Source organism: Cajanus cajan, chromosome 2 (genome assembly GCF_000230855.2).
Source record: "Cajanus cajan strain Asha chromosome 2, NIPB_CcT2T_4, whole genome shotgun sequence".
Taxonomy (NCBI): domain Eukaryota; kingdom Viridiplantae; phylum Streptophyta; class Magnoliopsida; order Fabales; family Fabaceae; genus Cajanus; species Cajanus cajan.
The window spans coordinates 72,662,851-72,948,291 of NC_138518.1; the positions used below are offsets into that span (position 1 = coordinate 72,662,851).

Genomic DNA, 285,441 nt, shown 5'->3' on the forward strand with positions numbered 1-285,441 from the left:
AATATACTAAAATATGAACACTTTGATTACCTTCAAGTTGTTGTTCAATTTTAACAAAATTTGACATATATGATCTAAGAGATATGAACTTTCCATCTAACGGTTGGATTTACAAAATTCACATTTAATATAAAGTTATTGAACGGTGTAACACTTAGTATAAAAGTTACACCGGTGTCATTTGAACCCACCTATATATATATATATATATATATATATGTATATATGAGTATTTATAGATATATGTGAATATTTGTTAAAATGTAAATTTTTAAATAAAAAAATTAAGAAATAAAATAAAATAAATCATTTAAAAACATATGCTTATATTAAAAAAAATTTGTAACATATATTTGTACTAAAAATAAATAATTGTAACACACATTTATTATTGTGAAAATAAATTAAACCAAATTACTGCATATATAATTAAAAGTATTTTTAATATTTTTAACGTGCAGATATCAATAATTATTATATTTTACTATCTGTCTTTCCTCCATTATTAATCAAATACTTATTTAATTATTCATTTAAAATTCATAGAAAGTTTAATCTACATGTACAATTTTTTTTTGTCATCTCTACTTAAAACTTGTTACATTAAACTCACTTATATAAAATTTATTGAATGCAATTAAAATTCAAGGCAAATATGTCATATACACATTAAAAATAAATTTTTTTAAAAAATTTAATTTCATATTATTTTTTAGTTTATGAAATATATTTTTAATACAATTTTTACTATATCTATAAAATTTTTATTTAGATTTCAACATTAATCACATTTTATAATTTTTTTATATGGATGAATTAATTGTTATAAATTTCACATCCTTAATGAGTAAATTTTTTAGTTTAAAATTATGTTGCAAAATTCAAAATAATCATTAAAGTTTATCTAAATATAAAAAACTAACATTTGAACAAATAAAAAATAATATTATATATATATTAATCATAATATTGATACGAAATATTTACTATCAAATAATAATTATAAATACATACAAAATAAATATTCATCTCATAATATAATCTATTATATATCTAATATTAAAATTCAAATATAGTAAAACTTGATCTTAATAATTAATATAATTTAACCTTAATTTTACAAAACTTATTAAAATATTTTAAAAAATAAGTGAAATTAAAGTAAAAAAGAATATTGAGTTGTTATAATTATTAACATAAGCTAGTGTGGTGGTTTGTCTGAGTTGTGTAGTTGAATAGGTGGGTTCCGGCATCGTGCTCTGCACTTAGAGTCACACTTCACATTTCACACTTCACACTTCACACGCCTCTCTCTGTCTCGGTGCACATCACAAATTCCTCCGAGGAAGAAGAATCAGCGAGATGAGTCAGGAGCTGTTAGAAACGTACGCCTGCATGCCCTCGACGGAGCGCGGCCGCGGGATTCTGATCTCCGGCGACGCCAAGTCCAACTCCATCGTCTACACCAACGGCAGATCCGTCGTCCTCATGAGCCTCCAGAACCCCCTCCAAGTCTCCGTCTACGGCGACCACGCCTACCCCGCCACCGTGGCCCGCTTCTCCCCCAACGGCGAGTGGGTGGCCTCCGCGGACGCCTCCGGCACCGTCAGGATCTGGGGCACGCGCAACGACTTCGTTTTGAAGAAGGAGTTCCGAGTCCTCTCCGGCCGCATCGACGACCTCCAGTGGTCCCCCGACGGCCTCCGAATGGTTGCCTGCGGCGAAGGCAAAGGGAAGTCCTTCGTCCGCGCTTTCATGTCAGTTCTCCTTACTCCTATCTGCGATCTATTTCTCTTTGACTTCGTTTGACTTTACGATCTCTTTCTAAACGTGAAGGTGGGATTCCGGGACTAATGTTGGTGAATTCGATGGCCACTCGAGGCGGGTTTTGAGTTGCGCCTATAAACCCACCAGGCCCTTTCGCGTTGTCACTTGTGGAGAGGATTTTCTTGTCAACTTTTACGAGGGACCTCCCTTCAGATTTAAGCTATCTCATAGGTATGTATGTATTCTTATATTATGTTTTATGCTTTGTAAGGAACATATGTGATGAGAGAATAAACTTTACATATCAGAGCCACAAAGAAAATGATCTTTTCATACACCTCTGACTCTCAAAGTAACCTAGCCTCTGTGCTATTCCTTCTTTTTTCCAAAATGATGAAAACATGTAGGATGTACGCTTAGGTGGTATCCAAACTGTTGTGTTTTATCTTTGCCTCTTTCTGCCTGTTAAACTAGTCTTGACTCTTGATGAATAACTGCTGAAAGCTCGATCATTTATTTGGATATGTACAGGGATCATTCAAATTTTGTCAATTGTGTGAGATATTCTCCAGATGGCAGTAAATTTATAAGTGTAAGTTCTGACAAGAAGGGTATCATATTCGATGGAAAGACAGCAGAAAAGATTGGTGAGTTGTCTTCTGAAGGTGGGCATACTGGTAGTATTTATGCTGTTAGCTGGAGTCCCGATGGAAAGCAGGTGAGCTAACTTCTGAGTATTTTTTTATTATTTACAGCAAAGACCCTCATCCCCTGATGTACTGTGATGCAAACCTGGTATCTTATTCAGAAGGAATAGGGATAAACCCCGATTACAAACATAGAAGGCTGCAGTTCCCCAAATTCTCCAACAAATAACTAGATTACTTCCTCTTAACCACCCCTTTTATTTATAGGCAGCATGCCTTATTTCTTTAACCAACAATCTTTTAACTAAGAGATATCTATAATACTGACCCATTTTCCCGTCTCTGTTTCCTTTTCTCTTCTCTCTAATTCTTAATGAAATTCAATATATATATACTTAAATCCATTTTTGGTTTCTATGATTTTGCAAATGTGTAATTTTGGCCCCTCATAAAATTTTATTGCAGATTTGGTCCACTTAGTTTCAAATTCAGCAATGACATGTTATCCAGAATTAAACAAAAAATGGTAACATATTTGTGGGTGACACTTAGTCATGTTGACTTCTGTTTTTACTACAAATATGTTATGTTTCTTTTTGACTTCAACTAAAATTTATAATCTATTAAAACAATTTTATTTTTATTTTTTAATACTACTATTTTCCTACATGCCTAACTAACTACAAGTAGTATCACTCAAAGAGACTCATCAACATTTTTTGCTTAATTTTGAATGACATGTTAACGGCAGACCCATATTGCTTAATTTTAAAAACTAGGGAGACCAAATTTGTTATAAAAGAATTTTTAGAGACCAAAATTGCACATTCATGAAACTATGAGGACTAAAAGTGAATTTAAGCCTTTTTTAAGTCAACATATTGCAAGCATTCAAACTTGTTTCTTTGTATCATTGTATAACATTTTGTAATAGTTGCCGACTTGCCTCTCTCTTTTTAATATTATCAATAAGCTAATAAACATGCGGTAAAGTAAAAGACATGAAGTGATGAATGGAGAGTTATTTTTCTTTTACTTTTGGTAGCCAGACATACGTTTTACTTTTCCCTGATGTTACTCTGGAAGTGATGCCTTTCATGCATGTGTTTTATCTTTTTGTTATAGTTTATTTTGTTATCTCATCTTTTGGGAACTTTTTCTATCTTGTTTAGAAGGATTATATATATACACACACACACATCAAATTTTTTACCCATATTTGAATTTATAAAAGCAATAGATGTTTTTAATATTACTTCTTGATGTTCTCATACTATTAATTGCTTGTTAATACTTGCTAGATATGTTAGGCATGTTATATATATAGTTTGCATAATCTTGCGCTAGTTAACTTTTTGAGTTTGCAGTTAACCAAACTGCTGACTTTGCAGAATTGTTAGTTTTTTTTCAATTGCTTTTTTTGCTTGTACCTTTTGTGCAAGTATTTTTTCTCCTTTTTACTGTAAGACTGACGCAAATTTTGAGTGATAACAATCTGATCTACAGTTGTGATGGTGTCTGCAGGTGCTCACTGTATCTGCTGACAAATCTGCAAAAGTATGGGACATATCTGATGACAGTAACGGAAAGGTGAAGAAAACATTGACTTGTCCTGGCTCTGGTGGAGTTGAAGACATGCTAGTGGGGTGCCTATGGTTGAATGATTATCTTGTGACTGTTTCTCTTGGTGGGACAATATCTATATTTTTAGCAAGTGATCTTGATAAAGCCCCGACAGCATTTTCTGGACATATGAAAAATGTTTCCTCCTTAACTATTCTTAGAAGTAACCCTAGAGTGCTCTTGTCTAGCAGTTATGATGGCTTAATAGTTAAGTGGATTCAAGGGATTGGATATAATGGGAAACTACAAAGGAAGGAAAGTTCTCAAATCAAATGCTTAGCAGCGGTAGAAGAAGAGATTGTCACAACTGGATTCGATAATAAGGTGAATGTTTTGCTTAATTCTTTGGGTAATATGAGAATAATACTCGTTACACTATGTTGTACTCAATTTCCATCTCTTCCATTGGATAAAAAAATCAGGGATGCTTGTTAGCATTTAATAAATTTTTAATGCATTAAATAAATAACTTATTATTTATATGGCATTATCCATATGAATTATATTGCTAGTAAAGTTTTCTGACCGGGTACTTTGGTATGAGGCTGGATTAGGAGCAGGACTTGGACATTTTGTTGGATTTGGGCCCAAAATCTGGAAAGTTTACTCCAGAAGGCAATAAAAGGGAATTGGGAGGAGGATTAGTTATGTTGACTTAGCAAATTTGTTAGGGCCAAGTAGCTGAAATATAGGGAGGAAGAGGTGTGAGAGGCATGCTTGGATAATCATGGAGAATAGCTTTCTCTGATGAGCCTGAGGCTCTGTTTTAGTTCCTTTGTAAGAGTCTTGGCCCAGCTGCTCTTGAATGAACAATACTTTTACATCAGTTCTTGTTCCTTGTGTTCTATCAGTTTCATAGAAATCTCCACAATGCACTTAGCTAAATCTTTTGATTTAGTTTTTAATATGTAATATTTACGATTATACATTACTTTATCAGTACAGTATTTACTATTTAAGTCTTACATCTAATGCTGTTGCGACTTCACTTTTTTCTACTCAGTATATTTGTTTCTTATGAACCAATGATGATATAAGGACCATATTTCTCCCTAAGTGCACGGTGGTCAAACTCTTGAGTTAACTCTTAGATTATTACGATATTATGAGTTGAATCTATGGAAGCTCCACGAATTTATATTATAGACTCTCAAGTTTGACAACTTTACTTATGTGTTCAATTGAACTCACTAAATGGCAACATTAACAATTGCTTTACTAATTGGGAGATCTGTAGTTTGCCAATTAATGTTCTTGTAATCTTATTTTATTTATGTGTTGCTATTAATAGGAAAGATTGATTTTGCATACTGATCAGTATCCTTTTTTTTTTTTATGTTAAGGATATTTAGGAAGTCATTGTTTATGCTTTATATTTCTCATACCTGTTGTTTGAAAGCCGTACGCTAATTTTGACATAGATCTTCAGTGATGTTTTTATGCTAAGATATGGGCAAATGGTGTGTGTGTTTGGGGGGGGGGGGGGGGGGGGGAAGATTTCAAGGCATCTGCAATATATGAATATCATGGAGACGTATTGGTTTCTTACTCTGATACCTCCACTTCCTTTCTCTCTGTGCAACCAGATATGGCGAGTTTCTTTGCATGGGGATCAGTGTGGAGATGCTGAAGCCATTGATATAGGAAGTCAACCAAAGGACTTAAGTGTTGCACTTCTTTCTCCTGAACTTGCTCTAGTTTCAATTGATTCAGGAATTGTCATGCTGCGTGGTACCAAAATTGTGTCAACCATTAATCTTGGGTTTATTGTGTCCGCATCTGCTGTCTCACCTGATGGAAGTGAAGCCATTATCGGTGGACAGGATGGTAAATTGCACATATATTCTATTTCTGGTGATACTCTTGTAGAAGAGGCAGTCCTTGAGAAACATAGGGGTGCTATTAGTGTCATACGGTATTCTCCAGATGTTTCAATGTTTGCATCAGGGGATGTCAATAGAGAAGCTGTAGTGTGGGACCATGCCTCCCGAGAGGTAAGTACAACTATGAGCTCAAAGTATTATGTTTAATGATTTCTCTCTAATGTGCTTTTGGATGTGTGTATGTGATTGAAATTAAAAAAATAGTGATGGCTTGTGTGACAATTTTGACCCAGTTTTCTTTTTTTTTTGCAGGTGAAGCTTAAGAACATGTTGTATCATACTGCTAGGATAAACTGCCTTGCGTGGTCCCCTGATAGCCGTAGGATTGCTACAGGATCACTTGACATGTGTGTCATCATATATGAAATTGATCAGCCTGCATCTAGTAGAGTTACCATAAAGGGTGCTCATTTAGGCGGGGTTTATGGATTAGCATTCACTGATGAGTATAGTTTGGTTAGCTCAGGCGAGGATGCTTTTATCCGTGTTTGGAGGATAACCCCTGCTTGATCTATCAAGGTCAATTTGGAAGAAAAGTGAATGTGGGAAATATTTGTTGGATTTCAAATTTAATCCTTTAGAAGTCTTCTAAAAATCAAGACTGACGAGGACGTGCTTATCACCATAAATTGGTCATATCAAAATCTTACGAATTTCAAGCATTGGTTTGGCGGTCACTCTTGACATTGGCAGTATAAAGTTGGGGCCATTTTTGTGTTGCCTTTTATAAGTAGCTGCTTTTTGTGAGTTTCGATGTCTAGACTATGATGGTACCAGTGTACCAATTTATGATACCAGAGAATTTTAATGGTTGTGCCAATTGTCAAAAGGATCTTGTTGTGTACATTACAGGGGATCAATTTGGATAGTGTGAGTTTTTGTGTTAAAAGTGTTGATAGATTAGAGAACAAAGACAACCATTTTTCCCCACCCACAACTCACCTCTTTAGAGGATATACTCAATCGGCTACCCCTGTTCGAGGCCAGATTGATTCTAATGTTTGTTTGTGGTTGGAATGCAGTTGTGCATGTTTGTTGTTTGTTAACTTATTCAATGTGATTAAAAAAAAAAAAGCAGCTGCAAAATCTCTGTTTTTTGGATCTACATACGTTTCAGAATTAAATTATTTATATAGGAAAGGTAGGTGCCTTGAAAATTTTCAAGAAAAAAAGTAGATGGTTAAAAATATTTAAAAAATAGGATGAATACATGGGAATATTATTCCTTCATTTGGAATTTATGATATATTTGAATTGGCGATGTTAATTGGATTGTTAGTCTAGTTAATAGTTAGGGTTTGATTTGGGATTATTTTGAAGTTTATCTCGAGATTTTCTTTAGCTTTGGGATTTAGTATTATGGCTAAAGTACCATTTGAATCTTTCTATTTTTATTTATTTATAATTTTGATTCTCTTATTTTAAAACAGAGATATTTAGTCTTTATATTTTTAAAAATATAAAAATTTGATTTTATGATGAATTTTGATATTTACAATTCGTTAAATTTTGATATTATTTGATAATCTACCACAACTTATGTAACATGATATATAGATAAAAATTAAAAAATAACATATAAAAAATCTTTGTTTGTATTTATTTTTATGGGTTATTGATGTTTATTTTATTAATAAATATTTTATTTACATAATTTTATAATTTTGTTTATATTTTTAAATATCATGTTATTAAATGTCTCATTACTTAAATATGATTAAACATTAAAACTTAACAATTAGTAGGTATTAGTTTGAAAATAGGATCAAAATTTTATTTTTAAAAATATAGAGGTTAAATGTTTCTATTTTAAAATAAAGAATTAAAATTACGAATTGATGAAAATAAAAGTACCAAAAATGTAATTTAATCAGTATTATTAGATTGAGTTTCATCGTATTTAGAATTTGTTGACTCGTATATTGAATAATTTTGATTTATACCTATATTTTTGTTTAGAAAAATAAAATAAAAGATTATGGTAAGGCATGATTCTATATAAGGGTAGAGTTAATTATTAATTTCTCTAAATATTTTTAGTGAAATTATGGATGATCTACCTTATCATCCGTGTAAATTTGCATAGAAATATATAAAATACAAGAAAAGTCAAATTTGATTTCAAATTTTAACTAGAAAGAATAAATGGATTTAATTAGTTATATCACCTTCGTTAGACAATTTATACTTATAAATCTTTAGTCAAACGTGTCTTAGTTATAAAAATCCTAAAGTGATACATTAAAAGAAAAAAACTAAATTAGTTTTTTCTCTCTCTATATATATATTGTTATGGATACTGTCATGGTTATAACATGTTTTCTCTTTATTTTTTACCGCAAACAATTAAAAAATGTAGAGTACAGAGTAAATACAATTATAAAAAATTGTAACACACTATTGAATTGTTACTTGAACAATGAAGGCCTTAACCAAACAAATTGTTAATGAGGCAAGAATCATGCAAACTAAATTCCTTATATGACGCTTCGATAGTCTGCATTTGAGTATTTCATATTTAACATATTTTACAAGATATTACTGATAAATTTCACCCATTAGTAAAATCTACATAGTATGAGATCCAAATATATAATTATAGTTTTCAGTTAACAGCGAATGGGGCTGATTGTAACAAAGTTTACATAGTATAGATAGTGAAAAGGGGGAAGTAGTACATTAATTATACATGTATTGACAATAGGATCGGAATAGACAAATAGTTGAATAAACCATTCTTGAATGGCTAGAATATGAGGGAAAAGTTGAGATTTGGTTGCACAAGGGCACATCATTATTATGGGGCTAGTCTCAAATATAGAGGTATGTAGTTTGTGGGATCTGGCATTGAATCCCAAACACTGAATGCACTTGAGCACCTCATCCAATTTTTAGTCATTTCAGGAAAGTGTCTGTCTATCACATCCTTCAAACTCTCTGTTCTGTTTACCCATTCTAGCCCTTTGTCTGTGTATGTTTTAGAGTTGAAATTCGTTGTGAAGAAACGATCAGCTTCTAGCCTCCTAAACATTAGATACCAAATAAATAGACTTGAAGTCAATGATCAATTTTCGTTATGTTTTGTGATTGGAAAATATTTGTTGCATACGATATAGTGCTTCGCAGGACTTACCTTGAAGCCATCATTAGGAAAATAAAGAAAGCAGTCTCACTGATAGCAAACCCTCTTATCTTCTTCTCTGCATGGAGACCCACTATCAAGTCTAGCTTCTCAACATCATCTTCATATACCTCTTTAAGAGCTTCAATCACCTCTTCATCATCTGTTAAATCCTCCCACTTGCTAATAGGGATCATCAACAAGTTTCTTCTGAATTCATTATACCTCGCAACACCCCTTTCTCTATCTCTATAAACTGACAGAAGATTCATCATATTTTAGATCAAATTGGTTATAAGATTTCATATGAATGCTTGGAAAGGATACTATATTAAAAGAAGTTTTCCCACTACAATCCTACTCGACTCCAAAAGTATTGATTCCGGTGGAGGATGCCTGTAGTGTAAACCAAAATAATATTAAAACAAGTGTGAAGGAGACTACCTTCCATGGTAGCCATATCAACCGGATCAGGTCTGTCCTCTCCATCAACATTATGGGCAATGAGGTTCCTTAAGCATGTTGGATAGTTCCATAAAGCAATTGCACCACATGATTGATGACCCATGGATACTAGCATTTGCTCCATTCCTATGTTTGATAGCCTTCTTTCCCCTTCTTTTCCCAACATTTCCCTCATAGGCACCCTGAAATGTATTTTGGCAATTAAACTTGAATGCCCTTTTCATCACAAAACTAAACACTGAAAAAGGTTTTCATGTTTACTAATACACAAAGCAGGAAACTAATAAGTGAAAATGTAGGAAGAGATTACAGGTAAAAGGAAGTAACTCCCGCCATGCAAATTGGTTGTAGTGGGGGTTTCGAAGACTTCATTTGAGCATACGAAAGACACTTATAACTTTTTCATAAGCTCCTTTTAGTTTTTTTAAATAAGTTTCATGGAAAAGCTTAATAAAATAAGTTCTTTTTAATCTATGTAAGCTCTTTTTAACTTGTTTAGGCAAGCTCATGAATAAGTTCTTATTTGATAAGAGTTTATTGAATAAGTGCTTATTTTAATTGTTTATCTAAATGTACCCAATAAAGTCTGAAATCTGAGCTTTAAAACTAGAATCAGTGAGAGGCATAACGATATACGTTTCAAGCATTGGAGGACATTTATATTCTCCTGTTGAAGGCTTGATATCTCGAAGGACAATTTCATCAGGTAGCAGAGAATGCATTCTGTAAACACTGACAAACTCTTCAGTAAGTGTGTAGGGAACTCCATGATCTCTTGGCTCCCTGAGACCAACTAATCCACTAAGTACGGGCCCACAAATATTTCCAAATAAATCTTTAAATTTCTTCCCCAAAAATCCGTACCTGTTAAAAAAACAAAAAACGAAAGAGTTTCACCTACAGTTGCATAGATAACTGCTATTGTATCGAAGTAGCTTGTCTCCTTCAAAATTGCATCTATTTAGACTTACCAATTGATCCTCATCCCTGCCAGTAGAGTATCAGTCTTTAGGAGTTCTACAGTCCAATCAATTGTGTGAATTTTTGCAGTGACTGCTGAAGTCACCAATTTTGCATATCTATATAGCTGCTCATCATCAAAATCAGTATAGTGCGCCTACAAGCAAAGAACAATTCATGCATTATCCTTGGAGGCAAAGTTCATGCGAGCCAGTAAAGGGAGACAAGATATGCAAGAAATGGGAGGAAGTTGTCTTACTTTTAGCATATCACATACAGCATTGTGCTCCTTAACAAACAAGGCCTGCATAAGGGAAAAGCCAGCCCAGCAATTTCTAACATCACCTGAGATAGGAATACCATTTTCATCATGCTCAAGAAGCCCATCTTCTGAGATTTTCAGCTTTCCATCTTTGAATGTCCTCACTCTTCTCATGCCCTTCTCATTATTCCCATATATGACGCTTCCATCCCTAGTCCACTCCCCAAAAAGAACAAAAAAAATCCAGCTCAAAAAAATTCTGAATAACTTCTACCATCAGTTACTTTGTGATGTGTGTTTAAAACTTGGAGGAATCAAGAGCAAAAGTAAGTATATAACGAAAAAAACGTCGATGAGTGAAATTGTACACCATAGCAATACGTTAAACTGAGGATGTTCTGTTGTATAATTTCTTCTATCAACAGAAAGTCCTTCCTTCCCCTCTGTTGGATCATCTAGAGGGTGTTTGTGTTCCAAAGTTTAATGAATTTATGCTTCATCAGTAATGAAGATATAAGTGCCAAGGTCCTACTTACCACCAAGGAGTCCTAATGTTTAGGAAGCCAAACTTCATACATGAAGAACCTGTTTTGAACTTCTTAGTCTTGAAAAACTTGAAAGACTGTAAAGGACATCCACTTGAATAACCATCAGGAGCTCTAATTTCCACCTGTTCCAAGAATTGTGTAAGAAATAAGCTTTATGAACTTTGCTAAGATCCAAAGTACAAAAAACAACCAAGGTTAAATTTCTTTTTGGACACCCTTCAATAAACAAAGTAGATTAAATACCTGTTCTGTGTCCTCTAAATGGTCAATCCAGTCATGAATCATGAACTGTAACCATGAGCAAGCTATCATGTTGAATTGCTTCCCTGTGTCTTTGAAATTCTTTCTTGCTAGGAGCTTTGAGGCTACCACAGTAGGGTGAGGGTCCAGTAACTGCAGACAACAACATAAATTCAAGTCAAATTATCTTTATTAACATGAGAAAAAAACTGGTGAATGTAAGGAAGGACTAATAAGAACAAGAACATGAACAAATCATAAATATCCTCAAGTCCAACAATCCATGGTTACCCCATAATCTAAGGTCGCCGGCTGCATGTTCCGGCCAAAGGAAGTCCCCTGGCTGCCGATCAAATGGTCGGTGGGGTGGTTGCACATACCATCCGGTGTCCTATATGCATAATCTTGTGTGTCATACTTGTGGCCATTGACTCCTTCAACATGCAACAGATTGTAACGGTAATGCAAGTGCCTCCTAATTCCCAAGTATGCTAATCCCAACAACACAGGAAGCCTATGCCACAACCCAAGCTTGTCCACAAAATGTATCACCTAAACAATCAAATTATGTCACATAAACATCATTAACATGCATATACTTATGCTTAAATTTGAAGCACACAAAGAGCTACTATAGACTGGGGTGCTAGTGCTACTAACATAGAAGAGTATGGTGTCAAAAAGGGTCATTTTGGCCACAATAGGGTGGAGATGAGGATGAATGAAGGGTTCAGAGAAAAGAGAAAATTCCATGACTTGTTTGGGGAGCTTAGTTAATATTTGTCTGAACTTCATAAAGAGCACTTTTAAGTGCCTTAATTGTAACTGTTTTTTTTTTTCATTTTTCATTCACCGAAAAGAATTAGTGCAAGAGGTGTGAACTCAGCTGGCGATATAAAAGGAATGTAAAAATGTGATGCTGTTAACGTAAACCTGCCTCAATTTCAGTTCATTCAATGCTTCAATAGTATCCCTTGCGTCTATGGCACTTGGTACTTGGTAGAAGTTGTTTTACGTTTTTTTTTCGTGAGAAATCGTCATCCAGAGTTTGTAGTTTATGGAGAACTTGTATATTTTACACTTATGTCTCTAAATTAGTAGTACACTCAGCGTTTTACTTTCACAAAGCATCGCTCGAGAGAGTGAGGGACCCAATACTGGTGTCTCTTTCTCTTTACACTCTCAAAAGAAGAAAACAATATACCATAATATCTGCTAGTTAGTGGTTTTCATTCAATGCCGATAAACACAAATAAAATATTAATAGTTTAATTATATTTTTGCAGCTCATATTTCATGATTTTGTTAAATACGAGCTTCGATTTTCTTTTAAGAAAATCCCATATTCAAATTTTGTTAATGAACAACATAAATGACATGAATAGTTTATTCCCTAACTGAATGAACTAAATACCCATCCTACTCGAGACATGAAATAAATTTAGGAAATTCTCAAAAATATTTTTAAAATTTTGAAGTGCAACATGTATCTAATCGAAATGCCTTTTTCTTTTACCAATGAGAGAGGGTGCTTTTGATAAATTTGAAAGGCCAAATTACCATTATTTTTTATATTTCTTTTTTATTAAAAATTTATATTTAAATATGATTTTAGTTTCTGTAAAGTTAATGAATTTTGATTTTAATTCATGCAAAAAATATTATTTTTCATCCTTTTAAAATTTATAAATATTTTTTTTTTCAAATGAATAAATTTTTATTTTAATTCATGTAAAATATTTTTACATCATTTTAAAATTATAATATACTATCTCAATATCGACCATAAGTAAATAAATTATAAAAAAAACATGCATCTTAATCTCAAATATAAATAAAATTCAACTAATTTTACTCATATCCAAAATGTTCATCATTTAATTAAGATTTTAATTTCAAAGATTTTTTATTTGGGAAGCTTGTTTGGGGGCTACTTGTTGGTAAACCTTCTCTTTGGCGGGAAATATTGGAGCACAAGTATCTAAGGGGGAGATGTATTTTGTCTTTAACCAGCACGGGCTCTATGTCTAATATTATGAGAGGGATTGTTCGGGCTACACATGAAATTAGGGATGGGTTTAAGATTCGGTTTGGAGATGGTAACTCGTCCTTTTGGTTTGACTCATGGTCCGCTATGGATCGTCTTTGTAACCATGTGCCTTATGTGCATATTTCTGATACTGAAAGGAAGATCAATGACGTGTGGAAAGATGGGTCGTGGGATTGGAATAGCCTGTACACCTTGGTACCAGATAACATCAAGGACATGCTAAACCAGGTTGATATAATGGGCTTTGGCAATGTTCCAGATGTTTGGAGTTGGACAGCTAGAACGGATGGGGAATACTCCGCAGCGAGTGGTTATAAGTGGTTGTGTAACAAAAACCGTCCTTTGCCTGCTGAAGGTGAGTGGCTGTGGATTTGGAAGATTAAGTGCCCTGAGAAGGTGAAAGTCATAATTTGGTTGATGCTTCATGTGGCAGTGCCTACTAATTTGTTCAGGTTCAACCGTGGCTTGGCTCTATCCCCCCTTTGTGTTAGATGTGGCGAGGATACTGAATCGGTTTTACATTGCATGCGGGACTGCAAGTACAGTAAAGCGCTTTGGCTACAGTTTGGCTTCTCAAATATAAACTTCTTCAATCATGAAGTGAGAACTTGGATTCAAAGGGGGGTGAATAGCGCTCAATGTAGCAAGTTCTTGGCTGTTATGTGGTGGACATGGCGGTGGCGTAATATGGACGTGTTAGGAGGAGAAGAGTGGAATATGGAGCAGGTCCGTTATAAGATTAACTCCACACTGTGTGATTGGAACAATGCTTTCGCAGGCGAGCAAGTGCATTCTCATGAGGTGCAGGAAGTCACATGGTGTAAGCCAACTCCCCCAATGGTGAAAGTCAACGTAGATGGTAGTTATAAGAGTGGGGATCTCTGCGTGGGCTTTGGAGGAGTTATTCGGGACCACGAAGGGACTTGGAAGACGGGGTTTTCTGGGCGGCATCAAACCACATCAGTGCTGCTGGCCGAGTTATTGGGATTGAAACATGGATTGTTGCTTGCGTGGGATGCTGGTTTTAGAGAGGTGCAATGTGAAACAGATTCTTTGGAAGCCTTTAGGCTGGTGTCTATGGCACATGTTCCCAAATTTCACAACTTTGGGGTGGTTATTCAGCAGATACGTGAATTGCTAAGGCGTGATTGGAGGGTAGCACTTTCTCATATTCTGCGTCAGGGGAATGCTTGTGCAAATATCTTGGCAAAGATGGGGGGGTCTCTTGATAGGCCTTTTGTTGTCTTTGGCTCTCCTCCTCATTCGTTATGTGAAGCTCTACGTGATGATGCTAGAGGACGTTCCTTCCTTCGTTTGTAGTTTCTTTTAATTTTCCAGTGCACCAAAAAAAAATTTCAATAAAAGTTAGTTTAGAAAAAAGAAATATTTGTTTAAATAAAATCGGTTCAATTAAATAATGTAAAATAATTTTTATAATCACGGTGACTTTTTTTTTTTATATATTCAACACCGGAAGGAGTACAGGTGTAATTATTGGAGATTATTAGATTATTGCAAGAGATATTAAGACACTCAAGTTGAATAAATAATCATGTCTTAAAAAAACATGGGTAAAGTCACTTTTGTGACAAAAGTCAAAAATTGAAACACAAGTTTGTGTTATATAGGTGGACTATGCAGTGACGCTGGAGAGCAAATGTCTTCAACAACATTTTGGAGAAATAAATGATGAACCATGACATTTGCCTCTAAATAAAAAACTTGTTTGTTAGTAAACATGTTATAGGATAAGATCTTACCTTAAAAGAGGAATTTGGGTAAAACTCTAAAAAGGAAATGAAAACGAATATTTATTAATTAGAATAAAGTATATGACTTAATTGTAAAATATTGAAAGATAGTATAACTTCTAACTATAAAACTCTGAAAACATAATTATTTAACATCACTAAAAAACATTTTAGAGAAGAACGTGAATAAGGTTAGGTGTTGCAATACCTACAAATTTATTTTTGAATAATTATCCTATATAAAGTCAAACTCATTAATGGATAAATATCATAATTATTAAGCGTAATTTTTATATACAATCATTGAATGTAGTCTAATTAAGAGGAGAAAAACGGAAAGTGCCCACAGAAAGTTTTCCACATTTCTTTTCTTAGTATTCAGAAAAATAATTGGGTCCATTGTGGCCCAAAAAATTGATAGGTCCATCAGTTAGCAAGTTTTTTTTTCACATCCCAAAATATTGGATTATCAATACAAGAGTACTAAAGAGTCCAACTTGTACTAACCACTCAAATCTGCTGTATTATAACCAAAAGTTGTTGGAAATTCGATACTTGTGCTTCTTAAGATCTAACACAATTTATTTAATATTTTATTTAATAAATTTTATGTAGTAAGAATTTATATCGTAAGTGCTTAAAATTCAACCACATATTACATTTGCATATATATATATATATATATATATATGAGGAGGGTTCAAACGACACCGGTGTAACTTTTACTAAGTGTTACACCGCTCAATAACTTTATATTAAATGTGAATTTTGTAAATCCAACCGTTAGATTGAAAGTTCATATATCTTAGATCATATATGTCAAATTTTGTTAAAATTGAACAACAACTTGAAGGTAATCAAAGTGTTCATATTTTAGTATATTTTAAAATGTATATATTACGTCAATTTTGTTTTACGAGAATGAAGTATCAAATCATCTTAGATTAATATAAAATTTGATATATATGATCTAAGAGATATGAACTTTCAATCTAACGGTTGAATTTACAAACTTCACATTTAATATAAAGTTATTGAGCGGTGTAACACTTAGTTAAAGTTACACCGGTGTCGTTTGAACCCTCTTCTATATATATATATATATATTAACAAATACTTGTACAATTTTAAAATATTCAGAAGTATCATTATTTAAGCATTTATAAGATATGATTTTATTTTAAAAAAATATAAATTATAAATTAAATTGACTGAAAATAAAGTAAAATATAAAAAGTAATTAAATAATTTTTTAAAATGTCATTATACATCACAATAATATTAATAAAAAAATACTAATCAACATTCACCTAATTTTAATTTATAATAAAATGTCAAAGGTCAATTCCATATATAACCACCATTAAAAATTAAGAAACATAAATCTTAAAAAGTAAAACCAATTATACATATTTTATAAAATCTAATTAAAAATTATCTTATAAATATCAACAGCAAAACTATTTCAGATGTGTTATTTTAGAGAAAAATAAAAAAATTACAAAAAAAACTTTTTTAATAGAAAAGTGTAGGTTTTAAGGAAAAGACAGAAAATAAGCTTAGAGGAAAAGAGATAAAAATAAATAAATAAATAAATAAATAAAACACACACACACTTTGGAGTGTTAATATAGAATTGGTTTTTAGTAAAAGAAAGAAAAATAAAATTAAAAAAAATATTTATGTCAGTAATATGATTCAAACTTGAATATTTTTCATAAATTTATACATAAGTTAATTAATAAGTTATACTTTATCAATAGACGGGAAAGGTTTTACGGTACAATTTGTTTGCTGCGTGGAGAGTATTTAGGTCTTGGATAACACTAAACACACATGATAAATATAATCAATATATTTCAATTGTGCAAATTTAACAACTGAAATAAAATCGCATATTTTTCAAAACTAAAAGACAATAAGTATGGATAACAAGTGTTGATCAGTGTTTTAATCAATCAAATTTCTTATTAACAGTATTTTCAAGTAACAAACTTCACATTTTAGGCCATATATTTAGAGTTCAAACAAAACCCTATCCTTATTTACATATAAACCCAAGGAAGGAGGGAAGAGGATGCAAGAAAAGGAAATGGTAGTTGGGAGAAGGCAGGCAGCAAAGGAAGGGAAGAGGAGGCAAGATGAAGAGGCACCAAGTGATATAGTTCTTGCATATAGAGGAAATAAGGTGATATAGCGTTTTGTTTCATGAAATTATCCACATGATTATGACATTTTTATATCTATTATTTATTAGACTTCATAATTTTCATGATAATTTCTACAATAAAATAAAACACATAATCATAATAAAATTTAGTCCTTTTACTAGAATTTGTAATCAAGATAAAAAGAAAATTAAAAAAAAAATACTAAAAATAAATGAATATTTATAAACCCATATTCCGACCTATAGCCTTAATCCTTTAATTAAAGGTAATCCTAAGAGAAACTGATATTTGCATCGACATTGACGAGGTTTAAACTTGGAAGACAGACGGCAAGAGACAGCCCAATCTTGCAACAAAACTTCACGGTGTTGCTATTATAATCAATCGTTTAAATTAATTAACACAACCAAGCTATAAAATTACATCAAGCACATGCTACAAAAAAAGCAAAAACAGCAATAAAACACACAACATATACTTCACAAGCAATATAAATGAACTTTGATCATTTTAATAATGTTATCATCTGCTACATCAACAACTTTATCTGCAGCTAGAGCTTGACCAAGTAGATTAATCATAGACTGATCTTGAACTTAATTTAATTTAAAACATATTTACATATAAAAATAAATTTCATATTTAATGAAAAAAAAATTGCTTTTTGAGACTTAAATTTAGGGGTAAAAAGTGATGTGTCATTCATTAGACAAATAAATTAAACAACGGAAGCACTCTTTCAATTGTGATTCATTGCCTCCAACATATACCAAATAAAGATGATACTGGTAACCGAGGAACCAAGAAGTTGAAAAATCCATATAACAAGTAATAACCAAAACGAAAGTTTTAAAAATAAATAACAGGCCTCAAAGCCACCATGGTCTTAAACAAGATAATCAATTCTACAGTAAAACAGTAACTAACTTTGTCCCAAAACTCAAAAACTCAAAAGATTCGCATCTGAAAGCACTAAAAAGCTTAACCTAATAACGCCCAATCGCCCAAACTCTAACAACACCATCGGTATAGCCACTAAACAAGGTGCTTCCATCGGCACTCCAGTTCAAACTTGTGCAGTAAATGACCTGCAAAGTAGTGGCAAGGAAACATATCAAAAAGTCAATTAGTACAATCACTTTTTGCCACACAATCCTATAAATCATCACCAACATATTCATATTCAACCCCATGATAAACTTATATTATTTTACAAAACTAAAACATATGTAAAACACACTTCCATAAACAAGAATTCCCCTACAAAACATAATAGAAACATCCTACAAAAACAACAAAAATTATCCAATTAACATAACCAAATCAAAAAAATATGAACTCAGACAATAATAAAACAATAAGAGTCCTAGATCAATATATCTGATCAAACCCAATGGAAAAACAACAAATCAAAACAGCAAATAAACACCATAACAACTAAAAGCCCAAAAGACAACAAATAAACTCTATCCCAAGGAACCAACAATACAAAATAAACATTATAATCAATAATGTCAAACAATAATTCATAAATAAAAATCATTTAAACAGAATAAATCATATAAGCAAATAAGAATTCTAAACAGAATTAATCATATAATCAAATAAGAATTAAGAAAAGCATAAATTATACCTTCTTTTTGTTGGTGTTTCCACCGGTGGTGGCATCAGCCTCGGTCTTAAGATCAACCTTCAAATCCTCAACAATGCTCTTGCTCTCCAAATCCCAGATCTTGATGCTCTGTTCAGTAGCAGCACAGAGCCAGTACCTGTTGGGGCTGAAGCAAAGAGCGTGAATGATAGAGCCAGCATCGAGCGAGTAGAGGCGCTTCCCCTCAGCCAAATCCCACAGAAGAATAACACCATCTTTGCCACCACTGGCACAGAGAGACCCATCAGGGGAAACAGCAACGGTATTCACATAACCATTGTGTCCAGCAAGAGTATTCCTCAGCTTGCAGTTAGTAAGGTTCCAAACCTTAACAGTCTTGTCCCAAGAGGCCGAAACAATAGTGGGCTGAAGAGTACTTGGGCTGAAACGCACGCAACTGACCCAATCGGAGTGGGCGTCGCTGTCTTGGATCGTGTACTTGCACTCACCCAGGGTGTTCCACAGCTTAATCGTGCGGTCGCGGGAGGCTGACACGATCTGACGGTTGTCGATGGAGAACGCCACGGAGAGCACGTCCTTGGTGTGGCCGACGAAGCGGCGGGCGGAGGTGCCGGCGGCGAGGTCCCATAGGCGGAGCTCGCCGTCCCAGGAGCCGGAGAGCGCGAACTGGCCGTCGGAGGATAGGACAACATCCTGGACGAAGTGGGAGTGGCCGGTGAGGCGACGGCGGGGAACACCGTAGGTCTTGTCCTCCTTTGTGAGGTGCCAGAGGATGATGGATTTGTCGCGCGACGCAGTCACGATCATGTCAGAGTTGTCAATTGGGGTGGCAATTGCCGTGACGACGTCGGTGTGGGCGCGCATGGTGCCGCGGAGAACGAGACCTTCTGCCATGTTTTGTCTCTCACACACACACAGTGGAGCTGCTAGGGTTTGGTTTCCGACTGTGAGAGGCTTTCTGTGTTTCTAAGCGATGCCTCGCCTCTCGCGAAGCAATATATAGTGAGGAGAGAAACCTGATTAGGGTTTTGGGATGGGTGGATAGCAACTAGTCTGTACGTTTTCCTCTTTTTTTTTTTTAATAAAATTGTACCGTTTTAGGTTTTTAGAAGCCCATCTTTATGATCAATATACCTCTTCCAACGGCCCAATAGTGAAAATAAATAAATCAAACAATTAAAATTATCCAAAAATAATCACTATTTTCAAATACTGAGAACAAGAATAATCTTTTGATATATCAAAATAAGTCTTTCAATCCAGACTACAGGACAAAAGTAGTATGAGGTTCTCTCTTGTAGTTTTAATGTTCTGATCTCAAATTCATTATATGATATGTTGTCCGTTCTAACAGATTAAATTGTCACGATTTTGTCCTTAAAAATGTCTTAAGTTGGTTAAGAATAAAAAATTTATTTATAAACGGTTATTTAACTCGATTCTTAAACAATGTGTGATTTTTTAGAAATATCAAAACAAAAACATATATGAACTTTTTTTTTTATTTTGAATTTGTAACTTGAACTTATCTATAGCTATTGAGATTATTTTTTGTTTCATATTTATTGATTAAAAAAGAAATTGCTTATCTTACTAATGTATTTAAGATAAATTTGGTTCATGACTAGGGTTAAAAATGAGTTAAGCTAAGTCGAGTTCAATTCATTAATATTTGCCTCGACTTGATTTTGACATAAATCATTTTTTTTAGCTTGATTTCGTTTAAGTTCGATTCAGTTAGTTAATTCAAATCATATAAATTAATAGTTAAATTTTTTTAATCTTGTATATTTCAAATTTTCAGTTTAATAATAGATTTTTGATAAAATAATTATTTAATTTAAAAAAAGACATAAACATGACTTATTATATTAGTTTTGTAAAGTTACAAGATATGACTCTTATAAAAAAATATAATTACAACCAAATTTTGTATTAATAAAAACCATTCACCTTTATAAAAAAAATAATAGAAAACTTAATCTATAACCATAAAATTTTAAAGTGTTAACTTATAATTAATTTTTCAAAAAGTATTTTTAATTTTAATAAATTAAAATTATATATAAATTTAATTATATAAATTGTATATTTATATATCGAACTAATTCACAAACCTAATAAACCAAATTATTATAACTTAAATTTAACTCATTTATTTATTAAAAATTTTGATTATATAAAATAAAATTTTATTTTGTGTATTATACAAGCTTATAAACTAATAAGTAAATATCCTTGAATATACATAATTTCAACCATAATATCAGGTTAATTTTTAACTATTTTTAATAATTTTAAATTAAGGACACATATAAAAGATAATAAATTAAAATAAATATACGGTTAAAAACCCAATATATAAATAAGAATTAAAATAAGAGAAAATAAAATACATATTATTTTGTGTTGTTTGTTCGGAGAGAAAATAAGAGAAGAAGAAAAATATAAAGGACAAGTCCCAAATAAAAAAAAATATAAAAAAACATTTTGTTAAATGAGAAAAAATAAGAATTAAATGATAAAAATGCGAGATCTACTTTAAATTACAATTTAACCCTTTTTTTATCTATTTTCATAAAATATACTATATATATTTAATGGTAAAATAGGAAAACTCAACTTTTTTTTCTTCTTCTTTCTAACTTATTTATATCTAAACATCATTAAAAAATATACTCATCTTTTTTTACTTAGTTTCTCTCCTTTCCTACCTTTTTTTTATATTTTGTATTTTATTTATCCAAACAAAACATTAAAGTAAATAAAATATCAAAAATAATTAATTAAGATAACCTACAAAATAGGGATCTCATTTTTCTATCTCTAAGTTTTATAGTTTAGCTAATATTTTAACTAGTATTCTGTAAAACATAAATGTTTAATTTTATATAATAAATAAATATATAAATTATATTTTAAATTAATAATTTAAATTATAATATAAAATTATTTTTAAGTATTAATAATTCATTTAAGAGAAAACAAATTATACATTGACAAGTAACAACGTAAAATAGTTTTATATTACTATTTAATCATAAATTACTAAATATGGTAATTTTATTGACCTTTTATAGTAAAATAATATAAAATTCATATCAATGTTAATCTGTGACTGGTTGACCATGTCATTAAATTATTTTTTTAATATTAAAATTTAATTTTAAATATCAAAAGATATAGACAATTAAAATAATAAGTGTATAAATAAAGATGAAAGAATAACTAGTGAAATATGTTTAGAAAATAAATCCTTTATCTAATTATAATATCAGTGTGAAAAATATATATTAAAAAATATTAAAAATCTTTACAACAATATATGAAAATAGTAAATAATATTTCGCGTATTCTATTTCTAATTTATTAGAAAAAATATTTAGCCATTTAAATTCATTAAATATATATAAAGTGAAATAATTTTTTATAACATAAATTAAAATAGTTATTCATTTTGTGAATATTTTATTTTTCTTCACTCTATCTCACAAACGAGTTTCATTTTCATAAATTTCACATTTTTAACATGTATTACGGTCTATTATCTAACAAGGAATTGAATATAAAAAATAAATATATTATTTATCTTCAAAAATTCAAATAGTATTCCTTCTATATTGTATTTACTTTATTTTTTTAGCCTCTTGTATTTTTTAATACAATGTTTTATATTTATTTTAATATATATTTTAAATATTATCAATAATTAATAATAATTTTTCATTCGCAATATAATAATAATATATCTTTTAACATATTTTTGTATAAAAAATCTCAAATTACACATAATAAAATAAATCAAATCCACAACATATTTACTGCACACAAAAAATACAAATTACTGACATAATAAATCTCACGTAACTTATTTAAATTTAACATTAAAAATATAATAGTAATATTAATGAATTGATGAATTAACCTGCCTTAACATGTCATTTGGTCCGTTTGGTTAAACAAGTTGAAATATTTAATTCGACCCATTTTGTAATCCATACTTCTTAAGATACATTTACTCTTTAATTACTTTTTTTTAATATTTGTTTCAGATATTTTTTAATCTTTACCTTTATTTATCATTTGCATACTTTTATTTTATTTTATAATAATTATAACTTTCTTTTAAATAAATAATTATTGATGTGTATTAAAATTAAGCTTCCTCGCTTTCGCTGTATTAATTAAAAGTAACAATATTATATCTCTTCAAAATCATGCTTTAAATATATAATTATTTGTTAGCGAGGCTAATAATGCGACCATCACAATTATAGACTGATAGTAAAAATACATTAATGGAATATGTAATTGTTCCTCGAAGCACTCTTACATGTGAATGAAAGCTAATAATAAATAAAAATGCATCAATAGATTCATATTGTTTTTTTTTTTCACCTTTTAAAATTTTCACTGATAATAATATTTACTCTCACCTACTATCATTAATTACCTCTCTTATCTTAATTTCTTATCTCCTTTTTTTTATATGTTTTATATTTTATTTAAATAAAATACACAAAAATACATAATCTCATTGATATATTATAAATGAGACTTAAATATGATATAATATCTTAAATTTAAAATAAGTTTCTTTTGGTCTCTTAGAACCACAATAAAATAACACTCAAAAGAACAAATTAAATCAAATTGAATTTAATATATAATGCTTTTACATGCAATGCACTCGAAGGTGATAGGATTAAAAAAAAAAAACTGACAACATTTTAGTACAGTGACACAAACAAACCTTTTGAAATTACATCACCAACAAAATCGATTTTAAATTTAAGATATAAAAAATAAATTTATCTTATATTTAATAGATAAAAACACATTTAAACATATAAATAATTAATATTTATAACATTTTATAGTTGTCAAATTATTATTATTCATTAAATTTATTTTCATGCATTTTTTATCATGTGTACACTTGTTTGTTTGTGTCAACATCTTTTGAATTTAATAACTTTTTTTTTATAAGGGGGAATCTAATTATACAAATACACATATTGAACCAATTATAAATTATTTAAAGTTTGTGTTTCAAAATGAAAAATGATATTATTTAAAAAATTATTTTTATTCAAATTTAAAAGATAAAAATCAAAACAATCTTAAACACAAAGATAAATGACAAAAATATAATTTAATGATACTTAAAAAAAAAAAAGTTAAAATTCATAATAATGAATCATGTTTAATCTATATTCATTAAATTAAGAGACATAAATCGCTAATTTATATAACTTTTTAATATGATTGAGTCTGATTTGGTGATGTCATAATTTCTTAAATCCCTAGAACTTAAACTTTTGAAACCCTATATCTTAAATAATAAATATATATTAAAATGATAGTGAGATTTGATGTACAAATTTTTTAAAATAATTTTGATATTAAATTTTTAAACAATAAAAATAATATTAAAAATTAATTATTCTTATAAACATAAAATTTAAAAATTTAAAAAAGTATAGACAATACTAATTAATATAATAAATATTAATAATTTTTAAATATTTGTATTAAATAAAATATTAACAGATTGAATCCATGATCCATCAGTGGATAATAATGTAACATGATATCAAGAAAAGACTCTGCTGCTGCCGCGCATTCTTGTTTTTTGTTATGATTTTTTTAATATATATTTTTTTACATTTTCCGTTTTGATATGCATACCAAGGCATTTGATATTTATTTATTTTGATTGTTTGGAGCACTAAATAGGAGACGCACACCCATTCCCCTGATTCGTTTCTGAGAGCTCGAGGCTGAGTTAGCTACCTAGTACTAGTAGCCGCTACCTAGTACCCTCGCCCAAGTTACTTCCTCCTATTTTTCTTTCTCTCTCTGCGCCCCTAACACCACCCACTTCCTTTTCTGCATTTTTATCCTTCATTCGCCTCTCTATTCTATTCCCATGCTTCTTCCTTCTTAATCACTCTGATTTCCATTGCACCCTCTCCACCCTCGGTTTTCGGCCAACCCATAGATTCTCGCAAAATTTCCCTCTTCCAACTATCATCAAAATGCTTTCCGTTAGGTAAAGTTTCCAACTTTGGTGACATCCTTTATCTGGGTCTGTCTCTTTAATTCCTTTCTCTCAACAACATTCCTCGCTCGTTGCTTAATGTCTGACGCGTTATTTGATTATTTCCACTGAAATTCTAAACTTGGGTCTATTTTGTGACATGGGTTTTTTTTGTTATTCATTTTTGAATTTTGATCAAAATGGTGAGGGTGTCTTTAATTGCCTGAATCTCCGCTGTTGTTCTCTATGCGTTCCTACATTATTTTGGGGCTTCTTTGTTAACTTTGTTGATTACTGTGTGTTAGGAATTTGTGGAGGCGGCATAGGAGGAAGATTTTCGTCACTGTTGGTGTTTTAGGAAGTGGGTATCTTTTGTATAAGCTCTATGGGGCTCACAGGCATGGGGTTCAGGAACTTGAAAGAGAACTCGCAGTGCAGAGGGAGTCTGAGGAGCTTATGAAGGCTCAGTTGAGTGAAATATCCACCTTCAACGTTTCGTGTTATTAATTTAATGATTTATAATTTATAATTTATTATATATATTAGATAGATATGTTTTATGTGATCATAAATTTCCAGCCTACTGTCTATAAAGAAGGAATGCTGATGGCATGCCCTCTTGTTTTTTAATTGTCAATGATATAGGATGCAAGCTCACTTTGAGAATATTCAGAGGATATCTGATGTAACATTGCCTCTTGCTATGCACGACTTAAGCTGTCGGATCACAGAAGAGTTGGATCTTTCTCACCTTCTTGAAAGGCTAATACAAGGAAAGGGTCAACCAAACGCCTTAACACAATCAGAGAAACTAGATTTATGGAGTAGACTCAAAATTCTAAGTATGGATCTGATCTTGGATTCCAATTTATTATGCCTATAGCTTTGTGGTTTAAATTCACCTGGTTGCAATAATCAATAAGTTAAAAAATAAACATCTTTGCAATTTCTTTTTCCCCAGGTTTTACAAGAATGACATTGTCGGTATGGACTACAACAATGCTTAACTTATACACAAAAGTTCAAGTCAATATACTAGGAAGGCATCTATACATCGATACAGCACGAAGCCTCGGAATCTCTGATTCAGTGGTAACAACAACTGTCTTTCTTCTTTATACGTTATTAGTTTTTCATGTCTCTTACCAAAGATTGTTGTTGAGTTTTATTTGGATGCCTTGGGTATATAAGTAGTATGAAGGAACCCATGTCATTATCTGTTAAAGGGATCCGTGGCATCACTTATAATATCCAGATGCCATTCAACAGAAGGCCTGACCTTAGGGCATTTGGATTTCCAAAGGGGTTTGTCACAATGAAATTGATTTCTGTCTGTCTGCTGATAGAATGAGTGTCAAGTGAAAAGAATTTATGACAGAACACCTTATTACCAGGTTCTCTTACCCAAAACATCGAGTTAACAAACATAATGACACTTTTGTGAGTATCAGGTAGTATGTTACTTCTGTTTATTATGTGTGAAACTTCTAGCTTGGATAATTGATCATAGTTTAGTGAATGATAAAAAAAATGTTAAGGCAGCAGATCTATAGAAACCAATTATTAATATTGAAAGGTTTATGAAGCATAGACACTTCTATTACTCGAGAAGTCCACTTAAAAAAATATTTTATATTGGTTCGAACACTTGAGCTTGGATACTTGAGCCAACACCTTGATATGGATGGATACTTCTAGGACACTAGTACTATAAAAAAATAGTTATATCTTTTTAACATTTAGAAAGTCAGTTTAAAATGTAATATAAAATATTAAAAATAATGTCTCTTCAGATGTTTTTGTGAGACTCATTATCATATTCATAGGAATGCACATATAGAATATACAATTCTTAATTATTATTTTACACCCTTTGTTACGTTGCTTATATTTAATCTCATTTGATATAAATATATATTGTCCTATATTTTCTGGACAAACTGTGTCAAAGTGTCCATGTTAATGTCAAATCCAGTATCCATGTTGAGGTCCATGCTTCATTGGGTATTTTCTATTGTTTATTTTTTGTCCTGTGGGTTTTCTTTTGTGATCTTAAAATTGTATTTGAACAAATGAACTTAATTCTGGGACAAAGGGGGAAGGGAGGGATTTGGAACTAGGTACCGATGTTAAACTTGGGGCTTTTGCTCTATTGATTGAAACAATACATGGGTCAAATCTCAGGGTAAATCAGAATTTCAAAGCTTTCCAGTAAATATCTTTTGGGGAGTGTCTTTATGATTAAATTTTTCTCACAGCATAAGAGTCATATTTCTACTTCTATTTGAATATACTTTTCACCAAAATAACACATTACATGCCTCGTTGAACATGAAATAGATAATTCTTTTTTCTCTCTGTTACTCTATATGCAGGAAAGTGGAGATGTGGTTGGTAAGGAAGACCAGAAGAAATTTTTAGATAGTGTTGATTTTCTCTCTCAGCATGGCATGCCTGCCTTGATTACTGATATGGAGGCAGCAACAAATGAGGTTCTCAAAGGGTGATGTTTCTTTCATTAATTTGAAAGCTCTACAATTTGTGAATTGAATATATCAATCATTAAAATATTGTCTCAGATATATAAACATTAATTTTTTAACTTTTTCTATAAGATATAGAGCAAGCTTTCTTGTGATTATAGGGATTTGTTTTTGTATCAACGGGCATAGGAATTGTCAGTAACCAAGTCTCTGTTTAAAACTTCCCAAGCTTTCAACCTTTTCTTGATTAAGTTTCTGAATTGAGACCCAGAGTTTCCATTTGTTTTCAGTTTAACAATCTATGTTTTTATTAAATACCTGCCTGAGTAGTAAACAAACTTGGTGAAAATGAAAGTTTAGCAACGCTAACACATTAATGCAGCCCTTTGGCAGCCTCCTGTAGAAGTTAGCAGTGAATATATAATCAAATAGTTCACCGAAAATTGTGTCTCATTGAGTCGAAAGTTGGATGTGTTTACAATATTTATAGAATCTAGAGATACATTATAGATTAATGATCAAGACTTGTTTTAAATTGGTTATAGATATTTTCAATGTGCAGAAAGCAGTTGAGTACTTCCTTCAACAGCACAACACTTCATGAAACTATCATGCGGATACTCAATACCTTCATGAGCAAGGGGACTCCAAATTCTTGGATAAAGTATATGATTCCTGAAGATGTTAAATCATTTTCCACATCCTCTGGCAGTGATGACCAAGTGCCATCTGATGTGACTGAATTTGAACAACTTATGATGGAAGCACAGGCAGTATTATCAAGGTAAATGTTTTTGTTTCCCATGCAATGGTTAAGTACAATTGCCTGGAAACTCAATTGATGTATAACAACCTTGTCCATGACAACTTCTTGCTTGTAATTTGACAGATAACTAATGCGCTCTGAGGAACTATTTGAGTAGGAACTAGGAAATCACGTGTCTATAAAGTTTTACAGAAATTTATATAAAAATATTCATCATGCAGGACCTACATTACAATATTACATTAATCAATCACATTCGAGTTTTTTTTAAACGGTTAGGATCCCCATTTGATGTTATGTTATGACTGGTCTCGTTCCACTTAGGCACATTTTTCTGTGAAGTAATTTTGTATGAATTTTCTTTATTTGAGATTAAACTCAATATTGTCCGAGGATGACTGATACTATTTCATTATTGAAATAGTATTTCTCTACATTTGCAGTATAAATATCTCAAACAAGTATTTCTCTACATTTGCAGTGCTGAATTTGGAAGCATTGTAGAGATGTCTCTGAAAGCAGTGGTGGATACACTGGTGGAGCTCATGGGGGCTAAATTTAGTGGGGGAAGTGTAACAGCGGGTGTGCCGCTGGCCAGAGTGTTGCCGCAAGTTGCACAGATGTGTCCTTTGCTCCTTGAAGAACCCAGCAAAAATCAGTTCATCCAAATCATTAAAAATATACAGGAGGTTGAACTTTTTTTCACTCTCCTCTATGCAAATATGCCACATGCGTAGTGATTAATATTTATGCTTCAAATGAAAGAAACCAAAAGAGATTTAATTTATTGCATGAAAGGCACCGGGCAATGTACAAAAAATTAGACGAGGTTCAAAAGAGATATAGGAGCGAAATTGTTAGCTTTCATCTTTTCAATGTGACATTTCCCATTTGTTGTAATTAGTGATGCATAATGCTCCTCCTTTGGCTCTAACGTGGCGTTTGGAGGAACCAGGTTTTTTTTAGTGCTATAGCTTGCTTTATGATCAGTGCTGTACACAAGGGAAATGACTTTATCGTCTCATTTATTTACTTTGTTCATGCAGTGCTTGTCAGATTTGCCTTTCAAATGTTCTAACAATGCTAGTGTTCGTTCTTGTAGCTTCTACATCAGGATGAGATATGCAAGAGTTGTTCAATGATGTCCAATTATTTTGCAATACGCTTTTATTTGGGAACATATGATAACATTAGGGAAAATAAGGTTGAGCAATATAGGAATAACTGGTTTAATGCCATGATCACGAGAAGAATTAAAATGCGTAAACTATATATGTTCCCTTAAATTTTCCATTTTCCATTTTCCCTTTTTTTTAAGAGTCCAATTATGGTATATTTAGGCCAAGTAATCTCGTATTTGTCTCAAATATATTTTATATATAATAAAAACAACATCCTTGTTAAACGGCATTGCAACAATGGCTAAACAACTAGCATATGTGAACGACATACCGGTGACTTAATTGAGTTAACTACTTTCATTAGTTTAGTTTACTTTTAACACCTAAAGAGTAACAAATATAAATATTTTAGTACTTGATGCATATGACACTTATACGATGCATACGGATACGATTCTAATAATCGTTAGATAATTATTTTGGGATTGAAAGTGAACGAATTAATGAAGAAAAAAGAAAAAAAAAATTAAGTGGGGTGAGTAGCACAATCGTAATATTTGATGAAAAATTTTAAGGAGAAAAAGCAAAATTGTGATATATTGTTATTATTGTAAAATTGATCGACTTTTTAACAATAACTTTTTGTCCAATTGGGCTGATAAAAAGCTGGACTTGAATCACTTGTAGCCACCTTCTATCCAGCTCCTCTACAACTTTTCTATTTCTTTGCAACTTTTCTTCATTTCTCTACTATCTTGCTTCCTTTTTTCATTCTCTCTATATCTTTCCTATTGTTTTTGTTTCTGTTTTCTGCTCAGGGAGAGGATCTAATTTGCATAGAAGTTGGTATTATCGAAAAATCATATTGGCCACGGGATGAATCAATAAAAATGATTATGGATTTTTTTTAACGGATATACTTTTGTGGTAGATTTTAAGTATTTTAAAACAATAAATTTTCATTACAAATAAAAATAATTATATGTTAAAATAGAAAAATAGCACATAGGATCGCGTCCCCAACTTTTATGTATATATTTTAATATAATATTGTGAAACACATATCAAACACGGTTCTATGGTGTAGTGGTTAGCACTCTGGACTTTGAATCCAGCGACCTGGGTTCGACTCCCGGTAGGACCTAATTTTTTCTACTATTTTATTTGAATTTAAAGTTACCGGAATATTGCTCCTTTTCCTACATAAGTGTTTTAATAGTTTAAGTTATATGCCAAAAAAAAAAAATGAATTTTTTATTTACTGAAAATGAAAAAAATATGGACAGACAAATAGCAAAGAACCCATCTTTTGAGTGGTAATTATTTGATTTTTGGGTTTGGGCTTGAAAGACACGGTCCATAAAAGAGCCCATGACATGAATAGTGAGTGCATTTGCAGAGCGCGCAGAAAGGCTTGTCTCTGGAGGCTGTGGTAGCAGCAAGCAACCATGGCGGATCGAAGCAACGGGGAAGTTCTAATGCTGGAAGCTCCACCGTCTTACGGTAAGCCAGCCAGTTCGGACGCCGAAATCATCGATGCACTGCCCTACATTGATGACGACTACGCAGACCCCAGAGTCAAACTCGAAGTTGACCGTCTCGTCGAGGAAGAGATGCGCCGCAGCTCTAAGAAGCCCACCGATTTCCTCAAAGACTTCCCTCCTCTTCCCAACTCCAGTTTCCAGGTTGTTCCTTCTTCTTCTTCTTCTAGAAAGCTTGCATAGCTACAGCATCTTGTTTTGTTAATTAGGTTACATAAAATCTTAATTGCAATTTCGTTTTATCATCTAATTGTTGTTTAATTTTTAGTGTTTATTGCACAATTGAACACTATTGTTCGCTTGAGATACCTAAATCATGGTTGAAAGGCACGTGCTGAAGTTGGTATTGGTGAAAAATTTCTTGCCCTAGTTCGTTTGGATTTGATTGTGCTATTTGAATTGCAGAACTACCCAATGATTGCCAGAGAATACGAACGTGTAAGAGCCGGGAGGCCTCCCGTTGCTCTTGACAGGTCGCGCTACGAATTGGAAATGCCGCCGGCGAATAAAAGGAACGATGAAACTGCTTGGAAGCAAGCCCTGAATAGAGCTCAACGCCTACTGCAATATCAGATGATGAGGTATGTTGTAATTCATTGTTGAATAGCCTACGTGCTGTTATACTCCAGCCTTTAGTGTTTTTACACTGAACATTTTAATTACTAATGATTAGTGGGTTCTAGCACTTTGTAATGGGTGGTCTATGTTATCTCTGTACAAGAGTAAATGATTAGAGATAGCTATCTGTTATGGCACTTAGTGTTCTGTGCTATCTATTGGGACAATAGATAGTTCTCAAGCTAGTATGATCTAATAGTTTCAATTACATAAAGTATACAAAGTGGTTCTGCCGCCTCAAGTATCTCAGTTTTAGTCTCTTTCCCATGGGAAGCTTAATGGACTTTATCACTCAGATTTACAAGCAAAACTCATTCACGCACGCCTTACAGACAACACAATAAATTATCCTATGCTTTATTATAGCAATCTTTTGTCAGTGAAATTCCAAAAGATTTAGACAGTCCAATAGCTTCATAAATACACTGATATTAGGAGGTGTGGTAGCATCCAGGAAATTTTCAAATATTATGGCTATTCTTTGAACATCTAGATTGGTTTCAAAAGGGAACTTTTCCATAATTTTTCTAGGAGAAAAAGTTATTATCTTGCAGCTTGAAGTATTTTTTTAAAACTTATTGTTAGGCAGTTGTTTGTAATTGTTTAACTGGTTATTATGCAGAATGGAAAATTTGGATTTGATGCTAAAATATGGTCCTGATACGTGGAAACTACACAACCAACGATTGGAAGTATACTTATCAAGGTTTGTTGATCGAATAAATGTGGGTCATTTAGATTTTGTTTGGAATTCTACACTTGCTACCTCCGTGGCATCAATCTAATTTATTGACTACTGGCTTGTAATACCAGTGTCTGTACATATTTTGTTCACTTCATGTTAGCAAATGTTGGTGCTGTCATCAAGACAGCCCTGCCTTCGCTTATATGATTGGCACTTTAAATTTCATTTTTAAATTTAATTTCTTGCCTCCAGCAAACACCCTAAGTATTTGTATAACTTGATCTGCAAGAGTCATCATAATCTTCGATCATCAACTGTAGTTTGGACTGGTGAGTTCTTTAGATGGGTACTGGTCAAATTGTACAGACACGTGCACACACATATGAGCACACACAAAAGAGTTGGGGAGCTAATCTGGACTAATCAATATCAAATAGATGATCAATGTTAAATTCAAGTAAAAAAAAAAATCAATCTTAAACCATTCGTGTAAAATTGAATGGTCTTAGACTCTACAGTTGTTTCTGCCATCTCACGTGAAACACTCCTTCAACACTCACACAAGTTGTTTGCCTGAGCAGCTGAGCTTAATAGTACCTGTTGTCTGCCTGCATAGTCAGTTGAGCACTGGTTATAGTTGTGTTATTTATTTTTAGAATGCAGAAATTAGCTCAGGAACAAAATGAGAAGATTGAAAAAGTAAATCGCGAAAGGAAATATCATCAGGTGATTATGACTTGCTACTCTTCTCTCCCTTTGATTTTGTTAAATTAGTTTCTGCTAACCTTTTACCCTTTTATTCTCAACTATTGTCAGCAAAACACTGCCTATGAGCTTAATGCGTTGTCTATGCAATGGAAGGAGCTCTGTCAGAAGAATATAGACATCAGTGCTGCCTGTGCTTCAGTTGAAAATCGCATAAATGAACTGAAAAGAGAAGCAGCAGAGAGGTGACTTAGTGAATTTTGGTTTTCTCGGTTGATATCCTAAAGTTTTGGTGTTAATTAGTTTTTTTTTTTTTTCAGAGGCTGGAACTTGGAATCTGTAACAGAAAATGGCCAATTGCTGAATTCCGAATTATGAGATTCGTATGCCCTCATCTAGTTTTGTATCCGTAGTGAATTTTGTTCAGCTCAAAACTTGACTTTAATTGCTATTGTGCTTGTCAATGTTTAGCTCAATATCATGAAAATGTTACACATCTGAAAGCCTGTTATTTGGTTTGCCCTAAGAATCCACTTTTACACATTGTTGTAGATGATTCTCGAAAGCGATATTGTTTTTTTCACATGATTTTTGAAAAAGGTGAGAAAGAAGTGGGCTCAGGCTAGGGTGAACCATGCATTAAGGAAGTAGTGCATGGTGAATCACCTGTTGTAGTAGGTCAAGTAGTAGGTCATTTTATCATGTTAAACGTACTTCACATATTTGTTATTTGGTCTCTGGTTGTTAAAATTTTCAAATGAATATTATTATGACTGCTCTCTACGAGAATCGATTCTCAAGAAAAGAGCTTGGAAATGTATTATTCGAAATCAAAAGTCAAAGTTTGCATATGAATATCAATTAAAGTGGCTAATTAGTGAGGATGGTCCTCAAGACAACACTTTCCTCATGAAAAAGCAGGTTTTCCTAATCTATCTGCCACTTCATGGCTCACTCAGTTCACTAGCAATCAAAATTGACTTAAACAATTTGGAATCCTCATTCAAAACCTGAAAATAATCCTCGATCAAATCACACGTACCTGGAAGTAATTAGTTCCAAAAATAGCTTGTGAAACACATTTGCAGCTACTACCTATATAGCCCAGTGGAAACAAATTGCCTTTGCAATGTTTAGTTGAAATTTTTGTACAAGTTTTATAGTTGCAATAGCCAGCACTGCGAAAATCCAGAACGAGGGTTTTGGTGAGATCAATCAACCCACAAAAAATCCCACGGGGGGCGGCAACACTCGGTACTCTGTAGCAACATCTTATAATAACAATATACAGTGCTCTTCTTGGAACAGAGCTACAAGTTCTCTCAATAAACCAAAGCATTCAGCTTAGCACGTATATGTACTAGGTTCCCATTAAAGAGAAAAAATCTTTCATTAACCATATAACTTGGAAGAAAGTCTTACACCGTGACTGGTAACCGTGTCATTGTCTTGAATAGTTTGAATAAGCCATACTTGCATCAACGACCAAATAAATCCCAATTATATACCATGAAATTATTCTCTAAGTCCAGCCTACTAAAGATAGAGGAATAACTAGATCCTTGGAGAAATAGGAACCTTGAGTGCATTTTTCATGAACTTCACCGTGGCACCACGTCCTCAGTAAACCGCATGCGGCAACATGGTGGGGGTTCCAAAACCACCCCTTTCAGATAAGCCAGTTTCTGCAACATGTGTTGAATCTCCTCCACCACCCTCTCTTGGTCTGTCATCTCTTGATGTGATGATTGGGATGTGGTGGGGACCGGGAGGGTTTCTGTTGTTGGGGAGGGAGAAGATGGCTCTAACTAGGATGATGAACCACCCTTCCACCAAACTCTGATTCAGCTTCAGAGTTGCTTCTAGATAAGTACCACAATAACAATCTGACAAGAGGTAATGAAGCTCCCAAAATATGCATGCCACAAAAGATAGCTCAGCAGCTCAATCAACCTAGCAAGAACCTCATTTGTTCGTCAAGGAGCTTCACTCCATAACCCTTCTTCATCCATATCGCCCCCCAAAATGCAATCAGTTAATCACTTGAATCAACTAGCAAAGAAAAACACCAAAATGAATGTCGTCAAAAATGTTACGTATGTGCATTAATGAGAAACCAAACACGAATTGAGTCCTATTATACTCTCCACACTCCGAAATTAACATTATCAATATTAATTTGTAACATGAGCGGGTTTTAATTTTATATATATTATGAACTCTAGCCAAGTGTTTAGAAGATAAGAGAAGGATTTTGTTCTCGCCCTTATTCTATTATTAATTAATAAATATGTTCAAAAATTGAGAATAATATTCCTCCCTCTGGATTTATATATAAACAAAAAAAAAATTAAACTGAAATATAAACAATTTTTAATTACATCAACTTTATTTAACATTGTTAATTCTTAATTAAAAAATACTTATCTGATAATAAATGAGAACACTATTTATTATGGATATCTATTATGAATATGATTAAAAATATTTTAGAAAATAAAATATATATTTTATGTAAAATTGTAAAATTTGAATGTACTTAATAAGTTTTTTGATCCGTGTAAAATTAGTATATATGAGTTCAGAGAAAGTATATTTTTTCTTAAATTTTGTCCATATTACCACCCAAACTTCTTGACATAACATACACATTATTTGTGGATAGTCTACAGATGTTAACACCTCTGTCATTGATTGGAGCAAAGAAAAAGATACGCAATATTGGAAGCATGCCGATCGTTAAATTTTCATTTTTTCATACATATCGATAGTAACAGGAAGGTCATATACCATCACGCCTGTTTAAGAAATCCAAAACAACTATAACAGGATCTAAAGGACGTAGGCAGTGCAGAATACTCGAAAGAATTAAGAGCATGTTAGATTTCATGTTAAAACCACCTAAAATCCCATTTGCTTTAAAAAAAAATGACCTCACAGGTGATGCAATTATGTTTGGCACACTTCCGGACAAAATTTAGTCTCACTTGATCAACTCCATCACAGAAGCAACATTTTATTACTTATGTATCGAAAGGAAAAAACACTTGTGTTTAAAAAAAAAACCCTATTAATTAATATTTTGTTATAAAACCAATACCATTTTTAGTTAATACATTTAAAAATGATTTTTATTTATATCATCCAAACATTTTGTCAAAATCACAGTTGAGATAAAAGTATCCAAACATAAATCATATTACTTCAAACTCAAATCTAACCGAAATCAAGATTGTAAAATCAAATTGGTTCGAACTCGAGTTTGTATACTCTAAACACTTAGTAAGGCATACAGGAATATGTCAAGCTTCAACTCATAAAGATTATGGAATCGGTTGTTTAAATAAAAATAAAAGTTATTCATTACAGCTCAATTTGTTATAATTCAACTAAACAATATAGATGCCTCAAAAATTGTCCTAGCTGTTCTGTAATTCTCTTCCTAACCAAATCTAAGTCCTTTAAAAGTCTCAAAAAAAGAAAGAAAAGAATGAGAAAGATTAAATAGATTTCCTTGATTTTCCACCACACCAGTGAGTAGAAGCTTCATTTCCATTTTGTCTAGTTAATGACATATTTTGGAATAAACAAACAGGCACTTTTGCAAATCAGGGGGTTGGATGCTTCCCGACAGCACAAGCTGAACTCAAAGAACCTCAGTACGGTTTAATCTATTGGCACAGTGCACAGAGACCCATGTCCTGGACTATGCTCTAGAGGATACATGGTTGTTCTCTTCACATACCTTAAATGATCAATTGCCGCCTTTCTGAGCTTTGAAACTGCCTTTAGATTTCTTTTTATTTGCTTCTTAATTATGGAACATGAAGCCAGTGGATCTTCAGATCCTGCTCCAACTCTCCTGTAAAAATCATAAATTTGAGAAAGTCTCAGATGCAATCCATCTGTACTCACATTAAGCTCAATTAGTATTAAACGATTTATAACATGCCATGTTCATTGTGCAGAAAGACAATGGCAGGATAGCATCAAGTGTTGGTGATCCATATTATATAGCCATTGAATAGTAAATTATTTGATATCTCTGACTCTTACAATTGGACAGATAATTTGAAGGTTCATAGAATACGAATTAATAGGGCACTCAGTATATATTGGAAAATTAGTATGTGAAGTTTAAAAATTGGTAAGCATTCTAGTCAAGTTTCCAAATCAATCAATTAGTAGGGCACTCGGAATATAGAGAACTAGCAGGGCCGAATGACTGATGTCAAATGAAGTTATACAAAAGGGTCACCTTTCAGTATTTTCCAGTCTTCCGATAGAACAGGTCACAGGCCAATTATACTTCTCTGGCCCTCTGCTTATGAACATTGAACTACTAAATATTTTATTTATCACAACTTTAGATGTCTTAATAGACTTCCAACTATAATCAACTCCTATATATTAAACTTGAACAACTATCTTATGGAAGAGTGTTTTTAGGGTCTATACTTCGACAGAAACATTTTTAGGAATTTTTATAACTTCTTATTTAATTCAGTTTTTTTATTTATGAATTAAATTTTAATAATTTAATATAAATTATCAATAATTAAAAATAATTTTATGTCACAATATAAATTATTTATCTTAAGGTTATCAAAAATATTATTTATCTTAAACCTAAAATATAATTTATATCTTTAAAAATTTTATTCATACAAATTTTAAATATAATTTATATATTCAAATATAATATTTATTTATATATATATAATTTATAATAAATTTAGTTATATAATAAACATTTAAACCGTGAAATGCACATGCTAATTATACAAAAAGGTAAAATGCATGCAATATTGTTTCAGGATTAAAAAAAGTAAAGACGGGGGAGGGGAGGGGGTTGAAAAAATAAATCATTTACCTCAGTAATTTCTCTGATGCAATTCTAGCAGCTCGTATCATATGGGGGCTCGGAACCCATTTCACAACACGATTTGGATCAGCTCGCATGGGAGAATGAATTTTGATAAGCTTGACAATGGGAGCAGATAAACAAAATCAATGACTTGGAAAACAAGAAGCATGAATATACTTGTAATATTCAGTACAAAGTCAACAAAGAATATACATTCTAATTATTTATACAGTCCAAGTATGAAACTTCAACTATTAACATAATTCTCAACCAATAATGAGGAAAACCTATTTACTTTTGGTTCCAAAGGAGAGTTATTAGTATGACTTGAACCTATGACCTCCACAACTATTGTTTACTTACCCCCAAGCATTCCATCATCTGGTAATAAGCTCTACCATGCAATGGGGTATGGCCTTGACGGGATTCAGAAAAATACCTTGTCCTAAATGAAATAAGGATTATTGATCAGGTAATCATATTCCAAAGAAAAGTATCTAAGCAGAGATACTAATTGCTTAAAGAAAATATAATACCATTCTTTATAACCAGGATCTACTGTGAAACCATACATATCCACTGAATCACACATAGAGAGAGCAAATTCAAGAGCCTTAAGTCCAGTTCCTTTTGCTGCTGAGCCAAAGGATGCACCTAACATGAGGTACACAGGATTTTTTATAGGAACCTCCTGCAGAAGACAAAATCCAATTGTTTTGCAAGTGGCGCATAGAAATATAAAGTACGGGTTTTAGAAGGTGGCTTCTATTGACAAGGAAAATATACCCGAATCATTTGGTTCATGATGTCATGAATTGTCGTTTTTATTATCAAGACTTCTTTTCTTTGTTCTGCAGAAACAGCATTTACAGTAAGGTTGTAGTAATTCATAATTGCATTATAGCAGGTGGAATTCATGATAACAAGTGGCAATACCGTCTAACTCTACAACTTTATCCAGTGCTTTGGCAGATCCTCGATTTAGAAGTCGAAATGTGCTTTTCCTACCCACGTAATCAGTGTAGTTCTGCAGTCATAAATAATATTAAGTGGATGAGGTCTTAATTTTAGGACAAAATAAATAGAACATCAGAAACACCTAGCAGAGCAACAAACCTGTGTTGGGGCACCATTTTCTCTGAGGACAACATCATAACCATCTATCTCCTTCCCAAATTTTGTTTTCAAGAGATCTCCCGAGTTACCAATAACAGCACAGCGCCCAAACTGTCTTGGGAAGTATGGTGGTGTTTCAGGGAGAACTAGTGAAAGTTTCTCCATGCACAAGGTCCTGTTCTCACAGTGGTTGCTGCAAACAGAAAGATCCTGTTCTATGAGGCTTTACGCTAAACAAGAACCCCAGAATTTACTATTATAAGTAATTATAATTTATAAATACATTAAACATGGAACATGAAATCTATGTTTTATATTGAGAAGCTTATGTTGTATTTAGCAATTAGAGTAAAGTGAAATACACAGCTCAAGAAAGGGTTTTTTCTCCTCTACAAGAGCATGAAGTTTGCTTCATGACAGCCAGTTAAAATGTCTTAGGACTGAGAAATTGACAGTGTATCCTAACTCAAGTAACATATCATATGCCTTATTTTTGGATATGGAAATCACTGTTGCATTTTTGGATAAAGAAGAGCTTCAGACCATTCGAGGTTTTGAAATTAGCATAATCTTTCTGGATGTTTATAATCAGCTATGTAAGGCATACCACTAATATTCTTTTCTAATAAATGAATTAAAATGCTAGTTTGACTGTCATTCTTATAGGATACTATTATTGCACAATTACTTAACTGTTAAATAAAATTGAGTTCCACATTTACTTACAGTTGTATTCCTTTATTGATCCTACGCCATGCATATTCCTCCCATCCGTTTGGTAAAGAATCAATGAACTCCTTGGTAAGTATAGTGGTACTGTTCCGCACCTGAAAAATCATTTTAAGACACAACAATAAAATGTAAAGCATAGATCATAATTTCCTTTTACAATTAAAAAAAAAAAATTAAAGGAAGTTCACATTAATGTCTAGAGGATGGCAAGGGTATTTAAACTGCCTTACGGTAGACCAAAAATATATGAATTTAGTAATTTACAGTGTGTCTATAGAAATAAATCAATTAGGAAATCAAAAGCATTTGAATGTCTATAACACGAAAGAAATGATAGATTTCTGACTAATCACAAAGACAAACCAAATTGCTTACCTGTTCCCACGTTGACACAGCTTCGCATAGATTAAAATCAAAAGACAGAGCTTCAAGTTCACCGGTTTTGGGATCTTTCTGTTAATACAGAAAAATCCACAGGTTAAAAATATAGGTTAATTGTTTAACTGCTTTTAAACCATGTGTTAAGTATTTAATTACCCATACTTCTAAGTAGGAGGAAGTCGTTTTCCCAGATCAATTATCATAATTAACATATTTTATAGAACCATACATGCAACATACTTTTTTTCCTTCATGAACAACAGTCAGGTCAGTGAATGAACAGGAATGCTTACCCATTTGGGGATGGTGTCACTCGGGAAATTTATTGTGGTTTGGCAATAATCTGTGCCCTTAGTTGCTTTTAGGCCAAGTCCATTTGCACTCTGCATAAAACACAAAATTAGCAACTCAGTTGAATCATCCAAAGAACCCATATTGTGAATACAAGATCTAAACGATGTATAAAGTGTTGAAACCTAAGAAAACACATTTAAACCAAAGAACTACAATTTACTCTAAAATAAATACCACTCAAGGGGCAATCAAAATTAATAAATCATAATCGTTTCAAAGAAAATACAATAGTTTTCAACACTGAAAAACAGTCCTTTGAAATTTAGTAGAAGAGTTTGCATACAACTACCAAAGGTCCAATACTGAATATCAGTGTATTTAGTATTTAACTATTCCTCAATTTGCAGAGATCTTTATGTTGTTGGCATCAATTGGAACCAAACTAAGATTCAGGTCTACAATCCCTACCTAATTCACAACTTAAAACATTCACAAATAACGCAACAACTTTGTGTGTTACACACGAAAACTAAACATGGCAGTCAGTGTAAAATAATAGAAGCAGAGGGAACCTCACCACACACTTCTGGAAAGAGTTGTGAAGAGAAAGCAATGCTTCGGTGTCTTCATCTGTGAGGTGATGATTGGGATCTACAAGGGGTTACATTATTAGATTTAAGGCAGATGAACTAAAAGTTTCGCAATTTGAATGAGAGATAGGTAAATACATACATACATACAAAAGAATCAGAGAGGCCGGTGATGTAGATGGAAATGGCTGCAAATCCAGATGCCAAAGCAAGAAACAAACCAAGTCGCAGAACCCTCATCGAATTATTCAGTTGCCGACAAAGGGAATTGGGGTTTATCAACTTCTGCAGATTGATTCACAACCACCATACACTCCAATTCAGACTACAAATCTTTGAATATCAGCGTCAGATCTTTACGTACGTGAAACTAATTTGAGTGTCCAATTGGTTTTCTTGGGTTACTTATGGAAAAATATATAACTTTTGGGGCTTTTAGGAATAATCAAATTATTTTATAATCAAATTCACTTATTCAGACTTGGAACTTAGAAGTTTAAATTATTAATAAATCATGGGTAATATATATGACTAAAAATTATAATAAATTATATATACAATAAATATTATATTTAAATATATAAATTATATTTAATATATATAAATTAGTACTTTTAAATATAAAATAAATATTATATTCAAATATATAAATTATTTATTGATGATTTATTATTAAAATATTAAAATTTAATTTATAAATAATTATAGTAAATAAAAATTATATTAGTTTAAAAATTTTAAAAATTAAAAAAAATTCCATTGAAAAAACACTACTCAAAAAATTAAAAATATATATATCAAAAATACTCTCACACAAAATATAAATTTATATTTAATATATTAGAGTTGAAATATGAAAAATCTTCGTGTTGTTGTTCAAACATTACCAAATGTCAATAATATTAACTAGTAATTTATTTAATCTATATCATTAAAAAGATAATATATATATATATATATATATATATATAGCGAGATTGGGTTTTTAGTAATTGAAATTAATATTGCTTTTAACTTATTATTTTTTTCACGTTATAACCAATAGTATTTACTAATTTACTTTTCTCTTCACATTTCCATTGTCTATTTAATAAACAAATATTATTATTATTATTTTTTTTTTCATCAAAATTAAAATAACAATTGTAACATAATTAGTAGACTGGAACGGGACATTCTCAAATTGGAACAGGCAGTTTCAAACTACTAAAACAATGGTGATTTAGTAACCCAAAACGGACCGTTCCCAAACTGGAACGGGACGTTCCAAACTACTAAATAGGCCTATGAATCTTGGACTAGAACGGGCTGTTCCAAAATGATCATTGTGAGTTAAATTCAACTCCAGAATGGGATGTTCCAGATTTAGAACGGGTCGTTCTAGACATGCCAGAACGGGCCGTTCTGGTTTCAAAACAGACCGTTCTGCATGTGAATTTTACACGTGATGAAGGAACCCAGAACGGGCCGTTCCGGATTTGAAACGGGCCGTTCTGGCCACTTCAGACTTTTATAAATAGAGGTTGTGCAATTGAGGAGACGGAAAGGTTTTTAGAAAGAAGCTCTGGACTAAGAAGCTTGCTTTGGGTGGATTGAAGTCCTGGGTTGAGCTTCAGATAGGACATTCCACTTCTTCTCAGTTCTTGGCTATTCTGAGCCAATCTTCAGGTAAGGGAAACTAGATTGTATGTTGTTTGGTTGTATGTGAGCTTAGGAACTCATATGGAGTTGTATAATTACATTGAGATGTATGATGAGTAGAAAGTGAAATGAAGAGATGCATGTTGAGTATAGTGTTGTAAACTAAATGAGTAGTGTCAAATAGAAAATGTGTTGAATACATGGTATGTTGCTAAAGTTGTTATATTTATGTGTGGATTATTTATATGTTGTAAAATATAATGTTGATGAGTTGTTGTGTTGATATACTATATTGTTTAAGCTGTTAATGCTGTTAAGCTGAGCTGTGTTGTATGTTATTTAAGCTGTTAATGCTGTTCAGCTAAGCTGTGCTATATGTTGTTTAAGTTGTTAATGTTGTTAAGCTGAGTTGTGTTGTATGTTGTTTAAGCTGTTAATGTTGTAAAGCTGAGTTGTGCTGTATGTTGTTTAAGTTGTTAATGCTGTTAAGCTGAGTTGTGTTGTATGTTGTTTAAGTTGTTAATGCTGTTAAGCTGAGCTGTGCTGTATGTTGTTTAAGTTGTTAATGCTGTTAACCTGAGATGTGTTGTATGTTGTTTAAGCTGTTAATGTTGTTAAGTTGAGCTGTGTTGTATGTAGTTTAAGCTGTTAATGCTGTTAAGCTGAGTTGTGTTGTATGTTCTTTAAGCTGTTAATGTTGTTAAGTTGAGCTGTGTTGTATGTTGTTTAAGCTGTTAATGCTGTTAAGCTGAGCTGTGTTGTATGTTGGTTTAGTTGATGATGCTGTTAAGCTGAGCTGTGTTGTATGTTGTTTAAGCTGTTAATGCTGTTAAGCTAAGCTGTGCTGTATGTTGTTTAAGCTGTAACGATGAGTTGTTGATCACTAAGACTATAGGAGATGTTTTTTGAAGTTGCTCATCCCATTGTGTGGATTGAGGAAGCTGTGGTGCTCTTAGAGCCCAATTTGTTAAAAACCCTCATTGGGAAGTTGCACTTGGAGTGGTCATTGTGTTATTCTCCTCTAGTACTTAGTTGGTCCCGTGTGTGGGTAAGGTCGAGGCACACGTGTACAAAGCGACCACGGTATAGGGGTCAAGTCGAGCTATACCGATTACAAGCGGCCAATCGAGTAAAGTACGAAGTCGAGAACTTAGTTCCTAACTAAGTATCGGAAGGTTGTGGTATTTGGAGGATAATCGGTAGGCTAATTCCATAGGTGGTTTAGTTAAGCTAGCTAATGTCGTGGTAGACCTAAAACTCAGCTGTTATATCCTGACATAGTACTATACTTATTTGTTTAAGTGACAAAGTCTGAGAAATCGTGAAGTTGTGGATTGATATCCAAATTATTGTTTACCTAACAAATCCAAAAAGGTTTTTTGTTGTCGGTTCGGTAGGACCTAGCCACTTAAACTGCTCACTCATGTTGTAGGAGATCTCTGAGTTGAAATGCGTGACGACGCATAAGCTATTGTGTTGCTAATTTGCTGATTCACATGAGCTGTATGTGTGCAGTGTGTTGTGTAGCTGTGATGTAACTGTATGTTGTCCTGTGTTGTATGTTAAATCTGTTGAGACTAATGATGTGTTATTAAGTTGAAAGTTGTTTATAATTTAATTATATGTTGATTCTTTTTACTAGTTTACCCTTGTCTGTTTCTATGTGGGTTGGACTACAATGATCATTCTGTGTATGAGAGTAGAATATGGATAGGCTGGAGTGTAGTAGCAAGGCTAAAATTGGTAGCAGGAGCTGATTTTTGTTGTTTATGGGCTACTTGGTGTAGCTATTTTTGTAGTATTGTATACTGACTTATTATTGAGTCTCAGGCTAGACTTATGTATATATAATTACTATTTATATGCATATTCTTTTCTGTGTGATGTTTTGTTGTGAGACGATTAGGTAGGTCGTTACAACAATGAAATTCAAATCTAAAAATATGTGCATTCTATTCTAATCCTTCATCATTATTTAATTTATTGAATTAGTAATCTTTTTGTACAATAATAATAATAATATGTGTTTTTTTATTAAACATTTATTAAGTAGTTTGTTTTGGATAACACTCGATTTGGTATTATTAAAAAAGTTTTTATTTGAATATTTTGTGAAAAAATATAATTGAAAAGATCCCATTAAAAGTAGTTAATCAAATTTATTTTAAAAAAATAGTTATTGACAAAATCAATGTAATTTTACTAAAATTTGAAATATGTTAAATAAAATATGGTTAATTTTTTTTTACTATAATTTGTCCCCTTGTATATTAAGTATAGATAGTTATATTATACAATAACATTTTTAGAGACTTGTATGATAATTTTTTAAGACACTTATCTTCGTTGAAAGGATTTATATGATTTTTTTTCCTACTACAATTTGTATTTATCATATATTTTTAAATTAAATATAATAAATTAAAAACAAAATATCAATAATTAAGATAATTTGTACTATAGTATAATTTTCTTCAACATATAAATATAATTTATATATTTAAAAATAATTATTATATAAATTTTAGATTAATATGATTTATTTTTTAAAATATTATATTTATTTATACATAATTTATTTTCTTTACATAATAACATTTAGTTTGTGCAATGTACATATTAAAACAATAATATTAATTTAATTGGTGTTGTGATTGATTCTCAAATCTCTGAATTTTAAAATTTTAAAATTTGATAAAAAAAAAACTATCTTATGAGATAACTTTAATACAGTTAAAATTTTGAGGGAAACTAATTTTTAATAAATCTGATAGATATTTTCACGAATATCATAATACTAAAAAAGAATTACACTGCTAAAAACACTAGTATACTAATATTCATATTATGGCTAGTTAAATATTAAAATAATAAATGATAAGTGATCTAAGTAGTGATGAACTCAATCATTTAAGCAAATGAAGTAATATTGATTTTAGATGTTAAGGATGTGTTTGATAAAGAGAAAATAAAAGAAGAAAGAGAAGAGAAAACAAGTGAAATAAAAAAGGAAAAAAATATCAAAATAAAATAAGAAAAGTTATTTGATTGAAAGAAAATAAAAGAAAAATAGTATAAAAGTTAATCTTTTATCATACAACAATAATAATAATCTAAACCTATATAAAAAAAGAAGTTTCTTGTTTTCCTATGTATAATTTTTGAACTATTTTAACAAATTTGAAACTTTAAGATTTAAAAATTTAATTTAAAATTGATTGGTTTAACAAATATTAGTTTTTTTAAAATAATTACATGGACACAGCACCAATATTAATAAACAAATAAAAAAGTTAAGACAGCACATAAGGATCTTTCGCGCACTTCTACTCACTTCCAGACAACTTCCACTTTATCATAAACCTATAAAATAACAATAAGCTTTTCTTCACTCTCATTTTTTTTTTCTCCTCCTCCATCAATCTTTCACTTTACCAAACATAGTGTAGAAAAAATATTGGTTAGAAGGATACAACCAACCTGCAGTGTCTTCAGAATTTTCAAAAGAGATAAGCCCTAAATGACTCAAGAATATTTATTGCAACCATTAATTCAATTAAAGTATATTTTAAGATATAATTTAAAATAAATAATATCATTATAAATATAATATTATGTTATATAAAATAGTATTTATTAAATAAAAAATATTATTAAAATAATTATATTTTTAAAGAAAAACATGACACTAAATCAAATTAAAATCCATTTTAGAAATCCACAAATAAAATTTTAAATTTAAACTGGGAAAATAAACTTTAGACTTGTTTAAAATAAAATTTTAAATTTAAATAGTGGAAACTTTAGACTTGTTAGATTAGTTAGGGTTGTAAGAGAAAAAAAAAATAGTTAGGGTTGAGTGCCCCTACCAAAAAAATCTAGAATATTAAGAAATAAGAAAAAACAAGTGAAAATAAATAGAAAAAAAAAAGAGGAATAAATTGGACGAAGTTAAGTGAAAAACAGAATGAAAGTAGAATTTATTATGCTGGAACCAGTGCCTTAATAAAACTCATTCCTTATGAATTTGATGACAATAAACAACGTTAAAGTTTTAAGCTATAATTGACCATTTATTGAAAAAGAAAATATAATAATGATGTTTTGTAATAAAAATATAATATAAGTCTTATATTATTCATAAAAAAATATAATATAAGTCTTATCTTATTCATAAAAAATATAAAGTATCTAATAAATACATTTTTACAAAGACAGTTCAATATTTATTTTGACTTAAAACTTTAATTAACTAAATGTCCTGCTTCTAAACTAATCTGCTTCATCCATATCAAAAACAAAACGTACATTATAATATTAGTTTAAAATAATGAATGGCACATGATATTCCTCATTTCTTTTTAATATTGTGCTATAGTGAACATTAGTTTTTTTCTGAAAAATCGTTTGCTCTATAGTTTGTCTTTTTAAATTTGAATATTCTTTGTTAATCAATATGGAATGGAAGCCAAAAAAAAGTTTCTGACTATTTAACCAATTGTGAAAAATGTTTTTTTTTTTAAGGTGACAAAAGTTACTCCTTGTGATGGTTGTGCATGTAATGGTTATTTATTTATTTATTTATTTCTCTCAACAACATTATAAGACAAAGTTTGTCTACTCCTACATGATTGCCCAAAAATGTGCCATGATTTAAAACATATTGTTTCCAAAGCCTGTATATAGAGAATTTTGTCATGGAGAAAACTAATGAAATTAGATTAAATCACAAGAGAAAACCCGACCTTATCAAAAAGTTATTTTATAAGATGATCTCTCAAACATTTTTGTAATTTAGTTTTTCTAGTGAAACTAAATTATGTTGTGATGTCCTTATATTGTGACTTGTGAGTGGTAAAAATATTATGTTGTGATGTCCTTATATTGTGAGTGGTAAAAATCCTTATATTGTGAGTGGTAAAAATCTTCCCCGTTGCAAAAATTGGATATAATTTAAAGTGATAAAGCAACAAAAATAATGTGTTGTGTATTATCTCTTTATTTATCCTCTATTTTTACATTGGATGATCTTAAATTTGTTTTCAATTTTTTTTAATGTTTTCTAAGTTTTAAACACATGATTTACCTTTTCGTGTTTTTTTTTTTCATTATTCAATGTACATGTTAACAATTGGTTGTCAACAATAATAAATGAATATTATTTTAGTGAATTTTGTCGATATTATTAAATTTTATGAATACATAAAAAGTGTGAGGCTCGTGTTTTTTATTTTCCTCATTTCTTATTTTTGGATAATTCAACAATCCTTTTTTTTATCCATTTTTCTCTCACCATTTTTACTATACATACACTGTGTACTTTTTTTTTTTTAATGTGAAATAAGAATATCTCAATTGATATTGAGAGATAAATTTATTTTAAGGATCAAGATTACCAATAAATTTTTTCCAACAAAGTATTATCCATATACAGTTGAAAAATCGAATCCCTAATAATATATTTAAAGAATTCAATTACCGTATCAATCATATTAAACCTTAATAAAGTTTACGAAAATTATGTATTGGAAAATTAATCTTTGTTTATTGATTATATTACAAACTTCAATTCCTATTTTCTTAATTAACTGATTTCTATCTAAGTGTGTTTATATTTATTTTTATCTATCAAAATCAAATTTAATAACAAGAGATTTACAATAAGTCTTACGTTTTACTCAATCAATTCCACTAAATCCCATTAGTTAGGTATTCATATTTTAATGAATAATCATTTTCTCCTATATATAATATACATATTTTAATTTTATTATTCATTTATGTGATGAATATGATATTCATTTTTTTTAGAATCACCGGGTTCATTCTAGTAATAGCACCAATGACATAGTAATAGAATCAAAGTAATATTCAACAAATTCTAGGTTCTAATATTGTAAAATAAAAATTGATACTCACTTTTAATTTAATTTAATTTTTCTTTTCGATCACTCTTTTCATTTAATTAGGCATGTCTCTTTATGTTTTAGAAGAGATACAAGTACAAGAATAAAAACATGCCAATAAATTGGTCATTTTCCTATTACTTTTAACCACAAAATATGAAAATATGATTGTTTATTCGTTTAGAGCTTCAATTTTGCAAAACCACAAAATATGAAAATATGATTGCTCATTCTATATTTCTTTTAAAGAATTTGGTCTTGACTTGTACTCCCTCTTCTCATGCTTTATATAAATAAAAACAGTTAAAATATCTAATTTTTATTTATAATGTCATAAAATTAAATTTTAATTTAAAAACACTACTTAAATAGTAATTACAATAAATAATACTACACCTATTTTTTTTTTCACAAATTAATATAATTTATATTATTAATAGATAATATATATATATATATATTGGCATAAGGGTATAATAATAAATATAATTAAATATTTATCCATTTTATTATGAAAACGATAATCTATATTATATATTATGTACATGATTATTTATTTATTTATAAGAAAAATACTAAATAAAATTATAAATAAAATTATAAATAAAATAGTAAACAAAATAATAAATAAAATAATAAGATATAATAAATAAAAGAATGAATAAAATAATAAATAAAAGAGAAGAAATTCAGAATCCCCAAATCTTTTCAAATGTGTACGTGGACACGTTTGACAACCTTTCATTCTATAAAAGCCTCACTCTCACTCAGAAATTTACATAGAAAGGGAGGAAGCTATGCAGCTTGAGCCGTGTCTATTCCCTTGGCTGAGAGGTTCCTTATATAGTCATCTCGGAGGTAAAATCATAAAATAATTGTTCGATGTGGGATTTAATCTTTTGGTTTTCTTAAAAGTGGGACTAAATCTACAAAAAAAAATATTTCTTAAGGTGCTATGCGAGACCTCTAGAAAATTTGTTAATTGTTGGATCGTGTTGGTTTCTTGACAGTATCTTCTCAATATGTTGATCTTTAATTTTAACGGTCGGATTGTTGAAATTAGTTTTGTAGTGAGAGATACTGTAAAAAAAAATGTTGTTCGATATAAGACTCCTTTTTTTTTAACTGTTGTAGGGGCTTCTAGAGAATTTGTTAATTGTTGGATCATGCTGAATTTTATAAGACATCTTTTTAATACATTGGTATTTAACTTTAACAGTCGGATCACTGAAATTAAGTTTGTAGGGGAGAAATACATTTAGAACAAAAATGTTGTCCAACGTGAAGCTCTTTTTTTTCTTTCGAAAAGGGGAATGACCGTTCCAAGGTTGGGAACAACCATTCCGCACTCCAAATTAGTGTTTTGAGTCTTCTAGTCTCTTAGTGTTGTCTTGATTCATTTTAGTACTTTATCGAGTCCTCAAAGGCTACTCTTCTCATCTTAGTAACCTTTAGTCCTTAATGGAGGTAATCCAAATGAATTATGGTGTCTACATTAATGATTAATTTTTTTTTTATATGAACAATTTTTATAAATAGTTTCACACTTTAATTTATGATTTATGAATATCATACAGTATTTCAAAGTTGATAATCAAGTAATTGGCATAACATATTTATTATTGGTTAAATATTATTTTAACACAAATAAAAATTAAAATTATGAACTAAGTCCACTCATTTATATAATTTTTAATAAATTTTAATAAAGTGTTTGTTGTTACTTAGCAGCACCCCTCTTGATAAAAAAAAATCAGATTGGGAAGATGATGATCTAAAATGTAAATGTGAGTTATTACTTACTAAGTCAAGTTTTTTTTTTTTTTTGATGAATACTAAGTCAAGTTATGATGGAATATAAATAAGATTTGCAGATCTTGTAAAATATAAGGTGCAGCCTACAGAGAGCTACAGAGTCGAACCCAACCCAAGCCAAGTAGGGTAATACTAATAATAGGAATTGGAAAAGGGAAATAGAAATAAAAGAGAAGAGAAGACAGAGAGAGATAAAAGTGGGTGGCTAACTAGCACAAAACCTCACACCCCTCGTTTGTCTTTTCCTTTATTGCTCTTCTCGTGTTCGCTCTCTCTCACTTGCGTTTCGCCGAAACCCTTCCAACTTCTACAGAATCCCTTTCGCCATGGGTACATCCTCTTCTTCTCACGTCCAATTCCAATTCCCTTTCCCCTTTATTTCTTCAATCCCTCCTTTGCTTCCTTTAGATCTGCATGTTCTCACTTTACGATAGATCTGTGCCGCGTTATTGCTAACCCTACCGATCGACGCGATTTTCTTTTGCTCTTCTGCTCAAGCTCAATTGATTCACTTCGGGCTTCGTTGTTCTATTTTACACTTTGTTATTCTGCTTACAAACTTATTCTTACCAATTTATTATGTAGTGTGTGACTGTGTGTTGCGTGTTACTCTACTTTCTTCGTGTTTCAATTTTATTAGCCTCTCTTGCCCGTAAGTGAATTTCAGTGGCATTAAGCTGAGTTGCATGCTACAGGAGTGTTGCTTGATTTATAATTCTTTTGAATTTCATTCATACTGATGAAAAATTTAAAGAAACAAATGAAAATTCTTGCTTTTCTTAAATCAAGTAATATCGTTCTACTTTGAGGTTATAAGGAGTTGGGGGAGTTGGAGTAAGTATTTATGTCTGTTTTGTTTGAAATGGTAGATATTGAGGAGGACATCCGTTCTTTGCAGCTCGACTCAGCAGGTAATCCATAGGCCTTTTGACTTTTGCGTATTTGTTCTTTTCACTGTGTACCTACGGTTCTTGTGCCATTTTCTTAATCTTTCTGTCCAATGTTGGGTTTGATTTTTTGATATAGCAGAAGACAATAATGGGGTGGTAAATCCAGAGGATGGAAAGCCAGAAGAAGTTGAGAAATCTGATAAGATGGATGAAGGTTGGTTGTAAGGAAGTGGTTGGTTCTATGTTTATATTTTCTGGGAAAATAAATCTCATCAATGTTAAAAGGGTTACAAAATTATACTTGATTCTTTGTTTTTCTTTGTCGTCTTTCTTTTTATTCTTTTGGCTCTCATTTGCAAAGTTCATTTTAAGCTAAAATATTATTACTGTTACTCTTTATTTTGACATCAACCTGTTTCTACTTCATACATGAGTAAATGTTCTGCACTGTAGCACCTTCCGTTCCCCCTTGATACAATCATTTATGAACTCTCACTTGTTTGGAAAGATTGTTTTGATGTAGAAAGTTCTTATAATGATGAGGCTCTTAAATATTTTAAAAGTTGGAAAATATATTTGTGTTTCTCTTTTCCTTCCCTTTTCTTTGGGTCCCTTGTTAGACTCCCATCCTTATGGTGAGTATTAGTATTTTAGTTGTATCAGCTGATTTGTTTTGAACGAGTGATGAATGATGAATTGCTTTACTACACATAATGTCACAACTTTAAGTTTACCATCAGCTGTATCTTGTCCTGCCAGTGATTGATATAGTTGTGAAGTACATGCATGTGACTACTTGTTCGGATCTAAGTTGGCACCCAATGCAACCCCCCCACAAAACACACACACCCCAAAACAAACACACAAAAAAAAGTCATCTGCTTGTATCCTCATCATTCGAAAACAGTGGTGAAGTAATTTTTTTATCTTTTAACAATGAAGTATTGCTAGCTTCCAATTTCCTTGAACATGGATAAATATATGATGCATTGGGTCTTGTGTTTTGCTGATTCCTTCACTTGCTTCCTGCCTATATATTAGTATGTTATTACTGAACTTCTGTAACAGTATAAATTAATGATTGAGATTGGAAGGCATCATAATTTTCCCTTTGTTATTTCAGATCCAAAACAGGAGGTTCAGGCACAGGTTGTTGAGGCTGAGCCAAAAGGTACTGGGAAATGTATTTAGTTTTCAAGTATGTGTTTATATACATATTTTGCCTTCATATTAATTTTTTGAATTAGACAACTGACAGCTCATTGCATATAGTTACAAACATACATTTTCATGTGCTCACTCCATGACTTTGATTTGCAGTGAAAGATAAGGAAATTTCTTCTGTTCAAGAGGAAGATGATGAACTGGAGACAAGGAAAAGACACTTGAATGTTGTGTTTATTGGCCATGTTGGTAAGTTGAATTCCACATGGTTTTTCAGTATATGGGTTAACAGGGTTTCTTTTGGTGTTTTGTTCAACTTTGAGCCTTTGACAACCACTCACTTGGTTAAGATTGTGCTTCATGTCTACCTTATGCATTATAGAATTATATGGGCATTGATTCAATCATTCAACTTCCTTATATCAAATGAATATTAGATATTGTGACCCTGGAGTACTGGAGGAGTTACACTTGTTGCCTGTTTTCTGGTTGCCAACTTCTAACAATTTTTGCTTTTCAAGACAGAAAGAGAATAAAAGAATGTTCTCTGAACTTGGATGGCATGTATTTGCTCCTACTTATGTTAATGGCTAGTAACCTGTGCAGAATCGGTTTAAATTTGGGGGAATAATAATTTTTTTCAATGCTTTCTTGGTAAGCTTTTGATTGTAAGCTGGTTTGAACACAAAAGAAGCTAATCCAAACACATACTAGATTTATGATAAATACAGAGAGCAGTCATATTACCATAATTTACATGAGGAACTATGTATTGCAAATTACTTGTAAATGCCTAAATATGTGGCAGCAGGGAAGAAAGAGAAGGGAGGAGGGTGTGGATTCAGTTAGAGATGTTCGTTCTGTATAAACTTGTTCTAGAAGTAATTTATTCTTGTGTTTTTTGTTCTAGATGCTGGTAAGTCTACAACTGGAGGTCAGATACTTTTCCTCAGTGGTCAAGTTGATGAACGGACTATCCAAAAATACGAGAAAGAGGCTAAGGACAAAAGTCGAGAGAGCTGGTTAGCTCATTTACTTTATTGATTGGAAGTGTTGTACATGTTCTGATGCTGCTTTGCTGCCTTATCATCTGTTTACTGCAACATGGGGTCTTAACATATGGTTTTCATGCTAATTCACTAAGACACTAACACATTAGCTTGGCTAAAAAAGGCATAGAGATTTTGTTGGTAATTGATGAATTTGCAAATATAGTCTAACTCACTCAATGAGATTACTTTCTCCATTTAGTGTTATGGGTTTTTAAGTTTGGCTCACCTTCATTCTATATTAAATGAGATAGTATTTGTTGATAAGCATTCAGCATGTCCAACAAGTTTCAGCTCTTTGGTACTTGGGTGTTGTGCAATCACAGGATAGTAACATAAAACTATGGATGAAATTTCTCAGTGCTGCATACTGTCATGTATTCATGTAGCTCAAGGAATATCTGTTGATCAGGACAATCTACTTTATCAAGTAATATTATTATTATTTATTACTATAGTGAATGGACTGGACTATTACATGTTATTAGATCAAATCAAATAAAACAGGGAAATAACTAACTATTAAATAGTAATTAAAGGTAGTTTGTCTTGCAGTTTGCTTTGGTAAGAACAAATTGTATGACAGAGAAAGTAATATGATCAGAAATTTAATTAGAACTTGTATGGATTTTCAAATATATTTTTCTTTTGTATTTGACTCTTCTGATTATGTTGAGACTGCTTTTCTTGTGGCTGTCTCAAGCTGTTGCATGTATCCGTGGTTTATAATGTGCATCATGTCTTACCTTTGGGAGATTTTATTTTCTTACAACTACATAACTAGAAATTTTTGTGTGAAATCTGTGTGTGTGTGTCCTGATGAAAGCTGTGGCATTCTAATTTATTTATCTTCTGGAGCCTGTTGTTTGCTTTTACACTTGTCCATCACTTAATAATGTAGACAAACAGTACTAGTAGTTCAAGTTTGGTATGTTATTCTGTGTTTTTAGCTATTGCTCTCTTAATTGAAGCACGGATGTTCTCTAGGTTCTATGTTTTGTAGTGTTTTTTTCATGTCACTTTGATTGTATAGGGTTGAGACGTTCAAGCTGTAAAAATGTGGGATGTGGCAATTGGGTCTTCAAGTTGTTATATTATATGCTTAGAGGAGTTTTGTTTTGGAGAGGAGGGGGGATCTTCTAGCTCATTGAATATACTTGATACTAATTTGTGATTTGAAATGGATATGCTAGGTATATGGCTTATATAATGGACACAAATGAGGAAGAGAGGGTAAAGGTATGAATAGATTCGCTGATATGATTTAACTTGTTTATCCCATTTGATGTAACTTCTGTTTTTTTAATTCTTAATTGTATGGATTTGATTAGAATTCATAATTAGGGTAAAGTTGTGGAATTGTAGGGAAAGACAGTTGAAGTTGGAAGAGCACATTTTGAGACAGAGACAACAAGATTTACTATTTTGGATGCACCTGTGAGTATTTGCATTACATGGTTATCCTCAGATCCGTTTTATGTATTGTGGACATGCATATTCTCTTGAGCAATGATCTTCTGTTTTGAACTACTTAGAGGACTTTCTGAATGATATTCCTCCCTTGATTCAATTGTTTTCTTATTCTGTATTCTGTATTTTAAAACAATTCAACCATTTTATGCTTCCACGAAGAAACAATCAATATTGAATTACAATGCTTACGCAGGGTCACAAAAGCTATGTTCCTAACATGATTAGTGGTGCATCTCAAGCTGATATTGGAGTGTTGGTTAGTCTATGACGTGAATCTGTTTCTTAAACAAAAGTATGTGCTTCTTCACAAGTATTTGATGTTATACCTGTCTCTGTCTGTCTGTTTTATGCCCCATCAATCAGGTTATTTCTGCTCGGAAGGGAGAGTTTGAAACTGGATACGAGAGAGGTGGACAAACTCGTGAACATGTCCAGCTTGCTAAAACACTGGGTGTGGCTAAGCTGATTGTTGTTGTCAATAAAATGGATGAGCCTACCGTGCAGTGGTCAAAAGAAAGGTTCTCTTGCTCTCATTTGCTGCCCACACTGTGTGTGCTTGCTTATATGCAATTTTAATAAGATTTCCTTGCTTTTGGTGTGCCATTAGGTATGATGAAATTGAGTCAAAGATGGTTCCATTTCTAAAGCAATCTGGTTACAATGTGAAGAAAGGTATCCACCTTTTATTTGTTTGAGAGTGTTGGAATTTTAAATTTCCTGTCCTTTTAATTCTTTTGTTTTTTAATTGTGGGATGCTGGTGCAGTGAGTTATCTAGCTTTTATAGGGAGAGCATGCTTTATTTAATAAAAAATATGATGGGTTGAAGGACTGTGTTATATTTTCTCTTAAGCTTGTTCTCGTCTAGAGTTGGGAGGCTGTGCAATGGTTATTCTTTTTCTGTTCCACAAGTTATCTGTATGGTGTGGGAAAAAGTCTACCTTGTTTCTGGAAAAATTTCTCAGCAACGATCTAATATTTTATGCATAGATCTCAACCAGTTTAATGTATTGTGGAAGTGATGTTATTTTACTAATTATTTATTTAACAGATGTCTTGTTTTTACCAATATCTGGTCTAATGGGTATAAACATGAAAACTAGAATGGATAAAAGCATTTGTCCATGGTGGAATGGGCCTTGCTTATTTGAGGCTCTTGATTCTATTGAAGTTCCCTTGCGAGATCCCAAAGGTCCTTTCAGGTATTGCACTTTGGAGTTCGGACCATCTTGCTACCCCCCCACTTTTGTTCATTGTTTTTGAAGTTCAATATTTTTGCTAAGATTGAGCTTTTGACTTCTGCAGGATGCCAATTCTTGACAAATTCAAAGACATGGGAACTGTTGTTATGGGCAAAGTTGAATCTGGTTCTGTTCGTGAGGGAGATTCCATGTTGGTCATGCCAAATAAGGTAGTTTATTTATTTAAATTTTGGGTTGTTGTGAGCTTATTCTTTTCTTTCTTTCACTATCCGCTTGAAAATGAAATGGGTGACAAGTGCTCATGAACATGCAGGATCACGTAAAAGTTGTTGCCATATTCATTGATGAAGAACGCGTTAAACATGTTGGACCTGGTGAAAATTTACGGATTAGATTATCTGGTGTTGAAGAAGAAGACATATTATCTGGGTTTGTCCTGTCTAGTGTTGGTAGGTTTTTTGTTCCATCCATTTATTTAAAATTTATCTGGACATTAAAGATGTGTTGTGGTAATATATTTTGGAAGATGTTTTTTTAATTATTTATTTTTATAAAGAGAAATTCTGTTAGAAAGGGCTAGAAAACATAATTACCCAAACAATTCAGGTGCAATGTGTAAAAGCTGGTTATAATCTTATTTGTGATTCTGATATGATAAGTTTAGCCTTATAGTATGCCATGAGATGTTGCATACCAATGCACTATTTACCTTGTGGCTTTAATTCCAAGGCAAATAAACTAATTGTGTTGTTTTTAGTTGGATACCTATGCATCAATTATGGCAAGTATTCAAAATTGGTTGATTAATAGTCAATTAAAAATAATTGTATTGATTCAAGAATGGTGTCAGACAGGACCTTGTCCTACAACAAATGTGCTTTTTCGAATAAATTAAATTTAGATCCTTTACATTTATATTGTGTGGTTTACTCGTGGTTACAAATTTGCTGTTTGGTTTTTTTTTATGTGGTCAGTTGGTTTTCCCTTTTGCAGCTAATCCAGTACCAGCAGTTACTGAGTTTGTTGCTCAGTTGGCGATCCTTGAATTGCTAGACAATGTATGCATTCTTTTCTTATCATTCTTGGCATTAGGGTGTTAGGTGTAGTTTCTATATATTAATATATTAATTAATGACATTAACATCTGTATATAAAACGTGTAGGCTATTTTTACTGCTGGCTACAAGGCTGTTCTGCACATCCACTCTGTTGTTGAGGAATGTGAGATTGTTGAACTCCTACAGCAAATGGATCCAAAGACAAAGAAGCCTATGAAAAAGAAAATTCTCTTTGTGAAGAATGGTGCTGTTGTAGTGTGCCGTGTTCAGGTGCATTTATTTTTGCATTGTGAATCTAGAAGCTTTTTTATTTTTTTATTTTTAACTTTTATATCTTTTATATTGTACTGCTGTGCATTATTAATAAAAACGCATTGGTTGGAGATGTCATCATGTGACCTGGAAATGTACTTGCAGGTTCAAAACTCTATTTGCATTGAGAAGTTTTCTGATTTTCCACAACTTGGGCGGTTCACTCTTCGCACTGAAGGTAATAGTTAGAAAAAAAATCTGTATCGTGAATGTGTTCCTGATATATGTTTAAGCTGTGTATGATTTACTCTATCTTACAGGAAAAACTGTTGCCGTGGGAAAAGTCACTGGTCTGTGAGTTTGTAACAATTTTGACTTGAGGTAAAGAGAATTTCATATGCACTGTTGCTTCTTGTTAAGCTGCTCTTGCTTTTCATAGCCACCTTTGTAATACTTTTAAGCTTTTCATTCTTGCTGTCTCTCAGCATATATGACTTGATTATCCTGATATTCCCATTCATTTTCTTAACTTGGTAGTTATCTAGAGGACCTTCTCTAGTATTTTCTTGTATCTAAATAAAATTGAAGTGGAATTTGATTTGGAAACTGATTTACAAAGGGTTGAAGTTGAACCGAAAATATCAAATATCTGGCGTTATGTTTCAATCATTATGCCTATCGTTTTTCTGCGGTACTGTATTTATTGGAAAATCAATTGTTTTTTTAGAGAATATAACAAATCAACTTGGTGGCCACTGGGTCACTTGGGTGCTAAAAGTCACTTTAGTTTAGGTTCTAGCCCTTGTTTGAAGTTAACGGCGATATTTGTATTCTAACTGTTCTTTTTGTGAACAGGACGGGAATACCTGCATAAATTGATGGAGTGGCAGCTGAGGCTTAATTGATAGCATCAAAGTTTACCATATATTCATTTCGGTATTTGTTTTGCTTTTACTTGGGGTAGTATTCAGTGAGGAGTTATTTGTTGCCGCTGGTGCCCATGTACTTGTATACGGCCTTACAAGGCCAGTGTTTTGCGGTTGGCTGCTTCCAACCGTGCTACTCTAGAGATATAATTTGGAATGGATGGTTTTAAATCAATCTGCCATATTAGCTTTGGAATCTGATGATTATTTTAGCCCACCAGCAGTTAAACAAATTTCCTAGTCGCAGTTAGCATATTTCATCTGATAGTGATATATGCTTTTTTTTAACGAGTCATGTTGCTTAGTAAACGTGATGGAATTTTGTGGATCTGGAAATTTGCCCGTTGGGTTCACCGTCCTATGACTATATATCGATTTATTTGTCAAGAAATACAACTTAATGCGTTGATGTTGAGGATGTACTTTTGTTCTGTAAATCGAGTCTTGTAGGATGGAGCTGCTTCACCTGAAATACATATGTTATCGGATCTTTTGATAAATTTACAGACACCAGCCATGGTAGTCGCCACGAACTTAAATTGGATTGAGCTATGGTGTGAAAAATGTATTGGACAAATTTCATGTTTAAAATAAATGGAAAATAGAATTACATTGGTTTTTTTATACATTTTTTTTTTAAATTATAACAATTACGTTTTACGTTGCATGAAATATAATTGTTTTCAATATTCTGGTACTCTATTTTTTTTGTCCTTTTCAGAATGAGAGTCAAAAGGATAAGCGGTATTTTTATTTACACGTGAAAAATATAGGGAATTAAGTATTCGGGTTCGAGTGGTATTAGAAGTTCGAGTAGCCATGATAAAAACTAATTTAGTTTAGGCGTAAAAGTTCAATGTCAGTTCTATTTTTGTTCAGTGTTTGGTGGAATATGGAGACGATATCCTTGATTGATGTGATGATACTATTTGTGATTCATATCTTTTAATTGCTGAATAGCTCTTCTCACTTCCCATTGGACTTTCTGTCACTCGAGTGTAAAACATATAATAAGTATTTAACATATTTAAAGAAAAGTGAGATTAAGAAAAATCAAGATAATAATAACTGGGAGCCAAAAAAAATTGTAGTCAAGAGAAACATTAAATTGTACATTCGTACAATATTGTCATTATATTCACCAGAAAGAAACCAAAATCAAGATGCCAAGTAATGTTCATGTCAAGTGCATGTGTTATGCATATGCAAAAAACCTACTACTCCATGGAGCATTTTAATTCAATGGAGGAACGAACGTGAGTACAAATTCCGTTAAAAGATGGTTAGAACAATTTGGTAAATTAACGTTTTGTCCCCCTATTTTTTAAATATTTAATTTTAAAAAATTCAATTTTTTCTCTTCAATTTCATCAATCTTATTAATGTTTTTGGTAGAAGTCGATCTTATTAATGTTAATTTAAATAGAAAGAGAATATTAATTATTTTTTAAAAATTAGAAAATTAAATTGAACATTTTAAAATTAGGGATCAAATTAAACATTTTAAAAATAGAGATCAAATTGAATAATAATTTATTTAATAAATTTATTGTTTTCATTTATTTAGATAAATTTAATTTTTTATTTAATATTTTTGTTATTAGATAAATTTTTTATGTATTTTTTTTAAGTACTTAATTTGTTATCTGTCATAATTTTGTTAATACTGTTAAGTTTATTTTTATGAATTCTTTTCAATTTGAATAATTGTTTTGAAAATCAAATTAAACCATTTAGCTTAATTAGTTTGATCGAGAACAAATATAACAATTGGTCAATTAATTTTGAAAAACTTAGCTCATATTTAAGCTAGTGAGAATTGATCAAATCAATTCAAATCTGAAAAAAAAAATTGCAAATTTGTCAAAGAATTCATTTTTTATTTTATTAAAAATAATCTAAGATAAATAAAAACACTTAAGTGTTATACATTATTATTCAATTTGACCTTTTCATATTTAAAATATTTAATTTGATTCTTTAATTTTAATAAAAAATTTAATATTATTATTATTATTTTTAGTTCGATTTCATCAAAATTGCTTGTATTAGTTTGGATGTAAAGATAACAATTGATTTTTCTTTAAAGAAAAATTAAAGTACAAAATTAATTATTTAAGATACAGAAAAACTAAGTTGAATAATGTGAATAAAAAAGATGGATTTTTTGGAACCGAACATTTTAATAGTTTTAGAGGATCAAATAAAGTATTCCAACTTGAACAGGGCAAAGATTGAAATACACACCGCAATCTTGTTCAATAATCATGATGGATGTGAACAAAGTTGAGACAATACAATTATATCCCTCTTCACCGTATGAGGATTGAGGACCCAACCTTACCCATTCTGATATTAGTAAATCTTATTTTTCATATATTATGCTTGTTAGAAAAAAAAAGGGTGTTGTAGGTAAAGTGAAGTGACTTGATCTAATCAGCGTGGTTGGTAGGATTAATTATTTAATTACAAGGAAAATAGAAATTTCAGGATCACATACATAAAGAAAAGAACACGAGAATGAAATACATATGGCCACGAAAATATGCTCCGAAGTTATATAAAAAAAAATAAAAATGGGACAGAAGTGTAAGATATTATTATAGCTTCATTTGCAAATGGCAATGAGCTCAATTCATATGTTGCACGTTTCTTCCTTCCATTTGTGTTTCCCAAATTCATCAAACTTTGAAGTATCGAAGTTCTCACCACAATTTAAGCCTCTGAATGCCATTCCTCTCAGAGGAGCAAAACACTGCATTGTTAAATTTCCTAGAGAAAGAACGAGAACCAGAGCAACCCTTGATGATGTTGAAACAGACCAACTTTCCTCAACCCCACTTGTTGAGAACGAGAAACCCGATAAGGTATGCTTGTCCTTTGTGGGGTTCCAATGTTTCAAGCTTTGTTTGTTTGGTTTCCTAGATGATGTTGAACAGATTTTGATGCTAAATTGTGAATCTTTAGAGCATCCTTTCTAGTTTTATGTTTTGTACCTGAGAATGAAAACACCTTTCAGTCTTTCTTTTTCATTTTGAAAACTTTGTTCTTTTTGCATGGGGGGTTTGATTTTTTTTTTTTTTTTGTTAAGGTGAAGCTATTCATTTAGTTACTATAGTTGTTTTAATTTTAAATTTTAATCTCTATACTAAAAAAAGTGAAAATTCTAGTCTCTATACAGGTTTTTGTGGTGGTTTATCACTGTTAGGAAGTTTCTGACTTTTGTAGCGGTTTTATACTCCCACGAGGGGGACCAAATTTTTTATGCATGTTTAGGGACTAAAGCTCAGTTTTTTGAGTAATCACCAAAGTTGGTCCCTGAAAGATGGTAGAGTAGAGGTGGCCGATAGGTTTTGAAAGATTTTTTTTGGCATCTAAGTTTATAAATTTTATTGGTTATGGAAGTTAGTCATTCCGTTATACTTAATTATTATTAGTTTCTTGATTAGTTAGCAGCTAACTATTCTCTGTCTCCTAATCATCTAATATGACCATAATGCAAGATTTTTGATACTTTCTAGTTAACAATAAACACTTTATCATGTTTAAATATTCTAGTCATGGATGCTCTAGTTAAAATGAAAGGTTATTATTGGATTTTATAGGTTTTTTATAGTTGGATTTTTCTATCTCAATCATCCTTAATTTATTTGTTTGTTCTAGCTACAAGTTTAGGGTTGTAAACCCTAAATTCAATAATTTAGGGTTTAGTAAAACGAGTGGTCATTTGGAAAGATATCAAGCAAGGATACATCATTTGAATATGGTTGTTTCTGCTATGCGTAATGAATCGCAAAACTCTTTTGGTAGAAGCGGGGAAGAGCTTGGTGGTAATGGTCTTCTCTGTTAATTAAGAGAGAGAATACGTGCCAACGTGATAATTAACTGTTAAATGCTCATGAGACTAACATAGTTAGTAACTGAGTATAACGGATAAACTAACTTACATAACGGAGTTAAACTTTAGGTACCTAAATGCCACAAAAACTCTTTCAGTACCAATCGATCACTTCTAGCATTTTTCAGGAGTCAAATTGGGTGTTTACTCTCAGTTTTTTCCTATAAAGACCTAGGACTTGTTTGGATAAACTTAACCACTTATAGGAGAAAAAATTAAGAAGGAAAAAGAAAATTAACTTTTTCATAAGCAAAAATTTGCTTATGCATAAGTTAAAGAAAATGTTTTTGAAAAAGTTAATATGAGACAACTTCTATGAAATGAAAAAGCTAATTTCATTTTTCCTTATAATTTTTTTCTCTTACTAGTGTTTCTGAAAAATTTTTATCCTAACAAACCTTAATAATTATAGTGAGGACAACAATAGGACCAAATGAATAGTTTTATTTTTTTCAAATTATTATTTGGGTTCTATCTTGGTTTTAATTTAATTTCAATATTTGCTTAGGAAGTAGAGGAAAGTGTGAAAGTGTTAAAAAATGCAGCTAAGACAAGGAAGGTAGCAGCAGAGGAGGTTCTTTCTGCACTGTCTATCATTGAGAAGGCAAAACTAGATCCTTCTGGCTTTCTTGAAACCCTTGGGGGAAAGGAATCCCCTGGGAGGACCTGGATGCTAATTTTTACTGCCGAGGTGAACATCTTTTTTGGTAGCTCTTCTTTTGGCTACAATTCTGTTTCTTGTTTTGGATGTTTATGGTTGTTGGTTACCTTCACTTATCAATTTCTGCTTTTGGGCTGAATTTCAGAAACAATTGAAAGGTGGTCGATATTTTCCTCTCACAGCTATTCAGAGGTTTGATGCTGCTGTAAGTCTCCTTCCCATGATCCTATCTATATTTTGTTCTTATTGCATATTTGTCCAGTGTTTGTAGTTAGAATATTAAGTTATCTACTTGTGTTACAAGGAATGCTAACAACACACTTTAATACACATTCTCTATTATTAGTTAAAACTTATTAAAAACCACAAAATCATAAGGGAGGTTAAATTAAATAAGTTGTGAGATCCACATAAATTTGTTATTTCTAATAATTTTCTGCTACTAGTAAAGAGTGCATTGTTAACATTTCTCGTGTGTTATTCAGTTTTGAATTGAAGTTGTTTCTAGCTAGAAAAGCAATGGAGATCATGGCACAAGAAACATTTGACGGGTGTTAAGAAAATGTGCTAAAGAATCAATGTTTTTTTATGGTCTTGTTCCCATTTCCCAACACTTTCTATAACTTAATCCTAAGTCAAGTGATTTGGCTTTTCTTATGCAGTTGGTGGACAAGCAGCTTCTTTAGCCATGATTTTATTGTTCTTTCGTACATTAACTTATTCCCTGACCAACATTCAGTGTTCATTGCTGATTATTTAAATTTTATTGTTGATTATTTAAATAATTAGTTTGTATCTGATGTCAAGTATGTTTCTATTTTCTTTCTCCGTTTTTAACTGCATACATGATGTCAATCACTGTGCCATTTGCTTTCCTAGCTCTTAAAACTCACAAAACGAGTCACCTGGGGTAAAGACATTGACATTCCTCTAATTGCATTATTTGTAGAGGAACCAAATCCCATTCTCTATTCAGTTTTGGATTTAATTCAGTTTTTTTTTCCTTAAATCCTAATTTATTAAGGAGAAGAGAGAGAAATGTAAATTTGCATTGCACTAGTTAAAATACTAGTTATACTTGTAAAAGAAAAAAATAGGGTGTTATGAGCAATTTTAGGTTATTTCAACTTAATAGCTAATAACATTGTATGCATTACTTTTATCATCTTAATCTATAGCAAAAAATAGTTTCTAAATTAGTTGAAAGTTGAAAAGCTAATTTTTAGTAAAAAGCTATTAGCTAAAAGTTGAAAGTCGTTAAACTAGCTTATTGAATTAAAAGTGTTTGGTAAAATCAACTATTGAACTAGCTCATAAATATAAAATGAATTAAAAGTACATGCTTATATATATATATATTTTGTACACAAAAATATAATTTTAATTTTTGAACTCTTATTATTATTTGTTTAAGGATCAAATATTTAATTTTAAACAAATAGTGTAAAGATAATTAATTTAATATTAAATAAAAAATATTACAATAAGTAATTCAATATTAAGCAATAAAATTATATGCTCAATCTACTTCAAGTACTGTCTGAAAAAAATGCTAGAAAATAGTGAGATGAGCTTGGTTATCAAACATCTTTGTTTTGGTGAAACAAATTTATAAGTTAGTCACAAACAGTCTTAGGTAAAAAACTGAAGATCAATTGTTGCTATTTTCTTCTTGAAAAATTATAAGCATCTACCCCCTTTTGGGGTGAAAAATGAAAGAGATAGACAAAAGAAAGATAAGATAGAGAGAAACGTAATAGATGTGAATCATGTGATATATGATATGCTAAGAATTATAGAGAGATATAGGAAGAAATATGGGATGGAAGTGAGTGAGATGTTTGTTAACGAGGACTCTTTTTTTCTTAGCAACTTAAATGAAGTCAGGGAAATCAGACCTCAGCAAATCAATATCTTTTTTTTCTTATCTATGAGGATCCTTTGCTTTTCCACTTCATTCAGGAAAGACTATTGTGCATGTAAGAGTTGATAAGGCCTCTCTAATTTCTTTTTTTGATTACCTGCTTACCTCTTATGCAGGCTAAGTTATATTCCTGTTTCTTGTTTCATTATTTTGTTAAATGTTCCATATACCAAATCAATATCTTTTAAAGAAAACCTTGTTGCTTCTGTCTAAGTTGGAATATTAAGTGATGCTGATGAATTATTAGGCAAAGAGGATCGAAAATGGAGTATATCTTGGACCCATTGGACAGTTAACATTTGAAGGCAGACTTTCATGGAAAAAGAGAATACTGGCTTTTGTTTTTGAGAACCTTCGAATAAAAGTTGGACCTTTGAATCCTCTACAAATCAGTCTAGGAAAAAAGGAAGACAAGGAACCGAGTACCAAGGATCCATTTTTCATCTGGTTTTATGTTGATGAGGAAATAGCTGTTGCTCGAGGACGGAGTGGAGGAACTGCATTTTGGTGTCGATGTCGTCGTGTCAGTAACTGATTCTTTCTAACTTTCTTCCGTTTCTACTTCTAACTTTGAATGGAAAGAGTCATGTATATATGTAAGCACTGAAGTTTAGTTGGACGTAAACATGTTTGTACTTGTATTCTGTATAGTTATTTGCATAAATTCCAGGAAACTAAAATATAATTCGGATCGAAGTTTGTGATGTGTTTCACGATATTACTACTGTTTGGTCATTTGTTAGGAGATAATTATTCAACAACTAAGGAAAGAAAATAAAGTTTGAGAAGTAAGGAGAATAGGAGGAAAAGAAAGTTTCAGCACCAGGTCTGGTTACATAGTTTACTCAATTTGTTATGCTTCAGAATGTGTTTCATTCAAAGAAATTTTACGCAATTTCTGTTGAAAATTATATTTACTAGTTACTACCTATTCTCCTGTGATGATGTTAATTTGGTAGTTAATGGTATTCTCTTAGGCTTAGAAATCACGTGTTAATTAATCGGCTTTAGACAGATTTTCCATCTTCGTAAATGACTCTGTAGATTGCTAAAACTCTGTTGTTATTATTATTTGCAACTTCCCTTATTCCTAAAATAATTGAAGATATTCTTTCTGATGCATAGAATCTTCATGTACATTCAATCAAGTGCAGAGCATACTTGTATTTCTGTAATATTTTTCATCAAATACATCTAAACTAATAATAACATGTATGACAAAGTTTAATTTCGGCGAACTAATAGCTAAATTTTGAAACCTTTCTCATTAAGTCAAGGAAAAAGTAATTATCTTTTTAAAATAAACACGCATTGAGGCTTTTGGAAAGAGAGGAGGTTTAAAAGGAATGGAGGTATTAAGTGAAGTTGCCCAAGCTCCACCCAAAGAATGAGGCAAATCACGTGGTAAGAGATAATTGGTTCATAAGTCTCCCTTATAGGGGATGAAAGGATGAGTTTCTTTTTCATGAAAGAATGCAATTATTCGCGAGGAAGTAAATATTACTGTCCATTGTTCAAACAGTTTTTTTAATGGGAGCAGTGGTCTTTAAAAATTACACTTCATTATATACAAAAATAAAATAAATTACTATACACATGCTTACGGTGCTTCGTCAAACAGAGAGAAATTCCAACAAATATCCATTATTGAATAAATTTTATGTGAGCCCTATTAATTAATAATGTGACGAAAAGTTAAATTCATACAATAATTTTTTTTCTTATTAAGAAAATGTATTAAAATAAAACAATGTATTGATAACATTTCTCATCAAGCCAAATCAACAAATATGCACAGTCAAGCCGGAAAGAAAAACAAAAAACAAAATGAAAATGGGGTTAATGGGACCTTGTAGAGCTAAGTTACCCCTTTAACCCTTTATCTTCAAATACCATATATGACTGAGAAATTTTATTGGCTTTTACAAAAACAACTAATCACGACACGACATTTACACAGTTCATGTTTGGGTAGCTTCAGTGGCTTAGTTGGGTAGACAAGAACCTTTCACTTGTACATGCATTTGAATTTTTTATGAGACATGAATGGAGGAGTGTGCTAATTACTTTACAAGATTAATATTTGGATTTCTCATGGTTTTGAGCCACATGTCAGCAACTATTCGTGAGGAAATGCTCCACAACAAGTCTTGTCCCTTTGCCAATGCTTGCTTCCCTTTCTTCCCTGCCTTTCCCAACCCATATGCCACCAACCATTGCATTGCAGTGAGTCTCTGCTTCTCACTGTCCCATGCACTCTTCTTTGTTCCACTTCTCACCTTGAAACCCCCCACATGCATGCTTGCCACCTTGAACCTTTTCTCCCTCTCATTCCCCTTTGTGTCACCACTTGTTGCATGAATCAGCACCATCACAGGGCCTCCAACTGCTTCATATCGTCTCATTGGATCCCTCAATTGGACAACCAATATGAGTGTCACTTTTTCTTGTTCACTTTTGTTGTAGCTTTGGTCTCCGATGATCCATTCCTCAAGTGGAATAGCTGAAGCCAAAAGATCCTTCCCTCCCTCCCCTTTCTTTGAGCTGAGTGAAGAAACATCAAATGGAGCCTCTTCCTCAGCCATGTCAGCTTGAATTTTCAATCCTTCAACTGTCATGGACTCAACCTTCTGCATGGCAAATGCCAGAAGCTTCTCTGCAGTGAGTGGCTCCTCGTCCACGTTCCAAAGTCCTGTTGTTATTCTCTCTCTTCTTCCTGAACTCATGGCACTTCCCATGCTTTTCAAGGAAGAAACTATTCTAGCAGCACTGGAACTGGCTCCTTCCTTGTTCCTACCTTGTATGATGGCAGAAGCAATGCCTTCAAAAGCAACCTGTTCTGCAGTTTTGCCTATCATTTCATCTATGGGCATTAAGGCCAAAACCTTTGAGCTGAGTTCATCAAAACCAATGCCAGCCAATTTCTGAAACAACTCAAAACCTGTTACGGATTCATGTGATGCCAACACAAAAGGCCTTGACATCTGCATAGCTAGCTTTGGAGAGTCTTTTCTGGACACAGCAATGTCCAAAGGGTTCATGGAAGCCAAGTATCCTCCATCTCTTGTTTGAACCACACATCCCAACCCCTTTCCAAGATCAGGAAGATACACTTTGGATTCTCCATCCTCAGCAGAAGCTTCATCGTGTCCTTCAAGTTGTAAAGGTGGAATTTCAGGTTGATTGAAGAAGTAGTCGCTGTTTTCTTGATCCTCAAGCATCTGAAGAAACTCCCTAGTCACAGTTTCTTCATCTGCATCTAGCCTCTGTTGTTCTGTCTCTTCCTCAATCTTCATAAACTTGTCATCTTCTCCCATCATAGACTCCAGTGCTATTATCTGCTGTGCAATTGAATCAAGCTCAGACAATCTAGTAAGGTGCACATGATCAAGCACTACTTCCTTGACAACCTCACTTGAGGCTGATTCCTCTTGTGCAGGTTCCTCAGCTTCAACTCCTCCATCTTTTTCCTTCTCTTGAACCTCAACCCCTTTATCCACAACCTCGAAATCCGGCATATCAAAATCCTCCACCTGTTCCTTACTACGTTCATCAACTTTCTGCGTGGAGGAAGAGGAATCCTGAACCGGGTTTGGATCATCAAGGTTTAAATCATCCATTCCTTGAATATCCTCTTCTATTCCTGACTGCGAAGGAGTCCATGCATCGTTTCTACTTGTCATTCTAGGACTAGACATGCTGAATGACGTCTTGGATTGTTTACGAGCAAAAGAAGAGAAAGCACCAAGCTTGCCAGAGCTGGATTTTGAATTCTTCACTTGATTGTTATATATGTCAACTCCTCCATCTCTCTCCATGATCTGGAAGCCCAGTTTGAGAACAAGTTCTCCTCCTTTGGCCTTCCCAGATAGGTCAAAGCTTGTGTCCCATTGCTTCACCCTCGTGCCTTGTTGATTTTTATCAATGGATTCTTTTATCAACTCAGTCAAGTCCACAGAGATTCTTCCAAAATCAAGTTCCTTGGCATCAACAGCAAAAAGGTATATCCAAAAGGGGCGTGGCTCAAACTTGATCTGCTTTGTAATGCCCTGGTGTTGAAATACAAACAAAATCTCATATTGTTATAACAAGATGATGAACATGAGTATTTAAGCACACACACAATCTCTATTGGTATGAGGCCTTTAGGTAATCTGAGAGTTTAAACTCAGTGGACAACATAGTACCGATGCAGAGATGTGTGTGAATACCCGATAGACAATATGCTCTTCTTAAAAAAATATATCTCCTCAAAACAAATACAAAACAACCCATCACCTGATTGGTGGTGTGATAAACATGGCACCTGATGAAAAGGGTCTCTTCAAAATCTGCTGCTCCTTGTGCAACCCTTGATGGCATTGTCTTAACAGCACCATCCTTTGTTTCCTTCTTTCTAACACAAACGGATAGCCTAAGTCCATTCATGGAAGAAGGAAGGCCTTGAGCTGTGACCACTTCAACAGAAAACAAACAGCTTAGCTTCTGCATTCCAATGTGAGACAAAGCCCTGATAGGCTTCCACTTCCAAATCCCTTTCTTGTCACTGCCACCTGAAGCTGTTGAAGTGTCATCAAGCTTTTTTGTTTCAGCCTTGGCAGTGGCATCATCAGGTTTTGGCCTTGATCTCCATGGGGACATGGACATGCGGCGCCGAAGTTTGTTGCTGCTGCTTCCATCACTGTCTTTGGCATCTTCAACTGATGGGGCTGAAGTTCGTGGCAACACAAGGGAAGCTGTTCTTCTGGCTGTGGTGGAGGTGTGTGCTTTGTAAAGGGATTCACTCAAAGCCTCTAGTTCTTCAAGGAGTTGTGCATTGGGGTTGCCCTTGGTAGCTGCCATTACTAGTGAGTGAGAGAAGGTGTTGCTGCTGCAACGAATGATGATGTTTAAGATGATAAGATGCCTACATGGTTGAAAGTTGGAAGGACCATGCAGGATGATGATGATGGCTAGTTCTTTCTAAACCAAGGAAATAGGATTGATTGGTTTTGTGGAAGATAGAGGATGAACGGTGGCGTTGCATTGTGGCTTCGTGAGTGAGACAATTTTGAAAATGGATATCTAATAGACAAAATGGTCCCAACGAATTTAATGTTGCTTTGTCCTCATTGTTTGCAAGTGGTTAGTGTTAGGCTTGGTGTGGTGAGAAAGTGAAACTTTCCCACCCTCAATTTCTTTCGTAAGGAAGAAGAAAAAGCCTTATCAATTAAACAAAAAAATTGTTGCATGCAGTTAAGTAACATGGCAGCAGAAAACGTTCTTTTAGTTTCAGCTGTGTGGAAAAAAACAGTATTTGTTATTTCTGAGATTGGCATTTTATTTTTGTTTTTGACCATGGTTCTTTTCTTATGCTTGATTGCTTATTGTACTTTAGTGCTGAATCCTATAACCAATTAAAATGTTGGATTCTCTTGTCTCTTTCCGCTGTCGAAGAGTGCTTCCTAACTGTATTTCATTCCCTATTCACAAAATCTTTAATTCAATGAAAAAAGATTAAGAAATCCCTTCATATGCTTGGAGAAACTCTATAAATTATCTACTTTATTTTTGAACGAAAGGTTGCTAAAAACAAAATGATGATTGTAAAGAAAAAGTGGAATAGATAACTATTTACTTTATTATACTAGATTTAATACGTAAACCCCTAAACCTAGAATCGTAAACTTTGCATTGGATCTTATGATGAAGCGAAACTGCAACAGTTTAGGGTCAAGATCATGCATTTACTCTTGCTTTCTAGGTACTTCAATTTAATGATTCATTTGCCATAATGTTGTGAGGAAATAATCACTAGCTCCAGAGCTTCTCTTTGAAATAGATTAATCAGAAAAAGAAAAAAAAAAAAAAGCATTGTGAATTTGATACTACATCACCAAGCTCTCTCAAAAACTACTCGTAGCTTAGAGATTTGTTAACAGAAACAAAAGAGCTTAAAGAGATGGATGATAGATATATATATATATATATATTTTTTTTTATTTCCAAATTAATAAATCATTATTTTAATGTCAAGTAATTTACACTATATACTTTTCCTTTAATCATTTTCATATACATATTTCTTTTCCATTTTCATATACGAATATTCTTATTTCTTAGACGCAAAAAGAAATATATTACAATAATATTGTCAAATTTTAGAAAACAACAAAAAAATCCCACTTTAAGGGTAATTTTTCTGTTTATTTTAATTATTAACTTTAACACGTTAATAAAAGTTATTAAAAATAAAAATACTTATTAAAAGATATTAATTTCCTAAATAGATTTCGGTGTGTAAGTCCTTAGTTTTCTGTTAAAGGAATCTAATTTTAATTTTTTATTTATTAAAATTTTCGTTTGTATTTATAAAATTTCTCTTAAGTCTATATATAGACATGGACCACACTTGTCTCCAGAGTTTTCACAATCATGGGTAAGCAACAAAACAATATAATTAGCTCAAATTAATTAAACAACATAATCATGATTTAATAATACTAAAGTTCATTCTATATTTTAACCTTTATTTATTTATTATGACGCTCTCACGCTCCCTTATTCGCTTTTACTTTCAGGTTTGAGCCACAGCTGCTACTTTCACTTCTTCTTCAACCTTCATGTTTCAACAACGCCTTTATAGTTAAATCTACATTTTACCCATTTTCTGATAAAACCCTAATTTGATCCAAATGACCCACTTGTAAATTTTCAATTTTTTTTTCAACTGTAATCACTTCAACCCCCTATATCTGGAACAAAAATGGCAGACACGGATCCGTCCAAAAAAGTGGCCGATAGATATCTGAAGCGTGAAGTCCTTGGTGAAGGTACCTATGGAGTTGTGTACAAAGCCATTGATACCCACGTAATCTCCCGAATTTTTCTTTTTCTGTTCTCTTATTTCACCCTTTGTCTGTGAATAAAATTATGCGAATTCGTGACTGTAAAAACGGTTTGTCCATCTTCTCTTTCATGGGTTGTGAGAATTGGGTCTTTAATTCCAGTTGGTGCTAATAAAACGCTGAATCAGAGTAAAATGCATATTCGTGTATGTTTTTAAAGTAATGTAGAAAGGGAAGACGCATTTATTTGCTTTGGGTTTCTGAATTTGATTCAGGGGTTTTGTTTCAACAATTTGCTTTGGGGGTATATTACTTTATCGTGATTGCTTCAATCAATTATTTAGGAACAGTCATATACTGTGTCATTGGGTATGAGGAAGTGGTACTTCTTACCTTTTATTTAGTGTAAGAATGTAAGGGGAGGAAAGCTTGAAGCTGCTTAATTAGTTTGAGTATAGATATGCTTACTTACGTGTCTTGATGAACTAGCCTTTTGTTTGATAATGAAGATGACAGCACTACTATAATGTTTTATTCTTATAAAGATGAGTTCATTGCATTGACAGACAGGACAGACAGTTGCAATTAAGAAAATTCGGCTTGGCAAGCAAAAAGAAGGGGTAAATTTTACGGCCCTCAGAGAAATTAAGCTTCTTAAGGAACTCAAAGATCCAAATGTTATTGAATTGATTGATGCATTCCCACATAAAGGGAATTTGCATCTGGTGTTTCCATTCATGGAGACGGATCTTGAAGCAGTCATACGAGATCGAAATATTTTTCTTTCACCAGCTGATACGAAATCCTACCTTCAAATGACACTAAAAGGTCTTGCTTTTTGCCACAAGAAATGGGTTTTGCATAGGTAGGGTATGGTGCAGATTTGATTGATACAAAATGGATACTTGATTCAAGTGCTTAGCTCAAAAGTCTGCTTTCATATTTTCAGGGATATGAAGCCAAATAATTTATTGATAGGATCTAATGGACAGCTGAAACTTGCAGATTTTGGTTTAGCACGGATGTTTGGAAGTCCAGATAGAAGGTTCACTCATCAGGTTTACTTCTTTATGTATAATGGCCAAGTGGATTCCAGATACAAACTTGTTTCTTTTGAACCTCAGATTTTCAAATAAACTGTTGATAATCCTACTTTGCACAAATCCTTTTGCATTAAGAAGCGAAATTTCCTAAAACAAGGATATTAGAGTTTGCAAAGTTGAAAAGGAATATGCCTTATAGTCAGGCATGAATTATATCATGATTTAATTTGAATTTGTATGAAATCCTAGGACCTTAATTCAACAGATTTTTCCTTAAATCTTTATTATTATTTCCTACTATGTATTGCCTGCAAAAAAGGCCGAGCCTTGACAAAATGGTAAGGTTCTTGCCTTGTGATTTGGTAGTCCCTGGTTCTAGTCATGGAGACAGCCTCTTTGCTCATAGGAGTAAGGTTTCATACATATATATAATCTAACCGTCTCCACATCCAATAGTAGGAACTAGGAACTCATACATTAGGATACCCTTTCTTATATTGCTTTCAAATTTAGGAACCAGAGGAAGATAACTGGAGACCCAAACACTGGAGCATTTAAGTCAAAGTATAATAAATTCTGGTGAACATTTTCTAGGATTGTAGTTCTCTATGGTAACTGAATATGTGGCGACATTAATGGCATACATCGTTTGGTGCCCTCTTCCTTTCTTCCTAGAAGAGCTACCCACGTGTTATTAAACATGTTTCATCTTATGTTATTATTGTATATTTTGCACTTTCTATTGGTGGATTGAGTTTGTAGTTTCTACACAGATAACACTTGAGCTGATTATACATGAATAGGTTTTTGCTCGGTGGTATAGAGCTCCTGAGCTATTATTTGGTGCCAAGCAATATGGTTCTGGGGTTGATGTTTGGGCTGCAGCATGTATATTTGCTGAACTTCTTCTTCGTCGACCTTTTTTGCAGGTAAAAAGGATTTACATGATTGATGTTCTGAAGTAGATGGGTTTCGAAATAAAATTTGGTCCACTTATTGGGACATGTTATCCATTTAACATTATCAACTAGTTCAAATTAAATTTTTGCAGTCTGAAAATCCTAAACCATTCAAAGCTGTTTTAACTGAGGTTGAATTAGGTCTGAAGCTTTAGGCATATAGGCTACGGTATTTGTATGCATTTTCGACTATTAATTGGGCTTCCATTTATTTCTGCACTATATTTTGTGACTAGCTTGTTTAATACAATTTTGAACATTTAAATGTAATTAGTCACATTGACTGTCAAAAAATAAAATGAAATTCATCACATTGGTTGATTTTCTTCATTTTTATTTTATATTTAAATAATTAAGCATGTTTCTTATTTTTTTCATCAGTTTGTTATTATCACATGGTAGGGTACAAGTGACATTGATCAATTAGGAAAGATTTTTTCTGCATTTGGCACTCCAACAGCTTCTCAGTGGCCTGATATGGTATACCTGCCTGATTATGTCGAATACCAATATGTTCCTGCCCCCCCTCTGCGATCTTTATTTCCGATGGCAAGTGATGATGCTTTAGATCTGTTGTCAAAGATGTTTACATATGATCCAAAGGCTAGAATTTCAGTGCAGCAGGCACTAGAGCATAGGTAGCTGCACTCAGCATCCCATTAAGACATCAATAAATTTCTTTTCTCCATAATTAATCTCTCCTCTTCCACTTTAGGTACTTTTCTTCTGCTCCTCTACCTTCGGATCCGGAGAAGCTCCCCAGACCTGCTCCTAAGAGGGAGTCTAAGGCTTCTGATTTCAATTTACAGGAGGGTCCTACTGTATTATCACCTCCAAGGAAGTCTAGGAGAGTAATGCCAGGACGTGATGGGTTTGAAGGAAATTCTCTGCAAGCAGATAAGGTTGATGACAGTTTTGGTGATTTCAGACAGACAACGGATGATAATACAGGCAAGAATGAATCAGCTCCAATGTCTGTAGATTTTTCTATCTTTGGATTAAAACCTCCAAATAGACCTACAATTAACAGGTACAATAATATTGATTGTCAAATCAATTCAAAGTGGCCCATAATAGTTTGTAATTTTAACCGAGTTGAGCATAAAATTATCCAGCTATGTTCATCGGTATTGGAAGAAAAATAAGTTGCATTATATAGGACCATATTAAACATATCTTGTTAGGGTATTATTCTAGTGAAGTTACTGATTAACAATGATAAAATTGTAATATGCTATAACTATAACACGATATGTTGTAATGTGCCAACACAATATGTTGTAATTCCCAATTATTGGAAGACTCTGCTAGATTTGTTATCTTTTAGTTTCTACATGTAAATGATGTTATTTAACTTTAGTTCCTTCTTTTTGTTCTGCAGTGCTGACAGATCATATTTAAAAAGAAAATTAGATCTAGAATTTCAACACCCAGAATGAATATTCTGTGGCGGATGCATTCACACAAGCTTATGGAGGGTAAAATACATTTGAAGAAAAGTGGTGAATCCTTGAAGGCTTGTTAGTATGTCATTCTTTATCTCTGTTTCTATGTGTGAAGCTACAACAAATATGTAACTGAAGAAGTCACTGAAGATTAGTTGTAGTTCAGATGCCTAAAAGTCTGCTATAGAGAAAAGAAAAGAAAAGAAAAAGGAAAAATTATAATTACCACACACTCACACTGGTACCCCTTGTACATTTTTTGTTCTATACATTTTCAGAAAACTAGTATACTTGAGTTAATGGAAGATATTCAGTATGATGGCATTTTCACGAGAGTGGCTGTGTGTGGCACTTGAAAAAAAATAAATTTTGGGGGAACTTGATTTGAACACAAATTTGTTATTTAACATAAGATTTTTTCATATGCACGTGGAGCGTGTATTATATGTGCTTTATTGGGTGCTTCAGACAGGTGAATTCCAATTTTAATTGATTGAATGATTTTTTGTTTTGTTTTGGTTTGGTTTTTATATTTATTATAGCTGTCAATGGTGACACCTATAATATTTCTGATTCTTCTGCTTGGGTTTTAAATTTAGCTGAGGTTTTTAATGTCGAGCATGAAAGAAATTGGGTGAATCTTATGCAGGAGACTATTTCGCAGCAACACAACTCAATAGCACACACTTTCAAATAACATAATTATTAGTTGAAAGTTATTGAAAATCATGTGAGACTCATTCTTTATTTCATTAGTCACTTTTATGATTTTGTTATTTTAAGAAAAAAAAATCAATGATAGTGTGTAAAAAATATATTGTTAAGAATTCTCTTTGTTGAAATGTCGAAAAGTAACAACTGTGTAAAGTAACACTAGCACTATCAATGCAGAAATGATTCCCAGCCAAAGTGCCTGTATGATGTACGACAACTGGTAACATAATTGAGGGAAACAAAAAAGAAAAAAAACAAGGAAAAAAAAGTCAGATTCGGCAATAGTCATGAAGGAAGAAGGATAGATAGCAAAGTTTTTAACCTTGGCTTTCATGTGTACAAGAAATGCTAATACTGCAGCACAAGGAACACCCACAAGATAAAAGGAGCCAAGATTGACAAGGGCACCAATCTTCTGCCACCCACATCCTTCAATAATTCCTCATTGTTGTGGATACATAAATTGAAATCGTCAATAATTGTAAGGAACATAAAATGGAAGGGGTTGCCTCGTAGTGGCCATATTTTAAACAATAGATAGAGAGATGATAACAATACACTTTCTAATTTACTTTTTTCATCATTTTTTAAAGACTGGTTAAATTTTTTCAGCATCAATTTAATTACAAAATTAGGTTATGTAATAAATATATTACCTTCTCTATCTCATAATTAGTGTCATTTTAGATTTTTTTTAAAATAAACTAATACAAAATATTAGACAAAAATTAATATAAATTTAAAAAAATTAATTTTATTATTATTTCTTTTTGCTAAAAATAATGTAATACAATAGCTTGCTTAGAAATAATATTAAGGGTGTAAATGGAAGAAAAATATTAATATTATATTATAAAACTAAAATAATAATTATTTTGTGACTTGTTTTTTCTTTTAATACGATACTTATTATAAATAGAAAGAGTATACTTTTCTTCCCTCCCCTTCATTATTTAAAAAAGTGGAAGGAAAGAGTAGAAAATACATGACACAACAAAATCCATATTCCTCTTAAAATGAGAAGAAAAAAAAAAAATTCTCTTAGTAATTGAATGACTAAAATAATTTTGATTGTGTATTTTTTTTTTGTTTGACATGGATGATTTTATCCTTTTATATAAATATTTAACTTTCTTTCCGGTTTTATTCATACCAAACATGAAACAACTTATAAAATTGTTTTACTTTTCTTTTCTTTTTCTTTCTTTTCTTTCTCTTAAACCAAATATATCTTAAATGAGGGGTAATTTAGAAATTTCAATTTATTTTTAAAAAAGGAGAACTTAAATAGGAAAACTTTGTCTTTCATTTCTTTTGAAAGTAGGTGTTTATACTTTGTCTTTAATTAGATAAAATTGAATAAAAAAAATACACTATTTTAAAAAAACCAATATTCCAATATGTTATTCCCTTTATTGTGACAAATATATTCTTTCGTTAAAGAATATTGAACACATACTTCATAGATGACATTCTCACTTCATTTTATCAAAGAATATTCCAACGTAAAACCCATTATGGATGTCCAAAACATAATTTTTGGACTGTAGCAAAACTCTAAATGTAAAGAATATGCGCCTTAACATTTCAAAACTCAAAACATTACAATTATCTCTTTATGATTATTTGTTCACCCATCCTACGTAGTTATCAAAACCTCAATCTTGAATTCCACGTAATAATCAAAATCAGTCTAGAAACATAAATAATTAATACTTTGCTTCTCCCATAAACTTATTAGTATAAAAATTCCACAACGAAAGTTACGAACTCACAATACGGATACCCTTAAAAAACTGGAGAAGTATCTCCTGTGAATCTTATGACCAACAATAAGCGGGCACAAGAGAATTTCCCAGTTTTAAGGAAAAAGTAAAGGAAAGTTAATTAAGCGGTTAGTGTTATTCTTCCATAAATTTTACCTTGACAGTATGCTTAAAATGTATATTAATGACATCCGTGTTATATGTAAGTGTTTATTATTAGACACTCTAATTCTGATAAGTGAACAGTATTAATAGGACTTAAGGAATTATAACTAAGTTTTGTCAAAAATAAATATCTAAAAGCGTGACAACAAGACGAAAGTTTATCATTCCTATGTCATTTTCTTATAAATATCTCTTTTTGCACTATGTCCAATGTTTCTGGTTTCTTTGCCTCGTGTCTGTGTCTTTCAACCTAAACAATGGATAGAGAAGATCAGAAGGCGTCTCTACTGTCTCCATTGGTACATATCACAGTGGAAGATAGACTCAAAGTTGATAATAATATAGAGCGAAACAAGGATAAGGCAATAGAGAGAGCTGAAGTGTATGAAGAAGTGAGGAAGCAGTTATGGCTAGCAGGGCCTTTAATATCTGTTTCTATATTAAATTATTCCCTACAAATTATATCTGTGATGTTTGTGGGGCATCTCGGCGAATTGCCCCTCTCTGGTGCTTCAATGGCTACTTCTTTTGCTTCTGTCACTGGTTTTAGCTTATTGGTTAGTTGTGCCTTCCTTGGCTTTGTGTGTATATTGGTTACAGCATGTGTAGCTGAACATCATTTATTTACTTCTGTAAACATGAGTTCCTTGTGTTAAAAGTCTAATTGAGATGTTAATATGCTAGTGAGGTTAAACGAACCTTGTATAGCTATATTTTCCATGATGTAATATAAATATAGAGGCTCAATATAACTGTTTAAAGTTAAATTTGTTCATCATTACCAATTATTCTTTTCTTTAGTTGTTGGGAGTGAAAGCAAACAGTGTTATGATAAATATTAGTAACATGTTTTCCGACACATTTTATTATTGACTAAAATCACGAGTTTTGTAGATTTCATACCTTATTTAATGAATCTCACTTATGATTTTGTACTTATCTATAAAATTTAAGCAATGAGAGAGATTTGTGTTGAAAATAGTATATTAAAGAGTGTTTTACTAACTTCTCTTGAAGTGTCACTGGTTTACTTTACATTCAGAACCTAGTTAATAAGCAAACAAGTTGTGTTATAATCTAGGAATCAACAAAAATGAAAAGAAAAGAAAGAATACAAGTGATTTTGATTCCAAGCAATAAGCAGGTTTGTATGTAACCAACCAATATAGAATTGTACAGACTCCTAAAATTATTATTTATTAGCATTATGCCATTATGGCAAACAACTTCCAAATACTAACGAGGCAATATTTGTTTCTCTGATATATTGTTGTTTTTTTATTTTTTTATTTTGTTCATATAGGTGGGAATGGCTAGTGCTTTGGATACCTTGTGTGGACAATCATATGGAGCAAAGCAGCACCATATGTTAGGCATACACATGCAGAGGGCCATGCTTGTTCTTATGATTGTTAGCATACACCTTGCATTTATATGGGCAAACACAAGATCCATTCTAATTGCCCTCGGCCTAGATCCTGAAATATCTGAAGCAGCTGGACAATATGCTCAGCTAATGATTCCAAGTCTTTTTGCCTATGGAATTCTTCAGTGCCTCAACAGATTTTTGCAAACCCAAAATATTGTATTTCCAATGGTGTTCAGCTCTGGAGTCACTACTTTACTGCATATTCTTATATGTTGGACTATGGTATTCAAATCTGGACTTGGGAACAGAGGAGCTGCCATTGCAAATGCTATATCTTACTGGATAAATGTCTTGATCCTAACACTCTATGTCAAGTTTTCTCCCTCATGTTCAAAAACTTGGACTGGATTTTCAAAAGAGGCTTTGCATGGCATCCCTTCTTTTCTTAGAATTGCAATTCCTTCTGCTGTTATGGTTTGGTATATTCTCTTCATACATTTTTACCAGCAATTCTTACATGCCAAAGTTACATTTTATTTCTTTTCCCAATCCTATAAGTTTTATTTATATTACCCCTAACAGCTTGGAAATGTGGTCATTTGAAATGATGGTTCTCCTCTCTGGCCGTCTTCCAAATCCAAAATTGGAAACATCAGTTCTTTCTATCTGGTTAGTTAATTAGTATCACTGTGTCATATTGAACACTTATTTCAAATCTTCACAATATTTTTATATTATATGTTTTGAGCTGCTACACATGCTTGACAATTGATATTATTGTTGGCTTTTAACGATCCAACTTCTGATGATTCAGTCTGAATACTTCAACAACTGTTTGGATGATCCCCTTTGGACTCAGTGGAGCTGTAAGGTGAGTAGCTCTTGCAATTTTTCAAATACATGATCAATTTTCAACTAAAGTATATCAAAGTTGTCAATGTGTCCTGTATAGATGTAGTTGTTGTAGTAATTCATTGCATGATTCTTTGCAGCACTCGTGTATCAAATGAACTAGGAGCTGGTCATCCACAAGCTGCACGTTTAGCTGTGTATTTTGTCTTTATAATGGCCATTATTGAGGGAACTTTTATTGGAGCAGTGATAATACTAGTACGCAATATTTGGGGCTATGCATATAGTAATGAAGTAGAAGTTGTCCACTATGTAGCTATCATGTTGCCAATTCTTGCGACATCCATTTTCCTGGATGGACTCCAGTGTGTTCTTTCAGGTTTTTCTTGTTTATATTTCTTTTATTCATTGTCCTAATAGAGATAGGTCTGAATAGGGAATCTTCCAATACAAAATGGTACATATCAGCCTGAGGGAAAAGGTTAAGGTAGGACTGTATGAGCAATGGAAGAGGACATAGGAAGTGAAAAATACTGATTGAAATGAAAGGAACCTGCAGGCATTCTATGATAACAGTATTAATCAATAACAAAAATATCTATCCATAAGTTGTATAGTTGTTGATATCATTCAAATAATTGATACAATTAAGTGTTTCTTGTAGCCATTTTTTATTTGATACTGACATTGCCTAATTGCATATTACTATTACAATATTGTATGTAGCTAATCATGTTTTAATAATCTTTGTATTGACTCTTCATGAAGGCACAGCTAGAGGATGTGGTTGGCAAAAAATAGGTGCTTTCATTAATCTAGGATCATACTATTTAGTTGGGATTCCATCAGCTATCTTATTTGCTTTTGTCATGCACCTTGGTGGGAAGGTAAAAACAATTCCATTTTTCTGAATCATTCTGACTTCTGTCAATTTCATTAAAAAAATGTCATTCTACTTTGTATAGGGGCTTTGGCTAGGGATCATATGTGCACTAGTTGTTCAAGTGTCATGTCTTCTAATCATTACTATACGTACTGATTGGGAACAAGAGGTTAGTTAACTATTGCCTTTTTGCTATATCTTCTGCATTTTTTAAATTTTTATTTGAAGAGCCCTGAAGTGATATATGATTGTATTTTTACGAAATTTCATTTCATTTTCAGGCAAAGAAGGCTAAAGAAAGGGTGTATCATTCAATGAGAGCTGAGATCATAGTCTCATAAGTATAAATGATCTTTTCACCTACTATATTTTAACTACTTGTGGCAAGAGAATCTAACCTTGCATTCAATCAAAGCCAAGTCTCTCAAATGAGCACATTTATCTATCAAGAAGTTACAGGATCAAATATTGCACCTGTAGTACGTTGTACTTCATAACTTCATGTAAGAAGTTAAAATAATAAGATTTAGCATACGGTAGAATATCAACAAGTGAATTAGGTGTTAATCTTAATAGGAAATTTGGGCTAAATTATACTTTTGTCTCTTATAATCTTCACTCATAATTTTGGTCTTTCAATTTTTAAAATTAGTATTAATGTTGATATGAATCGAAAACATATCACTTAGATAATAATTTGACAACTTATATAGATTTATGATGTGAATGATACAAATCAACGATTTTGCACTAATTTAACAAATAAATATAAGATTTATTTTAAAAAACACGATAAAAAGTAACCTTATAAAAACTAAATCATGACCTTCAATATAAAAGTCGATATTTAAACTAACAACTTTTTTAGTTTTAACTTCAACAATATATTATATATTACATTATTTTTTATTTTTAAATTTTTTATCTCATGTTAATATAGTATAAAATAATAAATAATAAATTTATTTAATAAAATGATATTTGTAGTAAATCAAATGCATAATTTATTATTTAATATATTATTTATACAATAAATATCATCATACAATATAAAATAAATCGTAAGAAAAAATAATGTAACTTAATATATCTATTATTTAAATATATTAATTTATTTTATATTGTATATTTATATTTATTGGATAAAAAACATATTAAATAAAAAAAACTTATATTTATGAGATGAAAAGTATAGTAAAAACATAAAATAATATAATATAATATTGATATATATATATATATATATTATTTAATTTACTTTACTTTACGTACAATAAATAATATAAATATTATAATATTTTGAAAATAGTTAATATAACATTATTGAAGTATTAAAAAAAGGGGAAAACATAATTAAAAAATATTTTTATAACATAATTAAGATGAAGTAAGGAGTTAAAAAAAAACAGTTAACTCGAGTAATAATATTACGTATAATATACTTTTCAAATTATAACTAAACAAATAGATAAGTGATTTGATTGGTGTTATGAGAAAAATAAATTCACATAACTATAAATATTGAGAGACTAAAATTGTGAATTAAAGATTATAAGAACTAAATTAAATATTAATATACCGTTAAATTTTTTTAATCATTCAAAGTAGAATCAACATTGGTTAACATAAATAATAGTGACTTATATTTTTTTCAATAAAATTGTCCAAAATCTAAATCTTGACTTTAAGTATGAAATAAGTTATAATAAAAAAATAATATTTATTTTACACACTCACAGTCGATAAATATTTTGCATAAATATCATGTATTAAAAAAAAAATTCAGAGTGGAAGTAAGCTGCTGCATGTTCCACCATCTTAATGCCCCCACTTAGTAAAATTTAATCTAAAGTGGAGTGATAGAAAAGTCTCTTCAATCTTTAAGATCTTTAACCACAAAAATATAAAAACCCTGTCGCATCTTTGTCTCCTCGACAAAATTACCAACTTCTTGTTCATACATTGAATCTTGTCTGGTCGACTCTCTAGTTCATTCTCAAAATTGTCACATTGATAATAATCCACAATGAGATCGAGTTTTTGAAATTAGATTCAACTTCTTTGAAAACTCATGTGATGGACCACTTAAAATTAAAACCATGGTAAAACTAATCGTCAGGTCATTCATTAGACTGCCAAAGAAAAAAAAATTATTTTATTCTACAATACAGCAAAAGTAATGTTTCAATTTAATTATACAGTTATGAAAAAGAAGTTTAAGAACAGAAGGCTATAATCTAAATTCTATAGAATGAATATAGGAAAACAGAAAAGAGAGACGACGGTGACGGTCGAGACTGCCACAACTTGTTTCTTTCATTCTTGACATGCATCGTCTTTCTTTTCATCCTTCAACTTAGTGTTTAATTTTAATTTGTTTTGTCAACTTGATCAAAGTATTTTCTTATTAAGACATAGAGACACTTTAATAATAACTTGGAAGTTGTTCACTATTGATGGTTTTCCCAAGGACACAAGGAATGAGACAGCATATATTAGACGATGAACACCGAATTGGACCATAACTTCCCCAATTATACAACATGCATTCATGGACCATAAACAATTGCACTTGTACAACATTATTTTTCTCAACTCATTTTAACCCATTTATACTATACTCTTTTTTCAACTTTTTTTATTATTATTTATAATACTCAAATTAAAATTATTATATTCTTTTCATAAGAGCCAATCTAAGAATAAATAACAAAAATAAAGAATAAATAACACAATTAGAGGATTTTTAATAAACTTAAAAATTAAAGTGATTAGATCTTAGAATTTCCATGATTTTTCCCAAGGTAATTTTTAATCTCTTAGGTGGAAAAAATTAGTTACAAACATTAAGCATAAGAAATTCACAAAGATGCATATAATTTACAATTATTAAATTGCATCGATCTAAACTCCAACTACAAAATTTAGATTACATATCAATTTCTTAATGTTAAAGCCTAAAGTTGAATTATGCTAAAGTTGGTATGAAAATGGAAATGGTAACAATTATCTTTTCACAGAATCACGTTAAACAAAGTATAATTCATACGTTAAAAACTATATGCAATCACTTAATTTGGGCGTGACTTTGAGACGCTAAAATAATCAACGGTTACGCTATTAAAGTTAGTCTACTAAACAACAAAATCTAAACGGTGAATAACAAAATGTTTACGACTCTCTCACATACTATGCCATATAATGCCCCTATTCAAAACACTAAAGACTAAAGGGGTCCAATAGCAAGCATAACAAAATTTATGCCTTCTTTACATAATAAGTTTATTACATATTCTCATGAATATAATTTATAGTAAATAAAGTTGGACAATAATAGACTTGTTACTACATTAATTAATTAAATTATTATTTTTAGATAAACATGTTATTGTACCGATTTTATTGATAATTAATTTCTATCAAGAAATTTAATTTTTTTTAAAAATTTGAAATTAAAATTTTACTTGAAGTAATTAAATTCAGTACCACTAATACCAATAACTTGTTGGTTTTAATTAAATTATATTGAATACAGATAATAAATTAAAAGCCTTGAAGAAAATTATTTATTTATAAAAAATGATTTAAATATAAATATAAAGCTAATTCTTGGAAATGTCCTGTTCACGTAAGATACATGAAACTGAAACATGGCAGAGTAAACATCTGAATTATGAATTATATATAAGTATATCATGTTAATACTAATTTAAAACAATATGAGTCTTATCTTTAAAATCTGTTTTCTATATATTCACCTTACAATTATAGAAGCAGTAAGCCATTCAAATTACTACAAAATAGAAAGAAGAAAATATGGGAATTGGGAACCAGGAAGTGATGAAAGAAGTGAAGAGGCAGCTGTGGTTAGCAGTGCCTCTCTTCTCAGTTGGAATTCTGCAATTCATTCTTCAAACCATCTCTTTGATGTTTGTTGGCCACCTTGGTACCCTTCCTCTCTCTGGTGCTTCCATGGCCACTTCCTTTGCATCGGTCACTGGCTTCAACTTATTGGTATATATCAATATACTTCTTTTCCATTTTTTATTTGTATCAATCAATGTTCATTAATTATCATTCATGGTAACTACATTAATGAATTTATAATAATGTGTATAGCTTGAGTTGAATTGTTTTGAAAGTTATTTTCATTGTTAATTTTTTTAATAATTATATGCCTCATGTCAATGTTTTGATCAGTTGGGGTTAGCTACTGCACTGGACACATTTTGTGGTCAATCAAATGGGGCAGGACAGTACCATATGCTTGGAATACACATGCAAAGATCCATGGTTGTTGTTTTAACGATGAGTGTGTTCCTTGCCATCATTTGGGCCAACACAGAACCAATTCTGAATGCTATGCACCAAGACAAAGCCATATCCAAGGAAGCTGGCTCCTATGCGCGTTACATGATCCCGAGTTTATTTGCATATGGTCTTCTTCAGTGCATTCTCAAGTTCTTGCAAACCCAAAACGTTGTGTTCCCAATGGTGCTAACTTCTGGAATTGCAGCTATGTTTCATGTCCTTTTGTGTTGGCTTTTGGTTTTCAAGTCAAGGCTTGGAAGCAGAGGAGCAGCTTTGGCCAATTCCATATCTTACTGGCTTAACGCAATCTTCATTTCTCTCTATGTGAGGTTCTCTTCTTCATGCAAACAATCTTGGACAGGCTTTTCAAACATGGCCCTGCACAACCTACTTGAATTCCTTAAACTCGCTGTTCCTTCAGCTCTTATGCTATGGTAAACAAATTCAACTTTTTGCAATGGTGTGCAGATCTTAATTACATTTTGTGGAGTTCTGATGAAACATAATTTTTTTTGTCATCAACATTCAACAGCTTAAAAGTCTGGACATTTGAATTGATGCTCCTCGTGGCTGGACTTCTTCCTAACCCAGCAATAGAAACTTCAGTGCTTTCAATATGGTTAGTGTGTTAAAATATACATAAACACACAAAGTAAGAACATTTTTGACTTTTATCATATATTATATCTGTCACCTATATTCTGTAAATGACTAATGGAGTGCTTAAAAAGTCAATTTCGTATTTTTCCAGCCTTAATACATTTGGTTTAGCTTGGATGATCCCTTTTGGATTCAGTGCTGCTGTAAGGTATTATTTTATGTGGAAGAGGTCACATATTGAAATAGTATATTTTATTATGCAAGTGAGGTTATGATAGTTAGAGAAATTGATATTGGAATTGAAAATTGACAGTGTAAGGGTGTCCAATGAATTGGGGGGTGGAAATGCAGAAGCAGCGAGTGTAGCAGTAGCGGTGGTGTTAGTGATGGTGTTGATTGAAGGGGTGATATTAGTTTCAGCGATGATTCTACTTCGGAATGCGTGGGGACATGTTTATAGTAATGACAAAGATGTAATCAGATACGTCTCAGTCATGATGCCAATTTTGGCCGTTTCAAGCTTCCTAGATGGCTTCCAAAGTGCACTTTCAGGTATTCCTCCAAATTTCTTTTGCTTTTCTTTTTCTTAATAACCATGTTTGTTTGTTGGCCCAACAAGCCCAAATATATTTTTTCGGCCTAATCAGGCGACGAAAAAGACGAATCAATAAGCCTGTGCACCATATATTTTTAGTTCTTTAAATTTAAAATAAATTATATATAAAATGACAAATTAAAATAATTATACAATAAATTTAATAAATTTTTTAATAAAATTTGAGTATAAAAATTAAAATAATTTTTTTTTAAAATTATAGAAAATAAAAAAATTAATTTTAAAATTAATTTTTCTCTATCTAATATTGGGATATGGTATCTAAATGAAGCAACTTGTTTAATGCTATGTCCTTCCCCAAAAATGGTTCAGCCCCCACTGATGGTTTCAAGTTATGTGTCCACAACAATCAGGCATTCTTGCAGGATGTGGGTGGCAGAAGATTGGTGCCTGTGTCAATCTTGGATCATTTTATCTTATAGGGGTTCCTTGTGCTATAGTACTAGCATTTCCACTACACATGAAAGCCAAGGTTAAAGCTCTATTATCTATTCTTTACGAATGTTGCCAAATCTGCCTTTTTTTTTAGCCTTGTAGATGTTAACAGTTTTCTTTTGTCACACAGGGGCTCTGGTTAGGGATCATTTCTGCATTTATTGTGCAAGTGTTGTTTTACATACTCATTACTTTTCGAACTAATTGGGAGGAACAAGTAAGCAATTTCAAAATCCTCCACGTTTGTGAGCTGATTTTTTTTTTCTTCTCTATTAATAATTACTTTGTCCTGTTATTGCATTTACACAAATCATGTTCTTTATTAGGCACAGAAAGCTCAAAGAAGAGTTGAGCGCTCAACCATCTCGCCAACTACTCAGGACAACGAATTACCACGGCAAAAGTTGGAACTAGTTCCCTAATTAAATTATGGTTATTGGTTTTATTATTCTGATCGCAGAAACTGCCACCAACTGATAGTAATTATTAAGTAACTCGTTAATTATTCATTAGCATTGACGAATCTTCCATTTACACTACGCAGTCTTTCATCATAAATCGCATGTTTATGTTAGAGATAGAAAAAAAATAAAATCAAAGAGCATGTAAAGGAAAGATTATAAAGATGGTCGCAACGAAAATTAAATCTAGATTTTCATGTTTCTAATTACTCTAATCTTTCTCTACCCAACCACTAAACGCTAACCCCTATACTTTAATATCCAAATACATCAGCCTCTGAATAGTATAAGTAACTTAAATGCATATATCATTGAATTCTTTGGTGACTTTTCCTGAAGGGCATGAGTCGTTAATTCTATTTTCTAACACTATAAGTTTTTAAATTAATTAAGTATGTTACAATTAAGCACTTTATGCCACATGAAACCTAAGGGATGAGCATCAACCGGGCACTCGATTCAAAATTGAAAGAAAAAAATTATAATATTTAAATTATTTAATACTTGAATAATTTTATTTATTCTGAATCTAAACAAGTTAAATATATTTGAATGATTGAATATATAAAAAATGAATATAAGAAGTGAAAAGAAATAAATCATAAATTAGATAAAATTTTTATTTAGATTAATTTAATAGTTTAAAATCTAATACATTTTTACTCATATAAAATTGTCCGATAAAATTAAGATTTATTCAAACCAAAACTCACATAAACCAACAAGTCATTTGATTGAGCCCCATGAATTATAGTTTTTATTTATTTTTCAATTTTTTGTAATTTTTTTTTCATATATCTCATACACTTTAAATAACCATTCAAAATTATTTACACATTCTAATTATAACTACTCATACATATTTAGTATCAATTATTTTTATTTTACATAAAATCCACGAAAACACAAAGTATTTTTTTTAGCTCATATAATATAATATTTATGTTATAACTTAAACAAAGTAAATGGCATGGTGGTTTAAGTGACGAAACAAAAGGTAAAACTTATGAATATTGAGTTATAATCGTCTTTTTTAACCATTTTTTTTTTATCAATTTTGACATCATGGCTGATCAAACAATTTAACATTCAATTACCAAAACAAGCAATTTAACATTTTATATATTATTGATATAATCTTTTATATGGTATCTAATAGAAATATAATTTTTAAAATAATTATTATAAAATTTAGTGAACGTACTATGTTTAACAATTTGTAGTTGAATAATAGTGTATATTATGAATTTATATTTTAATTAAATTATTAAAATTATCTTTATTCAACAGTGCTTCTGCCTGTTTAAACTTTTCAAGAGTTTTCATACGTGATCGGGAATTATAAAAAATCCTCTATTTTTAGAGGTACTTCTTATCCCTTAATTTAAATATTATCATAACCTCTCCTCAGGTAAACTAAATATTACACTGACTAATAATTATTACGATTTTAGAATAATATACATTGGAATTCTATTGTGAATTCTGTTCTTACTGATAGCATATACGTTCTTGTTTTTCTTCTCTTAAACCAAACTTAACAAGAAAAATTCTTCCTTCTTTTTCTTAAAACAAAGTTTAATTTATTATATTGGACGGTTATACTTTCATAGACACTTAATTCAACATTTTTGTATAGCCATCACACAAAAATATACTACAAATATTTGACTTCAAAATTAATGAACAACAATCGACCAAAGTTTTGGTCTCGATTTCTGACTATGCAAAAGAATACAGAAACTATGTCCAATCGCTCACAGTACCTTTGATATTTCTTAGTCAAGTGGCTCCTATTTAATAAAGTGGTTAAAGAAAAACAAAACAAAACATAATATTAGTTTTCTAAGGAAGATAAAGACGTTTTAACAGTTAATATATTTTTAAAAGTTATTAAAATTATAATTTATTATATATTAATGTATGAATTTAGTTCACTTTTGGCTATCAAAAAAGAAAATTAAGTTTTAGTTCACTATAATAAATTACATTATCCATAGATTAGAATTTATTCTACATGAGTTTTGAATAGTTATTATCAAAGATTATGATCTTATTATAAATAAAAATTGAATAATAGTATTTAAATTAAATTCTCTATAATATTCAATTTAACTATTTTCCCATCAATAATAAATTTCTTTTATTTTTTTTTCTATTTTTTAATCAATGATAATCAAACTTGATATTAAAGACATGCATCTTATTTAATCAAGCTGAGCTAGACTCTTTTGATCTTTTCTTCTTTTTCATCTAGAGTTAATTTTTCTTTCTTGTGGAAAACTAAAATTTCTTTTTAAGAAGTCACATTTATATGTTGAATGACATTTCTACTTGAGTTTAATTTGTATACGCTGTCAGCGTCAACATATAAAGATTTTTATATCAACAACTGATTAGAAATTATCTTAAATATAATTTTTAAAATAACTACTATAAGAATTTAATGAGTATATATTGTAAAAATTTTACATAATTAATTAATTAAAAATTATTTTTGATATTATTTATAAGGTAGTTATCTTGTATTAAGGTTAACAAATTTATCCTATTTTCTTTTATTATAAAGCTCAACAAAGTTGCTGTATATGGAAATATATAATTTATAGTTTTTTTTTTGGTAAGGTATAAATTTATAGTTTTAATACAATCAATACATTCTAAATATTTTTATTATTATTTGTTTAGTTTGGTGGATTTAGATTCCCTTATAGTGTGTTTGGATGAGGAATTTTACAAATTTAAGGAATCTTAAATTCTTGGTATTTGAATTACTTTGATTTCAATTTCTATCATTCTTAAAATATTTTGTTTGGATGAGTCAATTCAAATTTCTTAAATTTTAAATTGTTAGGTTGAATATGATAATTTGATTCTATCATAATAAAATTGATTTTAAAAATATATATATATGTTGAGATTTTTAAATTAAATTTTATAAAAATAAATATTAATCCATTTTTAAATATTTAAAAATTTTAAAAATTAATATTAGATAATATTTTATAATTTTAAAAATTAATATAAGATAATATTTAATAATTTTAAAAATATTTTTAAATATCAAATAATCAAAAGAATGAAGAGATAAGATAAAATATATAGGTGAAATAAGAAAAATAAATATGAGGAATTTCAAATTCTCCCATTTTTGGGAGAATTTGAAATTATACTATTTTAAGGAATTTTACAAATACTTGGATTTCAAATTCTTTGTAAATTCCTCATCCAAACAAAGCATTTCACCTCAAAGAATTTGAAATTCTTCAAATAAATGAATTACCCTATATAAATTCCTCATCTAAACACACCATTAAGTTATTTTGTTATAATTATGCGTATGTAATAAATTTATTTAAAATTAATTATAATAAAGTTGTGTAAGATTCAACTCGTGATATAATCTAAATAAACCAGTGTTTTAGTCTTTGAAAATAATATTATTGTTATATTAGTTTTTAAAATTAAAAAATTCAAATAAGTACATGGGAATACAATCCGTAAACTATATTGATCTAAAAAGAAATAGTAACTTTAAGTAATAATATTAACATATGTTTAAAAGCTAAAATAATAATAAATAACTAAGTTTAGAAACATAGATAAAGCAACTAAAAATCTCATAAATTTATTTAAAAAATGTTAATTTCAACATACTTTCAAAAACCAAAATGATGATTTACTCTAAAATAGTAAAATCCAGATTCAGCGTTTTTGGCTGACTGAGTCTAAGTTATTTCTTTTTTGACATTTGTGATAATCGGCTTATTAAATACAGTTCTATCAATGATTATTCTTAAGAAAATAATTCGTCAATCGATAATTTTCAATTAAAGGCGTGCGATTACCAAAACTAAAACAGTTTGAACACGATATCAATTTTCACGTTTTTCACGTATGATAATATGAACAATACCATACTATTTAAACTCATAAAAAATTTTAGGTTAAGAGATAACGTTTTGTATAGATATTTAATAAATATATTTTTTTCATTATCAAGGATGCAGAACAACAATTAAAGAGTCTAACAAATATTAAATAATAGATATCTCTTCCTAATTATTTAAATTTTCTGTATTTTCAAGAATCAAGATTCAAAATTCAACTACTTATACAACTCCAAACCGTTTGAAGTTGATTAAAAAAAGAGATACGTAAATTCATGTCATAATAGCAGTCATCTTTAAGCTTCAGAAGTGCATAGGCTAATTTAGCTTGCTTGTGCCACCTTCTGAGAAATAACTAGCATAACTCCAACAAAGAATTTATTTATGGGAAAATGCTCGGAAAGTTTGTTAGCCACCACATGAGTCCAACAGATACCAAAGTTGACAATTCAACGATGTAAAGTTGTAAACTGATTTTGGCACCAGAATGATTACTAACTACTAGCATGCATCTCATGATTCATGAGCCACACAGGAAACTTTACTTGTCCTAGTCTCACTGTGCACTTTGCATTCCACTATAAATAGCACACATCTACTTCCCAACATGCATCAACACACACATTAAAACACTCAAGAGGTTCAAGATTAAGAAAAAGTGAGAGAGATGGAGAACTTCCCAGTGATCAACTTGGAGAATCTCAATGGTGAGGAGAGAAAAGCTATCCTAGAGAAAATTGAAGATGCTTGTCAGAACTGGGGATTTTTTGAGGTACCCCACAAAATATATCTGTATATTTGCAACCTAAAATTTTCTTCATGTTCGTTTTAACTATATTAATGATGTTGATTTCCAAATTGCAGTTGGTAAATCATGGAATACCCCATGAACTTTTGGATACTGTGGAAAGGTTAACAAAAGAGCATTATAGGAAATGCATGGAGCAGAGGTTCAAGGAGGCAGTGGCAAGCAAAGGGTTAGAGGGTATCCAAGCTGAAGTAAAGGACTTGGACTGGGAGAGTACCTTCTTCTTGCGCCATCTCCCAGATTCCAACATTTCTGAAATCCCTGATCTCAGCCAAGAGTACAGGTTAGACAAATTGAAAACTAAGAGATGCATGCATGACATGTTATATTTTTACCAAAAATAACAAATTCATCAGCAAACCACACATTTAAACTTGACAAACATCACATCAAACATCATATCTTAACTCAAAACCTTAACGTATAAGGTTTATGAGTCTTTCTCATGTATATGTTACTCAACTTGTCAATCTCTATCCAATGTCAAACACTCGGACTTCATTCACACTTAAACATGTGATTTGGTTGACAAAATTGATAATGTGATATATTATATTGTCTACATATACATAAAAACACATAATCTGAACTAGACGAGATATGGATGCAGGAAGGCGATGAAGGAATTTGCAGAGAAATTAGAGAAGCTTGCAGAGGAGTTACTAGACCTTTTATGTGAAAATCTTAGATTAGAGAAGGGGTACCTGAAGAAGGCCTTCTACGGATCAAAAGGTCCAAATTTTGGCACAAAGGTTGCAAACTACCCTCCATGTCCGAAGCCAGAGCTGGTGAAGGGTCTTCGTGCACATACCGATGCTGGTGGGATTATCCTTCTCTTGCAAGATGACAAGGTCAGTGGCCTGCAGCTTCTCAAAGATGGCCACTGGGTGGATGTGCCTCCAATGCGCCACTCCATAGTTGTTAACCTTGGTGATCAGCTTGAGGTACATTCTTTTAGTAAGAGTCTGTTTAGATACAAACTATAAACATTTTCTTGAATATCTCTATTGAAAATAAGATTTTTTTCCGATAAAAAAATCCTCAAAAATACTCAAGTCAATATCCCAACACGTTGTAATATCACTCTCTAATAGTCTAATGCAATACTTTTCTGTTGTGGGTATAATTCTCATCCAAGTTTTTTGGTGAAACAGGTTATCACCAATGGGAAATACAAGAGTGTGGAGCACCGCGTGATTTCTCGAACTGATGGGACCAGAATGTCCGTAGCCTCATTCTACAACCCTGCCAGTGATGCTGTTATCTACCCCGCACCAGCATTGTTGGAGAGAGATGCAGAGGAGATCGACAAAGTATACCCAAAATTTGTGTTTGAGGACTACATGAGGCTCTATGCTACACTTAAGTTCCAGCCAAAGGAGCCAAGATTTCAAGCTATGAAAGGAGTGGATTCATTTTAGTTTCGTCCCAACTTGAACAGCTTAATTGGATCATTGTTATACTACACTGCTGGAAGAAATTTTATTGATTAGAAAAGAGTGAGAAAATAATTATTGGTTGTTTAATTTTCCAAAGTCTTGTTACAGTGGTGGATTGATTATTTGTACTCCAGAAAATAAAGAAGTGTTCTAATGATATTCAACATTACTTGTTCTTGCTGAATCTACTTTACTAAATTTGTCAATCTTGATTGTGAAATTAGCATTCAAGAAAATCCTTAATAACTCATTCCGAGTATATAATATTATCAATCCACATTCCTTTATAATTTCAAGATAAGTACAGTACACATCAATTCAATATAAGATAATACACCAAACACCAACGCACCAAAAACAAAAATGGTAACTACAAGAATAGACAAGCCAACTGCCTTGTCTATGTTGGTCCACTAACTTGATCAAGATTAGATTAAAACAGTACTTGGACTTTTATGGCATATGTTTCAACCAAAAGAATGAGAGGTAACAAAACTTGAAGTCTTTTATCTAAATATTTGTTCTGAACGTGTAGCAGTAGCGGTTACAGCTTAATAGACTATGTTCTCTGGTGTCATTGACTCATAGACTCTATCTGTAGCCTTCTTTGCCTGAATAAGAAGCAATTTCAGAAAAATATATGGACACAAACCAGTCTCACAAATATGAAAGGACAATGAAAAGGTAAAAGTGCACCTCTTCCTCCCAATCAGTACGTAAGGTGATGATTAACAGAGACAATACTTGAACAAGAAGTTCAAATATGATCCCCAGCCACAGCCCCTACACAAGTATTTTAATAGGTAAAACAAAAATCAAATGATTTTATTTTTATGAAAATGACAAGAGGACAAAGCTGCCATGCCACAAAGGATAGACTTCTTTTACCTTCCCTCCAATATGCAATACAAAAGAAAAAACGATGGCTGATGGAATCCCAACTAGATAAAAAGAACCTAGATTGATAAAGGCACAAATTTTCTGCCAGCCACATCCTCTAGCTGTGCCTGCATTGAGTTAACTAATTGAGATGATATACAGCATTGTACTAGCAAATTTAGTTGAACGCTAGCTGCAAGTTTTCTACTTCGAGTTTTTTATTTTTCATCCACAAATTAAGTTAAAATAATTTAGATCATGCTTTCATGTGATGTGTAGAAAAAAAATGCGAGTCCCATGGAAAAATGGCTACAACACAAATTTGGCTTTTTAAAGTTTAAATCGAAAGTATTTCATCTGCATATTTTATGCACTATTTTTTTTTTCACAATGATGGTAATAAAGTTCGAACTTAGGATTTTGTGTATATTACTTAATTTTCCACTACTAAACTGACTTTAACGATTCATATTTTATGCACTATGAATCTAAAGAAGATTTTCTTCTATCATTTTAACAAAAAAATGAAAATGATTGTGAAAATATTTTTGATTGAATTTTATAAAACATTTTCAAAAGTCAGCCCAAAATCCACACAATAAACAAACGGGAAAGAAGAAAAACCTGAAAGCACACACTGGATTCCATCCAGGAAGTTGGATGCAGCAAGCAATGGCAACATTATTGCTACATATTCTACAACTTCTACTTCCTTACTATATGCATAACCCCAAACATTGCGCATTAGCATCATTACTGCTCCAACTAAGGTTCCCTCAACAAGGGCCATTGCCAAGACAACGTAAACAGCTAAACGTGCAACCCAAGGATGACCAGCTCCGAGTTCATTTGACACACGAATGCTGTAAATAATCCAGCAAGCATTATGGAACCTATATTCTAATATCTATAATTAATCAAGGGAAAGATATTGAAAGCCAAATTGAAAAGAAAACAGAACATTTGATAGATATGTACTTAAAAGTTAAATGCCTAGGTTGCTATAGAACTATAAAACTAGATAAGTACTACTTACCTTACAGCTTCACTGAAACCAGAAGGGATCATCCAAACAGTTGAAGCTGTATTCAAGCTGAGAAGAACAACTTTAGGATGATGAAAATAATGTAAAAAAAATGTCATAGTGCATGTAGGACTCACCTCCTAGCTAATATAAGACTTTCATAAGTATCTCAAATAGGAAACTAACCAGATAGAAAGCACTGATGTTTCCAACTTCGGATTTGGTAGAAGACCGGATAGGAGAACCATCATTTCAAATGACCACATTTCCAAGCTGTCAACATTAGGATGCCGAACTTAATTCAAAGTGAAATGTTGAGAAAATCAACAGAAGTGTAAAGCTTGACCAATTATGATAGTAGAGAATGGAATTACCAAACCATAACAGCCGAAGGAATGGCAAGCCTTAGAAAAGAGGGAATGTTATGCAGTGCCTCTTTTGAAAAGCCTGTCCAAGATTTTGCACACTCAGGAGAAAAGTTGACATAGAGTGCCAGCATCAAAGCATTCACACAATAAGATATAGAGTTTGCTATAGCAGCTCCTCTACTTCCTAGTCCAAATTTGAATACCATAATCCAACAAACAAAAAGATGGAGTAATGTAGTAGCTCCAGAGCAGAATACCATTGGAAATACAATATTTTGGGTTTGTAAGAATCTGTTTAGGCACTGAATAAGACCATAGGCAAAAAGGCTCGGAATCAATAACTGAGCATATTTTCCAGCTTCTGCAGAGATTTCAGGATCTTGGCCAAGGAAAATTAGAATGGATCTTGTATTTGCCCAAATGACTGCTAGGGGTATGCTGACAATCATTAGAACGAGCATGGCCCTCTGCGTGTGTATGCCTAACATGCGGTACTGTTTTGCTCCATATGACTGGCCACACAAGGTGTCCAAGGCACATGCCATTCCCAGCTATCCTAATCAAAAACCAACAATAGCTTAGAGCACATTGCACTAAACTATCCATTGCTTGCTCAATGCATCCAAATCAACTAGAAAAGGTTCTTAATCTAATCAAAAGAACCTTTGTATACATTCCGATGCTTAAAAGAGCCAATGCTAAAAAAAGTACAGTGTATGCTTTCCAGCTTCCATAACCATCAACATGAGACCAAAAATCCATTTTGTTAAAGAGTATTTCAAGATATTAAGATAAAAAATAAAAAAATAAAAAAGTAAAACACAACTTACCAATAAGCAAATACCAGTGACAGAAGCAAATGAAGTAGCCATTGAAGCACCAGAGAGAGGCAACTCACCGAGGTGGCCCACAAACATTATAGATATAATCTGAATGCAAAAGTTTAGCAGACCCACAAATACCAAGGGCCCTGCAAGACATAACTGCTTCTTGACTTCTTCAAAAATTTCTCTTTTTTCTCTTACCCTTCTCTTGTTTTGCTGTGTTTCATTATTATCAACTATGGTTCCATCTTGCTCCGAGATTTGAATCAAGGGAGATCGTAGAGATGCATTTCGACCGTCTCCGTCCATGTTTAGTTGTTTTTACACCTTTTGGTCACACACACTGGTGGGTTTTATTGGCTTATGCCATATACAATAATTTACACCTTTTGGTCACAGAGGTAGTATTATACAATTCTGAAACTTGGAAGTTCGTGCCGTGATCATCATCGATAACTCATGTCATTTTTATTTTTTTTTAACTCATCTCTTTTCTAGTTCTCTTTCACTTTCCTCCAAAAGTTTCTTTCCCTAGATATTGTATGATTAAGATTTAAGAGTATACATTTCAATTAAAATTGAACCCAGGACTCAGGAGTATCTATATTAGTCTGATATGATTTTTACTGAGAAATTTTGCTTTGATTGGGATCGCAGTGAGATTAGCCCAACTTAGAAAAGTGGGGTCGAATTGGGTGGCAGTAACACAGCCTAACGAGTGATAGCTGTGGAGTAGTGACAGTGAACATCTCAAAAAAATAAATTAAAAATTAACTATAATTAAATATTAATCTCAGATGAAATATATTTTTAATTAATTATAATATGACTATCATTGAAAAATCATATTCTTTTATTTAAAATGCTTATAGATATGAAAGAGATTATTAAGTTATGTAAATATAAAAACAGTAGGAATTTTAATTAGTTGATAATAATATGAATTTTATTTTAAGAAATTCAATAATTTAATGTGAATGTAAAATACCAACTTTGGTGCAATGTATACAATTATTTATTAAATAATTTATTTTCGATATTTTTTCATTTATTTCTCTTTAGTTTGTGCCGCATCAAAAGTTGTTTCTCTAAAAGTTTATAAATGAGAAAATTGATCTTAATTAGTTGTAACATTAATTGTTACTAAAATTTCCACTTAGAAAAGGCTTCGGGTTTCTTGTATCTTGACATAGAAAATTGAGCCGTTGAAATTAGGAATGGTAACGGAGTGGATCGAACATGAGTTTCATGATATTCGTTTCCGTCCTCGTGAATCAAACCTATCCTCGTACCCGTTCTTATATTATAATTATAATTAGGTTGCTTCTCTATCTCATATTTTAATTAAGGGTTTTTTTAATAATTAAACAACTATAAATATTTCACATTATAATAAATAATTACACATAATAAAACATTAAGATTCTTTAACACAATTAAATTGGGAGTGAATATTAAACCAGAGATGGGGACGGAGGTTGATATTAAACTAGGGATAGGGATAGGGGTGAGTATTAAACCAGGGATAGGGACAGGGATGAGACAAGTACGAGGCACAAGTATATACTTGTACTTATACTTGTATTTGATTTAATATATCAGATTTTACCCGTATCCGTACCTGATCAAACTGGATATTCTTCGTTAAAGTCAAGGCGAGTTCGTGTATTACTTACGAGTATGAGTTTATTTGTCATCCCTAGTTAAAATGTCAACATATCTATAAAAGAATATAAAATAAAAAAAAAGCATATATGATGAACCTTTGAAATTCAAATTAGGGTTCCACATTAACTAAGACAAGGAGGGGATTGCACATATCTACCAAAGGAATGAATGGCAACAAACATGATGTTTTTCATCCAAATATTTATTTGGTAAAGAACTCCATCTTTATGAAACTCTATCCTCTGGTATTATTGAATCGTAGACTCTTTCTCTAGCCTTGTTTGCCTGAATTAGAAATAAAATCTTTAGAAAAAGACATATGAGAAAATGAAAGGAAGAAAGAAAGGAGAAAAAGGAAAAAAGTGGACCTCTTCAGCCCAATCAGTACGTAAGGTAATGATAAGTAGACATAATACTTGAGCAACAAGTCCACATATAATCCCCATCCAAAGCCCCTACATAAGTAATAATATTATAGCATCTTAATCTTATTATGAAAATGACAATAGGACAATGTTGCAATTCCACAAAGGATAAACTTCTAAGTTCTCTTACCTTCCCTCCAATAGACAATACAAAAGCAAATATAACAGCTGATGGAATCCCAACTAGATAATAAGAGCCCAAATTGATAAATGCACCTATTTTCTGCCACCCACACCCTCTGCAAGTGCCTGCATTCAATTATTAATTTAACCAATCAATTATCTATCATCTATTAATAATATTTAAATCTCATAAGCCACCTAAGTTTTAAAGCTCAAATATTCCATTAATAAATAAGCTCCTCTACTTTTCTCTTTAGTTGCCACATGTACGTTTTGCCTAACATGTCACCTCCTCCTTTCAATTTCTTATTGTTCTCCTTCCAAGTTTATCAGAAAATAATTAATTCAATTATTATTAAATAAAAATTTTAAAAGATAAATATGATCCAATACAAAATGATTAACATAAATTGGGTTGATTGGAATCGGATTGTAAAAAAAAAAAATTGATTCAATATAAATTGATTAACATTGATCGATTTAAATTTAAATATTCTCTCAAATATATTTTTAATTTTGTAAAATCAACGAGTTTTGGTTTTATTATCATAAAAAAATTATATTTTTCAACCTTCTAAAATTTGGAATTACTATTTCTGGTCTTCGAAAATGAATAAATTTTAATTTTAATTTTCACTTATTTAATTTCATACATCTAAAATTTAAAGTTGTTGTTTATTGTCTTTATTGTTCATTTTAAGATAAATAAATAATATTTATTTTAAATATTTATAACTTTTTAGAAGTATCACTTACTATGATATCATAAACAATTGTAGTTGTCACATGTATAATTATTTGACATTATGATAAACATAGAAATAGTTAACAAAAGTTATATATAATAGTAGAAAGTAATACAGTAATTCCAAATTATAAAGGAATACAAAATAAATAATTTCTTTTATAAAGACAAAAATCAAAACAAACTTATTTTGTAGGGACTCAATATATTTAATATTTGTTATTATTACATCAATCATGTAATTTATTATAAATATTTCACTAACATAATTTTTTCAAGATTAATTTGAAGTAAATTTAAATTAACTCTAAATACAGAAATTTTTTTATTAATTTATAAATACCTACAAAATCTAACTAGTTTCTTTGAGGTCTTCAGCAACATAAATGTAAATTGTTGTTTTAGGATGATTTTGAAGATTTAAGATGGGGCAAAAAATTATTCTAATTGAAATTAAATTAAAAGACTAATATTTATATATATAAAAAAAATTAATCGTCAAATTATAGTTATTATCATCGTCGTTAATGTTGTTTGTTACTTTTGTCAGCTCTCATCACTACCATAATTACATATATTATAATTAAATGTTAATATTAATAATGTATTATTTTTTATCTTAATATAAAAAGTTATTACTGTTGTTTTTATTATAATTTTTTCTCATTTAATTTGAACGCCACCTGTTATGTGAGAGTTAACTTTTTGCATAAAGCACATCAATATCTCAATTATATATATTCTTTTATGATAAATTTTCAGTAAATTAATATTTAATTATTTTTTAAGAAGATCAATTTTCCACCTAGTTTATTTTTATTTAATTATATAACATAAAAAAATAAGGCTTACAATTATGTATATATCTAAAATATATAAATGCAAATATATTTATAAAAATAATATTTTTAAATCACATGTTTATATAAAGTAAAATGATATAATATATGTGTGGATATAAAATTGTTTAAATACATATTATATCTTTTTAAATATATACTAACATAATACATAAAATTAAAAAAAAAATTAAAGATCGGAAACTTATATCTAATCTTAGAGCAAATATGCATGAAAGTTGGAGTTCGACATGAAGAAAATACTATATAAGTGGATGTGGTTGAAATATATTTGTTATTTAATTTTTTAATAAATAAATAAATTTTTTATTGGGTTTAATGAATTAAATACGAAAGCATTGTCATCTTTATGAAATATGTGTTGATTACTTAATTATGAATAACTGAATGAATAGTGATACTACTAAGTATGAAACGAAATAGATAGAGAAAATGGATGCTTGTGATATTTAGAGAAAGAAATAAAAGAAAAACCTGAGAGTACACCCTGGAGTGAATCCACGAAGCTGGACACTGCAAGAATTGGCATCATGATTGATACATATTTAACCACTTTTTCTTCATTACTATACGCGTGGCCCCAAACATTGCGTATTAGTATCATCATAATTCCAATTAATGTCCCCTCAAAAATGGCCATTACTGATACTACACACACTGCTAAACGTGCAATCCAAGGACGACCAGCTCCAAGTTCATTTGATACTCGAGTGCTGCATAAAATTAATCACACAATAATTTATTGAAGTGGAACCAAGGGTTGTATTGGAACAAGTGTGTTGCTACTTGCTACCACTTTACCTCACAGCTGCACCTAAACCATAAGGGAACATCCAAGCAGCTGATCCTGTATTCAAGCTGAGAACATCACATTAAATTAGTGAAATTAATAGAGAAGATCAAAAGAACGGTGAAAAGTATCTTAAATATGAAACTAACCAGATAGATAGCACTGATGTTTCCAACTTTGGATTTGGTAGAAGCCCAGATAGGAGAACCATCATTTCAAATGACCAATTTTCCAAGCTGTAAACACATTAGGATGTAAAACTGAATTGAAGTTGAACACAGCAACAGAAAAAAGCTGAAGGAATTACCAAACCATAATGGCTGAAGGAATGGCAAGCCTCACAAAAGAGGGGATGTTGTGCAATGCTGCTTTTGAAAAGCCTGTCCATGTTTTTGCACACTTGGGAGAAAACTTGACATAGAGTGACAGTATGAAAACATTTATCCAATAAGATATAGAATTTGCTATGGCTGCTCCTCTGCTTCCTAGTCCAGACTTGTATACCATGATCCAACATACAGGAAGATGTAGTACGGTAGTCACTCCAGAGATGAACATCATGGGAAATACAATATTTTGTGTTTGTAAGAATCTGTTTAGGCACATAAGAAGACCATAGGCAAAAAGGCTTGGAACCAATAACTCAGAATATTTTCCAGCTTCTGCAGAGATTTCAGGATCTTGGCCGAGGAAAACCAGAATGGATCTTGTGTTTGCCCAAATAATTGCTAAGGGTATGCTGACAATCATAAGAACAATCATGGCTCTCTGTGCATGTATGCCTAACATGTGGTGCTGCTGTGCTCCATATGATTGACCACACAAAGTATCCAAGGCACTTGCCATTCCAATCTGTCCTAATACAAAACCAAGAATAGCTTAGACTTTGAACACACAACACTAGACTATTCTTTGCTTGCTTAGTGTATCATTATTAACTAATGCCCGTCAAAACAAGTTTGTAACCAAAACCATTTACTTTACGATTAAAAACGAACAACAAACTTGTTTTCAACTAGTTAGTGAACTTTTCTTAATGAACATAGTCTACGCATTATTTTTTTTTTTGTAGAATCGATCTTAAGAGCACGATTCAACTAGATGTATTGACTTCCTACAACATATTATGGCTGAAAATTGAAAACTAGAATAGACCCGTGACATATTTAAATTAAACTAAACCAAAAGTAAGCTGACAATAATCATATATTATTATAAGTGAGATTAGTCTTTTAATATCGTGGGTTGAAAATACCCTGGTATTAATATAATTTTCAATTTTCATAACCAACGACACAGAACCAAGAATGATTTTTTTTTTTAAAAAGGAAGATAAGGAAAACACAACTCACCAATAGGCTAAAGCCAGTGACAGAAGAAAAAGAAGTAGCCATTGAAGCCCCAGAGAGAGCCAACTCTCCAAGGTGGCCAACAAACATAACAGATATAAGCTGAATGCAAAAGTTGAGGAGACCCACAGATATCAAAGGCCCTGCCAGCCATAACTGCAGCTTGATTTCTTCAAAAATTTCTCCTCTTTCTAATACCCTTTTATTGTTTTGCTCTGTATCATTATCAAGCATGGCTCCATCTTGCACCGAGACTTGAATCAAGGGAGATCTTAGAGGTGCACTCTGACTTCCTCTCTCCATGTTTACACTTTCAGAGTCACAAGGGGTTTTCTCACTTTAAACAATAATAATGCAGTGTGCTTAAGAAACATGGAAGCTAATTTAGACCATTAACAAGAGACGTCATGGCTTTTTCTCTAGATGAGTTAAGAAAAAATCTTGGTAAATAACTCACCTCATATTGAGTGAATTTCTTTAAGACTTGGTTCATGCATTGCGCCACCGTAAGAGCCTACTCACCCTCACCAAATCTAGCTAAAAATTATGTACAATTATTGATGGTACGATTCCTGACTTTCGTGAACTAGTTTGTTTTCTCCTTTCTTATACATGCTGTGTTAGTAATTCTATTAATTACTTTAAATTTCTTAGTAAATCAGGTTGTTGCCAATTTATTGAAAATCACACGGTGAATCGTTAAACAAGGTCAGGAATTAATGTTTGTTATGTTAGAAAAATATGATGCAGCTGATATAAGAATTTATGCTTAATTTAGTTAGTTATTATTGTAATTAATTTCTTTATAAGAATGAGCTATCGTAGAATAATAATTAAATACTATTAGAAGTCATAATAAACTGATTTATTTGTTATTAATAGATGAACTAATAGATGGCAGATATAATATTTAGAGTGAGTCCCTAATTTTGTCTTTAAAAGTTATGCTATGTTTCATTTTCATATGGATTTAAAGAGTGACTAAAGCTAAAAGATAAAAATAAAAAATTCTATATATCTTTTACTAAATATTAGTTTTTTTGTTATTTAATTTGCTTATGAGAGACTATTGAAATACCGGTTAGTAATAATGGCTATAGGAACGTGTTTCTGAAATTCATTTTGTTTTGCTTCCCCTATTTGATTTAGGTTGTTAAGAACTTAAGATATTTTATTCATTATATAAATTTCTTACCTTTGGAAGGCTTCTCTATATTCATCATGTTTTAATAGTAATTGTGAAATTTTATGATTCTCTATATTTTTTTTCTTCTGCTACTTATCGAACGAGAGTATTTGGATGATGTGTAATCAAGTTATACTTCTGCAATGTAAAGGCTTCGTGTTGTTTTATCCGATATATCACGTTTTCTTAGAATTGAATTGCTTAACAAAATAATGTTCCTATGGAACAATTATGTTCGTGTCTTTATTCAAATATGTGAACGACAATAAAAGGAAAGTATGATCGATAATTAATTGATATATTAATTGAATGGATGAATCGGGGTGCACCGATTTATTGTAACATTTGCGGGAATTACAATTATAACACATTTATGGATTATCTAAAAGCAATAGATAATTTCAGTTGGTACAAGTTTTGTTGTTAATGTATGTCTCATATATTGATTATTGTCACAATCATAAAGTTTTTAAGATTCTATTGGTTTTATGTTATTTATTTATTTATTGACAGGAATGATTTTATGTTATTAAGATCTTAAAAAAATAATTTTATTGTCTAACGATTTTATGTTTTTTTTATTAAGATTTAAATATATTTTAAATTTATATAAATATGAATATGTCTTTGTTTTAATCGTTTGAAAAAAATTGTCATTTCTATATTCTTTTTTAAAATATATGAATATGTTTTCACTTTTAACCACTTTTTATTTATTTTTCTTATATGACTTGCTTTAAATTCAATTCTATTTGAATAAAAAGATATATTAGTATTAAATATTAACAAGACCTTTGCATTAAATTTTCAGTACATCTATAACATTACAATGGCCGTGTTCACTTTTTCTTTACCCATTCACTAACTTTATAAACTACATCATTATTATGTTTTAAATGCCAATAAAAATATTAATAATTAATTAATTATGATGAATATGACGTTTAAGATAATTATTATAAAATTAATAAATTTATTTTACATAAACATTTTATGACTAAAAGACACTTTTACACTTTTAATACATAGATTATTTTTTTCTATATAAAAAACTCTATTAACTATAAATATAAATTTCAATTTCAAAATAGATATATTTTCTCAATTCTTATTTAACTTCCATTATTTTATATTTTTAAAATAAAAATAATTATACATACCATTAATGGATATAGTATGTGTCTTTTCTTTTAGTATATAAATAATAGTAATAAGAATTTAATCATCATATATTATCTTATATTTTTTATACAATCAATTAATTAAAAATCATTATTTATATAATTTTGAAGATAATTATTATAAATTTTAAGTTAATATTGATGATAGATTGTGATTGAATGATAATATAAAATTGGATTACATGAGTATCATGGTTAGATCCTAGTAATAATAACTGAACAAGGTTTTATCAATCAAATAACGTTATAATATTGTTTTTGTTGCAATTATGTATGTAAATAAGCTATAATAACACATTCGGAAGCAACAACAATGGCTAGTTAAAAAGGGAAAAAAATATATCCCGATGCTTCTAGTTTGTAATTTCTATCTGTAGACTTTAGAAGGTTTTCCCACCAGGTATATGCGTCTTTATTACGGATCAATTTGAAAATGATCTTGGTCAACATTGTATCAGGCATAACAAATATAGAATATAACTAAATAAGGATATGATGCGTCCTCTTTAATCATAAATTTAAAGAGTTTGTACCAAATAAATAAAGTACAAATTTTAAGTCTTGCACTAAATGAACTCATTAATCTAATCGATCCAAAAGTTTATAATATTTCAACCAAAAAATTAAAAGTGTCAAAAATGTTATCACGTGATCATGTTTCCACACTTTTCTCTATTTTAATTTAGTCTTCCTTTCTCAATACACAAATTATGAATATCTTACTAATTCAAACAAGTGTCTTGTCTTAATTTCATATATTGAATTTTTTTTTTATTCATTTTAATTATTATTTTTATTTTGAAATTTAATTTGATTTAATAGCTATCTCAAAATTTTATTTTTCAATTATTTCAAACCATTCTCCTTTTTAAGGATGTTTAGGTGATTTCATGAAACTTTTTTCTCTTAATCAAATAAAATAATTTTCACTTTTCTTTTCATCTGTTTTCTATTATAACAAACAGGTGAAAAATCTATTTATTTTCCTTTTATTTCATTGTCTTCCTTTTTATTTTCTTAAGTTTTGCGTTAAAATAATTCTTTTTGCAGAAACGATTTCATTGGGCTTTTTTATGGGCTGGGCCTCCCAAAACCATCGTGATAAGACTTTGGCTGATGATATATACACCTCCATTTTTTTATACATACACCCCCTTTTTAAAAAAAATATATTAAATTCCTAAATTATTCTTAATATTATTTAAAATAAAAAAATTATCCTGGAAAATTTTTTTCGGAGGTGTATTTGTACATAATTATGGAAAGTTCTTTCCGGAATACTAAAATTACTATTCCGGAAATAACTTTCCGTCAGAATAATTCTGGAAAGTATTTTTCGTAACATTAAAATTACTATTGCGTAAAGCTCTTTCCGGAATTATGGTAACAAATACACACACTATTAATATTCCGGAAAGAATTTTTCGCAATAGTAATTCTAGTGTTACGGAAAGTATTTTTCATAATTATTTTGACGAAAAATTATTTTTGGAATAATAATTTTAGTATTCTGGAAAGTACTTTCCGTAATTATTCTGGCGGAAAGTTCTTTTCGGAAGGTTCATGATATATACACCTCCTGTTTTTTTTATAAGTACACCTTCTTTATTTTTTTTAAAAAATTATAAAATATTATATATATATTTTTTAATTTTATACCTTTAACTTTCAATTTTCTACTTTTTTCTTTTTTCACACTTTTTTTTTCTCTTTCAATTTTTATATGCTACCAAAATAGGTGGAGTGAAGGAAAGATAACGGGGTGCATGTAAAAATTGAAAAAGGAAAAAAAGAAGAAAAAAGAAAGATCTGTAAAAAAATTACTAAATTAAATATTGTGAATGTAAAATAAAGAAAAAAAGTAAAAAATTAAGAATATTTTAAAATTTTAATTATTTTTTTGAAAAGGAGGTGTACTTATAGGAAAAAGGAGGTGTATATATCATCAACCTAAGACTTTTAGCGTGTATTTAGATTCTCATCCACAAACTTCAATCGTGGATTAGAGAGTAATTATTTATTATTTTTTATGTATTTTAAGGTGAAAACTTGTTAAAACGTGGATTACCGACGAGAATTTAAACATACACTTAATGCTTATTTATTGTTAAAAAATAATCCGAAGGGAAGAGAATTATTTGGAAAAGAGTGGTATGAACTACCCCGAAGGCAGGCTAAACGACCATTGTGGTGCAGTTTTACAAACAATATACCAAAATGGGATTGTTTTGAAACATATTATACCTTTGGGGCTATTTTATTAGGTGTCGCTATGGCCCATAGCGACTCCCATGACACGTGGCTTTTTTGTTTTTTTTTTTGGCTTGGTTGGGCTGGACCAGTGTCGCTATCAGCTGGCCCACCACAGCTGATGGGCTTAAAAAAATTATGTAGCCCATAGCGACACTGGGTAAAGAAAAAAATAAAAAAGGAAAATAATAATAATGTAAAATAAATATAATAAAGTGAACTATTTATTATATAATTATAAAAAGAAAATTAAGTTTTAAAAAAACGTAATTTTAAAATAAATAAAATGTATTTTTTTAACACAGTCGTTGTGGCCCATAACGCCTGAGTGGAGCTATGGGCCATAGCGCCCCAATTTAAAAATTTTTTTTTCGTTTTTAAATTATTTTTTACATTTTATTACTTATTTTTTAAAATTAACATTTTTTTTCTTATTTCAATCTTTTTTTCCCTTTTACCCGTTATTTTTTTATAAATTTGTAAAAAAATTTATATTTTAAAAATATTAGATATATTTTTATAACTGGCGCTATGGACCATAGCGCTCCAATTATTAAAAATAATTGGCGTTAATTCATTTATCAGTTTTTATATTTAAAAATTATTAAAAATAATTTACGATAGGCGCTGTCTGTCATAGTGCCCGGTATGCGCTAGCAGCCACAACGCTCCAATTTTTACATTTTTTAAATATTATAATTACAAAATTTTGTTTATCAACTCCAATATTTAATACTGTTAATTGATTGTTGCCGTAATTTTTAATAAAAAATTTAGAATAAATTATACATGGAATATACATATATATACACCAGTTAAAAACTTTAAAGTTACAAGACGTGTAAAAGGTATAAAAAAAAATGGTATCAGAATTGACGAAGAGTAAAATATGATTTTTAATGTTCTCTATTACAATTTTCATAAAATTATAAATATATCTCAACAAATTATGAGCATCCAACTGTCCCACTACTTTTGTTCAACACTTCAAATCATTATTAATGTCCAATTAGAAGCGCTACATGCGCTATGGGCCATGGCGCCTAACAGGCGCTCTGGGCCATAGCGCCCCACTTTTTTTATTTTTTTTTTCGTTTTTAATTTTTTATTGCATTATATTATATATTTTTTAAATTTATATTTTTATAAATTATAGTTCTATTTTTCCCTTTTACCAACTAATTTTTTTATAATTTTTTAATCATATTTAATATTTAAAAACAAATTTTAAAATAATTTATTACGGGCGCTATGGACCATGGCGCCTAACAGGCGCTCTGGGCCATAGCGCCCCACCTTTTTTATTTTTTATTTTTCGTTTTTAATTTTTTATTGCATTATATTATTTCTTTTTTTAAATTTATATTTTTTATAATTTTTTAATCACGTTTAATTATTACTTTTAATTTTATTTATTATTACTTTAATTACTATTTGTTATCAAAATTTATTTTTTATTTTTCTTACATTACCGTTATATTTATTCGTTTTTTCTTCACATTTTTTTAATATTTTTAAATTTATAATAATATATATATTTTTTATTTATATCAATGTTCTGTTTTAGGCTATAGCGACTTCATTTTTAGTCCAATGGAGGCGCTATAGTCTATAGCGACTTGTTCAAGTTCTCCACCAGCTACAGCGACACTTCTGATATGACTTTCATGGCTTATCTTCAGGCCCAGGATTGTCACGTGTCATGTGTGTCGCTATGGCCCATAGCGACACACATGAATATAGCCCCAAAGGCGTAAAATATTTCAAAACTACCCCCAATTTCGTATATAGTTTCCAAAAGTACCTTACAATGGTCGTTTAGCCCCGAAGGCATAATGTCAAGTTTGGACCTTGCTTATTGAAACATATGACATATCCATATATAAATTAAGGAGAGAGATAAGATTTTGATTATGCAGTAGAATTAGTTATGTAGGTTCTTCATCTTCTCCATTCCAAAAGTTCAACATCTATGTAAATGCGATTTAAAAGAATCCACATATTTATGCCAACATATTACTGAATTTTTTTGACGAGGTAAACTCGTGTTTGGAAATAAACATTGCGAATAACGTATTAGTACGTTTGTTAATTAGCATCACAAAATAATCATTATTGCATTTATATTATTATTTTAAAAATTAGTATGTTGAAGATAAATTTAATTACTTCCAATTTGACTTTAATTTAATCAAATTTGAACCAATAAGTTGTGAATAAATGTTTTCAGTTTCACTGGTTTAAATATGGGCTTTTAAAACATTGGTTATTTAGATACTAACCGTAGTTCATTAAATATTGCAAATTCATTGTATGAAACAAGAGTGTCTGTCTCCTGTTTACCAGCTTGCCGGAAGCAATAAAGCAATATACGTAGCCACGTGGGATTTAACAATTAATTAATTAAATCATTTAATTTATTGATTGTTTGATTAATTACTTTTTGCAATAATTATTTCATATTATTATTTATTTATTTTTACAAAACTTGTCAATGATAAAAGGTAAATATAACGATTTAATACATCACTACACATAATATAGTTCAATAACAACGTAAAAAAACAAATTAATTAATAATAATAGTAATTGTAGTGATAATCATGCACCAATAATCCAATCCATTACATATGTCCAAGAAGCATACTAAAATAGACACCATATACAAATATAATTCGTAGACCGTCAATCAAGGATCTACAAAGTAAAACTATTGTCCTACTGTAATGATGATCTCCAAAAAGAGTGTCTCTAACATGACTCACCACCAATCAACTCAGGTATCTAATTAATCTTGACCTATTCTCATACCAAGTATGATCATAACAGTTCCAATCATGAGAAAAATAATAGAAGGGTAAGTTTATGAAATAAAATAAACATGATGCAATAATATTAGACAATGATTAAATCAATTAAGGAATAATCATTTATTTCAACATACAACTTCTACATACACAGCTCAACAAATTTAACTTAGTAATAGAAGCATCATGCAATGTCATACAACAAACCAACCTTAGTAAAAAAATTATCATACAATAGATATAACATATGTGCTGTCACGCTTAACAACTAAAAGGATCTCTCTTACAACAAAGTGACTAATTTAAGTGGCTAAATCCTACTGAACCACAATGTTAAATCCATCTTAATCAAGTTAAATATAGTACAACATTAGGTTTCAAGGAGAGTCAAGTATAAATAACTTATTTGTATCATTGTCAAAGTAGAACAGTTTAAGTCTAAAAATATTCTATTAATATTTTTATACATAATTAAAGTGGAAATTTAAATTAGTTAAATCAAATAAATAATTTAATTGATTGATTAAAATTAACTGGTTCATTATTTCAAAATATGATAAAGTTATTATGTATATTAAATATTATGAGCTACTAGAAGGGCAAAAACCAACTTATCTAAATTTTTTATCAATAAAAAAATTGTTATAAATTGTAGAATGAAATATGTTACTACATATGGTATTTAACGGATCGTATATTTCTTCCTCTCTTTGTATATAATGATATTTTATTACCTATAGTTTAAAAAAAAAAAAAAACTAGTGGACTTGCTAGTAGGTTAAGGAGAGTATCTTTGAAGCTTAGAATATATACATGTTTTCGTTACGAATTATTAGAATATATATTTATTTATCATAATTCTAGTATTCATTGAAAGATCTAGAAATTTTAGATAGTGGGGGCAATACTTATTTATATATTTATAATATTAAAAATTTTATATATATAATTTTTAAAAATATAAATATATTATCATAATTATTTTTTACAATTTATTATATTTACGAATGAAAATAAATTAGGTTAGACTAAATTTTATTATAATTTAATAGGTTTGAACCTAACTTTTTAAAAAAATATATATTCTAAGTATGACTTATATATCTATCATAGACATTTTTAAAATTTTTTGTTAGAACTACAACCCTAAAGACCTACTTTATAATAATTCAACACTATTAAAAATATAAAATAAATATGTTAAATTTTATAAAAATCAAGTTTAATTTATTTATGATATAAACATGTTTTTAATATCTAATACGTATTTTTAGATGATAATTTATTTTATATTTTATAATAACAATTTTAAATGGAACATAAATCTTTCGATTTTTTTATTTTGATTTTTTTAATCAATATATACAATAAATAGAAAGCACAAAAGGTAAACATGCATACTGCAAATTTTATTTTATTAAAAATTTATTTTTTTAATATATTACATTATATATGTGAGTATTAATATATATATATATATATTATAATTAAATTTTTTAAGAAAATTGATTCGTTATTAAGAAGTATTTTTTTTATCACATAAGAGAATTAATTTCCTTCAAAAATTTGACAGACATCAAATAAATAAATCTCTTCTACAAATCTATATTTTATTCATATAATAATTTAAATATATATTTATTTTATTAAAATATTATTTTATTTTTTAAAATAAAAAATATGTATGTGTGAAATAGTAGTGGGGGCAAGTGCCCCCACTACTCTCAACCTGGATCCGTCCTAGCTAGTATTTGACTGCATGTACAAGTTATATATTTATTATATATAATTAAAATTTATGATACATTATGTGAAAAAATCATGTTTGAATATATAAAATATATGAGGAAGGATTTACTTACTCTAAAAGTAAGTATACATAGACTTATTTTACTTAATAATTCATATTATACATCAAATTTTAATAATTTAATTGTTGAATTAAAAGTTCTTAATTTGTAATTTTTTTAAAAAAAATTAAAATTATTTAATACTCCGTTTCATTAATTCAAATTGATAGATAATCATAAAAGTATTTAAAATATTAAATCATAAATCATATTTAAAATTTGTGTGAATAAATACTTTTAAATATATAAATCATATTTTTTGACAGCAACATGTAAATTATATATTAGATTTACAATAAATAATTTAAATTATAGCATAATATTATTTTGATTTATTAATAATTTAACTAAAAATATTAAAATTTAATTTATAAATAATTATAATTAATAAAAACTAAATTAGATAAAAAATTCTAAAAATTCACTCGTCAAAGAAAAAATTTCTATAAATATTTTTATGTATGTGTTTAATAATATATAGAGGCTGATATCCAATATTTTTTATTTACTAAATAAGTATTACGCTATGAATGATAACTCAAGAGTCATAACTTCGTGTGTAGCATACGTGAATATCATAGAAAGAAACGCATGCCAGGAGCATCCCTGTCTCTGTATCCTCATTTTGTTATTGTAAAAACTAAATATTTTAAGTTAACTAATGTATGCAATATGTAATTAAGATAAACTTTCATTTAACTTATATATATATATATATATATTTTGGTGATAAATCAGAATTAGGAAAGAGGAACAGAAAATATTAATACTACTCCATAGTTAGTTAATGAATGTAGAGAAAATCGAAAATGCATCGCACGCACCACGCACGGTACATTTTAATCAGTTACAGATTTTATCCTCACAATTTGCTACCTAACGTTGACTTTTAAGCATCAACATTGGCCTGCACAAAATTTTAAGGTCAAGGATTTGTTGATTGTTGAGATTATTGTTATACAAAGTTAATACTAAATATTTTGAATTAGTATGTGCATGGATGTGTGTGATGAGAGAGAGAAACAAGATATGAGTTATATATGATTATCACCAACAAGTATCAAAAATGTCTCAACCTGCTAGGTAATGGGGGCCGGGGCCGGGGCCTAGGGGGTGGTTGCCTTTTTGACGTCATTAAATCCATTAATAATTCATACTTTTAGAGCTACCTACGTCTATAATCAAATATTTAATCATATTAATATACACACGTATTCCTCAACAAGCCATCAAACATATAATATTACTCTAGCCTCATCATGCAAACAACCAACAACTAGAGAGAAAAAAAAAAAATACTCATCGTTAAAATGTCTTACTCCCTGCTACCAAACGACTTGTTCAGTTGTTTGAATATGACTTTCTTACTAGAATTGGATTACTTAAATTCAGCTTCCTGCCGACAATTCCATTCCTCTTTCAGGTTAATTTCTTGTTTTCGATTTTATTTTTGTTACATTGAAGAAGAATGTGCGACATAATCAAGTTGATACCATGCAATTGTTATTGTAATATTGTCACTTGACAATTGTCATATAAGATGTTAAACACCTTTTTACATCTCCATATTATAACCTAATAAAGTAAAAAGTGAAATCCAACCATCAACCTCTAAGATAAGAACTTGGCCCATTTTACACTTTAATGCAATGACTTTGTTTGGATATCAATCATATTATAGTTCAAACCGAATGTTAATTTGTCCTTGGTTTTTTGTTCATCAAGTTAACTAAGCTACTATTTTCATGCATGGATGCTGCAAGTAAGATTTTCACTAGGGCTACATGTGTGTCACCAAGTAAGGTAATAAACTAATAATATAGTTAGTGGTGCTATGTAACTAAGGGTGATCCGAGAACTGCAATAATTGATATCATTATATCAACATTTTAAGCAAGCTTTAGTTGGTTAATACTTTTCAATGCTGGGTTCCACGGTTGGCAGTTCATGTTTCATATGTGAAAAATATATAACCTAACACAAATACCAATCATTAAAAAGGTTTCTTCGTCGTAACAGTCAACCAGAGTCATTTTCCTTCGCTATTAAATATTAGTTTTGGAGAATCCTCTTGATTCAAGATATAACAACTACGTGGGGGGAACATTGAATATAAAATGCACCTCAACCTTCCTCCATTTGTCATGTAGAAGTGTCTCAAATCTTGCTTAGCCTACTACTCAAACTATAGAGGACTTGTAGAAATTTTTTTATGGTCATCCACTAATGAGGTGTTGATCAAAATGGCTTCTATCTGTGAGATCATGGCACTGTAGAACTGAGAGAAAGAAGGGTTGTTGAGTGATAAGAAAAAGAAAATGTACGACAGAATACTGGCCAAAAGCTTTAGTCGTTATGAGCAGAAAAGGTTTGGATACGGAGCATTTGTGAGCTGCTTGCTCATAGTTTTCAGTCTTTGCACTCTGTTTAAACCTTACTTGGGTCCGGTGAATGTTTGTGAGTGCTTAATTTATTGCTCTTTACCAACTTGCATTAGTCACCTATTTCCATAATCCAATACCAAGTACAAGCATCGAGTGTACTTTGGCATTAAATGCATATGTATTCCATCATTTCATATGGTAGCTATTGAGTATGACTTTAACTTCATTTTTTTCCTATACAGTGAGCCTGAAGCTCTCCATTGGTGCTGACACCAAAATGCTGATGTTCAATGACACCAGCAGGTCTTCACAATTAGCCAAAGGTAAGATATTCTCAATCTCAACAAGGTTGACACAAGTACAGTTTGCTCAAATCAGCTTTATTGAGACACTGTCCCTAGAAATTTAGATAAATAAACCAATCTTAAATGCTGATCACTCAGTATGTTGAGGCGAATGATTCTATATTTCTGACAACTTGTGATGATGTGATGATTCTTGGGTCTACAGTGAAAGACATTGTAGGTGAAATTCTAGTTGAAGGCACTGGCAGTTCTCCACCAAGGGATAAAGGTAAAATTTGTCAAATCTCTATAAAGATAGAATGATTTGAGCTAGACCTTTGAGACTATATGAGAGAGAACTTCTACAAATTAGCTTTAGTTAATTTTAACTTATGAAAGGATTTATTTTATCTTTTTCTTCTTATTTTTACCTCCTAAAAGTGTTTCTGAAAAAGTTTATCCAAACTGGTCTTAATGATTGTCAAAAGGCCTTTATAATGTAAGGTATCATTCTTAATCTCGCAGTTGAAGGAAAAGAGGAGATATCAGAGGAGCTACTATACAATTCAGAAGAAAGAACAGAATTTTGCCAAGCAAGGGGAGATATCAGAGTCCATGGAAAATCCTCAACTGTTTACGTTGTTTCATCAAACACAACCATGAAGGGAAAAAACATGTCAAGAACTATAAAGCCTTATGCGCGAAAGGACGATGTAGATGCAATGATTCGTGTAAGAGAATGGTCAGTGAAGGCAGTAAATGCTAGTCAGAAAGTCCCCCAATGCACCAAAAATCACAGCATTCCAGGGTTATTATTTTCTACTGGAGGGTATGTTGGTAACCACTTCCATGAATTCACCGACATTGTTATTCCACTGTTTTTGACTTCTAGACAATTCAATGGAGAAGTACAATTTATCATAACTGAGAAGCGTCCTTGGTGGATTTCAAAGTACAAACCACTTCTTAAGAGGCTGTCCAACTATGAGATTGTGGACATCGATGGAGATGATGAACTTCATTGCTTCCATAGGGTGATTGTGGGTCTTAAACGGCATCATGAAGAGCTAAGTATTGACCCTCAAAAGTACTCGTATTCTATGAAAGACTTCAGGGATCTTTTGAGAAGTTCCTATGCATTGAAGAGAGTTGAAGCAGTCAAAATCAGAGATGGTCAACTTGGGAAGCCAAGGCTCATGATTCTTTCAAGAAAAAGAACAAGATCCTTCACTAACACAGATGAAATAGCAAAAATGGCTGAGAGTTTGGGCTTTGATGTCATTGTTAAGGAAGCAGGGGGGAGCATGTGGGGGTTTGCCGATGTTGTGAATTCTTGTGATGTGTTATTGGGAGTTCATGGTGCTGGTCTCACTAACATACTTTTCCTTCCAGAAAATGCAGTTTTCATCCAAGTTGTGCCTTTAGGTGGGTTTGCATTGGACTGGCTTGCCACAAATGACTTTGGAAAGCCCTCAAAGGATATGAACATAAAGTACTTGGAATACAAAATAAGCTTGGAAGAAAGCACTCTGATACAACAATACTCACTAGATCACATGTTTATAAAGGATCCCCCATTGATTGGGAAGATAGGATGGGAAGAATTTAAGTCAGTGTATTTGGACAAACAAAATGTAAAGCTTGATGTTGATAGGTTTAGGCCTACATTGCAGAAAGCCATTGAGCTATTGCATCAATAAGTACGGTTTGTCTTTTTGATCAAATAAGCTGGAATGGGAGCTGAGTGTAGACGTAGTATTGTCACGGTTAGGATCAGATCACACTTTTGATTGCAGTATTTTTTCTCTTGTACTGGTATTTATATCTATTGTTTTTCAACCAGTTGCTTGCAGAATGAAGGACAAGGAGGCCATCATCTGCAACGAAATTTCTGTATGGAAAGGGCAATGATGTTCAATGGACCCAAATCATTAGGACATCTTGCAATAACAAACATTTTAGTCTATGCTTTGTGTTGGTCTAAAGATTAAGTTTAGGAAATAATGGGTTTTCTTTTCCAAAAGTTCTCTTGGCAAAATAATAATGATAATATTAGAAAAGTTGTTTGCTGCTGGCATTTTTTACTCTTTGTGTGCTCTTTCAATGGCAAACGACGATTAGTTTATTTTACGTAGCAAGTGAAAAGTGTAAAACTAAAAAACTGTTGCTTGTACTGAAGTGACTAACATGAACTCAAATTCAAACTTACTATGGGACAGTATGCGCCCGCTACTTCAAAAAGTGGAGTTGGTGAGATAGATTGATGAATTGAAATGAATTTAAGGTTTAGTTCTTTTTCTGAGTTTTACCCGTGACAATTTATGTGGAGTGGTTTTGAAAAATAAAAATTCAAAACCTACTCTTCCGGTTACCACGAGAGCTTCCAATTTACTATTTCTATACTCACTAGTCAATAGTTTTGCAAAGCCACTCGAGTTATATTATCATCATTGCCAATACACTTGATTTATCTCTAAAAAATTCACATTTGTAGGAGCACCCAGCAAGAAAAATAAATAAATGCACAAAATCATCAATTAGGGTGTTTTCCTTGGAAGGCGCCTTTTTTACATCTGCTAACCGCGTAACCCTTTATTTTCCGGTAACAGACGAGAAATCTAAGAAAATGAAATCAAAATCATGGAAATATTATAATAATAAAAGAATGACTCATGAAGAATAAAAAAATTAATGGATGTTTCCAACTATTTTGTAGTGAAATGTGGACGAAATGGCGTATACTAAGTTAGCGTTTGAACCTTGTGCTAGGATTACATAAGAAATAATCCATTCAACGTCCATAGAAATTTAATGTGCGAGACGATGAATCTGAGGCACTGTCATACATACTATATTTTGCTTTAAGCGGGCCCCATTGTTGTAGTTGTCTTACCGTAGTACACGATTGTAGGCACCAAAAATTATACAATTTAAATCAATTCTATGGATTTTCTAATCAAAGACCGAAATTTGGAAAATCAAAATTGATCCCACATTCATTGGATTAAATTACCTCCCACAGTTTACAATACCAGTACACAAAAGATCCATCTCAGGTATAACAAACCTCATAAAAAAGACTTGGGGCTACATTCATATTAAATACATATTCTATATCAGCAGGCTTGATTAACTTGACATGTTGCAACTGCCACATTTGACGATGAATTTAAAAGTACACAGATATCTCTTCTATAAAATGTGGAAAATGTGTAGATCCCCAATGAATTGTGGCAAGTGAATCCTCCTGAAAAGTATAACTACGGCAAGAGCAGTGCAAAAAGAATGCAACATCAGCATATGTATACAAATTTTAGCTGCTTACACCTCTATCATAAGAATTCATTTTCAAGTACTGAAGCTGCTCAGCCAGTCAATCTCTGCTCTGGGCCAAATTAGCCAAAAGCAATTGTGGAAAATGCTCGTATTGAATTGTGCCCCAAATCTAGACGACCGGATGCAATCACCCTTTACAAAAACACGGGCTCTGATCTGTACCTGTCATTCAAGTTCTCTCGAAAGCTTTGTACAGTTGCTGTTGAAATTATGACCGGAAATATCCTTGAATTAATTGCCCCAAAGCCTTCAACTGGACAAGTTCTTCCTCAATATATAACCCTATGACAAATATATCCAAGGTGGGCTTTTAAGGGCAGATCAACTCCATTTAGCACCACTAAACGATTTTTTCCTACTTTTGTTGCTCTTTTTCAAAAGCACTGATGCATGGTCAAAATCATTAGATGAATGACTATCCCCTTTTAACCATAGAAGAGCCTCAGCAGCAGCAGATTTTTCGGCTAATTTTTTGCTGCTGCATGGCTGACCAACAAAATTCAACCCATTGAATATGACAGTAGAACGGAATTGGTTGTTTTTCAGCTGCCTTGTTTTGTAAGTTGGTGATTCGTGTCCAGCCCTGTTAAGGAATGTTTGAAGCTGATTTTTAGAATTATCACCCCCAACTCCACCACTTTTGGAGTTTGTTTCCTTCTTCAATTGTTGTAGGATCTGGCGACCAAACACAAATCTACCATCACAATGGTCCTCTGATACCAACAATCTAACAGCTGAAAGTAGCTCAGTATGCGATTGTGTTTCCAATGTGGGATCCAGAAGCTGTGGCAAAACATGCAGAACATAAAGTAAATATGCAAGGACTGTAGAGAGACTGAAAATTGATGGAAAAATAGTGACTACGCAAATAAATAATACCCAGAAGGAATGGATAAATATGTATTGAACTTACTTTTCTCTGTATCAATTCTTCCAGTTCCATCTTTAAGCTTAAGTAAGTCTTGGCTAATTCTGGTTTCATGAAAAACTCCAAATACCCTCCCAACATTTTCAGGTGACCATCCTGTCAAAAGAATCACATGCCAAAACACAATAAGTAGTCAAAAGGAAGCGCCTGGTGCATACAATCAAGAACAGATCCAGGGGGGAAAGTGAAGAGGAAATATGGTAGGAACTTACTAGTCCACCTCTGGATACATTCCCACCAAATAAGAGAAGCACCGAATCAGATATACCAGTTGAATCCCTAAGGAATACTGAATTCACTTTCACCTTTTCATTAAACACTAACCATGGGTATGGAATTCGGGGTACAGCACCATTTACAGAGCTCTACACAATGCAGCACCAAAATTTTAAAAATTCGATGGATTATATATTCCCCAAATTAAAACTGGGCCATAAGAATACAAGGATTGACAAAAACATCTAATATTTGAAGAGAAACTTACAGAATACAGAAGAACCTGACCATCCTCCATTGTTTTCAGTGCTATCGACTTATCTTTGTTCTGCAAAACAAAATTTGTACAACCTCACATTAAAAAAATTACACAGTAAAACTGCAACATATTTATAAATAAAACATGACAATATTTCTCCATATTTGATGAGAATAATATTTGCATACTGAAATACACTCTTGAATATAAAATAATATGCATATATTACTGAATATTAATAGAACAGAATTCCCCACAGATGCATGGGGGCTAAAATAATATCAAGTTATTGCCAGCATTTTTACGGAAAAGTAACAAAATAAAAAACAATTTTGACAGGAATAGAGCATCAAGAAGGTGACATGCAGCTGTAGTGTGGAAAAGATCCATTTGGGATTTTGGAATTGGAAATCCTTATCCTGTTGTTGATATGGAATTACTCTTTCATTTTTGTTAATGCAATATTAGATTTGATGAAATGACATTTTTTTGTTGTTTGTTGATGAGGATTAAAGGATATGATGTGGTGTTATTAGAAAAGTTTCAAATAATCAACAAACCATTAAGGGAAGTTAATTGCATCACTTTGAAAAAGGAGAGCATGGTTGCAAATGATGAGAAACAAAATTGAACTTCAACAAAGACATCGCAATAGATATAGGGGCACACACCGCACGCGTAGGCAAAAGGTAAATAAATAAATAAAAGTGAAACCTAAACATTGAAGTAGCAAACAATTTGAAAGTAATGATAGAGTGGATTACCACAACAGAGGATATTCCTGGAAACAAACCGGCACAGATGACTGCTCGGAGTAGATGCTTTTCATGACTCCATGTATTGTAGGTTTCAGAATTGTTATTAACCAGACCAATATCTTTGAGCAAGTAAAAGAATTGCTTTCGAAGAGAGTCAATGGCCCTAAGTGTTTGCGAAGAAAGAAAATTTCGCCAACAGTACTCGTAACCTGCTTGCTGTGTTTCAGCATCTCTCCAACCCTCATAAGCCCGGATAAGTGCAAGATGATCACTGTAGTCACGAGCAGCAAATTGAGCTTTGGCAGATTCTGCAAGCTGCATAAACATACACAGTAAACAATTAAATTCAAAGATCCTCTCTACTTAACAGACTTTTAACATACTGATTAGATATAATTGATCCAGGTTAATATTGAAGGCACTGACATTTTCAATATGAAAAACAAACCATTATAAGCACCCCAAAAAGATCAATATGAAGCCATCTTCACTCAATGGTATCAATCCAATCAACCAACACAGTGCATGCTAGATAGGTTCATGAATGTGGTATAGTTTCCTACCAGGGATATATTGAAAACTGGTCTCACTTACTATCAAAACTAATAAAATTCACCACCATTTTTAAAAAGAGGAACATCCAAGTTCAACAGACAGAAAAGTCAGGGAGGAGGAAATATCAACAGTAATCATAACAAAAACTTACATCCTTCTTGTCAGATGGCATTACAAATGGATCTCTTACACTAAGACCAGCAACAACGGTCATTATAGGATCCAAACACTTGAAGATAGTTCCCAAAATGAGCATCTTGCCAAGTTTGGGTTCTACAGGAAGCATTGCCAATTTGTGCCCTGAAAATTAACAATTCAATATCAGCAGTAATTCTGAAATAAATCAAAATAATACATTATCAAGGCTTGGGAAAACCAATGACAGGAGAAAATTCTTTTCATAAAAAAATGGCAGGAGAAATAAAGACCATGATGCGATAGTTCTTTTACCTAAAACTGTTAAATTTTCATTCTCGTCTAAGGCCCCAATGATCTTCAAATAATCAATAGCATTTTGAACCTGCATAATGAAATTAATTCTACATAATAAATTCAATAAAACAACACTGATGCAGAATATCATAAGTTCAACACATACATTTCATGGGAAATATATTCAAATAACAACCATCATTATTTGAAAGCAAGTTCCAGAAATGTGCAATGAATTTTACCGATAGAGGCTCTGGTGGCTGTAGAGCTCTAGATAAAAACTCAGAGATGCTTCCAAGTTGTAGAGTTTTGATTTGCAGACATAAGGACTGCAAAGGTGTTCTTAAAAGCTCTGGCAATTGATAATCAGCAAAAGCATCATAGACACATCGGGGATAAAGATGGTAGCATTCACCAGGCTGAACACGTCCAGCCCTTCCTCTTCTCTGAGAAAAGAAATGCAAACTTTCTAAGCAACCAGACAATCTAAATGTTTAGTAGAAAAGGAAAATTTAGGAAAGAAAACATTATGGAGCTGCACAGACAAGGGAGTCATATATTGTAGTTTAACTACTTAAAAAAAGAGTAGGTCAACTTGATAGCAATAACAATTACATGTTGTTGGAGATCTCACATTGACAATAAAATAAGGCCAAAATAGTGTATACAAATGGGGACAATCCTCAATTTACAAGTTGATCTTGTAAGGTTGAGTTAGATCCAAACTCATATTCTAATATAGTATTAGATCCTATCATAGTGATTATTGTTGAGCATATTGTGTCACCCACTATTGGGCTGCTAGTAGACCACCAGCAAATGTCCAATCCTACAAACTTCACGCTCAAGAATGTTTGTTCTTTGGCATAAGGGGGGTATTGAAAATCCTCACATCAATTAGAGATAAGGTCAAAATAATGTATATAAGTAAAGAGAAACTCTCATCTTATAAATCAATTTTGTAAAGTTGAGTTAGAACCCACATTCCAATACATGTGAACAACCATTCATAGTCCAACTTCACAAACCCACATTATAAGCCAATTTCAATTGACACATGATATCAACATAAAATTATTAAAGAAAATATCTAAACAAGACTGGATAGATTGCATATATAGTCAATATTCTGATATTTGCGGCATACACAATAAAGAAAACAATATATCAAGTGGTGTATCACACAAGACAGCCCATAATTTAAACCTTTGCGTTTGTTATTAACCTAATAACAAGCACAGGTTCTATATATGGTAAAAACTTCACCCTTAATAATATAAACAAATACACACACACACTATGAAACAACAGCCGAGCCTAATCTGATTTGGCTATATCAAAAACTGAATTTCCAGTAAAATTATTTGGAGCAAGGTCTTTTCTAATGGGTCCAAAAGTTTTCTTAGGTATTCCTCTAACCCCTCTAGTTGGACACTTGGACTATCTTCAATTTGAAAGGAAATAGAAAGATTAATTCTCAAACAATCCAAATCCACAAAACTAAGTTGAACAATCACAAATACCTGCCGAGCAGAAGCTTTTGAGATCCAAGATGGAAGCAAACAAGGAGTGTTATTTAATGCGTCATATGATGTTTCTTTTGCTTTTCCAGAGTCAACCACAAAGACAACATCATTGATGGTGATACTAGTCTCAGCCATGTTAGTTGCCAGAACAATTTTCCTCACCCCTCCTTCAGGATTTTCAAATATCAACCTCTGCAGAAGAGAAGGCAAAATGGGAACAAAACAAAATTTATTATAAAAATTGCTGGAATGCAAATATATGTATAGAAATATATGGTGAAATAGAGATGTGATTTATTCGGTTAGAGCACAGAATTTTAATTGCTTCAAAATGAGAAAATCCCACCCCCCCCCCCCCCAAAAAAAAAACAATTGCTTTAGCTCCTTCAATGATCAACTTTGATATTAGAATGTCTTTCATTTTCCCAAACAAATTTCAGTCACTTCAGAACTATTATTTCCAACATTTGAAGACATATTAGCTATTAGATATCTTGAATTAAATTATAAAGTAGAAAACGACAAGCACTACCTAATATCTATCGTGGTTACTAAGCTCATCAATCTATTGCTAGCAAGGTTACCTGCTCAGAGCTGGCCATGGAGCCGTGGCATGCAAGAAGCAATACTCGGCTCTGATCACCCAACAAAGGATGAGCTTGGAGTTGATCCTTCAACGAGTTTATATCATCCCAACCGGTCATAAAAACCAAAATGGCACCCGGTCTTTCATTCTTAACAATATGGCAAAGCACATGTTCAATAAGGTTAAAACCAATTGAGTCAGGGTACCAGCAGGACAACGAATCTTGAGTGCGTAGGCTATAGCCCTTAAAGTCAGCAACTTCTAAAGCATCCTAATCATAGAGAAGCAAGCAGAATTAGTTAAAATTTTGGACCTAAAAAGAAAAGGGAAAGCCTTCCTGCTCAACTTGTGTACCTCAACAGCAGAAGCAATCTGGCTCTTTCTTTTTCTGAACGCTTGAGCTTGTTTCTGCATTTTCCATGTCTTTTCTTGACCATAATCATCAATTTGATTATAAGGTGTCAACCGATATCCAGTCCTTTCCAGTATATTCTCAAGAAAATGTGCTCGAACCGGAAATGTAAAACCCTACAAAGTGTACAGGTCCCCAAAAAACCAAAAAGGAAATAAGCTTATCATAACTTAAATGTAAATCAATTTGCCAAAGCAGCAGAATGTGAAATTGCTCATAAAAATAACTATAAGCTGTCTATTAGTATCTTGCACAAAAAGGTTAATATGCCAAAGAATGTCAACAAGGGGTTTTTTGCCAATAGCTAAGTGGTTGAACTCCTAACGTATGCCGTTTTTCTTATTAAAAGCATGTACAATCGTTTATCACAAGATACAATCACTGTCAAACATGAAAATGGCATATCATTGGCAATTAACAAGTTCATAAAATCACATCAGACAAATATTACATTTGCTGAAATATGATGGTATGATAAGACATATTAGGGAGACATTAATTGGAACTTTAACACGGCTTACAGAGATTAGTGTCCTGAACTTACAGGAATATGCATAGTTGGAGCACCATTAAAGTATGAAGAAAAAAGCTCAGCATTTAACGTTGCACTCATCAAAATCAACTTCAAATCAGGACGACGAGGGAGAAGTTCCTTCAGGACAATTAGAAGAAAATCTGAAGATGTAAAAACCAGTGGTAAGTATCATATTAAATAGAATGAAGCATTGGAATAAAACAATTATGTAGCTACCTTCATTCATTCCACGTTCGTGAATTTCATCAACAATAACATGAGTTACACCTTTTAAACTCCTATCCAAGAGAAGTCTCCGCAATAAAACACCTGTGGTACAAAAAAGAAGCCGAGTATCCCTCCCTTTCAATCCCTCCAAACGGACTTTGTATCCAACCTTTCAGAAGATAAAACAGGCAGAAAATTTAAGTTAATTAGTTATGCATATAAGCTTAAGTACTTCAAGCATCAGCAAGCTGAAAAGGTCTACAAACTGACAGATTCTCCCAATTTCTCTCCACGTTCTGCTGCAACTCTTTCAGAAACAGACATAGCTGATATTCTTCTAGGTTGAGTACATATTATGTTACATACAGCTCCACTTACAGCTTCAATCTCAGATTCTAATATGTATTGAGGAAGTTGTGTGGTCTTACCACAACCAGTTTCACCTGAGACAACAACGACCTGCAAATTTTCATTTATCATACCACTTAATATAAATTATCATTCAGCACACAAACATATTGGGACAGAGTCTCAACAAGAAATAAATCTGCAAAAGAAACTATTAATATTTATTTACCCTTTATAAATCATTATTTTCTTTAGGAAGTATAAGTAGTACCAATTTGATTTGTTAGCTTTTGAATGCTCCAAATATCCAAATCCTGTGTAGTCCATAGGATTCTATTCTTGTAAATTTTGCAAATGCATAAGTATAATGTACAAGGTTTTTAATTCATAAGCTGTGGCAAAATTTCTTATATCTGTTTGATAGTTGTCCAAAAATATGTATTCCAAAATTTCTCACTCCATGTGTGTCCTTTAATTAGTCCTTCACCTTAATCTTTCACATGCCCACTTGATTCCATATGTAATCTAGTTCATATCCGTCCAAAAGCTTCACATATTTCAACAAGTAATATCATACAACACAACAGTGATATGCTGTGCATTGAAAATACAAGGTTGATTCAGTCCATGAGGCTCCCACCAAGTGGGGTATGGTAGTTAAAAATCTGAACTGAACTGACCAAACTGAAAGGTTCAACCAGGAACAGGTCCACTGACCAGTTTGATCCACCCCCTTTAGCCGGGTGATTTAGAAACAGTTGAACTGGATGTCATACCTCATGAACCAACATGAGGTACATAACAAATGTTGGTCAACCATATAAAACATTGTTTAAGAAGATAATATTGTAATTTACCTACAATTAACAGCATCTTTCAAGAGTAAGATTTGACTCTATTCACAAGAAATTATAAATTATAAAGTAGTGTCTTATATAAAGGATCATACATGAGCATCATATCCAAAGCCTTTTTTTTTCTTTTGTAGAAGTAAAAACAAATCACTGAAGGAAACTAATAATAAATTAGAAATCACAGAAGCCACCATTTTTCCTTTTTTCACCTGATTCTCTGACATAACTCTCAAAAATGCATCCTTCTCTTTGAATGCAGGGAGACTTCTACGAAATTCAAGCATCTTTTGCCCTTCAGGAGACTCCTATAGATAAACCAGCATCTGTTACAACATTTTTAAAGGATAAAATAATGACAAGTGACATCTAGGTAAGTACAGAAAAATTTCTTTGATAGAAAATATCAATAAACAGCTTCCATCATGATGTATCAAGGTCAGAAACCAGATAGCATTTAAATACAACTATCAAAATCTAGGATATTCAGTCATTCCACATTAATCAGCAAGTTGGAATAACTGCAATCAAATAACAATATTACCATAATTGATTTAATTTTTCAATAGCTATGTTATTCATTAAAAATTAAAAATGTACTATCAAATTAAAATATACAAGTGTTGTGATAAAGATCAAGATTGAGCCCTACATTCATTTTAAAAAAATTAAAAATGCTATATATATGCACTAGAAACATGGCTACACTATATTTTTTACAATTAATAGCTTTCATAAATCTACACCCGCACCAACACTATGAATGAGACTAAAGTCAAAAACAAAATACTGAAATACAAAAATTACTGAAATTCCAGCTGAGAATATAACGGAAAATGAAATGCACTTAAAACTAGGAAGGCAAATAAACCTGCCAATCATGTTGCTGATGACGCATTTGCAAACTTCTTCGTTGAAGGATTTTCTCCTTGACAATACTATTATGGGTCATGGGCTCTGGCTTTTCATACATTCCTTCATTGGCTGGAATGCTTTTAGCATCACTGGATCTATGCAAGGAATCATTCAAAGAACCCAACCTGTTTGTAGCCTTTTGTGAAAGATGGGCAAGGAGATGAGAGTCTACTTCTTTATGAATACCAAATGGTAAGACTACCTGCAAGAGGGCAGGAAAAACAGTCAGTCGGGATACATGTTATAGTGGATAGAGAATATATCACAAATCACAATTTTATAGTATTAAAACTGTAAAGAAAGCTGTTATCTGTTGACAACTACTGGCACTGTTTGGTGCTTGGTATTGTACTCAATTTAACAAGGGGAATGGAAGTGAAATTGGGAACTTAGGAACCGTATGATTTGAGAAGATGTTCTCTGTTTTAACATTTAATTACAAAAATGTTATCTTGTTTTCTAGTGTTTGTAAAGAAAACAGTGAAAAAACTTTTTTTCGTTTCCTGTTTTAACTATTTCCTAATTCCTATACAAACTTCTAAAAACAAGAAACAAAGTATAAAGTAAAAAAATGTGACATTTTTGTAATAAAAAATGAAAGCAAAAAACATTTTTTCAAACATAACAGCCCCTAAATTCTTAATTTCCCGTGGTTGAACTACTAAAGTATAGTCTTACCGACTCCCTAGTTCTAACTCACTAAATATTTCAATTCCAAGGAAGTAAAAAATATTCATTTTGCATCCTAAATTTTATAATTATCACCTGCATTAAAAAAAACAGACACAGCCATATAAGCTCAATAACTTGAACACCAAGTTAGCAACCAACCTCTCTACTACCATTTGCATCACTGGCATTATTTCCACCACCACAAACCCCAATTCCCACTATCTCCAACAACAACTACAATACAGTCTCCATCACCAGCATCACTGATAAAGTATAGCGTCTATGACTAATTCTAAAACTTAACTCCACTTACTTTGTTGGGATAAGCACCACTACCATAGTATTTGGTTGGAGGGGAATGAAGGGGAGGGCGGGAATTTTAAAAACTTTTTTCGTTTGGTTAAATTTTTAAGGATGGGAGGGGAGCAAAACCCTCCTCATCTAATTTTATCTCCATCCAATATTGGGGGATTTTGTGAGGAGGGAGGGATTTTAAAACATTTTTATAATGTCCAAAATATCCTTACTTATGTTATTAAATTTAATGTTAAAATACTTTTTTAATCCATATATTTCACTTACTTTACTTTTTAATCCTATAATTTAAAATAGACATTTTTAATCCTTATACTTATATTTTTCAATCCTTTTTAGTCTCTATAGTTTAAGATAGATCTTTTTAGTCCCTATACTTGTAGTTTTTTAATCTTTTTAGTCCCTATCGTTAATTTATTTAATTGTATTGTCTGTTTTGTGTTGACCTATAGAGGTCTTCATTTTGTGAGAGTAAAAAATGGTATTGCAACAATTAGTGTCACAGATGAGGGTAAAAAAAAGACATGAAGTGTCGAAAAATCTAATTTAGAGTAACTTCACCTAAATAAATTTGACATTGACATACAAAGTTGAATTAATACATCTGTCATGCATCAATACAAAAGAGAAAACATTACATAAAAAAATTAACCTATCTTAAATACAAATACAAGTATAGGAACTAAAAAGATCTATCTTAAATGACTAAAAATGATTGAAAAAGATAAGTATAGGGACTAAAAAATTCATTTTAAACTATAGGGATGAAAAGATAAAGTAAGTAAATATTAAAAAAGTATTTTAACCTAAATTTAAAATTATAATTGGTTTTAAAATTCCTCCTTTCTCTTCATAAATCAAAGAAGAAAAGAGTTACTTCCCCTCCTTTCAACCAAACAAAATTTCTAACTCCTCTCCTCCCTTTCCCTTCTCTCGCTTCCATTAAAATCCCTCCCCCCTTTGAAACAAATGGGCCCTAAAAGTGGTGTTCTTCACCCAATATTGCCAGCCCGCCAGATTGATTTACTTAAACCAGGTTATGCATAAAAATTTGAGGTCGAGGAGCAGGCTCCTGTTTCCTTTACACCATAAGCCAACTAACAGAATTGCAAAGTAATAAATTAAATACCTCTCTTTGTGGACGCTTATCATCTAGATCAGGGCGGTAATTAGGCAAAGGCGCCTTGCTAAACACAACAACTCTAGCATATTGCCGGCTGCCAAAGTAAAATCATTCAGAAATGTAATAAATAAATAAACAAAATTCATGTTAAAGCGAAAATAGGTATCTACCTATACAAACCCATCCTGGTAGCTATAGTCGAAAGTTGCTCGAAATCACGACGGTCCTTCTTCTCTCTTGACACCACTTCTTGTTCCTCGTTGTTGCGCAGAAGCATGGTCAGCTTCCATCTCCATTCGTCAATGTTCTCGAGCGTCGAATCAACCTAACAATAACCAACACGTTAAAAACGAATGAACGGAAGCAAGTTTGCGTGTGTGTAGTAGGGCAGAGGTTAGGGAAATAGAAATAAACGAACGCACCACTTGTTGGTTGTGAGAAGGCGCGAGTTCGACGTCGGAATCGTCACTGGACACATCCTGGTAGGCAAAACGACCGTAGCCGGAGCTGCGCTGGTGCCAAAACGGCAACGTGACGGTCCGGTGGCGCGTGTCGTTGATGACGTGAAGCGCGGCGGAGCAGGAGCGGAGGCGAATGGCAGTGCGGTGAAAGGGAGTGGCGGAAATGGAGGGAAGAGAAGGTCTGAGAGGAGTGCAGCGAAGGCGAGACATGGCTTTGAATCTGACGAAGCCCTGAAATATGCCCGAATATGCCATAGGCATGGTGGTTGTGTGACTGCTGAGAGAGGGGTTTAGTTGAAACGAAGATGAATGCACTGCGCAGACACACGCTTCTGCATCCCTAACCCCACGCAATTTATATCTTATATTTTTTTTTTGGTCCTGGAGTATCCACCGCCGACACCAGATATCTTTCTTATCTTTGGTTACATAAAATTACGTTACCAATTATATTTTTCGTTTTTCTTCTTCATAAATAAATTTTTTTTTTTTCCTCTCAATTTTAAGATCATATTTTTAGTTATGTAATTCAAGAAAAATATTTTTCCACTCTCACAACAGATTGAGTGCAGTAAGATGAATCTGAGCTTTGTCGTGTAACATATTTAGTGAAAAGTAAATTTTGTTTTGTTTTTCCTTTAAATCATGGAGACTAAAAAATTAATTCAAATTTATGAAATTAAAAGTAATTTTGTCTCATGTTTAAAAACTAACAATATATTTAAATTAATTATTTTAACTGTAAAATAAAAAGTGTAATACTTTTTTTACAGTAAAAAAATTTAATACTTTTATTAGTTTATACTTTGTACTAGGATAAAACTATACATAGTCTCTGTAAATAAGTCAATTTGAAAAAAATAAAAACAACAACTTCATGTTGCTTCATAACTATGATCAACTTATAGTGTGAGAAGAAAAAAAAAACTCTTCAAGTTATTAAATCGTGTGTAATTTTATAAAATCTACCTGACATTGGCATAGAAGTAGTGTGTGTTTATGGTAATTTTTTCATTTATCAATATGTGTTTTTATGTTTATTTATTTTGGGTGGAATTAACTTCTTTTGCCATCTACAGCACCAAAAAAAAAAAACTTCTTTTGCCATCTTGATAATTGAGTTATCATCCAAACGTTTTTCTTTTAACAAATATGCACTAAAGGCATATGGTAAATTAAAAAAAAAAAATCAAGTCGATGATTTTTTTTAATAATCAATAAAAAAGAGTTGTTTGTAATTTTACATTATTATTTTCTTATGAATATCTATATTTATATATAAAGAAGATACGAGACTATAATCACTTTTTCATATTTTTTAAGTGATTTTATTTTTAAATTTTTAAATAAAAATAATATTAAAAATTAATTATTTTTATCAAACTATTTTAATCTCACTAATATTTATAATTATGATGTAGCAGTCAATTTTAGATAATATACATAAATTTTTTTTGTTTTTATTAAAAAAAATAACATGATCAGATGATTTTTATATATTTAATTTTAAATTATAAAAATTTGAACAAAAATAGTAAAAAAAAAGTTATTTATGTTATTTAAAATACACTAAAGTAATAAAAAGTTCCTGAACTTAAATTTCTTCTTATTTAATTTCATTTACACATTTTTTTATTTTATTTTAGTTTATAATAAACATACCATTAATAATTTAAAAAACTTCTTTATCCTTAAAATACTCATTTAAAATTTAAAATACATCATATTATACACAAAACCCCTAGACTTAGCTAGAAAAAGCAAAACGCAAAACCCCACTCTATCAAGTAAGTTACTCTGAACGAATCACTCTCTCTCTTTGTTTCTTCCTCTTCCGCTCGCACTCTCGTATTTCAAATCTAGGGTTTCCACTGCGTCTAGGGTTCTCTCGCTCCGCAACCACCAATGGCGGCAATCGCGGCTCCCCAGCACCGATCCTCGAAGACGGAGTCCTACGTGGACAACAAGCGCAAGGAGGACATCCGCCACGCAAACATCGTGGCCGCGCGCTCCGTCGCCAACGCCGTGCGCACCAGCCTTGGCCCCAAGGGCATGGACAAGATGATCTCCACCTCCTCCGACGAGGTCATCATCACCAACGACGGCGCCACCATCCTCAACAAGATGCAGGTCCTCCAGCCCGCCGCCAAGATGCTCGTCGAGCTCTCCAAGTCGCAGGACTCCGCCGCCGGCGACGGCACCACTACCGTCGTCGTCATCGCCGGCGCGCTGCTCGAGCAGTGCCTCCTCCTCCTCTCCCACGGCATCCACCCCACCGTCGTCTCCGATTCCCTCCACAAGGCCGCCGTCAAGGCTGTGGACGTCCTCACCGCCATGGCCGTCCCGGTGGAGCTCTCCGACCGCGAATCCCTCGTCAAGTCCGCCTCCACCTCCCTCAACAGCAAGGTCGTCAGCCAATACTCCACGCTTCTCGCGCCTCTCGCCGTCGACGCCGTGCTCTCCGTCGTTGACGCCGCCAAGCCGGACATGGTCGACCTCCGCGACGTCAAGATCGTTAAGAAGCTCGGCGGCACCGTCGACGACACCGAGCTCGTCAAGGGCCTCGTCTTCGACAAGAAGGTCAGCCATGCCGCCGGCGGCCCCACCCGCATGGAGAACGCCAAGATCGCCGTCATCCAGTTCCAGATTTCTCCGCCCAAAACCGACATTGAACAAAGCATTGTGGTGAGTGATTACTCTCAGATGGATAGGATTCTCAAAGAAGAGCGTAGTTATATTCTCAGCATGATTAAGAAGATCAAGGCCACTGGTTGCAATGTGTTGTTGATTCAAAAGAGCATTCTTAGGGATGCTGTCACTGATTTGTCCCTGCATTACCTTGCAAAAGCTAAGATTTTAGTGATTAAGGATGTGGAGAGGGATGAGATTGAGTTCATTACCAAGACCCTGAATTGTTTGCCCATTGCCAACATTGAGCATTTTCGTGCTGAGAAGTTGGGTTATGCTGATCTTGTGGAAGAGCTTTCGCTTGGGGATGGTAAGGTTGTGAAGATTACTGGGATCAAGGACATGGGGAAGACCACAACTGTGCTTGTTCGTGGCTCGAATCAGCTTGTGCTCGATGAGGCGGAGCGGAGTCTGCATGATGCTTTGTGTGTTGTTAGGTGTTTGGTTGCCAAGAGGTTTCTCATTGCCGGTGGTGGGGCCCCGGAGATTGAGCTTTCCAGGCAGCTGGGTGCCTGGGCTAAGGTGTTGCATGGGATGGAGGGTTACTGTGTGAGGGCATTTGCTGAGGCACTTGAAGTTATTCCTTATACTTTGGCGGAGAATGCTGGTTTGAACCCCATTGCCATTGTTACTGAGCTGAGGAATCGTCATGCGCAGGGTGAGATAAATGCTGGAATCAATGTGAGGAAGGGTCAGATTACGAACATCTTGGAGGAGAATGTGGTGCAGCCACTGCTGGTGAGCACGAGTGCGATCACCTTGGCAACTGAGTGTGTGCGGATGATTTTGAAGATTGATGATATTGTAACTGTGAGGTAGAGTTGATTGAACAGTAGTGAGACATTTGGAGAGATACAATCATCTATTATCTTTTTTCTTTCGTGCTTTTGTTTTACGTTGGTAGTTTATGTTCATTCTGGCGACATTGGTTATAAGTTATTTTGACTTGGCTGCTACTGTTGTTTACAATTTTGAATGTCCTTGTGGATTGTGATGCTTGCTCAAATCATCAGAAGGCTTCTTTATGTGTGTTGGGAGTTTATCAATAGTGGATAATTTTTCTGAGCACCACTGCTAATCATTGTTCTTGCATTTTCCTTACCTTAGCCATACTTGTGTTGTGTCTCTCTGTATGTGACTTAGAGTGGAAAGCGTGCTTATTAAAATACATAATTTTAAAATCTTGTAATTGTGTGGATTAAGTATACTCTTAAGGCTGTTATAGGAAGCGACGAATAACTAGTCATTGTTCGCGGAATGGCGCAATGTCATTAAGTTCAATAGTTACATTTAAACTTCTAATTCTCTTATGATGTGAATGTGATGGAATCTGGACGTGTTTGCTTTGGAATGGAATAGTACAAATCTATTTAGAGCTTACTATTAAAAAAATGATTATTTTCTCTCTAGTGGCTTCCAATATTCGTAAACTTTACATTTGCGGTTGATCTTGCAGCAAATATTTTATTTAATATATAAATCTAAATTTAGGTATGCATGTCAGTGTATAATGTAAAGCATATGGCCGATTGGTACCAAGTACCGCCTACCGAAGTTGGTCTTGTAAGTTGTAACTACTGAAAATTGGCTTCTCTTCTCGTGAATGCACAAGACCTCAAACTTGAAAGTCTTCGGCCAGCTTTGCCTCTAACGACGATGTTTAGATAGAATGATAGGGAAATCACCTGACTTTACACGAAATGCAGTTAATAACTATTATATATCAGTGGTTGTGCTGATACTTCTTACTGGAACGTTACGTTATAGGACGGTGTCTACGGTGAACCATTTATGTATGTAATCCAACCGTTAGATCTATCTAGTATTTAGATAACAACATACACCACTTGTATTAGATTTTTTCCCTCCCTCTCCCTCTATGACTCCTCCCCTCATCGCGTCCTTCATCCTCCTCTTTGTGAAATTAGTAGCTGTTTAGAAAAATAGATAAATGGATAAAGTGTTTGTTGTCTTTCAAACAGTATTTCACCTACAAAGAAATAAAACGAAGCTCGAATATTTAACATTTACATTTTAATATGAAGAGAATCAGGGAATAAGAGATTGCACGGGGTTGGGTCAATGAAATTACAGTGTATTGTAATCTACCATAGTGAGATGATAAACTAAATAATATATATATATATATATATATATATATATATAGAGAGAGAGAGAGAGAGAGAGAGAGAAGCCTGTGATGTATAGAAGAAGTGGGTGATGGTGGCAACGAGGCTGGGGAGGCCCGTGGCGGCAACGGTAAGGGAAGGGATATTGCTGTAAATACAAAATAGATCTAATGGTTTAAATAATGGAGCACGTTAGAACATCGTCACATTATTATAGTTGTATCTGTTACTGTTAGCTGATGGATATGCCTCTGTTTATTTAGGATTACTGTCTCTAGAATTCTACATCCAGCGTTTATCCACCACATGATTAACCATGCGTGAAAATATAACTTTCATTTTCTACATTCGATGTCTATCCACCAGATATGATTAACTATGCATGGTAGTATAATCACGGTATGTGTAATTTCTGTAATAATCAATAAACTTATTATGTGGAAAATTTTGATAGATAGGATGATAGGGTAAAAAAAAGTACAATATAAGTGCATAGACTATTTTTTCTTATAAAGTTAATTCTTAACTACTACCAAGATAAAATTAACAATATTCACATATACGATTAATGACATTTTCAGTGTACACTAGGTGTAGAATTATTAGAAGTGCGTTGCTCTTTAACTAGGTGTAGAAATATTTTATGTACGTTGCCCTTTTTGCATTTAGGAACTCCATCAACTTTATTCTCTTCCTCAGCGTTGAGCAAGGCCTTATCAATGATGCCTTCCACGTGTTAGTAAACTTTTGTTTCCCCTTTGGTCTTGCCCCATGGGACTAAGCATGAGATCAGAGCAAAATGAGAATCGCATCAATAACATGTGATAAATTTTGAAATATTAGATAAGACAATGAATTGGTAAAAGCATGGTTTACAACTTTTGATCGGATGTGGATTACTTGTATTTGAAGAGAGACAATTTTAATCTCTACCCTTAATTTTCTGTTTCAAACCTTACAGAATTAATAAAAAGAAGAAAAATAAATTGCAGCCTTAGGATCCATGACTGCAGAGCCACCCTTTTGAATACACCATATTTGGATAGATATGCAATGCAGGATGCTCCAACTTCCTGGAATGGTCATAGAAAAATGAATGAATGAATTGAATTGACTTTATAATTTCATGCTGTAGGGACTAGACGCGTAGTATAAATCATACTGTGCGTATAGGCAGATAACTTAATCTTACAGCTACTTTTCAAAATTCAAGATTGGAGGAGAATGTTTTCCAATGAAAGTTGATGCCTTGATGGTGGATAGTGTGATAAACATCCTTTGACCTCAGCCTGATGAGTGTGCGTGTGTGTATACACGCACCCAAGGTCATCTTCCATACAAAAACCCTCATATCTTTAATAAGTCGATGAATTAAATTACTAGTGTCAAGTCAAAGGTTCAAAACTTGGGAACAAATTTAAGCTTGGCATGAAACCTATCAGCCACGTCGTTTTTTATAAATGATTTCAAAGGGAATATCATACTGTAGAGCTTTAACAGATAAAACCCTTGCATTGCTCAAGCACATTATAAACAAATTGAAGTTTGAGATGATGCTGGATGAGAGACCGGATACCCTTGAACAAAACATCTCAGTTTTTCTATTTCACCAACCGTAGTAAGCCATTCAGTAAGAATCTCCATGGTTATATAATCAGGATGGCATGCGTCTTCAATCATTCTGTCCATAAGTTCAAATGCTTGTTGCAACATTTTCTTATCCCAAACTCCTTTAAGAATAGCATTATACGTGGTTGTATTAGGAGGAACCCCCTTTATTTTCATGTCATTCATCAAAGAAACAGCCCTTTCTACATCGTTATTCTTGCAAAGAGCATCTATTAAGATGTTGTAAATCACAGTGTTGGGAGGAACCTTAGATCTAGAACACATTTCCTCAAAAATCTCCATGGCCTCATCAACATTCTCCTTTAAACAATATGCATGTACAATTGCTCCATATGTGACAACAGAGGGCTCATGACCCTCTTTAATCATCCTTTTCATCACCTTGCTGGCAGTTGCAAAATCTCCAATTTTACCAAGGTAGGAAACCAAAGTGTTATAGGTGACAATATCAAGCTTAACCCCAATTTCTTCCATTTCTTTAAGAATTTCATAAATTCTTTCCGGCTTATTCTTCTTACAGAATCCACTGATAAGGACATTATAGCAGTTTATATCAAGACCAAACCCAGCCTGTTTCAACTTAGACACAACAGCACTGGCATCATCCATCCTTCCAGCTATGCTTAAACCAGATATCAAACTATAGTAAACTACCGCATTTGGAGTGCATCCAGAACTCAACATCTCGTCAAAGTATTGCATGGCTTTATCAATATTGTTGACACCACAGAAGGCAGATATCAGCGCAGTATAAGTAACAGCATTTCCCTTCAACCCCTTCCCTTTCATCTCATTGAAAAACTCAACTGCACTGTGGACCTTCCCATGTTTGCACAAACCTTCAACCAATATATTGAGGGTGACCACACTTGGATGCACTTCTTCCTCGATCATCTGATTAAACAGCTCACGAGCCTTACCAATGTTACCAGCTTTGCAGAACCCATCAATCAAGCAATTATATGTAACAAAATTTGGCCTACATTTACTCTTTGTTTTCATCTCTTCTAAGAAACTCAAACCATGCTCCTCCCTCCCAACTTTACATAGCCCATCAATCAAAGAATTAAACAAGATCACATCAGGCTCAACACCAACCCGATTACCTTCTCCTTTGCCTCTCAACCTCTCAAACACCTCCAATGCCTCATCAATCCTCCTAGCCTTGCACAAATGATTAACAAGAATCCCAAATGTCACAGCATTGGGCTTTATCCTCATCTCTTCCATCTCCGCCATCAGTTTATTCATCCTCTGAATGTCCCTCTCCCTTCCCAACCCAGCTAAAAGAGCATTGCAAGACACAGCTTCAACCGCAACTGCACCACCCAATCTCATCACACCATGCAAAAGCTCCCACGCGACATCATTCTTCCGGTTCCCACATAGCCTGGTTATTATTTGGGTAAGCTTAAATGCATCAGGGAAAACTCCATGCTCACACAGCTTGGTAACCAACCCCAAAATTTCCTGATCCGCAAAGCTTCTTCCGCGTCCCACACGCTTCGCCAACTCCTCGAAAACAACTTCACCCGTGAAACCATCAGGAGGAAAACCAGAACACCTTTCTAGCATTTCGTCGAGCACGTAGAGCGCATCATCAGTGCGACCCAATTTGAACAACCCCCTCAGCAACCCGTTGCAAAATCGAAAACTTTTGGAAGAAGGGTCGAGCTCCTTGAACAGAAGAAGCGCGTCGTCCAGCCTTTGGGCCCTCTCTAAGCACTGCAAAAGAAGGTAAGCGGAATTGGCAGTGAGAGAGATGGCACAAGCGTTGGACTTTAGGTAACTGTGAAGCATGAGAAGCTCGTTCTGCGAATTGGGGTGTCGAGAAGCGAGTTCAAGAGCGCCCTCGAATGCGTAAGAGAGGGCTTGGGGGTGGTGGATCTCTGTTTTGTCTCTGAGGAAATTGAGAAAATCGAGGGCTTTGGGAATGGAGTTTAAGCGGAGAGTGATTTGGAGGAGATGGTGTGAGGCGTCGACGAGAAAGGGACGAAGCTGATCGTAGTCCCACCGAGGCGTTGGCTGTTGGAGAAGTTCCACGACGTGGGTCACCGTCGATTCGGCGTCGTTTTGTGAAGAAGAAGAAGAAGAAGAAGAAGAAGGTGAGGCTGAATCGCTGTGGCAGCGCCGCAGAGAGGAAATCGTGGATGGTAGCAGCCGGTGGTGGCGGCGGAGCCGGAGGAATTTTGATTGCCACAACATTGTTTAGAGATACCGGCGCCGGCGGATTAAAACGATATTTTCAAAATATTTGTTCAAAGTCAATCATACATCTGTTATTGATTCATTCATTCTATAATTGATTAAAACAAAAAGTTATTTTATTTTCACAAATAAAAAAAGTCTTGCTTGAATGGATTAATTCCATGTTTAATCAAATGAAAAAAAAATCGACTTTAACACTAGTGTGTCTTCGTGTAATCAATTTGTTAATTATGTAATAACAGTATCAATGTTATTATAACCATGATTAATTTAGTTAAGGTATTAGGTTTGTAAATCATTGATTATTTTTAATTTTCGATTGGAATAATAGATATGAGTCGAGTTTGATAATGTTAGACTTTTTTTTTTGTCTAAAAAAATGTTTTTTTTAATCTTCTAAGTGATTTTTTTTGTCTTTTAAAACTTGAATTTAATTAATCTCCTTTTTATTATGAGTTTGATGAATTTTAGATTTATAAAACATATTTCTGTTTATAAGTCTTTTAAATTATTTTGATCAAGTTTATAAGAACCTCACAAATATTAAGGCTGTGTTCTAAACACACAAAAAAATTAAATATCTCATAAAAACAAAACATATTTTTCAAAAATTTATTGGTCAATTATTTTTTAATGTAAAATCTTTTTGCAACTCATTCTTAATATATTTAGGTTAGATTGACTTAACTAACTCATTTTGTCACCTATGATTTGTGTATATACATATATTTAAATAAACAAAATAAGTTTTATATCAAATAAATATAATTTTATAGTTAGGTACTACTAAGACGAATAATTTATGAAGAATATGAGCAACGCCTATCAATATATGTATGTAGTAAAAGTTAATGTTATATTACTTAAAGAAATATACATTATACACTATATAATAAGAACAGTGGGAACCACATCAAATTAAGAAAAATATTTACATTCTCTGTGTATTTGCATAATACATTTAATTTTTACAAAAGACATAAATTTTATAACAAATAAACACAGTTTGTGAAACAAACCTAACTTAAGAAAAATCTTCATTTTCATATCTTTTAAATAGGTTATATAACTTATAATTAAAGTGAAATTTTAAAGAAGGGTAATTTAAATAGTGTAGAGTAATTAATTACTTCACTTGTAACAACAAATATAAGGTTGAATAACTCAAATTTTGTAATATTTCTTAATAGAAGAAACTAATATATGAAGATAATTCACCCCGTTAAATCAAATCACGTTTTAAGATATCTACAAAACTATTATTTACATATTCACATATTTTTTAATTGTTTAATTTATATTTGAATTTTTCTATCTATAACAAAATCAATTGAACAATACTTCCTTGAATTTAAAATTGAAATCCAAATTCCCTTTCAAACTTCATGTCTATGTATCTACATAATACTATTAAATTTTACAAAAAAAAATATAAAATTTATTCCAAATAAACTTAATTTGCAAAGCGGGTCGAGTTAAGAAGAATCTCTGTAGAATCTTCGCTACATCAACATATTTAGTCAAACTAGGGTTATATAAATTGAACTTTTAAGTGAGACACAAAGAAGACCGGCCGAACGGTCGAATGTATCAACTCTCTGGAGAAGGAAAAAACATATGAAAATAACTCGATTCGGTGCTATGCGACTAAGATCTTCACAAAGGTAATACCTATATCTTCGCATCTATTTTATTATTAGTATTAGTATTATTAAGCTTATGTTTTGAATTTTTTTAGCTATAACAAAATCATTAAGCATCAACCTTTTAAAATAAAATTGAAAACCCTAATTTTACCCTCAAATTTTGAATTTTCCAAATGGAACCTTCACAAAAGTAATACCTATATCTTTGCATCAATTTTATTATTAGTATTAGTATTATTAAGTTTATATTTTAAATTTTTTTCATCTATATCAAAATCATTAAGCATCAACCCTTTTGAAATGAAATTGAAAACCCTAATTTTACCCTCAAACATTGAATTTTTCAATTGGAAACTTCATGTTATAAAGAAAATGGTAACTTTTCTAGATACATGGCTCAAGACAAGTCAATTCACGATGGCTCCAGTGATCGAGGGAAGGCAGTGCTGCCAATGATCAAGAGCATCAATCCCGATAATAGTAATGTCACCACAACAAAAGTCCCAAATGCTCACAAATCGAAAGGAAGGCTAATGCAAAATTCACACAAGAATCACAAGTCAGAAACATATGATGACTTGAAATCAGATTTCTCTCGTGAAATTTTCAGTTCCTTGGAAAGTTATCTCCCAACTGACATGCTCACCATCTCTCGTGCTGAAAAGGTTAAGTACATGAGCAACATTTTGCTCGATTATTTGCCACCAGGAATGCGAAATAGAGTATGTTTTTTATTACATTTTTTTTAATTTTGAACTTTGTTGTGCAAGTGCTTGCTTTCTTTGATTGAAAAATGGAACGGAATGATATAAAATTTTCTATGTTTATATTTTATTAGTCCTCAACCTTTCTTATCTTGTGTTTCAAGCCACATTGATCACATTGTGAAGTGACAAGAATATTTTGTTTCATTAACAGAACTCAAAAATTATATTTATGAAGTGCATATTAATTTTGAGTGTTAACAATCAAAATGATCTATAACAAAATATTTGAGTTTTTGTTCATTAAGATGGACATAAGTTTTTATCTTGAGGTGTATATATCTTGAATTTTTATCACCTTCAAACATTAACATTAATTTCTATGCTGTTTGAATTGATTGTAGTTGGTATGATTAATTAGTTTAAATTTTGATACTGTTAAATTTCTAATGTATAGTTTAGATATTTTTGGATGGTGTAAAACAAATTATAAAAATTGGTAAGGGAAAAACAAACACATTAAGAATGAAAAGTTTTATTGATATTGTTATTACATTTAATTTATTGGAAATTTTGGTTCATTGTTATGAAATGAAAAAATTTCTTCACAAAAAATTTTATTTGTGTCAAATATATTGTAAAATAATAAAACTCACTTCATCATCATTTTATTTTTATTTTAAGTTACTATTCATTTCCTTTTTTATCATTCTTTTTATTGTTTTAGTACATAATTTTATGATGGTTTAAATGTTATTCTGAAAGGATCAAAAGCAAAGAGAATACAGACGCATGATACTTTCAAATTATAAGGTATGCAATCTCCAAATGTTAATTAATGATATGATTTTATTAGATTGAAATTATATATATATATATATATATATATATATATATATATATATATATATATATATAAAAGTTTGGGTATAGGACAAGATAAGTACTAAATTATTTGTACATTAGTTGTTGGTCTATTTTTTTTTTTGTCTAATTTTGTTGATATGAAATTATTGTAAAACTTTAAAACTTTAAGGAAATAATGTCACATTATTAAATTATCAATAAAATAAATTTTAATGAATTGGGCTAATAATTAATAATGAGTCATACTTCGAAATTTATACAAACCTTATTTCGATCAAATTCTAAATACATATTAAATATATTATAAATTGAAATATGTTTTGGTGCTTGCATAATTTTTTTAATTTTAAATCACATTTTTTGTGTTGTAAAATAAGTAATTTTAAATTTTAAATTTTATAAAATATTTTCTTTGATTTTTATTTTCCTAAGCTTTCATTTTAAGTATGTAGAATTTTCTTTTAGAGTTTGTCACATGTTATTAACATGTGATATTACAAACATTAAAGAATGTCAATTGAGATTACCATGTAATTTTTAATTAAAAATAAATATTTAATCTATATCATATTATAATATGAACTAAAAATAATAAGGACTAAAATAAAACTTACTCATTTTATAATGATAAAAACTTATTTAAGCTCATAATATATAAAATTCTAAACCAAATTAAAACCGTCTCAATTATTAATTTTCACTTGTTGTGATATGGTGTTATGTTTTGTTACCTCACTCACATTTGCCTTGTTAAGTAGGTGAGAGGGAGAAGACAAAAAAAATTAAAATACAAAAAATAAAATTTTATTTTTGACCTTCTTTCCGATTTTTTATATTAAACAAATACATTTTCTTATTTTTTATTATTATTATCATGTAATAGGGTTTACCTCCATTTTTAAAAGTAATTTTTTATAAGAAGTAAAAAAAAATGAAATTGGTGAATTAAAATATTATCTCTTTCATAATTGTATGGGTTAGTATCCATCACCTTCTTATTTAAAGTCAAACTAAAATAACATAGTAAGAACCTTTTGTTTGATAATAATAGTGTTATTATTTATAAAAAAAAATTCAAATTTGAAATATAAAATAATAATTTGGAAAAATTATTTCTCTACAATTTTTTTTTTCATATCTTGCTAAATATTAATGTGAATTTAGATTGTGCAATTTTCATGTGCACTTAGTTCCTATTCAAATTTTTTTTTGACATTTCAATATCTACAAGTTTGTTTTTAAACAAATGAATATTTCATTAAAAATAATAATTACATAAAACATAACTTCTATTTTGGGACAATCTTTGTCACATCTCCTTCTTCTTCACATTCTTTTTAGTTAGACTAACATGAAATCTCACAATTTTGCAGCCTCGACATCAAGAGATATATGTTGTTGATCCTACAACTTTCTTTGTCCCAACATTTCTTAAAGCAATTTATGATAATACAGAAGAAAGCATTAGAAGTATAGTGTCTGAGCCTGCTCCAGGCATTTTTACATTTGAGATGTTTCAACCACACTTTTGTGAGTTATTGATATCTGAGGTATTTTATCATTTAAATTATCGGAGAATAAGCAACATGAATAAATAACTTTTTCTTAAGTTAAATTTTGCAGGAGGATGTTTATACATATATTTTGTCTGTGTTGATTTTTTTGGTTTCTCTAGGTTGAAAATTTTGAGAAATGGGTTAATCAAACAAATTTTCAAGTTATTCGTCCCAATACAATGAATAAGTATGGTGCTGTACTCGATGACTTTGGCCTTCAAACCATGCTTAACAAGCTTATGGAAAGTTTTATTTGTCCTTTGTCTAAAGGTGAATGATGTGAACACTATTACTTTATCTAATGGTGATTTGTCCAATTATTACGTTTATGTATTTATTAACAAAAAAGATTAGTCAGTAGTGATCTTCTTCTAAAATTTTCATTTCTAAAGTGTATTTCAGTCAACTAATTATTTGTTATACAGTTTTCTATTCAGAAATTGGTGGATCAACTCTGGATTCTCATCATGGGTTTGTTGTTGAATATGGTAAAAATAAAGACACTGACTTAGGTAAAAGTTATACTTATCCCACGTTTTCTTATGATAGTTTCCAACATTCTCGTTAGATCATCAATATGTTTATCATATATGAGAAGGCTAATTATCTTTAGGGAAAATGAGATTTTGTTATAGGCTATGTGTATATTATTGGACATTCATATACTATAAAAAAAAATTAGTATCTTTATATGTGAATATTGCAATGCCTATATAATTACTGCTAAACAGTTTTTTGGTTGCTAATACTCTTGACATCTTTTTTATATGTGTTGTAATTTGAATCCATAATTTAGTAAAAGCCATAAAATCTTTTTTGGAATTTAAATGCTTCGGTGATACAATATTCCTAAACCATTTTACATACTTCCCTTTATTTGTAGGTTTCCATGTTGATGACTCAGAGGTAACCTTGAATGTTTGCTTGGGTAAACAATTTTCTGGAGGAGAATTATTTTTTCGCGGCATGCGGTGTGAAAAACATTTACGCACAGAAACTCATCCAAAGGTAATTGATGGAGATGTAGAAACATAAAGTAGATTGATATTAGAAAGATTTTGTGTTGCTTAGTTTTTTGATAATAAGCACACATTATTCTACTCTCAAACTATACCATATGATATTTGAACATTGACGAGAATAATGACAAAAAATTTTTAACAAACCAACTCAACTCTTATCATTATAATATGGTAAACAATAGTTAACTTGATGACCGTTTAATTTTATATATATATAGCTGGCTTATAGTGTTTATATTGATTTTTCTTGATTTCTTAGCAGTCATTTAATTGGCCTTTAGAAAATTTAAGCATGTGATACAAAGAGATAATTATGTTAAATTGTTAATTAATATATTTAGTGCTTTTGAAAATTTTCGTATGGTTTCATAGAAGCCATTATTAAAATGGATGGGATGGAAGTAGTTAAAAAAAATAATGTTGTGTTTTTTCATACATACTTACTTAAACAGTATTCATTATTTTTACATTTTTATGGAGTCTATTATTTTAAAGCAGGAAACCTTTGACTATTTCCATGTCCCTGGACGAGCTGTGCTTCATCATGGACGTCACCGCCATGGTGCTAGAGCTACAACATCAGGTCATCGTGTCAATCTACTTTTATGGTGTAGAAGGTACTTTCATTTTTGTTTGCATTAATTCATCACTACTTTTATTTGTTTAATATACCTTTTCATTATATTCTATCTCTGCATATATATATAGGTCCTATGAATCCAAGATATAAGAGGACAAAGAAGGTGCTAGTTTAGTGTAATTAAAATTTTAGAGGATAGTTAACATTTTCTCATTTAAAACAAGCTTCAAAGAAAGATAATAAGTATGATTTGGTTCAATTCTCACTACATGTGTTTTAGGTGAAGAATTACTATTTAAAGGGATAAACATAAAATAATAAGGTTAAATTGTATATTTTTCTCCCTAACCCAAATTCTCCTTTACCTTTTCTACCTTATGCTTCATTTGTTAAGTAATTTTCCTTAATTATATATTAGGGGGAATAAGAGCAATTGTCTCGTATTGAGATTATATACATAACTGTAATATTAACAATAAATGTTATTTTTTCTTATATTTTCCTCACTTGTTTAATTAATTTGAATTTATATTTCTTACTGTAAATTTTATTGATTCTCATCAAACTAATGGTAAATGTTGCTTTATTTTCTGTGCAGTTCTGGTTTTAGAGAGATGATGAAGTATAAAAAAGATTTTTCTACTTGTTGTGCAAAATGTTATCAAGAGAAAAGTAAAAAGATGCTCCAATCAATAGAAGAGGTCAAATCGGTAAATAACACGCATTTTTCATTTTCATGCTTTTCATTTTAAGAACTTGGAATTGGTGTTGTTTATATAGAAGCATATGTTATTTACTTGGTTTCCATCTTCAAACTTGTGATAATATTGACCAATTGTTGCTACTTAGATGTGTTTGGCTTGAAAGTAGGAATAATGAGAATTCATTTTGACAATTTGCAAACATTTCCAAGCCATTATAAAGGGTTTTGTTTATTTGGTTCTTTGAGTTATATATAATTTGTTTAACCCACAAAATAAGTAATTCCAAAGATTATATACCGACCATTTATCTTGTATTTCCCTTTGATTGACGTGTTGTTGAATTTAAGTTCTTTCTTATTATACATATGATTAGAAATGCATGACTGATGTTTTAATTCATAATTTAACTATAATTTATGGTTTGTAGGCATTGTCCAAGAAGGAAGGCAAACAAATTACTTTATCTATTGGTGATAAGCCTAAAGACAAAAGAACTACATCATCATCTGTTGGTGATAAGCGGAAAGGCAAACAAATTGCAGCATCTGTTGGTGATAAGTGTAAAGTCAAGAAAACTGCATCTATTAGTGATAAGTGGAAAGGCAAACAAATTTCATTATCTGATGATGGTGATAAGTGGAAGTGGGGGCTCAAAAAATAAGATAGCAATAACCATTCAGTCCAAACAATGAGTCTTTTATTATTGTTTATCTATGTGCATGCATAAAGGTATTATTGGAGTGAGATAAATTTACTGGTTAGCTTGGATTTTTTTCACCCAAAAATTGTTACTGCTTATTACATGTTATATTATGAATCTCTAATCTTTCATTCATATTGTATTTAGGTGCATGTATGCAACGTGAATGTCATCATTTAATTTTGTTTTTCACAAAGCCTCAACGTCATGGTTATATATTTATATATTTTAATTAATTTCTTGCCAAATCTTGAGGTTTCTTTTTTCCTTTCGGATATGATATTTTTTAAAATAATTTTCAAAATGTTACGAAAATTTTATTATTTCAAAATGTTTTGAAAATTTTATTGTTTCAAGATTATTAATTTAGAAGTGTAAATGTTTGTTTTGTCTTTTCTCCCTTCCGTTAAGTGGTAGTATGTGTTCGATATTATATTTTGTGAACTAATATTATGAATTTAATATTATTTTGTTTCTATGTTCTATATTTTTTTTAACACATCATGATAATATTTGTAGATGGAGTTTATGTTAAGAGAATCTAGTATGATAATATTCTTATGATTGTAAAACTATATTTAAATTATTTATATATATATATTTATTTTATTGGTGTGGCAACTTGTAAGTAATATTTTTTGACAAAACTTGTGGTTTTAAAATATAAAATTTCCGTAGTAGATTCGTATTGTGTTGGGTGACAACTGTAAAGCACACATAAAAGTCCAAACCACCACAACTAAAACTAATGAAAGCACAAATGTTTTGTTTTAATTAATGAAACTATAAGAGTACGTAAAGAAGAAGGATCATGGTATTGGTTGAAATGCATGCGAAGACAGACTCGGAGGACGCGTCGTCGAGCACTCGGTCCCCTCGGCGAGCGGTGTACTACGTGCAAAGCCCCTCCCACGATGGGGAGAAAACGACGACGTCCTTGCACTCCACCCCCGTCCTCAGCCCCATGGGTTCCCCTCCCCACTCCCACTCCTCCTCCAGCCGCTTCTCCGCTTCTCGCAAAATCAACATCAACAACAACCGCTCCCATAACCATAACAAACCTTGGAAGGACATCGACGTCATCGAAGAAGAGGCTCTTCTCCAAATCCAAACCCAACACCGCCACCGCTCCCTCACTCGCCGATACTATTTCCTCGCCTTCCTTCTCGCCTTCTTCCTTCTCTTCTCCTTCTTCTCTCTCATCCTCTGGGCCGCTAGCAGACCCATGAAGCCCACTGTCCTCATCAAGGTTCGCTTCCTCTTCCTCTTCCTCTTCCTCCCTGTCTTTCTTCTCTCTCTAAAATTCTCTATTTTTCTTTCTGGGTCCATCGATCTCGCAGACCATCAAATTCGACCATCTCAGAGTCCAAGCTGGTTCTGATTCCACCGGAGTAGCCACCGACATGATCACCATGAACTCCACCGTCAAATTCACGTATCGCAACACGGGCACATTCTTCGGGGTCCATGTCACATCGACACCTTTCGATCTCTCCTATTCAGAAATCGTAATTGCCACAGGAAATGTGAGTCACACATATATAATATAATGTCATAAATTATGGTATATATATATAGTACGTACATTAATTTGATTATGGGGTGATTTGATTTTTGTGGTTAATTGACTTGATTGTAGTTGAACAAGTTTTATCAGTCAAGGAAGAGTTCGAGATTGGTGAGTGTGGCAGTGATGGGGAACAAGATCCCTTTGTATGGAAGTGGAGCTAGTTTGAGTAGCACAACGGGGATGCCAACGGTGCCCGTGCCTTTGAAATTGAGCTTTGTGATTCGATCTAGGGCTTACGTGCTTGGGAGATTGGTGAAGCCCAAGTACTACAAGAGGGTTGAATGTTCCATCAATTTGGATCCCAAGAAGATCAATGTTCCAGTTTCTCTCAAGAAATCTTGCACGTATGATTCATAATTGATTGCAGCACATGGGATATTTAAATAAAAGTTTATGATTCGTTGCTTTTGTCTTTTGGCTGAAGAAACTAGTGTGGATACAGCTCAGAGGCCAGAGGGCAGAGGGCAGGATTGGAAGGACGCCTTCTTAATTTTGGCTGCACCGAATACCCAACATAATTTAAGACACGTTCGGTTTCTTTTTCTTTTTCTTTTTCTTTTTTTTTGAATAATTTTGTCCCATAATGTAAAAGAAGAAATAATGTTACGTATGTAGTTTGATTTTTCAGGTAATTATACCCGACGACAATTTTGACCATTTCTTTTTGCCCATTAGTTTGTGATCTCTTGTTGGCTAAGTTCCATAACCTCGATTTATTAAAGGACAATTTGCTTGTCTATGTTAGTCGACAATCAAACCATTTGGCTGACTCCTTTGCCAAATTTGGCCTGTCTTTTAGTACATATTATTGCTTCTTTGATTTTATACTGTCTTTTGCGGAGGGTGCTCATTTAAGTTATTTTTAATCGGCTATTATTTAGTGTTAATTTGTTTTACTCTGATCAAACATTTCACACTACATTTAATGTAATTCCTCTCTCATATAGTTTTAATTCCGACAATGATAATGAGAGTTGTAACAACATCAATAAATAGTAATAATTGTCATTACAATCATTATTTCTCTTATTATTATCAGTAACAACAACAATAAATACAATAATTATAACAATAATAATAATAATAAGATTTTAAACATTTTTGTTTATTATTTTTAATTTTATCCTAAAAAATATTATAAGTTGTCCTAACAGTTTCAAATATTTAATTTCTACAGATATATGAGATATGATTACAAATAAGAGCATTATTTTGTTCTTTGTTTATAATTTTAAGTGTGGTATGTTTTATTTAATGCATAATTGATATTTGTAGAAATCACATTTTCAAGAATATATCTGGAGAAATATTTTAAAAATTGATTCTTTTTAATATTATTAAAAATATTTAAGATTTAAAATAATTAAGATAAAAAAAGGAAAGTTATAAGTAAATTAAAAATCTAGAAATATTATTTTAAAACTCCAAATAAATATGATTCTTATTTCTTAAATTCATATTTGCAGTAATAAGGTTTTAATCCGTGAGTGTATATATCTCTTTATTCCTCACCGCTCACCTCTCTTTCTTATCTGTGTTGCAACTCCAGTCGCTTTGGCTTGTTCGATTAGAAGATTTGGGGGCTTGTATCCACCCAATGCGCATTTAATCGCTTCTCATAATCTATTCATCACTTTCTTCTGATTCGGTTCTTATTTCAATTTGTGAACCCCATACTATAGTACCTTTGTACTCCCTTTTTGTATTGTTTTCTCGGAAGGAATATATTTTATATAGCTCAAAGTTTAAAGCTTTAAGTTGTTCACCCCCATTACTGTATAGTGTATAATCAACTATTATCTTCACCTTGTTATAGTTTCTGTTTTTGCTTATGTTATTCTTCTCCTTTTGTTTTATTTTGTCTGGAAAAAAACCGTACAATATTATGAATGACTTTTAACTGTCATAGCTCCCCTATCATTGAAAGAAAAGATGTAATTATTACAATAATAATTAAAAAAATTGTATCAAAGTATTGATGGGGAGCCCGGGATTGAGCAACCGCAATAATGGGCAGCAGCAATGGTTGGGCATAACAGAACCCATCACATTGGGTGGACCCACAGATTATGATGTGATCAAGACACGTGAACTTGAGAAGGTTCTGGTTACTGTGGATTCTATTGTTGTTGTTGAGATTTTACAATTGTTACTGTGCTGAATATGGATTTCTGGATGTTCAGTATTTGCAAGATGCTGGCTTATATGAGAATCAGCAGGAGGCAGTTCGTAGGGAGGAAGTGCTTGGCAGGCTAGACCAGGTTGAATTCCTTTTGTTGATTGCACTTTGTTGAACGGGAATCTAAGAAAATAAAATAAACACACAAAGACAAAATGATTATCTATATATAATGAGGTTCGACAATGTATCTACTTCCTACAAAATTACCCCATTATAAAATATGAGCCATGTACAACACACTTGTTTACTATCCTTGATCCCATACAAAGGAAACTGAGGACGTGCTATTGTAATATGAATTAGATTGTGAAGATTTGGGTCAAAACCATTAGCCGTGCAAAGGGACTTAACCAGCAACTGGTGCAAGAAGCAAATGCCAAGATTTTTACTTCTGGCTCCTATCGACTAGGGGTATGAATTTGCATGCATACTCATACATGTGTGCTTTTTTATTTTTGCATTGCACTTTAAGCTTGGACTGGGGAGGGAGAGAGATAGGATTGTATTGTCATATGGAAAGCTGCTCATGCAGATGATTTATGTTGTATTTATATGTTATTTTATCTCACTCAATGTTCAAAATTGCACCAGAAACTGTAAATATTAGTTATAGTTCCAATATATTTATTACAATTGTATTTTTTTTTGTTTCATTATTTTACCATTTTCATTCTAATTTTGTAGGTACATGGCCCTGGAGCAGATATAGACACTCTTTGTGTGGGGCCAAGACATGCATCCAGAGATGTATTATAATTTGTACCATTTTTTTGTTCAAATATAGTTTTCTCAGGTCTTATCTTCCATCAGCTAAACTGTTGTTTGAATTGGCCTTAGGAGGATTTCTTTGGTGAGCTACATAAGATGCTATCCGAGATGCCAGAAGTAACAGAGTTGCACCCTGTGCCTGATGCTCATGTACCAGTAATGAAGTTCATATTCAACGGTGTTTCTATAGATCTCCTTTATGCAAAATTATCTTTGTGGGTTATTCCTGAAGTAAGTGATTTCTGCAAGATTAATAGGTAGAAGTTGTTTCATTTGGGCACATTTGAAAACAAACCTTGATATAATGATATTGGAAATACTCCTCTATTCCCTACATGTGTTTTGTCTTCATTTTGCTTGAATATAGTTTAGAGCGTACATTGTATTTTACCTTTCATTTGCTTCTTAGTAATATTGGCTGGTGTTTGTGGGACAGGACTTGGATATATCCCAGGAGTCAATATTACAAAATGCAGATGAGCAAACTGTCCGTAGTCTTAATGGTTGTAGAGTGACTGATCAAGTCCTGCGTTTGGTTCCAAATATTCAGGCAGTGCATATAAATATTATAGATAGATAGAGATTTTTTTTAAAATTTTTTTATGTTCAGCTTTATGTGACTTCCCCCTATCATTGATTGTTTCTGTTTCTGGGGTGCAGAATTTTCGTACAACATTGAGGTGCATGAGGTTTTGGGCAAAGCGTCGTGGAATTTATTCAAATGTATGTCAAAGCTCTTACTCTAGAATCTAGATGACTTGTTTGGTGTTCTTTTTCAGTTTTGGCTTCAACTTCTTCACTGTTACTTCTAATGTTCTGACTAATGTAATTGCTTATTCCTGATATGTTATCGGCAGGTTACAGGTTTTCTTGGTGGTATAAACTGGGCGTTGCTTGTTGCTCGAATATGCCAGCTATTTCCCAATGCACTGCCTAATATGTTAGTGTCTCGATTCTTCAGGGTATATACTCAGTGGCATTGGCCAAATCCAGTAATGCTTTGTGCTATAGAAGAGGGATCATTTGGACTTCAAGTTTGGGATCCCAGAAGATATCCCAAGGATAGATTCCACCTAATGCCGATAATAACTCCTGCTTATCCTTGCATGAATTCTAGCTACAATGTGTCATCAAGTACATTGCGTATTATGACGGAGGAGTTTCAGAGGGGAAATGAAATATGTGAGGTATTATTGTCACCCTTTTTTTCCCCTTCTTTTTGGGGTTTGGTATGATGGGATATGGATGGTCATTGGTCAAGTCCCAAAAAGAGAACTAAACATATACAGAAGCAAGCAAGGCAAATTAATGGTCACAACATTAGAAGTAATTAGTAGAGATAAATCCCGTGGGGCTGAATCTCAAATTTTTCAGTCCATAGCCATGATTGAGTCTCCATATACCAAGCCAATCTGCTTTTAGCAGTGTGTGTTTCCAAATCATCCTATATCTTTCTGCACACAGTTATGTATCTGTGATAAGTCTGGTAATATGTTTGCTCTGTTTCCTCAAAGATCGGTCAATACTTAAAAGGTTAGTATAACTTCTTCTAAGTCACATTCTAGAATTAATTTCCTGAATCTGCTACTCCAAGCTTTTTGGTGACCATTGATTGACCCCTATAATTCTGCCATATAAAAGGTACAGTGACCTTTGTGGAGAAAAACCTTCGATCCAGTCTCCCTCAACGCCCCCCCCCCCCCCTCCCCCAAAAGGACCCCAGGTTTACCTTTAGAGGATCCACCAGTATTGACTTTGATCTGTCCATGATAAAGAGGACTCCATCTAACATTGACCAAAACTTTTTGGTCTCATGTTGTAACCAGAATGAGCCTCTTTGATGGTCCTGTCTGCTACATGGTGTCTCTAAAATATCATAATGTTTGTATAACAATTCTTGACACCTCCATTTTCATATTTGCTATCTAGAACTCATACAATTATATTCCCATCTAAAGGTTAAGTTATTCCCATCAATCTACTTTTTATGCAACCAGAGATGGAGAGCTAATTTTAAAAGAGGCTGCCAAATTAATCCATATTTTTTAGGTGGCAGTCACATAAGACATGTTCAGAGATCTCTTGACTGACTTGTACCGTGAGAACCATCTGACAGTGTTAGGGAAATGAGCAGTCTACTGTGTGATGTTTGGAAAATGAATGGTTTGATTCTTTGAGGTCCATACCATTCCATTTCCATATATTATTCTAGTGATTATTGTTTTCTTTTTCTTCATGCGAATCTGCCAAGTAGTAGTACGCACTTAAAATGGGTAATTCTCCATTTGTGTTTTAGCCCAGGTGCCTGGCCAAACCAGTCTTCAGTTCTTCACCCTCAGAATCACGAGGAGAGAGGAACAGCATGAATCATGTCACATGGGCATTGCATATATGGTGAAGGGGCTCTTGAAGCCATAGCTAAATAGTGTGTCTTCCCCCTGCTCAACTTGCATCTTACCCTCTCAATGACATGCCTAAAGATAATTTTGTAGTTCTAACTTGTGTGTGACAAGTTTTCTCTAAGGTATCCCTCGGAAACCACCTGTGTCTTGGGAAAATTCTTGGATAAAAACAAACATTCCTTAAATTCTTTTAGAGAGGATTGTTTTTGTTGAGCACTGCCACACATATACACATGTCTCCACATTGGTGAGATATTGTCCGCTTTGGGCCCAAACCCTCACGATTTTACTTTTGGACATCATCCAAAAGGTCTTTCAATCAATGGAGATAATTGTGTGTATATAAACCCATGAGGGAGGTCACGATGGAGCGGCGGCGCAAACACTCTGAGCGTGAGTGAGCTCTGTGGGGTCACAGAGGATGAACATGAGTTTATATACACACAGTTGTCTCCATTGTATGAGAGACCTTTTGGGTGATGTCCAAAAGCAAAACCGTGAGGGCTTAGTTCCAAAGCGAACAATATCAAACCAATGTGGAGACATGTGTATATGTGTGGTAACCCCCCGATGCTCAACAGTTTTATCTTTAGAAAGTGTTTGGTACACAAAAAGTTTTTACTTTCCTAGGAATCTTTTTTTTTTGTAAAGACTTTCCTAGGAATCTGAATGTTAGTTTCTTGCGTTTGCTTTTTTATTTTAAAATAACATTCCTAGGAAACAATGTTTTCCAAGAATGTTTTTGATATAAGTTTTCCACAAAAATATTTTCACCAGGAGGTGGAAAACTATCCTTCCTGTGGTAAAAATAATTTTTTAATTCTGTAAAAATATCATGTTACTTTTATTTGTTTATTTAATGGAGTAAAATTCATTGATTCTCAAGTAACATTTAAAAATATTCCCAGGAACATTTATGACCAATAAAAAGATTTTTAAATCATGATTGTTAGGATTTATGATTCTTTGGAATCACGATTCTCAAGCAAGAAAAAATTTATCGTGTACTAAACGCTCCCTTGTAGAATTCATTGCAGAGAGCATTTGGTCAGAATTGGGTGATGAATCCAGAAGCACCAGTTTTTGGGGATGATTACAAGCAGTGTTTTTGTGGACCTTCTTGTTAGGATTGTGATTTTCCTAAGGACTGCAAATCAGCATTGTAATGTAGTTACCCACCACTTCTCAGTTTTCTTTAAAGAAAATGGCAGGGTGCCCATCCTTTCCAAGGGCTTTAATTGGGCCTGTCAAAAGATTTTCTTCAATATCTCTATGACTGCAATAAATTTATCAAGGATATATTTATGATAAACTGGAAACAGAATAAGAAGTGAATCGTTTTCAAGAGAACCATAAATCAAGCCTGTACCAATGTGGTCAGAGTCTTGAAACAGGGAAGTCTCTGTACAGAATGAATCTCTGTATAACTTGATAATTCGAGAAGTCCAGCGTCTCTCCCAATTCTCTCATTCTTTACAATTTTGGTAGCTATCTCTAATTTCCCACTCCTATCTATTCACCATCCCACATTTGATTACAATAACCTCTTATAGTTAACGCTAACTAATAATCAGTTACAACTATAGGGGTTTTGTTCCCCTACTGAACCACTATTTCTCCTAATATAAACCTTCTTTATTGTGGGTCTAGGCTTATGAATTTACATCCCCTGATTCCGCATGAAGGAAAAGTACACTGCATTATAATTCTGTCTCCATGATTTCTACCTTAAACAAGTTTTGACAGAATTCCATGGCCAAGCTTTCAAATGTGTTCCTTGACTCATTTAACCTCCATGACCTCTCTTGACATTAGGATTGTGTTTTTCCTTCTCCCAATTATGGTTTTGGTATTGTAGTGTCTTTTGTTTTTCTCTCCATCACTATTTCACTGTCCTCTAGTATTCTGGAGCTAATATATTATTACCTACGCTTGACTTTCAGTCAGATATTTGTAGCCTTTGTTCAGTGTATGAAGTCTAAATATTGAAACAAGTTTTAGTTGGAGGTTACATTTTTTTGTTTCATGCCACTAACTGCAGTACATTGCTCAAGATGATTTGGAATGGATGTTCAAGTTAAAGTTACCATGTTCAAATATGGATATGAACCAGTTATTAAATTCAGTCCCCACTCTTGACAACATGATAAATTTAGAGTCGATGCTTCAGTGATCTGCATTTCTTTTGTTGTTCCTCAGATTTAGTGTAATTTCAATTTTAGAAACTTTGGTCTAGAAGCAAATTATTGTCTGTTGGATGACAGCCAGTTTGGGTAGTTCTAGGTATGAGTTGGCTTTATGTTTTTATCAATGTATACCTTTAATTGAATCAAAGTTTTCATAATGAGACTGAATGCCATTATCGGGGGAACAACAATTTCTTGTAGGGTTGTTTATTTTCTTATGTTCTATAAGTCTGATTACTCTTTTTGTTAACAATGATTTTTATACTTATTGTGATATTTGTGTTGCTTTATTTTATGTCTCTGATATTTGTAGGCTATGGAAGCTAACAAAGCTGATTGGGACAATCTTTTTGAGCCTTGTTCCTTTTTTGAAGCTTATAAGAATTATTTACAGATAGACATATCAGCAGAGAATGCTGAAGACCTTAGAAAATGGAAAGGCTGGGTTGTGTCTCGCCTGCGCCAGTTGACATTGAAAGTAAGAAATTGTTTGTGTTTGTTGTTTGACTTATTTTCTTTCTCACACATCTTTGTTTGACTTGTTTTGTTTCTTCCTTCTCTTCTTTCTTTATATGTAACCTAATTTAATTATCCTCTAAACATCTAGATTGAGAGGCACACTTATGGCATGCTTCAGTGTCATCCACATCCTGGTGACTTTTCAGACAAATCCAGATCTTTCCACTGCTCCTACTTCATGGGACTGCAACGTAAGCAAGGAGTTCCTGTCAGTGATGGTAAACAGTTCGATATAAGACCAACTGTTGAAGAATTTAAGCATTCTGTTAATATGTACACTCTATGGAAACCTGGAATGGATATCCATGTTTCCCATGTGAAACGTCGTAGTATACCTAACTTTGTATTTCCTGGTGGTGTTCGACCTTCCAGCCTATCTAAAGTAACTTGGGAGAGTAAGCAAAGTTCAGAATCAAGTGTTTCTGGCCATGGTCAAGCAGAAAAGTCTCAAGAAGGTAAAGTGGTTGTATTAGGAGCAAATGATGATAGGAAGAGAAAACAAGCAGAAGATAGTGTAGATAGCTTGAGAAATTCGAAGTCCCTTACATCTTTGCCTCCCTCCAGCAGGGACGTTCATGAAGATGGAAATCCTATTAGCACTGCTAGTTCTTGCTCTGTGAGATGTAATGACTCAGAAATCAATAGTATGAGTGAACTACAGAGTGAAAAACCTGATTTGAAATCTTCAGGGGAGTGTCCTGGGGATATAGAGACCAATGAATCAGTGAGAACCAACTTACAAGTTAATGCAACACTTACTGCCATGGATACATCTAGTTCTAAAGAAGCTGAAAAACTAGCCATTGAGAAGATTATGTGTAGTCCATATGATGCACAACAAGCCTTTTCAGAAGAACCTGATGAGCTTGAAGATGAAATTCTTGATTACAGAAATCAAGTGAAAGATTTAGGCGGGAACATGAAAAACAGCAACTTGGACTCCTCAATCTCAGAGAGTGCAGTGGCTGCAGAACCAATTATTCCCAAGCGGGAGACCACTTCTGCTACTCGTTTATACTCAAATTGGGGCTCGGAAGAGCTTGAGGTTAACCTTTTAATATACCATAAAAAATCATAAGTATTTAACATCTGCAATCCTTCTGCATTCTGCAACAAACATAGATCATAGATTCCGGCTTTTCCTTATTGCTGTGATTGTCTGCTATAGTTGCTCAAAACTTGGTCATTCTGTGTATGGCTGCTTCTAGCTATTGCTGTTTTTTTTTTAATTGTATTAGATAAAATTTGGATGATATAACTTTCTTGAATAATGTTTGGTTCAAAAATGGTTAGAAATTGTCATTATGTTTGTTGTTAAGTAATTATCTGATATCCATACAGATTTATATTATATGCTGCACAAAGTTGGCTTGGCATGTTTAATTATGATTTTTACACAAGGATTATGAATTTGCATTTCTTTCCGTCACTTCTTAATCTCCGAGCTAACTAATAAGTTGGATTATGTTTTTTCTGCTTGTTTTATGGAGAATCTGTACATTCCTAGTTTATATTCCTGTTACACAGTGGCATTGTGTGAAAATTACTTGATTTTTGTGCCGGTGAATAGAATTAAGAAATTGAAGTTGTTCTGACTAATGCTTTTCTCCCTCACCCCCCCTTTTCTTTATAATTTTGACAAAGCTGGCGGAGCCGACAGCACCACCTGTGCCACAGCGGAAGCCCCTTATCAGGTAAACTATAGAAACAGTATAATTAATGGTTGAACATTGTGTATTTGTCATGGTTTGTTTGATTTATAAGTTCTTGTAATGGACCTGAGTTGTTTTGGATTTAGGGTCTCTTTAGATAAATTTCTTCATAAGCACTTCTAAGAAAGAAAAAAAAAAGTCGTTATAAGTTAAAATTAGTTTAAGTATAAATTAATAATTTGTAAATGTTTTTTCCTATTAGTTTTTTCAAAATTTTATTTTTAACTGGTGTATAAGTTAATTTTAGTTTATGGAGAAACTTATTTTAATCTTTATTCCTATTTTTCTCTTTGGAAGTGCTTATGAAAAAACTTATCGAAACATGTCCTTAAATCTTCTGGTTAAGCTGTGTCAAATTTAGTTGGTTTACCACTCATTTTCCTTATTTACAGGTTGAACTTCACCTCCTTAGGGAAAGCTACTGACAAAAGTTCTTAGACACATCAAGGCATTAGCTGCAGATAAGCTGGGATTGATCTTTTCTAGTTTCTTCCTTCTCTCGTTTTGTATAATATTGTGTTGATACCATAAATAAAACCCGAGCTAGCAAAGCCATAAATTTCTACTTATTTGTTGTATGTATGAGAAACTGTTGAATGTTTATATCTGACAAAATCAAATTTTGACAAGAAGAATATTTTCTGTTGCATGACATCTTTTGCATCTCTTTTGCCTTCAAGTTAGGTATTCCTTTCATGTTTTGATTATTTTAACATAATGTATCTTTGTGCAGGAATTTAGGATAAATTTTTAATTTGATCCTTCAGATTTATCATATATTTTGTTTGAAGATGTGTCATTAAGTTATTTCCATGAAAAACCAAGTGTTTATAAAAATCTGTCATTAAATTAATCTCTTAATGATATTGAATAATTATCAAAATTGTCTTTTTTTGTCATTATTTTTGTCTATAATGATAAATATCATGACTTTTAAAATATTTGATAAACTAATTTTGTGATAAAATATTTAGAGAATTAATATGATTGTATGTTATCTTTTGATGGATTAATATCGTAATAAAAATATCTGAATCACTAATGTAAGGCTAACATTTGGAGGAACAAGGTTGAAATAAGCAATTTTTTTTAAAACTTTTTTTTAAGAAGCAACTTCTATCTATTTTTTAAAGAATTATTTAAAAAAAACAATTGTTTAAAAATATCTATTTTTAAGTTTAAATAAACAGGCCTTGTATATGGATATTAAATACAAAATTAAATACCATATAACCCTTAAAATTACTTCATTCAAGTTTTACAGTAATGCATTGAAAGTTTAATTCAGTTTTCCTTTCGGAGTCCAAAATCGGAAATAAAATGATTAAAATGCAATATGATTCGACACAAAAGTTAACTAAAAAAACTTTCAACCTTGTTACCACGACAAGTGTTTTAGTAATTTAATGATTTGATGTTAAGATTAAGGACATAAATATGGTATTACAATTCTAATTTTACAAAATGATGAAGTTTAGTATAATTCAATTCTAATATATCAACTTCTTTTTATATCATGAATCACTATCTTTATTAATTTCTATATATTAAATATAAGTTATTATTTTTGCGAGAATGTTTTAAGATTCTTTTTTCATCATAGAATCTGTAATGTTATTTTAACTACTCATTTAATTCTGTTTTAATTTTTTTTCATTATTCATAAATTAAATATTTATATTTTAAAATAAATTATCAATAAATAAAAAATATTATAATATCAATTATTTATCATAAATCTAAAATATAATTTATATTTAAATATAATATTTATTAATATATAATCATTAAAAAATTTAATTATATATAATAAACATGTTTCTACATTATACATGCTAAAATAATAATTGCAAATTTAAGTGTTCGACATTAAAAAAACATGGAAAAGTGTAACACCTGGCCGAATGATACATCCAACACATTTAAGTTATTAATGAAAAATAATTGCTCTATTTCATAGCCAAGAAATTACATATGAAGAAAAGATATTGATAGAATTAATAACAATTATATCTCTTAAAAGAAGTGAAACAAGCTCAACCCATTATCCGAAAATATATCTATAATGAATGATAATATTTGCTATATAGTAAAAAAGAAAAGGGTATAGTGCATAATAAAACCTAATTCCAAATTTTCCTCTTGAATCAATCCTAGAATATTATTTGCAGATATATATTATAGAAAGGATTCCATAGCAAGGAAGGTGAACAATCAGAGCAAAGAAGAGAATTATGCATGCCACCACATCTAAGTCAAGAGTACTGCAGGTACAATTATTTTGCTTTCTTCTATTTTTATTTTTTTTCCCTATCGAGGTGTTAATGGGTATAAAAAACAACTAATAAAAGAGAATAAAAAGACAAGAAAGTGCAGCCAAAGAATATAATAATGGGAAAAAGACAACCACCACGTGACAAAAATGTTGAATTGAAGCCACAGTAGTCAACTCACCCATTATATTTGTGCTTGTGAATTTTTATATTTTTTATATTTTATATTTTGAGATATTTAAAAAATTAATTTATTCACAAAATTATTTTAAATTTAAATTTAAATTTATTTATTTTATTAATTACATATTTTAAAGTTTAATTATAATGAGATATAATAATTTAATTGTTGTTGTCTTAATTTTAAATGATATAACTTTCTAAAAGTAATTAATTTTAATTTTATAATTAATTATAGTTGAGTTAGTGTTACTTTATCTTTATCTTTTTTCTATTTTCTATGTTACCTCTTTTCTAAAATAATAATTTATCGACATCTCTATTTTATGTTCTTAACAACCATAAAATAAGTCTTTTATAATAATGCATTGTGTATCTCTGTAATTTAGATTAATTTATGTTCTTAATATCTATGGACAACAGGTTTTGTAATTGAAGAAAAAATATTATTAAAACTTCTTATTAATAATTACTTTTACGACTAAGAGAAAATATAAAATAAAATGAGAGATCTAATTAAAAAATAAATTATAACTATGAAAAATAAAATTAGAAACAGACTAGTTGATTAACTTAGCAAAGTAAACAATTATATGACTCATTTTAGATATGAATATAAGTGAGTCATATAAGATTAGTTGTATTACAATTGAAAAAAAAAGATTATTTGTATTTAATATTCTTTTTATGGTATGAATGATGAGAGAGTAAGAGAATGAGTTGGGAGACGGGAAAGGGTACCCATCAGATAACGTGTAGAGACAATATATTTGCTCTGGGTCACTGTCTGAGTCAGCACAGTTAATTAATATTTTTCACTTAAATTTTTTTTATAATGTGTTTAATATATCACAAGTGAGTTTTGATCATTGCAATTTTTTTTCCTAAAGTAATTAAATTATTATTTGTAGTTTTTATAATTATTATATAATACTATTAACTGTTAAATAATACTCGTTAATTGTTTGTGTTTAATAAAAAATAATGATTAATCACTTATATTTATATATATAATATCAACATGTAATATCTTTAATAGTTTTCTAGATCTTCAAAATACATATTATTTATTTATTTTAAAATAATTAATGTTAAGAGACAAATTTTTTTATTCTAGAGGGATTGAAAAAATATTTTTTTTAAAAAAAATCAAGATTAAATTTTACTAATTTTATAAAGATCAAAATCAATAATTTTAAATTTTAGACAGATTAAGAATAATTTTTTATATGAGGACTAAAATTAAAAACTCACATATTTTATAACAATTAAAACCATATTTAATTCATACATGTTTTTCAGTTGAATTCTTTTAAAAACAATAAAAATACATTTTAAAAGATCAAACATATTTATAATCATTAATGCAAGAATTTAATATTTAAGTATTATTAATGTATAAAAATTATACGTTCAATTGATTAGAAATCATTAAAAAGTATAACTTTAAAACTATGTTTAGATCCTGTTAAAAAAAAAAAAAACTATGTTTACATTGATAGTATAAATTGAAATGAAGATGGAACCAGTCCATCTAAGTCATATTTTTGTTGAACAACTCGAGGTTTTCAACTCATCTAATTTATAGTATAAATTTTCTTATATTGTATAATTTTTTTTAAATAGAGTATCACTTTGTTATAGGATTTAAATAAATGATTAAATTAAACTTTTGCTCCCTTATGCTTATTAATTCACAATTTCACTCTCTCTATTTTTAAAATAAAGACATTTAATTCTTCTAATTTTAAAAACATGAAATTTTAATTATTTTATCATCATCAAATTGAATTTACTAGTCATTAACATTTACTCATACTTAAATTAGTTAAATAAAGTAACATTTAATAACATGACATTTATAAACTAAAAAAATATGTAAATAAGATTTTTATTAATAAAACAAATAGCAATTACTTGAAAAAAAATATTTACAAATGAAGATCATTTGTATGTTATTTTTTAATTTTTATACATATGTATCATGTCATAAAATATTATATCAATAATTAAGTTAAATTGTTTATTTTAATTAATCTTATATATATATAATAATTTTTAATTATTAAGTCTAGTAAATGATACAAATCAAAATTTGTTATTCACTTTGCTAACCGAGTTAGAATGAAAAGAGTTGGTCCACTTTATTATCTTAATTACTACTTTTTTCTTCAAATTGGAATACATTTGATAGAACAAAATTTTAAGATTATAAAATAATATTTTATATTTTTAAGTTTTATTTTAGTCATAATCCCTTAGAAGATAAATATATATAAAATAAAGTTAGTTTAAGAAATACAACTCGTTTTCATCTGTTTTTGTTTTAAATAATAAAATGAGATATTTGTTCTGTTGGGCCTGAGTGTCTATGTCAACAATATTATAATATTTGGGTGAAAGGCCGTGTCAACTTATCAACAAGTACCACTTGCAAGTTGCGACAACACCATCATGTGACCACACACTTCAAATATGTTACATGACACGTTCACATCCATTTTGTAACCGGTGAATCAACGATGCTGATTGAGTTGAAACACTTTGTTTGACACTCACTTTTTACTTTCACCCTTTTTGTTTGATCATGAGATGATGATGATGGTGATGGTTTTGAACTTGGGTCAAGTCCAGACAGAACATATATACTTACTTGAATGAAACATTATTCAGCTTCCAAGTTCCTCGTACCAAAGAAAGTGTTGGCGGCATGGAGAAGGAGCAGCTTGAGTATGTGTTGGTGCCATCGGGTCTCTTGGTGTTCCTCACATACCATATATGGCTTGTATACAACATCGTGCACAACCCTCTTAGAACCGTCATTGGCCTTAACGCCGAGTCTCGTCATCAGTGGGTTCTTGCCATGATGAGTGTGAGTTCTTCATAACATCACCTTTCTCTCTCTCTCTCTCTCTCTCTCTCTCTCTTTGAATTCATAACAACAATTGTAGTAATAAGTTTATGCTTTGATTCAATATATGGTCAGAAAATGCTTTGAATACATGGTTAGAAAATTTTGATTGAAAAGGGGTGATCACACACACAGATGAGTTTGTGAGTCATTGATAGTTTTCAGAAAGGTTTCTTCTTTTCGATGAAATTAGTGATGCCTCCTAAGTGTTCATTAATTATCCCCATTGACCATTTACCAAGTTGAGGCTCCTTGATTTGCTCTCACGCTTGTGTTGTTTAGTTATTTGGTTTTATGAAATGTGGCGTGCTCAATTCAGAATAAAATCTCGTGTTTGATTTGGGGTCCTCATTTCTATTGAATTTTGTGGTTAGGCTTTTGTCGTTTGATATGAAATTGGTGGCAGCATCATTTGTCATTTTCATTGGTTTGTTCTTTGGCAGTATTACGCTTGAAATTTAGCTCAAAACTTAGGTATAATTCCTAAAGGTGCATTTAGTGCTGCTTTCCGATAAGAATGTGAACACTATTTCTGATTAGAGAACAATACTAAAAGCAACGTAACTAGATCTAAGTTTATAGTGAAATTTATTGATTCCTTGGTATCAATAGGAAATACAAGAGCCAAGGTAGTATGTGACGATTCTTGTCGTTAGGAGAAAAAGAAAATATATAGTCAAAGATCTTTCCTTTCTTTCTTGAGCTCATTGAGGCAAGTAAAACAGCTTATTCCCATTTCCCCCTTCTTTCATGATCTAAATGAAGCAAGTGAATAGCCTTTTGAAAGTGAATTAATTTCAGCCTATTGAAACTGTTTGGTTGGATGAATCACGCATGTGGTGTTTATCAGTATCTAAATGTAACACTAAATGTGTTGAATGTGTCATTTTTGTATTATGCACTTGCCTGAATACTTCCTCTAGTTTCTATTAGGGTTATTTACAGCAAAACTGAGTGTTTTGATTGATATGCTATTTTCCTTACTGGTTGAGAACCCATAGAAATTGATAACCTTGAGTAGTAATGTCCAGGTGCCAAGCTTGTGTTGTTCATTTCTTTTTAGTTAAACAGGTGACGGGTTTCTTACACAAGATCTACAGGGTAACTCGAGTTCTTGGTTTATATTTGCAAATCTTGGACTTTAATATTGGCAGCATGTGCCAAGTTGTAATTCATTGAATGCTTATGCATCATGGTAAATAATTGAGGTCGGAGTGATATTGGGCTTGTGGAAAATAATAATGTATTTAGAGAAATAAAGCCTCAATTATTTTCCTTAAACTTATTGTTTCCCTCCATCCTATTTTTCACTCCAACAAAGCATACACAAAGTTTCTTACCTTTTGGTTCTTCTTGTTTTCCTTGTTTCTTTGTCATTCCTCTTTCCACTTTCAGGGTCAGAAAGCTTTCTTGTTTGACTCCACTCACTCATAATTTGACATGATCAAACACTAGTTGTGAAACTGGCAAGAGATGGCTGAAAGTTGATAGTGTAATCAAATCATCAAACAACTACTACCACACGCTTTTATGAGCATTTCATTTAAACAATATTGAGGCCCTGTCGTTGTCTTAAATTTTATTATATCGAAAGATAGTGTACAATTAAAAAAAGAACACATCCTGAACATTAGGTAACTAATACCTCATTGTTGTGTTAATGTCCTTTCCTTAAAACATATTTTTTACTGCTCATTGGTATGGTACATATGAATATGATACAAGGCTTGTCTTTGATTGAATATCCTTGCTGATTGTGTTAGCCTTTCTGACTTCATGCAACATTGTTTTTTACTCGCATTCCTACTCCTCATCAGACTGCTTGCCATCTAAAATCAGTTTGACAAGCTGTGAAAACAAGTTCTAGCAGTATTGATTCCATTGCTATATTTTCAGGATCCTTTGAAGAATGGGGTTTTGGCAGTTCAAACTATTCGTAACAATATCATGGCATCTACTCTTCTATCTACAACAGCCATCACACTCAGTTCACTTATTGGTATTTTTGCCAACAGTACGTGGAGTTCTGATGACACTTCTTTCGTACCCTATGGCCGTTCTTCAATCAAACATATTTCTGTCACCATTTGCTTTCTTGTTGCATTTTTATGCAATGTGCAGTCTATAAGATACTATTGCCATGTCAGTTTCTTAATCACTGCACCAACAACCAGAGACAAAAGGGAGTATATGGAATACATTGCTAAGACATTGAATCGTGGGAGTCATTCTTGGTCCATTGGACTTCGAGCATTTTACTTGTCTTTTCCATTCTTCCTGTGGATTTATGGGCCCGTACCCATGTTTGCATGTTGCTGCTTGACATCACTTATTTTGTTCTTCTTGGATACAACAGCTAAAATCACGCGTGATCTTCACAGTAACTCATTCAAGAAGGAGAGAGGAACTCATGTAGAGTCTGCTGTGGAGCCTGATGATTATTATCATCCTTTATCTGGTAACAATTTGTCACAAAACTCGGGGGCCGATCATGTATAATTGATTATATATGTAACAATTTTGTATGTTCATATCGAGAAGTATGAACATGTGCCAGGGATGTGAGGAGGATTCACTGAGAGTACTAGGTAGTAATTTTTGTTTCTTGTTAATGGTAGTGGAATTCATTTTTGTTGTCTTTGCGTTAGTTATGTTTCACTTCCTTGGGATGAACTTACCCATGTGCTACATAGTACTTACATTTGTTCCCATTATTTTTGCACACTCTTCTAGTACAAATTTTTATCATGAAAACGGCAGCAACAATTTGTTTAGTCACGATTCATACTCGGAAAGCTACGTAAACAAGACTTGTGGTTTATCCTGCGAAGGTGTGGCTACACAAACCATGTCACAGCAAACCATAGAAGCTTCCATTTCTTAAGTTTCTTCCCTCTTACCAAACCTCTACGCTGCAAAATATGGTCCTTACAATTCGATGTCCTGCGTGTTTGGATCCACACATGGATATGTGGAAGCAACAATTAGTTGCTTTTACATTAATTTTAACACGATTCTTACTTAAACGAGAAACCTAGATGTACAACCAAATACGTAGATAAGAGATGATTTAAAACTGAGCTAAGAATCAAAAGGAACAACAAACAAGAGAAGTAAAAAGTGAAGAATAGATGTTGAGATGATTTTTTAGAAAAAGAGAAACAAAAAGCAGCCCATGCCCAGTTGTGTAGAAGTGATTTATTTATTTATTGAAAAAGATTAAACTCTGTTGGCACCCTAACTTAAATGACCTACACAGGACAATTGTTAATTACTTAATTGTAATATTTTATCAATATCAATGAGGATTCATGCTTAATTTGGAGCTTACTTACATCATTCAGGGATTAGACATAGGGCTATGTGTGATCCACACACTTGGAGCCTCTTAGATAAGTTAAATAATACTTGGACAGGAATTAAAGTGGTAATACTTGGACAAGAATTAAACTAAAAAGGCTGTGTAAACATCAGCAGAACAGCACTAATTATGGCTGTTGAGTTTCGTTGATTCTCAATCTTTCTTTACCAACACACGCACGCAAGAGGCAACTATAAGAAAAATATTTAACTTGGTGATATGTGAGATATTTACCCAAATTTTCTTCGTGAACTCTTGATAAAAAAGGGCTTACTTAAATCTCAATTTTCACCACGAATTTGAACCACTAGAATCAGACTAGTGATGAAACGTTGGGATAGTATATACAAGTCCTAGATTAGCTTTGCTGCTGCTTCTGCCATTATAATTCTTACTAATAAACGAAAATTCACCACCAATTTGTAGTTTACGAGGGAAGAATGAGTAGTAGCTTCACTTTTCAAGAATTCAGGAAATGTTTCTGATCGCGCAGATACCCACTACCACTAATATTAAACGATATCAACAGCATTCTCTCGATGTACGCCTTATTTTGGATATTGAAGTGATCCTTTGAGAACTTCACCTTTGAAGATTGCCTTTTGCGTAAAAAGCACAAAGAGAAACAGTTTTCAACCGTTTCCAAAGAGTGATAACAAAAGCAACAAACTGAAGGGGTTCGTGTGAACAAAATGACACGAGATTCGAAGCTAGTGGCCTATATAAGAATTTCTCGAATTGGACCTGACATGTATGAAGAGAACTACCACATGAAATTGCGTCTCAACTCAGGCTCAAAACTTCACTTTTATTTTTTTTTAGCCAAATTTAGTCACAATAGTATCATAATTGGGCAACGTGGAGAGAGGTGGAAAGGGAAATAACACTTTTTTTTTGTGGGGTTTGAGAAAGAATTGATTACACAATTAGTGTTGGTAATAATTTATGTTTCCCACTTTTGTTTCCCAGTCAGAAAAGATGGATTTAATTTTAGTTCTTTGCAGACTTTACTAGTTGAAAGAGCAAGGGGGAGCCTCTTTATCTTTACTTGTTTTGGAGGAAAAAAACAAGGTTTTGTGAGTGGAAAGGTGGGGTGTAAAAGGCAAAGGTAGGCATGAGTGAAAGGAAAGGGTAACAAATTTGAATTTCAATAAGATTATAATTTTGGAGTAGGGAGTGTTGGTGTTTGAGGTAGTGAATGGTGAAAGGTAAAATTTGAAGATTGAAGAGGCAGCATGCAAGTACAGGAATTGGACTACGTGATGGTGCCTTTGGGTTTGTTTGTGTTGGGAATTTATAACGTTTGGCTTCTCTACACTATAATCCGCTACCCATCTCGCACTGTCATTGGCTTGAATGCTCAGTCTCGTTACCAATGGGTTCTTTCCATCATGGCTGTCAGTATTCTCTCTACATTTTATCTTGTACAACATAGGGTTTAACAGTTTTGAATATCTGTGTTAAGGTATCTGTTGACAGAATTTTAGTTTAGTACTTTTTGACATTTACTGTCGCAATATTATCCTGTAATAGTACTTGTCTTCTAGAATCTGTGTACTTGTGTTCAGAATAAGTCTGTGTCAATTAGTATCCAGTTTTAACAGTCATATATCGAAACTTGTGATGCTTTTGAGAAAGTGAGAATTGTTTCTCGCTTACGTATATTGTTTTGATGATATTACTAGTCAATAGATTTTCAACACACTTTTCTCACATTGAGATTGGATATCTTGAGTGTTAGATTTGTAGGATCAATAGGGTCAATAACATAAACCCAATAACTATTAAATCTATTATGATAGATTTTGATATCATATTAAAATTTAAGTTTAAGCTTACTTAAATTTCAAAGTTAATTTATAGGATAGAGAAGCTATCTTACTACTCATCGTTGGATTTCCTAAACATTTTGCTATTTGATCAGAAATCGGTGAGTGGCATAGTGTATAGGAATCATTTCTGAAAGGGAGTTCATTAGTTCAAGACACCTTCAATAGTTTGATAAATTTATAGTTTGTACAGATTAGAGGAGTTCGTGAGAATGTTTTTAGTTAAAAGTTCACATTTTTGTTAGTGTCAACTCTCACCAGGTTTGGTAAATTTTATCCTAATTCATGCTTTTTACAAAAGGTTTCTTTCACCAAGACTGAGTTTTGTTACAATTAGTCAACGGGAAATTTTAAGCTACATGCTGGCTAAATTGATTGATGAGTCTTGTTACTGGCTTAATTAGTTTGTTAAGACTCAATATGGTTCACAAATGTCCTGCCTTGAGTGTATATACTGCATGCTCATGTCAGAAGAAAATGGAATCTGTCCCAAGTTTCTGGCAGAAAACAGCACATAGCATGGTTGATCGTTTCTAATGTGTGCTTGCTTGAATATGGAAGGAAAACTGAAAAGTTTTGTTGGGAAACGGTCTAATCTTATTTTTGAAATGAAGACAAACTTCTAGAAACATAAATTATGTGAACTAAAAGCCATTTGTCTAGTAAATACGTAGTGCTTTATTTTAAGAAAGAGATGACTATTTAATGTACACCTGTATTACCTTATTTCATGGTTCTTGTGCCTGATGTCATGGATGTAGTGCCCATTTTTTGGCAGGTAGTTCAGTCATCATAAATCTAGAAGTTCCTGAAATATTTTTTAACAGTTCAAAGGCATCGAGTCTATTACTCTATTTGATGCGTGGCTTGCGTGTTTGATCACTCCTCTGCTTCCTTGTATTGTTTATCCTTTATTTTATCTTCTAACTAATTTTTTCCAGGACAAAGAATCTGTTATTGTTTATATGCCTTATAATTATAGAATTCAGAAAATGACAAGCCTCTAAACTGCAAGGATCTTCCTTAGATATGTTTGTTTTTATTTTCCCTGAACTTGAGTTAGTTCAATATATACATGATTGAAATTCTTATAAATCTTTTGGTTCGTAATGAAACTGGGTAGCCAAACAAAGAGGCTGAAATAGCAAATCAGTCAGAATAGAAGAAATAACGGGTTTGTATTGTCAAAATTAAGTGACTTCACCATTGAGAACAGATCTAAACAACACTGGACAAATTGTCAATTGGTGGCACAAAGCGATCTATTCAACATCTTAATCTTAGTCTCACTTATTCATTGATCAGCTGCTTGTGTCCCTGAGTATGCTCATATTACGTCCTCGATACGGGTCTCCATATATTTTAATGTCAGTCTTGGTCTGTAATATATTTTGAAGTTATTTGCTAAAGTAGATATTGAACCATACACTTCTTTAGGCTTATAGATCAGATGCACGAGTCTCCATGCATATAATGTGTGTGTATATATATATATATGAGAAAGGATCCATCTTTTTTAGGAATAAATCTACCTAAACTTATTTCGTTCAATAATTTATGTTTTACATCAAATTTCAATGATTCAATAGTTGAATTTAAAGTTCTTAATGCATTAAGTTTGTAAATTTTAAAAAAATTTGAAAACTATTTGATATTTTGTTTCATTAATTCAAATTAACGTATAAAATGTTTTTATGATTATCTAACAGACAATTTGAATTAATGAAATGAAGTATTAAATGATTTTAAAATTTTTTAAAAATTTGCAAACTTGATCTATGTATGAAGAATTTTAAATTCAACAGTTGGATCATTAAAATTTGATATAGAACATAAGTTATTAAACAGAATAAGTCTAAGTTTAGGGTTTAAAATAGACTTACTCATGGAGTAAACGGATTCTTCCTCTTTGTCTATATATATGTGTGCGCGCGCGCATGCTAAACATGTGCAATTGTTTTGTTTTCCATCTTCTGCCCTCTTTGAACATTCACATTGATTGGTAATATGTAAAATGTTGACACTAGTCTTGCCAGTCACATACCTTAACTAACATCCTGTTGAGGATTTCTTTAGCTTATCCTGGTTAGAGGTTATTTTGTTGTAGCCTTGTAGGAGATTGATTTTGAGCAATGAAAAGGATTGCTAGTTGTTGCTCTGTCAATGTTTAGTGAAGTAGGGAAAAAATATGGTGCAGAAAGTGAAGGTTGATACTTACAGAATAGTAATTTATCCGTATAGGTTTCAAGTATGCCCATGTAGAATGTCAATTGGGCAAATCTCATTAGTAACCTAGTAGTATTCAAAGGCTATGTGAAATTCTCAATAAATGTGGCATTCTGTAATTCACTTTACCAAAAAAAAATTTCCCTCTTCTGCTTATCTTGTATTTTTGGTAGATGTTCTGCTGCTAATCTTAAGAGGTAATTCAAATGCATCATCTCCTTTAAGAGGTTAGCTTGTTGAAAGTTGGCTAGGATTGTCCTCATTGGACGCTCTTCTGTAAAAATATGGATTTTATAGGAACCCAACCTGGTTATATATATCTGCATTTTTATTATGGTTTATTATATACTACATACTTTGTTACATTTTCAAAAGACTAGTCCTGACAAAGACCTACTAATTCTGTTTTACATTTTGGTAAGTGTGGTTTGATTTTATTTACTAAGAGACAGTTGTTTCCATAACAAGCTCCCTCGCATTGTTTTCAGGATCCCTTGAAAAATGGGGTTTTGGGCGTTCAAACAATCCGCAACAATATCATGGCATCCACTCTTCTTGCTACAACAGCAATCACACTTAGTTCACTTATTGGCGTTTTTGCAAACAATGACTCAGACACCAAATTAGTTTATGGCAACAAAACTTCCCTTAATTCTTCAATCAAACGCCTCTCCATCTCACTATGCTTCCTAGTTGCATTTCTATGTAATGTGCAGTCCATTAGATACTATGCACATGTGAGCTTCTTGATCACCACACCTGCACTGAAGGGCAAAAAGGATTTCATTGAATATGTTGCAAAACACTTAAACCGTGGTAGTTATTCTTGGTCTCTTGGCTTGAGGGCATTCTACTTGTCATTTCCTCTTGTTCTATGGATTTATGGGCCCATACCCATGTTTGCTTGTTGCTGCTTGACATCATTTATTTTGTACTTCTTGGACACAACCACTCAAATCACACGGGATCTTCACACTAAGTCATTCAATAAGAGGGAAACTGAGGACACAGAAGCAGCAGCATAGTTCCATCATTCTAACTGTTCTTGAACTTGACAACTGTTATCTTTAGCTTGTAGTAAAGATCAATTGTAGATTTTCTATGATCATCTCTGTAATGAAATTATTGTTGGTGAATTATTGTATAATATCTACAGTTTAAAGACTATGCACCGATAATGTAAAATACTTTTACACCTTTAATCAATTACAATATGACTTTTTAGTTATATACTGTAAAAGTCAAGATCATTGTACATGATAGTTTGTGATTGAATAAAAGTATAAAACTATTTTACAATCTCAGCGATATCTATTTGTTGAAAAGTATTTGTAGTATCTTGAAGTAATATTCTTTTCCCTGTTTTTGAAGGGAAAAGTCTATTTTGGGGGTGTTGGGGAAGTTTGTTAGTTCTGAACCTTATGCTTAATTGGTGAATAAAGGACATGAACTTTATTAGTGCCACTAGCATGTAGTAGTGGACGGTGCTCGTTCCCCTGTAATACAGTTACTATTGTCTTGAATATGATTCCAAAAATGTCCTTTCATTGCATGGACAAATAGATATGGATGGCATATCTTGAAAGACCAGATCAGTCTTCAATATTCAACTGGTTTATACATGCTAAGTCATGTCAGGAGCCATGGAATGAACATAGCAAGTTCTCATATGTGCAAGGGACGTCAATGATTGGAGGAAGTAATAATTGAACCATTTTATCTTGTTTGATTGGCTTCTATACGAATCAATTAATTTGTGAGTACGATGGGACATGCATAACAGAACAAACAGTATTACATGACCATGAGACTATGGCAAAAAAAAATCTGTTACCAGCATTGGTAGTGGGAGTTTCAACATAAAGCTAAAAAATTGCTAACCTATCAGATACCCTTATCAACCCGCCAGAGTTCTTAATGTGCTTTTAGGGACTCCTTCAACATCTAAAAACTTTCCTTATTTTTTCTCTAATGGAAAAACTTAAGCTCTTAACTCATTTTTGAAGATTTTTATATAAGAACAATGTTTATACCGTGTCGTCCATGTCAGAATATTCCAATGTTAAAATTTGCAAGAAATAGTTGTGTATAACACTTTCATAAAAACTCCTATTTAAAATGAAATAACTCTAAGAATTTAATTATCATAGTCAACATAATTTTCTTTTACACCGTCGTCATTTTATAAATATTTTAAGAACTACACTCTTTTCAAGTCTTTTTATAAAACCTAATTACCTAAATTATCATAATTAATTTAAAAAATAATTGGTAATATTAAATTTGTCATAATTTTTTTCTTCAAAATTACTCATAATATTAATGAGATACTTATCAATTATTTTTTAAATTAAGAAAAATCACTTTAATTAAGAATTTTATTGTGAATAATAATTAAGGAAAAAGATATTTTAGGTCGGTTCTAATAAAAATAACTAATTTTTAGACGTTAGATCTTATATAAGGTGAGTGTCTAATTTTAAACTTTTCAAATATTTCTCTTAAGAAAAAAGTATCGAATGTATACATACAATTTTTGGTTTTTCCAGAATGCAACCGAGTTAAATACTAATTTTACTGTTTATACTGATAATAGTGAAGTATTCAAGTTAAGTAAGATTATTTTTCATAAAAGATAGGTGTGATCTCTAAAAGAAAGTATTTTAAATTAAATTATAGAAATGTATATATAGTAGAAAGAAAGCAGTATTGTGGGAAATATATTGTTTTGATAAGGATTGAATAAGTAGTTTACCTGGATCTATCAACTTGCAGGATTGAAGACAGATGCACATGATAATGGGCCACCTATGTTCCTCCCACCAAATCCGTAGCTGAAAAGTTGCAAATTCCCTAATAACATATATACTTTCTTTTCTACTCATACAAAACCCTCTACTCTTCTTCTCAACCACCATTGCTTTTCACTTTTTATTCAGCAGTTATTATTCTCATTCAATCACTCATGATTCATTTTTGCAAATACACACACACTCTCTCTATACAACTGATACTTTTTGAATTTTTTAATATAAGAATTTATAGTTCTTTTTCATCATGTCATTTTTATAAAGATAAAGTGATATCTTTAATTATAACTTTATATTTAAAGTAGAATTATCTATTTTCTGATAGACATTCATTCACATTAATTATGCCAATAAACACATGAAACAATATGTATGAGGTTATTTGGTTTAATTAGTGATTTTTAATTCAAATTCTAGATATACATCTGTATTAAATACTTAGAAAAAGAGTCTTGTTCCCTAAAATAATCTTATTTGGTTAAATAAAATTGTTCTTGATAATAAATTAATTTATTAAAAACATTTTTTCATGTAAAATATAACGTTATTATTTATGAAAGAAATATCTGTGTAATCGTCCTTCCCCCTTTACTTTTTATGTTACTGTACTTTGGAGATTATCATTTTCCTTTTTTTATTCTATGTTGATTGACCCCCCAGCATTTATGAAAAGAAGTTTCATAATTTTTTTTCACGCTAGACCCAGATTCCGTCAAAGTGTTCCTTTTGTTAAACATGGATCCACTGTACATTTTTTCTTCTTCAAAATAGTAGTGGCAAAGTTAATTAAGTATTAATTATCTCACTGTCATCTTTAAATTATAGTTTAAGTTATGTTTCCTCTCTTTTCACATTGATCTCCCACGTTGGTCAGCGATGGTATAATTATATATGGAACGATATGTCAAACAGAATCTTCCTCTTCTGCATTATATTTAATTTCTTTTCAAAGGAAAAGGCATTAATCAGCCATAGGAAACTAAATATTCTCTGGAGCTAAAAACTGCATGAGATTTGACTAAACAGGCAAAGCATAATTACGACACTAGATTCTAGCTGATTATACTCGCATGCAACAAAGTGAACCTTCTCTTTATATATCTTATGGTATGATTTGATATGAATAAAATAACTAATGTTAATAAAGTGAAAAAGAAGGCCATCACAGAGGATGGCCAAACAAGAAAGAATTAAATAAATTATATATATATATATATGCTTGAATATGTTGTAAATTTTTTCTTACACCAAATATGTTTTTAATTAGTTTCATAAAATTAGGATAAATAAATTTGTAGTCACTCAAATTTAAAACAGTTTTTATAGTTTCTATAATTTGAAAAACTCGTTTTAGTTATTATGTCTAATTTCATTAGTAAATCTATTAAGTATTGTCATACAAAATTTAACTACTAATTTTTTTATTAATAAAAATATCATATTTAAGTATTATAACGATCCGACAAATTATTATGTTTATTACAGTTTAGCAACTAAGCACTTAAAAACATAATTATAATCTAGTATAAGATTATCATGTAGGCAATTCTTAGATATTCACGTAATAATATATATATATAAGGAATATAGATAACCGTAAACATAAAAAATTTGTTGGTAAAATTACAACCAAATCATGTACTTATACATATACAAATACCAAACTACAAAACATAAAGTTTTAGATCGTCGATCAAGCAATAACTATTTATACATTGCATCAAAGTTACTCAACAAAAGAACAAGTCATCTCCTTCATGAAAAATCCTCAACAACCACTCCAAACTTAATCATTCTCCATTCCCATAATAATCTAGTTATTGCAATCCAACAACATGAAAAAATAAGGGTAAACTTATATATATAAAGAAATTAACATAATGTAGAAGCAATATGTTCAATTTTTGTTCTTTTTGCTCTCTGTTTGTTGAAGACCCTCTTCATCTCTTTCTAATGTGCCCGATGGCATTTAATACTTGGTTAGCTGTTGCTAATTGGTTGGAGGTTGCGGTGGTCTTTCCAAATTCTTTAATTTCTCTTTATTTATATTGGACGAATCTTGGTATATATAAAAAACATTCTCACTTTTTGCGGGTGGTTTGGGTTTCTGTTATCTGGTCACTATGGCTTCATCGAAATGTCATTATCTTTCAACAAGGTACTACAGATTGCAAGGAAGTGTTAGATAATATTAAATTGCGTTCATGGAAGTGGATTAATAGTTCTATCCATGGGTGTTCTTTTAGTTACACAAGTTGGTATTATAACCCGAGTTTGTATTTCTCATAGTTTCTTTCTAGCCTGGATTCTAATTTTGCCTATGTGTCTCTTGTAATGGGTTGGAGTACTCCTTGTACTCCCTTTAATTTAAATTTCTTTTGCTTATCAAAAAAAAAATATGTTCAATTTAACATCACAAATCAACTTACCAATTTCACAATATATCAGCATAGTCGTGTAATATATCAACTCAACATTCAACAAATCACATATTCATATAGCCACCAAAGAATATATTATACAACCAATCAACATACTAACACAATAATTTAGTAACATAAATCTTCAACTTAGTAATATAGACAGACCATATTATATAGTAATATACTAAGAAATCTTTTATAACACAGGTAAGTAGTCTATACCAACTTTCATACATTATAATTTTATTTTAATTATAGTGATATACCAAATTATATTTTAACTTTTGGTGTCTTTAATTTTAAGTAAAAATTAAACTAATAAATTAGGAATTGCAATATACTTAAAATAATGAAAATAAGGCCTTAGTGAAATAGTTTATGTTAAAACGGCACTTTCTTCAAACAATTATCATTAGAAATTTGGTCAAAACATATCATAAAGTACCATTCACATTATGTTATTTTTGATATTTATTTCATTTGCCTATTCACCCACGTTTATAAAATTAGAGTTATTTTTTTCGAGTAATTAAATTTCTTGATGAACGATCTCTTAAATAATGAGACTCGCGTCTTTCTTAACTTTTTTAAAATTTAAAATTTAGTTATTTTATACTAATTATTTTTTTTCTTGAAAGTTTATTTTTCTCCTTTCAATTTATACTTTTCTTATTTTATTTAAATTAAAAAATTCATGTAATACTTGAGATATTTACTAGGACATTAATATATGATACTGTATAGCTTCGTTTTATTTATTTCTTAATGAAAGAATTATTAAAAAATCATATTAGGTATGATTTTTAGGCTAATTATTATAAAAGTTAAAAAAATTCATATATGATATAATAAGAGAAGTTAAAAAAAATGTTTGCTCATTAATTTTCAAAATGTACAAAATTAACGATATGTATAAAGTTGTATTGATCAAGTTAAAAAAAAAAATATCTCTATATATATATATAAAGCTTTTACCCATGTTAAATATTATTTTGAAGTCCTTACCTAATGTTACAAAAGAAATTGGTGGACTTCCTACCTTAAGCATGCATTTCAACTTGGGACATGTATAAATTAAGTTGTATAGATAGAGGCACACAATTTTTAAATCCTAACATTCCTGAGATTATGTGAGATTGAACAAATCTTTCTAACAATATTTTTCAAACAATTAAGGTGGTTAATGTAAGTATATAGAGTGTCGGTAATAAAGATAAAAAAAATAAAAATAAAAAGTCCATGCAATCTTAAATCTCAGTGTAATTTATTCTTGTAATTAACTATGCTCGAAGAAATATCCATCCATTTTACCATTGTAGTCATATTTGTGACTGTATCCGGTAGAAGTGTGGCATATATAGTTGAAGGATAAATATTGAATAGAGAAAACGAATGAAGTTAAATTCAACACTTAATCCTATGTTTATATGCATGGTAGGAAATATAAATGGAAGGAGTAGGAGAGGAAAAATAAGTGAAAACTATATTTACTTAAGTTGGCTAGAATTACATCGAGTCAAGCGTTAGGAGTACAAAATAATATAAATTTTCACCCCTTCCTTTTCAATTCCCTGGTTTTACCAATCATATCAAACTCGTCTTAAAATAGTAATGGCCATGTAAGTCACTCTCAATTAGTGTGCATCTACATATCTGGAAAAGAGTCTTTGTCATCGGAAAATAACATTATTCTTTGCCTTGTGATCTACCTTTAAAGCGGTGGGTCTAGAAAATGGAAGAATATATATTTTCATTAATTACGTGTTCCTTGCATTGCAGGCAAGACAAGTGATATTTCACTGTATGTTCTTAACATTGTTTACAATAGATGGTTTCTATGTTGGATTGCAATAGAGAAAAATGCAACCTCTAATAGTATACATCAATTGCTTACCACTTTGTGAGTTGCAATACGTCACATTAGTAGTAATATTAATTGGGGGTATTCATCACTCAGTCTGACTTTTCAAAGCACAAGAATGGTAAAGGAGTTGTAATTAGATATTCATAAAAACCACCCATTTGTCTCCTCAAGTCAAAAGTGCCATTAATTTTCTTTTTTAAATTTGCATTGAACTTTGGTTCATCGACCAGGACCAAATTAATTACAGTATTCAGACAAATATATATTATAGTTATTTATCATCTTTAGCAACATTTTATTTATTTATATTTATTAAAACATTATTATAAATTATGTTAATAGGTCATTATAATATTTTTTTAAAAAAATATTATTATAGATAGAATATTATTCTTTATTTTAATATTATTTTTATAATTAATTTTTAAAATTAACTCTTATATCATGTAAAAAAAATGACTTATGAAAAGTAATTTTTTATTTAATTATTTTTAAAACTTGAAATCTCACGTTATTATTTTCGAAACTTAAAGTCTCACGTCGAATGACACATAAAAAATATATATAATCATATGCAAAATAAAATTTAATATAAATGAACTTTAATATTAATATAAATTTAGTGGTTATTAACTTAAAATATCTTTAATTTTAAAAGATTTGTCGACAAGAGTCATAAAATATAAATAATCATATAATTTATGTTAAAATTAATTATAATTTTATAAAATTTAACATTATTAAAATATTACAAAATATCATTTTATTTTAAAAGTCTAATAACATATGTTTTATCTTATATTTGATAAAATATCATGAAAATATATTAACAACATTTACTTATAATTTGATAACATTTTTGTAATGTTACTAAAATTACATATTGATGTAGTGAAGCCTTATAATGTTGCATACATTGTTGCCCTTATTGATTATATATACATTCACATAAAATCTCCATCGAGAAACTTGCCCTTTTTATTTTATTGACAGCATTAGCTTAAGGTCACCATTGTAAATCAGTGAACAAAAGTGTGGGGTAGGGACTTGGAAAAATCCTGAGCAATGAAGTATACATATGCCCTACAATATGTCATGGTCAGTTTAGAATTTGGACCCCATGCTTATTTTCTTCAATCCCCTTACCACAAATTCCAATTGCATGTGGTCCTAATTCCTTTCACGAAGCAAGTGGTAGCTAGTACTGTCTTCTCCTTACGAATCATATTGTGATCATGATAATGAGCCTATCACATATCTGGCACAGATAAAAAAGGAAGCCAGATTTTTCTTACCCAACATGAAGCACAAATGAATGAAATTAATTAACGCAGATCTAATATTTCCCAAATCAAAATATTATAGAAAATATAATCAATATTATAGGTAGTAAACAGAATACATAGGGAAAAAGAACAAAACACCTCCCATTATATGTTTCCCAGGCTGTAGCAAATACAAACTTTTGAAATTAGAGGGATACAGAATGAATTGTGCAAGCTTCTCATTCTAGCTTCCTCATACCATCAACAAATTAAACAGATTCGTTGTGTCCAACCAACATGCAGCCTCAATGCACAATCAACTGCAAAATACAAAGGTTAATAGCCACCATACGCAAATTAATATTTATCAAAGAATAAGGTACATATAATTGCAACATCTGCAATTAGAAGACAAAACTAGCTAGGTAACTATACCTAGGATGTGAACATCAGATTATGTATGATTCTTCTCATTAAACTAATTTATTAATTCTAGTTCTAGTACAGAAAAACCAAACACATAGTAATTACTAATTATAAGAATACTAAATATTAATTTATAGAGAGGCAAAACATCTAATTGACACACTATTTTTCTCTATATCATCGCATCATTAATAATATCAGTTATTTTCCTTTTTTTCACTTCTTATTTTTATCTTTTTTCACTAAATAAATAGGAAATGAGAAATGGAGGTCGGAGGTGATGACAGAAGTATAGAGAGCACAAAGGAGTGAGATGCACTAATTAAGTTCTCTAGCATACCATCATCTGTGCTCTCTATCTTCTGTCAACAACACCTTACCAACTAGTGTCTCCTCTTTCCTTTCCACCATTTATTCTACACTGTGTTCTACCTCCTCCTCATAGAAGAGAGAGTAACTAATAATTAAACACATAGGAATTGAAGGGGCTGAAGAACATGAAAGAGAGAAAAAAAGAGATAAGAGAGTAGAGTATGGAACTTTGGGGTGTTAGATTTCTCACTAGGCAGATGCTCCTATTTATAGGAAAAATGCGAAAAGAATGGGTAAAAGGGCCTCAAAATATTCCACCAGACTAGTTAGCTTGTACCAGTGCAATGACATTCTTCATTTTGTAACCGCTTCTCACGAGATAAAAGGACACTTCCTAACAACCCATTCACGTACTCCATGTAAAACCATGCATGCTAATCCACTTCTCAAATATGAACATATATAGATTTTAACCAATTAATTTATATACGTATGCATGGAGCCCACTACAGATAGTGTTATATATGAATTTTGATACACTAACGGCGTGAATTTATTCAAAATATATAGTGCAGCTTGCAAGCACTAGAAGATCCCTCCTTCAAAGATTTACGCAACTGTTACTGAATACTGATATGATATTGATTTGCACCCATGTGCAATTGGATTTCTGTAAATCGTGTGAGATCATCATATTATTTCCAAATGTTAATAGTCCTGTGATGCTACTACACATAGTTGTTGTGATTCTCATCTATCTTCTTCGATCACTTACTGTGAGTGGTCTGTGGGGCCCATAACTCAAATACTCCACTAGAGTAGGGATCTTTCATGGGTCCAAGGCTAGTATCAAGTGGTTCAGAAATTGTTAAATTAAATGTGTGTCTGCTTGTGAATTACGGAGACAAATTAATGTTAATCTCTTTTCTTTTTCTTGAATTGGAAAGCTGAAGACTAGCTAGGTGTGTGATTTAGTTTACCTTATCTAGAGACATGACTACTATTAGTAAGATGGATCGATGGACCTAACCACACAATGCTTGAGCTGTGGATATGTCCACGCATGCATGGTTGGCAAGTCACCATCAATATTCAACAGACAGGTAAGCGCGGATTCATAAATCACTGTACTACTGGAAAATGAGACTGTTTTTCTCTCTCTGTCTTCAATTTTCTGTCTCTGTTATTATTTTTTAGTTCTACGCTCTGTCATGTAATATTACTAATTATGTTTTCTCTTTACTAAATAAGGGCTATAACAACACACTTTTTAATCACAATCATTTGAGAGGTTAACATTTTCAAATTATATATATATATATATATATTGATCAGAGACATAATCTCTAATCATATGCTTTCAAGATAAAATTATTTATCAATCATGAATTTTTATAGAAGATATAACTTTTATAAAAAAAAATTAAATATATCTTTAATTTAAATAAAATGGACAAGTTTTAACTTTAGTAATTATAAATTTTTTCTTTATTTTTTTATCCTCTAAATTTTAAATCCTAAATCATACTATGTAACCATTTTTTTTATGTCATGTCAGTGACACTTTTAAAATTTTTATTAATTATTAAAATAAATGTTATATAATTACTATAAAATAATCATTAAAATTAAAAAAAATAGTAACTTTAAATATTAGAAAAGTGAGAATTTAAGAAAAATATTTTACTATAACAAAAATCAAAATTTCCTCATTTTATAAAGACCAAAAATCATGTGTATTATGAATGAAAAAAAATTATAGGAATCAAAATTAAAATTTACTTATTTTATCGGGTAAGGTAGTTTTTACTTTTTATCATTGAACTAATTTACTAGAGTCAAAATTAAAGACATCAAAAACAATTTATTTAGTGTAAATTAAATCAATTTTGTAAGGTTGAATTAAACTCTTAATTCACTTTCTTAAGATGTATCGGAATCTATCTTAACGATTATTAATTATTGTTGGATTTATTGTATCACCCGCAAATAGGGGTGAGCATGAAATCAAGACCCAAACTAAATCCGAAAAACTCAATAAAAAATATTACTTTTGGGTGGTTTCAAGTGGATCTTATAAAGACCAAAAATCAAAATTTCCTCATTTTATAAAGACCAAAAATCATGTGTATTATGAATGAAAAAAAATTATAGGAATCAAAATTAAAATTTACTTATTTTATCGGGTAAGGTAGTTTTTACTTTTTATCATTGAACTAATTTACTAGAGTCAAAATTAAAGACATCAAAAACAATTTATTTAGTGTAAATTAAATCAATTTTGTAAGGTTGAATTAAACTCTTAATTCACTTTCTTAAGATGTATCGGAATCTATCTTAACGATTATTAATTATTGTTGGATTTATTGTATCACCCGCAAATAGGGGTGAGCATGAAATCAAGACCCAAACTAGATCCGAAAAACTCAATAAAAAATATTACTTTTGGGTGGTTTCAAGTGGATCTTATGGGTAAAACGAGTTAAAATTTTGATCTTATATGCGTTATATTAAGCAGGTTCGGTTTTGAATTTTTAAATTTGCTAAAAATCGAACTCGACTGAAAATGAAATAAAGTTTGAATTTTTATTACTTTTGTTTAACTAAATAACAATGACCCAAACTCAAAAGTCTTTACTTCAAATATAATACAACCATCAATTAATTGTAACTTATTTTTTTTCCTTTTTCTCATAACCTAGATGTTTCTTTTGTCTTCTCTTTTCTTATTAAACTTCTCAATATACTAGTTCATTTTTAGAATTTTCTTTTTGTTTCTTTCTTTGCCTTTCTTTTCTACCTTTCTGCCTCCATTTTTAATACAACTTGTGCTATTGTGGTTTATTATGGGTTTTGTTGTCTAACTTTAAATTTTTTTTGCATTTAACAACTATGAATGTTGTTATCTTCTGTTTTTGCTTATCTAGTTTGTGAATGTTTCATTTGCGAATCTACCTACACCATCTATTGTCATCTTCATTTTATTTTTGTACACTTTTTGAAAATACTTTTTTATCATTTTAAGCTTCATATTCATTAAGATAACTTGGCCTATAAAAAAACCTCAAACCCCATTATATCCACCTGCTCAAATCCTAATTTGTTTCAACCCGAATCGTGCCTCAAATTAAAGGCTCAACCGATCATATATGAGTCACATTTTTCTAAAGTCGACTTACATTGGATTGGACATTTTTCACCCGAACCCGACCGAACATGCCCGTTGCCCACCCCTATCCGCAATATTTAGTCTTACAAACTTAAAACTTGAAATGTTCAATTCTTAGCATGAAAGAGTGTGCTAAAAATCTTACATCTACTAAAAATAAATCATAATACTATACGTGGAGAACAATCATCATGTTACAAATTAATTTTATAAAATTGAATTGATCTATAGCCTCAATTCGACTTTCTTATTTGTTAAGAGATGTTTATGATGAGCGAAAATGTTTTTACGCTAGCGACAATAACAAAGTTAATCCATGAAACGTATGTTTGATTGGGAATACTGCACGGTAAAAAAAAAACTTACATAAAAAAAAGAATTGTTGTTGTATTTATAATGTCATAATTGAACTATATATATATATATTAATTGAGTAACTTGTAATAATATTTTAAGTGCGTTTGGACGTTACAAGCGTAGATATGTTAAATGGATCAAAAGACGGAAAAAAATACGACTTATAATAGTTATTGTGAAAACATGAAAAATCACGTCAAAGATTGGGACGCGTAATCAAATACACTCACTAGTGAGTCAAAATTTCATGTCGGTTGGTTTGAGCAGTAAGAAATTTGATTATTTTTTAGCAAGTTTCATATTTAAACTTTGTGAATAAAGAAATCAAGTTTTAGATGGATTTACAGATCCCCCTCCCGTAATTTTTTTTTTTTTTAATTTCAAAACTTGTAAAGTTTATTTATTTATTTACGGCTTTTAAAAAGTAATTATTAGTCTAGTTAATCTTTTTTTCTTAAATTTCTCTTCTCGGTACGTAATTTGTTTATTAGTTCAACTAATAAAGATTTTCAATAATTAAAAACACCGAGACATTTAATTACATTTAATATGTTACAATACCTCCTCCATGTCAAGTCAAATTTACTCAATTCCTTCATGAGTTTTTACTTTTTAAATATTTATTATTTATTATAATAACAGAATTAGAATGAAATTTAAATAATTATTATTATTGTTATTTCTTAGTTATTGCGTTAAAAAATTGAAGATAAACACTCCCTTATCATTTATAGTCTTTTATTTTTATCACATTTCCCCCTAATTATAAGCTAAAAATAAATAATAAAAACTGAAAAGGCAAAAGTTAAATAAATTTCATTATATTATTTTTTACATAAATATTTTTATATTATTTAATCATGTTTATATATAATTTTTTTTATAAATTTCTTGACTGATATATTTTTTATACATTTTTTATAAAAAAAAAATATTGAAAGTCAAACATTTAATAAGTTGTGAATTCTATTTGATTAGAAGTGATCAGTCAAATTTTAAATATTATAATTTTTAAAAATTTATTTTAATCCCTCAAAATTATTAATAAGACATTTAAAAATAATAAATTAAGACAATTATATAATATTAATTGAGTTTAATGTTATGTTTTATTAACAAAGATACTAGTAAATAAATTTTGTATAATAATACTTAATAGATTTTCTAAAATAATGAGTATAAAAGTTAAAACAAAATTTTATAAAATCATAAGAATTAAAAAGATTAATTTAAAATTTAAAAAATAAAAAGCCAACTATTTAAGTCAATAATTTATTAATCCGCCATAGATATGGTCTGGCGTTATGTGATGGAGCATCGACTGAATTGTAGAGGTATTGATTCTCAATATGGAAGAGGACGATATAGGCAGAAAAAGACATAATAGGAAAAACTTAAAACATGAATTACGGACCCCCTTCGATCATTGATCATTGATCATTGATCATTGATCATTGATAGCAATCGCAGACAAGAAGTGAAATCAAATTAGTTATCTTTGCACAGAAATCAAGCTTCAATCGTATTATATTATATCATTATTTCTGTTCCGTTATTTTCTCACACTCATAAACAGCTTTTAGTCTTCTGCATTACTTTTAAAACTCATTAATATTTTAGAAAAAACTTGTGTTGTTTTTATAATGGCACTCCGATCCAAATATGTCCCATTTTGAGATAGATTAGATTATATTATAGAGAATAAAATGATAAGAAAAAAAATAAGAAAAAGTGAGAAAATCCGTAACATTCCACTTTTTCTAAATAGGTTGATAAAAGATCTTTTTATTAATTAATTGAGATTTAAAATATTTTGAGTAATTTGATAAGATAATATTTATTAGTTATTTTTGTAAATTTAAATAAGTAAGGTTAATTAGTTGAACTTTTTATTAATGGACTATGCATCTAAGTGAGAGCTAGGATTTTGTTTAAATATATTAGTAATGCTAAATCTATCTCACATATTATTTAATCATACATTGTGATCTGAAAAGGAAAGTGAATGGGAGGCAACCAAAGAGGAACTCGAAGAGCAAAGTCTTGAAGCTAGCACGGATCTAGGTAAGGGAGAGTGAGAACCGCGTTCTAGGATGTAGGATAACGGTTAGATAGCGAGATTGATCCTCAATATCCCTATGATGTGTGTCTGTATGTTGGAGAAGGATTATACCATATCCTTTTTGTGAACCCGTATAAAATTGAATGTTCTGTATATGATAGATGTGTGTATTAATGTGTTGGTTATAAAAATTGTATGTAATCATAAATTTATAAGTGTTTATGGGGTCTCAAGGAAACCCTAAAGATGTATCTAAACCCTTGGGTTTGAGTTAATTCATAATAATTGTAAATTGCATGACTAAAACATGGATTAATTAGACTATGCAAACCCCTTTAACATATTAAAGTTGTAGACATCTTAGAAGCCACATATTTGGAAGAAAAAAATCATGAATTATGCATATTAAGTTTCATTCATATCAAGTCGAGCGATAATTTGGTCTTGCTGAATGCAAGTAAACTAAAATGCTCACGACCTCGACCACGTCAAGCATAAGCTCAGTCTCGCCAGGTGTGGAAGTCTGAAATACTTGTGATGTTAATGATGTCAAGCAAGTGTAGTCACACTAGGTGCAAGTGTAGTCACGACAGGTGTGAGAGCTCTAGAGGTCCTCTAGATGCATCTCGTCAGGTGAGGGGAGGATCATGTCAAGTGTGATTTCCTTTCAAAGGCGGCTCACAATTGGGTGCAGGGTGTGTGTCGTCAGGCGCAATTCTTTGTTTAAACCTATTTCTTATGTACATTTATGTGTGGGTGTGGGTGATTTGTGTATATAAGTGATTGTGATAAGTAAAAGTTATACATGATGAATTGTGAAGTGATAAGTGATAAAGCATAATGTGTTATGAATGATATGTGATAAGTGAATTTGTGTAGTAATGCATTGAGTTTTGAATATCATGCATCATGTGCATTTGTGTTTTGTGATGGGTACAATACATAATACATCATTAGGGAAGATCTCATTGTATAAAAGCTTAGAGATTAGTCATTGGGGATAGTTTAGCTTGGGAAGCCTTAATCTCGTCCATTGTATGCATGAGATGTATCTTGCACAGCTAAATTATTCCAACAAGATCCTAGTAGTATACCCTTCAAATGAAAGTGTTGTGATGACTTGACTTAGCTTGTCTCCTAAACTACTCAGCCTTCAGGTAAGGAAAAATATTTTTATTGTTGCCACATGCATATAGATTAAGAGAGTCTAATTTATGTACGATCAAAACACTTCACTTGTGTTTAAATATGAGATATAAACTGATTTGAATTATTGAATGAATTGATGAGAAGCTTATTTATTAGTTATATATAATGTTTGTGTATAGCTACCCAACCTTATTCTACACCAGTAATTAGAGTGAAATATGTTTTTACTCCCATATTTTTCCTCGTAGTTATGTTTATATGTATTCGTATGAGGCTTCTTTTTTGGAGGAATCTAGTTGTTTGAATGGAGAGTTATAATATTTGTGATATCGAGAATATTGAATTATGTGTCATATTTTCTATTTTAGAAATTATAATTTATTTTTCTTAAAACGTATTTTTCTTAAAGTTTATAATAATTAGACATTGATTTAATTTATTTAAATTTTGAATGTGATATTTTTTTATCTTTATTTAAAATTATTCAAGTATAATTTTTTTTATAATTATTATATTTTACATACAAGATAGAGGATCTCACAAAATCTATAAAAAAAATTAGATAGAAATAAGATTAAAAATAAATGAATATATATTAAAAATCAATAAATAAATGCGTATACGCAAACACTTAACTTTTTTTGTCCGTGCATATATAGAAACGATTGGGGAAAAGTGTTTCACCAAAGCGTGTAGAATATTATCGTTCGCAAAAGAAAAATATTGCGTTGAAAGTGAACGGTAAGGATTTACGTCAACTTTTTATAATTTTTTTTTTGAAGGGAACTTTTTATAAATTTTAAAACATGTCCTTTTCTAAAAAATATTGGGATATTGTTCCTTTTAAAAAGTTCAACTTTTGAAATATTTCCTTAATTGTTAAAGGGTTAGAGAGTATTAAAAATATTTATTAGATTGTGATATATTATAGTGACACGTTATTTATTATTAAAAGTTATTTTTATTTATATTATAGATACTAGCAAGAAAAAGGTACTTCATGCCTACATTGTATTAAAAGAAAAAATAAATAAATAAAGAAAAAAAATAAGAAATTACTCATAAAAAAAAATAGTTGTTAAACAATAAATAAATAATAAAATGGTTTATGTAAAAATGAAAACCAAAAATAGTTATTGAAAGTAGTATCCCCTTTATATATTAGTATAGATTCATTAGTTTTAAGTTTTTAAATTTGATTAAAAAATATTTTTTTTAATTTTTTAAAATAAAAGGGTATAATGGTCCAAAAAAGTGGAGATCAATGTAGTTATTGATAGGATATCTCCTTTATATATTAGTATAGATTTTTTTAAAATAAAAGGATATAATGGTCCAAAAAAGTAGAGACCAAGGTGGTTACTGATAGGGTATCCCTCTTATATATTAGTATAGATAATATATATTAATATATTATTAAAAAAATATGTATAAATTGTAATAATACATAAAATATGTTATTAAATCTTATTCAAAATCAAAATTAAAATTATGTATAAAAATATATAAAATATATTTATACTTATATATATATTTATAAGGATATTTTTTGTATGCCCTATAAATAATATTGCTTATTGCGTACATTCAAACATGTTAATTACTTATTATAATTTTTATGGTTAAAAAATAATTAATTTTTTCACACTCTAAATTTTACCAAGTATTTCATACTTTTACTTATCTTTTTTATTTTTAATCTTATTATTTATTATATTTATCATTCTTTTTTATCCTCCTTAAATAACTTTAGCATGGAAAAAAGAGAGAGCATCACTGTTAATATTGTTATTTTTTTTATATAAAAAACAATTAATGCATTTCTTTTATATATATTTCTGAATATTAAAGAGTTTAATTTTAATATACCATTAATATAAATTTTTTTATCGCTAAATAATACGATAACACTTTCACATAAACTTTAAAATAATTACAATGAAAGTAATCTAGTCACAAAAGAAAATTATACAATAAAATGATTTTTTAATGTTATAAGAATTCTTGATTGAACATGGTCAGTATACTTTAATTAAATTCAATATTAAAGATATTTAATTTTTATTTAATATTTTTTCATATAATATTGGAAAACATTAATATATTATAAAAGTTAATAAAAATATATCCACATTATATATATATATATATATATATATATATATATATATATATTACACAACTATTATCTAATATAGATTGATATGTAAAATATAAAATTATTATTTTTATAATAATTCTTTTATAAATTATATCTTAAAGAATTTATAAATAATTTTTCTTCTTTAACTTTTAAGTAAACACTAACTTTCTTTATTTATTTATCTAAGTGACACATCAAATATATAATTCTTTATATAATATAATACTATTAATATTAAGAAAAGAACAAATTATTAATGCAAACGTCAAATAATTAAATAAAACTTGATTTATTATTCAATTTTAACTCTTAAATTATCTTAAATATTATGTGTGTTGTAATTTAAAAAATATACTAATTTCATAAAACAATTTTAAAGAACGGGTGAGAAATTATTATTTTAAAAATAAAGAATAATTAATAATAAAAAATTCATTAAAGAAAAATAGCATTGTACATAACTAAAAAAACAAAGGATATACAATATACATGTTAGAATATGAAACTTTAACTTTAACATATTAATGTCATTATTTTAAGAGAGATAAGTAATTTTTAAAAAAATAAAAAGAATGTATGTACCATTTAAACATAGCACAGAAGAGGTAAATGTGATTTTTTCTTAACTATCGCTATTTCTTTTCTCTTTTTCATCCTTGTTTTTTACATCTATTATGTTTTTTCTTCTTATTTCTCTTTTCCTACCGCAAAATGGAGCAGACATTCCTCCCTTAAATGAAGTGCATGTGGAAATCAAATCGGTATCACACAGTCCAGAAGCAGCAAGAAGTTACTTGTGCCTTATTTGCAGCGTTTGACATATATAGTTCTGTGGAAGGAATCAGAAAACGTGTCCAAACACACGAAAAAAGCACTATAAAAAATATTATATATAAGAACATATAAAAAGTGATATATATAATAAATATATATTTATTATATATATAGTTATACATAATTTTAGTATTAATTTTAAATGAAATTTAAAAATATGTTATTATAATTTATATACTTATAATAATATATTAATATATATTATATTTATTGTATAACTAAAAATAATTTTTACTGATATATATAGTGTGAGTGTTTGTTATTATACAACAGTTCTTTTATAGTGAAATAAGTGATGTTAAAGTAGGAGCTAGAGAAAGGTTTAGTTCATCTCCAACACCTGTCAACACCCCATACCCTCTTTCCTCATTTGGCCTCAGTAGGGCCACCTCAGATGCTACGTACCATAAAATGTAGACACCTGGTCAGCCTATATTTCTTGGAACCTTTTTCATTTTCCCTTTTTGGGTTTAGGACCATTCTTCATATGCGTACGTGTCGACGAGTGCTTAGTGGTTAATGGATTCTTAGTTACCCTTCATTGGACCATAGAATAATTGTTCTAGTTCTCTTCTCTTTGGGAAAGTTGAGAAGAAGCAGCAAAATGAATCCAAATTAACCACGAGCTAGCATCACCCTATTTGCTCCATATATATCTTTATATATCCAAAGTATGGTTGGTAATGGTATCTTTGAAAAGAATTCAAAAATGGGTAGCGTTTAGGCCACGAACATTTTCAGGCATGCACCTTTGTCAAAGCGCATACATGCTATTCCGTTATTCAGAATAAACCTATGCTTTCAATCATAACCGGCATCAAACTACCAGATAACAGAACATATGCATATGCACTTGTACAGTGTAGGGAAAATGAGAAAATGATGGAAAGTGGGAACTGAATAAGTATATTAATTATTTGGGATTAATTCATGAGAAACAACAATTAGCTAGCTAGACATGGATGCACACTGATAAGGGAATTAATTCCATATTAGAAATACCCTACAATCTTGTTTATACTCTTTCTACAACTACCACCTCCCTTACATTGAAGATTTGACAATCTCTAGCTTGAAGTTTGCATCAGGCACCATGATAATAATGGACAGAGCTGAATCTTAACCTGCTATAATATCTATAACACTATATTAAAAAAGTAATTTAGAGTATAACTCGATCTTAAAAAATCAGATTGTAAGAGAAGAGTTATTCTTTACTTATAAACATTATTCTAACCATACCACTAATCTACGTGAATTAGTCTCCAACCACTTGCATTTTTTGTTCCATTTTGTGCAAAACTTTTTCAACTAATAGGGGGAGAATGATATGGATTATGGACTTAGAACAGGTGGGTCACCCCACTTGCAAAATCCGACCACTGGTGGCAAATCATATGACTGAATCGCATCAGCAATTGCGGCCACGGGATTATCATTCTCATTTAATGCAAACCACGGTGTGGTTCGTCAGAATATAGTTCCATTTTTAAAACAACATGCAATGAATGAGGCTCCTACAATAACTATTCTCATTTTCTAAACAACGTGCAATGCAATGAGTGAAGTTCCTGCAATAACATCTAGTTCATCATGACTTCTGAGGCTGTTACCGACAACAGTGAATGTACGAAAGAAGAAAGAGATATGGTTTTAGATTAGTCTAGTAGATTATATGGAATTTGTTCTTCTTAGAATGTCCAAGTCAAAACTATTCAAAAATAATAATAATAATTAGATTCACTTGTTCTCCCCTCCTAATCCCCCAAATATTAGGAGAAAGCTAACTAAAACTACTTACTTGTTCACTTATTTAACGGTTCATAGTTCATATAATCACTGCAATAGTTCTTGTCCAAGTTCAACTTCCTTGCAAAATACTATCATTTCATATATGGAGGCTGGTTATGCTTTCAATATCAATCTCACCAGCATTGTACATTTTGTTTTTTAAAAAAAAGGAAAAAGGCATAATTAAGGACGATATAAAGGAAGAGTACATGCATGGAGTAAGGACGATTGATGTTGTGGGTCTAGTGTGTCTACTAAACTGCAGTACTTTGAAATAGGAATGTGGCCCGGACATAAATAATTTGCATTGAAATCAGATATTGTTGATTGGCTCACTCGTGTACTTGTAGCAAGAGCATGCGGCAGTGCATGTTGTCGGTGACACAAACTGTCAAGAGTCATATACACATTATAATTTCTTTTAATTAAGAGATCTAATCCTGGATAAGGGTTCAGATTATGTGAATTCATTAAGTGGAACAACGTTAGGCTGATATGTATTTCCAAGTTTTTAGTGTCCTTTCTGAAATTGATCTGTAGCGAGGCATAATTTCCAAGCCTAACAAATTAACTAGGTGTTTTTAGAACAAACTTAAGCAAAATATTTGACAAATTATTCAATGATATAGTTAGAGACCGAAGAAATAAAATTCCCTTGCATTGCCGACCTTATCGAACAAAAAGGGGTTCGTGCTAGTTGCTTTACTATTCAAGTATATTCCAATTTAAAGGACAGTCCTCAGTGTTTGTATTTTTTTTTTTTTTTACAAAAATAACGAAACTTATTGGGCTTATGTTCAATTCCTAGCAAATTAGAGCCCAGATGCTGAACAACCCGAGTTTGTAGAATAACTTAGTTGGATAATACATAAAACCTAACGCATACACATACGAGGTATTATCTGTTTGAACAATTAATATTAGTTGGAATGTAACCGTTTTGTCTTTAAAAAAAAAAAGGAAAAAAAAAGACAGCAGTAGCTTTAGGAAAGATATTTATAAACTATTTTGATTTTTACTGTTACGAGACTTTTGACACGATAAAAGAATGATAGACGTATAAGTGATCGCCTTTTGTACTTGTTTTAAGGGCACATTAATAATTTTTTCATAATCTGAAGGTTGAATGAAAGTTTGTTGATATTCTAATATTGATAATAATAAATGAACACTAACTTTATCTTGAGATATGAATTATTTATACTGACATTAATAGATTCAGTTCTTGAACAGTCTGTACTAGAGTTACTAAATTAGGTAATATGCCATAAATTGGCTTTGTGCTTGAGATTAGCCTCTAACCATTAATTAAAGATAATTAAGTCATTTAGGGGAAGTTCTATTTGTTGATCCTATCGGCCGTCGGAGCGCCGAATAGGCTTCGGTTACGGAGAGGGCCGAACGGGATTAATGGCTTCCATGTGAAAGATTTTCGACTGTCAAAGATGTTGAACAGGCTTCAGCTACCAGCTTAAGCTACCAAGGGTGCTGAAATAGGTTTAATGTTTCTAAGTTGAAGGGTATACATTGTACACCCTTTATACACAAATTTAAATTACAGTGTAATAATGTATTTTTTTATAAAAAAAAGTAAATGACTAAGTACTACATGCGGTGGCAGCACTTGTATGAGATAATAATATTTTTCTTTCAGCAGTAGAGTAGGGGAAGTAAGTGGAAAGAAAAGAAAAATAAAATAGAGAATGTGTAAAGGTTAGGAGTGAAAGGAAGAAGCTGATGATATTCCTGATGCAAAGCTAGACGACAAGAAGACAGCAGAAGCATGAGGCATGAAGGATTTTTTCATTTTCATCCCAATGGTTTAGGTACCAAACTGAAAAATGGGTTAGGTTGGCATTGGCAATAACATATTAAAAGGAAAAATGAGGTAGTAATTTGGTGTGATAATAAAGAGGAGCAGAAAGTAGATTTGTAGAATTGTGTGGAAAAGCATAATGTTGGGAAGGATAATATTCTGCAGTGCCGTCTCTCTAGCAACGATAGCAGTTATTGTTCTGGCAGTGACCCACAAGAAGAGCCATTCCAGGCCATGGATGGATCTATCCTTGTACATCCAACAACCTGGTATAACAACCTCAAACACTCACCTGGTACCAAGGGAAGATGGTGGGGCTTTCATCTTTCGCCGCGTCCTGACGGAGGGCCAAGAGAACACATCACGTGTGGTGGGAAAAGCGCAAGGGTTTGTGATCCCCAGGGAGCAGTTTGAACAATCTGCGTTATTCGACGTTATATATCTGAGTTTTGATACACCGGATCACTCGGGTAGCCTCAGCGTGCAGGCTGGTGGGGACAAAGAAGAGTTGAAGGTGATTGGAGGGACAGGTTGTTTTGCCTTTGCTCGTGGTGTTGCGCTTTTCACTCAAACTCATTCAAAACTTACTCATCTAAAACTTCACCTTCAGTTCCCTAACTTACCACCATGAACCACTTTTTTATTTATTACTTTCCATTCTTTCTTAAATTTAAACTACCATACCAGAATCCGAGATCCATCGTTTTTCCTTCTCAAACTCATTCTGTAACTTGTGCTTCATTCTAGTTTTAGGTTGTGTGTTCGGATCGAAATTTCCAGATTATCATAAATTCATTTACGTTCATCATTTTTTCATACGTTCATTAAATTTCTTTTCTTTTTTATTTTTTGTTTAGATATATAGTATTTTAACTTGTGTAATTCACATGTGTAATGTAACGCCCGATTCTAACGCCCAATTTATATAATAATAATTATATATTTTCTTATATAATATTTTCACAATTATATCGTTAACAATATTTTTTTTTTAATAAAAATAAAGATAAAGAACAATCATATTTTGTGAATAATATATCGTTCTAAAATATTTACAATAATATATTATTTTACACAATATATTTTTCTTTCACTCTTATTACAATATTTACATTGATAGTAAAAATAAATTTACAAAAATTGTAATAGATTCATCAAATAGCCTCCTTCCAAGGAATACCACAGCTATATCAACTGCAAAATGATCTGGAATCCAAAGTAGCTCCATCTATTTTGTAATATATTTAATTTATAAAAACAAAGAAAAGAAAGGAGTAAGAACAATATCCAATAAATATAATAACTCAAAAGAATATACAGAATTATTTCTAATCAATATTAAACACACACATATATATATATAAATATATATACAGATCATATATTAAATTTTCATGATACAATAAAATTTGAATTATACTTGTAGTGACTAGTCAGGATAAATGAGCATCATCATAACATCAACCAATAAAAGGATATTTCACCTTAATCAACAATAGGATATTTCACCTTCATTTCTTACTCATTTAAATCCCCAAGGTCAAACCTCCAGCTACAAATAATTCAAACTTTATCTTCTATGGCCATAGAACAATATTTATCTTCATAAATACGTGAAGAAATAACAACAAAACGAGTTCAAGATATCACAACTATAACATAATTGATTATAAATATATTTACAATAAATATATCTATGTAAAAAGAATATATTAAGAATACCAATGATATAAATAAAAATGATCATCATTATAAAATAATGAAACAATATAAAATATGAACACCTTAATAATTATTATAGACAAAAATAATCAAAGGTTAAGCAAATAAATGAGGTTAGGGACACCCCACTAAATAAATATACATAAAAAAATAACATAAATAAATAAAAATAGGAGTAGATAAAATTTTAAAGAGATAAGGTTCTCCTCCCCCTTACCTGGATAAGTAGGAGCTAAAACTTGAGCAGAACCTCCCCCCTCTGGATTCCCTCTTTCTTTCCCTCTCTTTCCCTCTTTCTTTCTCTTTCTCTCTCTCTCTCTCTCTCTTTCTCTTTCTCTCTCTAAATTTCCACTTCTGGCTGTATGATTTTTTTCACAGCCCCCTGCCTCCTATTTATAGGCAATCTGACGCACCCGGAACGGCCGTACTGATTTCGGAACGGCCCGTTTTCAAAAAGCAGAACAGCCCGTTCTGAAACCAGAACGGCCCGTTCTCAATCTCAGCAGAACGGCCCGTTCTCCCTCCGGAACGGCCCGTTCTCCTTGTTGGAACGACCCGTTCTGGGCCCGTTCTCAACTTGAAATTTCAGTATATTTTTATTGCTTGGAACGGCCCGTTCCAATTTTGGAACAGCCCGTTCCAAGTTACCCTTTTACCCCTCAAACTTTAATAAAATTGCAAAAATGCCATTAATAATAAAATTACAAAAATACCCTTATTCCTTTATTAAAATTACAAAATGCCATTAATTACAAAAGTACCTTTTTAAAAAAATTGGGGTGTTACAATTCTCCCCTCCTTTTAGAAATTTCGTCCCCGAAATTTACCTGAAAACAGAAATGGATAAGTTTCTCGCATCTTGCTTTCTAATTCCCATGTAGCACTTTTTACCTTATTGATGCACAAATCTATCAATCTCTCTTTCTAATGTTCATAAGTACAAGATGCGCAAACTCGGTAAGTCTATCCATAAGATCAAATTTCTTAAGAATATCATACATAACTACAACTAAGTCCATGGATACAGAATCTTATTTCCAAATTAGGACGTCTAAAGACTGTAAAAATATTAAAGACTCTAGTGTTTCACCTCAAACTTTTGGCATATTATATACTAGTATCCAAATTCCTCTACTTCTCTTTTCTCCTTAGGCCATGCTTCCGCTGCACAACTCTGATACATTTTAATATCTCCTAAATGAATACTAAAACTACTTTTATGTCCTTCTTCTAAGATCATCTTCCTTAATTCGAGATTACTAAGCACATAGATTCTATCTTTGAATCATCAACTTTCAAGCGTAAAGGGCTATTTATACCTCTACCAATCTTTTCCACTTAGCCCACTAAAAAAAGATTTAACTCCTGAGTCCTCTAATCACATCTATTAATCTATTAGTCCTTTCAACATACTCAATTCAATGTTCCTAAGGGTGAGCTTACACATCACGCTTAAGTTTCTAAATTCTTCAATCAAATCCAATCCTTAAATAATCAAAAATACTATATCAGTGATCATCATAATCAAGACATTTGTCACAATATTGGTTTAACTTTTGTGAGTCTTTCCACAACCTTTCCAAAGATCAAACACTTAAGCATAAGTTCACTAGGTACACATATCAGATCTCTAATTTCACCATTCCATCTACACCCAAGTCAAACTTAAATTTCTAATGTGAGCAAATATACATCCCTTTAACCATAAGAGGAGATATATACAGAGCTTTCGTACTCAAAGTATCGATTACCACATTGACTTTTTCCAAATAACAACTAAAATTAAAATCTTAATCATTAACAGTTTTCAACTATCTCTTTGTCTCATATTCAACTCCTTTGGATCAAACAGATGTATAAGATTCTTATGATCACTAAATATCTGAAACTTAGAATCATACCAGTAATGTCTCCAAAATCTTAAGTGTAAATATTAGAATCTCTAATTCAAGGTTACAGGTAAGGTAATTTTTTTTTCATGAATTTTTTTCTTCATACCTAGATACCTAGAAATATAAGCTACTACCTTTCCTTCTTACATCAATGATTCACTCAAACCCGTTTTCGAAGCATCACTATATAACACATAACACTTACTGAAATCCGATAATCTTAACACTAAGCAATATTTCCTTAAGAGTTTGAAAACTACCTTCACTTACTATTCCATAAAGGCAACTCTCTCTTTTTGGTGAATCCAAACAAAAGTAATGATATCTTAGAAATTTCCTCAATAAATCTCCTATATTAATAAGTTAATGCAAGAAAGCTCTTAACCTCACTAATTGACTTAGGTATCTCCCACTTAAATACAATTTCTAGATAGATCTATATCATATCTCCACTAGAAATTACAAGACCTAGAAAATTCACTTTATACAATAAAAATTCATACTTAGATAACTTAGCGTAATGTTGTCTTGGATATATCTTCACCCTTAACTCCAATATGATGATATCACATCCTAAGGTCAATCTCACTAAACACACAAATATTCATTACTTGATCCCTAAAGTTATCTATCTACATATCAACATACATGCATATCAAATCATATCAAAATACTTACTTTAATCCTTCATATATACCATCCTTAAGCATGTATGAATCAATTACCGTTTACTACGTATGACCTGTACATGAACAACCTTTTTCCCCATAACATCATACAACCTTAAAGAAACTTTTGATCCACAATGCAACACCTCAGAATATCCGAATAAAATTGATTTCCTAATAACTCACAAACATCATATGATAACATATATATCCCTTTAACAACTATCAACGAAAATGATACATAGAAAATTATAATCATCCAAATGATCTCAAACCTATCACCAAAAGAAAGCTAACAGGATAAGCTATCACTCTTATGAAGACTTGAAATTCTAAAATGATCATATACTTAGCTAAAATTTTCAAAAATTGTAATAGATATAATCAGCGCTAACAGCTAGACCTTTGTTTACTAAAATAGTCATAACGAAAGTTCTAATCTCCATTGTACCTGATTTTGGTGCCCTTTAAAAGTTAACATCCAAGACTACAACTTTATGAAGATCATAAAATCCAACTCTATCAATATAATACTTATATTGGCACAACAAAACTGCAGTTAAGACATTCCCTGTATTGATCATCAAAAGAGCGCACCAAAGTCTAAAGCCACAAAAATACCTTAAAACACTTTCAAACCATTATTTAAGCTTCTTCCTACAATCCTAAACCAAAATAACTTGCATATTTAGAACAAAGAACTTAGAAACTAAAATAAAACCCTTATTCAACCTAACCCATAAAAATCAATATATAAGCATCAAATATAATAAATCATATAATAAGATTTTAAAAGTAATAAAGGAAATATAAATTGATTCCAGTAAAGGTGGCAGTGCCTCCTAGTTAGGAATAATTGATAACTTCCAAATCATGTAAAATAAAATAACAGAGATGTACACTTGAGCCTTTTATCAAAACATTCAAAACTTTCTTGGATTCATTCGCTAAAACTATAAACTCTACCAAATGAGCACGGTAAACTCATAACTCACGGCCGATTGGATCGACCTGCTCTGATACCACTTAATGTAACGCCCGATTCTAACGCCCAATTTATATAATAATAATTATATATTTTCTTATATAATATTTTCACAATTATATCGTTAACAATACTTTTTTTTTAATAAAAATAAAGATAAAGAACAATCATATTTTGTGAATAATATATCGTTCTAAAATATTTACAATAATGTATTATTTTACACAATATATTTTTCTTTCACTTTTATTACAATATTTACATTGATAGTAAAAATAAATTTACAAAAATTGTAATAGATTCATCAAATAGCCTCCTTCCAAGGAATACCACAGCTATATCAACTGCAAAATGATCTGGAATCCAAAGTAGCTCCATCTATTTTGTAATATATTTAATTTATAAAAACAAAGAAAAGAAAGGAGTAAGAACAATATCCAATAAATATAATAACTCAAAAGAATATACAGAATTATTTCTAATCAATATTAAACACACACACATATATATATATATATATATATATATATATATATATATATATAAATATATATACAGATCATATATTAAATTTTCATGATACAATAAAATTTGAATTATACTTGTAGTGACTAGTCAGGATAAATGAGCATCATCATAACATCAACCAATAAAAGGATATTTCACCTTAATCAACAATAGGATATTTCACCTTGATTTCTTACTCATTTAAATCCCCAAGGTCAAACCTCCAGCTACAAATAATTCAAACTTTATCTTCTATGGCCATAGAACAATATTTATCTTCATAAATACGTGAAGAAATAACAACAAAACGAGTCCAAGATATCACAACTATAACATAGTTGATTATAAATATATTTACAATAAATATATCTATGTAAAAAGAATATATTAAGAATATCAATGATATAAATAAAAATGATCATCATTATAAAATAATGAAACAATGTAAAATATGAACACCTTAATAATTATTATAGACAAAAATAATCAAAGGTTAAGCAAATAAATGAGGTTAGGGACACCCCACTAAATAAATATACATAAAAAAATAACATAAATAAATAAAAATAGGAGTAGATAAAATTTTAAAGAGATAAGGTTCTCCTCCCCCTTACCTGGATAAGTAGGAGCTAAAACTTGAGCAGAACCTCCCCCCTCTGGATTCCCTCTTTCTTTCCCTCTCTTTCCCTCTTTCTTTCTCTTTCTCTCTCTCTCTCTCTCTCTCTCTCTCTTTCTCTTTCTCTCTCTAAATTTCCACTTCTGGCTGTATGATTTTTTTCACAGCCCCCTGCCTCCTATTTATAGGCAATCTGACGCACCCGGAATGGCCGTACTGATTTCGGAACGGCCCGTTCCGGAACGTTCAAATATGCGTAAAATTCTCAACTGGAACGGCCCGTTCTAATATCGGAACGGCCCGTTTTCAAAAAGCAGAACAGCCCGTTCTGAAACCAGAACGGCCCGTTCTCAATCTCAGCAGAACGGCCCGTTCTCCCTCCGGAACGGCCCGTTCTCCTTGTTGGAACGGCCCGTTCTGGGCCCGTTCTCAACTTGAAATTTCAGTATATTTTTATTGCTTGGAACGGCCCGTTCCAAGTTACCCTTTTACCCCTCAAACTTTAATAAAATTGCAAAAATGCCATTAATAATAAAATTACAAAAATACCCTTATTCCTTTATTAAAATTACAAAATGCCATTAATTACAAAAGTACCTTTTTAAAAAAATTGGGGTGTTACATGCAATGTTTATAATATATAATTAAATTTTAAAATTATTATTATTATTATTGAATATATAAATTATATATAAAATTTGGATATGCATATATTTATTTAAATATATAAATAATTTATATTATAGTGTAAGATTATTTTTATTTATTAATAGTTTATTTTTAAAATATTAAAATTTAATTTATAAAAATTAAATTAGATATAAAATTAAAATATAATTGTTTAAATTTTTAAAAAATATTTTTATACAAAATAGTCATCATATTTTATATATAAGAGTTGATTAAATGGAGAACTCCTAGAAAAATAAATTGTGGTGTGAATAATTCTTTTTGCTTGGGAGGGATCCGACAAAATAGTTAATATTATTTCGTGTGACTTCAAATTTCTCGTAGTTTATACTTTTGGTGAGAATATGAGATGACTGGTTTTTCTTTTTTGAATATGAATTGTTTTGGACCTTTTTTTTTCCCCTATAATTGACCCAATTTTTTACGCTAATCCAATGGATTTAGCTAACGATTAATAGGAAAACTGGTTCAATTATTTTAATTTGTATTTTTTTAGTGTTTAGTTCGTAAGTCAATTCACTAAAGCTCAACCATTAATTTATGAGTTTTATTTTTGACACCAAATCCATTTATGAGTTTGGTAATAGATTTTGATTATTTTAAAGAAAAAATATAAATTAAAACAATATTTTTAAATGGCCGGAGTTAATTGGCCCAATCCAAAACAACGCTGATTATATTGGTTTAGTTCGAATTTTAAAAAATAAATAAAAAAGTTGCACAGATTCAACTCGTAAAAGTTTAATCAAATCAGATAATAAGCTTAACTAAACTATATTCGAACTACCGATGAACATCCCTGTATTGGTAATTATATTTATCTGATATTAGACCCTGTACTTGCTATGAAAAACCTTTTGGAACACAAGATTCACTCATAGACACAATTCCAACGTCATAAAAAGTAATAAAATAAGAAACGCCACAATTAATTGGCAAAAAAGGAAGAAAATATTTTATTTAATTTTTTAGTTGAGTAAAATTTTTAGAGATGTATGTTCCATGAGAATCTCTTCTCCCAGACTTGATCAAGCTGATTCCAAAAATAAGCTCCATCAGATCTGATACTTCGGTTACATTGGGAAGTACACTTTGTATCCCTTTTGGCACTGTAAATTTCAAACTTGAATTCCCAACTTGCTGCATCCAACGTGCACCAGAAAAGAGTGGTATCACCAATGTTGTCTCGAAAGGACCATTCTTGGTCTTTTCCAACAGCAAGAACATGTTGACCAAGATCATCATCCTTCGATCGACAATGGAGATACATAACAATACCATTATTCAAATCATTTTTAACACGCACTGTTTTCTTTCCGTCTAAAATGCTATCAACACCATTTTCTTTTTCACTCTGCACAAGCACTGTGCCCATTTCTGTCATGATCATCAAGAATACACTAATTGTGACTAAGACCTTCGACATGTTTGTCAAATAATAATAAACCAAACTAATACACACTTCTGCATTGTACAATTGCAATTTGCAACTTTAAAAACACCCCAGCACCAAAAAGTCAAACAAATTCTCACACCAGTTTCTGCTGAAATAATTACAGTTATAGTTATTCTTTTTTTAATGCATTAATTAATGACAATTAATTCACTAACATTAATTCAAATACTGCCTTTTTTCCTGAGCCAAGTTTTGATGATGATTAGGGATGGTAATACTCCAACCGTTCCTACTTTGACGAGAAATACCCGAACCGTCCCGACTTTGACGAGGAATACCCGATTTGACCGGGTACGAGTAAAATTCGATACATTAAATTGGATAAGGGTACATGTATATACTTACCGGTCCCGTACTCATCTCCGTATCCGTTCCCGTTCCCATTCTCAATTTAATACTCACTTTCAATTTAATTGTGTTAAAGAATTTTAATATTTTATTATGTGTGATTATTTATTATAATATGAGATAAAGAAACAACCTAATTATAATTATAATATAATAAAAAATAATTTAAAAATATTTTTTTTTACAAAAAAAAAAATAATAATTTTTTATAAGTACGAGTATACCTGATACTCGATGGGGATGAAGATGAAAATTATATACCCGATAGGTATGAATACAAGGACGGGTTTGACTCGCGGGAACATTATGAAACTCATACCCGACCCCATTGCCATCCCTAATGATAATTAATAAAATTAATTAATTCAATAACATTATTACATTTAATATTTTATTTCATTTCTAATGTTTATTATGGTCTGGTATGCTCGTTTATTGTGAAACAATGATGACTTTTAAATTTGAGATATACGGTTTACATGAAAAGGAAGACAATGTTGTTTGAAACCAAATGGCTTTTAAATATCTTGAAAATTGCATGAAATCTTACAAAAATAATCTGACAACATTATATTTTTTAATTTTTTGGTTGCTCGTTGAATTTATTTGGTTCAAATATTAGTTGGATTTAATAATTTTATATATGTGAATTTAATGAAATAAATTTCACGTTTTATTAATATATTTTTTAATAACTAATATTTTAATTTCTTCTTGTCAAATGATTGTAAAATTATACTTTCCTTCGAAGATAAAAAAAATTATTTTAATTTTATACATTTGTGTGATTATATCATATGTGTGTGTCTTATCGGTGTTAAAAAACTTTGAAATTTGATGATATTTTTATGAGATTTAGTACGCTAGATTTGGTCGTCCTTTTGAAGCTACCTTGAATAAAAATAGTATAGTGATGTATAAGAGTTATTTGACTGATAATTTAAGTTGTATAATTTTTTTTTTGTAAAGATAGGAAAAATTACAAAAATGGTGCTTCAAATTATCTCAACCCCTCCCCAACGAACCACTAGACTATATTATATGCATGATATATGATACATATTCAAGTATTAGTATACTTACAATTCTAAGTTATTATTTAATCTCCTTTGCTAGTAGTCCAATATTAGTACAAAGTAGAGATTTGGACGAATCAACACAATATTTATTCCTAAAAAGTTTATTAACAGATAAATTTAATTTTAAATTTAAATATAAATTTTAAAAACCATTTCAATTGTTATTCATTAAACATATTTTAAAGTGAGCAAACTAAAATGTCCATTAATTAAATTTTAAATTATTTAAAAAAAAATGTTAATAATTAATTTAATCTAATACTTTTTACTTATGTATTTTATTTTATCGTTGCCAAATTTTATTTACTACAAATAAATCAATGAATTGAACATTTTAATTTAGAAATATTGCATAAAAACATAATAAATATAAATTTTAAATGTAATAATTTTAAAAAAAATATTTTCCATTTGACAAGGAAGAAAAGGCATTAAACTGAATTTAATAATAAAAAGAATTACAAATTATTTTTTGATTCATGTTATTATCGATCCTTGGATCGACAATGGAGATAGAGCAAAATTAAACCCCGTTATTCAGATAATTTTTAACACGCATAGTTTTCTTTTCGTCTAAAATGTCATCCGCATAATCATTTTTAACACTATTTTCTTCTTGACTCTGCACAGGGACGATGATCATCAAGGAATGCACTAATCCTGACTAAGGCTTTCACATGTGTGAGGGTTAACAATAAATCAAACTAATAATTTATTTAATAACACGCACCGTTCTACATTATACTTTTTCATCATATTCTAAATATAATCAACAGAAGAAGAAAAAAAACATCTGTATTTTTTTAAAATATAAATAATTTATTTTATTTAATGTTACAATTTTTAAAATATCCTTTCATTTAATCGGACCATATTTCTATTGATTTTTTATTCTAAATATCAAATTTTAAGAAATAACAGTTTAAAAAATCAGGTTATTTTTTTTTAAATGAGATTAGTGTAATTAAAAAATGTTAATTCGCTTTTTCATTTAAGGTAAAAGAATTTTTAATTTTTTGATTATATTTAGAATCAAATAGAGTAATATTGTTGGACCTAGTGGTGAAAACTGAGATATTATCTACATAATTTTGGATTTAAACATGCTACTAATTTTTATGGATAATAAAAAATATTACCTTTGTTCTTATTTATAAGATCACATTTAGAATAATCGTTGGTTCCTTTATATAAGACTTATTTTATATTGTCTAATATATTAATTATTTTTAGAATAAAATACTTATAATTAAAGTGTGTTATTTTAATTTGATAAACTCTCTAATTGATTAGGAGAAAAATTGATAGGATTATTTTATGATCACCAAATCCAACCTACAACTCTGATATCAGATATGAGATTTTACTTTCGGTCATCACCTAAAAGGTCTCTCAAATATTGAAAAATGTTTGTATCTTATAAATTGTTATTTTTTCTATTATTTTATCGATATAAGACTTATTTGTATCTCAACAAAAATGAGTATTAATTAGGAAAAAAATTTATAATATAGAACATGCATTCTAATTAATTAGAGAATATATATATATGAATATTGACTAAGAGAGGTAAGTAATATAAAAATAATTTTAAAAAATATAAATAAGATAAATTTATCGTTTCAATTAGGTTAAATACTTCTTTTGGTCCCTTACAATATTTTTTTGTTTCAATTTAGTCCCACTTTAATTTTAGGTCTCAATTTGGTCCTCAATAATTTAAATCGTTCCAATTTGGGACTTCCGTCTAAATGATTTAAACGGAGTTAACTGGTGGCCACGTGGATGCCACGTAGATGCCACGTAGGTGGGTCTAAAAATACTTGAATACACCTGGAACCAGAACGGCCCGTTCTGGCCGTTCTGGTCCATAATTTCGTGCACAAAAAATCAAAATACAAAGCATTTCAAACACTAGATTTGGTAATATTGTTAACGAGGATTAATAACTTCAATTGCTAAACATTTGGGCTATACAGTATACCATTAAGGATGATGCAGTGTATCACTAAGGACAATGGTAACAAGTTTTATTTCATTGTTAGTCAAACTGGAGTGAACCACTTACTACCAAATTGACACTATACAATCAAGGATAAAATGAAACAATGTTTTTCCTTGAAGTCATTGACGATGTACCCCAACAATAACAACCTGTTCTTGAGGAAGTACCCCTAAACCCTGAATTTTATTTTCAATTTTTGAAATACATTACGGTATTTTAGAAGATTTTGAACTGGATAAATTCAAATCAAAGAAATATTTTGGAAGGTCTTATCTTATTTGATTTTTTTTAATTTTATTCATAAATGAATATTAATTTATTATATTTTTTATTTATTATATATTTATTAATATAGATATAATAAAAAAAATACAATAAAAAGCATGGCGTTCTGGAACGGACCGTTCTGACGTTCTAGAAGCAAAAAGGCGCGCTTTGTACTACAAATTATTATGTTTCTGGCGGTTATTTTAATCGCCACAAAAGAATAATATTTTCAGCGGTTTAAAACCGCCACAATGTGGCAACCATTTTTTAAATATTATTTTTAACAGAATAAAAATCAAAAATAAAAAACTTATGCAGGTCACAGACGCGTGCAATTCCCTTCACTTCACCCTCTCTACTTTCTCTCTCACTCTGCGATCTGTTTCGTGTAGCTCCTCGAGAATGCTGGCACGCCCACCGCGAAACGCTTCAACGAGATCCGTCAAATTTTCCGTCCATTTCCCAATCCTTTTTTCTCACTTCCGTTTCCGAATTCTGATTGTTTCTTTAATTCTTCGGTTTTCCCATTTCTCAGCCTTCGAGGGCTTTCTCAATCGCTCTGAACTACGTAAGTGCTCTTCGTTTTTCTCTTCAATTTTTCTCAGATTTTCGTTTCGTGATTGTGATTGTTGATGCATCCACTTTTGATTGGCACAACACCTTGACTCACCGGACAACAACCCTAACCTCCCATGGGAATTCTCCGATGCCAACCAAGCAAAGGTAATGTTTCGTCGCATTTGGATTTTAGAACCCAAACTTAAAATGTGGATCCCTCTTTTGGATCTTGCCCATCAGCAGCATGGAGGGTGGCTCCCTGTTTCTGCAATGAATGCGGTATGTTTGCCTTCTACCTGATGTATTCTTTTTAGCATGTCTTGAAACACATCAAAGGACCATGCCTGATTCTCTGAGCAGGTCACATGTACTCCTGTCAAATGGAAAAAGGTGCTCCACAAAAGATTGCAAGTTAATGAACTGGGGTTATTGTGCTCATAGATAGTGTTTATTAAGCTTGGCTTGTTTAGCTAATGTATAACTTAATTATTCTTGCTTTTATGAAAATTTTCTTCTATTATTTGTTTACTTTATTAATATAACTTAATGTTAGATAACTATCTACTAATAGAAAAAATGTGCATAACATGTGATATATGGAATTAAATAATTTTAGACTATTCCATTTTCATGATTTGGTAAATATAAAATTGTAACTTATTAACTATTGCAAAAAAGAAACTTGGTTTTGTGAAATCATATTGTGCTTGCTGCTTTCAATTTTGCTAATCCATATTAATATAGACCAAAACTTATTTGGATCAACTTGCTTTTAGGTTGGGAAGTACCATTTGTTGGTTTGTGGAACAACACCTTGTATGATACGTGGTTCACAAGGAATTGAAGAAGCCTTATTAAAACACTTGGGAGTGAAACGCAATGGTTAGCTTACCTGTCTTAATATCTCCAGTTTTATCTGTCAGCCATCATTGAACCAAATCTTATTCATGACAAATTGGAACCATGTGCACTTTCCAATAATTAGTTTCCTTTCACCTTTGATTTGCAGAAGTAACACCAGATGGTTTGTTTTCTGTTGGAGAAATGGAATGCATGGTGAGTTTTTTATTTGATTCACATTTTAATTTTATAAAGTTCCTAGTGTTTCTTGATATGCGCTAGAACTAAAATTGTATTGAGTGGAAAAAATTACATGAATTACAAAATTGGACTGCTTGGTAAACAGTTTTGTGATAACTTTGGATTTATCTGATAACAATTACAGACTTTATAACTTAGTGTTTTACTTTTTTCTAGTAATATTAAGTTATCCAAAAATTCCATTAGATTTTTAACATAAAAAACTAGAACAAACTTAATGGGACATTTATATCTAACTGACAGAAAAAACAAAAGAAAAAAAAGTATCACCTAATGTGGTATCCAGACACAATTACAGTTATATGTAGTCCAGAGTGACAACTGACAACTTAATGTTCTTGGGTAATTTTCTTGATTGACCAATAAGTGAATGATTGAAGTTGTTGGTGTTTTTCATGTACATCACTTAAATCTTCATGTTAATATCACCAAAACTATTTGGACATTTTTTGTAAGTTTTGTTGTCATCTATCACTCAAAGACTTCTCAAATCTTGGTATAATTTTAAGATTTCTAACCTTTATTAGAAGGTTTCCTATTGGCTTTGTTTGAAAAACAAAGTTATCATAATCTTGCCTCGTGTCATAGTTATTCTGATTTTTAAAGATCTTGATTGTAAATGTTCATTGATGAGAAAATACATAGTGGGAAGGCCATTTTTATAATCACCACGTGTGCAAGGCTCTTTGAGAGTGCATATAGGCATTGGTTAACTTAGTTGTGTGTTTTGCCTGTTGTAATCTCTGGACATGAATCTTCTTCCAGGCATCAACTCCAACTACCTTTAACAGTTTGACATTGCTTTAGCTTGAGTATCCAAATTTGTTAAGATAATCAAATTACAATACATAAGTTAATTCTTTCTTAAAATATCCCTAGTGAGTTGTGATAGGTTTGCTAAGCAATTTTGTGGCGGTTTTAAACCGTCAGAAACTGTTAAACATGTACCATTAAAATTCATTTTGTGGCGGTTTTATGCTGCATTTTGTAATATACGCCGCAAACCGTTTTTGGCGACTGTGGATCCAGCGGTTGTGAGTGACGCTGGTAATACCATTTGGGCCGTTCTGGTTTCAGGTTTTCCGGAATTTTGGCGTCCACGGGCACATCCACGTGGCATCCACGTAGATGTCACGTGGCCAACAGTTAACTCCGTCTAAATCATTTGGACGGAAGTCCCAAATTGCACTATTTTAAGTTATTGAGGACCAAATTGAGACAAAAAATTAAAGTGAGACTAAATTGAAACAAAAAAATATTGTAAGGGACCAAAAGAGATATTTAACCTTTCAATTAAATTAACATTTTTTTAATCTTATAAATTAGATAATTTTTTCTCAATATTGATAAATTAGACAATTGGAGTAGTGTACGATTGCAAATTCAAAAACACCCCACCTGTCAAATTACGGCCAACAAATTAAAGCAATTTATAACCTTTAAACGGGAGTTAAAACAATGGTCAATGTTCAAGAAATAATATTATTGAATTAATTGTCGTTAATTATTTCAACATAAAAAGAAAATGTCAGCCTTAGAATTCAACTTTAAAGAATATTTTTTGAATTAATTGTTATTATTTCGACAGAAAAAAAAAATGTCAGCATTTGAATTCAACGTGAAAGAATGTTATTGAATTAATGATGTCATTATTTCAATAGGTTACAGCTGATGGGGAGCCTGACACCTTTATGTCACAGTGCATTCTCTAATTTCTCGGCTCCCCCTTTATAATATCTTCTAAAGTCTAAACGGAAAGATGGTAGATACTATGGGTTGCGATGTGCTGGTGTACATGGAAAATGAGGAACCAATGTGTATTTCAGCAAGGTGACTTCGATGAACAAAAGCTTGGACAACAGGTAATAATGTTGTTCTCTTGGTCGTGGTTGACATCTCTTGATAAATCATTTTCTTATTCTTTCTCTCAGTGGCAAATGAATATGGGCCTATGTATACTCGAGGTAGGAGACTTTGCATAACAGGGCTAGTTGGCTGATGATAAATAAGGGTGGTGGTTCCTGGTATGTAATGTATATGGGTCACTAGTGCAAAAATTAGATTTAAAATCGGAGTTTTAAAATCGGTTACAAGGTAACCGATCTTAAAAGTGATGTGGTGGCAATTTTGTAAATAACGTGAACACTTTTAAGATCGGTTCAAATTTAACCGATCTTAAAAGTACTTTTAAGATCGGTTATTTTATGACCGATTTTAAAAGTGCTACTTTTAAAATCGGTTATTTCAGAACCTATTTTGTATGTAGTATACAAAATCGGTTTTTAAATAACTGATTTTAAAAGTATTGTTAGAAATCTTTTATATTTCCCTCCATTCTCATTTTCTTAATCTTTCCCTCCATTCCTTTTTTTACTCTTTATGCTCTCATTTTCTAAAGTCTTCAATAAGGTAAATTTCGTTGTCGTTTTTGTTCTCATTTTCGTCTTCTTATGCTCTTCTTGTGTCTCTTTTCGTTTTCTCATGTTCTTCTCTTGTCTCTATTTTCGTTGTAGGTTCATTTTGAGTAAATTTCAAACCTAGAACAACCTGTTCTCCATGGAGAACGGCCCGTGCTGCATGGAGAACGAGTCGTTCTCCTTTCAGAACGGCCCGTTCTCCATGCAGCACGAGCCGTACTGAAAGTTAACTTTTTCGGCCTTTTGAACAGCCTGGAATGGCCCGTTCTAATTTAAATTTTTTTCACCGCCCTTTTAAGATCGGTTATAAAACAACCGATCTTAAAAGTTAACTTTTAAGATCAGTTGTTTAACCGATTTTAAAAGTCTAACTTTTAAAATGGATCGGTTACTGATTTTAAAAGTTAAAATAACCGATTTTAAAAGCTGTTTTTCCACTAGCGGCCATTAGACACACCAAATCTTGTATAAGGGCCTTTGGTACCCCTGGTACCAACATCATATATATATATATATATATATATATATATATATATATATATATATATATATATATATATATATATATATATATATATATATAATTTTCTTTGCCTTTCATAAAAAAAATAAAAAATTCAACAGGTTACATGTTTGACTTATACGTTAGCAACAGTTTTTGTACATAGTTTAATAATCTCTATAATTATCTATAAGAAAAAAAGTTCTTAAATTCTTTTTATACTTAAATAAGTCAATTTTATTTAATATTTTTAAATATACTAAAAACTATCGGTGTTATACTACTATCATTTTGTGTTGAAATATATATTAACTTAAGACCGTTAATATAAATTATACTCTCTTCTCTGTTAAAGATGTAAGTTCATCTTTCATATATTAAAGCATTAAATAAATTATACTTTTATCCATTAGAGATGTAAATTATTATTTATTAAACATATTTTAAATTGACGAAATTAAATTGCATATTAATGTAATTTTAAAAATTTGTTGTATGTTTTAATTAATTTAATCTAATATTTTTTAATTATGAATTTTTATCTTATCCGTATAATATAGTGACTCTAATTTTATTTACTACAAATAAATCAATGAATAATTAAAACAATGGATCGATGTTCCGCAACTTATAGGATATTTTATCAATTAGATAAATTAAGTAACATTATTTTATATAAAATAAATAAAATAATGGAATTTAATATTTTAATTTAAAAAATATTGCATAAAAATATAATAAATAGACATTTTGAATGTAATATTATTAAAAAAATAATTTGAGAGGGAAGAAAAAATATTAAACTAAAATTATACATTTTTTTGGCATATTATTGTTTTCTTCATATTATTTTCTTTTAGAGTGAACTTTTTTCCTAGGGATTTGGAGACCATTGAGTATATTTCTTGGAAGGTCTAAATATTTCATTAATAGTCTCATTTTCATCCATCTTGTATAACTCATATTTTAAGAGATTAGTTTTTCTTCTTTTTACATCGATAGTCGACCCTTCATGTATGAGAGAGCAAGAGCATGCTTCATTTTTCTTCACACGAAGACTATGCTTTGTTTAATTTTGAATAAAGCACAAGAGATGAGGAACTTGCCTTTCAGTTGTATATCTTGTTGATTATTAATTTTCTCACTCCATTCAGACCGATTCTGCAACAGAAACTCCATGTTTCGTTGTAGGCTTATTAATTCTCCTTTTGTTAAAATTTGTAACATTTTGTTGACGTCGTATGATACTAAATAAGAAAATAAAAATAAAAATAATTCATTTTTAATAAATTTTAATTTAAAATATATTAATTAATTTATTTATAAATTACATTAAATTTTTTATCTTTTGGGAATGAGTTATTAAAGATTGATTCAACCAAAATAAATAACTATAACATAATTATTGGGTAAAACACTTCGTTCATAAATAAAATAGAAATATTGAATGAAAAATTCATTAAGTTATAAGTAAAATGGCTCAAAATTGCTTAAATTTTACTTTCTATGATGATTCGCACACTCATATGTTTAGCATGAAGTTATTATTGTATTAGTTTTCTCACTTATGTGAATATTTCTAGAGAACACTTATGTAAAAACTACTTCTATTTTTTAAATAATAAACTAAATGCAAGAAACTAATGTTGTTGACGTCAATATTTTTAGAAAGTAGTACTAAAAAATTTTCATGCACCAAATACTCATAAATTTGACATTAATGACATCGATAAATTTATAACAAAGGTAGATTTATATAATATTCTGTGATCTGAGTTTAATGTTATTGATTTTTCCTTTTCTGAATCCTATTTATTTTCGTATGTATTAAGTTATTGAATTCGTTTTTAATGTTTTTCCTTTATTGACTATTAGTAAATTATACTTTGCAATTGAAAATCTCGGATTTGGGTCATTGCAAAATAATTTTTAAATAAATTAGTCAAAATCATATCAATTAAATCGTAAAAAATAAGCTTATTATATATTATATAAACAAGTAATAATAGTTTTATTTTCATAATTTATATTTTCTTAGATATGTAGATTTTTATCTCACTGTCATTATACAAGAAATAATACGTAACTTTCATCCAAAAAAAAAAAACTGTATATATCATCCTAAACTTTTTAAATAACTATTTAAATAAGTTAACACGTAAAATCAAACTTTTTAAAGAGGTCATACATACTAAACTATAGTCTTAAATTTTTTAAATAGATTAATATTTAATAGCAATTGGCAAAGCCTTATTTAATGTATCCTATATATTCACCTGCTTGTTGTAAATGCTAGAATTTTATATCATCCTCTTGACAACTCTCACCTCCCTTTCCCTCGAGGTTTTTCGATGTTATATGAATCCTTTTTCCACACACAAGAAAAAAAGAAGACATATTGAGTATGCATGCATGAAATTTTACACGTTTACGTAATACCAAAAAAGTTACACATTTAATGAACACAGTATATTTTTGTTTATGCGATTCCACCGAATAACACACCCTCACAGATTAAATAATTGGTGATTGTGAATTGAATTCGCAAGGTAATATCATCTATCGATCTACTATCTTTCTAGAAAATAAGCAAAGCTACTGGATCGATTTAATCTCCTCTCCATGGGGCACATGTATTCCATTCTTCTTCTCTTTCTGTCAACCTTTCTGTTCCTCTCGCATGCGAAGGAGCAACGAGAATCCTTTTATTGTTTCGACATTGAGAGGTTCGAACCCAATCATAGTAACCTAATCTTCCAAGGTGATGCCCAAGTTTCAGCAACAGGGGTATTAGAAGTTACCCAGAAAAAGAATGATGGCGAACCAGTTAATGGCAGTGTAGGACGAGTGTTATATTCTAAGCCATTCCACATTTGGAACAGAAGAACGAACATGTCCAAAAACTTTGTTACCAAGTTGTCCTTCGCTGTGAGAGTGCCAAGCCAAAAACACAGTGCTGATGGGATTGCATTCTTCATTGCACCACGAGACAGTGTCATTCCCAATGGCTCCGTTGGAGGCCTCCTTGGCCTTTTCGGTGACTCATCTTATAGCATGTTCCGACAAACGTTTGCTGTGGAATTCGACACTTGTTTCAACGAGGACTGGGACCCACGTGGACATCCCTACCACATTGGAGTTGATGTTAATTCCGTTAAGTCCGACAAAACAGTGCCGTGGGAGTTGCATAATGGGGAAATAGCCAACGTCACCATATGGTACAATGCTTCAACCAACTACCTAGGAGTCACTTTAATCTACGATGAAAGTGATGAAGTAAGGTCGTATGATTTGGGTCACACAATCGACTTGAAGAGTGTTGTTCCGGAATGGGTTCAGATTGGCATCTCTGCCTCTGTAGGCACATCCCAAGGTTACCTTGAATCACATGAGGTTTATTCCTGGTCTTTCCATGCATTCTAACCAACCCATATATATATGCCATGCTTCACTTTCCAAATATTAATTTCAATGTTTCTACCCATATTAATATGTCGTTCTAGCACTAATCTGTATGGCTGTTCAAAAAATATATATGCATACAAAATTAAACTATTTTTATAAAGAAATAATGAACTCAAATAATATTTGAGATCCGAACTGAATTAAATTGAGCTATTTTTTAAAAAAGTTAAGTTTCTCTTAATTTTTTATTTTCCTTATATATTTATCATTGCAAAAAAAGAAAAATCAGTTCTATTTAAATTTGAGAAGTTTGCCAAACTAATAAAATAGTTTAGTTCAATTAACTCGAATTATTTTTCAATTTTTACTTTTTCAATTCAATGATTCAGTTCTCGTGAATATATTATGAAATTAAGTTTTTTTAAACAAGTTTTAAAGTGTACGTAATTACTCAATCACGTTAGTCTAAAATTTAAAATTAATATGAATTTAAAATTTTAAGATATATATGAATTAATTAGATAATAATTACTAATTAGTAAGAAGTAATTGTTTAAAATTGTAGCCTTTTATTATAAATTTCCTTAGTTTGTGAATCTAATAGGTAATGGTTTATAGTTTTAGGAAAAAAAATAGTTACGTGCTTTACTTTTTGTTATTTAAAGTTCTAGCTAGTATTGTTTTATAATAACTACGTAAAACTGACACCAATAATATCATCGGATTGACGTTATCACGTACCTATTTTGCCATGCACTATACGCCGACTCATGGCTTACGTGATATAGAAGAGAATATGAGGGGCTAATCCTCCATAGTCCATCCAATACATATATTTCATCAAAATTAAAAGCTAACTTTGTAATTGATCTACCGCGTCATTAATTGCATTTTCTTCGTGTATGAACCAATCCATAGTCCACCAATAGAGGTGTAAAAAGGGTCGGCCCAACCTCACTTATACATACTAAATATTATTTTAATTTAGGTTGGTGTATGATACACTTTGTCACTATAATATTTTTTAAGTATAGTTTCATACTTTAGATGGATTATTCTCTATCTAGATCTTGTTCATTAAAAATTTATTATTATTTTTATTATTAATAGTATTAATAAAAGGAATAGTGACAATAATAAGTTCTCTTTTTTGTGTTAGGTGAAATTTCTATATATCTAAATCATTTTCTATATCATAAAAAATATCATCAATATTCATAATTACAATATTCAAAATTTAATAAAATATTCATTCAGATTATAGTTTCCACAATGGATTATAAAACAACAAGTCAACATAATTTTTAATTTAATTCACAAGTAACAATAATTGATAAAGCAACAACAAGCCAAAATTTAATTCACAATTCTATATCCACACATCACAAGCCTTAAAAAAATACTATATTAATTTGGTATTTCATAGGAGCGACAAACTCTCCTAACACTTAATTTTAATTCTAAACTTGTAATCACAACTTTGTAAGACTATTATTATTATTATTATTATTATTATTATATAATACATTACAAATTTATAGTTTAGATTATTCCACTTATTAATTTAGCGTATTAACTCATAAGTCCGCACACCAACCCAATTTATGTCCATGACTTGTCGGACTTAGCAAGTAGATCAAAATGACCTAATTCTATTCAAGTAATCAATTTTAAAGTCTAATCTATCCTTATGTGTGGATTGGTCAGACTTGCCTATTGAATACATTGCACTCATCAACTATTCCTCAAATAGTTTCTTGACTCTATTATACAAAATTTTAAAATTATGTTATTTCATTGTATATATTTAAATTAATGGTTAATATGTTTATATATATATATATATATAAAATATAATATAATATAAATCAATATAACAAAATATTAAATAATTTTAATTTTTTTAAAAAAATTATTGACTTAATTTATTTATTGAAAAATGATTTATTTAAATTATTGACTTAAAATATAATTTATTTATTAAAAATTTTAATTTAATAATTAAATTATTAAAATTTAATGTAAATTATAGATTGTGGAATAAAGTAACTCTATTAAAATTAATTAGTCTTTATATATATATATATAGAGGAGGGATCCTTTTACTCCAAGAGTAAGTACTTACTCTGATCAATAACTCATGTTCTACATCAAATTTCAACGATCCAACAGTTCAATTTAAAGTTCTTAATGTATAACAAATTTTTTAAAATTTTGAAAATCATTTGATACTCCATTTCATTAATTCAAATTGACGAATAATTATAAAATTATTTTATACATTGATTTGAATTAATGAAACGAAGTATCAAATAATTTTCAAATTTTTTTAAAATTTGCATATTTGATCTATGTATTAAGAACTTTAAATTCAACGGTTGAATCGTTAATGTAAAACATAAGTTATTGAATGAAGTAAGTCTAGGAGTAAAAGGATCTCTCTTTTATATATATATATATATATATATATATATATATATATATATAAAACACGCAGCTTGAAAATTCTCATAAATTTTCATAATTCATAATTTTGGTACGAGGATGAGATGATTAGTTTTTAAAAACTATCAATTGTTTTTGGATTTTTTTTCCTATAATTAGAATCAATTTATGACACTAATTCAACGGACTCAACCAATAATTAATAGGGATTTATAGCTACGGGTGGCCCAATAACGTAAACTAATTAAAACTGGTCCAATTCTTTTAGTTCAGAATTTTTATCTTTTTTTTTTATAATATGAGACAAACTCAAACCAACCTATTAAGGTTGGTCATGAATGAGTTAAGTAATTAAAATATTTTGATTAAAAAAAATGGTCGGATTCAGTATGCCCAACCCAAACTAACTCTTTCACGATTATGTTGGTATTAAAAAAAAGGTTAAAATTCTATTTTGGTCCCCTATAATAATTGTTTGTTTCAATTTAATCTCATTTTTATTTTTGGTTTCAATTTGGTCCCAAACTAATTAATTGATTTCAATTTAGTCCCAAATTAATTAATTGGTTTCAATGTGGGACTTCCGTCCAAATTATTTAAACGGAGTTAACTTTTGGCCACATGGATGCCACGTAGATGCATATGTGGATGCCACGTGGATGCCAATTTTTTTGAAAACATTTGGACCCAGAACGGGCCGTTCTGGTTGCACTTTTGGTGTGTTAATTTTGCAACTGAAACGGGCCGTTCCAGATGCAAAAATTAACACACCACCAGTGTAGCAGAACGGGACGTTCTGAAACCAGAACGGGCCGTTCTGGTTTCAGAACGGCCCGTTCCAAAATTAAGAATATAATATTCTTGACTTAATTGTGTTTTTGATCGCTCAAGTATTATAATTATGCAATTTTGATTTCACAATTTTTAATTGAACAAGTTTAATCTCTCACAATTTTAAAAGATTACAGTTGTGTAATTTTAGTCTCACAATTTTTAATTGAACAATTTTAATCTCTCAAATATTATAATTGTGCAATTTTAGTATTTCTCATTAAAAATTTAATAATTTTAAAATTTTAATATATATATATATAATGTTTTAAAACTATATAATTGTTTGCTTATTTAAATTAACGTATATTATAATTTTTTTTAATGTATCAAATGATATATATTTATTATTATTAAATAAATAAAATTTATATATTATTAGTATTTTAATATCACTGATAAATTAATATCAATAATATTTTTACTATATTTATAAATAAACTAATAATTTGATAAATATAACTTAATATATATTAATATACTTTTACAAAAATATAAATATATAAGATCAGATATATATTTCTAATTAATATACTTATATTTTTCTAAAAGTATATTAATATATAACAAGTTATATTTATCAAATTATTAGTTTATCTATAAATATATTAATAATATTATTGATATAATATCAAAAATTATAATATACGTTAATTTGAATAGATAAATAATTTTTTAATTTTAAAATAATATATATATATATATATATTAAAATTATTAATTTTTAATGGGAGAAACTAAAATCGTATTATTATGATATTCGAGAGACTAAAATTGTTCAATTAAAAATTGAAGGACCAAAATCGCGCAATTGCAATTCTTTAAGGACTAAAATTACCCAATTAAAATCTTGGGGATCAAAACTGCACAATTGTAATACTTTAGAGATAAAAAATGCAATTAAACCAATATTCTTTATTAATTTTATTAAAAAATATAATAATTTTGAAAAATATTTTTGTATGGTAAAAATTTTAAAATTACTTATTTTTATAAAATACAATTATCTTATAAATAGAGTAATAATTTTTTCTTTTTCTCTTTCTGTTTGAAGAAATATTTAAGTATCACTTTATAATTTTTTGCAAATTATTTAAAATTAGAGGAATAAAATAATAAAAATTAATAAGATAAACATAATAAAATAAAATATATAAAAAATATTAATATATTTATTTTATTAGATATAACAACATAATTAAAATATAATTAATAATATATATTTTATAAAATTATTAATATTTTATATATAAAAAAGGATGAAACCGGAATGGCCTGTTCTGAAACCGGAACGGGCCGTTCTGGTTGCACTTTTACTGTGTTAATTTTGCACCTGGAACGGGCCGTTCCGGATGCAAAATTAACGCACAAAAAGTGCAACCAGAACGGCCTGTTCCGGTTTCAGAACGTGCCGTTCTGGGCTCAGGTGTTTTCAAAAAAATTGTCATCCACGTGGCATCCACGTATGCATGTACGTGGCATCAACGTGGCCAAAAGTTAACTCCGTTTAAATAATTTGGACGGAAGTCCCACATTGAAACCAATTAATTAATTTGGGACTAAATTGAAACCAATTAATTAGTTTGGGACCAAATTAAAACTAAAAATAAAAGTAAGACTAAATTGAAACAAACAATTAATATAAGGGACCAAAATAGGGTTTTAGCCAAAAAAAAAAAAAAAAAAAAAAAAAAAAAAAACTATACAAACTCAATCGTACATAACAGTTTAATAATCGAATTACTTAATAAGTTTAGGTAACTTCAATCCAAACTACCCGTGAATTCATCACTGGTCTAAAATCCAACTGATTCACAGTCTTAAATCCATGTAATTTCCCGATTAAAAAAACATCAGAATTGACAAAGAGGGAAGAGTAGTATTAACTATTAACACAGTTTATTTTTATTATTATTTAGATTAGCAAAGACATAAAACTTGTAGGCATGTATATCATTGAATGGACCATGAGATTCTCTTCTCCCAGAGTTGTAGGGGCTGATTCCAAAAATAGGCTCCATCTTCTCTCAAACTTCGAAAACATTGAGAAGTACATGTACGATCCGTTTTAGCCCTATAAATTTCAAACTGGTATTCCTTATTTTTTGCATCCATGGTGCACCAAAAAAGAGTGGTACGAAAAATGTTATCTCGGAAGGACCATACTTGCTGCTCTCCAAGTCTAAGAACATGTAGGCCAAGATCATCATCCTTTGATCGACAATGGAGATTAACCGTAACCCCACTATCTATATCATTTTTCACGAGCACAGTTTTCCTTTTACCTATAAGCCCATCCACATAACCATTTTCAACACCATTTTCTTCTTCACTCTGCACAGGGACTATCACCATGTCTGTCATAATCATCAACAATACACTAATTGTGACTAAGACCTTCCACATGTTTGCGATAACAATAAACCAAACTAATAATCTATTTCATAATAGGCACAGTCCTGTGTTCTACAATTGCAACTTTAAAGGCACCCCACCACCAAATAGTCAAACATGTAATTAATTTGTGACATTAGTTTCTGCTGGAATAATGACAATGAATTCTTTTTTTTTAATGTATATATTAATCGCAATTAAGTCAATAACATTAATTCAAACGTTTACCTTTTTTCCTAAGATAGGTATTAAATTTTTTTAATGTGCAACAGGTCAAGAAAACCATGATCAACTTTTAAACCCTTCTTTGTTCACTAAAGTTGATGTAATATATATATATATATATATATATATATATATATATATATATATATATATATTTATAATATATAAATTACTACACATATAAAATATATATATTCTCTTCTTAACATTGTTTATTATTTTATATTTAAAGTCAGAATTTAAATCTTGAATAATTTGATTAATAACGTAATAAGTTACGCTATCAATTAATATTAATTGATATAATATTTTTATGACACTATAAAATTCTTTTGAAATATATATATATATATATATATATATATATATATATAGAGGAGGGTTCAAACGACACCGGTGTAACTTTTACTAAGTGTTACACCGCTCAATAATTTTATATTAAATGTCAATTTTGAAAATCCAACCGTTAGATTGAAAGTTCATATCTCTTAGATCATATATATCAAATTTTATATTAATCTAAGATGATTTGATACTTCATTCTCATAAATCAAAATTGACGTAATATATACGTTTCAAAATATACCAAAATATGAACACTTTGATTACCTTCAAGTTGTTGTTCAATTTTAACAAAATTTGACATATATGATCTAAGAGATATGAACTTTCAATCTAACGGTTAAATTTTCAAAATTCATATTTTGGTATATTTTGAAACGTATATATTACGTCAATTTTGATTTATGAGAATGAAGTATCAAATCATCTTAGATTAATATAAAATTTGATATATATGATCTAAGAGATATGAACTTTCAATCTAACGGTTGGATTTTCAAAATTGACATTTAATATAAAATTATTGAGCGGTGTAACACTTAGTAAAAGTTACACCGGTGTCGTTTGAACCTTCCTCATATATATATAATATATAAAGGAGGGTTCAAACGATACCGGTGTAACTTTTATTAAGTGTTACACCGCTTAATAACTTTATATTAAATGTGAATTTTGAAAATTCAACCGTTAGATTGAAAGTTCATATCTCTTAGATCATATATGTCAAATTTTGTTAAAATTGAACAACAACTTAAAGGTAATCAAATTGTTCATATATTTAGTATATTTTGAAATGTATATATTACGTCAATTTTGTTTTATGAGAATGAAGTATCAAATCATCTTATATTAATATAAAATTTGACATATATGATCTAAGAGATATGAACTTTCAATCTAACGGTTAGATTTTAAAAATTCACATTTAATATAAAGTTATTGAGCGGTGTAACACTTAGTAAAAGCTACACCGGTATCGTTTGAACCCTCCTCATATATATATATATATATATATATATATATATATTAAATGATAAATATTCTAAAATTAAGTTAAATTTAAATTCACGGTATTATAAAAATTTATATATATATATATATATATATATATATATATATATATATATATATATATATATATTAATTTGACTACATCACTAATCACCATGGAACAGCTTTTCCCAAAATAAAGAAACCACCACTTTTCACAAAAAATTATATACATGACTTGTCTCTTTTTTTTTATCCTTAGTTAATTATTATTTTAAAGAAAAATACAAGGAAATATTTTCAAGTTAATTATATAATTTTAAAAAATTATTATTCACTAAACTTATTTTAAATGACCAATTTAATGCATATTAATTTTATTTAATAATTTTGTTGTATGTTAAGAATTAATTTAATCTAGGAAATTTTTTGCTTTATGTTTTTATTTTATTTTATCCGTATAATATAGTAATTCAAATTTTATTTACTACAAATAAACCAATGAATAATTAAAACAATGGATCGATGTTATGCAACTTATTGGATATTTTATCAATTCAATAAATTAAGTCAGGTTGTTTTACATAAAATAAATTAAATAATGAAATTGAAGTTTTAATATAGAAATATTGCAAAAACAATATAATAAATATAAATTTAAATGTAATATTATAAAAAAAATTAATTTCATTTGACGGGGAAGAAAAAATATTAAACTAAATTTAAAAATAGTTGTTGCATATTATCTTTTGCTTAATATTATTTTCTTTATGAATGAACTTTTTCCGAGGGTTTGGAGCCATTGAGTATATTTTAGAAAGTTCTAAACATTTCATCAAAATATATATATATATATATATATATATATATATATATATATATAGTCCCATTTTCACTATTTTTAACGACTCATGAGCATATTTCTCCTCCCTCACTCTGTCACCGACTCTCTAGAGAAGATGCTCAACACCTTTTGGTGGAGTTCAAATGGCAGTAACAAGAAAGGCATCAATTGGCTAAACTGGAACAATCTATCAACCCCTCGCAAGGATGGTGGACTTGGCTTCAAGAATTTGGACACTTTTAACATGGCGCTTCTAAGTAAACAAGTATGGCGCATTCTTACTAACCCCGATGCTCTCGTGAGTCGTCTGTTGAAGGCTAAATACTTCCCTGATAAGAGTATTCTTGAAGCAAACTTAGGTCACAATCCTAGCTACACTTGGAAGAGCTTTTGGAAAGCTAAACACTTCCTCAATGATGGCCTCAGGTGGAAAATCGGTTCTGGTAAAAGCATATCTATTTGGAACGAGCCTTGGATCCTGCACAACCAAACCTATATCAAATCTCCTAGTTGCACCAATGACGTGTACAAGCACCTTCACGTTAGTGACCTCATCTCTTCCGATACCCTCGAATGGAATCACAACATCATTCATCATATTTTTGACGAAGCCACAACTAAAGACATCCTAGCCACTCCCGTTTACAGCCACTGCACAGATGACTCTTACGTGTGGAAATGGTCCAATGATGGATGCTTCACGGTCAGGTCTGCGTATAAAGCCATAACAAGCTCTCTCCTCCCAACTAATACTATGGACCCCGACAAAACTTGGAACATCATTTGGAGTCTTCCTATTCCTGCGAAAGTGAAACATCACACATGGAGAGTCTATAAAAATATCCTTCCTACCCGTGCCCAGCTTCAAAAGAAAGGTGTGAGCTGCCCCATCAGTTGCCCAAGATGTGATGTTGGTATCGAGAATTCTTGGCATGCGCTGTTTGGATGTTATGATGCGAGAATTTGCTGGCTGGCTAGTAACCTAAAGGATAAGATGAGCTCCAACGTTGATCAAGCTAATGGTACTTCTGATCTTGTGAACAAAATCCTTAATCTTTGGTCCAAATCTGATGCGGCTGACTTTTGCATGATGATGTGGAGTATCTGGACTAGCAGGAATAATCTCTTATGGAAAGATATGCCCCATGGTTCATACAAGTGCAATTTTGCTACATTCCCTAACCCTGATGAGAATACATTTGGAATCGGTCTCTGCATTAGAGACAGCTTGGGTTCCTTTGTGGGTGCACGTACCCTCAAGATCCCTGGTCTTCCTCCTGCCAGTATTAGAGATGCTATTGCTCTCATGCAAGCCATCATTTTGGCTTCGGAAAATCAATATTCGCCCATCCTCTTCGAGTCCAGTAGTAGCAGAATTGAAAATTTTCTCCTTCATCCCAACCTGAAGGATAGAACTGAATTTAGTGACATTATGAACCATTGTAGAAATAAGATAAGTTCTTGTGCCAACTTTAATGTAAGTTTCACCCATAGATCAGCTAATTTGGTGGCTTCCAACCTTGCAAAGGCCTCCAAATATTATGCTAATCTTAAGGATTTTGCATACATCCCAAATTGTATCTTCTCTCTTTTTGTTAATGAATTGAGCTAAGGTTCAGCTCTTCAAAAAAAAAAAAACGACTCATATTATATGATTAAGAAATTAACTAGTTTTTATTCTTTTAACATCAGTACGTAGTACCTTTATGCGTGAGAGCAAGAGCATACTACATTTCTTTAGTTGATTTGCACACAAAGACTTTATTTTGTTTAAATTGGATAAAGCACAAGTGATGAGAACCAATTGATCTATCTACCTCGACATTAATTGCATGCTCTTCGTTCGTGTGTATGAACCAATTCATATTCTGTCAGAGTTAACTTTAAGAGCCTTGCACTCATCAACTATTCCTCAAATAGTTTCTCCACTCATCTTCCATCTATGTATTAATTTTTGTCTCAAAAATTACATGGCTACTTTGTCACTACTATATATTACCCATTTAACAATCTATCTCACCATTTAGAAGTGAATTTTAATGTAAAAACTATTTAAAGTAGTAATAATTTATTATAAAAATATTATTAATTAAATTATCATAAATGATTTTGTTTAATATTTTTCTAATGACAGTAAAGCACATATTTAATCTTTTAAGAGTCATTATTAATATTAAATGAAATTTAATTGATTTCAATTGTAAAAATCAATTAATTAATAATATATAATATGATTAAGTTAGTCATCGTCTTTTTTTTTTATTCGAAAGTTAGTCATGATCTAAATTATCATTCATCTATTTGTTAGTAAATATAAAATATATATCTCACTATAAAACAGTTTGAAAACTATATTTAATTGTAAAAAATTATAAAATACTTTAAAAACACATAATGATTATATTGCAAAGTTTTAATACACTTTTATTACTTATAAATTTTAACTAATACACTACATTATTTGAAGTTAAATATTTAAATGATTAATTACTAAAGAAGATAGCCGCAAAGGAAATCTGATGTGAGAAACTGTACCATAATAAATTAATTTGTAGATTATTATTTGACTATTTGTGGTGTAAGATAGACTAAATTATTGGTGATACTCCTATATATTATAAATATTATTCTATATATATATTAATCAAACTAGGTTTAAATCCAAATAAAAATTACTATATGCAAATAGGGACTTTATACAAAACCTGTCTTTTAGACTAATGCAACCAATTAATTTTACAAGTGACGGCTAAACCAGGCATTGGCGTGGCGAAGGTAGAAGCTTCAGACTTAATCACTCTTTTAAAATATAAGTTTGATTAATTTAATTTTACATAAATGAGTTGAAATATTGTCTATAACTAACTACGACGGTATAAGAAATGTTAAGATTTGAACAAATATCAATCACGAAAGGAGGAAAAATATAAGTTTATAAAATACACATCTATTTTATAACACTAGTGAAAAAAAGACTTTTAAAATCAGTTATTTTTAACTTTTAAAATCGGTTTTGTAACCGATTTTGAAAGAGTCGATTTTAAAAGTCTAACTTTTAAGATCGATTCTTTTATAACCGATCTTAAAAGTATTCATGTTATTTATAAATTTGTCACCGCATCACTTTTAAGATCGGTTACAAAGTAACTGATCTTAAAAGTCCGATTTTAAATCTAATTTTTGCACTAGTGTAAGTGTGAAATTTGTTGAGTAATGATTAAAAATAAATTTATATTTAATTTAAATTTAAAATAATAATATTTTACGAATGTGAAATTGATGTTTGAATTCTTAGTGAACAATCTTATGTTAATTATAGTTTTTTAGGTGAGCTTAATATGCGTGCTGGATTTAATTTCAAGCCATTGGAGCTTGTTTAATTCTACGTCAAATAAGTGGAATTAATATAAAAGCTATTAGTTGTAGCTTTTGTTGTAACACGTGTCTAAAAAAAAAAAATCAATGGAAAACCAAACGTACATGTAGGAACTCTTCAATAGAACTGATTCAATCAGTTGTTGCTTGACAGTCAAATATCAAAACTTTCCGTTAGATTAAAATGCTAAATCCACGTAGCGGACGACATGATTTCATATTACCAAAGAAACATTCGTAAATTAACTTCTCCATCAACACTCAACTCCAAAAACAATTACAATGATAATCATATACTTCAGTTCAAATTTAAGACTTAAGACTATATATATGTATATTATTCTAAAAGTTTCATAATTAAACAGATCTTAGTGGTTTGAAATAAAAATCAATATATGATTAAACTAATTTTCATAAAGTTTATCACATTGAAATACAATTTAGACTTAATAAAAAAAAATCTTAATTTTTATCTCTCAAAATATTTATAAAGAAATACATTAAAAAACATGTCTTAAATGGGATGAAGTAGTCTTAGAATAGTAGATTTAAGCCTAACTCAACCTTACAAAACTGGTTTGTAAGTTGAGGGTTGTTTTTTACTAGATTTTTCTCAATACAGCCCCTCACGTCCAGCACTATTAGACTTGACACGTGGATAAATGGTGAGTGACCATTTTTAATGATATAGGATTGGCGGGACTTGAATTTTTCCCAATAGGTAGCCCATGTTTTTGTCTTACATGGCATGCCTAGCGACGACTGTGCACTAGTGCAAAAAATACTTTTAAGAATAGGATTTTAAAATCGGTTAACAGGGGATCGATTTTAAAAAAGACGCGGTGACATTTTTGTAAATAATGCTACCATTTTTAAGATCAGTTAAAATTTAACCGATTTTAAAAGACCTTTTAAAATCGATTAAATTTTAACCGATTTTAAAAAGTGTATTCTCGTTGTCTTTTAAAATCGGTTCGCAAAGAATTGATTTTGTATAGTCTTTACAAGATCGGTTTCTTTTGGAACTGATTTTGTTTGCATCATACAAAATCGGTTCTCAATAAACCGATTTTAAATACCCTACTCAAATTTTCCCCTCATATTCTCGCACAGTTTATCTCTTGAACAAATCCGTTCTTTGTCTTCGTTGTAGCTATTCATCTTCCTTGTAGCTATTCATCGCGAGTTCGTCATCTTCCATAAGGTATGTTGTTGTTTGCCACATTAGGAGGAGGGTTTTAGTTTTCATTTTCGTTTATGGATTCGATTTTGTTTTCTGGGATGCAGGAGGGTTGAAGCCACCGGATTCCTTTTTGTTCACCACGTCTTCGGCGCCACTATTCTCGACGGTGACAATCGTGGGCACCGATCGCCGTGTGTGCCTGCCTTTGGTGCTTCTAGGGCTTCTTCTGCTGCTGCGAGTGCTTCCGCGACTCTTGCGAGGGCATCTTCTTCCAGTCTCGTCCACTGCTTCTTCCAAGTTCGAGACGCAAAGGTTAATTCAATTGACTCACACATATATATAAAAGGCTAAAGTTGTTAAACACTAATGTTTGTCTACAAATGCAAGGTGTTAGTCCATAAGAAATATTACTCAATTAAATTCCAGGTTTTGAATAAGTTGGTTTTTTTCATGGTTTACTTGGTTAACTCGAGTATCTTGAGGTGAATTGAATGCATCGATTTCCTTTTGGGCGAAGATTTCATAATACCAGAAAACCTGCCATAACTTTTTCAGATTCATTGAAGGTCTTTAATTGCTAGGCCCTCTCTATTGTTGTCCATTTTAAAGAAAATGAAGGTTCTTTATTTATCAATTGGAGGATTTTCACCACCTAAGTTAGAGAGTATGGGTGAGCAGTGAGCCTTAATAATCAGTTCAAAAGCGAAAAAAACTACAGGAACAAGTTCTAGAATCCAAGGAAACAACAAAACTACTAAGCATGTAAGTTTGCTTGCCCATATGTTCTTTTTAGGATATTTTAATTATTCCTTTACCTTTTTGTATTCTCTGCCATAAAAGCCTCGCTTGCCTTTTATTATTATTATAAACTTGACATCAGCAGTGGTGCATGGAATTTCAAGGTTTAGTAGTTCCTTAGGGAGGATGAATCACAACTAACACTCTCACAAAGAAATCCATTAAGTGATTATCCGACTGAATTTGACGTTCTTAATTAATGTTTTGAGTTTAAAATTAGTAGATAGTGAAAAGGTGATTGAAATGATAGATTTAATTAAAAATAATCAATCAAATTTATTTTAATTTTTAATTAAATTAATAAATACTCTACACTAATAATATAATTCAAAAATTTACTAAAAAAAAAAGAAGAGAAATAGAATAAAAAATTATAAAAAAAATATGGCAGTTTTTTAGTTTATTTGATTTGATAAAAAATTGCAATGAAATAATGTTACAAGTCATTTAGTTTAAATAGAATGAAAAAAAAAAGATTATAAATAAAAATATTATGTTATTCTTGTATAAAATGTTTAACCCACACAAAATAAAAACAATTGATTATCAAATAGAAACCACACAACAAAACTGATTATCAAATATAAAACTGATTATCCCATATAACCTTGCAACACAATTGATTATCAACATGAAACTTATTACTATAAATGAGAAGGGTTGATTTTGGAAATTAAGTACGGTTCAATTATGCCAAAGAAATCCGTTTTTTTATCTTCTCTCTACTTTTACATTCTTCTCTCAATTTCTTAACTATCTTTATGCTAACAAATAGGGTGTAAGGAACTTTTAAATTTTATAAATGACTTCTTAAGTGTTGCATGAACAATTAACAATATTATGAGAGTAATATTTTGTCAGTGAATATTTTTCTAGTGTAACAAAGATTATTTGTGACAATACAAAATCTAATTTAATTTTTAGTAATTGTTGGTTGATGCAAACCGTCATAAACCTTAGATTTTGAAGTTTCACGTTAAGTAAATAAAAAAAAAAAGTTTAATTTGATAATCAAGCTATAAAGATTGACATCCATATGTTCTAAAATTAAATTTTGTGGAGGTGTAGCGTGTGCTTAGAAAAAATGGTGAGTTTAACATAATTAAGATTTTTTTCATTTTATAAACATACTTGATTTATTATTTGAAGCTTTGAAACGCATGCACTTTTTTTCTCTATAATTCTTGTCTATTATATATTTAGTTTATGCACACATTAAGTGAATCTTAGTTTCTCGTTTGAGATTCAATGCAAATGATTAAATTTATTTAATCATTTATATTTAATCTTGAATTGTCTTGTTGGACAGTTTGGGATGAGTAATTTTCTTTATACTTGTTTGATACGTACAAGTTAGGTCTCATCTTAAATTTGATTAAATTTTGGTTTATTGCATTTTGTGTTGTTCTTTGAGTGCATATTTGATTGTGGTGTATATAATTTGATGTCACCACTTTCATTTCATGTACTTAGAGACCAATATGAAATGCTGTCAAAATTTGGTCAAGTTTAAGAAAATGGATTGTACTAGTACATATTGATCAAGTATAAAATAAAATCTTGAATGGGATAGGGTCACACCTTGTATAAAATTGTGAGATTGACATCCATGGTCTATCTTTTTGATAGAGAACATAACTTATGGATCAAAGTTGGTTATTGGATCGAAGTTGGATACGAGCGCCACGCGTAAGTGAGCAATATGAGACTAGAGTGGAATATTTTATTGAATATGTAATACGGAATGGTAATGATGATATGAATGGAAAGTTTTTTTGTCCTTGTGTTAATTGTTGTAATGAGATTCGTTTAGAACTCGATGTTATAAGGGAACATCTTCTATGTGATGGGTTTCTTAAGAATTATACACGTTGGATATGGCATGGTAAAAATATTGACATTCCAAATGTGTCAGCTGAAACTCAAACTCAAAATTTTACACAAGAAGTAGATATGGATGATCGACTTGAGGAGATGATTCGTGATGTTGGTCTAGAATCATTCAAGAGAGCACATATGTATGAAACTTTATGCAGAGATTCAGAGAAGACGTTATATCCAAATTGCACAAAATTCACAAGATTGTCAGCGATATTAAGATTCACTACTAGAAAAAAATTAATATTTGTGACGAATTTTGTGACGGAAAAAATAGCATCGCTAATAGTGACACATTTTGTGAGGGAATTTTAAGTTTTGTGACGGACTAGAATTTATTGAATTTTGTGACGGATTTTGTGACGGAATATATTCCTTCTCTAAAAATCCGTCACAAAGTTCGTCACTGAATAAAAAAAAAACATTTGTGACGGATTTTGTGACGGAAAAATTTTCGTCTCTAAAAATCCGTCACAAATTTCATCGCTAAATAAAAAAAAATATTTGTGACGGATTTTGTGACGGAATGAACTTCGTCTCTAAAAAATCCGTCACAAATTTCGTCACTAAATACAAAAAAATTTAGTGACGGATTTTTCACTCTCAAAATTCCGTCACAAATAGGTTAAAATATTTTGTGAAAAAATTTGTGATGAATTGTTCCCTCTCAAAATATTAAATTTTATTTATGAAACTTTTATATTTAAGAATTATGCATAATTAAAGAAAATATTATAAATATTTTTTTAAAAAAATAATAAAATTAAAAATATTTTATTTTATTAAAGGACTGGAAAAATTATGAAATTTATTTGATTAAATAAAAAATTGTCAATTTTGAGCATAAGAAATTAAGACATTCATTAAAAATATTTTTAAAAAAAACTTGTGAAATTAAAAAAAAAAGTATTAATTTAATTTTGGCTTAATTACATTTTTGATCCATCAAGTATTGTAATTGTGCAATTTTGAGCATAAGAAATTAAGACATTCATTAAAATTATTTTTAAAAAAAACTTGTGAAATTAAAAAAAAAAAAAAGAGTATTAATTTAATTTTGGCTTAATTACATTTTTGATCCATCAAGTATTGTAATTGTGCAATTTTGATCCCTAAGATTTTAATTGGATAATTTTACTCCCTAAAGAATTGTAATTGTGCAATTTTAGTTCTTTAATTTTTAATTGAACAATTTTAGTCCTCAAATATCATAATTGTGCAATTTTAATGTCTCCCATTAAAAATTTAATAATTTTAAAATTTTAATATATATATATATAAAATAATTTAAAATTATATAATTATTTACTTATTTAAGTTAACATATACTATAATTTTTATTAATGTAACAAATGATATATATTTATTATTACTAAATAAATAAAATGTATATATTATTAATAATTTAATATTGCTAATAAATTAATATCAATAATATTTTTAGTATATTTATAGATAAACTCATAATTTGATAAATATAACTTAGTATATGTTAATATAATTTTACAAAAATATAAATATACTAGATAAGATATGTTAATATACTTATAATTTTGTAAAAGTATATTAATATATAATAAGTTATATTTATCAAATTATGAGTTTATCTATAAATATACTAATAATATTATTGATATTAATTTATCAATAATATTATAAAAATAATAATATATAAATTTTATTTATTTAGTAATAATAAACTATTATACTAATAGAAAATTCGGGATGTTACAATTTGATATATTAATGAAAATTATAATATACATTGATTTGAATAGGCAAATAATATAATTTTAAAATATTGTATATATATATATATATATGTATGTATATATAGTAAAATTATTAAATTTTTAATGAGAGAGACTAAAATCACACAGTTAGACTAAAATTATTCAATTAAAAATTGAAGGACTAAAATTGCACAATTGCAATCTAAAATTACCAAATTAAAATCTTAGGAATCAAAATTGCACAATTGTAATACTTGAAAGATCAAAAATACAATTAAGCATATAATTTTTTAGCTAAAAAAGTAAAAAATGAATGTGTAATTAAAAAAGTTTAAAATATTTATTTTTTAATTTAATAATTTAATTATAATATAATAAATTTTAAAAAAACTTATAAATTAAAGCAAAAAAATCAGAAGTGTCAATTTATTTTTCTAAGTTATTGATTTCTTATTTTTTAGTTTAGTTGTTTATTGAAAAATGTCTTTCTAATTTCATAATTTTATAATTTTAAAGTGTAAATTTATAGTTAAAAAATTAAAAGTTTCTTATTTTATGTTAATAAAATAATATCTTTTAATTTTTTTTATTTTTATGTTTAAAAACAAACTTATAAATGTGGAGATCAAAAGGATTAATATATGTATTGTTATATATTATAAATTATAGATTATGGATTATAGATTGTAAATTAAAGATGAAAAATTATAGATTATGAATGTTATAGATAGATGCATGTTATAAATACTAAAATATAATATAAATTTCAAAACATTGGTAAACAAATAATGTATGTCTACCACCATATAGAATATTGAAAATTATAAAAAAAAAACACAACAAAAACAAAAAATGTCGACAGTACTTCAAATTCTAGTTTATAGTATTGAAATAAATAATTAAAATGCAATGACTTATGTCAAGAAAAAAAAAGAAAAAACAAAAATAACAACAGAAGATTGAGAGAAGAAAGAAAAGTAAGTTTCACAGGACCAAAAAGTCTTAACCTGGTTCCTCTGCGTATGCAACTTCTTAATCTAATAATCTCCTTCTACGGGCTAGTGTTGTACTTCTATTTGTTATCAAGCATTGGTGCCATTGTGTTTTGGTGGGTACACGAAGGAAAAAAGCAAAAGAGATTGTGTAGTTAAAATATGTAGTTACATTTTTTAAATATGAGAGAAGTTTAGGGTTTAGGGTTTAGGGTTTAGGGTTTAGGGTTTAGGGTTTAGGGTTTAGTAATATTATTTTTAATCGTTTTGCCTCTAGAACGCTATAAAGAAATTTCACTTTGTGATAATTTCTATATATTTTTTGTTTTATAAGGAATAATAAGTGACATATTTAAGAGCAAATTAAAATATTTTATTGATGATAGATGATAATATAAAAGTATTTTGAATGAAAAATATAATTATATTTTTTTATATTTGTTAAAATGCTATCTTGAATTAAAATTAAGACTTAATCACTTACTTCATCTCTTAATTTATTTATTTGTTTGGATTTGGTATTTTTTTATTATTAATAATCGTTGATTTTTAAAACTAATATAATATTGTTTAATTTGAAGGCGAGACATGGGTGGAGTGATAAAAGTTTCACAGAATTATTAGAGTTGCTGAAAGAAATGCTTCCACAAGATAACACATTGCCTAGTCGTAACTACAAGACAAAAAAGGTATTGTGTCCCATGGGTTTAGAGTATAAGAAGATACATGCATGCCCAAATGATTGTATGCTATATCATGGTGAGTTTGAAGGCTTGCATCAATGTCCAAGGTGTGGGTTATCATGATATAAAAAGAAGCAAGGTGATTTTGATTATGATATTAGCACTAAGGGTCCTCCGGCGAAGGTTTTATGGTATTTGTCAATTGTTCCAAGATTGAAGCGTTTGTTTGCTAATGCAGATGATGCAAAGTTGATGAGATGGCATGAAGATGAGAGGAAATGTGATGGACAACTTAGGCATCCAGCAGATTGCTTGCAATGGAAAAAAATTAATTCTATGTTTCCAAAATTTGGTAAGGAGCCAAGAAATGTTAGGCTTGGACTAGCTACAGATGGAATGAATTTGTTTGGTAATTTAAGCACAAAGCATAGTTCATGGCCTGTTTTGTTGATAATTTATAACTTAACTCCATGGTTATGCATGAAACGCAAATATGTGATGTTATCTATGATGATTTCTGGTCCAAGGCAACCAGGAAATGACATTGATGTTTATTTAAGTTCGTTGGTCGAAGACTTAAAGATGTTGTGGGAGGAGGGAATTGATGTGTTTGATGGGTATTCAAGTGAATCATTTAAGTTGAATGCCATGTTGTTATGCACAATCAATGACATTCCCAGCATATGAAAACTTATGCGGGTATAGTGTTAAGGGGCATAAAGCTTGCCCTATTTGTGAAGAGGGAACTTGTTATCATCAATTACATAATTGGAAGAAGACAATTTACCTTGGCCATCGAAGGTTTCTTAAACCTAACCATAAATATCAAAGGTTAAAGAAAGCTTTTAATGGATATCAAGAATATGACATTGCTCCTATTGCATTAACTGGTGAGGAAGTTTATGAACGAGTGAAAAATTTAAATGTGGTATTTGGTAAGCCTAAAAAACAATCGAAAGATACAAACATATGGAAGAAGAAGTCGATATTATTTGATCTTCCATATTGGAAGGTTCTTGATGTTAGACATTGCATTGATGTCATGCATGTTGAGAAAAATGTATGTGATAGTGTAATTGGCACGCTTCTCAATATTCAGGGCAAGACAAAAGATGGGCTCAACTCCCGTCTAGATTTGTAACTCATGGGGATACGACAACAATTATATCCACAATCTAAGGGTAAGCGGACATATTTGCCCCCAACATGTCACACGTTGTCAAAAAAGGAGAAAACAAGTTTTTGTGAGTGTTTACATGGTGTTAAAGTGTCGCACGGTTACTCTTCCAATGTAAAAAGTCTAGTATCAACGAAAGATTTGAAATTAGAGATGTATTTTCCTCCTTCATTTTTTGACATTATGGTTCACTTAATCATCCACTTGGTTAGGACATGAAGATACTAAAAGGGTATGTGAAGAACCAATATCGTCCAGAAGCATCCATCATAGAAAGGTACATTGCAGAGGAAGCAATTGAGTTTTGTACTGAATACATGTATCAAGTTGAATCAATAGGCATTCCTAAGACTCGTCATGAGGGACGAAGTGCTGGGAAGGGTACAATAGGCACAAAACTAAAAAGCATGATGCGAGAAGAAGTGCTTCAAGCGCATTTGTATATATTGAACAATACTAATGAGGTTCTTCCTTATTTAAATGCCCACAAAGACTTAATGAAGAGAAACAACCCTCGCATGCCTGAGAAATGGGTGTTGAACGAGCATAATAAGACTTTCATAGAGTGGTTCAAAAAGAATGTTGGGACAAATTTAAATGTTTTTGAAACTTTACAACGACTAGCTCAAGGACCTAACTTTGATGTGTTTACTTTCTGTGGATATGAAATTAACAATTACTCATTTTATACAAAGGCACAAGATGACAAAAGTACTATGCAAAATAGTGGTGTTATGATAGTTTCTCAATCTATGCATTTTTCAACCAGAAATGATAAGAACCCCATCACAGCATCCATGTGTTATTTTGGAGTTATTAAAGACATATGGGAGGTTGATTATGGTCCATTCCGAGTACCTGTATTTAAATGCAAGTGGGTTGATAGTAACAATGGTGTCAAAATTGATGAACTTGGATTTACCTTGGTCGACCTTAATAAAGTTGGTCATAAGGAAGAGCCTTTTATCATGGCTATGCAAGTAAAGCAATTATTTTATGTCACTGATCCATCTAACAATAGGTGGTCAATTATTCTACAAGGTAAGAGTAATAATATAGGTGATGAATTTGGAGATTCAGTTGATATTATGCATACTCCTTCTTTGTCCAAACGGGTGCCAACTATTAATGAAGAAGATGATGTTGATAATTTACATGTCACTCGTGATGATCATCAGGAAGGAATATGGGAGAACATTCAAACTTGATCATATTTCCAAAATAGGTTATTATAGTTTTTTTTGTTAGTTACTTTTATTTATACTTTTATTTTTGTTATCACTTTAAGTATTATTTGTTATAAATTTAATTTTATACTAATGACTTGTAATTTATTTTGTTTCTGTCAACAGATAAATATGGATGATTAGTTGCAGATATGGAAGATGACGAGCAACCCAAACAACTCCCTTGGCCTCTTGAAGTGTTTAACATGTCTAGAAAAGTACCTCTATATATAAGTCAGAGTGATATATCAGAGATTATAAATGGTTATTGTATGCTAAACATATCAATTTTGCAATTATGGTTGTTGACTTGTTGTAAGTATTTAAATTATTTTTAATTATATTTTATTGATTTTTTCTAACATTGTTTCTAACGTTGTAGATTTATCCATAAATTGAGCGTAGATAAGGGAAATGATCACATATATGAATTTTTGGAACCTGAGTCAATCCAAAAAAGTGGGAACAAGGTCGAAGAAATACAAGTTTACATTCAAAATTGGATGTCCGACTCAAATAAAAAGTTTTACTTGGCCCCTTATTTTTCTGAGTAAGTTTACTTTTATATAATTAAATATATTTTTTTATAAAAACTATTTTCTATTACTCATAATTTCTTAATACAGTGCTCATTGACAACTTTTAGTTATTTGTCCTATGGACAACATAGCTGTATGCATTTGCTCGTTGCATAAACCTCCTCCTATGGATTTTAAACAATTATTAGATAGGTAAATTTTTTAAAAAATTTCTAATTTCTTTTATTGATTATCATTAAATTTGACTTTACAATAATCATAATGTCATTTTGGTATTAGGGCCATGGAAGGATATCATATACTTAAGGGTTCAAAGTTGAAGAGAAAAATGAGTTGGGTCTCTCCTAAAGTAAGATTTTAATTCTAGCAATGATATATTTTTTTAAAGTAAGATTTTAATTCTAGCAATGATATTTTTTTTAAGTAATTTTTTTTAAATACTATTCTATTGAAATTGATTTTATATTCTTTTTGTAGTCTCATAAACAAAAAGGAAATTATGAGTGCGGATACTATGTAATGAAGACAATGCATACTATTGTCGATTCACAAATAGTATCTGGGTGGACTGAAGTAAGTTTTACAATTTTGAAAGTTTTTGTTTTAAGTTCTCATTCTATATATTTTATGAATTATTACTAATTGTTTTAATTTTTCTTAACAGATATTTATAGATCGATCACCATTGCCACTAGAAGACATAAACACCATTAGGGAGCAATGAGCCACATTTTTTTATTGACCATTACTTTAACTAGTTTGGGCTTATGTTTTATAGTATTGTTTTAACTAGTTAGTGTAACGACCCGCCGTGGTCCCTACACTTAATGGAATCGCACTAAAATAGTGAACTAAGATAAATAATAAAATTGGATAACTTATAAATACAAAAACATGAAATATATATATATATATATATATATATATATAAATCATTAAATTTTTAAGTATTAGGTATTTATACAGTTATCCAAAACTACTATCTCCTAGTGCCGGTCAAGCACAAAACTGCTACTCAAGGTGGCAACTCTAACACGAGGATTAAAACTCCCCGTCTCGCAGCGGTCACCTTAACTCCAAGCTAGCCCTGACCTGCTCTCATACCAAGTATGATCATCGCAGTTCCACCACATGGAAACAGAAGGGTAAGCTAGAGTTTAAAAATCAATCATACAAGTACAGGCAATAGTCCATACCACACAATCATCATATTAACAATCATGCAATAAATGCATAACAATCATCATCACAAACGACCATGCAGTTCAACATAAAACCCAACTCATTCATACAGCTTAGAAGCAACTTTAATACAACAACAACAACAACAATATTCAACTTAATATTTAATGCGTCGTCACGCATGTACAACTGGGAGATCTCCAACAACTGAAGTTGAGCAGTCTAGGTGGCATAAACCCTACCGAATCCAGCGTTTGACCTATCTCAACCAGGTCAGGTATAGAACAACTTTAGGAACTCCGAAGAGAACCAGGTATAGACAACAATAGTTGATTTCTCAGGTGTGCCACTGTTAAGTCTCAATTTTACCTCTTTTTCGATGAGACTTATTGAACAAATTCCACTCATCCTTTGAACCATTGCAATATAGTTGTTCTCTTTTTGGTTCATTTTGCGTGCAGATATAACTAACCCAAATTCAGCTAACAATACCTTAATACACCTCATTTTTTGTGCAGGTATTGAGCTAGAGATTTGAGGATTGAAGATCTTTGGGATTGGAAACATAAGGAGCCAACGAACAGAGCAGTGGACTTCTGGAAGTCATACATGCGCCGGGCGCGAGACTCCACCACGCCGGGCGTGATCGACTCTGGAACGAATTGCGCCGGGCTTGCTCTAAGGCAGAGAATGCTTGAAAGCCTCTGGGAGACATTGCGCCGGGCGTAAAAGTAATTGTGCCGGGCTTATAATGAGGCAGAAAGTGCTCAGAAGACGCTGCGCCAGGCGCGAAGACTTATGCCGGGCGCGAAACCCTAATCTAACCTCCCTGGCTCGTATTTGAAGCCATTTTCAAGGGTTTCTCCCTCATTCACACATTGGACGAGTTTTAGGAGCTGTGGAAGGGATTCCCGGAGCTTGGAGCTGTTCGTGTGTGGGTCTTTCCTTCGGTTTCTTCATTTCTCCCTTCATCTCTATTTTGTTTTGCCCTCAATTTTGAGTGGTTCCACCCATTTTTTGTGGGGTTAGATGTAACCAACGAATTCTAGTGTAATCCTAATGTTTTCAATGATATATATATATATATATATATATATATATATATATATGTTGTTCATTCATTGTTGTGTTGTTTCTATTCTTAATGCTTGCCTTGGATTGATTCTCCTTGCATGATATAGGTTCCATGGGTATTGGAAAATAACCTTTGAAACTAGCTCTGAAACAAATGCCTAGTGGGAAATGTATCTAGGAATGGAGCTTGGCCCATTAGTAGTCTTAAACCCTAGCCCGTAATGCGGGTGTAGATATTGGATACTCAAGGGATTGATATTCAATATCCACACCTAGGCTCTTGCTCTAAGGGATTAGGTTTGAGTAAACTATTGGGTTGACTAAGCAATGAATTTAACAAGAGATTAAGGATTCATTAGTTTAACGTTTGGTGAAATCTGACCCCACAACCTCACAATACCACAATATCATTTCTAACCTTTTCCACTCACAACCAAATATTTTTATAATTTTCATTCCAGTAGTCATGATCTTTAATTCACATTCACATGACAAACTACAAATTGGAATCATTCTTTAGTCACGAATAGTCAATAAATGCTTATGTTACCTTCTAATCCTTGTGGATACGATATTTTTACTACTTGAACGGCCGGTATACTTGCCGTGTTTGAGATCGTTAATAGAATCTAACTGATTTATAGATTAAAATAAAAGTGTTTAAACGGAAATCTCAACAGCCACTTAGACTCAGAGGTCCAGTACTACTGTCAGGACAGAACGGTTTGGGTATGAGCCTACCACGGCCTTGGCTAGCTTCACCAATCCACATGTGGAGTTAGCCCACCCACTGTCCTCCAAGTACCACGTACCCTCCAGTACCTAGTCAAAGACTACATCTCTAACTAGATACCTTACTCAAATTGGTCATTCAACCATGACATGAATCGACTATTTCCATGTCGCCCACACAGTACTAAGGGATTCAACTTTAAAACAACTTTCAACTTTAAAATAACTTTCAACTTATCACCTTAGTACTATGTATCTCAACATCTGGTCGCTTGTAATCAGTATAAGCTCGGCCTGGCCCCTATACCGTGGTCGCTTTGTACACGTGTGCCTCGACCTTGCCCACACACGGGATCAACTAAGTCCTAGAGGAGAACAATACAACGTCCACTCCAAGGGACAACTTCCCAAGGAGGGTTTTTAACAAATTGGGCTCTCAGAGCACCACAAATATCTCAATCTGCACAATGAGATGAGCAACTTTGAAAACATCTCCTCTAGTTCTAGTGATCAACAACTTAATAAGCATAACAACTTAAACAACATACAACTTTTCAGCAATAGACATTACATCAACTTTACAACAATATACATCTTAACAACAATAGACAACTTACAACATGCAGACAACTTAATTAAACAACTATAGTCATTACAATATCAACTTAATGCAACTTAACAACTTTATAAACAACTTCAGCAATATATAACATATTTAAAATTCATCTATAATGTCAACTTATATAAACAACATAGAAACAACTTAATTTTTACAACGTATAACATATTATCAACACACAGCATATTAACAACTTAAGCCAACAACTACTCAATCCACACCCAACAACTTAATCAATCTACACTCTAGATTCCTTCACCTGAAAATTGGCTCAAAATAGCCAATAACTGAGAAGCAGTGGAATTCCTTGCCGAAGCTCAACCCGGAACTTCAATCCTCCCAAAGTAAGCTTCCTAATCTGAATTTCAAGAAAAGTCAGAAGGCGTTAGTGATCTAGAGGAGGAAATGAGTCATACAGAGAAATTCGGGAGAGAAAGGAGCTCACAGACCTAGAGACCTTCTCTCTAAAACTTCTCTCTAAAAACTCACATTCTCTTGAAGGCCCCCAACCCCTATTTATAGACTTTTCGGATTGGCCAGAACGGCCTGTACCGATACCGGAACGTCCCGTTCTGAACTCCCACAATACGCACAAAAATTACCTGCAAAACGGCCTGTTCTGAAATCCAAACGGCTCATTCTGGTATTCATCCAGAACGGCCCGTTCTCCATCCAGAACGGCCCGTACTCCCTCCGGAACGGCCCGTCCTCCAACCAGAACGACCCGTTTTGGAATTTGGAACGGCCCGTTCTCCCTCTAGAACAGCCCGTTCTCAGCTACGTTTTATAGATCAATTCAGTAGCTTGGAACGGTCCGTTCCAGATTGGGAACGGCCCGTTCTGGGCTACTAAATCACCTTTTTTTTTCACGTTACAGTTAGAACTTACATTTCATTGAGCAATGTGATCCATTTATGTATTAGATGTATTTAAAACTATTCAATTATATATATATATATATATATATGGTTGACATTTATCATCTCTTGTCATTTGTATGCAATTTGCTTCATTGAGAAGTAACATATAATACAAATATTTTGGTTAATTGAAAACATTTGAATTGTCTGGTATTATTCATTTGCAGGTTTTTGTGCCGAGGTGCTCCCAAAACAAGTCAAACATACAAAAAAATCACTACTTTTAAGATCGGTTATGCCATAACCGATTTTAGAAGTCTAACTTTTAAAATTGGTTGTTTCATAAACGATCTTAAAAGTCTTGACTTTTAAAATTGATTATGCTACAAACGATTTTAAAAGTTAGACTTTTAAAATCGGTTGTTTTATAATCGATCTTAAAAGTCTTGACTTTTAAGATCGGTTATAAGACAACTGATCTTAAAAGTTAGATTTTTCAGTGGATTACACCCGGTGATGGATTAGAATGAGGTGGAGGAGGTGGACTTAGGCGCATGGGAAGCATTCTTCTAATCTCCAAATCTGTCTCCAAAAATACATTAAAAGGTTAATAACTTTCACACTTTTTTTTATATATATTATCTCTAATAATCAAACTCATATCATGTTTTACCGGTGAAAGCCACATTCCATGAACACAAATTAATACTTGATTGTTAATTAATTTTTAGATACTATACAAATCATATTCATAAAAAAAATAATAAAAAAGAGAGAGCTCATACCAAAAGAGTTTATAATATTTTTGCAGATTTCACATCATATTCATACAATCCCATAATTATTTAAGACATGTTTCAAATGTCCCTAAAACATGAACATTAATATAAAGCCAATCTATCACCATATTCATGAAAAGAAAACTAGGTTGTGAAATCAAACACTAGTATCAGACTACAAGAATTATAGATTTTAACATGGATTATTAACATGGATTTTCCCTTTCTATCAATTGATCCTTTTGCCTACTCCAAAAGTTTTGCTCTACTGTGTAAGCCCCCTCTTAGCCTGACCACTTTGGTCCGCTGCTTAGCGTTGCGAATGATGACAGATAAGAGAAGCCCCTCCTTGCTCCACTATTCATATATTATATTTCACAAGAATAAGAAGTGATTTTTAAAAAATTAAAAAGTATGGGGTTAATAACCCCAGCTATGTACACATCAAAAATGACTTTATATTAATGAGTTATATAATTCCCAACACACATATCCAAATATTAAAACTGTAAGCAAGTACAAATAAGTTATGTTATACATTTTGGATTGTTAGGTTATAAACCCTTATTACTTAAAGAGAGTTACATAATCCTTCTTATATGTTAGAAACAATTAACCCTTATTATTTAATGGGAGTTAGACAACCCTTGTTATCTTCTAGGGATTAAAAAATGTGATCACTTAACTAGGATTTTCAAACCTTCAATAAATTCTGAATTTTCAGGGAATGTTGAAAACTCTCGTTAACAGGTTCCCGATGAATAGTTTACCAGGGGTACACAACCCTTGAAATACATTTAACGACAATTATAAATAAAATATATATATATATATATATATATATATATATATATATATATAAATAAAGGATAATCTTCATTTTATAAGTTTTATATCGATTAAAGATAAAGTAATTAAAGAGTATTATGAATTATTTCTTAAATTTTTAATGATAATAACAAAAAATATTTACATACCACAAAAATTTATACATTTTTTCCAACTACTATAAATGTCTTTATTAGTATGCAGAATAATTATCGCTAAATATTTTAACAACATTACATACAATGACTGGTAAAAGATTTTGTAACAATTTTATTGTCACTAGAAATTATATTAAATATTACTAAAATTTTATTTTGTTGTAGTAATTATTTCTATGATAAATATAAGAAATAGAAAATCATGAAGACAAACCTGCACTAGCTTGAGTGGAGATGAAGGAAAAGGATGCGATTAATGCAAGAACAATGAGAAAATGGTAGACGGATTGAATTTGCCGACCCATCTCCTAAGTTGAAGTGACAATGTAAAGGCAAGTATTCAAATTTATAGACTCCATGGGTTGCATGTTCTTCATTGAACGAGTAAGTATTCCAAACTTTGACTAATATTTCAAGGCGGAAAATGCAGGGAAATATTTATAAGCAGCAGCATGACGTTTCATCGACCAATTCAATTCGGATCAAAGAAATAAAAATTACGGAGTATTTATTGCGCATTTTAACGTACTGAATTTGAATTTAAGATAATGCACGCGGTATTGGTTTTGTTAATTTGTTGACTGACTTATACTCCGGTGGTTACATTATGACCGGTCTAGCTAATTAGGCATCTCATCATTAGATTAAGAATTTAATTAATTGGATTCATGTTGCATTAGTCAATAAAGAATTAAAGATTATCTCTAGGGTTGACCTCCAGGATTAGAAAAAGGGGCAACAGCCCTATTAAAGAAAATTTTATCATTTTCTAAATTTGTGATGACAAATACTTTATATATATACATATATAAAAGACATAAAACTTAAAAAGAAAATTATTCTTTTTACATATAAAATTATTAGGGGTCCTTAAATGATGTGTTTTATTCTGTAAATAATGCTATGATGAACAATACGACAATTTTAGAAAATGCATTTTGTTGATGATAAAAAATAGTACAAGGCTTTTTTGACAGAAAAAAATATATATAAATTTTTAAAGATTTGTTATGTTCACATTGGTAAAAAAAATGTATTTTTTTTTATTAAAATTACATATTTTTAATATAATACATATTTAGATCAGTAAATACTTATATATAAATATTTTTTATTTATTATATCTTTTTGAATTGATAAAATGTTAAGACGACCTTATTAGTTGTTACAAATTTTGCATTGGTTATATTATTCATAATTATTTACTGAGATTTCAAATGTTCCTAAAACATGGATGGACCTTCAATGAAAAATTATCTCATTGTCCGATTCAATATGGATCATTGATCTTAAAATTATTTATTGATCATTACCTTTATTTTTATAATCCTTGTTGTGAAAATTTAACCAATTTAATTATTTATTTAACAATTTAGGCACTGAAAGATAACGTACGCGGCATTGGTTGACTTTCAACGTCGTTTAAGGAGAAGAAACTAATTGTTGGACTATGACCGGATTAGGCATTTAATTCAGATTTTAATTGCTACCTTCTTTTTTTTTAAGTGTTGTTGGAATTTTTATACGTAAACAAAAAATACTTAACTTTTTTTGTTTTGTATAAATAGTTTTTAATTATAATTTTTTTACATTTTTACCTCAAAAAAATTGTATATTTATAATTTTGTAATTTATATAAAGGTTAATTAATTAGAAAGTAAGATGTAATTGATAAAAAAAAAATAATTAATGTTCTTTTGAATTTCAAGATCAAAAAATAAATAAAAAAATTAACTCTTCTCAAAAAACCAACTATTAAAAATAAATAAGAAGTAATAGATATAGAGATGTTAATACCCTTTATTATTCATTGAAATTAATTAAAAATTAAAACTATTAGCGGATCTCATATCTATATCAAGATATACTTGTCAACCGAGATGCATCACCTATTAAATTTTGTGATTTCAAATAAATTTTAATAAAATGTTGTTAACATTATTTCTATAATTAAAATATAAATATGTAATATAATAATTAATGAGTTTAATGATATGTATTCATAATATAAAATAGTTTTACATTGTGATCATATAATTAGATATTATTTTTGGTATTTTTTTTACTTGCTTATTATTAAAGTCAATTATTTATCATAAATTATGGTTTGCAATTGAATGATAATGTAAAAAGTAATTTACATTCTTAATGCATTACCTATTTTCTCATAATTAAAAATGTATTTCCTACTCCCTTTGAACTGTATGCAAACAAAAAATGCTTAAAGTCCTTGAACTTAAATAAATAAACTTCAATCAAATTAATTTTGTTTAATGTTCTTAATTTAAAAATATCTTGATGATAATAGATAAGAATATTATCTATAATAAATGTGATTAAGAATAACTTAGTAAATGTAGTGTATATTTTATATGAAATCGTGAAAATTAAATGTATTTAGCTGTTATCAAAGAAAGATGATGTTATTAATAAAAGGTTTCTGGAAAGGTCTTAGTCATCGGTCCGTTAGAGTAATTCTACCTTTTTGTTATTTGATTATTTTGTAATTTTCCTTTTGAGATTCTTTTGTGCAATTGTAATCTTTTTTCTTAGTGGTCAGTCATATAACAAATTATGTTAGGTAAGTCTTGTATATATAGGACCCTTTTTTCTGTAATTATTGTGAGAAAAAAAATATTATTTTTCTAATGTTTATGTGTCTTTTCTCTCTCTGAAATTTAGAGCTCTGGCTGTTACATTCAACAATGGCTGACCCCACTCAAGATGCATCTTCTCCATATTACCTACATTCCTCAAAAACTCCGAGTCTCACCATTATCCCCAATATCCTTGAAGGGCAAGACTATCATTAATGTTCACGTTCAATTCAAATGAGCCTTATATCTAAGAACAGGAAGGTGAAATTGTTTTAACAAACTGATGACTAAGACCCTTCCAGAAGCCTTTTATCAATAACATCATCTTTCTTTGATAACTAATTACTTATTAAATTATGAGAAATGACTTTAATTATAAATATTTTCGGTCAAAAAGTAATAATTTCAATAGATATTTTTGATTAGTTCTTATAAAATTTGAAAAGAATAGATAGTATAAAAATTATTTTTCTTAAAATAATTAAATGCTTATAATAATTTATCCCGAGTTAAAAAAATACACAAATTTGTTTTAAAAAATGATTAAATTTTTATATACAAAAAATCCTTCTTGAATACACATCCATGAAGTTTGCTCTAATCAAAGGAGTTAATCTCATTCAATGTGTTGATGTTTAGTATATAATAGTACCTCGATTATGATCGTCTCACTAAAAAAATACACTTTGTTTTTAGGCAAAATTTAATGAGGATTTATTCTTTTAAAATGTTTTAAAATTAGATAAAAAAATATTTTAAAAAATTGACTTAAATTATGGTGTATTGTTCTTAATTTTATTTATGCAAGCGAAAATTGCAATTAGTGCGATACGTTTGAGAAATAAGTGTTTTATCCTAAAATGTAAGATAAATATTTTTTTTTTAAAAGATTGGAGACCCATTTTGTCCATAAAAAAAATAGTCGCAACATTTTTTACCTTACTGACCGACCCAGCCCACTGGAAGATCAGAATGCTTTGAAATGGGTCCAGTCCAGTAATATCAAGCAACAATTTTTTATTTTATTTTTTAATGTTTAGATATTATTAATTGTTGTGTAAGATTTCCACCAATTTTCCTCACAATTACTATTTCCGTCATATCAAACACGCGTTAATAATGTTTATAAGTGCTCCTCTCTTCTCTCCGGCTATTTTTTATGCTACCAAACATGGTGTAAAAGCTAAGAAAAAAGTGAAGTAAAATAAGCACTATATATATAAATTGTCTTAGACAAGGGGTGAACATGACCATATATATACTTTGAGATACAAAATTATACAAGAAAAAAAAAATGCGAATATAAATATAATATGATATGATAAAAGTAAAAATATCAATGCTTATAATACATGAGTATTTATACTTAGAGCTGTAGAAAAGGAAAAAAAAAAAAAAAAACTGAAGTGGTGGCAAAAGAAAGACATTAATGAAGTTTCCTTTGTTGCTTTGCTGATTGATTACACTTACACCCGTCCCAATCTATTAGTAGCAAAACTTTCGGTCTTTTTCAACCTTACTTTTTCAGAAAATTAACATCTAAATAATGACATTTTGGCGGTAATTACACTCATAAACCAAACCAACGAATTCTCCCTTCTCTTGTTACTGTGACTGCCTTCCAAACACCAACTAAAATGTAATTCTTTTCACACATTTAGCGTCTTCAAACAAATAATTGCACTAGTCAATAACCATTTATAATTGCATTTAGTATTTTTTTTTTATACACTTACGTGGGCTAATTTCTTGTGCATACATAGCGCAGTCGTAGAGAAAAAAGTACATCGATATCTGCATTTAATTTGAGCCTATAAATAAGTATTCTACTTTGCATCTACCATCAATTATTCTGCAACCTAATGATATTGTTCTGTCTTTAATAGTTTGCATCATAAAAGATCTCATTGTCCAACTTTCGGCACAATTAATGGCCACCATAATCTTCTTGGAGCTTATGAATAATCATCAACTAGATTTTATGTGGTCAACCATCATAGTTTTCGCATGGTTGGAGAATAGCAGTATATATGTTGCATTTCCATAATCGCCTTTAGCCAAAATTAGTGACCCTTTATATGATGTAGTGGAAGTAGATAATTTGAGTCGTTGAGTTAAATTAGTTCATTGTTTTAGCAATTTATCTCAAGCTAATCGAGCGTGCAAAAACAAAATTAAATTTTCAACAAAAGAAAAGTTGACATGTTAGAATCCTTAGCCCTCTAACCAAATGATTTATTTTTCTCTCAGATGTATAAAACAGTCTGCTTTAAAAGTCGAGAATTTATTTATCATATCTTTTATAATTTATAATTCATGGAAGTAATTAGTAAGTAGGGATCAGCATTAGACTCTTATATATGATGAAGAAATGACACAATTTTTTGTGTCAATTAAATACTGATTAGAAATACTCAACTTAGCTAACCAGTAAAGCGTAAATTCTAATTATTTTATATTTAAGCCCTTAACTATTAGGCAATATACTTTTTAATACATCCAAAATAGAAATTGCATTCGAAAAGATTCGCTTAGAAGAAGTAGAGCTGAATAGGATCTATTTGTAAGCAACAACCAACAAGTTATTGTAATCTGTAAGCGAAAGGATGGATGTAGTTGGCGTAAAAAAGTCTTAATGTGTAGGCAATTAATGGCTAATGTAAAAAGATGTTTTTATTGCATACATTAACCAATCAACCACATGCAAATAGAAAGTTGAGGTTAAACATTAATCACATTATTTACTCTTTGAGGGCAAATTTTGCTCATTCTTGTACCTCTCAGGCCAAACGATTCTTTTGTTTCCCATAACCCAAGATGTGGTCCAAATCCAGGTCTACAGTGATTTTTTATTTTTTATATTAAGAATCATTTTAACTTGTCACCTAGCTTTTGTACATTAGCCCTTTCCAGTACCATTTTCTCATTATCTTGCATATTTCAAGGTTATTTTTACACCACTTCATTTCATGAGTTTCTCGGGCTTTTGAGTTTTCGTAGATGTATGGGTATAACCTAAAATTTTGGTGACAAATTCATTTCGTTCAAAGGAGAACATATCGTCATATGGGTCAAGGGTCATTTTTTGGATCTAACATGGGTCATTGTTTTAGGATAGACAGATTTAGTCTAATACACTCATGAAAGAGAAAAGTGGCTGTAATATCATATTGTTTGCACGTTGCACCAACAATGGAGATCTACCATAGATAGTGTATTTAAGTTGCACCAAGAAATTAATTTCTTCAAATATACTATAGTCATTTGCTTTCACTTTGCAATTCTGCATATTTTTTTAAGCTGGTGCATTGAGGTTGTCTTGATATGCCAACAAGGCAACAAATAACCAATTTCATTTTAATGAAAATTTGAAGATACAACAATCAAAAAAAGAAAAGAAAAGAAAAGAAAGATACTTATTTTTTTGTTAGTTTTCTTGGTGCTAATAAACAATGTTTCTGGCCATGTATTTGACCTTGAGAATTGAAACCAGCAAGGAAGCTTTACAAGGAAGACATTCCTTGAGTCAAAATTTAAGGCTCCTCACATGTTCATCACCATTACTACATTTTTAATGCGATAAGTAAATTATACACATGCTATAATTCCAATACACCTATGTTTTTGGACTCAGCGTTATTGTGCAGGGAGGAGGAACCTTTTCAATGCTGTCCACTCTTTAATGATATATTAGGCCGAAGTAATTCTTGAAATTCACAATTTATTTATTTTAAAAAGAAATTAACTTTTGTGTCAGCACTGTACACTAGTCTGACTTTCTGTAGTATGAAAGATATTTCACATTTGATTAAAGTAAACTATATTAATAATCTGATGCCAATTTCTCATTGAGGCTCCAAAGCACAGCACTAGAGTCCAAAGAGAGGAAAGGGTTTTTGAACTTTTGTTTTGATAAGTAGCATCTATTTGGCTTGAAAAGCACAAAAAGAGATAAAAGCAAGTCACAGATTCCAGTGTGTGGCCTAGTAATTGAATAGCATATGCCCACAATTGCAGCAAGACAAGGCAGGGCCACCTAACAACCCCAGAAGAAAAGGGCACCCCACAAATTAAAATTTATTATTTCAAACTAATAAATAATCAATCAAAACACATTCTTTTCGAAATCTCTCAAGTCCTGTTCTTTTTTTCCTTCTCTCTCTCTTAGAGCCATGCCTGTTGTGACAAACAACACTACAACTGTAGCAGAGCACATCAAATGGAGAAGACCCAGAAACCAATTCCATAGCCCCATTTCAGGAACAGATCCGAACCCTCAAATCCAATCCACTAGGGCCAAGTCCACCATATCCTCCCTGCTCCTCTCCACCTTCTCCAACAACAACAATGACACACCCACCATCAATGGTGGTGCCCCGAGCAGGAAAAAAAGTAACTTTTCTTCAGCAACCCTCAGAGGGTTGGGGTGCACGGCTGGGGCGGCGCAGCAGGTGTCGGTTCCGGCGGTGATTCGCTCCTCCGCCGACTGGCAGGGGAAGAAAACCAGAAAAAAGAAGCACAAGAGAAGCAGCAACAACAGCAAGAACAAGACTTTCCATGGTGGGGTTCTAGAAGGCTCCAATCCTGGCTGTGTGGACTTTCAAGATGTTTGGTGTGGCCCTGGAATTGGGTTCTCAGCAGATGCTGCCTCTGTTGATTGTGTTGTGGCAAGGAAGAATGTGTCTGCAAGAGGGAAAATTGATGTGGACAAGATTTCTCACAGGGAGGTATTCTCATTCCTGCAATCTTTCATCTGTTTTTTTGTTGAAGCATTTGGTGCCTAAATCTGTTGAAAAGTTTGGCCTTTTCGTTTTTCCTACCCAGAACATGGCTTGCTTTCTTTGGGCAACCTGCATCAATAAATTTTCCGTTTTTAACCCCACCAAATATTAAGAATGCCGTTCTCGTTTCTCCTTCCTTTCTTGATGGGTAGTTTCTGATGTTCTGTTTATCAATCAAATAATAGCAAGTTAGTAAAAAAAATTAGCATTGGTTTTTGCATTGGTGAACATTGAAGTGTTTTTTCCTTTTGATTTTTATCCGAAGTCCCATGCCACTTTTCTTATGTTTAAGGATACATGGGGACTAATTTTTTTTTAAAAAATCCCATAAAATATAAGAAGACAGTTTAAAAATAATGTCTTTTATGTATGGGCCTGAAATCTTTGATCGTTTTCATGTAGGGCTATCCTTTTGTTTTTGTTTTCCGGTGCATGTGATCTCTGATCATCTTATCTATACTTGTTATTACTTCAATATTAAAACAAGTTTTTTTAGTACAAATTAAGCCATCAAATATTTTAAAATTTAGGAAAATATGTCGTACTATCCTTTCACCCTATTAATCCATTAATGTTTCTTTCATTTCATTTTTAATGTGGAGATAACAAGAGAGAATAATATTTTTTAAAAAATAAATACTTGTTGATTTTACAAACAACTATTTTGGTTATTAATAGCTAGTTTCCTATAGTTACAGATGCAAGAAGTAGTTGTTGATTATTGGATAAGTGGTTACGTTAGTGGGAGACAGGGATCCGTTTTTTATGGGTTTAGATACACGTGAATGATTAGTTGGGTTTTGGTTTGAGTTGTGGTTTGAGTTGTGCTTCGTCATGATTTTTGTTTCACAATGCCTTGACAATTGACATGATTTGGAGCTAACAAACATTGCTTCATCATTCATTAAATATTGGCAGCGATCATCGTATGTGGGAAGGCGCACAGAAACCTTCACTTTTCTGGACACTGATTCTGACATCTTCACACCACGTTCTGCCTCTGACTCTTATGGAACTGCAACATACTATCGTCATGTTAGAGATCCTTCCTCTGATGGTTTCGCTGAGGTTGCCTCTAATATACCCTTTTCTCTATATTTGTCTTGCCTTATAAGTTCATGTGCATGTCTAGTATGACTTAATGTGGTTCATAGAAATAACCAGTTTAAATTTTAAATTATTAACTCAAATTATTTACTTTGTGCGTAGACATGCATGTGCTGGCTACTAAATAATAAAACTGAAATTTGGCTTTACATTGAAATGAATGTAGTGAGTCATGTTTTTAACTGTAAATTGAATAAACTCGTTGTTTCTGCTGCTAAAAATGAATGACTTTACTGTATGTAATATGGCGAGTTAAAATCTTGATTGCATTTGTTGTGTTAGGCTGCATGATTATGTCGAGTACCATGAGATTGTGAAAATTGCCGTGTGTCCTGGATTGTGAATGGTAAACTTATTGTAGAAGCCTAATGGGCAATAGAACTTTGGTTTGTGAAGCTGAAGTCGTGTCAAATCAAAACGCACTGATGTCTTTCTGTAGTAGCAGGAAAATGAACTGGATTTTATACTTCATTATGCCATCATGTGAAATGCACTTATTGAATGATGGGAGATTAAACAAGATATTCTGGAAATGCATGATTGAGTGACGTGTTTCTTTAGGGAACAGTTTTAGTCGTCCTAACATTGGTTGAAATTCCTAGTGTATATTCTGCAAGTTGTGTAGAATAGACACCTGACATCATCATGTTTACACAGGAATTTCTAACTTTGAACTATTACTCCTGATTGGCACAATTTTTATTGAAGTTGGTTTTGTGGTTCATGTGTGTTTTGTGGTTGGATACCCATGTAACAAGGCCTCTTAATGGAAGTTATAATATTAGGAAAATGCCAACCCCTAATGTCACTATTTAAGGAATCAATAATAAAAAGCCTAGTGTACGACATACTCATCTATGTAACTTTAATATAGATTTCAATAAAAAAATTTTGACATATCGGTTACTTAACCCGTGTCTAGTGTCCCAAGAGCACTGATTAGCTAACCCGTGTCTAATGTCCTAAGAGCACTGATTAGCTAACCCGTGTCTAGTGTCCTAAGAGCACTGATTAGCGAGACCCATAATTTTATAATGAATGCATGTATAGAGGAGCATTATGTTATATCCAATCATGGCTTTTGCTTAGATTTTATTCCAGTCGAGCTAATATTGCACGTCTTGATTTTTGCCTGCACTTTGAAGATAATGATGCTTCAAGGGAGTCTACTAATGGGTGGACAATTAAATTCACATGATCATTTCAGAGACTGGAGACTTGATGTTGATAACATGTCATATGAGGTGATTTCTTTCTCAAGCCAAACTGTGTATCTTCTTTTGCAATGATTATTAATATATTCAGCGTTCACATTGTTTTATGTTTGTCAAAACTTCTGGTTTGTGTTTGATAGCAATTGCTAGAGCTTGGTGAGAGAATTGGTCATGTGAACACTGGACTTAAGGAAGATGAGATGGGACGGAACATAAGGAAGACTAGGCTTCAATTTTGGGATGATACATCAAAGCATCAAACAGATAAAGAGTGCAGCATTTGTCAAGTAAGTTTGTAAAATTGAACAAAATGTCTTGAAATGTTTCATACAATATTGCTTTTCTTTCAAAACGACCACAAACTTTTAAACTATCTTGATTTTGAGTTCAGGAGGAGTATGAAGCAGGTGATGAGTTGGGGAGACTAAATTGTGAACACAGCTATCACTTTCAGTGTATAAAACAATGGGTTGCACAAAAAAATTTCTGCCCAGTATGTAAGCAACAAGTTGCAGCTCGACACTGAGTGACACAACACAACCCTACTGTTTTAAATTTGTGTATAGTTCTTCATATCCAATATAAGCGAGAATTTTCATTCTTTGCTGTCAATTATCATTTCATCTTTAAATCTCTGTGAGGCGTCGGCAATTATATGTTATTGATTAAAGGTTTTTCAATTAGGCTTAGACCTTTGCATATTATACGCCAAGAGTGGCCTTGCCTTGCCTAAGAGCAGTTTTATTATTTTTTTTGTTTTTAATGGAGTTGTGTCTGTGACAAAGTAGGGTGTTCATATTTGGAATGAATGCTTGTCCTCAACTATGCCCATTTTGGATCTTATGATGATGATTTTTGTTGCATGTTGCTATATCTCGTCTGCAAATTAAAATGAATTGCTTCACAAATGATATAAAAAAAAATCACGTGTAATGGATTCCACTGTATAGCTCTTGCAAAGACAAAGGAAAGGATTACATCCATTCTTCATGAACCAGTTGCCTTCTTTTTTTCATTTCTCTCGAATGTTTGTTTCAAGTTATTAATGTTTATTTTTGGAATAATATTTTCAGAAATATAATGACAAGAATGACATTCTTAGGTATTTTTAAAAATACATTTGGTTAATGATAAAAAAGTGATGGAAATATTTTTATGGAAGCGCATGTCAGCCACAAGTTTTTCTACGCTTGGAGAATTGAATGTTACGGTACATTAACAATAGTGGAATTAACTTGTTTCCTAGAGACCACACGTTTCCTTATTCCCAAATATTATGAGAGCAAAAATTATGGACATGGGAAGTCATGAAATTAGACACAAACTCATCTTGGCACTTTCTCAGTGACAAGGGTGTATACATGTGAACCACCAAAAATTGGCCACCGCAAGCATGAAACTTCACAAAATTAAATGAAGTAAATAAAACAATAAAAAATAGACCATTCCCATGAACAGTTAAAGTTTGCATCCTTGTCCTTTTACTCATCAAAGTGCCAGTAATATATGATGAGCTCCACAAACTCCCTAGCATTATCATATATCACTATATCACAATCCTAACAATATGATGTAGTAAGAACAGTGGAACTCATCTTTTTCTTGGTGTATCTATTCGATGTCATTGGCCCACAAGAAAAACTTACAGTTGTAAGCATGAATTTATTTCAACCACCATGCCTAGGCTAGATTTTACTTTATAGTCATTTCTTTTCTTTTTGGTAGATAGATTTTATTTACAAGAGAGAGAATGTGTTTTGCAACCTCAGCACATCTTCCATCTTCTTCTTGTCCTACCATGCATTTCAATGTCCAAATCAAGAAAGAAGAGGAAAAGGCCAAAAAGAGAGAGATAATACTGCTTCTTGCAGGTACATTTGTCTCAAATAGGGAAGTGCTGAATTTTAGAATTGTATAAAGAACAGGTGAATTCATACAACAGCAAGCAGTCAAGGTGTTAACTAGTGACATTATATCTTGTAAAAAAAAAAAAAAAAAACTAGTGACATTATAGTAATGGAAAAATTTATAATTTTAAAATTAATGATGCACTGGAGTAGTCATATTGAAAACTATGATGCGGATCTCAATGAGACCTTTAATCTGAAGCAAACGAGGATAAAACTGTACAAGTTTGAGGAATAAATAATGTACGAAAGATTGAAACTTTTTTTTTTTTGACAAGAATGAAAGATTGAAACTTGAAACTTGAACTTGAAAGAGGAGGAAAAAAGGACGACCAAAAATAAAGGAATTACTACTGCAGCTTTTTTAAGTTACTAAAATTTGGAGCAAGAGACAAGGAATGTCTCAAGATGGGTTTTAGTTTTACTTTTCTGGTAGAAACGGTGAAAGATGTCTGGATTCAAAAAATTCTCTATAAATTACTCTTTAACCCTTTCCTTAACTTCAAAGTTTCAGTTCTGGTCGGTAGCCAGTTATCTATTTAACTTTTTTCGTGGATATATTTCATCACATACAAATATGTATTCATAGGATGTGATCGTTGATTAAACATTATCTAAACATAAATAAAAATCAAACCTGAAATTTATGTGATCCCCGTATCCCAGGTACTGCAGTGTGATAAGTCTACAATTAAGAAATAAGGGTATCGTTAATTGAAAGTTCAGGAACAATCAGTGAAATACTGTCCCATGTCTGTGATAACATTTTATTTATAGTTATAGAACAACATTTTTCCACGCATAAGTTTGACAAGATTATAACTATTGGTATTGTTGTGTGGATATGAGTCTCAAGGGATAATCTTAATATAACATGTCACTATTGAAGATACCACCAAACTCCAATTACCACCAGTTCAACCTTCAATTGTCTTCTATTTGTACCCCAAACTTAAGATCCTCTGTATTACTAGTCTTTATCTTTCTGATTTCCGATTAACAGGACTTTTGACACAAGTGACATGACAGACATTAATTTGGTGATTTATGTTCTTTTATCCAAGTCCAAGCATATGGCATGTTTCATGAATATTTATGGAATGATTCCCAAACATGAAGATTTTAACTGACATTTTGAAGATGAAGGTTACATACTTAAAGTCTTTTCAATTGCAATTGCTTCTGTAACTAAATAATAATAATAATAAATGCTAGTGTAACTTTCCAATTTTCATCACATTTCATGTCATCAGTGCATGATTGACACAATTATATTTTCATACAGAAAATATAGGCGTTAAATAGTGGTGTCCACCGATCTTTTGCTTTGTGTTCATCCATCCACCACCCTGCAGGTACCCAGTTAATGCCCGACCATGGTCAGAACTCAGAAGCAGTACCCAATTTATGTGATGCTTGTTGGACCTATACAACAACCGTACAAGGTTAAACATCAGTTTACAATCCAATGTAACCGACCCAAATGTGGTCTAGCCCACTAATATATACCACAAAGTGTACAATGCAGCATGAAAGAATGCCACCCCACAAAATCAATTGCCCCAACTTTCAAGTACCTTTTTATCAATTTCAGCAGCACAATGTGGCTTTGCCTCAACATATCCACTATCCATCATCACTGCCCATTGCTACAACTCCTACACCCACTACTAATTATCGTTATCAATACACTGGACCTAAGCAACACCAACCATATATACTATACATATTACTCTACCAAAAATTATTACACAATTTAGGACTACTAAGTCTCTATCATCCCAATCAATCATGATATGCATTTAAGTTTTCATATAAATAAAAATTAATTGTATTTAATTACATATTTAATAGAAATTAGAAATGACGTGATTCAGCTTATTATCTTTTTGATTAGCATTATGGAGGTACTTTTATTCTCTTTCACACTTTTGAGGGGTTGACAGTCACATTTGTTATGAAATGGATCAAGTCAAGATGGCAAACAACAACACAATAACGAATGTGAAAGCGATAAAGCGATAAAAGACACGAATTTGTTAACCCAGTTCGGATAAAAATCCTATGTCTGGGGGCGATACCAAGCCAGGAGAAATCACTCAAAAGAGGAGGATAAACCGAGGAGTACAACTCACACACACTTGTATGAAACACTCACTCTCTCAACTCAACTCCTTTCTTATTTCTCACTTGGAATTTCTGCACACAAAATGAGGTTTGCCTACAATGGTATATATAGCCAAGCCAATGTCCCAAACTTGTTCAACCCCATTGGGATTGCTTTGAGTCTACACTAGGTTTTGGCATCTCCAAACTTGCAAGACTCCCTTGCATGGAGTACACTCCTCAATTTGTTATTGCTTTCTTCCTAAGTCTTCTATTATGCAATCTTCACACCTTAACAATCTCCCACTTGAAGATTGATCAGCTTTTCTCCTCTTCCTTCTTGGTACTACCGGGTCTGTCTGCTTAGTTGTCAAGGCCGATCGAAGCTGCACACAGCTTCAACTTCTCCAAAGTCACCGCCTTGGTCAGCATGTCTGCAGGGTTCTTGTCCCCCTGGATCTTCTCGAGCTGCAGTGCCTTCTTCTCCAGAAGATGCCTGATGAAATGATACTTGACCTCGATGTGCTTCGTTCGTGAGTGAAACGCGGGGTTCTTTGCCAGATGGATCGCACTCTGGCTATCACTATATAGAGCCACATACTCCCGAGGTCTCCCAAGTTCATTCAGGAAATTCTGCAGCCAAACGAGCTCCTTGGCTGCCTCCGTCACTGCCACGTACTCAGCTTCCGTCGTGGACAGTGCAACAATCTTCTGCAACTTTGATATCCAGGATATGGCTGTTCCGCCGTAAGTAAACACGTACCCAGTAGTGCTCCTCCTCTTATCGAGGTCACTTCCTGCAAAATCAGCATCGACAAACCCAGACAGGGTAAGGTTACCCCTGCCAAACATCAATACCCGGTCCTTAGTACCCCTCAGGTACCTAAGGATCCACTTTACTGCCTCCCAGTGCATTACTCCGGGATTGCTCATGAATCGGCTGACAACTCCCACTGCATGTGCTATGTCTGGCCGGGTGCAGACCATAGCGTACATCAAGCTCCCAATGGCCGAAGCATACGGCGTACCCCTCATCCTTTCTCGTTCAGAGTCATCCTTGGGCGAATCTTTGTTGGACAACTTAAACTGGCTTCCCAGTGGCACTCCAACCGGCTTTGCAGCTTCCATCTTGAATCTGCACAACACCTTCTCAATATACTCAGATTGAGAAAGCCATAATTTACCAGTATTCCTGTCCCTCATGATTTTCATGCCCAATATCTGCCTTGCTTCGCCTAGATCCTTCATGTCAAATCTCCTTGACAACTGATCCTTGAGCCTGTTGATCTCCATGACATTTGATCCTGCTATCAACATGTCATCCACATACAGGAGTAGAATAATGAAAGAGTTACCGAACCTCTTCACATAACAGCAATGATCAGCACTACACCTGGAGTACCCTATCTCCAGCATGAAGTTATCGAACTTCCGGTACCACTGTCGCGGAGCCTGTTTCAATCCATACAAGCTCTTCTTCAGGCGACAGACCTGCTGATCATCTCCCTTGTACCCCTCCGGCTGTACCATGTAGATTTCCTCTTCGAGATCCCCGTGCAGAAAGGCCGTCTTCACATCCATCTGCTGTAACTCCAAGTTCTCCGCCGCTACCATGCTTAACACTAGGCGAATAGTGGTTATCTTAACAACAGGTGTAAAAACATCGGTAAAATCAATACCGTATCTCTGCTGGAATCCCTTCACTACAAGTCTGGCCTTGTATCGCTTTTTTCCGTCTGATTCTTCTTTGACTCGATAGACCCATCTGTTCTGAAGAGCCTTCTTTCCTTGTGGGAGTTGACACAATTCCCATGTGTCATTCTTCTTCAACGAGCACATTTCGTCGTCCATCGCAAGCTCCCACTTGCTCTTGTGGTCATCATTGACCGCCTCTGCATAGCATTCGGGTTCCCCACAATCAGTCAAAAGCAAATAGTAGAGAGAGGGTGAATACCGCTCCGGGGCCCTTCTCTTCCTTGTAACTCGGCCCAGTGCCAGGGGTGTCCTGCTTTCTGTTTCCCTTGTCGCCCGGAATTCAAAGGGCGGCGGTGGTTCGGGCTCTGACTCCTCCTCTGTTTGGTCGGTTTCCTCCATCTGAACTCCCACTGAATCATTGTCTGCTGGTCTCGGGATCCTGGTGTTTGATATGTCGAGACCAACCACTTCCTTTTCCATCTTGCCATCGTTCAGGCTCTCCTTCTTGTCCTTGTACATCATGCCTTCATCGAACACCACATTACGACTACGAATTATCTTCCGGTTAAGATCATCCCAGAACTTATACCCAAATTCGTCAGTCCCATATCCAATGAATGTACACTTAATCGACTTAGCATCCAGCTTAGTCCGATCATCGTTCAAAACATAGGCTAAACAACCAAAGGTGCGTAAGAAAGAGAGATCAACTTTCTTACCACTCCAGACTTCCTCTGGAATCCTGTTGTTCAGCGGGACAGAAGGCCCACGATTGATCAAGAAAGCAGCCGTGCTGACTGCTTCTGCCCAGAACATCTTGGGCAGTCCGCTCTTCAATCGCATGCATCTCGCACGCTCGTTCAGTGTTCTGTTCATCCTCTCAGCAACGCCATTCTGCTGAGGTGTGCCCGGGATTGTCTTCTGCATCCGGATCCCACGGTCGGCACAATATTCCTTGATGGCTTCACTGTTGTACTCACCACCGTTGTCTGATCTCAGACACTTCACTTGTAGACCAGTTTCATTCTCCACAAGTGCTCTCCATCTCCTGAAGGTATCAAAGGCATCGGATTTTCTTTTCAGGAAGTACACCCATACCTTTCTTGTGCAGTCATCGACGAACGTCATGTAGTATGTCGATCCTCCAAGAGATATCACCGGTGCTGGCCCCCATAAGTCAGTGTGTACGAGCTCCAGTTTTTTCATCTTTGGAGTTCTCCCCGTGGTCATAAAGCTCACCCGCTTCTGCTTTCCAAGCACACAATGCTCACATAGACCTACGTCCACCGACTTTAATTCGGGCAACCGTCCGATTGACTTCAGCACGCTCATGCCTTTCTCGCTCATGTGGCCCAAGCGATTGTGCCACAAATCAGCCTGCGAGACTGCTCCTGCAAAGGGGATGTTTGGGTTGGATCCTCCTGCCATGTAGAGCGTTCCTGACTTCAGCCCTCGTGCCAATGTCATAGCTCCTTTGCTGACCTTCCACTTACCGTCTCCGAACATTATGTGGAAGCCGTCACTATCCAGTTGTCCGACTGAAATCAAATTCCTCTTCAGTCCTGGTATGTGCCTTACATCTCGTAAGGTCCAGCATGACCCATTTGCATACTTGATCCGTACATCACCCTTCCCTACAATCTTCAGGGGTTTGTTGTCTGCAAGATATACCATGCCAAAATCACCTGTAGTGTATGGCTCCATGATGTCTCTTCTACTGCATGAGTGGAATGAGGCCCCTGAGTCCATGACCCAGTCATCGGACGAGCTGCTCACACTCAACAAGAGTGCATCCACCGTTTCCTCTATTGCGGCATTTGCTGTCCGGCCCTCCTTCTCCTTCTTTGGCGCCCGGCATTCACTTTTCATGTGCCCGGGCTTTTCACAGTTCCAGCACACCATCTCCTTCTTGCCTTTGTTTCTCCCCTTGGATTTTGACCTTCCACGGAATTTACCCCGTGTGTCGGGTCTCCCTCTAGACTCTGTATGTAGTGCAGATCCAGACGACCCTCCCGCCTGATTTCTGCGGGTCTCTTCGTTCAACATCATGTCCCTGATGTTGTCGAACTTCATCTTCTCCTTGCCAGACGAAGTGCTCACCGAAGTAACAACCACATCCCAGCTGTCGGGCAACGATGAGAGCAGGATTAAGGCCTTTACCTCATCATCAAACTCAATGTTCACAGACGCCAGCTGCGTCGTGAGTTGGTTGAAGTCGTTGAGATGATCGGCCACCGACTTCCTCTCCTCCATCTGCAACTTGAACAGCTTCTTCATTAGCATAACCTTGTTCATTGCTGAGGGTTTCTCGTACATATCGGCAAGTGTCTGCAGGACTTCCTTCGTGCTTTTCGCTCCCTTCACATGGTAGGCGACATTCCGAGAGAGCGATAGAATTATAGCGCTCATCGCCTTCCGATCGAGCACCTTCCATTCTTCATCACTCATCCTCTCGGGCTTCTCTGCAAGTGGTGCGTGCAAGTCCTTCCCATACAGGTAGGCCTCCATCTGCATGCGCCAGAATCCAAAGTCGGAACCATTGAATCGTTCGACTGGAATTTTGCCCTCCATCTTGATACTATAACCTGGCTCTGATACCAGTTGTTATGAAATGGATCAAGTCAAGATGGCAAACAACAACACAATAACGAATGTGAAAGCGATAAAGCGATAAAAGACACGAATTTGTTAACCCAGTTCGGATAAAAATCCTATGTCTGGGGGCGATACCAAGCCAGGAGAAATCACTCAAAAGAGGAGGATAAACCGAGGAGTACAACTCACACACACTTGTATGAAACACTCACTTTCTCAACTCAACTCCTTTCTTATTTCTCACTTGGAATTTCTGCACACAAAATGAGGTTTGCCTACAATGGTATATATAGCCAAGCCAATGTCCCAAACTTGTTCAACCCCATTGGGATTGCTTTGAGTCTACACTAGGTTTTGGCATCTCCAAACTTGCAAGACTCCCTTGCATGGAGTACACTCCTCAATTTGTTATTGCTTTCTTCCTAAGTCTTCTATTATGCAATCTTCACACCTTAACAACATTCATTTTGTCTCAAATTAACAGAGACATCAGATTAATGAAAGTTTAAGTATTTGTATTGTCTTTACTCTTCAGGTTATTGTCCTGTTTTGAGCATAATCTGAGCCTGCTAAAACAAATAATTAACATATGTGCACGTGGTGGTTTGGGTAAATTTATTAAGATATGTCCCAAACTTAAATTTTCTGACACATCAATTTATCATGAGCATTTTTTTTGGATACATAATTTATCATTAGCATTTCATACACATGGTTGTTGTCAGATTTATATCCAACGAAACTAGTATGATGATTCATAAGTTGCAAACAACCCTGAATAACTTTTGCACTATAAACTTACCTATAATCTTGCTTGGACTTTATTACATAATTTTTACGTTCACTTTGCAAACCCTGAATTTTCATGTTGCAACTTTGTGTTAATAATTAATTAAGACCTGTTTATATTAAAATATTTTAAAATGTATATAAATTAACTATATATATATATATATATATTATTCTTTATGTTATATTCTTATTTAATTAAAGTAAATCTTATGGATAAAAAAATAAAATTAAAGCAAGTCCTAATAAAAACAATGTGTTTTTTTTTAAAAGCAACAAGAACAATGTTAGGATAATAAGTTACTGCCAAAAAAAGGATAATAAGTTTAAACCTTCTCCCTTTAAAATTTATTAAATGATAATTTGATTTCACTTAATTTATTCTCATATTACAAGCATCCCAACCCGTGCAACACGCTCGGACATTAATTAATTAATTAATATAATTTAAAAATAAAGCAATTATAAACCTGTAATACTATTCTAATTTTCAATTGACAATGATATGAGTATAAAAGCAAACTAATTTTTTTTATAATAATTTTGGTGTCTATATCTTTGCATTATATATTACACGCATTTCTCTTAATATTTTTCAACCCGAAATCTATTCTAATTGAGTTATATTATTAATACAGGATTTTATGTATGAGACTATGACTATTTAGTATTTATTAGGTCTCGGTCTATTCTCTTTGAATATGTTAATCGTATAATTTTTGTATGAGAAACAACATTTCACGTTTTAATTTGATCTAAGATGATTAAAAAGTCAACGAGTCTAAGAAATGACGAAAGTGACAAAAGTGGACATTGTCTTTAGTAAGAACCTGGTTTTGTGGCGAGACAGAAACAAGAAGGAAGTTAGTTTAGAACTTCCAGAAACCATACGTAACAAAGGTGGTGCCATCGTCATGTTGTGTTACTAAACATAAACAACAACAATGGCGACCACCTTATTCTTCTCTCTTCCCGCACCCTCCCCCACAAGAAGACTCTCCATCATCTCATGCCACTCCAACCACCCTCTCCGCGTCGCCTTCGCCGGCGGCGGCACCGGCAGCAACATCTACCCGGCCCTCGCCATCGCCGACGACCTCAAGGCCGCCACCCCCGCCTCCCGCTTTCTCTTCCTCGCCACCCCCGACAGCGTCGAGAGCGCCGCAATCTCCGCCGCCGGCCACCACTTCGCCACCGTCGCCGGCCCACCACCCAACGACAACCCCTTCCTCTTCCCCCTCCGTTTCTCGAACTCTCTCCTCCAGTGCCTCCGCCACCTCCGGGACTTCCAACCCCACGTCGTCGTCGGCACCGGCGGCTACGTCTCCTTCCCCGCGTGCCTCGCCGCGAAGCTCGGCGGCGCCACCGTCGTCATCCACGAACCCAACTCCGTCCCCGGCTTCGGCAACACGCTTCTCGCTTTCCTGGCTGATGCTATCTTCGTTGCTTTCAACTCCACGCTCGATAGCTTCCCGAGGAACAAGTGCTTCGTGTGTGGGAACCCCGTGAGGATGTCGCTTAGGAACCTTGCTTCGAAGGAGGACGCGATGACGCACTTTTTTCCGGGTTCGGATTGTGAAGGCAAGGTTTTGTTGGTGCTTGCTGGGTCTTTTGGCGCGAATGCTGTTAACATTGCGATGCTGAATTTGTACTTTGAAATGCTGAGACAGGATAGTGCCTTGCATGTTATATGGCAAACTGGGGTTGGAGCCTCTGATGAAATGGATAGTCTTGTTAAAACTCATCCACGCTTGTATTTGACACCGTAAGTCAAGTGTTATCCAATCAGAATTAGAATTAGAGTTTCACCTAGATCATCTGTGTGATAAAATTTCAATAATAACGATGTTAGTTGTCCATATTTTAATGGGTGTTGAGCGATTGAATAGTTTCTGGATAATTTGATTTCTGATAGAGCACAATACCATTGTTTGATCATGTGACAGATGGATCTATTTGGTTGCAAAAGGTTAACTGATGGGTCCCTTTTTTTTTTTTTTTTCTCCAAAGGTTCATGCATTGTATAGATTTGGCCTATGCAGCGGCAGACTTGATTGTTTCTAGAGCTGGGGCAATGACTTGCTATGAAATATTGGCAACTGGGAAACCATCTATTCTGGTAGTTAAATATTGTGTTTAGCCCTTCATTTCATTCCTTCTGTTTTTCATTTCAGCTTTGAATTATAAAATATTAGTCATTTATTTAAAAACTTGAGTGCGAAATTCAGCCAAATTAAGTTCAACGTCCTTTTTTTCCCTTCCAATTGGATCCTAACAGCCATATAAAATATTATCCTCTCAACTAGTGTAATAATATAGTAACAAATTGCTGTATTCTGTATTTTTTGTGGGTTTGAGTCATCTTTTTACAATCCATGTGATGATGCATCACTGCATATGATTTCCATGCTTTCCCTATTTTTCAAGAATCACTTTACACCTTTCCTTTTAAGCTGAAACTGCGGCTCATACAAAGGAAAATTGTGACCTTTTTTTCAATAATTGTTTGTAGATACCCTCGCCAAATTTCTCTGAGGGGAATCAGTTCAGAAATGCTTCCTTGATGGCAGACTTAGCTGGTGTGACTGTTATAACTGAAGATGAGCTAGACTCAAGTACACTAGCCATTGCAATTGAAAAGATTTTCAGTATGTAGTCTTTACCTTCCATGTCTGTTAAAATTTCAGGTTTGGAAATCATTCCATAGTTTTTCATGAAGCATGCCATATGCTTTGATAAAAGAACCAAGATCACAAAATTACTCTCTGTCATGTCACTTATGTCACAAAATCATGTTAATGGGATATCAGAAAGGTAGAGATGCATTAAGATTAGTGATATAGAAGATCTCAAGTTTGGACCACAAATAGAAGACAATTAAAGGTTGGACTGGTAGTATTTGGTGGTGGTATCTTCAATAATGGCCTGTTATTTGTTCAGTGTTGAACCTTTTTGAACAAGCTGGATTTTAAGATTATTCCTCGAGACTTGGACTAATGTCTAAACAACACCAATAGTAATAAGTTTGAAATATAACTACTCACTCTAGTACATCCTTAATTTAGAAATTATAATTTTTCTCATTAATATATCACTGGTTAACTCCTTGACTGCTTTGTTGTTTGTATGAATTCACCATATTCTTTATATAATTCTAAAATTCAGAGCTTACCTGTTTGAGTTAAATGTACCTGCAAGAAGCAATATTTGTCTCTTTTTCTTTTATTCTCCTTCCTTCCTTCTTGATTTCGACATTGAAATTCGTGACAGGGGACAAGCATAAGATGGAAGAAATGTCTGAGAGGGCTCTGAAAGCTGCAAATCTCAATGCCTCAGCTGAGATTGCAAAACACATTCTGTCTCTTGTAAATCAATCCACCATAAAGAAAACAAATGGCTTCAAAGCAGAATCTTAGCATGGTGGTTTAAAATCATGCTTAGAACTGTAAGTTTTTCTTGTGGGCCAATAACACTGAATCGAATAGAAACACCAAGAAAAAGAAGAGCTCCACTGCTCTTACGACTTGGCAGCATCTTGTTAGGAATGTGATATATGATAATGCTAAGAAGTTTGCGGAACACTTATATCACTGGCACTTTGATGAGTGATAGAGACTAAGGATGGAGGCTTTAATTGATCATGCAGGGCTATGATATGACATGGGAGTGGTCCATTTTTTATTGTTTTATTTATCTATTTAATTTTGTGAAGCATCATTCTTGGAGTGGTCTATTCTTGGTGGTTCCCAATCTAGACATCCTTGTCACTGAGAGAGTGCCGAGATGAGTTTATGTTGAATTTCATGACTGCTATGTCCATAGTTTTGCTTTCATCATAATATTTGGGAAGAAGGAAACGTGTGAATGTAATGTAACATTTTGGAAAACTTGTTAGGTGAAAATGAAATGAAAATTTCATAATATTTGTGGCTCAACTCGAGCTGGCGATGATTGACATGCATTTTATTATTTATTTTTTTTTTCATATTCACGATGTTGATGTCTTTGCTTATTTAAGGGTTAAGTATATGTAATATTTCATAAAAAGTATATGTTTTTCATTCCATATAAAAATAATTTCTTTTGATTTTCATCTGTTAAGGATCTTTTATGCTTGATCTTAATCTTTGTTAAAAAGTATATGTTTTTCATTCCATATAAATATAATTTCTTTTGATTTCCATCTGTTTAAGAATCTTTTACGATTGATCTTAATCTTTGTTAAACGTCGATTATTTTAAATAATTTCGATCACCATTCAATAACATGTATCAAACGATGAAAAAGAATTTATCTTAGGTCGTGGAATTGTTGAATCATAGAGGAACAAGCATACAATCTTAATTAAACAAGGTGCAGAGCAAAACGTTGTATCCAAAAAAGGATTTTGGACCACACAAGTCAAACAGTTGTGTCCAGAAAAGGAATTTTGGCCCAAACAAGTCCTACACTTGTGTTGTACTAAGGGAGGTGTTTGGTACAATGCAAAAAAATTTATGACTATGAATCATGAAAGGATTATGAATAAAAAATAAAATATAAGTTTATGATCTAAAAAAAGATAAAAGTTTATATCATAGGTAAAATATATTTATTTTCCGGTTGTTGGGCTTTAGCCCGTTACTGGGAAGAAAAAAAATGTAAAGAAGCTAGCCAAAGTAGTCTTAATAAGTAGTAACCTACGAAACACAAGTGGACGTGACAACATTACTTTTGGACCACCTTCTCCTTGGGCCTAAGGTAGCCATCGATTTGTACTGTTCGTTACGTGAGCCGTTGATATAATCCCATCACGAATAATAAATACTATTTCCCTTCCTTTCAATTGGGCCGCAATTGAATCTTTTTCGCTTCTGAATCTGTGCCCTAGCTTCTTCTTCCTCTTCCTCCGCCATTGCAGGCACAGGCCTCAGCCAACCAACCAAACCCAATTCTCGAGGGATCGGAACCTGAGTCGCCGCCATGGGGAAGAAGAAGAAGAGGGTTTCCTCGAAGGTGTGGTGTTACTACTGCGATCGCGAATTCGACGACGAGAAGATCTTGGTGCAGCATCAGAAGGCCAAGCACTTCAAGTGCCATGTCTGCCACAAGAAGCTCTCCACCGCCGGCGGCATGGCCATCCACGTCCTCCAGGTCCACAAGGAATCCGTCACCAAGTATAACCCTAATTCCCTCTTTTTCTTCATTTTGGCTTTTCTCTTTACCATTTCTTTTTGTATGTTAGGGTTAATTGTGTTAAACGAACGATAAGAGTTTGTGTAATCTGTTTCTTTGAAGAGTTGCCTTGTTACCATTAACATATCATAATTATGATGCTGGAAATTTGGCGAATGTTATGGCTTTGGTTACCTTAAAAGAATGGGGCAGTGTGGTTTTGTTTCTCACCTGAATGCTAATGATCTATTGCTAAAGAAGGTGGAATGTTGGTCAAGTGAATTTGCTGATTGTATTGCTAAGTATTGTGTGTTTCCACAAGAAATTTCTGTTCTGTCTATTTTTGTTGAGATTTTCCTTTGTTCTCTTTTTTTGTCAGGGTGCCTAATGCAAAACCTGGAAGAGAGAGTACGGATATTGAAATATATGGAATGCAAGGGATTCCACCGGATATCTTGGCTGCTCATTATGGTGAAGAAGGTAATCTTGTGATCTGAGGGCGTCTGTCCTGAGCATAAAATATAATTTTGGTTTTGTTATTTCATTTATAGTTTGTACACGATACAACTTGGTTCTACAAACTGGGGTGTGGGTGGGGTATTTGCCAGTCTTAACAGCATATTATTTTGTTGAATGTGTGGTGACTGTTGTGTTCTGTATCCTTCTGTTTCTGATAGTGTTTTTGCAGGACTTAAGCTACAAGCTTTGTACAAATAATGTTAGTGATGGAAAAAAATCATGTTGAGCATGAAAGGATTCTCACAATTTTGTATTATTTAATGCAGAGGATGATGTTCCATCAAAGGCAGCCAAGGTGGATATTCCATCAACTCAGCTTGTAGGTGGAATGGTGCCACCTCCTTTGGGAGCAGGATACCCCCCTCGAGCAACCTTGCCCACAATTCCATCAGTGTATGTTATTATTTTATTGATCTTTTTTATGCTTATATTTGTATTCATTTTTTGCATACGGTGAAAGTGGTATTCTTACATATTTTCACTCATTTAAAATTAAATTTATGAATGGTACAAATTCCCGCTCATATGCTTACCTCTCTGCTGTAGTTATAATCCAGCTGTACCCATGCCTCCAAATGCTTGGGTGGTTCCACCTCGACCTCAGCCTTGGTTTCCACAGCCTCCAACTGTTTCAGTTCCTCCTCCTGCTCCATACACTCAGCAGCCATTATTTCCTGTGCAGAACATGAGGCCTCCACTGCCAGCGACTGCTTCTCCTGCACTTCAATCTCAAATTACTCCTCCTGGATTGCCTACACCTGCACCCATCCCAGTTTCACAACCTTTATTTCCTGTTGTTGGAAATAACCATACTATAACACAAACTTCGACAATTTCTACTGCACCTCTGTCCTCGAGTGTTCCATCAGTTACTCCAGTGCTGCCTACAAATGTCCCTGTTGATGCACATTTGACTGCCAACCCTTCAGTAACAAGTAGTTATCAGGCTATAGGGGTTCCAGGTAAATATTATATTTTAACTCCTTGAGCAATTATGACTGATTTCATGATTCAAAACTGCACGAGTATTTTTGATAAAATTGATAAACTCAGCACTGAAATTTACTCTCATTATTAGATTAACTCTATGCCCTTTTGTGATCCAAGTGATTTTCATTTCCCTCTTCCCCCTGATTTCTTATAAGGTGGAGTAGCTAGTAACTCACATTCTTATGCTTCTGGCCCAAATACTGGTGGTCCTTCAATCGGGCCTCCCCCAGTAATTGCAAACAAAGCTCCTGCATCTCAGCCTGCCACCAACGAAGTCTACTTAGTTTGGGATGATGAGGCAATGTCCATGGTGAGTTATACTCTTGAGAAAATCTGTAATGTTCCAACCCATTTGACTACTATTGTTTCTTGGTTTGTAATGTTATGATGCTTGGTTACTGTAGGAGGAAAGAAGAATGTCTTTGCCAAAATATCAGGTGCATGATGAAAGTAGCCAGGTAAGTCATACTACCTCTGTAATAAATGGAGTTGCTTTCACATCTAACCAGATGAGTAGGCTTTATGCTTCCTGTTTTCAGATTCAGTTGTTTACACATTGTTTCCTATTTAAAGAGGTACATTCTGTATAAATTTATAATTCTTTTCAAAAATAAAATAAATGGATAGAAAATATGATCCTTTTGAACCCCCCCTCTTCTCTCCAACCTAAATGGGTAATGCATGCTGTTTTATTTTGAACGGCCTATATGGCTGCAAGCTATGCCTCCTTATTTTATGGGCATCTAAAGATTCAAATAGGTGTGGTATTAATTTCTTTTGGTAGTTAATTATAATTACCACAACATAATTGTGAAGCTTGCTGCAAACAACCAACTTCGTGATCTTTCATCCCAGCATTTGTACACCATAAAAGAGTATGTATACATGCTTTTTATCGGGTTTGGTTTTGCCAATATTATTCTGTATCCCCCTGCTTGATTTTTAAGTTTGGGGCTTTGGGTGGAAAATGGTCTTACCCAACAGATTTTTGCCCATTCGTAGCATCATTACAATTTATTTTATGGAACAAGTGAATTCAGACTTGGCCCAGGTCAGCTTCTTTCGCAGAGTTTGGATCTCTTGCCTAGGACGATGCTCTAAAATATTCGGTTTATTGTTGTAATTTGTGGTCTATGCTTACTTACTGATCATTATTATCATTTTATCTTTCAGATGAGCTCCATTGATGCAGCCATAGATAAGAGGATACTTGAAAGCAGGCTGGCTGGTCGTATGGCGTTTTAGAACAATCTTATCCATATATTCTTGTCATATTTCTTCAGTGATATGGGCTCAAAACGGCATTTTAAAAAGCTTGACAGCGTTTGTTCAATATTCCTTTATTCAAGATCCAGCAAGTAACATTGTCATCGGTGCGATTCTTTTGCCAAAATGGGTATTGGGCCTATCTTCATAGTGGAATGAATCAAAGGAAAAAGATTGAAATGGTTCTGATTTCTTACTAGGAAGTTTCAAAACTTGATTATTTCTCATTTCATACCTTTTCTCCCTTTGATGTTTGTAGTCAACCTTTAGGATATGATACTGAAAAGAGTATTATATATTTTGTGTAATTTAGATTACATGTTTTGGGTGGAAAATTGAAGGCAATTCTTGGTTCTTCGTTATTAGTTTCTATCTCTAAGCGTGTAAAAGAAACAGTCGGGAAGGGGAGAAAAAGCTATCCTATATAAAGCATAAAAAGACAATAAAAAAACGCGTATTCTAGTGGAAAAAAGAAATATCTCCTTGTATTCGACATCCATTGGGAAAACACGATGAGATTTATTTATCTAAGGAAATCAAATACGGTATTAAGGTATTTACAAAACTTAAGTACTCTGTTCAATTAACTGAATTAAGCTTTGTAGTAAACGGGGATGATGTACCTGAAACAAGCTCTGCATTCATATCTAGCATTTTTGTTTAGGGTTATGGCGTTGTGTATGCTGCACTGTCTTGAATGAAAGTAGAAAGTCAGTTCCCTGGGACTAGGAGAATGCTAGATGACGTTCTTGGTTATTTCAGCGTTGAAAATTATTTTGTTTTATTTTGATTTTACTAATTTTAAAATGAGCACTTATAAAATTTGTCCCCTGCTACTTTTATTGTACGAAGAAGACCTCTGTCCATCTAAATTAAAATCTTACATCTGACGCCCGTGAGGCTCAACTTCCCTTGCTCAGAGAAGGGGTAATTAATTTCTCATGTGGTCCCATAGGTGGGGGTTCCCCTCTGGACAAAATAAATGAATACATTGGGAATCCACCATAGGAAAGACAAATAAATCTGAAGTCAATTGAGAAATTGGGATGCTAGTGAAACATAAGTTGTGTGCCTGTTGGTGGTGGTCAATGTTTTATGCCATTAGATGCGCATGAGTACTTGGGTGAATACTGGAAACTTTACTATAATACCCTTTGTGCTATACATTGTTTGAAATTCTGAAGATACTGCCACGAAGCATCAAATGTAACTAGTAGATCGCGACCCAATGTTTCAATGTATCAGTAGTTTAATATAAGGAAAAAGACCAGTGATAATGACGATTAGTATACATCTTAAACCATCTTACATGTCACTGGGGGAAAAATGCAAAAGGGATGTCAGCTTTCAAATCTTACGGATTTCTTTGACGAATGTTTTCAGGGTTACATAACAATTATTAAAAAAAAAAAGACCCATGCCATAAGGGGTATTTTTACTTTTTGTTCTTTTGGCAAAAATCAAAGGCAACCAAACAATAAAATACTATAATAGCCAAATTATTTGATTATAATTGGAAAATGAATACCAGGGGCCGACAACTCCCCATAAGAACATGAACAGTGATTCAACACAAGGATAACAACTGAAGCGGGGGGGGGGGGGGGGGGGCGCCAAGAAGAGCAACAATTTTGGATAACTGCACCAAACTAAAGTTAAAATGACCGATAATGCTTTGTAGGTATTTAGAATTAGAATAAGATACAGCTGTGGTAAAAATTGATGAGGTGAGAGGTTACATTTGGTACTTAGAATTGAAGTAGTACCAATAGCCATGCAATTGTTGGTGATAATAAGGCTCCACAACGGGTCACGACATAATCCATTGCTTTCATGTACAGTTGTCTTCGTCCCTTAAAAACGACATTACCAAAGTCACACTTATCAACTTAATGCCAATTTTGTTTGCCATTTAGTAACCTTTTTTTTTGTAGCTTTTGTGAACCTATAATAAAATATGCCTTAATTTTGGAATTTGCTCTTCATCCATCACATCGAAATCAAATATTACGATTTACGACTACAAAGGGAAAAGCTTTTTATGTTCAAATTTTCAATTAAGTTTTTGTATTTACGTACACATTACTCCTAACCATCACTTTCATCCTCATTCTTAAACTGTATAGGATAATTTTTTTAAAACTGTTTCATGGACAAGTGATTCTTTGATTATTTAAATAAACTTTCAGTTTGTGAGCGGATATGTTTCTTAAGCCTTCACCCTCATAAGTAATAGGTCATTCGCAGTTTGGGATTAGATTATGGTTTAGAACAATATTTATTCCAACAAGATACAGAAGTATGCTATTATATATTTTTGGTTTTTTTGTTGGCTTGGAAATGAAGTTAACTTCTTGGCCATTTATAGACACAATTTTTTATTTGTGGTCTTCTTATTTTGTTTGTGTTGTATGCTATGGGAGAATTTGTTTTTGTTCGTAATATGTAACACTCTTACAAAGTTCACAAAGTACTTTGGTTTACTTCAATGAGACCTAACTGAACTATTCAATGAAAGCGGTATGTATTTTTCAACCTGTACTTTCTCCAACATGTCTTCTAACGTCGATAAGTGTACTAGAGGCTTGAAAGAAGTTCTACCATCAATCTAATTAGGATTGTCAAAATAAATTGTGATATTATCTTAAAGAATTAAATCTTATAAAATTAACTCATAAAATAAGAATTATTTCCTATTTATACACTTTGTTTTGATTATATTACTATTCGATATGAATCTCTAACGTAAAATTTTCTTAAGAAGGATATCTAATAAAAACATATATAATACATATAGCGCATGATAATATGTTGTTAGTGTTAGAAGTTAAGATTTTTCTAGATACTTTAAGAAAATATTAAATATTTATGTCTGTTTGTATCTTAGTTGCATTTGGTGTGGTTAGGTATAATTAAGTGGAAATCCATATTTCAAGAGATTTGTTTGTTGCTTGGACAAATGTTTAGGTAAAAAGGAGTGTTTATCTTTATTTTGTGGAGATTTACTGTAGCATATGATATGCATATCAGAAATCTCTCTTGTCATATATTTGATGTAATGCAACTCTACGGAGAGTGTGAAAATGAATAATGAAATTGTGTAACCACTTTTCTTCCTTTCATTGAAACAAAAAAAAACCAGAAACTCAACTTCTCTGTTCCAGTTTTTTCTGTTTCAACTTCTCTGTTCTGGTTTTTCTTAACATGGTATCAAGAGCTCCATTGATCTTTTAGGGTCTGTGAGGGAGAAAAAAAAAATCTGAAAAACAGAGGGCCTGTGAGTGAGTGAAAACCAACCAGAAAACCTGTATCAGAACACCCACCAAATCCAGAATGGCTTCCGGTAGCAGCTCTTTACCTCCACCTCCAGTTTTTGCTGGAGAAAATTATGATTTGTGGGCTGCAAAGATGAGAACTTATCTCAGAGCTCAAAGTTTGTGGGAAGTGGTGGAAAATGGAAGCAATCCAGCTCCTTTACCAGACAACCCAACTATGGCTCAGATAAGATTTCACAATGATGAAGTGGCTAAAGAAGGCAGAGCACTTGCCATCATACAAGCAGCTGTTCATGACGATGTTTTTATCAAGATTTTGAATCTTGATACAGCAAAAGAGGCTTGGGACAAACTCAAGGAGGAGTTCCAAGGCAGTGAAAGAACAAGGAGGATGAAGGTGCTGAATCTGAGAAGAGAATTTGAAGCAATCAAAATGAAGGAGTCTGAAACAGTGAAGGAGTTTTCTGATAGGCTCTCTAAGGTGGTTACACAAATCAGATTGCTAGGTGAAGAACTTAGTGATCAAAGAGTTGTGGAGAAAGTCTTGGTTTGTCTTCCTGAGAGGTTTGAATCAAAAATCTCATCTCTTGAAGAAAACAAGGATTTTTCTCAAATATCACTTGCAGAACTTGTGAATGCTCTGCAAGCTACTGAACAGAGAAGGTCTTTAAGAATGGAAGAAAATGTTGAAGGTGCTTTTGCAGCTAACACCAAAGGCAAAGATCAAGGCAGCAATAGCTTTGGTAAAAAGCCATTTGGTGGGAAAAAAGGCAAAGGGAAAAAGGAAGAAGACAGAAACAAAGGAGGAGCTTGGAAGGAAAAGTATCCACCTTGCCCTCATTGTAAAAAGAAAAATCATACAGAAAATTTTTGCTGGTTCAGACCTGGAGTCAAATGTAGGGCATGCAACCAACTTGGCCATGTGGAGAAGGTCTGCAAAAACAAAGTAAAGCTCCAAGGACAGCAAGCTCAAGTTGCTGAGCATCAAGAACAAATTGAGGAGCAATTATTTGTTGCTTCTTGTTATTCTGTAAGCAATAACAAAGAAGCTTGGCTCATAGACAGTGGATGTACAAATCATATGACTCATGATGCTAGCATTTTCAAGGAACTTGATCTGTCATACCTCTCCAAAGTCACCATTGGCAATGGAGAATGTGTTGATGTCAAAGGCAAAGGAGTTGTTGCTGTTGAAACTCCCTCAGGTACCAAGTATATTTATGATGTTTTGTTTGTACCGGAGATAAATCTAAACCTTTTAAGTGTGGGGAAAATGCTTGAAAAGAATTATGTTTTGCATTTTGAAGATATGAAGTGCAAAATAATTGATCCTTCTGGATGTGAATTAATGACTATTAGAATGAGAGATAAAAGTTTTCCAATAGAATGGAAACAAACAGCCATGCATGCTTTTCCAAGTGCAGTAAATGATTCTTTCTTATGGCATAAAAGACTTGGACATTTTAGCTACTCTACTTTAAAGCGTATGAGTTCAAATGACTTAGTTAAAAATCTGCCTGCAATCCAAGATAATGCTAATTTGTGTGATGTATGCCAATATGGAAAGCAAAGGAAACTACCATTTCCAAAAGAAGCTAGCTGGAGAGCCACTGAAAAATTACAACTTGTACATACTGATGTGTGTGGTCCAATGAGCACAACATCTTTAAATGGCAGCAAATACTTTCTGCTATTTATAGATGACTATACAAGAATGAGTTGGGTGTTTTTCTTAAAGAAAAAGTCAGATGTATTTGCCAATTTTCTGAAGTTCAAGTTTATGGTTGAAAATGAGACTGGACTTCAAGTTAAAAGACTAAGATCCGATAATGGAACTGAATACACAGCAGGAGAGTTCAAAAAATTCTGTGAGCAGGTTGGAATTCAGCATCAATTAACTGTTCCTTACACTCCTCAACAAAATGGAGTGAGTGAAAGGAAGAACAGAACAGTTATGGAAATGGCAAGGTGTTTGCTCTTTGAAAAGGGTCTTCCTAAAACTTTTTGGGCTGAGGCTGTTAATACTTCAGTATACTTACTGAATTTGTTGCCCACTAAAGCCTTGAAGGGTAACACACCATTTGAGGCATGGCATGGAAGAACGCCTTCAGTAGAGCATCTCAAAGTTTTTGGTTGTGTGTGTTATGCTCTTGTTCCAGAAGTGAAAAGAGATAAATTGGATCAGAAATCTGAAGTTGGTATTTTCTTGGGGTACAGCAGTTACTCTAAAGGTTATAGAATTTATAATCCAGCAACAAAGAAGATTCTTGTCAGCAGAAATGTCAAGTTTGATGAGCTATCTAGATGGAATTGGGAGAAATCCAAAGCAGAAGCCTCAAACAAAAGGCAACTTGAAGTTGACAATCTCCAAGAACAAAATTCAGAAAGTGAAGAACAAAATTTGGATGATGATGATTTTCCAGTTAGAGGCACAAGAGATCTAGCTGAAATTTACGAAAGGTGTAATGTTGCTGCACTGGAACCAAAAGAATATGCTGAAGCTGCTGAACTTGAAGGTTGGAGAGTTGCTATGCAGGAGGAGATGAATATGATCGAGAAAAATAATACCTGGCAGCTTGTGGACAGGCCAATTAATCAAAAGGTAATTGGTCTTAAGTGGGTTTATAGAACCAAACTTAATTATGATGGTTCTGTAAACAAACTTAAGGCTAGATTGGTTGTTAAAGGCTATCATCAACAGTATGGAGTTGATTTCTTAGATACATTTTCTCCTGTGGCAAGACATGATACAATCAGAATGCTAGTGGCATTGGCAGCAAAATTTGGTTGGAAGATCTATCATTTTGATGTGAAGTCAGCCTTTTTAAATGGTTTTCTTGAAGAAGACATCTATGTTGATCAACCTGAAGGTTTTCAAGTTAAGGGAAGTGAAAATAAAGTCTACAAACTCCATAAAGCTCTTTATGGGTTGAAACAGGCACCAAGGGCTTGGTATACCAGAATTGATAATTACCTTTTGCAAAAAGGCTTTGAAAGAAGTGAAAATGAAGCTACTCTGTATGTAAAAAGGTCCCAGAATGAAGTGAAGCTCATTATATCATTATATGTTGATGATATGCTGGTCATAGGGAGTGATTTTGATTCCCTTAGACAATTCAAGCATGATATGGAGAATGAATTTGAAATGTCAGATTTGGGACAAATGAATTATTTTCTTGGAATGGAGATATACCAATGTGATGCAGGAATCTTCATTTCCCAAAGAAAATATGTCTTGGAGATATTGAAAAAGTTTCATATGGAGAAATGTAAACCAGTGGACACTCCACTTGTTATAAATGAAAAGCTATCACTTAATGATGCTATTGCTAAAGTTGATGCTTCTTTATATAGAAGCTTAATTGGAAGTTTGTTGTATCTCTCAGCCACCAGACCTGACATAATGTTTGCTGCTAGTTTGCTGTCCAGGTTTATGCATTCCCCTAGTCAAGCTCATTATGGTGCAGCAAAACGAGTTTTGAGGTATTTAAAGGGTACAACTGATTATGGTTTGTGGTTTCTACAAAATGAGAGTGGAGAGCTTCAAGGATATGCTGATAGTGACTGGGCAGGTAGCATAGATGATTCCAAGAGCACCTCTGGCTATGTTTTCTCATTTGGGAGTGGTGTCTTCACATGGAATTCAAAGAAACAAGAAGTAGTGGCTCAATCCTCTGCTGAAGCTGAGTATATTTCAGCTGCAGCAGCTGCAAATCATACTATTTGGCTTAGAAAAATTTTGTGTGATGTGAAACAACATCAAAATGAGGCTACTATCATATGGGTTGATAATAAATCAGCCATTGCAATTGCAAAAAATCCTGTCCAGTATGGTAGAACCAAACACATCAAAGTGAAATATCATGCCATCAGAGAAGCAGAAAAATCAAAGGAAGTCAGCTTGAAGCATTGCAGCTCTGAGAATCAAATTGCAGACATTATGACCAAAGCTCTCTCAAAGAGCAAGTTTGAAATGCTAAGATCTAAGCTTGGAGTATGTAAGAAAAATCTCAAGGAGGAGTGTTAGAAGTTAAGATTTTTCTAGATACTTTAAGAAAATATTAAATATTTATGTCTGTTTGTATCTTAGTTGCATTTGGTGTGGTTAGGTATAATTAAGTGGAAATCCATATTTCAAGAGATTTGTTTGTTGCTTGGACAAATGTTTAGGTAAAAAGGAGTGTTTATCTTTATTTTGTGGAGATTTACTGTAGCATATGATATGCATATCAGAAATCTCTCTTGTCATATATTTGATGTAATGCAACTCTACGGAGAGTGTGAAAATGAATAATGAAATTGTGTAACCACTTTTCTTCCTTTCATTGAAACAAAAAAAAACCAGAAACTCAACTTCTCTGTTCCAGTTTTTTCTGTTTCAACTTCTCTGTTCTGGTTTTTCTTAACAGTTAGGTTAAATTCAAAATGTTATTAAATCCAATTTAAAGTATTGTTAAAAGAATACCAAAAATTCTCCCATGGTATGGCAATGGCAGCCAATGTTGGTGGTGGTATGAAATTTGCCAAAAGTTGAAGGATTGTGTTGTCACATTGTGACCCCTTTTGGATTGGTTTCCAAACACTGTTGAAACTGAAAGGGTTCAGTCTTGGGATTTGAAATTCGTTGGCTTAGGTATCCCAAGTTGGGTTCTGGCTTTTGCCTTTTCTACAATGCTTATTTTCACCTTGGCTTCTAATGGTTGTCACATATCGCTGTTAGGACACATATGCCTTAGTCACAATGGGTAATTCAAAATTGATGAATCTTGTGTATCGTTCGGAATTAAGTTAATAGATCATGCATAAAAAGACATTGCACAACCCTAATTATTAGTCCACGATGTTGACAGTACACTTATAAACCGGCAAGCCAATCAAGTGAAAATGAATAAGGATGAAATACCGATCAACCTTATTAACGCCCATTTTTTAATCTTTCTATACTTACTTGTTCTTTGTTCTGATTTTAAGATTTCTGATATCATTATAATCAAATTATTATCTGTTTTGGCTTTTTGTCTTATTTTGTTTTGAAAAGGTATCGCATTGAAATTAAAAGTGTTTATAGGTTACTTTTGATTTTATGATAGGACTTTTTGATGTATTGAAAAACAGTTTATCCTAATTTGAAAAGGTTGTTTGAATATAAACTAAAAATGCTTTTAAGAATTTTTCTATGAAAGATAAAAAATATTTTTTTAATAAAAATTATGAACTGCGTATTTTAACATACTGAAATTCAATTAATCTTAATGTGTAGACTGTAGATGTGTTAATGTTCAATATTTTGTCCTTGATAAAACCATTGTAATGATATAATTATTAAACTGTATTATATACTGTAGTGGAGTATTTATCAATGAGAAATGGCAAGGATCTGAGTTAATTAATGATGTGGCTCAGAGGAGATGAATGTGTCGAAAGAGATACAATTTATGAGGTACATACCCATTGAGGATTCGTGTACAAATATTAAATACTATGAAAATGATGTTCACTGCCAACTTCCCATTCTTGAAAGGATATATATAGATGAAATTGTTACTAAGAATAAGTGTTATTTTCGTATTCAGTGAATGATAATTTTAGAAATAAATGGAGATGGACATGGTGTTATGGGAATAGTAAATTCTCATTCATAATTTTATGATTTCAAAGTATGTTGCATATCGCTAGATATTTTTTCTCTTTTTATTTCTTTGTGGTAAACATTCATTTTATCTAACATTTTGATAAAATGTGAAAATTTATGAATGGAGAATTTTTTTTAATAATCATGACGGACATTGGTATGAAGTATTTGCTATGAGAAATATTAATTAGTCTATGTTGAATAATTTAAGTGTATATAAAGTAAGTATCTCTTTTAAAGATGATATATTTCACACTTAAGATCATTCTTTGATAATATTTTATTAAATAAAAATCAAACATATTATCATTCACTGTTTTTCTATTAATGAAGCAATAATTAAGAAAACTATGAAGACTAATGCGTGTAAATAAACAGTGATTTTAGTCTCTAAAAATGATTCTCACTATTACATTACATTAGTTTTGAAATTTAAAAAAAAAAAACAAATAAGTCTTTAAAAAGTACAATAAATGTCTAAAGAACTCTTGATATTTAGATATATTGAAAGTTGGAAGTGGTGGATGCATATTCCATACTCCATAGGATAATTTGTGAGAAAGAGGGGAAGGGAGGGTCATTTAATATGCTCACATGCAGTAATCCTATCTGACAGAGACTTGGTTGGTGGTTTCATCATCCACCGCACTCTGAATAAATGAGGGCAGTTGAATCCCATTTATTACCCTTTCTTCTAATTCCTCTTATACCCTTTCCTTCCATGTCACCCTTAAATCCCATTTCACAACCCTTCATTTCACTCTCTAATGGCTTCTTCTTCTTCTTCTTCTTCTTCTTCTTCTTCTTCCAAATCCCCCCCTCCTCTCCCTTCTCGCCACTCCCCTCAATTCACCCCCGTAAGTACTCCCTTTTCTTCTTTTTCTAACATGGCATCATGTCACTTCTCACATTCATCATTTCTCAATTATCATTGCAGATTCAAGAGGAGCGTGAATTGGACGAGTTAAGCCACACCCCATCTCAACACCACCCTCCAACACCCATCGTCAAACCCAACAACAACAACAAACACAAGAAAAAGAGGTCGGAATCCGAGGAAGATGCCTCCGTGTCTTGCAACAAGTGCAGGCCACACTCCCGCGACAAGATCTTCATCCTCCCCTTCGACCACGCCAACGCCAACACCAACACCAAACACTCTTCCTCTTCCTTACTCGCCAGCCCCAACGGCATCTTCAGGTCCATCGTCTCCAAGCTCACCCGCAAGAGTCCCATGTCCTCATCATCACACTCTCAACAAGACCCTCGTGAAGAACACTGGAAGATCGCACTCGCCGAACTCTCCCACAAGCTCGTCCACGCCACCAGGAAGCGCGACGAAGCCCTTCTCGAAGCTTCCAGACTCATGCACTCCATGGGAGAGTTGGAGAAGAAACTCAACAAACTGGAACTCTATTGCCACACCTTGAAAACCGGCCTCGAACAATGCACCAACGCCACTTCTCCCACAACACCCTTGAAACCTCGGACAACGCAAACCCTTGCCCTCCACCAAGACAAAGTCGTGCAACACTTCTTGGTGGCAGTCTCGGAAGCGAGGTCGTGTGTGAAGCTTCTCTCACGTTCTTTAACCATGCAACTGAGGCACATGGGGAGCAAGGTCAGCGACAAACTCTCCCTCCTCCTCCAACCCTACGACGTCAAAGTCTCCTTCACCAAGAGCCCCAGAACAATGCTCTTGTACCTCGAGGCGCTTCTCAACAGAACCTTCTTCGAAGACTTTGAAACGATAGGGTTCAGCAAGAACGCGTGCAACGCGGTCCTTAACCCCGTGGAGCGGTGTGAGGCGAGTTATGAGTGTTTCAACGTGCTTCACGCGTTGACGTGGGAGGAGGTGTTGAGTAAAGGGACGAGGCACTTCAGCGAGGACTTCAGTAGGTTCTGCGACAGGAAGATGAGCGAGATTGTGGCCATGTTGGGCTGGAACCGGGCCTGGCCCGAGGCCCTCTTGCAGGCCTTCTTTGGGGCCTCGAAGAGCGTGTGGATGGTGCATTTGTTGGCTAACTCGGTCCACCCGGGCCTCCCCATTTTTCGAGTGGACAAAGGGATCAACTTTGATTCTGTTTACATGGAGGACATGGGTGGGGACAAGGCCTCTAACTCCAACTTGGTCCCTAGTGTGGTTAGGATAATGGTTGCCCCTGGCTTCTATGTCTTTGGCAGTGCTGTCAAATGTAAGGTCCTTTGCAGGTACTTCAGTAACCTCCACCACACTATTAGTAACAAGGAAGACAAAGCTTTAACCCCTACCCCTTAACCCCATACAACATCGGCATATCAGGTATTATTCGCCTTCATCATTTTATCTTTACCAAACTACTTTCATAGAGGATAAAATCTTTAAACGATCATTAACCTCACATTCAAATTTAAGCCGATGTAAATAGCCTTAATTGCAAATTTGGATACTTCTTTCTTATGTTTGCCTATATTGTGGATGCTGTATATTAATGATTACTATTATATTGCGAGTTAAGTTAGAGTTAGAGCCTTAGAGGTTTTGAGGAGGATGTTGTTATGTTAGGCAATGTTGCATGCTTCAGATTTTTGGGTCAAAGTGAAGGATTTGGCATTTTCTGGTTTCGCTTTGTTTTATCTTCTGTCAGGTTTATTTGGACTTTTTTATCATTTTGTTTCGGAACACATCTGTCCCAAAGTTTAACCTTTTCGGAACTTTATACTTTGATGGGATTGGGATACACAACTGTGTTCATGTTCATGTTCTCATGGGTCCTAACCATGTGGATTCTGATCACACATAATTATCAGCTTCTAAAAGGATATATGTAAAGGAGGGGTCGGGTGCATTTTTACAATTTTGGAATCAATTCAATCGCTTCTAGTTATGACAGTTGAATCCATAAAAATTAAATGATTAAACCCTTTTGTTTGTGAAACGTATACTACAATGCTTATCTTCTGAATGAATTTTGAATCGTATTCTTTTCGTTATCAACATATTCCTGTTGGGAAATGACATCATAATTTCCCTTCTCTGTTAACTCAAAATGGGCACTGAGCGGAAACGTAAAAATTATTACACCAGAAATTTTAGCGTGGAAAACCTTTCTCAAGGAAAAACCACGGGACCAGTAGGCCACTTAATCTTCCACTATAAAATAATGGGAATACAAAATACAATGATATTGTATCCTCAATTTGTGGATAACACTCACAAATTGGCTCACTATTTTTCTCTCTTAGAAAAACTCTCTCTAAGGCTTTCTCTCTATTTCTTCTATGAGTGGAAATGCTTCACTCTTGGATGATCAAGCCTCCTCTCAAGCCTCCTATATATAGGCTTCAAGAATGCATCATGGCCATTGGATATATGTGGCTAGAAAACACCACAACCATTGATTTGATACTTGGTCATTATTAAGCCACACCTACCACACCTACCTCACCTACCACACTTATCACACCTACCACAATATTTTTCTATGGCTGGACCCATCAATTCTCCCCCTCCAGTCATAAAAAGGGATTATCCTTGGATTAGTTTAGGGTTGATGCTAAGCCTGCAACTTCTTTACAGACTTCTATCTTCTCTTTTGGTAGAGATTTTGTCATCATATCAGCCCCGTTGTCTTTGGTGTGTATTTTCTCAATCTTGAGCATTTTACTTTCTAACACATCACGGATCCAGTGATACCTTACGTCGATGTGTTTCGACCTTGAATGAAATGTCGAGTTTTTGCTGAGGTGTATGGCGCTCTGACTGTCGCAGTAGAGAACATAACTTTCTTGATCTTGTCCTAATTCTTGTAGGAATTTCTTCATCCACAGGATCTCCTTACAACCTTCAGTGATTGCAATAAACTCTGCTTCTGTGGTGCTTAAGGCAATGCACTTTTGTAGTCGTGATTGCCAAGAAATAGCTCCCCCTGCAAAAGTAATCAAGTATCCTGATGTAGACTTTCTTGAATCTACATCTCCAGCCATATCTGCATCTGAATATCCAGTGAGCATTAAATTTCCATTGCCAAAACACAAACAACTTTTGGCAGTTCCTTTCAGATATCGTAGTATCCATTTCACAGCATTCCAATGCTCCTTTCCTGGATTTGATAGAAATCTGCTCACAACTCCTACAGCATAAGCAATATCTGGTCTTGTACAGACCATTGCATACATAAGGCTACCTACTGCAGAGGAATAGGGAACCTTGCTCATTTCTTCTTTTTCTTCATTCACTGGGCATTGCTTCTTACTCAATTTGAGATGACCAGGTAATGGAACATGCACAGATTTGGCGTTATGCATATTAAACCTTTCAAGAACTTTCTTGATATAGTCTTCTTGTGACATCCACAACATTCTTTTGGAACGATCTCTAATTATCTTCATTCCAAGAATTTTCTTCACTGAGCCCAGATCTTTCATGGCAAAGGACTTGCTTAATGCCTTCTTGAGAGCAGCTATTTTTGTTTTATCCTTTCCAACAATTAGCATATCATCAACATACAACAATAGTATGATGGACTCACCATTCTCATAATTCTTCACAAACACACACTGGTCTGCGGAGGTCTTTTTGAAATTATGTTGGGCCATAAAAAGATCAAACTTCTTGTACCATTGCCTTGGAGCTTGCTTCAGACCATAGAGGCTCTTCTTCAGGCGACACACAAGATGTTCTTTGCCTGGTTCTGCAAAGCCTTCAGGTTGCTCCATATAGATTTCTTTCTCTAAGTCTCCATGTAAGAATGCAGTTTTGACATCGAGTTGTTCTATCTCTAAGTCTAGCTTCGCAGCTAGGCCGAGAATTGCTCTGATGGATGTCATCTTCACTACTGGTGAGAAGATTTCTTCAAAATCTATTCCCTTTTTCTGGTTGCACCCCTTAACAACAATCCTTGCTTTGTATCGGGGTTTTGTGTTGTTCTCTTCAGTCTTGAGCTTGAACACCCACTTGTTTTTCAATGCTTTTCTTCCTTGTGGCAACTCCACTAGTTCATAAGTTTCATTCTCCTTCAGGGACTGCAATTCTTCTTCCATTGCTTGCAACCATTTTTCTTTATCATTCATCTCAATGGCTTCTATAAAGCTTTGAGGTTCTCCCTCATCAGTAAGATTAACATAATCATCTGAGAAATACCTTTTTGACGGTTGTCTGACTCTTATTGATCTTCTAACTTCAGGTTCTTGTTCTTCCTGATTAGTCTCCATTTGTTCTTCTTGCATTGTCTGACTTTGTTCTGACTCAGGCTGTTCTGTCTGATTAGGTTCATCAATTCTTTGAGAAATCTCTCCCCCTGAATTGTTTATCACTATGGGGCTTGAATCTTGAACCTTCTTTTGCTTTGGCTTCTCAGGTTTCTTGATATCTTGGATCGTTTGATCCTCAAAGAATATCACATCTCTGCTTCGAACAATCTTCTTGTTTGCAGGATCCCACAATCTAAAGCCAAGTTCATCTTTTGGTGAACGAAGGTATATACACTCCTTCACCTTAGCATCTAACTTTGCTCTTTCATCCTTAGGAATATGGACAAAAGCCCTGCATCCAAAAAACTTTCAGGTGACCATAGTAGGCTTTCTTTCCAGACCATACTTCTTCTGGTATCTCTCCATTTAACGGTCTTGAAGGTGACAAATTAATCAAATCAGCTGCAGTTAATACTGCCTCTCCCCAGAATGACTTGGGAATTTTAGCATGAGAAAGCATACTTCTGACTTTCTCTGCAATCGTTCTGTTCATCCTTTCAGCTACTCCATTCATCTGAGGAGTCTTGGGAGGTACTTTCTCATGTCTGATCCCATGAGTCTTACAATAATACTCGAATGGACCTAAGTACTCTCCACCATTATCTGTTCTTATACATTTCAACTTTCTTCCAGTTGCACGTTCAACTAAAGCATGAAACTCCTTGAAAGCTTGAAGAACTTGATCTTTTGTCTTTAATGGATACACCCACACTTTTCTGGAGTGATCATCAATGAAGGTAACAAAATATTGAGCACCGCCAATGGATCTTTCAGATGTAGAGCAGACATCTGAGTGAACAAGATCCAGTATATGCTTTCTTCTTCTTGCATCATCTGGTCTTCTAAAAGATACTCTATGTTGTTTGCCTGCTAGGCAGTCTTCACAGGATTCAAGTGGCTGCCCTTTAATATTTGGAAGATGATCTTTTGCGAGAATCTCCAAGCCCTTCTCACTCATATGGCCTAACCGTCTGTGCCATAATTCTTTGGATGCATCTTGAGCAACATTCATATCTCCCTTACATATCTTTCCCTGCATAGTGTACAAGGAGCCTTCCTTCTTGCCACGAGCAACAATCATGCTTCCTCGACTAAGTTTCCATCTGTCGGCACTAAATTGATTTATCATCCCAGCTTCGTCTAGCTTACTTACTGAGATAAGGTTCAATCGCATGTCTGGAACATGTCTTACCTCCTTCAGCATAAGCTTGTTTCCATTTTCAGTCATTAGGGCTATTTCACCAATGCCAACAATTTTACTTGTGACATGATTTCCCATCTTCACCATACCAAAATCTCCTTTTTGATATGATGAGAAGAATTCTTCATGAGGTGTGACGTGAAAAGATGCTCCTGAGTCAATTATCCAAATGCATTCATCAAATGCAATATTCAGATAATTTTCTTCTCCGACAAGAAATACATCATCTGAGGTTACTGCAGTAGTAGTTCCATCTTCCTTCTTCTTTCTTGGGTCGATTTGGTCAGGATGGACTGTTCCAGCCTGTTGGTCTCTCTTCAAGAATCTGCACTCAGACTTCCTATGGCCTGGTTTCCCACAATAATAGCAACATATTCTTGTACGAGATTTGGATCTACCTTGTGATTTTCCACGTCCTCCTTTTTCACGATTCTTGCTCCTCCCTCTATTGTCAATGACATTGGTTTCAAACTGACTGTTTAAGCCTCTTTCTCTTCGTCTTGATTCTTCATTCAGCAAACTGTCTGTTACAGAATCTAGACTGAGCTTTCCTTCTGGAGCAGAATTGCTGAGAGTGATAATTAAAGTGTCCCAGCTTTCAGGTAGAGAACTGAAGAGCATAAGAGTTTGCACCTCATCATCTATGTTTATTTCTGCTTTCTTCAGTTGATTCACAAGACCTTTGAAGGTATTCAGATGTTCGATCATGTTCTGACCGTCCATGTACTCCAACTTTGCAAGTCGTCTGTAAAGGTGGGCTTTGTTCCTAGGTGTCTTCTTTTGAATCAAAGATTCAAGTTTTGTCCACAACTCATACGCATTGGTATAAGTTGATACATGCTCGAACAAACTTCGATCAATATACTTTCTGATCACAGCTACAGCTTTCCGATTCAGGATCTCCCAGTCTTTATCAGTCTTCCCCTCTGGCTTACTTTGCTGGGTGATTGGCTCATACAAATCCTTGCAATATAAATGGTCTTCCATCATCGGCTTCCAATATGAGAAATTATCAGCAGTTAGCTTGAACATATCTCCATCATGAGTGGTGGTACTCTCCATCTTGAATTATACAGGCTGAATAGTGTCCAACCACAAGAATAATCTTTTCTGATGTGGAAGATCAGATAAAACTGCAACCACAGAGCATACTAAGAATTTTCTTATGAGAATGACACCTTAGTCTTCAAGAGCTCTGAGAGCTCTGATACCACTGTTGGGAAATGACATCATAATTTCCCTTCTCTGTTAACTCAAAATGGGCACTGAGCGGAAACGTAAAAATTATTACACCAGAAATTTTAGCGTGGAAAACCTTTCTCAAGGAAAAACCACGGGACCAGTAGGCCACTTAATCTTCCACTATAAAATAATGGGAATACAAAATACAATGATATTGTATCCTCAATTTGTGGATAACACTCACAAATTGGCTCACTATTTTTCTCTCTTAGAAAAACTCTCTCTAAGGCTTTCTCTCTATTTCTTCTATGAGTGGAAATGCTTCACTCTTGGATGATCAAGCCTCCTCTCAAGCCTCCTATATATAGGCTTCAAGAATGCATCATGGCCATTGGATATATGTGGCTAGAAAACACCACAACCATTGATTTGATACTTGGTCATTATTAAGCCACACCTACCACACCTACCTCACCTACCACACTTATCACACCTACCACAATATTTTTCTATGGCTGGACCCATCAATTCCAACGGATACGATCATACCAGGTTGCCTGCCGAATTAATCTTTATTGTATGATGACAAGTTATTTTAGACCAATAATAATTATAATATTACGAGCGAAACTGAGACCGTGACACTAAAAAAAAAAAAAAAAGAGGACAAAAACACATTCGAACGGATACAATGTCATTGGGAATCGCAGTGCATAGATACAAAACTGTAAAGACATGTTATGTTTACTTTCCCTTTGCACTTGTGTGTCGTAACTCCTCAGTTTAAGAAGCGCCGCGGATGTGTAAATTAATTTTAAGGAGAATGTGTTTTGGATGAAACCAAAAGCCTAAAATTCTTTTTGGTTCAATAGGTGTGTTTGCCAAAACCCTACAATAATCTTTAAATTGAAAACCAATTATGCAACTCTAGTTGTTGCTGAAATGTTAAACTCATTAAACATTTATATGACGCTATACACGATAGTAATTATCTCTAGTCTTTTACATAATAAATAGATGAAAGTGTCTTTCTTAATTATAAGCGAATAAGAGGAAGAAAAGTATTTTTTATTCTTAAATATTACCTAATTTTATCGGATAGAATACCTGATAATCAAATTTTGATATTGTTATTATAATTTTAATGATAAAAATAATATATAAATAAATTTTAACTACTTTAAAATGTTTTTTTTTTCAATAAACAACTTTTGAGTAGTACTATCATTTTTAAGCATTTATAACAAGAAAAAAAATTAAAATAGTAAAATTTAATGCATAACAAATTTCTTTAATGTGTGATATTATTTTTTTTCCTTGTCATGATAAAGAATAAGGAGAGTACATATTTATTTTTAAATATATTAATTGTTAATTTTTTTATACACCTAATTTATTGTGAAGTCTAAATCACTAGAACTAATATAGTGGTCAGAGATTAAGATATCGTACATGAGATTTTTCATACAAATTTGGTCTTTATCACTGATAAAAAAGTATATTATAAAGTCTATTAATGAGATATATCCATTCATTCCCCCATATAAAAGTTAATATATTCATTATTAACAATACACTCCTATGGGTGTAAAAGAACAATACATTCCTATGAAGTAAGTGGAATTACATACGAAGTGTCATTAAATATGTTTTATACGTGAATGAACTACTGTCACTTAAATCATTTAATTTTGTAGATACCTGTTTTTATAATAAAATTTGAATTTATGACATTACTGTTCTCTTTTTTCGAAGGTCTTATGAAAGAACCAAGAAATATAATAAATTTCTCGTTTCTAAAAATATACTAGTAATAATTATGAAGTTTTTTTATTTTTCTGAAAGAATCAAGAAATACAATAAATTCCACTCTCATAATAAATAGACTTATTACTAAAATTAGTAGATGAAAAGTAAGTATATACTTGATGAAAAATAATTAATGTTATTTAATATTTTAAAATTAAAAAATAACTGAAATAGAAACAAAAAAATTCTAAAATTCCGACGCTTAAAAAAAACAAAATGAGTATTGATTAAAATAAATTAATTTAACTATTTTTGTTACACTCAATAAATTAATATTTATTTAATACGTATAAGGTTGTAGTATTTACTTTGTTTTATTTTTTAATGAATTTGTAAATATTTTTTCTATGATGCCATCTCAATTGACAATTGAATTGAGTACTACCTTTGTTGCATCA

General features: G+C 31.8%; 32 protein-coding genes, 4 long non-coding RNA genes and 1 other non-coding gene across 55 annotated transcripts; 24 read left to right on the forward strand and 13 right to left on the reverse strand.

Annotated features, from left to right (window-relative positions):
* The first annotated feature begins 1,209 nt into the window (after positions 1 to 1,209).
* LOC109799490 (actin-interacting protein 1-2) lies at positions 1,210 to 7,025 on the forward strand. The gene is made up of 6 exons (XM_020360061.3): positions 1,210 to 1,757; positions 1,837 to 1,998; positions 2,299 to 2,485; positions 3,939 to 4,361; positions 5,624 to 6,031; positions 6,173 to 7,025. The coding sequence occupies exons 1-6, from the start codon at positions 1,363 to 1,365 to the stop codon at positions 6,428 to 6,430; spliced, it is 1,833 nt and encodes a 610-aa protein (XP_020215650.2). The 5' UTR covers positions 1,210 to 1,362; the 3' UTR covers positions 6,431 to 7,025.
* A 1,473-nt stretch (positions 7,026 to 8,498) lies between these two features.
* On the reverse strand, positions 8,499 to 12,609 carry LOC109799552 (alpha-dioxygenase 2). 4 transcript variants are annotated; one of them, XM_083068963.1, is made up of 10 exons: positions 12,454 to 12,609; positions 11,808 to 12,068; positions 11,520 to 11,669; positions 11,265 to 11,398; positions 10,726 to 10,939; positions 10,478 to 10,623; positions 10,083 to 10,370; positions 9,486 to 9,688; positions 9,054 to 9,297; positions 8,499 to 8,943 (listed from the first exon to the last, which is right to left on the reverse strand). In XM_083068963.1, exons 2-10 carry the CDS (start codon positions 11,892 to 11,894, stop codon positions 8,718 to 8,720), a joined length of 1,692 nt encoding a protein of 563 aa, XP_082925089.1. In that variant the 5' UTR covers positions 11,895 to 12,068; positions 12,454 to 12,609; the 3' UTR covers positions 8,499 to 8,717. The 4 variants fall into 4 exon arrangements, with proteins under 4 accessions (XP_082925089.1, XP_029127288.1, XP_029127287.1 ...); XM_029271455.2 differs by having other exon boundaries at positions 12,450 to 12,590; XM_029271454.2 differs by lacking the exon at positions 12,454 to 12,609 and adding an exon at positions 12,177 to 12,385.
* A 5,711-nt stretch (positions 12,610 to 18,320) lies between these two features.
* On the reverse strand, positions 18,321 to 20,092 carry LOC109799457 (small ribosomal subunit protein RACK1). The gene is made up of 2 exons (XM_020360028.3): positions 19,122 to 20,092; positions 18,321 to 18,576 (listed from the first exon to the last, which is right to left on the reverse strand). The coding sequence occupies exons 1-2, from the start codon at positions 19,992 to 19,994 to the stop codon at positions 18,475 to 18,477; spliced, it is 975 nt and encodes a 324-aa protein (XP_020215617.1). The 5' UTR covers positions 19,995 to 20,092; the 3' UTR covers positions 18,321 to 18,474.
* A 4,723-nt stretch (positions 20,093 to 24,815) lies between these two features.
* On the forward strand, positions 24,816 to 29,447 carry PEX3 (peroxin 3). Its single transcript, XM_020359882.3, has 7 exons — positions 24,816 to 25,155; positions 25,449 to 25,610; positions 25,789 to 25,985; positions 26,105 to 26,235; positions 27,519 to 27,646; positions 28,189 to 28,410; positions 28,874 to 29,447. Exons 1-7 carry the CDS (start codon positions 25,142 to 25,144, stop codon positions 29,127 to 29,129), a joined length of 1,110 nt encoding a protein of 369 aa, XP_020215471.1. The 5' UTR covers positions 24,816 to 25,141; the 3' UTR covers positions 29,130 to 29,447.
* A 1,138-nt stretch (positions 29,448 to 30,585) lies between these two features.
* TRNAQ-UUG (transfer RNA glutamine (anticodon UUG)) lies at positions 30,586 to 30,657 on the forward strand. Its single transcript has one exon. It is a non-coding gene; the product is annotated as a tRNA-Gln (tRNA).
* A 233-nt stretch (positions 30,658 to 30,890) lies between these two features.
* On the forward strand, positions 30,891 to 33,558 carry MOS4 (modifier of snc1,4). The gene is made up of 6 exons (XM_020359888.3): positions 30,891 to 31,198; positions 31,460 to 31,635; positions 32,295 to 32,378; positions 33,014 to 33,083; positions 33,174 to 33,307; positions 33,383 to 33,558. Exons 1-6 carry the CDS (start codon positions 30,962 to 30,964, stop codon positions 33,438 to 33,440), a joined length of 759 nt encoding a protein of 252 aa, XP_020215477.1. The 5' UTR covers positions 30,891 to 30,961; the 3' UTR covers positions 33,441 to 33,558.
* A 2,827-nt stretch (positions 33,559 to 36,385) lies between these two features.
* On the reverse strand, positions 36,386 to 41,441 carry LOC109799339 (Glycosyltransferase family 29 (sialyltransferase) family protein). Its single transcript, XM_020359868.3, has 12 exons — positions 41,189 to 41,441; positions 41,030 to 41,103; positions 40,452 to 40,541; positions 40,153 to 40,230; positions 39,772 to 39,872; positions 39,046 to 39,238; positions 38,866 to 38,956; positions 38,716 to 38,780; positions 38,466 to 38,620; positions 38,293 to 38,374; positions 37,936 to 38,045; positions 36,386 to 36,924 (listed from the first exon to the last, which is right to left on the reverse strand). Exons 1-12 carry the CDS (start codon positions 41,280 to 41,282, stop codon positions 36,729 to 36,731), a joined length of 1,329 nt encoding a protein of 442 aa, XP_020215457.1. The 5' UTR covers positions 41,283 to 41,441; the 3' UTR covers positions 36,386 to 36,728.
* A 9,132-nt stretch (positions 41,442 to 50,573) lies between these two features.
* LOC109803306 (Translation elongation factor EF1A/initiation factor IF2gamma family protein) lies at positions 50,574 to 58,834 on the forward strand. 3 transcript variants are annotated; one of them, XM_020364825.3, is made up of 19 exons: positions 50,574 to 50,734; positions 51,274 to 51,315; positions 51,431 to 51,508; positions 52,418 to 52,465; positions 52,615 to 52,707; positions 53,369 to 53,480; positions 54,701 to 54,746; positions 54,873 to 54,944; positions 55,174 to 55,236; positions 55,344 to 55,498; positions 55,588 to 55,652; positions 56,030 to 56,180; positions 56,284 to 56,389; positions 56,494 to 56,629; positions 57,174 to 57,238; positions 57,344 to 57,508; positions 57,656 to 57,728; positions 57,811 to 57,871; positions 58,346 to 58,834. In XM_020364825.3, the coding sequence occupies exons 1-18, from the start codon at positions 50,731 to 50,733 to the stop codon at positions 57,846 to 57,848; spliced, it is 1,512 nt and encodes a 503-aa protein (XP_020220414.2). In that variant the 5' UTR covers positions 50,574 to 50,730; the 3' UTR covers positions 57,849 to 57,871; positions 58,346 to 58,834. The 3 variants fall into 3 exon arrangements, with proteins under 3 accessions (XP_020220414.2, XP_020220415.2, XP_029128174.2); XM_020364826.3 differs by having other exon boundaries at positions 51,434 to 51,508; XM_029272341.2 differs by lacking the exons at positions 51,274 to 51,315; positions 51,431 to 51,508 and having other exon boundaries at positions 50,576 to 50,734.
* A 2,115-nt stretch (positions 58,835 to 60,949) lies between these two features.
* Positions 60,950 to 65,595, forward strand: LOC109803239 (microbial collagenase). The gene is made up of 4 exons (XM_020364718.3): positions 60,950 to 61,283; positions 62,823 to 63,005; positions 63,121 to 63,180; positions 65,147 to 65,595. The coding sequence occupies exons 1-4, from the start codon at positions 61,035 to 61,037 to the stop codon at positions 65,432 to 65,434; spliced, it is 780 nt and encodes a 259-aa protein (XP_020220307.1). The 5' UTR covers positions 60,950 to 61,034; the 3' UTR covers positions 65,435 to 65,595.
* A 1,201-nt stretch (positions 65,596 to 66,796) lies between these two features.
* PMI1 (plastid movement impaired1) lies at positions 66,797 to 69,940 on the reverse strand. Its single transcript, XM_020365870.3, has 2 exons — positions 69,178 to 69,940; positions 66,797 to 68,948 (listed from the first exon to the last, which is right to left on the reverse strand). The coding sequence occupies exons 1-2, from the start codon at positions 69,739 to 69,741 to the stop codon at positions 66,963 to 66,965; spliced, it is 2,550 nt and encodes an 849-aa protein (XP_020221459.2). The 5' UTR covers positions 69,742 to 69,940; the 3' UTR covers positions 66,797 to 66,962.
* Positions 69,941 to 71,421: 1,481 nt separating this feature from the next.
* Positions 71,422 to 76,498, forward strand: LOC109803552 (cyclin-dependent kinase D-3). 7 transcript variants are annotated; one of them, XR_014431778.1, is made up of 9 exons: positions 71,423 to 71,749; positions 72,293 to 72,591; positions 72,676 to 72,784; positions 73,573 to 73,698; positions 74,131 to 74,366; positions 74,444 to 74,758; positions 75,110 to 75,252; positions 75,823 to 75,903; positions 76,065 to 76,498. XR_014431778.1 is itself a non-coding variant. In XM_020365174.3 (8 exons), the coding sequence occupies exons 1-7, from the start codon at positions 71,645 to 71,647 to the stop codon at positions 75,165 to 75,167; spliced, it is 1,248 nt and encodes a 415-aa protein (XP_020220763.1). In that variant the 5' UTR covers positions 71,422 to 71,644; the 3' UTR covers positions 75,168 to 75,206; positions 76,065 to 76,498. The 7 variants fall into 7 exon arrangements, 2 of the variants coding, with proteins under 2 accessions (XP_020220763.1, XP_020220764.1); XR_014431780.1 differs by having other exon boundaries at positions 74,444 to 74,679; XM_020365174.3 differs by lacking the exon at positions 75,823 to 75,903 and having other exon boundaries at positions 71,422 to 71,749; positions 75,110 to 75,206.
* A 1,494-nt stretch (positions 76,499 to 77,992) lies between these two features.
* Positions 77,993 to 81,547, forward strand: LOC109803551 (protein DETOXIFICATION 16). Of its 2 annotated transcripts, none has more exons than XM_083068964.1 (8): positions 77,993 to 78,375; positions 79,122 to 79,666; positions 79,770 to 79,856; positions 80,002 to 80,058; positions 80,180 to 80,418; positions 80,814 to 80,926; positions 81,005 to 81,091; positions 81,204 to 81,547. In XM_083068964.1, exons 1-8 carry the CDS (start codon positions 78,076 to 78,078, stop codon positions 81,261 to 81,263), a joined length of 1,488 nt encoding a protein of 495 aa, XP_082925090.1. In that variant the 5' UTR covers positions 77,993 to 78,075; the 3' UTR covers positions 81,264 to 81,547. The 2 variants fall into 2 exon arrangements, with proteins under 2 accessions (XP_082925090.1, XP_020220761.2); XM_020365172.3 differs by having other exon boundaries at positions 78,000 to 78,375; positions 80,808 to 80,926.
* A 2,801-nt stretch (positions 81,548 to 84,348) lies between these two features.
* On the forward strand, positions 84,349 to 87,528 carry LOC109804272 (protein DETOXIFICATION 16). Its single transcript, XM_020366072.3, has 8 exons — positions 84,349 to 84,936; positions 85,123 to 85,667; positions 85,766 to 85,852; positions 85,985 to 86,041; positions 86,147 to 86,385; positions 86,803 to 86,921; positions 87,015 to 87,101; positions 87,211 to 87,528. Exons 1-8 carry the CDS (start codon positions 84,739 to 84,741, stop codon positions 87,304 to 87,306), a joined length of 1,428 nt encoding a protein of 475 aa, XP_020221661.2. The 5' UTR covers positions 84,349 to 84,738; the 3' UTR covers positions 87,307 to 87,528.
* A 4,308-nt stretch (positions 87,529 to 91,836) lies between these two features.
* On the forward strand, positions 91,837 to 93,666 carry LOC109803578 (1-aminocyclopropane-1-carboxylate oxidase 4). Its single transcript, XM_020365210.3, has 4 exons — positions 91,837 to 92,007; positions 92,100 to 92,326; positions 92,654 to 92,987; positions 93,198 to 93,666. The coding sequence occupies exons 1-4, from the start codon at positions 91,903 to 91,905 to the stop codon at positions 93,462 to 93,464; spliced, it is 933 nt and encodes a 310-aa protein (XP_020220799.1). The 5' UTR covers positions 91,837 to 91,902; the 3' UTR covers positions 93,465 to 93,666.
* Positions 93,667 to 93,723: 57 nt separating this feature from the next.
* On the reverse strand, positions 93,724 to 97,352 carry LOC109804106 (protein DETOXIFICATION 16). The gene is made up of 8 exons (XM_020365881.3): positions 96,584 to 97,352; positions 95,760 to 96,304; positions 95,572 to 95,658; positions 95,398 to 95,454; positions 94,986 to 95,224; positions 94,371 to 94,489; positions 94,179 to 94,265; positions 93,724 to 94,093 (listed from the first exon to the last, which is right to left on the reverse strand). Exons 1-8 carry the CDS (start codon positions 96,884 to 96,886, stop codon positions 94,034 to 94,036), a joined length of 1,497 nt encoding a protein of 498 aa, XP_020221470.1. The 5' UTR covers positions 96,887 to 97,352; the 3' UTR covers positions 93,724 to 94,033.
* An 862-nt stretch (positions 97,353 to 98,214) lies between these two features.
* LOC109803893 (protein DETOXIFICATION 16) lies at positions 98,215 to 103,487 on the reverse strand. The gene is made up of 9 exons (XM_020365563.2): positions 102,995 to 103,487; positions 102,541 to 102,874; positions 101,496 to 102,040; positions 101,338 to 101,424; positions 101,200 to 101,256; positions 100,873 to 101,111; positions 98,801 to 98,919; positions 98,614 to 98,700; positions 98,215 to 98,530 (listed from the first exon to the last, which is right to left on the reverse strand). The coding sequence occupies exons 1-9, from the start codon at positions 102,997 to 102,999 to the stop codon at positions 98,471 to 98,473; spliced, it is 1,533 nt and encodes a 510-aa protein (XP_020221152.2). The 5' UTR covers positions 103,000 to 103,487; the 3' UTR covers positions 98,215 to 98,470.
* Positions 103,488 to 113,928: 10,441 nt separating this feature from the next.
* On the forward strand, positions 113,929 to 116,539 carry LOC109804392 (Glycosyltransferase family 61 protein). Its single transcript, XM_020366209.3, has 4 exons — positions 113,929 to 114,268; positions 114,438 to 114,518; positions 114,706 to 114,768; positions 115,005 to 116,539. Exons 1-4 carry the CDS (start codon positions 114,130 to 114,132, stop codon positions 116,177 to 116,179), a joined length of 1,458 nt encoding a protein of 485 aa, XP_020221798.1. The 5' UTR covers positions 113,929 to 114,129; the 3' UTR covers positions 116,180 to 116,539.
* A 909-nt stretch (positions 116,540 to 117,448) lies between these two features.
* LOC109803406 (DEA(D/H)-box RNA helicase family protein) lies at positions 117,449 to 129,250 on the reverse strand. Its single transcript, XM_020364964.3, has 19 exons — positions 128,876 to 129,250; positions 128,624 to 128,778; positions 128,460 to 128,547; positions 126,300 to 126,545; positions 125,641 to 125,736; positions 124,500 to 124,688; positions 124,239 to 124,398; positions 124,032 to 124,162; positions 123,430 to 123,603; positions 123,074 to 123,346; positions 122,487 to 122,681; positions 121,206 to 121,409; positions 120,982 to 121,051; positions 120,683 to 120,831; positions 119,983 to 120,291; positions 119,228 to 119,287; positions 118,956 to 119,108; positions 118,729 to 118,839; positions 117,449 to 118,598 (listed from the first exon to the last, which is right to left on the reverse strand). The coding sequence occupies exons 1-19, from the start codon at positions 129,173 to 129,175 to the stop codon at positions 118,137 to 118,139; spliced, it is 3,525 nt and encodes a 1,174-aa protein (XP_020220553.2). The 5' UTR covers positions 129,176 to 129,250; the 3' UTR covers positions 117,449 to 118,136.
* A 1,418-nt stretch (positions 129,251 to 130,668) lies between these two features.
* On the forward strand, positions 130,669 to 132,680 carry LOC109803288 (TCP-1/cpn60 chaperonin family protein). The gene has a single exon (XM_020364798.3). The coding sequence runs from the start codon at positions 130,820 to 130,822 to the stop codon at positions 132,419 to 132,421; it is 1,602 nt and encodes a 533-aa protein (XP_020220387.1). The 5' UTR covers positions 130,669 to 130,819; the 3' UTR covers positions 132,422 to 132,680.
* A 1,851-nt stretch (positions 132,681 to 134,531) lies between these two features.
* Positions 134,532 to 137,652, reverse strand: LOC109803287 (uncharacterized). Of its 2 annotated transcripts, none has more exons than XM_020364797.3 (2): positions 134,924 to 137,652; positions 134,532 to 134,804 (listed from the first exon to the last, which is right to left on the reverse strand). In XM_020364797.3, exon 1 carries the CDS (start codon positions 137,563 to 137,565, stop codon positions 135,259 to 135,261), a length of 2,307 nt encoding a protein of 768 aa, XP_020220386.1. In that variant the 5' UTR covers positions 137,566 to 137,652; the 3' UTR covers positions 134,532 to 134,804; positions 134,924 to 135,258. The 2 variants fall into 2 exon arrangements, with proteins under 2 accessions (XP_020220386.1, XP_082925092.1); XM_083068966.1 differs by having other exon boundaries at positions 134,894 to 137,652.
* Positions 137,653 to 138,841: 1,189 nt separating this feature from the next.
* Positions 138,842 to 145,529, forward strand: LOC109804521 (2-oxoglutarate and iron-dependent oxygenase domain-containing protein CP2). The gene is made up of 10 exons (XM_029272372.2): positions 138,842 to 139,232; positions 139,603 to 139,936; positions 140,684 to 140,731; positions 142,159 to 142,335; positions 142,461 to 142,611; positions 142,767 to 142,853; positions 143,225 to 143,349; positions 143,862 to 143,980; positions 144,542 to 144,653; positions 145,075 to 145,529. Exons 1-10 carry the CDS (start codon positions 139,186 to 139,188, stop codon positions 145,306 to 145,308), a joined length of 1,434 nt encoding a protein of 477 aa, XP_029128205.1. The 5' UTR covers positions 138,842 to 139,185; the 3' UTR covers positions 145,309 to 145,529.
* A 592-nt stretch (positions 145,530 to 146,121) lies between these two features.
* LOC109804286 (uncharacterized) lies at positions 146,122 to 147,574 on the forward strand. The gene is made up of 3 exons (XM_020366091.3): positions 146,122 to 146,596; positions 146,688 to 146,873; positions 146,987 to 147,574. Exons 1-3 carry the CDS (start codon positions 146,159 to 146,161, stop codon positions 147,272 to 147,274), a joined length of 912 nt encoding a protein of 303 aa, XP_020221680.1. The 5' UTR covers positions 146,122 to 146,158; the 3' UTR covers positions 147,275 to 147,574.
* An 827-nt stretch (positions 147,575 to 148,401) lies between these two features.
* On the forward strand, positions 148,402 to 157,338 carry LOC109803430 (nuclear poly(A) polymerase 1). Of its 2 annotated transcripts, XM_020365004.3 has the most exons (12): positions 148,402 to 149,018; positions 149,101 to 149,178; positions 149,403 to 149,510; positions 149,784 to 149,846; positions 149,937 to 150,098; positions 150,304 to 150,417; positions 150,528 to 150,590; positions 150,725 to 151,054; positions 154,769 to 154,933; positions 155,063 to 156,019; positions 156,619 to 156,668; positions 157,079 to 157,338. In XM_020365004.3, the coding sequence occupies exons 1-12, from the start codon at positions 148,896 to 148,898 to the stop codon at positions 157,122 to 157,124; spliced, it is 2,259 nt and encodes a 752-aa protein (XP_020220593.2). In that variant the 5' UTR covers positions 148,402 to 148,895; the 3' UTR covers positions 157,125 to 157,338. The 2 variants fall into 2 exon arrangements, with proteins under 2 accessions (XP_020220593.2, XP_020220594.2); XM_020365005.3 differs by lacking the exon at positions 149,403 to 149,510.
* A 4,261-nt stretch (positions 157,339 to 161,599) lies between these two features.
* LOC109804326 (uncharacterized) lies at positions 161,600 to 164,764 on the forward strand. Its single transcript, XM_020366142.3, has 2 exons — positions 161,600 to 162,011; positions 163,947 to 164,764. Exons 1-2 carry the CDS (start codon positions 161,850 to 161,852, stop codon positions 164,547 to 164,549), a joined length of 765 nt encoding a protein of 254 aa, XP_020221731.1. The 5' UTR covers positions 161,600 to 161,849; the 3' UTR covers positions 164,550 to 164,764.
* An 808-nt stretch (positions 164,765 to 165,572) lies between these two features.
* On the forward strand, positions 165,573 to 170,694 carry LOC109804073 (uncharacterized). 2 transcript variants are annotated; one of them, XM_020365838.3, is made up of 2 exons: positions 165,573 to 166,808; positions 169,955 to 170,694. In XM_020365838.3, exons 1-2 carry the CDS (start codon positions 166,647 to 166,649, stop codon positions 170,489 to 170,491), a joined length of 699 nt encoding a protein of 232 aa, XP_020221427.1. In that variant the 5' UTR covers positions 165,573 to 166,646; the 3' UTR covers positions 170,492 to 170,694. The 2 variants fall into 2 exon arrangements, with proteins under 2 accessions (XP_020221427.1, XP_082925093.1); XM_083068967.1 differs by lacking the exon at positions 165,573 to 166,808 and adding an exon at positions 166,858 to 166,876.
* Positions 170,695 to 177,519: 6,825 nt separating this feature from the next.
* On the reverse strand, positions 177,520 to 178,809 carry LOC145954536 (uncharacterized). Its single transcript, XR_014431781.1, has 2 exons — positions 177,988 to 178,809; positions 177,520 to 177,821 (listed from the first exon to the last, which is right to left on the reverse strand). It is a non-coding gene; the product is annotated as an uncharacterized LOC145954536 (long non-coding RNA).
* A 12,148-nt stretch (positions 178,810 to 190,957) lies between these two features.
* LOC109803327 (Disease resistance-responsive (dirigent-like protein) family protein) lies at positions 190,958 to 194,275 on the forward strand. Its single transcript, XM_020364849.3, has one exon. It carries the CDS (start codon positions 192,027 to 192,029, stop codon positions 192,516 to 192,518), a length of 492 nt encoding a protein of 163 aa, XP_020220438.2. The 5' UTR covers positions 190,958 to 192,026; the 3' UTR covers positions 192,519 to 194,275.
* Positions 194,276 to 199,952: 5,677 nt separating this feature from the next.
* LOC109803117 (self-incompatibility protein S1) lies at positions 199,953 to 200,393 on the reverse strand. Its single transcript, XM_020364567.3, has one exon. It carries the CDS (start codon positions 200,391 to 200,393, stop codon positions 199,953 to 199,955), a length of 441 nt encoding a protein of 146 aa, XP_020220156.1.
* A 10,813-nt stretch (positions 200,394 to 211,206) lies between these two features.
* Positions 211,207 to 212,190, forward strand: LOC109804267 (seed lectin). The gene has a single exon (XM_020366066.3). It carries the CDS (start codon positions 211,323 to 211,325, stop codon positions 212,121 to 212,123), a length of 801 nt encoding a protein of 266 aa, XP_020221655.1. The 5' UTR covers positions 211,207 to 211,322; the 3' UTR covers positions 212,124 to 212,190.
* A 5,144-nt stretch (positions 212,191 to 217,334) lies between these two features.
* LOC109803329 (self-incompatibility protein S1) lies at positions 217,335 to 217,787 on the reverse strand. Its single transcript, XM_020364851.2, has one exon. The coding sequence runs from the start codon at positions 217,785 to 217,787 to the stop codon at positions 217,335 to 217,337; it is 453 nt and encodes a 150-aa protein (XP_020220440.2).
* Positions 217,788 to 234,034: 16,247 nt separating this feature from the next.
* On the forward strand, positions 234,035 to 234,557 carry LOC145954538 (uncharacterized). The gene is made up of 3 exons (XR_014431783.1): positions 234,035 to 234,109; positions 234,238 to 234,333; positions 234,425 to 234,557. It is a non-coding gene; the product is annotated as an uncharacterized LOC145954538 (long non-coding RNA).
* A 3,753-nt stretch (positions 234,558 to 238,310) lies between these two features.
* LOC145954537 (uncharacterized) lies at positions 238,311 to 240,463 on the reverse strand. The gene is made up of 2 exons (XR_014431782.1): positions 240,207 to 240,463; positions 238,311 to 238,809 (listed from the first exon to the last, which is right to left on the reverse strand). It is a non-coding gene; the product is annotated as an uncharacterized LOC145954537 (long non-coding RNA).
* A 6,128-nt stretch (positions 240,464 to 246,591) lies between these two features.
* Positions 246,592 to 250,562, forward strand: LOC109804452 (RING/U-box superfamily protein). The gene is made up of 5 exons (XM_020366278.3): positions 246,592 to 247,316; positions 248,289 to 248,438; positions 249,623 to 249,721; positions 249,832 to 249,978; positions 250,083 to 250,562. The coding sequence occupies exons 1-5, from the start codon at positions 246,762 to 246,764 to the stop codon at positions 250,215 to 250,217; spliced, it is 1,086 nt and encodes a 361-aa protein (XP_020221867.1). The 5' UTR covers positions 246,592 to 246,761; the 3' UTR covers positions 250,218 to 250,562.
* Positions 250,563 to 251,142: 580 nt separating this feature from the next.
* On the reverse strand, positions 251,143 to 262,091 carry LOC114916233 (uncharacterized). The gene is made up of 3 exons (XR_003804624.1): positions 261,956 to 262,091; positions 252,236 to 252,283; positions 251,143 to 251,484 (listed from the first exon to the last, which is right to left on the reverse strand). It is a non-coding gene; the product is annotated as an uncharacterized LOC114916233 (long non-coding RNA).
* LOC109803330 (UDP-Glycosyltransferase superfamily protein) lies at positions 259,557 to 262,718 on the forward strand. 2 transcript variants are annotated; one of them, XM_029272571.2, is made up of 4 exons: positions 259,564 to 260,548; positions 260,794 to 260,902; positions 261,296 to 261,431; positions 262,054 to 262,718. In XM_029272571.2, the coding sequence occupies exons 1-4, from the start codon at positions 259,728 to 259,730 to the stop codon at positions 262,197 to 262,199; spliced, it is 1,212 nt and encodes a 403-aa protein (XP_029128404.1). In that variant the 5' UTR covers positions 259,564 to 259,727; the 3' UTR covers positions 262,200 to 262,718. The 2 variants fall into 2 exon arrangements, with proteins under 2 accessions (XP_082925094.1, XP_029128404.1); XM_083068968.1 differs by lacking the exon at positions 261,296 to 261,431 and having other exon boundaries at positions 259,557 to 260,548.
* An 874-nt stretch (positions 262,719 to 263,592) lies between these two features.
* SUF4 (zinc finger (C2H2 type) family protein) lies at positions 263,593 to 267,074 on the forward strand. 3 transcript variants are annotated; one of them, XM_020365670.3, is made up of 7 exons: positions 263,595 to 263,939; positions 264,317 to 264,417; positions 264,723 to 264,849; positions 265,003 to 265,418; positions 265,602 to 265,756; positions 265,851 to 265,904; positions 266,620 to 267,074. In XM_020365670.3, exons 1-7 carry the CDS (start codon positions 263,746 to 263,748, stop codon positions 266,689 to 266,691), a joined length of 1,119 nt encoding a protein of 372 aa, XP_020221259.1. In that variant the 5' UTR covers positions 263,595 to 263,745; the 3' UTR covers positions 266,692 to 267,074. The 3 variants fall into 3 exon arrangements, with proteins under 3 accessions (XP_082925095.1, XP_020221258.1, XP_020221259.1); XM_083068969.1 differs by having other exon boundaries at positions 263,593 to 263,939; positions 265,677 to 265,756; positions 265,851 to 267,074; XM_020365669.3 differs by having other exon boundaries at positions 263,594 to 263,939; positions 265,851 to 267,074.
* Positions 267,075 to 276,174: 9,100 nt separating this feature from the next.
* Positions 276,175 to 278,223, forward strand: LOC109803645 (cyclin-dependent kinase-like protein). Its single transcript, XM_020365315.3, has 2 exons — positions 276,175 to 276,476; positions 276,557 to 278,223. The coding sequence occupies exons 1-2, from the start codon at positions 276,387 to 276,389 to the stop codon at positions 277,895 to 277,897; spliced, it is 1,431 nt and encodes a 476-aa protein (XP_020220904.2). The 5' UTR covers positions 276,175 to 276,386; the 3' UTR covers positions 277,898 to 278,223.
* The last annotated feature ends 7,218 nt before the right edge of the window (positions 278,224 to 285,441 follow it).

Bases quoted from the DNA above. Each gene is read 5' to 3' on its own strand.
- LOC109799490 (XM_020360061.3), top strand. From the start codon at position 1,363: ATGAGTCAGGAGCTGTTAGAAACGTACGCCTGCATGCCCTCGACGGAG. The intron at 4,362-5,623 runs GTGAATGTTTTG...CTGTGCAACCAG, and splicing joins CAACTGGATTCGATAATAAG to ATATGGCGAGTTTCTTTGCA. The intron at 6,032-6,172 runs GTAAGTACAACT...TTTTTTTTGCAG, and splicing joins GGGACCATGCCTCCCGAGAG to GTGAAGCTTAAGAACATGTT.
- LOC109799552 (XM_029271454.2), bottom strand. From the start codon at position 12,365: ATGAAAAATGAAAAAAAAAAACAGTTACAATTAAGGCACTTAAAAGTG. The intron at 11,670-11,807 runs GTAACCATGGAT...TGTTGTCTGCAG, and splicing joins CGGCGACCTTAGATTATGGG to TTACTGGACCCTCACCCTAC. The intron at 10,624-10,725 runs GTAAGACAACTT...CTTTGCTTGTAG, and splicing joins CTGTATGTGATATGCTAAAA to GCGCACTATACTGATTTTGA.
- LOC109799457 (XM_020360028.3), bottom strand. From the start codon at position 19,994: ATGGCAGAAGGTCTCGTTCTCCGCGGCACCATGCGCGCCCACACCGAC. The intron at 18,577-19,121 runs GTATAATTTATG...ACTACTTTGCAG, and splicing joins GAAACACCAACAAAAAGAAG to GTCATTTACTGCACAAGTTT.
- PEX3 (XM_020359882.3), top strand. The intron at 25,611-25,788 runs GTTGAGTGAAAT...TCAATGATATAG, and splicing joins GAGGAGCTTATGAAGGCTCA to GATGCAAGCTCACTTTGAGA. The intron at 26,236-27,518 runs GTAACAACAACT...CTCTATATGCAG, and splicing joins TCGGAATCTCTGATTCAGTG to GAAAGTGGAGATGTGGTTGG.
- MOS4 (XM_020359888.3), top strand. From the start codon at position 30,962: ATGGCGGATCGAAGCAACGGGGAAGTTCTAATGCTGGAAGCTCCACCG. The intron at 31,199-31,459 runs GTTGTTCCTTCT...TTTGAATTGCAG, and splicing joins TTCCCAACTCCAGTTTCCAG to AACTACCCAATGATTGCCAG. The intron at 33,308-33,382 runs GTGACTTAGTGA...TTTTTTTTTCAG, and splicing joins AAAAGAGAAGCAGCAGAGAG to AGGCTGGAACTTGGAATCTG.
- LOC109799339 (XM_020359868.3), bottom strand. From the start codon at position 41,282: ATGAGGGTTCTGCGACTTGGTTTGTTTCTTGCTTTGGCATCTGGATTT. The intron at 38,781-38,865 runs GTATTGCCACTT...CTGTTTCTGCAG, and splicing joins TAAAGTTGTAGAGTTAGACG to AACAAAGAAAAGAAGTCTTG. The intron at 38,046-38,292 runs GTAAGTAAACAA...CCCATTGTCAAG, and splicing joins AGATGATGGAATGCTTGGGG to CTTATCAAAATTCATTCTCC.
- LOC109803306 (XM_020364825.3), top strand. The intron at 52,466-52,614 runs GTACTGGGAAAT...TTTGATTTGCAG, and splicing joins TGTTGAGGCTGAGCCAAAAG to TGAAAGATAAGGAAATTTCT. The intron at 56,390-56,493 runs GTAGTTTATTTA...ATGAACATGCAG, and splicing joins TGTTGGTCATGCCAAATAAG to GATCACGTAAAAGTTGTTGC.
- LOC109803239 (XM_020364718.3), top strand. From the start codon at position 61,035: ATGGCAATGAGCTCAATTCATATGTTGCACGTTTCTTCCTTCCATTTG. The intron at 61,284-62,822 runs GTATGCTTGTCC...ATATTTGCTTAG, and splicing joins AGAACGAGAAACCCGATAAG to GAAGTAGAGGAAAGTGTGAA. The intron at 63,181-65,146 runs GTAAGTCTCCTT...ATGAATTATTAG, and splicing joins TTCAGAGGTTTGATGCTGCT to GCAAAGAGGATCGAAAATGG.
- PMI1 (XM_020365870.3), bottom strand. From the start codon at position 69,741: ATGGCAGCTACCAAGGGCAACCCCAATGCACAACTCCTTGAAGAACTA. The intron at 68,949-69,177 runs GTGATGGGTTGT...TTTCAACACCAG, and splicing joins TTTATCACACCACCAATCAG to GGCATTACAAAGCAGATCAA.
- LOC109803552 (XM_020365174.3), top strand. From the start codon at position 71,645: ATGGCAGACACGGATCCGTCCAAAAAAGTGGCCGATAGATATCTGAAG. The intron at 72,785-73,572 runs GTTTACTTCTTT...ATACATGAATAG, and splicing joins ATAGAAGGTTCACTCATCAG to GTTTTTGCTCGGTGGTATAG. The intron at 74,759-75,109 runs GTACAATAATAT...TTTGTTCTGCAG, and splicing joins AATAGACCTACAATTAACAG to TGCTGACAGATCATATTTAA.
- LOC109803551 (XM_020365172.3), top strand. From the start codon at position 78,076: ATGGATAGAGAAGATCAGAAGGCGTCTCTACTGTCTCCATTGGTACAT. The intron at 78,376-79,121 runs GTTAGTTGTGCC...TTGTTCATATAG, and splicing joins TCACTGGTTTTAGCTTATTG to GTGGGAATGGCTAGTGCTTT. The intron at 79,667-79,769 runs GTATATTCTCTT...TACCCCTAACAG, and splicing joins CCTTCTGCTGTTATGGTTTG to CTTGGAAATGTGGTCATTTG.
- LOC109804272 (XM_020366072.3), top strand. From the start codon at position 84,739: ATGGGAATTGGGAACCAGGAAGTGATGAAAGAAGTGAAGAGGCAGCTG. The intron at 85,668-85,765 runs GTAAACAAATTC...AACATTCAACAG, and splicing joins CCTTCAGCTCTTATGCTATG to CTTAAAAGTCTGGACATTTG. The intron at 87,102-87,210 runs GTAAGCAATTTC...GTTCTTTATTAG, and splicing joins GAACTAATTGGGAGGAACAA to GCACAGAAAGCTCAAAGAAG.
- LOC109803578 (XM_020365210.3), top strand. From the start codon at position 91,903: ATGGAGAACTTCCCAGTGATCAACTTGGAGAATCTCAATGGTGAGGAG. The intron at 92,008-92,099 runs GTACCCCACAAA...TCCAAATTGCAG, and splicing joins AGAACTGGGGATTTTTTGAG to TTGGTAAATCATGGAATACC. The intron at 92,327-92,653 runs GTTAGACAAATT...ATATGGATGCAG, and splicing joins GATCTCAGCCAAGAGTACAG to GAAGGCGATGAAGGAATTTG.
- LOC109804106 (XM_020365881.3), bottom strand. From the start codon at position 96,886: ATGGACGGAGACGGTCGAAATGCATCTCTACGATCTCCCTTGATTCAA. The intron at 95,659-95,759 runs GTAATTCCATTC...TAATGTTGACAG, and splicing joins CCTTCGGCTGTTATGGTTTG to CTTGGAAATGTGGTCATTTG. The intron at 95,225-95,397 runs GTAAGTAGTACT...GATTATTTACAG, and splicing joins GGTTTCAGTGAAGCTGTAAG to CATTCGTGTGTCAAATGAAC.
- LOC109803893 (XM_020365563.2), bottom strand. The intron at 102,041-102,540 runs GTGAGTTGTGTT...GTATTAGGACAG, and splicing joins TCACTGGCTTTAGCCTATTG to ATTGGAATGGCAAGTGCCTT. The intron at 98,531-98,613 runs GTCCACTTTTTT...TTTCTAATTCAG, and splicing joins GTACTGATTGGGCTGAAGAG to GCAAACAAGGCTAGAGAAAG.
- LOC109804392 (XM_020366209.3), top strand. From the start codon at position 114,130: ATGTACGACAGAATACTGGCCAAAAGCTTTAGTCGTTATGAGCAGAAA. The intron at 114,269-114,437 runs GTGAGTGCTTAA...TTTCCTATACAG, and splicing joins CTTGGGTCCGGTGAATGTTT to TGAGCCTGAAGCTCTCCATT. The intron at 114,769-115,004 runs GTAAAATTTGTC...TTAATCTCGCAG, and splicing joins TTCTCCACCAAGGGATAAAG to TTGAAGGAAAAGAGGAGATA.
- LOC109803406 (XM_020364964.3), bottom strand. From the start codon at position 129,175: ATGCCTATGGCATATTCGGGCATATTTCAGGGCTTCGTCAGATTCAAA. The intron at 120,292-120,682 runs GTAAGTTTTTGT...ATGTTTATGCAG, and splicing joins TGCCATCTGACAAGAAGGAT to CTTGCAGAATCTGCCAAAGC. The intron at 118,840-118,955 runs GTAAGTTCCTAC...TTCTTTTGACAG, and splicing joins ATGTATCCAGAGGTGGACTA to GATGGTCACCTGAAAATGTT.
- LOC109803288 (XM_020364798.3), top strand. From the start codon at position 130,820: ATGGCGGCAATCGCGGCTCCCCAGCACCGATCCTCGAAGACGGAGTCC.
- LOC109803287 (XM_020364797.3), bottom strand. From the start codon at position 137,565: ATGTTGTGGCAATCAAAATTCCTCCGGCTCCGCCGCCACCACCGGCTG.
- LOC109804521 (XM_029272372.2), top strand. From the start codon at position 139,186: ATGAAAATAACTCGATTCGGTGCTATGCGACTAAGATCTTCACAAAG. The intron at 142,612-142,766 runs GTGAATGATGTG...TTTGTTATACAG, and splicing joins TATTTGTCCTTTGTCTAAAG to TTTTCTATTCAGAAATTGGT. The intron at 143,981-144,541 runs GTACTTTCATTT...TTTTCTGTGCAG, and splicing joins CTACTTTTATGGTGTAGAAG to TTCTGGTTTTAGAGAGATGA.
- LOC109804286 (XM_020366091.3), top strand. From the start codon at position 146,159: ATGGTATTGGTTGAAATGCATGCGAAGACAGACTCGGAGGACGCGTCG. The intron at 146,597-146,687 runs GTTCGCTTCCTC...TCGATCTCGCAG, and splicing joins AGCCCACTGTCCTCATCAAG to ACCATCAAATTCGACCATCT. The intron at 146,874-146,986 runs GTGAGTCACACA...ACTTGATTGTAG, and splicing joins TCGTAATTGCCACAGGAAAT to TTGAACAAGTTTTATCAGTC.
- LOC109803430 (XM_020365004.3), top strand. From the start codon at position 148,896: ATGGGGAGCCCGGGATTGAGCAACCGCAATAATGGGCAGCAGCAATGG. The intron at 150,418-150,527 runs GCAGTGCATATA...TCTGGGGTGCAG, and splicing joins GTTTGGTTCCAAATATTCAG to AATTTTCGTACAACATTGAG. The intron at 150,591-150,724 runs GTATGTCAAAGC...TGTTATCGGCAG, and splicing joins GTCGTGGAATTTATTCAAAT to GTTACAGGTTTTCTTGGTGG.
- LOC109804326 (XM_020366142.3), top strand. From the start codon at position 161,850: ATGGAGAAGGAGCAGCTTGAGTATGTGTTGGTGCCATCGGGTCTCTTG. The intron at 162,012-163,946 runs GTGAGTTCTTCA...CTATATTTTCAG, and splicing joins GGGTTCTTGCCATGATGAGT to GATCCTTTGAAGAATGGGGT.
- LOC109804073 (XM_020365838.3), top strand. From the start codon at position 166,647: ATGCAAGTACAGGAATTGGACTACGTGATGGTGCCTTTGGGTTTGTTT. The intron at 166,809-169,954 runs GTCAGTATTCTC...CATTGTTTTCAG, and splicing joins GGGTTCTTTCCATCATGGCT to GATCCCTTGAAAAATGGGGT.
- LOC109803327 (XM_020364849.3), top strand. From the start codon at position 192,027: ATGTTGGGAAGGATAATATTCTGCAGTGCCGTCTCTCTAGCAACGATA.
- LOC109803117 (XM_020364567.3), bottom strand. From the start codon at position 200,393: ATGTCGAAGGTCTTAGTCACAATTAGTGTATTCTTGATGATCATGACA.
- LOC109804267 (XM_020366066.3), top strand. From the start codon at position 211,323: ATGGGGCACATGTATTCCATTCTTCTTCTCTTTCTGTCAACCTTTCTG.
- LOC109803329 (XM_020364851.2), bottom strand. From the start codon at position 217,787: ATGTGGAAGGTCTTAGTCACAATTAGTGTATTGTTGATGATTATGACA.
- LOC109804452 (XM_020366278.3), top strand. From the start codon at position 246,762: ATGCCTGTTGTGACAAACAACACTACAACTGTAGCAGAGCACATCAAA. The intron at 247,317-248,288 runs GTATTCTCATTC...AAATATTGGCAG, and splicing joins ACAAGATTTCTCACAGGGAG to CGATCATCGTATGTGGGAAG. The intron at 249,979-250,082 runs GTAAGTTTGTAA...TTTTGAGTTCAG, and splicing joins AAGAGTGCAGCATTTGTCAA to GAGGAGTATGAAGCAGGTGA.
- LOC109803330 (XM_029272571.2), top strand. From the start codon at position 259,728: ATGGCGACCACCTTATTCTTCTCTCTTCCCGCACCCTCCCCCACAAGA. The intron at 260,549-260,793 runs GTAAGTCAAGTG...TTTTCTCCAAAG, and splicing joins CCACGCTTGTATTTGACACC to GTTCATGCATTGTATAGATT. The intron at 261,432-262,053 runs GTATGTAGTCTT...AATTCGTGACAG, and splicing joins TGCAATTGAAAAGATTTTCA to GGGACAAGCATAAGATGGAA.
- SUF4 (XM_020365669.3), top strand. From the start codon at position 263,746: ATGGGGAAGAAGAAGAAGAGGGTTTCCTCGAAGGTGTGGTGTTACTAC. The intron at 263,940-264,316 runs GTATAACCCTAA...TTTTTTTGTCAG, and splicing joins CACAAGGAATCCGTCACCAA to GGTGCCTAATGCAAAACCTG. The intron at 264,850-265,002 runs GTATGTTATTAT...TCTCTGCTGTAG, and splicing joins TTGCCCACAATTCCATCAGT to TTATAATCCAGCTGTACCCA.
- LOC109803645 (XM_020365315.3), top strand. From the start codon at position 276,387: ATGGCTTCTTCTTCTTCTTCTTCTTCTTCTTCTTCTTCTTCCAAATCC. The intron at 276,477-276,556 runs GTAAGTACTCCC...TTATCATTGCAG, and splicing joins ACTCCCCTCAATTCACCCCC to ATTCAAGAGGAGCGTGAATT.